This window comes from Balaenoptera physalus, assembly GCF_965194825.1.
Source record: "Balaenoptera physalus genome assembly, chromosome: 15".
NCBI classification, from domain to species: domain Eukaryota; kingdom Metazoa; phylum Chordata; class Mammalia; order Artiodactyla; family Balaenopteridae; genus Balaenoptera; species Balaenoptera physalus.
The window spans coordinates 16,218,538-16,433,070 of NC_138894.1; the positions used below are offsets into that span (position 1 = coordinate 16,218,538).

Sequence of the window (214,533 nt, forward strand, 5' to 3'; positions counted from 1 at the left end):
CTCATGGGGAAGCTTTCTGAAAAGGGCCATAAAGCTATCCTTTTGGGGTTTTGTGGAGGCTTCATTACACAGTCATGATTGACTAAATCATTGGCAAATGATGATTGATTCAACTTCCAGCCCTTCTCCCTTCCCCTGAGGTCAGAGAACAGGAAAGGACTGAAAATTCTAACCCTCTAATCACATGGTTGGTTTCCCTGGCAATCAGCCTCCATCCATAGACTCTACTAAAAATCACCTCATTCACATAACCAAAGACAACTTTCCCTCCACCTCCCCCCAAGGGATCAAACCCATGCCCCCTGCATTGGAAGCACGGAGTCTTAACCACTGGAATACCAGAGAAGTCCCAACAAAAGACAACTTTATTACTCTCCACACTTAGGAATTTCCAAGAGTTTGGGGACCTGTGAGCCAGGAACTGTGGATGAAGATCAAATATATATGAGAAATGTATTTTGGTTATCTGAATGACCAACTATATATTTCTTATAAATCACAATATCATGGTGGGTAGTGCAAGCCAAACATTAATTCCTAAGGCATAATGATTGGGCCAGCAATGAATACATGACCTAAGCCTGGACAATCAGAGTTTTTTTGTAGGATTTTTCTCATTAGAACTTGGAGAAAAGAGCCCTATTTCCTCTCTGGCTGTGTGTCCTATGGCCACATCTCCTACCCCATAGAGGAGCCAGTCTAAGAGAACAGGCTAGAACGAAGAGAGGAAAAGAGACTCAAGCACAAGAAGAGAGCCCTGGCAGAGTTTAAGCCCTGGATCCAGCTGAATCTGAAGGTAGATCTACTTCTACTTTTTCTGCAGTCTTTCTCCTTGAGCCAATATGTTTCCCCTGCATCTATTTTTTAAAAATATTTATTTATTTTATTTATTTATTTTTTTGGCTGCGTTAGGTCTTAGTTGCGGCACGTGGGGTCTTCGTTGAGGCGTGTGGGATCTTTCGTTGTGGCATGGCCTCTTCATTGTGACGCTCAGGCTTCTCTCTAGTTGTGGCATGCGGGCTTCTCTCTAGTTGTGGCCTGCAGGTTTTCTCTCTCTAGTTGTGGCATGTGAGCTCCAGGGCACATAGGCTCTGTAGTTTATGGCATGAGGGCTCTCTCATTGAGGCGCACAAGCTCGGTAGTTGTGGCGCGTGGGCTTAGTTGCCCTGCAGCATGTGGGATCTTAGTTCCCTGACCAAGGATCGAACCCGCATCCCCTGCACTGGAAGGCAGTTTCTTTACCACTGGACCACCAGGGAAGTCCCTCCCCTGCATCTTTAAGCTAGTTTGAAGAGTCTTGACTAGTAAATCCTTGTAGGCAGAAACCATGTCTTGTATTGATTTATGCTTCATGGAATCTAGAGCAAGCATAGCGTGAGGTCTTAATGAAGACCTGCTTTAAAAAGTAACATGCAATTATCTGAGTCAGGTTTAACTGATTCATTTCCTTGGAATCTCCAAGATAAGCATGCAAATGCACACAAACATATTCACATACACAACAGACTTACTTTGGCCTTCTCCATTTAGCAGAACTGGAGCGTATGCATGTGTACACACACATACACACACACATACATGCACACACACAAATGCTATTTTCTGGAAACACAGCAATAGTCAAAGGCCAAACTGCCAAAGCCAAGGTTTTTAGGGAATATATCCAGCATTATATTCAAGACATGAAAGAAAAATTGGTATTTTTGAGGTCTTACTTTCCCAGGACAGGGCTTTGTGTTGTTTTCTAGTCCCTCTCATTTGCATCCCACAGTATCCTGTCAGGTAGATATTATTATCCCCATTTCACAGATGAGTGAGCTGAAGGCTCAGAGAATTGAAGCTCAAGGCCACTATCTAGTATCTAAATCGGAATTCAGAACCAAGCCTGGCTCTGTGCTCCTGTACCACACCTTGTGGATTACAGACTGCTCTGAGGTGGAACAGAACACAACAGTTCATTTCTGAGAACACACCTCATATTTTCCAGAACCAAGAGAGGTACACAGCTGAGGTCTCAGGCAAACCCAAATTCTGGGGACTCATCCACATGGAGAGAGGTGGGCACTCTGTTGACAGGTATAGGGTGGTGTCGGTGGCCTTGCGGCTGGTTTGCTCTGTGAGTCTGTGGAACCCACACTGTGAGGAGCAGGAACAAGAAGACGGTGTTGGGGGCAGCGGGAGGACCAGGGTTAGAAAAGGGAAGTAGACAAGAGCCAAGAGGGAGGGGCAGAGACCCAGACCTCCTTGTCCCCAGTCTTCTAGTTTTGTTCTTTGCAAACCAATGACCATCTTTCAACCCATGAACCACTGACTGTACATTGATACATACCCCAGGCCATCTCTCCTTCTTCAGTAAGTGGATGACAGATGTAAATACTACTGAAAACGCTGTCTATTGGGAGGATTTCCCTTCGCCCCTGTCTTTCAGACTTGCTTCTGAGGGAAGAGGTAAAACAGCATCTGTTCACTTGAGGCTGTATCATACAGACCCATCTGCAAACTAAGCCTGCCCTTTGTCTTCCTCTGTCAACTAGTCCTAATTCCCCATGAGGCTGTGGATGTGGGCTGAGAGTGAGATGGTAAAACAGTAGGAGCAAGAACCATGGGAGTACGGCTGACCTACTCATGTAATATTCTTGAGCTTTTAGACCTGCTGGAGCCTTATCTTCTTCTTACCATTTCCATTATATACTGAGCACTGTTCCAACTTTATGACTCAGTGGATCAAATAACATCTAGTTCATGAGGGACAGTTTGGGTTTCCTGGTGCCCCATGTTCAAGATTCAATCTCTATCAGGGCCTTGTTCTGATAACTGGTGCCTGGGGGCTTGCGGTTTCATGGGATTTCCGGACTATCTTCTCTAAAGGGCACAGGGCTTCCTGTGTGCAAAAGAGGACCTTGTACCAAAGGCTAATTGAAAATCTCCATCCCTAACATGGTTTTGTTGCTGCATAAACCAGGGTAATAATGACTAACATGGTTCCCACTTCTACTACCTTAGTTAACCTTCGTAACAATTTGGTGAAGTAGGTTTTATGATCTCCATTTAACCAGAGAGGAAAACCAAGACATGGCTCTAGATGTTAAAAGCCTTGCTCAAGTTCACATGGCTCAAAAGTGGTGACAGCTGGATTCAGAATGCCAACTGCAACAGCGTCCCTTTGCCCATCCAAACTAGCTGCCTAAAGGCATGTTCACATCATTGGCTTCTGGAGTCTTCTCATCGCAAACAGTCAAATTAGATTGATCTAGCTTTGGCCAAGGGAGAGGGCATGTTGGGGGTAGGGGTGGTCAAGGCAGGATATCAATGGCTATCAATGGGCACACGCTGATTTTGTTGAACTCCAAAGGACCACATTGTCAAAGGTGATGACTACATTGTGATATATATTGAAGTATTTATGGATAAAATGATATCATCTAAAACTTGCTTTACAATGGCCGGGAGAAATCAGTGATGCAATAAGATTGGCCATGTGTGGATAACTGTTGAAGCTGAGTGATGAAAATATAACTCATTATACTATTCTTTCCACATAATAAAAAGTAAAAAATGTATTATATTCACCAAGATAGACCACATTCTGGGCCACAAAACACACCTTAACAAGGTTAATAGAATGGAAACCATACAATATCTGCTCAGACCACAATGGAATTAAACTAGAAACCAATAACAACAAGATATCTGGAAAAATCCCCAAATATTTGGAGATTAAACAACATCCTTCTAAATAACACATGGTCAAAAAAGGAATCCTTTTTTTCTTTTTTTTAATTGGAGTATGAGTATAGTTGTTTTACAATGTTGTGTTAGTTTCTGCTGTACAGCAAAATGAATCCGTTATACATATACATATATCCACTCTTTTTTAGATTTCCTTCCCATTAGGTCACCACAGAGCACTGAGTGGAGTTCCCTGTGCTATGCAGTAGGTTCTCATTAGTTATCTATTTTATATATAGTAGTGTATATATGTCAATCCCAATCTCCCAATTCATGCCACCTCTCCTTCCCCCCTTGATAACCATAAGTTTGTTTTCTACATCTGTGACTCTATTTCTGCTTTGCAAATAAGTTCATCTGAACCATTTTTCTAGACTCCACATATAAACAATACTATATATTTGTCTTTCTCTTTCTGACTTACTTCACCCTGTATGACAATATCTAGCTCCATCCATGTTGCTGCAAATGGCATTATTTCGTTCCTTTTTACGGCTGAGTAATATGCCATTGTATATACATACCACATCTTCTTTATCCATTCCTCTGTTGATGGACATTTAGGTTGCTTCCATGCCCTGGCTATTTTATTTTATTTTATTTTTATTTTTTAAAATTTCATCTATTTTTTGGCTGCGTTGGTCTTCGTTGCTGCACGTGGCCTTTCTCTAGTTGCGGTGAGCAGGGGCTACTCTTCGTTGCAGTGCGCAGGCTTCTCGTTGAGGTGGCTTCTCTTGTTGCGGAGTATGGGCTCTAGGTGCGTGGGCTTCAGTAATTGTGGCATGCGGGCTCAGTAGTTGTGGCACAAGGGCTTAGTTGCTCTGCAGCATGTGGGATCTTCCCGGACCAGGGCTTGAACCCGTGCCCCCTGGATTGGAAGGCGGATTCTTAACCACTGCGCCACCAGGTAAGCCCCAGTAAACCACTTTTAAGAGAAGAGAGGTAAGAAAGAGGGAGCTACACAACTAAACAAATATATTGGGTATGAATCTTAGTTTGCTAAATTTACTTTCCTTAAATCAAGTTAATTCTGACTCTACGACTTCATCCTTCCTACAAAAATCCATCTTGGGCACTGTTGGGCCCCTCCCCCTGATGCTGAAAGCTCAGCTTCTCTGTGCACCGGTGCCAAATCGAATCTCGGAGATGGAGTTTTGGGTGAAGCAGAAAAGGTTAGCTTTATTGCTTTGCCAGGCAAAGGGGGACACAGTGGGCTCCTGCCCTTGAAAACTATGTGTCCTCACCCAGGAGGATTTGATAAGGAATCTTGTTTTTGTTTTTTTTTTTTTTGGCCACTCGGCATGTGGGATCATAGGTCCCCAAAAAGGGATCAAACCCGTGCCCCCTGTATTAGAAGCACAGAGGCTTAACCATGGAACTGCCAGGGAAGTCCTTAATGAGGAGTTTTATAGCACTAGTTCAAGGGCGGGGTTGCTGACAAGATTAGGGTGTGTACAGGGTGTCAGGTGGTGGGTCTCCTAATCTTGATGAGCTTCGCTGGTCCCTTTAATCTTGCCTCAGGTGGTTTCTTGGCTGCTCCTCCCTTGATTAGCAATTGTTTGAATCTGCCATTTGGAACTCAGGGAAGGTCATGGAGGCTGGTGTCTCGCCTACAAGAAACAGGGGACAAAAAAAAAAAGAAAGAAACAGGGGGCAAAAAAGGCTTCCATGCTCAGGAGCCCCACAGCGTCCTCCTCGGTTTCACCCCTCCCCCTGCCCCTGCGGGGGTGTCATGGCACTCCAAAATGCTGACAGAGAGCCCTGAGAATCAGAGAAGGGTCTCTACTCTCCAGTTCACCACAATTGCCACTGTCCCCGAGAGAGGGAACAGCGGGGAAGCACCACATTCTCCGTAAAGTAAGTCTTCCAGCCCCTGGCGGTGTCCTCATGTGGCCACGGTCACGGAGCTCACGCCACTTTGTAAGGCAGCATCCCCTCCTTAAGACCGAGTGACCCTGGAGGTTAGCATTCCTTTCTTTTTACCTAACTTCTGTACCTTCTGGGGGAGGGGGGCTCAGGAACATGTGGCTGGCTGGTCCCCCATGCCACTTCAGAGCCATGGGAAGTTAGGTGAGGCTGTGCCAGGACCTCTGTGCCCCTGGCATCCCACTCAGCCATTTTTACTCTACGGCTGCTACTGCACGAAGGCTTGAGAAACTGCTGCAAGGTACCAGAGTTCTGGAGAGAAAGAGGGAACAGAGCTCTTCTGATCTCAGATGTCCAAACTTACTGCATCTCTTTCTGGGCCGCCCAGATGGTAACCACTAGCCACGTGTGGGTATTTAATTTTAAATTAATTTAAATTAAGTAAAATCTGGCGGAGGGATAAATTAGGGGGTTGGGATTAACATATACATACTACTGTATATAAAATAGGTAATCAACAAGGACCTACTGTATAGCACAGGGAACTCTCCTCAATACTCTGTGATAACCTATATGGGAAAAGAATCTGAAAAAGAATAGATATGTGTATATGTATAAATGAGTCACTTTGCTGTACACCTGAAACTAACACAACATTGTAAATCAACTATACTCCAATATAAAATAAAGATTAAGAAATAAAATAAATAAATAAATAAATACTTTAAGTAAAATGTAAAACTCACTGCCTCAGTCACACTAGCCACATGTGTCTAGTGGCTACTGCATTGGCTGGTACAGATACAGACTGTTCCCATCATTGCTGAAAGTCCCACTAGACACGTCTAAACTACTGTTTTCCATTTCATTTGGATCTAGGTGGGAAACCATCAGTTCTCTTGCTTCCTCTCCAGCTGTCTTCTATTCCACAGGCCAGAGGGAATTTTTATCTCCTTCATCTCCTTTCAAAAGCATGTGTGTGTGTGTGTGTGTGTGTGTGTGTGTGTGTGTGTGTGTGTGTGTTGGGAGGGGGGCGCATACTGGTTAATTATAACACCCCTCCTCTCAGCTTTCCCATTCTTCTTCCTCTCCCATTATTTCCTCAGTGATACCTGTCATTAAATTGCTGACCTTTCCTCGGACTCATGAGAAGAGGAAGGAGTTTGTCACTCAGTGATTTATTAAAAGTGTCCTATGACAGTGCAATTCCTTTTATTATATAGGAAGCTATTAAAATGGATATTGATTAGTACTCTTTATTAGTCAACGTGAACATTAGATTTTTTTGTTATTATTATGTTGCATGCACTTCTTTTACCATAATTGAGGTCTGTTAAAAAACAAGATTCTGGAACGCTGATCTGGCAATTGAAAATCTGAGAACAAAAGGAATTTCATCTTATCCCAGGGATTGTTTCAGAGGGAACATCGAATGTGAATGAATTGGTAAATATCTAGCAAAGCAGGAGGGAGGTTTTGAGGAGGGAGGGGGCTTCTGCAGTTAATAAATAAACCAAAATGCCCTGCTGTTGGCTGTCAGGCGCAGAGTTTTATGAATACCATACTGCTGCATAATTTTGTTCTGTCTTTCTCCTCTTTCACAAAGACAGGAAAGATTCAAGAGAGATGTGGAAAGGAAATGAGGAGGGCAGAAATAGACCCCCACCCCCGCCCCAGTGGTGCTGTAAATAAGCAGTTAAATGTCTGTGCTCCTGGAGGGGAATCAGATCTTGAATGTAAGCTTCCATAAGGCACTGTGAAGTCAAGCTTTCCTCCTGCTACTGAATGCTGGAGATGTGCATATTGTTTAAAATGTATCATACATTTTCTTTTAATTATAAAAGTAACACATGCTCAGTCTAAGAAATATAGAAAATATAAATAAATATGAAGAAATGAAAAATTAATCACTATCCAGAGATAAACACTATTATAATTTCCTTCTGTTTCATTATACACAAACACACCTTTTTTATTTTAACACAATTGGGAATATACTACAGAAACATTATTTGACTCCTTTTTCTCTTTTTACATCATGAGTATTTTCCCATTTCATTAAAAATTGTTTTAAAATGTCATTTTTAAAAAAAATAAATTTATTTATGTATTTATTTATTTTTGGCTGTGTTGGGTCTTCATTTCTGTGCGAGGGCTTTCTCCAGTTGCGGCAAGCGGGGACCACTCTTCACCGCAGTGCGCGGGCCTCTCACTGTCGTGGCCTCTCGTTGCTGAGCACAGGCTCCAGACGCGCAGGCTCAGTAGTTGTGGCGCACGGGCTTAGTTGCTCCACGGCATGTGGGATCCTCCCAGACCAGGGCTCGAACCTGTGTCCCCTGCATCGGCAGGCAGACTCTCAACCACTGCGCCACCAGGGAAGCCCCTAAAATGTCATTTTTAATGACCACGTAATATTCCATCTTGTAAACACACCATAATTTATTTAACCATTCTCCTGTTGTCAGACTTTTAAGCACTTTTTTTCTCTTATAAAAAGCATGGCAATGAACTTTTTTTTTTTTTGCATTGGCTTATTGTGGATCTCTAGAAGTAGAAATTCTTGATCAAAGAGAATGAATTTTTATACATTTTTTGATGCACTCATAGCCAGGTACTTTTCAGGCAGGTCTCCATCTGCCTAAATTCCAATTTAGACAAATTTAAGCTGTCTCTTAATGCAATGTGAGCCTCATGCAAATCAAGGAATACTGTTTTTCAGTGTTCTGAACATTCTAAGATAGTTATAGAGTGTGCCGGTTATCAGTTTATTGCTTTCCAGCTCCAACTTCACCCTTTTTGACTGCTCTGTCAAAATGGGGCTGGGACCTTTAAACATTTTTCCTTTCCCAACTGGCCTTAAAGCTGTGTCAGTAGAGGGCGCTGGAGAGACGCCACAGAAGGAAAGCTTTGCTTCCTCCTTCCAGTGTGCTTGTTCAGCAGGTTCCTGCAGCAGGCACAGCTTCCCCAGCCCCAGGCACAGCTTCCCCAGCCTCAGGCTCAGCTTCCCCAGCCCCAGGCTCCTGCAGCACCCAGAGGCTGGCAACTTTCCCTGGCACTCCCACCTCTGGTGGTTTTGCAGCAGAATGTCTCCAGTGCCACCGCAGTGTGAGCAGCTTTCCCTAGCCCCCTAGAGGACTGATTCTCAGCAAGTTCTGCTGCTGCAGCCTCTCGGTAACCCTGCTATCCTGTCCACCATGGCAGCCCTGGGGGTAGCAGCTGCTCCTTGTATTTGCTATGGCTATATTCTTTAAAGTCCTCTTTGCTTCTTACTGGCCAATCCTTTGTTATTCCAATCCACGATTATAGTGAATAATTCTTTGTATTAAACTTTTCCTGTTCAAACTGGTCTGTGGTTTCTCTTTTCTGATCAGACCCTGACTGGTCCTGGAGCTAGACTGCCCTGATCTCTCTCAGGGGTGATGCAGCCTGACTCCTCAAGCCAGCCTGGGTCTCAGCTCTGACCCAGACCCAAATATTCTATGTTGCAGTATTAAATAAACTGCTGAAACACTGATTTAAACTTCCTTTTAAGCTTTCAGGTTGAAAGCCTTATTGATATTTAATTTAGGAGGCAAAGTATAGGCACTATTGAACTATTGCTTCTTCCTCTTTTCTGATGGCCTCTACTCAGTAGCCACCAAGTTCAGTCAATTTCTCCTCCTTCTCTCCTCCCCTCTCTGTTGATGTCTCTCCATTCCTCTTTCCCCATTTCAAGCATCTAACCCTCTACACACAGCAATGCATTCTTGCTGTCACCAGGTAATTCTCCTTTCCACCTATTGCTCTACTCAAAACCAGCGGCATCTGAGTTAACAGTCCCCAGCCATGACCTTGGGTGATTAGTGACCTTGTGAACTAATGAAGATCATATATTTTCTCTTTTCTGTTATCATCCAGAGCCACCAGCAAATGAGGCTGCCTGACTTACAGGGTAAATAAGAGATATCAAGGATAACAGCTCTTCTGCTCTGCTGAGCATAAAAGAAAACCCTGAGTTTAAGGATATTTGAACTGTTATTAAGTAATAATAAAGTCCTTCTTCTCTGCCTGCTGGAAATTGCACACAGCCTTCAAGATCCAAATCACATGTCACTGTTTTGCTACCTGAAAACTGGGTTTGCCTCTTGGTGGGTGTTGAGCTAAAAGACACAACCAAGCCAAAGAGCAAGAGAGAGAAGGATTTATTACTTGCAGCAAGTAAGAACACCAGGGATGTTTCCCAAAGCAGTTGTCTCCCCAGACAGCAAAATCGGGGAAGTTTTTATGCATATTCATGAAGAGGCTTGAGCAGAGGAGAGTTCAGCAAAGAATTTGGGAAAAAGTTGACAGAGGCCAAGCTTTAGTTGATGGAAGTCATGAGAGTCAGAAAAAGCCAACGTCATCATTCTTTAGATTCCAGCTGACCTGGTGGGCTGGAGTGGGGTTTGAATTCGGGAAAACTGCTCAAGAAAGTGCTTCAGGCTAATCTTTGCCATTGAAACAGAACTGGGAGTCTTTACAACTGATTTATTGCCTTTGCTATTGTTACTTCTTTTGCCTGAAAACAGTCATTTGTTCCTTCATTCTTTTGTTCCCTTAAGGTCATTAATTACTGAGACCTGTTCGAGGGCAAGCATTGTGGCCAGGCTTAGATCACAAAATGGCTTGGGCCAAAAATGGCTTCTCTTAGGTCAAGAAAACCATGCCTGGTTCCCTTTCTCCAGGACCTCCTACCCTATGTACCTAACAGTTTCAGTAATATTTTCCCTCAGCTTATCAGTGGGAATAAATCCCTTCTTTCTTCTGTGCCCTTAATGTGTTTATCCCTTGGCTGTAGAGCAGATCACAGTTTGTCTGGCTTGAAATCAAGTTTCCCATCAGATTGTGAACTCCTAAAAGAATTCTTGTTCACTTTCGTGTTGACTCATAAGTGCCTAATTAATGAATGCTATATTGTTATATTAACAGCAATAAAATTGATCCTATGTAATCAACATTCAGAGGACAAGAACACCCAGAATAAGAAGAACTCTAGATAAGTGGTTCTCAAACGGTAGCTTGCATCAGAATGCTGGAGTGGGGGTGGGGTGGAGAAGGAAGGTTTGTTAAAACACAGATTCTATGGGCCCCGCCCATAGAGTATCTAATTCGGTAGGTCTGGGGTGGGGTCCCCAAATCTGCATTTTTAACAAATTCCCAGGTGATGCTGAAGCAGCTAGTCGGGAACCACATTTTGAGAACCACTATGAGGCAGGAGGGAAGGGGGCAGGGCACAACCAATAAAAGAATGATACAGCCATTGAAAAGAACTGGATACGACAAAAACTGGTTAGAACCAAGTGGCCCAAGATGGCGGAAGACTAGACTTCCAGGGGACTCTGAGCCTCATTATACGCTCATTGTAATATATTAGCATTTGCTAAATGACACACCCACCGGCGCCATGACAGTTCCGAGGCCGAGCATAAAAGGCTGAAAGTGGGTGGTGGCCCAATTCCTGGAAATCCCTGCCCCTTCCCCGAAACAGCTGGAATAATCCTCCCACTCGTTAGCCTATGAAATTACCCAGCGCATTAAAACTAACCACCCTCCACACCTCAGGGCCCTCTAGCTTTCTGAGACAGACCACATTCAGTCTCTGGAATGTGTACCTCTGCTTTTTTTTTTCCCTATCTTTATTGGAGTATAATTGCTTTACAATGTTGTGTTAGTTTCTGTTGTACACCAAAGTGAATCAGCTATGTGTATACATATATCCCCATATCCTCTCCCTCTTGCGTCTCCCTCCCACCCTCCCTATCCCACCCCTCACAAAGCATCGAGCTGATCTCCCTGTGCTATGCAGCAGCTTCCCACTAGCTATCTATTTTACATTTGTGTACCTCTGCTTTCACTTTACTGTGTCTTGCATTCTTTCCTGCTCGAAGCCAAGGACCCTCACCTGGTGGCCCGTCCCAGAAACTCGTCTGAGACCTGGGACATGACTATCCTCTTGTGCCCCATTTTCCTGCAACCCCTTTAATAAGTAGATACTAAAAAATCTACTTCTTACCTATCACTTTGCCTCTCATTGAATTCCTTCTGCACTGAGACGTAAGGCACCTGAGCTTCATTAAGTCCTGGGACACGTTGTGCAGCTTCAGTTTTAAGATTGTGGGTTCAAGTCCCATCTGAGGTGCGGTTTCAGCTAGGCTAGCGCACCCCCGTCTTGCTCAGTATTTCCTCCAAACGTGCTTCTGTCATCCTCAGATTAACTCCAGGTGTGAGACGACCCCTCCAAATGCACTTTTCCCTAAAGCAGCACCTGTGGTAGAATCACAGATTCTTGACACAGAAACTTCAATTAGAGAAACTTCGGAGTTTTCTATTAATTGCAGTTTTGTATCCAAAGCGGGAATCCTTTTGACTGTCAAGTGGTCCTCCGTACTTCAACTTTCGTCTTCTATAACAGTCGATTGTCCTATTCCCCTCAAGTTTTGACACTTTCTGAGTTGGACCTCAACAGCTTTCACCTCACCTGGCTGCCTCTGACCCGCCGGGGAGTGAAGATGATGTCAGCTGACCAGCGCCAGGGACTGTCCCCTGTGAAGCGGGCCCCTCCGGGAACCTCCCTTGTTTTGAAATTCTCACCCACCCGTTCCCGATTCTAGATCCTCCCAGGGCATAAGTGTTGGGACAGTCCGGGTTTGAACTTGGGTTTAACTTGGGGACTTAACTGAATTGCCGTCCCTCGGGAAGAGCCAAGCGCCTGCTGAAGGCAGCGGGTCCTCGGAGCCCCGTCGGTGGCTTTTTTCGCACCCTCCCCGCAGGCTCCCCCAGGGGGCGCATGAGCCCCAGGCTAGTCTCGGAGACGTCCCTTCTCGGGGCCGCACAACGCGGGGCGGGCTTCCTCTTGGCGAGACGGTCTTGGGAGAAATCGGGTCGATTTGGGCTTGGGAGTAAGATTGCTGGGTCCTGTCTGACACTGTATTCCTGCGTGACCATGGGCAAGTTACTCACCGTCTCTGAAACTTCGGGAAATTGCAGGATTAGAGTGAGAAAAATACATTTAAAGCACTTGCCGCCAGCCTGGTAGATAACCGTGTTCTAAATGTTCGTGGCGGTTAAGTTTGAATCCACTGACTTCCATTTGAGTCGTATTTTCTCATCTGATGGAGGGATGTTTGCAGGAAAGAGCCAGGGACGCAGGGTTCTGCAATTAGAGGGAAGGTTGGGAGGGGGGTGGGTAGATGAGGAGGGGGCTTAGCAGAGGAAGAAACAAGAATTCAGTGAATGCTGTGTGCCACTTGCTTTATAGACACTGTTTGATATAATCCTTAGAATGAAGCAAAGGAAATACAAGAAAACCATCCTTATTTTACAGATGAGTGGTAGAGAGGTTACATAACCTGCCCATGGTCAGCACGTGGGAGTAGAGCTGGGGTTTGAACCCAGGAATTGAATAGCTGTGCTGCTCTTCTTACTGGCATCCAGTGGAAGCCGGGGCACGAAGGAAGCTCAGGGTAAGGGGCACCTGGGTAAGGAAGGGCAAGGGGGCTTTGGTCATGAAAGACACTGTCCCCAGTAGGCTGCTTCACAAAGTCACCCCCAAGTCTACCTGTCCCACTCACAGCCCAGCAAGCCACCTCTCTCTGCCCCTGAAATTATATCCCAACCCTCCATACAAATGGATATGTCACTTGATTGAGGCAAAGTTAATAGCCTGGTGCCATGCCGCCTGGGTTTGCATTCTCACTCTGCCACTAACCAGCTCTGAGCCCTCAGAGTTTTGGGCCTCCAGTTAGAAATGTCTGTGTATAAGCAACTACTACATTTCCTTTTCGAAATGATGTTGAGGATAATCATTGATTTAGTAGAATTTTTTTAAAAAAAGAGAGTTTTGGGCCTCAGTTTCCTTATCTGTAAGATGGGAGAATTTTACACTTCCCCTCTTGGGATTGTCATGAGCTTAAGTGAGTTATATTTGTGAGGCCCTTAGCCCAGTGCATAGAGGAAGTGTAGGTCTGGGTTATGGGAGTGTATCCCACATGTCAAAGGTTGTTTTGGCTTGGCTTTGCTACTAGCCAGCCTGGCTGGAGATTGAGCTCTTCTAAAGCATTCTTTTCTTCTCTTCCTTTCTCTTATATCAGTAGGTGCCCAGAATAAGTTATTGCAGTTTATCATTCAAGTGTAAAATATTTTGAATCAATAATATATTTTCTGTTTTCTTTTGGTGAAGACTGGCTTTTATTAATGCACTTTCTATCCTCTGTAAACTCTTTTTGTGCTGAATGCTGGGACTGACTATGCTAAATAAAATTTGTTGCATTAAAAAAAAAAAAAGCCTCAAGGAGTCACTTCCTGTCTCTGGTCAGCAGTTTCCTCCTCTATAAGGTGGCAGCAGAATCCTTTTGGTTTTGCTAGTGCTAGGTGTCAGCACTGTCCTATGCTCTTGACATGCATTGAATGACCACCCCGGAAGATAGCTGCTAGTATTATCCCCAGTTCACACTGGGGACACGGAAGCTCAGAGAGGTGACGTGATGTTTGCACATCACAGGACTCGGAGGGGCAAAGCTCGGAATCAGAATCCCTTTTTCAGACAGAATCCCGTGATGAAGTCCTGGGGGCAAAATAGTTCAACAGTTTGGCCCAGGGTGGGGGAGGTAGGGAAGGGCCTGCCACCTGTTAACATCTGCCTTCTGCCCACCTGTCTCCCAGCAACTCTCAGGACCCTCCAGCTCAGGAGACCACAGAACACTTTCCCAATGCCTTTTATTTTATTTAGCCACAGATATGTCTGTTTTCTTCATGTCCATGTTCAGTGTAAACACCTGGCTCCTGAATAAAATATACCCACTCCTGCATCTCTACTTTTCCTTAGATAATCTTTCCATCTGGAAGGTTCTGGCTCTCTGCCCTACCCATTTTAATAATAATTAGAATACCTAATATTTACTGAGAGCTTACACTATGCTAGATGCTTAAGAAAAAAATCCTTTGAAACATTAGCCCCTCAGGCTTCAGAACAACCCATGAGGTTGGAATTAATTTTGTCACTATTTTACAGGTTTTTCTACACTGAGTGTTGCTTCTCCTGCTAAATCATGTCCTTCAGCTCTGTTGTTTCTTCCTTTCTTTTTATGGGCACATGTTTTATCTGCCCTTCTCTGTTACCTACTAGCTTTTTGACCTTGGGCACATTATTTACGTCCAACGGCCTGATGAGAGGCTAAAACGAGACATTGTTTGTAAAGTGCGTGGCGTGCTGCCTGGCATGCTAAGTGCTCAGTAAATGGTAGTTTTCATCATTACATTATTAATAAGAACTGGATCATAACCTCCAAGTGCTTTTGCCTCCTCATTGTCTCCCCAGCACCCAGCCTTGCCTATTTTTAGCAAAATTCTGTTCATTCACTAATGTTACCTCCACACTGGCTCATTTTATCATCTCTACTATAGAGAGGGGGCAACTGCGCTGCGGACTGCCTCCTGGCCCTGGGCCCTAGCCTGGACTTTGCACAGGGCTACTTTCACAGGGCGTCCCTGTGGCTGGCTGTTACAAACCCAGGGCCCTGTATGCTTTGCTCACATGACTGCGATTCCCACCCCGAGCCCCGCCAGGGATGCGGGAAGAGCCCAGCCTCCAGAGAACAGGGAGAAAACAAAGGCACCTCCCCAGAGATTCTGAAGGCAGCTGCCTGTATCAGTTTCCTAGGACAGCCATAAAAAATTATCACAAACTAGGTAGCTTAAGACAACTCAAGTTTATTCTCCAATGGTTGTGGAGGCTAGAAGTCTGAAATCAAGGTGTGGGCAGGACTGGTTCCTTCCTTTTTTAAAAATATTTATTTATTTATTTGCGTTCGGTCTTAGTTGCGGCAACCGGGCTCTTCACTGCGGTGCCGGTGCCGAGGCTTCTCTAGTTGCGGCACGTGGGCTCCAGAGCACTTGGGCTCAGTAGTTGCAGCGCCCGGGTGCAGGGAAATTGAGAACGCAGCTAAGGGGCTGGGCCAAGGGGGAGGGCTGGGGGCGGAGAGGAGGGAGTGGCTGGCATCTGGGCTCTGCAGAGGGAGGGGCTCTACCCGTCCCTTCCCCTCCTATTTGCCTCCCTCCCCTGCCCCTCTCCGTCACCCCTGCTGCCCTCTGGAGGTCAGGCTTCTCTCCTCCCCTCTGGGGGGTGTCCTTGCCCCTGTCCTGGAAGGTTGTACAGTTAGCTATGCCACACTCTAAACCGAGCCACAGTCTGGTGGTGTCTGTTTGCTCAGAGGTCCCCTCCAAAACCTCCCTCAGTTCCCCATTCTGCCCCCCACACCCAACCGCTGCCACCTAAATGCAGGTGGCAAAACCGTGGTGCGTGGTCGGTGCGTAAGCATCACTTGGCCAGTGGGTTAGAAGGCAGGTTTCAGGCCCCGCCCCTCAGGGTTATCATGTGATTTTCACGGGCCCTGGGCAGGTCTACCTTCCTCCATAAAAAAAATACTAAAAGTTATATTTTACCACGATGTTGGTACAAAGAACCTAATCCAGGCTAGACCATGTTTCCTCTCGTTTTAAAAGAAATTAAAACATTTTCGTGGGCCCCAGGCACTGTGCCTAGTGTGCTTGGGGGATATGGCAGCCCTGCCCTCCCCCGGATATTTTGACTGGGAGGGGCTGGGAATTCGCACTTGAACATGATGCTGACCGCACTTAGAGGAAGGAAGCCGTCGGGGGTTTTGGACATGTTCCTAAGTGTAAAGAAGCAAGAACAGGTCCCAGGAAGTGGCTTTAGGGAAGACTTCTAGGTGGCTGAGGGAGTCCCTGACCTCAGGACCCCCCGCACCTCAAGTGGGGAGTATGGGGAGGGGGTCTGTGTGTGGTGCCGTGTGCTGCCACGAGGAGAGTCCTCAGGAGAGGCAGAACAGAAGGTGAGGTGGAGCCAGACCTTCTAAGGTCTGGACTAAGACCAGGGCTTCTGACCTTTGGCGGGGGTGGGGGGGTGGGGGGGGAGGGGGGGTGTCATTGACAGCTCTGAGAGTCACGGGAAAGCTTTGGATCCACTGCCCAGAATGATGCACGCATGCACACACATAAAACAGCATTTAGGGACTTCCCTGGCGGTCCAGTGGTCAAGACTCCGTGCTTCCACTGCAGGGACACATCATGTTCCATCCCTGGTCGGGCGACTAAGATCCCACAAGCTGCGAGGCTCGGCCAAAAAAGCAAAAAAAAAAACACCAAACAACATTTACACAGAGTTTCTGGGGTCAACAGCAGCAACCTGCACCCTGGAAAAGAGAAGCATTGCACCAGCAGTGTCTCCCTACCTCCTACACGGAGGCTCCCTGCTCCTGGGTTCCAGAACTCAGGCTGGAACGCTCAGCAGCATTGTGGGCTACTCAGAGAAGGCAGGGAACAGGGCTGTTCTGGACGGAGCATCAGTTTCCATGGGGAAATACAGGCCTGCATCTACAGCAGACTTTTGAAGGGCTCTTGCAGCACGACTGAGTTTGTCATTTGGGGCTCGGTTGTCCTGACAGTAATCCACGTTAATGAGCTCAACAGTAAGAACAGACAAAGCAGCCTTTTCTTGTAGTCCTGGCTCTGAGTTGAAATGCTTCCTACCTCCAAATCCAAGTGTCCCACAAGCATCGCTCTCCCGTGCCATGGCTAGCCAGCTCTCATCACAATAGCGTGGCTCTGGGTGGATTAATTAGAGTTTATGGTAACAATTCACCCAGCTTCTGCAGAACCTGCTTCTGCCTGGAGAGCAAAAGAAAAGACTTTAATTAATTCTGAATTAAAATAACTAGAAAGAAATCTCTCCAGTCTACCAATCAGAGAAGGCAAACTGAAAATTAAGCTAACCACAGAGGCCAGAATTTCAAGTTTCACACACTCAGCTAGCTCAAATTATTAATGTTGGTCTTGTACTTGAAGTAACTGTTTTCAACTAAATCAATTAAAATATAAAAGCAAAAGATTATTTGGTTAAAATAATAGTACCTGGTCATCGAATGTAAAGAATGTAAATATCCAGAATAAATGGGGGTGTGTGGGGGGGGTGTGTATCCTTTTAAGTTATCATTTATGGGGAATTCCCTGGTGGTCCAGTGGTTAGTTCTCCATGCTTTCTCTGCTGAGGGCCTGGGTTCAATCCCTGGTCAGGGAACTAAGATCCCGCAAGCCGAGCGGTGTGGCAAAAAAAAAAAAATTGATCATTTATGAACTTTCATTCTCCAGTTCAGTGAGATAAAGGCTGGTTGCGACAGGGAAGCAGGAGAAATTTAGGGAGTGCTTCCTTTGTGTCTACCCTGGTACTTGCTTCATATGTGTGACTTCATTTAATTTAATTATCTTGTAAATAACCCTGTGGGAGATCACCATTTTGTGGATAAGAAACTGAGGTTCCAAAAGCAGTAGTTTATCATTATCATCATTATTGTTGTTGTTGTTTTTTCTACTGAGATAGACTCTTCTTTCCTGGATAGCCTAAATTTTCTGTTTCCTGAAGTCAGATGGGTGAACCAGGTTTCTTCTGGTCTGGAAATTCTCTGCTTGTATAATCTACACAGTTCTCACGTGTGGAGCGAGAGCTACTTGTTTTTCCAGACATGTCAGCCAGGTCTTCTAGAACAATGGCATTGCAGGGAAGTGTGAACTTCCTTCACATTTCTCTGTGGGACATTACCCTGAAATCTAATCAACTCTCTCTAGGCCCTTGTCCGGAGGATCCTGGACCTTTGGGAAAAGAGGGGTAGGCAGTAAGCTCTGCTCAGCACTTGTCCAGCCCAGCTGTCTTAGTCCATTCGGGTTACTACAACAAAATACCATAGACTATGGGACTTCCCTGGTGGTGCAGTAGTTGGGAATCTGGCTGCCAATGCAGGGGACACAAGTTCGAGCCCTGGTCCGGGAAGATCCCATATGTCACGGAGCAACTAAACCCATGTGCCACAACTACTGAGTCTGCGCTCCAGAGCCCACAAGCCACAAGTACTGAAACCTGCACGCCTAGAGCCCGTGCTCTGCAACGAGAGAAGCGAACGCAATGAGAAGCCCACGCACTGCAAGAAGAGTAGCCTCCACTCACCGCAACTAGAGAAAGCTCGCGCACAGCAATGAAGACCCAACGCAGCCAAAAATAAATAAATAAATTTAGGGGGAGAAAAAATACCATAGACTGGGTGGCTTAACTGACAAACATTTATCTCTCATAGTTCTGGAGGCTGGAAAGTCCAAGATCAATATGCCAGCAGATTCCATGTCTCGTGAGAACCCACTTCCTAGTTCATAGTCAGCAGTCACTTTGCTGTGCCCTCACTTGGTAGAAAGGGTGAGGTGAGGGAGCTCTTTTTTGAGGGCACTAATCCCATTCATGAAGACTCCACCCTCATGACCTAATCATCTCCCAAAGGCCCCACCTCCAAATACCAACACATTGGGGATTAGCTTCCGACATATGAATTTGTGGTGGGTGACAGGGGGGCAGGGGGTGACATGACACACAAACATTCAATCTATAACATCAGCTTTGTGAAGTAGTAAATGAACTCTTTAGATGGTCATCAGTGAGACTGTTAACACTCTAGAAAGATGTCTGGAAGCTAAAGAGTTTGGGTAGAAGCTGGGGATGTGGTGAGAAGAGCAATCAGCCTCTTCTCTGGGTTGGATACGAGGGAATAGAGATTCTTTGTCTTCTGGGACTGCCACCCTGGGAGGATAGAAGTCTGGGGCTGCTGGGCCATCTGTCTTCAGCCTTCTGTGTGGCTACCACCTCCATGCAGACACAAATATCACAGAGGCACAGTAAGAGAAATACAGCTCTGGTAAAGTAGGCATAGCCTGGGAGTTTGTCTAGTGTTTTTGATTGATTGATTGATTCATTCATTCAACAAGCTTATATGTAACACCTGCCACATGCCTACCACTGGGTCATGAGCCAAGGAGCCAAAAACCATGGATGGATAAGCCAGGCCTATGTTCTCTTGAATCTCCCAATCTGCTGGGATTGAAAGATGTGTAATGAAATACAAGGCATTTCACTACTCCCTGCTAGGTGTGAACAAAACTTCAGGAGAAACAAAGCAGGGAGTGATCAGGTTTGCTCCAGACAGGATCTTATAAGATGTAGAAGAGTCCAGGGTGATGAGAAAAGGGTCTTCTGACATTGAACACAGCCAGGATAAGTGCTAGGTAGATGCTGCTATGTTGCGTGCCATAGAGAGAAAGCCGGCAGTGGGGGAAGCAATATTAAAATCCACCTACAAGAGGGAATGTGCTGTGGATCCAAACCCCACTCTTCCACAGCTGAGCTGTGGGGAGTCTGGGCTGTGGGTGTGGGCGTCACGGTTCTCACCGCAGAGAATCAGTACTTGGGGCTTGGTACGCCTGTAGTTGGCTGTTGGTGAATATCCCTCAGCATCTGGGAGTCCTCAGCAGTCAGAAAGTCTTTGATGGGAATAGTTGGCCCTTTGCACACCTTTATGTCCATCTGTGATCTTGTTTTCCTTTCCATTCTAGGAATGAATAAACATCTCATGGGAATAATTGGAATCATATTAAAGACTTTATGGGGCAGTTTCGTTTGAGCCTCATAACAATCTTATCAGGTAAGCAGGGCAAAGATGATTTCCCTTACTTTCCTGGTGGAAAACAAAAACCTGAAGCTCAGACAGGTTGTAATTTGTTCCAAGGTCAATGGCTCACTAGTTGTGCAGGCAGAACTCTGAAAATTCTCGCAGTACAGTCCACATTGCTTAATCCACATTGCTTGTCTAGCATGTATCTTACCAGGCGTATCTAAAGTTGTGTGGGATGAGTTCAGGGGCCTCAGAGGTCCCATGGACCCTGAATTGTTACCCCCAAAGAGCTTTCCTCCATGCCTGAGTTGAAGTTTTTGTCTCCAGGTAGCCCTTTTTAAAATGCTGGGCTCTTACCTTGAAGACCTCGAAGCCTGGGCTGCTATAACAGAAATGCCATAGACTAGGTGGCTTAAACAACAGGAATTTACTTCTCACAGTTCCAGAGGTTGGGAAGTCAAAGATTAATGTGCCAGCTGATTCAGTCCCTGGTGAGAGCTCTCTTCCTGGCTTGCAGCTGGTCACCCTCTTGCTGTGTCCTCACATGGGAGATAGAGAGAGAGAAAGAGAGAGAGAACAAACTCTCTGGTATCTCTCTTTATAAGAGCACTAATCCCATATGAACACCCCACCCTCATGACCTCATCTAAATCTAATTACCTCCTAAAGATCCCGTATCCAAGTATATCACATTGGGGGGTAGGACTTTAACATATTAATTTGGGGGAACACGGTTCAGTCTATAGAAACCTGCTATGTGAAACATTAGCACTCATTAACAGAATCCAAATTAATTGATCAATTTAGTCAGACATCACCATGGAGAGCAGAGTGCGGGATCCAGAGGGAATAGGACACTAGGTCAGCTTCGCCTTCTAATAGATAGGAGAATAGTAGAAGCCTGGGCATTATTGGGGAGGGGGGAGCTGGGTAGGTTTGGGCACGTGGGAGGGGGTGGTCCTGATGTGGTAGTGATGGCTATTTCTAGCTTCTTTCTTTGAGCCCTATGATAGCATTGTACTTCTTAGCTACTCTGTGGTAAGGTGGGACCATGAGAAAAGGGTCAATGAGATATGAGCTCGGGGGTATTCATCACTTTTGGGCTAGAGAATTTAATCATCAGTGTGAGACTCTCCAGGGTACCCCTTCCCAAGCCACATTTCAGGGGTGGCTGTTCTGTCAGCCTCAGTCCCAGAGTGTAGACTTGTGGAGTAGCCAACCTGTGATTGTCACGTGGCATGAGAGAGAAGTAACTTTGTGTGATAAGCCATGGAGCGCTTGGGGTTGTTTGTTACTGTGGCACAGCCTAGCTCTCTTAGTTGATGCATCGGGATTCATAAAACAGTAGGAGACTATCCGGGGCATCCTGGTGGGAAGTCACAGGGGCTAGGTCTTCATGCTCAATAGTTGAACACTGCTGGAATCACACAATTCAGGCACACAACTCAGTCCTGCTGACTCAGTCTTCAGGATGTTGGGCCCTTCTCAACGAGGCCAGTGAATTCCTTAGGATTTGTTCTTGTTTTAATGAAGATGGGCCGTAAGCTGTATGCTGACCATGATGATTCTGGAATATTGGCTGCTACTTTAGAAGCCTTAGGCTGGAGGGGATGTGTGGAGGTTGTCTTGTTGGTTTACACAAGAATGTATCCAAAGCTCTTGTGTGATGTGAGAAGCATAATTCTCTTAGAACATTTATTCATTCATTCAACGATACAGGAATGAACAAAATGAACAAATGCCCTTATTTTCATGGAGTTAACATTTTAGTGACAAGAGACAGATGTCAAACAAGAAAATTAAGTAAAAAGATAGTATACTGTAGCAGCCGCCTCTTTTAAGTTACTCATGTTTGCTGAAGGCAGCCTGATCCAGAGGAAAGAGCATGGAAGGCAGTCCTGGGTCCCAGTGCTGCCCTTTGCTGGCTGGGTGGCCTGGAGTCTCAGTGGCCACATCTATGACTCTAAATGTATAGGCTGTAGAGGTCAGGGGCAGGTATAACCAACATGATTACAATTCCCCAGCTGTGAGGGACATTTAAACTATCATCAGATATTTCAGGCATACAAAAAATAGAATAATGTAAGAACACTCACATAACTACCTACCAGCTTTAAGTCATGAAACTGCAAACTTAGGGTGGCTTTGTAATGTGTCAATTTGGCCGGCCTGAACTGCATTTCCCAGAATTTCCTTCCCTGTGTGTTTCTGCTGAATTGGGCCACCAGAGACTTTTCGTGAGATTTGGAGGGCAGAGCTGAAGCGGCAGCCATATTATTTCTCACACGTGGCAAGTCAGGGCAGTTGCTTTTATTGCACATTGTTGCTTCTCTGCTCACCTTGGTGGCTGGGACAGCATCCAGGCCTGCAGTGCTCCACCATGCCCTGCCTCTTCCTTCAGTTTCCCTGACCGCTGAGCCAGGTGTGTGCTAGGCTCCGTGACAAGGAATGCCAGCTTCTCCTGCAGGATACCCTTCATCAGCGTTGGAGGTGGTGAGTGACGGACACGGCTTCCCGTCCAGTCTTGTGGGTTTCAGCTCACGCTCAGGGGTTCTACCTCGTTCTCACTCTCCCCAACTTTACAACCGTCTTCCCTTCCTTAGCCCACGTCGTTTCAGCTAGAGCATCATATTATATACAAAGAGGTAGATTTAAAAAAATCGATTTACTGAGGTGTAATTTCCATATAATAAAATTCATACATTTTAAGTGTATGGTTGGTTGCGTTTTAAAGTTTTGTGTTTTTTTTAAATTTATTTTTATTTCTTTATTTTTGGCTGTGTTGGGTCTTCGTTTCTGTGCGAGGGCTTTCTCCAGTTGTGGCGAGCGGGGGCCACTCTTCATCGCGGTGCGCGGGCCTCTCACTACCGTGGCCTCTCTTGTTGCGGAGCACAGGCTCCAGACGTGCAGGCTCAGTAGCTGTGGCTCACGGGCCTAGTTGCTCCGCGGCATGTGGGATCTTCCCAGACCAGGGCTCGAACCCGTGTCCCCTGCATTGGCAGGCAGATTCTCAACCACTGCGCCACCAGGGGAGCCCTGGTTGCATTTTGAAAAATACATGTACTAGGCCACATCCATCACAATATACGTGGAGAGGACATTTCTGTTGTGCTCTCCCCCAGTCAATCTTCTCTCTCCACCCTATGCAACTATCTATCTGCTTTCTGTCAATGTAGATTAGATTTGTCTTCCCTAGCATTTCCTATAAATGAATAACACAGTATGTATTCTCTTGTTGCTGGTTTTATTTATTTTTCTCAGCATGAAGTTTTTTGAGATTCATCCACGTTGTTGCGTGTGTCAGTAGATCGTACCTTTTTGTAACTGAGTAGTATTTCATTGTATGGATACACCACATTTTGTTTATCCATTCACCTGTTGATGGCCATTTGGGTGGTTTACTAACCCAAATTTTACAAATCATGCTACTGTGAACATTTGTTTACAAGTCTGTGTGATCATATGTTTTTATTTCTCCTAGGTAAAATACCCAGGAGGTAAATGTATATTGGGCCATTTGGTAAACATATATTTCTTTCTTTGTAAAGACTTATTATGCATCATCTCATATTTATGCACTTTATGTGTATATTTTATTTGATGAATGAAATTTTTAAAACATTTGGCATTTTATAAACAACCAACGTGTTTTCCAAAGTGGTTGTGTCATTTTTCATTCCCATCAACAATGTACAAGAGTTCCGCTTGCTTTTGAGTATTTGCTTTCAGCATTTGGTATTGTTGTTCTATTTAATTTTAGTCATTCTCCTGGGTAGGTGGGCTATCTCTTTGTGGTTTTATTTTATTTTATTTTTAAAGATTTTTTTGATGTGGACCATTTTTTAAAAACTTATTTATTTACTTATATTTATTTTTGGCTGCGTTGGGTCTTTGTTGCTGTGCGCGGGCTTTCTCTAGTTGCGGCGAGCGGGGGCTACTCTTCGTTGCGGTGTGCGGGCTTCTCATTGCAGTGGCTTCTCTTGTTGTGGAGCACGGGCTCTAGGCATGTGGGCTTCAGTAGTTGCGGCATGCGGGCTCAGAAGTTGTGGCTCGTGGGTTCCAGAGCACAGGCTCAGTGGTTGTGGCATACGGGCTTAGTTGCTTCTCAGCATGTGGGATCTTCCCGGACCAGGGCTCGAGCCCGTGTCCCCTGCATTGCCAGGTAGATTCTTAACCACTGTGCCACCAGGGAAGCCCGATGTGGACCATTTTTAAAGTCTTTCTTGAATCTGTTACAATATTGCTTCTGTATTATGTTTTGGTTTTTTGGTCACGAGGCATGTGGGATCTTATCTCCCTGACCAGGGATCAAACCCGCGCCCCCTGCATTTGGAGGTGAAGTCTTAACCACTGGACCGCCAGGGAAGTCCCCTCACTGTGGTTTTAAATTGCCTTTCCCAGACCGTGGTTTTTTTTTTTAATAAATTTATTTATTAATTTATTTTTGGCTGTGTTGGGTCTTCGTTTCTGTGCGAGGGCTTTCTCTAGTTGCGGCGAGCGGGAGCCACTCTTCATCACGGTGCACGGGCCTCTCACTGTCGCGGCCTCTCTTGTTGCAGAGCACAGGCTCCAGTAGCGCAGGCTCAGTAGTTGTGGCTCACGGGCCTAGTTGCTCCGTGGCATGTGGGATCTTCCCAGACCAGGGCTCGAACCCGTGTCCCCTGCATTGGCAGGCGGACTCTCAACCACTGCACCACTAGGGAAGCCCCCAGACCGTGTTTTAAGCGCTTACTTCTCACAACCACCTCATGAAGTATGTACTATTATTATTATCCCCACTTTACATATGAGGAAACAGAGGCACAGAAAGGTAAGGCAGCTTCCCCAAGGGCATGACATACCTAGTAAGTGGCAGAACTAGGGTTCAATCTGGGCCCTCTTCCTCCAGAGATCAGACTTTTAATTCCTCTGCTGCACTAGCCTCCCCAAAAGTTTTTGGGTCCCACCGCAGGTGATCATTTATAAAGAGGGCTGGCAGCAGCAGCCAGTCACCTGAAGGGAAGAGGTGTTGCCTAAGTCACAGCTTTACAGCCTAAAGGTGGACGTCTGAAGAACCACATGCCAGGAAACAGAAGAAGCTGCCGCTGCCAGCCCACAGTTGGGGGCTGGGCCAGGACAAGGGCCGAGGGGCCCTGGTCTCAATCTCTGCTTTCCCCTGCTGAGCTCTGCCGAATGGCAATGTGGCGGCTCTGTCTGCAATAGATAGCGCAAGATCATCCCTCATCCACCCACTTCTGCTGTTTGAATCCTGTCGGCACCCGGGGAAGGGCCCCATCTGACTCAGTAACCATTATAAGAATCTGGGGGTACGCCAGGGGAATAACTCTCTTGCTGTCTTGAATCCTTTTTGGAAACAGGTGGGGTATAAATTATAAATCAACATATGTGCTAGTCTTATAAGGGAAGAGGGAACAACCAAAGAAAACACGAAACCCTACAACAATGTCAAGTTTCCACTGTATCCACCTCTGAATCCATGATACTCAGGGAATAGGACAGAGCAATGGCCCCTGGACTTCTAAATTTCAAATACCAGTGAAGCTTAAAAAAAAAAAAAAAAAAGGAACTGAAGGGAATGACATTAGTTTGGTAGCTTTTTACTTTGCCAGGAAGGACATTAGTAAAATAACAACCACTAATTGCTATCACCATTATGTCATAAAAGAAAGGACATATTAAGAACCCCAAAGGTATAAAAGACAATCTCAGAATAAGAGACGGTCATTTAAATGGCATATGTTAGCTTTATGAAAAATGCACTATATTACCTTGATTTTTCTCACTGAAAATGCTATCATTGCTGGGCACTGGTTCCCAGGAACCACTGGTGAAGTAGAAAGTTCACGGTCTGGAGAATCAGAAAGATGAGTTCAAATCCCAGCTTTGCTACTACACCTGGAGCTTTACTTGGCATTCTGATTATCTGTCTATTGCTATGTAACAAACTACCGCAAACTAGTGGCAAAAAACAGCAACAATTTTGTTACACTTATGTATCCTATGGGTCAGGAGTTTGGACTGGACACGGTGGGATAGCTTGTCTCTGCTCCAATATATATGAAAACTCAGCTGGGAAAACTCCAATGGCTGGGGGTGACTCTAATGACTAGGGGCTAGAGACATCTGAAGGCTTCTGTGTTCACATATCTGGTGCCTGGGCTGGGATGACTTGAAGCTGGGCTCAGCTGAGACTGTCAACTAAAACACTTACATACGGCCTCAGCGTAGTCACATTTCTTTTATGAGCCTGGTGGCTCAGTCCTCCGAGAATGAGTAGCAGATAAGGCAGAAACTACATGGTCTTTTATGACCTGGCCTTGGAAGTCATATGGCGTCACTTCCGCTATAAAACAGTAAAGTACTGAGCTAATACCTGACTCCCTGCATTCTCCTGTGCTCATGGCCTCTCAACCTGAAACTTTAAGCCAGCAGACCATACCCTCTGACCTAGCAAGTGCAGGAGCTGCAGGTGCCCAACACTGCTTGAAGAGAGGCCAGGGACCTGCTTTCTGCCTTAGCTGATCTATTCCTATAAATCTACTTCCCTGGCCCCTAGCTCTCTCTGCCTCCTGGTCTTGGCCCTGATGAGAACTGAATCCTCCACTTACAATTTTATACAGCCAATGATTGGAAGAATAGTCACAGACTAGATTTTTGGCTCTGTACATTTCAAACCTATTTCTCTGTCACTATCCAAACATTTCCAGGGGCAAGGCTGTAGGACACATTCATACCATGATCATACCAATCTTTAGCTCTGTACCCTTGTGTCTGAAGCTGGGTGAGTTGGCACAGAGGACTGCAGGAGGATTCTTGGAAGCCGTTCCTCCAGTGGAGAGTAGCCATAGCTTAAACTAGACATGGAAATGACTGCAAATCCATAAATCTATATCTCCAAACCCTAACAAAATGTATTCCCAATTCAATTTCACTTTAGCCAGCTCCCCAAAATGCTTTTGACCACTTGGATAATAGTACAAGGAGAAGTATGATTGAGAGATGGAGTAGGAAAAATAGCCACCCCAACAGATCTTAATTAAAATATTTTATTTTGCACATGTAATCATGTGACTATATTGCTAGGGTCCTGCCTAGGGTCTTAAAAGGGAAAAAATTAGAGGCCCTAAAACTCAAGTTTTTTTTTTTTTTCATGGTAAACCACTTCTGGTTTATCTGTACCTTATGCTGAGTTTTCATATCAATATCAATCTTTAAGGCAAAAAATTGTATACAGTAAAAAAATTATTTATATGGTCCATAACAGTCTAATACAATGAGTTTTTCCTCAAGCCATGAATCAGATCACTTTATATTTTTGTTCATTTCCAGATGAAGCATTGGAAGTGCCTAGGATGTCTTGCTTTCAAATAGGAAGGCTAGATATTGTAATGAAAAAAATTCTCACTAAATTAATTGACAAATCTTACCTCATAACAATTAAAAATAACCAGAAGTTCTTGAAATGAATAATACGACTCTAAAGTCTTATGAAAGTATAAATGGCAAGAATGACAAGAAAAATTCAGGAAATAAGTGGAGGGACTAGCCCTACCAAATACTAAAATATATTATAAAAAGCTACATTAATAAAAATTGTTTGGTAGCAACTCATGAATGAATGGGCAGAACAGAACAGAGTCCCGAAATAGACCCTGATATAATAACAATTAGAGTATATCATAGAGATGGTCTTTCGAAGTAAGGGAGAAAATGGTGGATTATTCAATGAATAGTGTCAGGACAATCAGCTAACTCATACACTAAAATAAATTCCAGGTAGACTATAAGATAAAAGGTGTGAAATTAAAATTGAAACCACAACAGCAGAAAGCATGGCGAGATTTTTTTAATTAAAAATATTTTTAAATTACAAAAATTTATTTTTTTAATTTATTTTTGGCTGCATTAGGTCTTCGTTGCTGCACACGGGCTTTCTTTAGTTGTGTCGAGTGGGGGCTACTCTTCGTTACGGTGCACGGGCTTCTCATTGTGGTGGCTTCTCTTGTTGCAGAGCTCGGGCTCTAGATGCGCAGGCTTCAGTAGTTGTGGCACGTGGGCTTCAGTAGTTGTGGCTCACGGGCTCTAGAGCACAGGCTCAGTAGTTGTGGTGCACGGGCTTAGTTGCTCTGCGGCATGTGTGATCTTCCTGGACCAGGGCTTGAACCCATGTCTCCTGCATTGGCAGGCGGATTCTTAACCACTGCGCCACCAGGGAAGCCCCAAACACTTTGAAAAGAAAAATATACCATGAACAACGTCTGAAGGAAAAAAACGACAAACTGGAAAAAAACATTTTTAATGTGGATTGAAAGACTTATGTTCTTAATATATAAAATTTTAAATCAATCAATAAGGAAAAGACTAATAAAAAACATGGTTTCCTAGAACTACTGAGCCTCACATAGCACATTATAAACTTTTTTCCCTAATTTTAAAGATTAGCTTTACTGAGATATAATTACATAAAATAAAATTCGCCAATTTCAAGTGTAAAGTTTGGTGAGTTTTGACAAATGTATATGGTTGGTAATTACCATCACAATCAGGATATAGAATTTTGTCATCACCCAAAAGTTCCCTCTTGCCCTTTTGCAGTCAATTCCCTTCCCCCATTCCTGGCATCTGGGCAACACTGACGTATTTTCTGTTACTATTGATAGTTCAGGTACAAGCAGCTAGAATTTGTAGAGCAAAAGGTTTTGTCTTGACTGGAATTTCGTATAAATGGTTGAAAGTGGAAGTGTCTTTTTCCTATTTTCAACTTTAAAAATCCTAGGGGAGATCTTTGGTCTAGCTTATGTCCAGTGCTCACCCATGGCCAATCGAGGTAGTAAGGACCTGTGAGAAAATGACACTTAAAAGACTGGAAAATTAACACAACGTTATAAATCAACTATACTTCAGTTAAAAAAAAAAAAAAAGATTGGAGTGTGCGTAGAACCATTCCCCAATGCAAAATGGAGAGATCTTCCCAGAAGAAAGGGGAAGGGTACAGGGTGAAAACAGATCATAAGCATCCACATGAACAGCAGTTCACGTGAAAATAATTTAAAGTGAACCAGCTGATAGGGCTTTAAGAGTCGCATTGTCTAGAAGGCTGTATCCATCCCCTGGCCTGATGTTTTCCAGGGTCAAGGACAAACTGGAAGGGGTCTATGATGGAGAGATGTAATATGTGTAACAGTTACCCTGAAAGAGATAGAATGAAATAGAAAAGCAACTTTCTTCTCTCTGTTCTTTCCCCTTCTGTGTCCGTCAATGCTTTGCAGTGTTGAACATGTTCTTTCCCCAACCCTTGAGTGAAATCTGGTTGGTCCCACTAGTTTCCTGGTCCTCTTCAGATAACAGAAAGACTTCCAGATATTTTAATCCCATGAACAGTCTCATGTCATTCATGAAAATGTCCAGTTGTGTGCAATAGTCAAACCCAAGAATTCCATTAGTAGGAATGGGGGCATCTCCAGGACAGAAATAGCACATGACCAGTTTCTCCTTTAATTTCCCACCCAAAGGCTTTCTTTGAACCACAGTTTCCCCCTCCCCCAACTCCCTCCCACCCCCCACCCAGCATCACTAACAGCATTTTCTGACCTGGGGTTGGGGGGAGGGGATGGAAGAAGGTCCTATTTGCTTGGTACTGTCCTGATCTGCCTAGTAGGTATTCCAAGCTTTTTCTTGTCAGGTACTGTTTTCACCATATTACCTTGGGGAAGGTATGGTGAGGCTGGATCGGGAGAGAGAAAGTAGGTTTCACAGTTTTGTTTTGCTCACGGTTCCCTGGACAGAACACGGCATGCCATGTAGGGCCACTCACTGTAAACACTGGGGTGGCTTACGAGGCAGACAGACAGAGGGAAATTGTGGTTTCTGCGGGAAGGAAAAAGCAAGGCAGGATAAACAGGTTCAGGATTGGCTAATTTGAATAATTTCAGTGGGCTCGAGGGCGTAGGAGCTGTCCCCGGCCATCTGGTACCTGGCCCTGGGGTGATAAGCCAGGCGTATGGTGGCCTGTGTGAGAGCCTGATAAAGCAGGTGGTGGGGTGTGGACTTATTTGGCTGCCTAAGAAGGGGAACTGACCGGTCCCTGATGGGCCTCAAAACTGGGTCAAAACAGCATTAAAAACAACAACAACTGTATTACAGGTATTTTAGGGGTTCTTTGGAGACCCCTTATCACAGAGGATGTTTTGTCTGCTGTCCCTTTATTGTGGGCAAGGTCTTTCTTCAGCCTGTATCACACCCACTCTCTCTCTACTACCTCTGAAGGTACATTTCCAGCCTCTTTCCGCCAAGGTCTGAGGTCTCCTTGCCTGTGCTAGGAAGCTGTCTTGGGCAGGGTTCCTTTAAAGAAGGCTTCGAGCTAGCACTTTCCATTGCCTCTCGCAACTGACACTGAATTATACATGACATAGCATCAGCAAAGGAGGACAGTGCTCTGGGAGGGCACCATGGAGGCGGTGAGGAAGGCAGCAACCAAGGCCAGGAGCAATGGACAAAAGTTTTTCAAGAGCACAAGGAAACAATGTACCAGGCAGCACTTATATAATAAGGGCCAGGATTAGGGTGTGGAGATTGAGGCACTCCCCTCAGTGGCAAAATGTAAGGGAGTGCCACAAAATGCAGTAATCAAGATAAATCACATTCAATGCAATATTTTAAAGAACACATTAAAAACGGGCATACGATGCACATCTTCCCTTTTGCCTAAGGCTCCAAAATGGCTCCGCAGGGCACTGGCACTAGGCAATTCCAGCTTCTAGCTTCCTCCCAGCCAGATCATACCCCTGAGTCACTTTGATACAGAAATACTGAGCAGCCATCTAGGAAGGGCTTTCCTTAGGCAATAAACTTTATCTGAGGCATGGAGTGTATGAACAGGGGAGAGGGAACAGCACTTGTCCAAGTCCAAAATTCCTTAAGTGAAAAGGGCTAGAGGGATATCTGGGGCATGGTGGTGGCAATGAGTTTGCAGGCAGGGACAAGATCTTGTAGGGACTCTTTAGAATTTTAACTGGGGGAGACACAGGCCCAGATTTGTTTCTTATGCAGATAATGCCTTGTGGGGGACAACTGGAGGGGTCAGATCTGGACACAGTGAAGTCCCTTATGAGGCTAGCGCAGTATCCCTATCCGAGCGAGGGATGACTGTATCTCAATCAGAACAGGTGGAGACAGATTCCCAAGATCCAGGCCTCAGTTTCCCCACTGGAGCACAGAGGGTGGGGCGGCCCCCGGGTCTCTGCCCTGACAACTGGACCACCTCAGGGTCCCCTGTGAGCGGCGGGGGCACCAGGGCGCGCAGGGGAACCTCCCGAATTCAGCCTGGGGCCCGGGGCCAGCGGGGCGGGGCGGGTCCCGCTGGTGCCCGACCGGCTCGCCGCCCAATCGCCGCGGGCCCGCCGTGCCCAGGGGGGCTGGGGCAGCCGCCGCCGCCGGAACGTGCCGCGGCTGCGCCGACGCGCCAGCGCCGGGCAGGGCGGCGGGCGCGTTCAGTTTGGCGGCGGCGGCCGTGCGCGGACAGACGTGCCCGGAGCGCCGCAGCCGCCAGCAACCGAGACGCGCCGCGCCGCCGGGCCGCGCCCGCCCGCCCCCCGCCATGGTGGCATGGATCATCTCCAGGCTGGTGGTGTAAGTGGCCTTCTTCCTCGCGTCCCTTCCTTCCTTCCCCTCCTTCTCCGGCCCCCGGCCCCCGGGCTGCGCGTGCCCCTGCAGCGCCCGCTCCGGTCGTTCCGGCTATTAATACCCGGCGGCCGCTAAATTTAGCAGGTACAGTAGCTGCCGAGGTCGCGGGCGAGCGGGCGGCACAGAACGCGGCTGCTGCCCTGCGGGGCCCGGCCCGGGCGCGGGGGCCCGGCGGGCGGGGCCGCGAGGGCTGGGGCGCACGGGGCTTCGCTGGGGTCCGCGTCGAGCCGCGCCCGGCCGCTTTGTTCCCCGGCTTGGTGGGCTTGGTCGAGTCCCCGAGTGAGTGCGCCGCGGGGACACGTGTCCCTCTCCTTGGGAAGAAATGTTGGCCTGGGGTCGCCCGTTGCCGCGCCCCGCCGCCACGCTTTTGTCAGGTGAAAATGACAGAGCCCAGAAGAGCCTGGGGCGCTGCCTGGAGGGATCGGCGCGGAGAAGGGCGGAGAGCTGGAGGCAGGGCTCCTAAGGGGGTTGAAAAATACTCCTCCTTTTTAGGGTTCTCAAATTGACAGCGGCCAAGGCAAGTGGGACGGAGGAGGACAGATCCGAATCTTGGGGTAGCCGCCCCGCGTCCCCTTGTCTGATTCCTTGGGCGGGGGGTTTGAAGGAGAGATAGAGATGGGCATCTCCGGGAATTCACGGGAAATTTCCAAGTGACAGATGGCCACACTGACGGTGGCGATGACACCTGCCAGGCCTTGCGGGAGAGCGCAGAGTCATCTGGGGTGAGGCCTGTGTGAAGCCATTGCGGGTGGGCGCGGGGGCGTTTTGCTCTGTCAAGCCCCAGAGCCGAGTGGACCTTTGAAGAGCTCCTTCCCTCGTGGATTTGTTCTCCTTTGGAGGTAGACATGGCCATCTATTCCAGTTCCCCTTCTTTCCTAACCATCCTTGCCTGAGTCAGGACAGATTTGCCACCTGCTTGGGGAGCCGGGGTGAAATTGTTCTGGGGAGTGGGAGCCGGTGGTGCCATTCCGGCTTTTTCTTTGTCTGAGAAAGAGGGGCTCCCGACTCTGGTTGATTGTGCACCATCACTCCCCACGTTTGGGAACACCTACCATCTCCTACCCTTCTTTCCTGATTTTCAAAGAAGCCGGTCAGGGTAGCCTTCTGAAGCCATTCTCAGCATTGTCTCCTGGCCACCATTATGGGCTTTCTTCCCAAGGCCAGTGTATGTCCCTCTCGGCCCCCAAGTCATTCATTCCTTGTGGGCCTCTCCACAGCTGTTGCCACCTGCTGGGGATTTGTGCTGTATCTAGAGGAAGCATGTTAAACGTTTGGAAGATTCCTCCGGGCAGAGCTGGCATGAATAACCCAGGGAAGTGGCTGGCACGGCTGGGTGCCTGCCACTCATGCCTGATCAAGGCCTGTCTTGCCTTCCGGGTGGTATTTTTTTTCTCCTGAAGTAGTGCCGTGATCGTCAGATTTGCAGGTGGCTTCTGTGGGGGTGGGGCTCAGGGTGGGTCAGAGAGTTGAGTTGGCCAGGCTGGAGTACTCACTCCCTATAGGTGCTCCTGGGCTGGGGCTGGAACACTGAGGAGCCAGGGTTTCTGGTCTGGGGTCCATGTCACCATCTTTAATTTTATTAGCACCCACCCCCTGTATACTAGACAGCTAAGAGGGGTGAAGGGGAGAAACATGTGTTTGGGTGGGGTCTCAAGGACTAGCAGTTACTTTCTAAAACAACCACACTCCCCAGAAGTGAAGAATTTCATGTCAGAGAATTTAAATGACCATGAGAACTGCCCCTCAGGTCAGCCCAGGACCCTGTGCTCCAAGAGAGAATTTGTGAGATGTGGGGTTGTTATTCCCACTGTCAACTCCAAAAGGTTAGAGATATGACCTATCCCTTCAACCCCTAATTCTGTAGAGAAACCCAACATGGATGTGTCAGTTGTGAGTTGTTAAAACCACTTTAATAGGCAGCACCTGTTTGGCATAAATCATACCTGTTCATTATAGGAAAATTAGAAAATGTAGATCAATAGCTGGAAAACCATCCACATTGTTCCCATACGGAGATAGCTAATGAAAATTTTGAGAAGTATATTCGTCAAGCTGTGTTTCCCTAGGCATACATGCACATATGTTTATATTTACCATTCGAGAAAATTATCGATTCAGCCCAGATTTCCACAAACCTCTTAGCAAAGAGTAGAAATGCCATGTTTGGAGTCAGAAAACCCTTGATTCGAATCCCACTTCTGCCTCTTGCCAACAGATCCCAGTTCAGAACTCAGATCACAGGGGATCCTAGTTCACAAGCACTAGTTAATCTCACTTTACTGTTGCAAAGATTTCGATGATACATGATTTCTAAATTGCCAAGTACCACAGAGGACATTCAGTCAATGAGCGTTCCCTCCTGTCTTCCGAGAGAGGGTGTAAGAGCTCTGGAAGGGGCTTTCAGACATTATTCCTGCAGTTTTCCAACTGGCTTCCCCGAAGGCCACTCAGCCTGAGTGGGTGGGCTCTGGGCTCCCAGTCCTGATTCCTTTTCTTTGTTTTATATCCTGGGGTTCTATATAAAATATAATTTGGAAACTATATGGGTTTTACTGCTAATAAAAACCACTGAGCCAGTCCTCCCCTCATCTGTAAAACTGTAGAGGGAGTGTGCTTTGCCCAAGGACACGCGGTGAGCTGGTGAAGAACACAGGCTCTGGATTTTTGGGTCAGTGCCCTTTCCACCTCTGCCTGTCCTTGACCTAAACTGATCTCTTTCAAGCTTTCAAGACCTCTAGTATGGCATCCTATGATTTTGTCCACAGGTCCCTTTTCCTATAAGCAATCTTTTCAGGGTTTCATAAGCCTCTGTCACATCAAAGAACATTTAAGGAAGACCTATCACTGTGCTCTGAGGATGCAGAGGGAGCGTCTTCCTTCCAACCAGAGGCGTCAAGACAAGCTGATGGTGTCTGGGGACAGCCAGCTGTGATGGTGGCTGTCTGTGTTGCCGTGGGCTGTGAGCATTTTTAGGGCAATGGTGGTAGTTCTTTTCCCCCTCCCACCTCTCGCCCCCTCCCAAGGCTCTTTTTTGAATGTACCTGGCACCTCAAGTGCACTCAGTAAAGGTTGGTTGTGTTGAGTGAGATCAGAGGCCCTAGGATAAGCAGGGGAGCTGGTCAGTGTTATCCCCTGGGGACAGAGGTTAGTGGGCGTCGGGACAGGCTTGTGCCCACTGGGCAAAGCTCTTGGAATGGTAACCAATTTGAGACGCTGCTCTCTTGCCAGCTGTCTTCCTCCTAACTCCCTTGGCTTAGCTTAGGAAGAATTAAGGAAGAAATATTAGTGCAGTAGCAAGGTTGGCCTTGTTAAAACCTGGTTGATATCTGCAGGGAACATGGGAGCTCATTTAGGACTGGTCTGCTCGCCTCCTTTAAAATACTTTGTTTTCTTTCCAAACAACTCAAGGCCTAGGTGTGAAAGCATTTCAAACTGTGCATTGGAGCGGGCACACAGAGGTTGCTCTGTGCCTTCTTGGGAGAATGCATTATCTTGAAACATTTATTCCAAGGAGCAGGTTTTGCCTCTCTGTCTCTGGACAGAATTTTGGCTGAGGCCCAGGATGTTGGCTAAATGGATCCAGAGCTTCCCACCACTTACTGGGTTAGTAGACCAAAACTCCAACTCACTGCATGGGGAAAAAGAGAGTCCTAATTCATAAATAACCAATAGCTATGCCGAAAAATGCCATTTTTCCACGTTGCACATCTTTAAAAAAATGTTAGTTTTTAGAAAGTAGAGTCTGATGTTTAAAACAGTCTTGAGTTGATAGCTGAAGATCTAGCTAAGTCCTAGGACTGTTTAGAGCATGAAGTCTCTGTGCCCTGGGTCAGGGATGGACATATAGAGAAGCCTGGAAGGAATGTGAGTTGTCCTCAAGATGTTCCTCAACTGTTGCAACACAAATGGAAAAAAGAAAAAAACATACACTCTTAAACATAAACTTGCCTTTCTTTGGGGCCTGCTTTAAAAAGTGGAATGCAGAAAAATGATCCTGTTAATGGAGGGTTCAGGTTAGTTGATGATTTCTTTCCTGGCACTGGGTGCGGTACAGAGTAGGAGCTGGGTGACTGTTTCAGTTGAATTGTGAGAGGAAAGATGTTGGGTTCTAGTCTAAGTGCTGGTCTGACCCGCCTGCAGAATCCTAAGGGCAACTCGCACCTGCTCTGGGGCCCTGCTCCCGGTCTATGATACAATGTTATTGGCCAGCATCATCTTGGAGGTCTTAATAGTTCCAAGAGCCAGTGCTTCTCTGGGCCCCTTCCTTTCCTTCACGTCCCCCAGCCGGCCTACATGCACTGTGTTTATTTATAAACAGGGGCAGTATCCTCAAGGAAGTGAAAAACATCGGCCTAGATTTCGCTGCTCTTCTGCTGCCCTGGTCTTTGTTTATTAATCCTGCCTCCCTGCTGGGTAGTAGCTTTTGTGCACTTCTTCCTGCTGTGTCTTATTTGAAGGGTAGCTGACAAGTGAGGGTCTCACCTGGTTATTAATGGCTCAGTTTTCCTCTTCCATCTAAAGCGAGCTATCCTCTTTGGAGTGTATATTGTTTGGTGGGAGGAAGAGACCTGGGAAGAATGAGAGAAGGGGGGTCAGACCCTCAGTAACCACCTAGTGAGGCTGCCATTTTGTATTGTGTATGTGTGTCGTGTGTGTGTGTGTGTGTGTGTGTGTGTGTGTGTGTGTGTGTGTGTGTATTTTCCAAGGGATTTCAAGAGGCTTGGGGATGGGGTAGACTTGGCCGTGCAGTAGTCAGAGTGTATGTTACCTTTGCAGTTTTATTGCCAACAATGAACTGTGCACATGCCCAGCTGGTTACCAGGATTCTTGGTGTCTGTGGGAATTTTTCCGAGAACAGGAGGGGGTTTGCATTTGGGCCGTGAGAGTGTTTTCCTCTCACTTCAGGGCCTTGGGAAGGCCCTGATGGATTGGAAGATGGATAGTTACATGCATATGGTTTGTTCTGAACTTTCAGATCTCATCCATCTTCACATAGAAGCACACTGTTTTCCCTCTGGGTTGTTTTAGTCGCACCCAGGGCCTTTCCTTTGATTTTAGAGAAAAAGTAAATATAAAGGACCAAGTACCTGGCACGCAGTAGGGGTGTCTGAAGGAATCTTGACAGTTAATCTGGTATTATAGGCCCTCAAGCATGGCATGTGTACCTAGACCAGGATGGCTAGTAGGTTTTATCTCTTATAATTGACTGGAGGCTGCCTGGGACCTGTCTTGAGATGGGGTATGAAGCTGAGTCGGGCTCAGTGGGGAAGGAGACCCCTGAATTATTCATGCAGGGAGGATGGTAACGGGGGCACACATGTTGGCTCAGTATTTGCTCTCCCAGGACTTCCCTGGCAGTCCAGTGTTTAAGACTCCGTACTTCCGCTGCAGGGGGCGCTGGTTCAATCCCTGGTCGGGGAACTAAGATCCCACATACTGCATGGTATGGCCAAAAAAAAAAAAAAATTAGAAGTTTAAAGTATTTGCTCTCCCACACTTGGCCTGTTCCTGATCACAGAAGGTCTGTCCCACTGTCAGAGTTTTAACAAGCTTCCCTGAATTAGGAAACAGGAGGCGCATCCTTTACCTGAGTTAACATCCCCTCCTGACATCCTGCCCCCACCAGGCTTTGTCAGTCACCCGGCAGTTCTAGGCCATCGGTACCTCCTTGATGCCAGCACAGGGAGCTGTCCAGCCAGTGGCTCTCCAGTCTGCTTCTTTCCTCTTAGGGTGATCACACACATGCCACCTTTTCCCTTTGCCCTTTGCCCTTCGCCAGTCGCAGCTCAGTTACATTCTGCCTTGGCTGCTCCCATGTACTTGTGCATTCACATCCTTTCCACCTCCTTTAGGGATCTGTGGATGGTACTCTGGGCTTCAAAACGCATTTCCCATTCCCCTCTGGTCACATACCCCATCCTGTCTCCCTCCACTCAACCATGGAGGTGGGCAGTGACTCAGGCCTAGCGACACATTTCCTTGGGCACAGAGATTGGTCCAGAGGCGGGTCTGTGGCCCAAACGGAACCCCTAGATCCTTCCCCAGGGTGTCATGATTTGAAGCTGGGAGAGAAGAGCCTTGCCTATGGGACCCAGAGCTGGAACGATGTGAAGGTGGGGCTGCTGGTGGCTGCCTGGCACATGGAGAAGGCATGGTGGCCAAAGGGGCGAATTATGGCAAAGCAGGGGTGAACAGAGATGAGATACAGGCACGGAGAGCAGGAAGCTGGCTCCAGAGTCTTGACTCTGGTGACTCAGGCCCCGGTTCCTGCAGCTCCTCGTTTAAGGCCTTGATCTGTCCCATATCCTAGAATGAAGGCCTGGAATAGTGCTTGTATTAATTAAGCATTTACTGTCGTGGTGAGGATGGATTGGGCCATGCTGCAGTAACGACTCTCACATCCCAGTGGCTGGAGACAACAGAGGTTGATTTCTTGCTTTATGCTGCCTGTGCCCTGTGGGTTGGCAGAGGCAACCTGCTCATTGCCATCACCAGAGGCTCAGGCTGACTGAGGCTTCTCTGTCTCAGGGCGCTCTCATTGCAGCACAAGGCACCAGGGCTCGCTGGGGTAGGGAAAGAGAAATGGAGAGTCACGCACCAGCTCTTAAGTACCTCTAACCGGAAGTGATGCGTGTCACTTCCGCGCACATTTCATCAGCCAAAGAAAATCATATAACCAAGCCTGAATTCAAGTGGGTGGAGAATTACAGTCTTACTAAACATCTGTGAACAGCCCCAGTGACCACCATATATGTTGAATGAATGAATCCTAACCAGCTTCGCAAACCTATAAATGTCCTTTTTTGTTGAAGTTGGTGTAAGATGGGTTGTTTTTTTTCTTCTTCTTCTTGCAACTGGGACAGTCCTAACACATTCCTTTACCTCTTCATATTAGAAAAATCTCTCACTCTCCTTTTGACCTCTGTTCTTTATCTTGTTTTTGAGTTTTAAAAGGAAGTCTTAATTTTGAGGAGAAATCAGCAACTGTAGAGAACTGATGCTATTCCATGGATAAAGACCTTGAAGGTGCCCTACAATTGTCATTACACTCTCCACGTTTGCCTCCATCTACCTTCCTCCAGGAAACCTCCCTCGGGTCCCCTAACTGAAGGAAGATTTCTGTTCCTGGGTCCCCAGTGTGGCGTTGTCACTTTGTACCTTCTGATGTGGTGGTTTGTGCATTTACCTCCCACATCTGTTTCTTAGTCTCCCTCTCAGCTCTTCATGGGGAGTAAGTGCCCGATGAGTGCATGTTGGCTCATGAATGAGTCAGGACCTCTGTATTCAAAGAGTGGTCTGTGCACCAACGACATCAGCATCACCGGGAGCTAGTTAGGAATGCAGAATCCGGGGCCCCACCCGAGGCCTGGTGAATCTGCATTTTGACAAGATCCCCATGAAACTTGAGAAGCACTGAGTCAGGATTCAGGGTGTCATCATCTCCCCAGTGAAATGAACAGAAATGGACTTGCCTAATGTTCCCACTATTGGCTGTAAATGGGAATTCAATCCCAAGGCATCCATTTGTGCTGGATTGTGGTTCATCCCTCTGATTCTGAGAGGTCCCAACCCTGACGTTGTATGAGTTCTGAATAGCCTAACTGGATTCCACCAACCCAGCGCTCAACTACGAACCTTTCACAAGTGGGCTGCCGAATTGTGATCTATGTAAACTTTAGTTTTGCTACAGCTGGGGTTTAAACCGCTAAGACAATGCCTGTCAGACAGAATATTGCGGTGAGCAGATCATGCTATTCAGGAGGGTGGGTTACAACCCACCGTGAGAAAGAAGCTGGTGAAACACAGTTGACTCATGCCGGGGACTCACAGTGGGTTTACAGGAACATGAAAGGACTTTTTCTCATGAGCCCATGAGGCCAAGAACCACTGGTCCGTAGATGTCCCTCCTGAGGAAGTCACAGGACCCAGGGGGCTCTGTAAATGCTTCATGCCAGACCCTGTGTGCTGTGGAATCCAGTAGTGTCAGTGAGTCCTCTCAGCCCTACCTTCAAACCCTCCCTGCCCGACCAACTCCCACCTCCACTGCCACCACCCTGTTCCAACCCCAAATTATTGCTCTCCTGGACTATTTCAAAACTCTCCTAATTGTTTTCCCTGCTTCTGCTCCCATCTCTCCAATGTCTACGTTGTTTAAAATGTAAGATAGGGGAATTCCCAGGTGGTCCAGTGGTTAGGACTCGGCACTTTCACTGCTGTGGGCGCGGGTTCAGTCCCAGGTCGGGGAACTAAGATCCTGCAAGCTGCATGGCACGTCCAAAAAAAGAAAAAAAAAAAAAAAATGTGAGATAGGTCTTACATAGAAAACAAACTTATGGTTACCAAAGGGGAAAGGGGGTGGGGGACGGATAAGTTAGGAGTTTGGGGCTAACACACAAACTACTAAATATAAAATGGATAAACAATAAGGACCTACTGTATAGCACAGGGAACTATATTCAATATCCTGTAATAAACCGTAATGGAAAAGAATATGAAAAAGAATAAATATATATATATGTATAACTGAATCACTTTGCTGTACGCCAGAAAGTAACACAACATTGTAAATCAACTATATTTCAATAAATAAATTAATTAATTAAATATAATGAAGGAAAAAAATTTCAAAAAAACCCATAAAGTAGGTCTTAGCTTTCCCCTGCTGTTTAAAAACTGTCTAAAGAACTCCCATCACACTAAGAATAAAATTCAGACTCCTTACCATTGTCAGCAAGACTCGGCAAGGCCTGGCGCCTGCCCGCTGCCCTGAGCTCACCTTGTACTGTTCCCCCTTCACTCGCTCAGTTGCATCATCCTCACTATTCCTAGAAGGCGACAAGCTTGTCCCACCCAGGGGCCTTTGCACTTGCTGTTCCTTCTGCCCTGAACACACTGCCCTGGATCGTGCATGGCCCTTTCCCTCTTTCCATTTAGGTCTCTGCTTACATGTCACCTATTCAGGAGAGGCATCTTTTGACCACCTTCTCCAAGATACACCCCACCCACACCTCTGTGCTTTTGTCCCTCCCTGAAACTATGCTTCTAATTCTTTTGCTTGCTTGTTTCTGGTCTGTCTCTCCACTAGGATTTGATCTTCATGACTTTCGAGACTTTTATCTTGTTCACAGCCGTTTTTCCCAGCAGTTCTAAGCTCATAGAACATGTTTAAAATGTATACGAATGATGACTTTGTATTCCCTCTGGGATTAGAAGATCCTTTCTTAAACCTAGGTTTGTAGAACCTTGATTTGTGACCACGGCAAGTAACCTAACCTCTCTAAGCCTCAATTTTCTCATCTGTAAAGTGAAAGATTTGATTTCTATTTCTGGCAATATAGAAAACTATATAGTCTGAAACCCCTCCCTAATAAAACTGAATTGAACATTTTTCTAAAAATTTTGCATGAAATATAACAGCGATCCCCTAAAAGTATAGCAGAGCTTTTAAGTAAGTAAATTTGCCAGGAGACGAAACAGAGAGGGAATCATTTTGCAAGGCTGTAAACCAGTACTGTAGCAGCTGCACGACAGGCTACCCTGAGACTTAGCTTAAAGCAACAACCGTTTTGTTATCGTCTCTCCTGGCTCTGTGGTCAGGAAGTTGGGCAGGACACCGAACACAAAACTCATTTCTGCTCCACGATGTCCGGGTCTCAACTGGGATGATGCAAATGGCAGTGGCAGACTGGCTGTCTCTTCCTCTTTTTTTAAAAAATTTATTTATTTTAATTTATTTATTTTTGGCTGTGTTGGGTCTTCGTTGCTGCGCGCGGGCTTTCTCTAGTTGCGGCGAGCGGGGGCTACTCTTCGTTGCGGTGTGCTGGCTTCTCATTGCGGTGGCTTCTCTTGTTGCGGAGCACGTGCTCTAGGTGCGCAGGCTTCAGTAGTTGTGGCATGTGGGCTCAGTAGTTGTGGCTCGCGGGCTCTAGAGCCCAGGCTCAGTAGTTGTGGCGCACGGGCTTAGCTGCTCTGCGGCATGTGGGATCTTTCCGGACCAGGGCTTGAACCCATGTCCCCTGCATTAGCAGGTGGATTCTTAACCACTGCGCCACCAGGGAAGCCCGGGCTGTCTCTTTCTTTTTGTGTGTTGCAAGGCCTCTTCATGTGGTCTTTCTATGTGATTTCTCCAGCATGGAGGCCTCAGGATAGTCAAGTTTCTTACATGGTAGCTCAGAGCTGCAAGAATGGGTATCCAAGAAGCATCAATAGAAACTGCAAGACTTTTTATGAGCTGGTCTCAGAAGTCCCAGGATGATACTTCTGCTGCATTCTATTGGCCAAACAGTAGGTCACTAAGGCCATCCTAGATTTGAAGAAAGGGGGATTAGACTACCTCTCCATGAGTGGGGTAGCAAACGGTTCACAGCCATCTTTAATATACCGCATGGGAGGACTGGTTTTAATATCTCAATAGAGAAAAGAGGGGCCTTGGACTTCCCTGGTGGGGCAGTGGTTAAGAATCCGTCTGCCGGGCTTCCCTGGTGGCTCAGTGGTTGGGAATCCGCCTGCCAATGCAGGGGACACGGGTTCGAGCCATGGTCCAGGAAGATCCCACATGCCGCGGAGCGGCTAGGCCTGTGCGCCACAACTACTGAGCCCGCGTGCCTAGAGTCCATGCTCTGCAACAAGAGAAGCCACCTCAATGAGAAGCCCATGCACTGCAGCGAAGAGTAGGCCCCGCTCACCACAACTAGATAAAGCCCATGTGAAGCAAGGAAGACGCAATGCAGCCAAAAATAAATAAATAAAATAAATAAATTTATTAAAAAAAAAGAATCCGCCTGCCAATGCAGGGGATGCGAGTTTGATCCCTGGTCCAGGAAGATCCCACATGCCGTGGAGCAACTAAGCCCGTGCACCACAACTACTGAGCCTGCGCTCTAGAGCCCAAGAGCCACAACTACTGAAGCTCTCGAGCCACAACTACTGAAGCCCACGCGCCTAGAGCCCATGCTCTGCAACAAGAGAAGCCACCGCAATGAGAAGCCTGCGCACCGCAACGAAGAGTAGCCCCCGCTCGCCACAACTAGAGAAAGCCCGCGTGCAGCAACGAAGACCCAACGCAGCCAAAAATAAATAAATAAATAAAATCTACATTTAAAAAAAAAGAAAAGAGGGGCCTTGAGTCTGTGGGGGTATTAAGTCAGAGCTGAACGCTGGCATAAAGTTCAGACTTGAAGGGCGATTCTGCAGCATAATCCTGAGTAAAAGCATAGACCCCCAATCACTGAGAGATGACAGTGAAGCTTGTCTGTCTTGCCCAGGGTTCTTGGTGGAGGGAAAATCTCCCTTGGGAATTTGAAACCATCTATGGACCTGTCCTCATCTGGATTTGGGGTTTAACACATTCTGCACGGTCCGTGTACCCTTAGCTGAGAGATTAACATAAACATTGGTCTTGGGCCAGCATTACTCCTGGGACATCTGACAGAAATTAATACAGTCTCTCTAAGAGCTCTCAATACACATCATACAGAATTAGCCCCAAAGCACATGAATTCATACTCCAAATTTACAAACTGCCCTCCTAAGCAGGAGTTAACAAACACTACAAGGCAGGATTAGCCCTCCAGAAATAAATAGGTAAATAGCATACCTATATTAATTTTATGTTATTTATATAAAGTAACTATTAATGCTTAGAGACCTTAGAATAAATCTTTCTCAAATGAAAAAGTAAAGAACATATAAGAAAATAGCAGATGCCGGGCTGGAGCAGGGAGAGGAATGGGCCCATGGGAAAAGAAGCAATTCTAAAAGTAAAAAACAAAGTATTAAAATTTAAAACCCAATGGATAGTTTGAAATCATGAGGGATTGAACACCAAGGGGGTGATGTTTTCCACCCTGCTTCTTGGAGCTAGAGGGGCTCTTAGTGATTTCAGGCTCTTGTTGACAGACAAGGAAGATGGGACAGGAGGGTTTAGTTTTCATCAAGGTCAGTAACATGATCGGCTAGGCCAGGACTTGAGGCCAAGTCTCCAATTTCTGAAAGTGTTTTGATGTGGAAGAAAGAGGTTTGTTTTATGGGGTTAGAGGCTTGGACTAGGACCAGTGGGCGATTAGAAGACAAGTTCTTGTCATGATAGAAGGAAGAGTTTTCTAGTCATTGGTGCTAAAGTGAGGCAATGAGCCCCTGCCTTCCAACCCTAAGACCTTCCAACTCTGAAACTCCAGGATTTTAATCTTTTCCCTTATTATAGTGGAGGAAGGGAGAGAAGAGTTGTTGGAAAGATTCTGTTTTTCAGTGGGTAGGCCTTCTATCCTTGTTCAAGATTGATTGATTCATTGCTTGATTGATTCATTCATTGATCAACTGCCCATTTATTGACCATTTGCTTTGTGCCAAGCACACACTGGGCACCAGGGATAGAAAGATGAATGAATTCCAGTTGCATCTTTGAGAAGTTTCTGAGTTCACATAGCCAGTCAGTGGGGAACTTGGACTTGGATTCCAGTGTCCTTCCTGCCAGGCCAGAGTTCTTTCCGTTGGGTGGTTATTTTGTGGGTGTGTGTGAACGACTTTTCTGGCTTTGGTTGGAAATTGTAGGGAGGAGCCCTTTCACAGGGGAAGTGGTACATCTGATGTATGAAAGGAGATTAAACCACTGCTGTATCTCTGCCTGGGAGACACTGTGGCAGCCAATGTTGAGAAAGAAGAGGAGGCAGAGGAGAGGATGTGCTGCGTGAATACAATCAGGGACGAAGAGGTGGGTAAAGTTGAACATCCTTATCCACTGTATTAGTCTACTGTTGCTGCTGGAAGAGAGAACCACACAGTTAGTGGCTTAAAACAGAAATTTAGTCTCTTACAGATCTGGAGGCCTGAAGTCTGAAATGAGTTTTGGGGGGCTGAAACCAAGGTGTTAGCAGAAGTGTTTCATTCTGGAAGCTCTGTGGAGAATCCATGTTTTGCTTCTGGAGTGTCTGTTGGCTGTTGGCTTATGGCCGCATCTCTCCAGTCTGTGCTTCCATGGTCACATTGCCTTCTCTTCTGTCTTTATATCTTCCTCTACCTCTCTCTTAGAAGGACATTTGTGATTACATTTAGGGCCCACCTAGATAATCCAGGATAATCTTCCCATCTCAAAATCCTTAATTTAATCACACCTGCAAAGTCTCTTTTGCTATATCAGGTAATATTCATAGATTCTGGGGATTAGGACCTGGACATCTTTGGGGACCATTATTCAGCCCATTAAACCCATGGCTGTTGGCCCTGCTGCCATCAAGCTGAGGGGAGTTAAGAAGAGCCTAAAGAAAGAACACTCTGGGGGAATTCCCTGGCGGTCCAGTGGTTAGGACTCCTTGCTTTCATTACCGAGGGTGCAGGTTTGATCCGGTTCGGCCAAAAAAAAAAAAAAAAAAAAAAGAACACTCTGATGTTCTAACATCTCATTTTGTCTCCATTTCCAGACTTTCCTTGATTTGTAAAAATTAATTATTGCATCAATAGAAAAGATTACAAAGAAGTGGTTAGGGCATACAGTAATGGATAATAATACAATGAATACTCCTTTACTCACCAACCAGTTTAAGAAATAGAACATCACCTTCATTGTATCAATATACCACTGTTTACAGACATTTGGGTTCTTTCTAATTTTTGTTTTTCTCTTGCTCTTGAAAAGAAAAGACTTCCGCAATGAACATTCTTATATGTGATTCCTGGCGCACTGGTGCACAAATTTCTTTAGGAATGGAATGGCTGAGGCATAGGGTATATGCATCTTTCACTTGACCAAATAACATAAATTAAGTTTCATAGATGTGTGGGTCTTTTTCTGGGCTCTTTATTCTGTTCCATTAATCAATTTATCTGACCCTGCACCAGGACCACACTGTCTTAATTACCATAACTTTTACGAAAATTCTTGATATCTGGCCTGCCAAGTCCCCTCCACATTTTGTTCATCATAAATTGCTATCCAGGGACTTCCCTGGTGGCGCAGTGGTTGAGAATCCGCCTGCCAATGCAGGGGACACGGGTTCGAGCCCTGGTCCGGAAGGATCCCACATGCCGTGGGACGGCTGGGCCCGTGTGCCACAACTACTGAGCCTGAGTGCCACAACTGCTGAGGCCTGCACGCCGCGGCGAGGGGTAGCCCCCGCTTGCCGCAGCTGGAGAGGGCCCGCACGCAGCAGCAAAGACCCAACGCGGCCCAAGATGAATAAATAAATAAATAAATATTTTTTAAAAAATAATAAATAAATAAATTGCTATCCAAAATCGTTTTTCTCCAGCAACATATACAATTTCAGTTGTACCATGTCTTTACCATCACTTGCTATTGTCACACTTGAGACGTTTTGCCAGTCTGGTGGGTACAGAATGGAATCTCATTATAGTTTTAATTTGCATTTCCCTGAATACTAATGAGATTGAGCATCTTTTCATATGTTTATTGCCCATTCATGTTCTCTCTCCTGTGAAGAACCTGTTCAAGTCTTGCCAATTTTTCTCTTGTCCTTATCTTACTGATTTGTAGGAGTTCTTTAAATACTTCAGATGCTAATCCTCTGTCACTGTGCATTACACATGTTTTCTCCCAGTCCCTGGTTTATTTTTTCATTTTCTTTATGGTGTGTTTTGATAAACAGAAGTTCTTAATATTAGTGCAATGGATTTATCAGTTTTTTTCATTTATAGTTTATACTTTTTGTGTCCTAGGAAAACCTTACCTAATCATGAAGGTATTCTGAAATCATGAAGCTATTCTCCTATATTGCTCCTAGCTAGCAGTTTTATAGTTTTTTTCATTCACATTTAATTTCTTAATCCATTTTGAGATGATTTTGGTATATGATGTGGAGTAGGACTCCAGAATTTTTTTTCCATAAGGAAAACCAATTGTCCTAGCACCGTTTATTATAAAGTATGTCCTTTCTCTTTACATCTGCAATGTCCAGCCCTGTCATAAATTAAGTTTCCCTGGATGTGTAAGTCTATTCTGGGCTCTTTATGCTGTTCCATTGAACAGTTTTTCTGGCCCTGTACCAGTACCACTGTTTTAATTACCATAACCTTATGAAAATTCTTGGAATCTGGCCTGGCAAGTCCCCCCACCTTCAAAAGCGCCTTAGCCCATTCTCTTCCATATACATGTTTAGAATTATCTAGAATTATGTATTACAACACAGACACAGACACACACACACTCACTCACTCAAAAATCTGTTGGGAGTCTGAAATAACACTGATGTTCTTAAGATATTGACTGTTCCAATCCATATACATATATGTATACATATACATGGCATCTATCTATATTAATTTAGATCTTCTTTAATGATTTTCGATATAATTTTATAATTTTTACTGTAAATGTCTTGTGCATCATTTGTTAGATTTATTCCCAGTTACTTGATGTTCGTTGATGCCAGTGTATTTGGTATCTTATTAAAATTTTCGTCTTCCAACTGTTTGTTAGAACAATGCATCCTTGCCACACTATAGATTCTTTTGGGCTTTGCAGATAGAGTCATGCCATCTGAGAATAGCACAGTGTTGTGTCTTTCCAGTAATTCTTTTTTTTCCCTTCCTCTTACTGTCCTGGTTAAGATCTCTAGTACAAGATGACTAAAAGAGGTGAAGGCAGATCTTCTTGTCTTTTCCTGGTTTCAAAAGGAATGCGTCAACATTTTCCCATAAAGTATTGTGCTTGCTGTAGGGTTTTCAGAAATATACTTTATCACTAAGTTTTCTTCTCATCCTAGTTTGTTGAGAGTTTTTATAATGAATGATACTGTATTTTAGCTAATGCTTCCATTGAGATGATAATGGGGTGTTCTTTTTGGCCTTTAATTTGTTAAGTGGCAAATTGTATTAATTAGTTTTACCATTAAACAATTTTACCTTCCTGGATAAACAAAATTTGCTTATAAAGTTGTGTTTTTGTTGTTGTTGTTAGAACCACCTAAGATTCAGTTTGTTAATATTTAGTTTAGTCTTTTTTCTTTTTTAAAGCTATGTTTGTGAGTGATATTAGCTGTGCTATCTTGTCTGGTTTGGGTATATAGATTATACTAGCCTCATAAACCACGTTGAGGGTGTATATATCCTCCTTTTTATACCCTGGAATAGTTTGTGTAAGATTGGATTTCTTTCTTGCGTGTAAAATACGTGACCTTACCAGTAAAATTATCAGGGACAGGTGTTTTTTCTGTGGGAAAAATTTAACCTATCTATTCGATTTCTTTAATGATTATAGATTTTCTCTATTTTCTTGAGTTAATATTAGCTTAGGAGTTCATTCATCTTAGTAATTTTTCAAATTTATTGATAGTTAACAACACTGCTTTTGCACTCCATTCCTTTTTTCCTCTTTTTCTGGTACTCTCATTTAGATATATGTTAGGTGTTCTTACTCTGTCTTCCGTATCTCTTCATTTCTTATTTCCGATTCCTTTTTTTTGTCTCTGCTGCTTTATTAATAATTTTCTTCATGTCTATCTCCTTAGCAGTCTCTAATCAGCTGCTGAACATGTTCATTGATTTTAAAATTTCAATTATTCTATTTTAGAAATTCTATTTAGTTCTGTTTCAAAACTGGTCATACTTTATGGCTTCTGTTCCTTCCACATAGTTTAAATTCATGGGTCTTTTATCCATGCATAATTTGTAACATCACACTTTGATCATTTAGAAACTATTGGTTTACCAAGTGAAATGCAGATCTTCTAAATGCTGACACATTTCATTATACAATATCAAAAATTCACATTCATTAATATCACCATCAATCCCATCAGGAAAGTCTTTTAAGTGTTGGGACACTGTCAGTTTCATGGTAGTGGATAAAAATTTTCCAAAATTCTAGTTTTAGCTTGAAATTGAATATTATCATTGGCAATAAACACTATTGGTTTTTCTTGAAGTAATGGGCTCATTTCGTCCATTTCCTAAAACATGCTTGCCAACTCTGAATAACCATTGTTTGTCAGTCATTCAAGTAACTGTATTGTTCCCTGAAAAACAGTGGATAATCGACCCAAGGGCTTTTCCTCAAGACAATCATCATACTTGGTATGCAGCAGTACTTAATGCATGCTTCCCATTTCATCACAAGATATTAAAAACACCTGTACTCCAGCGTCCAGATTTAATAAAATTGATGATTTCTGCTATATCATCAATGACATTCTTAAATGAAACAGGCATTTTTTTTTTTCCCTACTGCATCACGGTGAAGAATACAATGACTACTGGTAAAGTTTAGTGCCATTGCCTTGATTCGTGCAAAGGCAGCGGTTTTACCCCTTATTGTTCTTACACCATCAGTGCAAGTTCAACACAGTGAGAAAGGCATATGTTTTAGTATTATTATTAAAATTGTTTCAACCTCATGAACCCTCTGACAGGGTCCCAGCAACCCCTGGAAAGGGTTTTGGTGTCTCCCTGGAGTCTGTGGATCTTGCTTTGGGAACCATTCACTGTTCTGTACAATCAACAATCATTTCCATACCTAAGAAAATCAACTCTCATTCCACGGCTTCATGCAACATGTGGTCCATACTCAAATTAACCCCAATTAAACAAAAATCCTTTATTTATTTTTTCTTGTTTCTATTTGGATCCAGTCAAAGTTCATACGTTGAATCTGGCTGTCGCGTCTTTTGATCAACATAGAACAGCACCTGCACACCCCGCCCCCCAGCTTTATGAAGAGTCTAGGCCAACTGTGATGTAGACGTTCTGGACTTCTCAGACTTGTCCTCATGATTAGACTCAGGTCATTGTGTCTACATTGTGTAGATGATGAGGTGCACCTCCCACTGCCTTCTGTCAAGAGGACAGAATGTCAGGCTGTCCCATGATTGGTGATACCAAACGACCACTTAGTAAAAAAATTTACAATTTCTTTAAATCTAGAATTTTTAGTTGTTGTCAATGGCAGGGTAAGTCAGAGTCTCTTGTCTGATACTATTGGAAATAATGGTCTCCTTTTGATTCTTCATTTTTGAGGTTCAAAGGTATAGCAGTTAGAATTCTTTTGGTTCCAAGAAAAAAAATACAACTCATGCTGGTTCACATAACTTAAAAGTCTAGAATGGCAGTGACCCAGAATCAGCACCAGTCCAGCAGGTTCTCTTCGTCTCTCCCCTGCACTCATGTTAAGGCTGGCTCCCCTTGTGGACACAAGATGATTGCCAGCAGCTTCTGGGGGGGTGAATTTCTCATTGGCGTCTAGCAGGAAAAGGGCGTCTCTCCAAAAAAGAGAGCATCTTCTATGGGACACAAGAAGGCTTCTTTCCCAGAAGTTCCTAGCAAGCATCTTGCTCTCCTGATTTTAGTCACACACCTGTCCCTGAGCCAATCCCTATGGCAGGGGGATGGGATGTGTAGAATGACTTACACCAGCCAAGACCCACCCTGGATCTGGGGATATGGTCAGCTTCTCCGAAGCACAGGGGCTACATGGGGCTGCGGAGAGGACCCAGAGAGCCTCTGCATCCTGTATCAAGATGAAGGCAAATATCCACCAAGGATTAGTACCCACAATAATGGAAAACACTTGACTGAGTACCTAATATGTGGCAGATATTGTGCCATCCTGTTCCTCATTCATTCATTCAGCAAGTTCACTCAGTCATCTCGTATCTAGTGCGACGCTACTGTGGGCTGCGTGCTGGGCCACCACTGAGGCGAAACGGAGTCTTCGCCGTCACGGCACTTCTCATGTAAGGCTCCGTGATGTTATTAACACAGCAGTCATACAAGGCGGGCATTACTACTTCTTTCCCAAATGATAAAGCTGAAGCCCAGAGGGCTAGGTAGCCTGCCCCAGGTTCCCCAGCAAGTTAGTGGTGGAGCTGGACCCAGAGAAACATGGTGCTGCCAATAGTGCCACCTGGCCCAGGACTGGGTGGGCCTTGGGGGTGTAGATTCTGGCCCCAGTTCCACCCCTGATGGGCTGTGTGACCTTGGGCTTCTCTCTCAGAGCTCCTCTTCCTCTCTGTAAAATCGAGTGGGGTCGGGCTGAACCTCCTGGCATGCAGGTTCCCTGGTTGTTCACACCGTCCCACCGTTTACATCTCCTAGGAGTGCCAGCTGCTCTGAGCAAGGTAGACCTTCTCACAGCCTCTCAGCCTCTCTCCGGAGTCTCAGGGGCCCTGCAGGGTCTATGATGTTTATGGTGAGTAGCTGTTGAGGACAGGAGACCCAGGAAGGAAAAGGCAGGACCCTCAGGAGCTGCCTCCACCCACATGTACCAGTCTCCCCATTCATAAAATGAAGTGGGGGGGTGGGTATCCAAATGCTCACAGGGGTCCTGCTACGTATGTCATCTGAGTAGTCGTTGACAGTGTGCTGCTTGGTGCTGGAGGGTCACAGATCTGCTCTTTGTTCCCAGACCTAAAGGCAAAACTTGGGTCCATTTTACTGTAATACAAGTGAGTACTTCTATTGGCACATATTTATACTCCATGTCAGATGTTGCATTGGCGGTGTGCGTACATTATTTCACTTAATCTTGACAGTAGTCTGATGGGATAGGTATGTAGTATTATTTCCATTTTACAACAGCATTTGCTTTGTCTTTGCTTCAGTGTTGCTGCATCCCCTTTGTCGGAAATGATCATTAACGGTGGAAGGCCGGGGGCTTCGTTGTTGGCCCAGTGGTTAAGAATCCGCCTGCCAATGCGGGGGACATGGGTTCGAGCCCTGGTCAGGGAAGATCCCACATGCCGCGGAGCAACTGAGCCCGTGCGCTACAACTACTGAGCCTGCGCTCTAGAGCCCATGAGCCACAACTACTGAAGCCCGCGTGCCTAGAGCCCGTGTACTGCAACGAAGAGCAGACCCTGCTCTCTGCAAGTAGAGAAAGCCGCGTGCAGCCACGAAGACTCAACACAGTCAAAAATAAATAAATAAAACAAATAAATTTTTAAAAAAGCAGTGGAAGGCAGTGAGAGCGTAAGGGTGCACTAAAACTCACGGAGATTCCAAAGTACTGTGGGCCGGGCTGGCTGGTCCCCAGTACTGTGAAAGAGGAATGAATGGTCTTCTAAATGCAGTTTGGATTCCCTTCTGCAGGGAGGGAGGCCCATGCCAGGTGATATCGGGTAAGGTGTAGGGGGTGAGACTGTGCCAGTTGTGTTTGAAGGACCAGACTGGTTTGAGTTGAGAATTCATGTCATGATGTCTGGGGAGTTCAGGTGGGAAAGGTTGGTTTGAGGTCAAAGTACAGGACTTTGCTCTGAGGCAGGAGTGAGCCAGTGAAGGTTTTTATAAGGGGGGAGTGATGTGAAAACAGTTATATCGATGTCAAGTTTGAAGCAATAAGGGTTGAACCAGAGTCTTGGCAGTGGGAATGGAAAGAGAGGACTGAATTGGTAAATCAGTAGAACAGAAATAATTGGCAGGACCTTGAACCCCACATGTGTATAATTGGAAGGATTTTTGGAAATCATCTAGCTTTATCTTGTCCTGACGAGGGGACTCCTCCTTTGGTGACATCTGTCACAGCAGTGCATCCAATGCAGGGTCAGGGAACAGTTGCTTACATGGCTGTTAGCTTCTGCAACCAGCACATAAGGGTGAGAGTTACTCAGTGTCTGCACTGACATGAATAGTGTCCCCCAAGGTTCATGTCCACCCAAGACCTCAGAATGTGACTTTATTTGGGAATAGAGTCTTTGCAAATGTAATCAAGTTAGGATGAGTTCACACTGGCTTGGGGTTGGCTCTCATCCAGTGACTGGTGTCCATATAAGAAGAAGGAAGTTTGGACACAGACTGAGACGTGCAGGAAGAATACCATGTGACAACTGAGGCATTTTGGAGCGATGCCTCTGCAGTCCAAGGAACACCAAGAATTGCTGGCAACCACTAGAAACTAGGAAAAGACAACAAAGGATTCTCCCTTTGAGCCTTTGGAGGGAGCATGGCCCTGCTGATACCTTGATTTCAGACTTCTAGCCTCCAGAGCTGTGAGAGAATAAATTTCTGTTATTTTAAGCCATCGAGTTTATGGGACTTGGTTATAGCAGCACCTTGAAAAACCTATAGTCCCCTGCTGGTCTCTCTGTCGTAAGAAGAAACAAGGGCTGTCCGGCATGATTGTCCAGAGGACCTGTGCAGGCTCCAGGTGCTTGTCTGTTTCCTTTCCAGTGCTCACAGTCATTCCATAATCCAGTCTAGAATTTTGCACTGATGTTCAGGGCCCTCCATAATGTATCAGTACTTCTAAATGACCTTATTTTTCACTGTTCCCCGTGACCATCCCTACACATGTCATGTGTTTTCCATGCTTTGACTTGAGTCACTGCTACCGCACTCCTGAAGGCCATACCCCTCCACCCCCCCCCCCACCAAGCTATATCCCACCCATCTTTAATGCCTACTTTTTCTTCCTGGACCATTTTAAACTAAAGTGGGTTCTCTGTCCTGCAACCTCAAAGCACGTTCAGCTCGCTAGCACCAGTCATTGGGCAATATCCTTCCCAGCTGTCCTGAGACATCTCACGTGTTTTCTTATTTCTTAACTCATAATTTTTTTTTTTTTTATTTTGCCTGTGTCGATGGCTTGTCTCTTGGGCTCAGGTCTCAGTCCTTGAAGGTAGACAGTCTGTCTTTTGCTCCCTTTTCTGCTCTATATACTTTATACATTGCTGTTACTCAACATACATATAGAGGAGTTTCCATGCAATGATAGGTGATCATTTTCTTTGTCTGGGAAAGATTAAAAAGAAGAAAGGTTGACTAGAAGGGAAATCTTGTTGACCTTTAGGGTGGAAAGCATACTCTGGCTCCGAGAAGGTGATGATATGTCTGTGTATAGCTTTGGAGCACAGACTCTTTATCCTTCTCTCCGTAAGTGTAGCCGCGTTTATCCAAAAAAACAACATCCAGGCATTGAACATTGTCTGTGTGCCTGCATCTGTTACGGGCATGAAGAGGTGGTGGTGGGTAAGAGAGAAATGACCTTTATCCTCCATGAGTGTTGAGTTTTGTGGGCAATATTGACCAAGAGGAATACTTCTTGACTTGCTGCCCTATGGCTTTTCATTCAGGTGACAAGGTACAGACAGGCCTGGAGATCAGGATAGGCTCTGGGCAGCCAGGTTTGTGCTGGATGATCTGTCCTCTCCACCTGGCTATGGCTGATTGGATCACAGGTGGACACCTGACTCAGACTGAACCAATTCTGTTTTCCCTCTCTTGGCAACATGGAAGTGAGATTCAGAGGTAGCCAGTTGCCATGGACTGGATTGTGTTTCCCCCCAATTTATATGTTGAAGCCTTAACCTCCAATGCGAAGGTATTTGGAGGTGGGACCTTTGGGAGATAATTAGGTTTAGATGAGGTCACAAGGGTGGAGCCCCCATGATGGGATTAGTGACCTTGTAAGAAGAGACACCAGAGAGCCCTGTCTCTCCTCTCTCTCTCTCTCTTTCTCTGTCTCTCTCTGTCTCTGCCATGGGAGGACACAGAGAGAAACTTGGACATCTGTAAGTCCTCACCAGAATCCAGCCATGCCAGTATCCTGATCTTGGACTCTGAGCCTCCAGAACTGTGGGAGAATAAATTTCTGTGGTTTCAGCCCTCAAGTCTGTAGTATGTTGTTACGGTAGCCTGAGCTAAAACACCAATTATTCAAGAGGCAGGAGCCGTAATAAGTAAGTGTGAGGAGGTGTGCAGGCTGTGTTCTGCCATGAAGAGCATGTGGAAGGTGGGCCAGCAAGGAAGGAAGAGTGACAGGAGACGTTCAGAAAACACAGAGGTGCCAGAAACACTGCATGGTTTCCCAGGCTCTTCAGTCCCTGGTTCTAGACACTAACAAAGCCCAGCTGCCCTGGGGTTCTGGCTCTACCCCCGTGTCCTCCCCACAAGTTCCCTTGGTTGCTCACTCCAGCTTTGTCAGTTTCTGTTACTTACAACCGAAAGAATCTCTACCAAGACCCTCCCATTTTACAGATGAGGACAACAAGAGCCGAGGGCTACATTGGTGAGTGACGGAGCTCAGGCTGCAGTTCAGGTCCTCAGACCAGCTGTCTGCAGTCCCGCCCTTCCAGGCCAGCAGGGTGAACTTGTTAAGCAGACCTGGGAGGTTCTGGAACCATGAGGAGAAATGTTATTCCTCTATGGCCAACCCTTTAAAACACCACGATCTGTGTTTGGTCATACTTGAAAGTGCCTTTCCAACATCACATGTGTTTTCCTTTTTTCTGTAATCCTGTCAAATTGAGTAGCAGGGCTGTCACCACTTGTATTGTTTGCCTTTGAATCTTGCATCTTAGAGATTCTTAGCAGCCTGCACTGGCTGAAAACAAAGGTCTGCCCAGTCCTTCCTGCGTTCTCTGCATTTGTCTGCCTTTTGTTCTTGTAATCGGATACACGTTTCTATCAAGAACAGGTGATTTTCTCCGAGCTATATGATAGGGAACACCTGACACCCGTGCCCGGTTTGGTTTCTATATTTATTTTAAGATATATTTTTTAAAAATGAGCTCATCATTAATTGGAAACACCTAACAATAGAAAGGAAAAGTTATTACTGCTTCTACCAGCCCACCCCAACTGCCGATAACATTGTAGAGAATCTCTCTGGTAGTTTTCCACTTGTGAACTTAATTTGTAAAACTATGTAGCTGTGATTATACATAGTAACAATTTTGTATTCTACTTTTCCCCTAAACATGATGCTCTAAACAGTTCTGTGCTGTTTAAGACATTTTGTAAATATCATTTTTAATGGCTGTATCCATTCTAGTAAGTTGAGCACAATTAATTGTATAGTACATCCTCTTTGGCATGAATGACAAGAAATAAATACATGAATGTGAGAGCCGTGCCTCTGTGAGACATTTCATTTGTTTCTGATTTTGTGTGCGCCTGTGTGTGTGTTTGACTGTAGGGAATGGTATAGTCGCCTTTGTTTTTCAGATCTTTTCCTTATACTAGTGGAATTATGGATAAACAGGTGTGAGTCTTTGAAAGGCTTTTGATATGTTTCATCGAATGGCTTTCACACAGGGAGTGCTGATTCCCATGCTAACTGGCAGTGAGAGAGACCCCCCTATCAGAATTTTGTTGTACGGTTCTCCACCCTAGGCTCTGAATAAGTAACACAAGTAAGAACAAATAGCTGTTTCTATTAGTGTTCTTTGAGGTCTGTTAGGAGAACTCCCAGCCGCTGGTTTGTAGAAGATCACATGACCCTTAGCAAGAGGGCGGGACATGCATTTTCTTCCTTCATTTGATAAAGTTATAGTAACTGTTTGTCTCTAGTGTATGGAAAAATGTTGCCAGTGTGGTACTGTAGATTTTTTTTTTTTTTTTAAGAATTGAAACTGTAGATTGTTTTACATAAAAATCCTTCAGTCCTTTTTTTTTTTGATGAATGGATAAAGACTAGGTAACAATGCAGACCAACTGGGAATATTTTATTATGATCACACTTTTTCAAGCAAAGGTGGGAGGGAAAATGAGGAACTAGATTGTCTTTACTTGACTGTTTTTGTCTATTCTGTGTTTCAGGAAGAGAGCCCTCTGTGCTTTTTAGATGAGGGTGGGTGGGAAAAGTCTCACAGAAGAGGTGGGACTTGATTTAGACGGAACCGGACGCAGGGTGAACATGATGAGGGCCACGTGAGAACGCATGTGGTGTGTTGGGTTTGGCTGGATTGGCAAGTTGGGCCAGATTGCAGGATCCTGGAAAGCTGAGCCCAGGATTCTGGAAAAAGGTTACTACTCTGTATGGAGTCATTGAGAGGTTCTGAGCAGGGAGGGAATGCAAAATGGTTCGGACACTTTAGAAAACAGTTTGGCAGTTTCTTATTAAGTTAAGCATACTTATCATCTATCACAGCAGTTTCACTCCTAAGTATTTACCCAAGAGATATGAAAACATATGTCCACACAAAGGCTTTACTCAGATGTTCATAGCAGCTGTATTCCTAATAGCCAGAGGTTATGGCAGGAGAGTGTCCTGAGGATGGATCTGGCCATGATGTGCAAGGTGGACCATTTTGGGTCAGGGCAAAGGGAAGGGAAGCAGGTCAGAAGGTTCTCACAGTCCTCCAGGAGTGAAATGAGAAGGGCCAGTGTCATGAGACGAATAAGAAAGGGCTGAGTAGATGAGTCACTACAGAGGAAAAGGCCTGAGATGTGGCTTCCAAGGGAGAGAAGGAGGTTATCTGAACAGGGCAGGTGGTGGTATCTCAGATAGAAACAGGGCAGTGGTCTTCACAGTGTGTTCCCCGGACCAGCAGCAGCACTACCTGGGAACTTGCTAGAAAGGCAGACTTGGGCCCTACCTCAGACCTACAGACTCAGACGCTCTGGGGATGGCCCAGCAATCTGTGCTTTAACAAGCCCACTGAGGAATTCTGATGCACCCTCACGTTTAAGAGCCACTGACATAGGGAGATTGGGTTTGAGTGAGGGTATTTGATCCAAGAGGAAATGCTGACGGGCTGTTGGAGATTGGGGGAGGAGGAGGAGGCTAGGGAGGGGAGTGGCGGGGCTGGTGTGGACACTGGGCTTGCCAGATCTGTGCACACAGGAGTGTAAGGGATGCTCTGCGAGACGAAGGGGGCAGGGGTCCCAGGCAGTCTTGGGGTGTCTCAGTGAGACTCTTTGGTTGCAAGTAACAGAAATCTGCTTTAGATCTGCTTAAGCAAGAGAGGACATTTATGGGAAGGATGCTGGGGCAGCTCCTGGAATATGAGGTGCGAGAGTCCAGACCAGGAGCTGAGCATGGAGAGAACCCCGAGAACTGCTCCCTCTGTCTCTGTCTCTCTCTTAATTCACTGAACCAGCATCTATCCACCTCCTTACTATCTGCCTGTTTTAGGTAACAATGATGAGCTAAAAAAGGAGACTCAGCTCTGCCCTTATACAGCACGTCTGTCTCTCTTAGCATGAAATATTGTCTCTGCTTCTCTGTGTTCCATCCTTCTTTTTGTCTCTGCAGACATCCATTTCTGCTCTGGTGAGCATCTGGCCAGACGTGGCCACCCCAGAGCTGCTAGTTTACAGTCCTCATTTTCAGTAACCCGCAGACTTCTCAGCTCTGATTCTAAATTCCTGGGGAGGAAATCTGAGAGGCCCAGCTGGGAGCCAGCGCTGGTTGAATCAGTTCTGGCTGGAGGCAGGGTCCTTGGTACGTACCGGGAGGGTGGGTGGTCCTTATGAGAGAGGCGAACGCGCGGCGCGGCTGTGCCAGTGTCTGTTCCAGAGCGCCCTGTTTTCATGTTACTGGTGTGATCCGTGGGGGGAAAAATGGCTTTTGTTTCCTTTTATAATGAACTTCTTAACGGAGCAGTCCCGCAACGTTGCAGGGCCCCGTTCCGGGTTTGTGCGCACTAATTATTAGGAACCCTTGTTGGCCGAGGCAGGGGGGAGGGGAGGAGCTTGCTGGTGCAGAGGGATTGACACGGTGCGTTTTTTCCTTTTGGGGGCGGGGCAGTAGCCTTTAAAGCCGCTCCCCCTGAGAGTCTGTGATTACGCATGAAACCACAGAGTCTGGGCTTCCAAGCCTGAAGGATGGGTCCTGGGCTCAGAGGGGATAGAGGGGCATTGCAGCGGCTTCTGTGTTTCTTCCTCTTGGGCAGAGTAGATTCACCTTCATCTGGTTGGTGCTGTGGTGAATTTGGGTACATGCATCCTTCTTTCCCGTGAAATCTAAGGCTTGGTTGCTAATGGTTTTACAGGAATTGTTCCTTTGTTCTACTGGAATATTTATTTGGGTCCTGGGAGACCACAGGGCGAATGTATGAATGGATCTTTTACCCACTTTCCAAAGAGGGGGAACGCCGACTCACTGGTTTCCTAACAGTCTTGGTTGTAAATTGCTTCTTTAACCTCCTCTCTGCCCCTGAGCCGTTCATTCATTCATTCACTCATTTATTCATACCTTCTGGGTGCCAAGCACTGTGTGAGGAGGTAGAGTTCATCCTACTTCGTATTTTCAGTCACGCGCCTTGCCACTTTCCTCTTTAGTTTTCCCTCCTCCCCTCAGCCTTTGGAGTGACCCTGGCAGAAGGCACTCTGGGGAGTGACAGCCCCCTCCCAGCCTGTGCCCAGCTAGCCTGGTCCCAGCTGCACTGAGCACCTTGTAGCCCCGAACCCACAATGCTCACTCCTGTTTCTGGGGTTTGCTCATGTTTTCTCCCCTCCTGGAATGTCCCCTCCTTCCTCTCCAATTTACCAACCCCCTACTCATCTTTTAACATCTCCTGGAGCATCTTCTGCTAATTTAGTGGCCCAGCCTCAGATCACAGAGCGCAGTTGTGGGTGTGATGATCTGATTGAGTGTCATCCAGCTAGACTTGAACTTGGTGATGTCTGGGACTGTCCCACTCATCTTTATATCATGACAGTGATGGATAAAGGATCAAATGCTACTCTGAGCAATAGGATGAGGGAGAAAAGGAAAGGATAAAGAAGACGGTTTAACACCACTCATAATTCCATTACAGAAATGCATCTGGAGGAATCCTTAAGACTTTTTGAATACAAAAATTTTGTGTGGTTGGAGTTATACTGTGTATCTTCCTTTCCCATAACATTAATATATTAATATATCCTCGTGTCCCAAAGATTTCTAAACAGGATTTTGGTGACCTTTTAAAATTGTACAGTCCATTCCTTTTTTTAAATTGTTGGACATCTATATTATTTCCAATTTCTTATATAATCAAAAGCCATGGAGTGTATTTGTGCCTTAATCTTTGTTTGCCGCTGATGATTTCTTTTGGATGGATTCCCAGGAGTACAATTACTAGGTCAGAGGGTAGCAAAACTGTAAAGATTTGAGAGATAAGGGCAACTTGCCTCCCAGAAAGATTGTACCAATCTCTACTCCCATCTGCAGTTTTTGATGATTGGGTTTGTAAATTCTTAAAGAAGACAGAGGCAAAAAAATGAAGCACTGATGGCCTCTTAATTGTCTATGCCTTCCATCTGGAGGGAGTGGCAACTTTTCCTGTGTTAGGAGCCCCCTGCGTGGAGAAAAGCCTGTTGCTCTGCAGCCCGCGGCCTGGACCTTGGCCCTCAGTGACAAGGGCCAGCGCTATCAGCACAGCTGCCCTTTCCAAGACTCGAGAGCCTCCTGCACAGCTTTGCGAAGCAGAGAAAGAAGCTGCTTGCTGACCTGTGGTTGGGGGGCTCCAGGCGGCAGTGCATTGGCCACACATCCATTAGTGAGGAACTCAAGCTTCAGGAAGCCTGTCGGCTTTATAAAGCCTACTGGACATTAAAGGAAAATGGAATGAGGATGAAGCATTTGTTGCCATCACGGTGTGGGGAGGTCTCTACTACTATGCATTCATCTGCGTGGGGCCTCCTGGCCGGTTAAGCACAGGAGCAAAGGTGGGTTCCAAGAAGTCATTCATTTGCCTGATAGGAAATCGGACCTGCCTGGAAACTGAACTTGCAGCCTCTTGCACATGTACATCTGTTGAAGCATTAAGTATACTCTGCTCGTATTGCTTATTTTTGCTGACGTACTTTTGGAATTGGTGCCATTTCGAGGACACTTAAAAAATAAAATGAGTCCTAATCAAGTTTTTATTTTCCATCTTAGGATGATCTCTCATAGATTATGTTTTTAAACTGACATTATATTGTCACTTAGTAAACTGAAAAAAATTAATTAAACCATTTAGTATGAACAAGAAGGGAGATGGGAAGCTAACACCTGGTGAGTATTAAAACTCTCTTGTTTTAATACTCTGGTCCCTTTAAAATTCTCATTTCATTTAATCCTTGCAATGGGAACTGTTGTGATTTCTTATTTTTGTAGATGAGGGAACTGAAACTTAGAGAAGTTAAATAGCTTAATCAGAGTCGTAAAGCCAGTAAGTGGTAGAGATGAGATGAGAATCTGTCTGTCTGCTCCAGAGCCCCTGCCCTTCTTGGTATTCGGGGGTGGTTTTTCTCCTGGCTCTGGCAAGGGCTGGAAGAAAGGGCGCTGTAAGCCAGCTGCCATTATCTGCTCCTGGGAAAGACAGGGCTTTGCGCTGCTAGGAAAGTCTGTTGTGCTTTCTGCTGGGGCTGAGGTCTGCTCTGCGAGGTGCTTCGAAGCGGATTCAAAGGGAACCAGATGGAGAAGTTGGACAGCTCCCAGCTTCTCCGGCCTTAGACCCTCACTGTGGGTGCTGGTGTTTAGTTGGGGTGATGTGAATTCTTACACAAACATACACTTTGGGTAGGTACTGCTCGACTGGATTTCTGGCTCTTTCAGCTCCGGAACTAAAGCCTCACCTTTTGGTACCTCATAATTGGGTTCGTTGGTGGTACTGAGGTGTGAAGGGCTCTGTGCACATGGATGCATAATCTACCACCAGGGAGGCCTCCGTCAGCCCCAGTGGACGTGAGTTCATGTTGGAGAGAGGAAGGTTAAGGGGACCTGAGCTTTCAGGCATCAGTTGTCAGAGGCTGTGTCTTAGTCAAGGCTGCTTTCCCTTTCTGTTTTTTTGTTTTTGTTTTTGTTTTTGTTTTTGCATGAACCAGGATAGATAAAAACCAACTGGGGGACTTCCCTGGTGGTCCAGTGGTTAAGAATCTGCCTTCCAACGCAGGAGATGCGGGATCGATCCCTGGTCGGGGAACTAAGATCCCACATGCTGAGGGACAACTAAGCCCTTGGGCCACAACTACTGAGCCCATGCCACAACTAGAGAGAAGCCCACGCGCTGCAACAAAAGATCCCACATGCCGCAACTAAGACCCAACGCAGCCACAAAATATAAATAAATAAATAAATAAAATAGTGTTTTACAAAAAAAATAAATAATAAAAACCAACTGGACTTAGCATGATCCAAAAAGGGGAATTCATTGTAAAGAGGCAGGGAGTTGCAGCTGGACTCTATAGGGTCCAAGCACCTGGGCTGGATGCTGTTGGAAAGCCTGCTGTTCTCACTTCCTCCCCCTCCCCCAGACCCTGGTCTCACATCTCTGCTTCTCTGGCCACATCTGCTTCATTTTCTCTGCGTGTGTATGTGTCTGTGTGTACATCTGTGCTGCTCTCTCTCTGACTCTGTCTCTCTCTCCAGGTTTCTACTTTTCATCCATACAGGGCCAAACATGGGCACCTACAATGACAGTCCCCACTCCTGAGTTGGTATCTCTTTAGTCTAAGTATCCAGCAGAAACTGCTAACTCAACGTTTCTCAGTCCCGGTGCCAAACCCTGGGAGCTAGACCCTGCCTGTTCAGGGTCAGAGGGAGGTGTTGTAGTATGAACCTGGCTGCTGGGGCCCACCCCAGTGTTTGAGAGGGGATATTCTCAGAGGGGAGGAAGGAGGGCTGGATCGATACCCTGTCAGTGGAAAACTGAGTGAGTAGATCAGTTGGGCTAAAGAGGTAGAATTTGGATTGGACCGAGGAATAGAAGCTCCCAGGTGACAGGTTTCAGGTCAGCAGAAGAAAGAGCTCCTTAGAGGGGTCCAAGGTAGACCAGACTGCTTTGGGTGATTGCAAGTTCCCACACATGCAGGGGTTCAAACAGAGTCAGGAGTAGCATCCTAGGAGATGCAAGTGTCTGCTGGGGGTGGACCACGTGACCTTAAGGGCCCCTTGTGGCCATGACAGTCTGGCTGTGAAATGCTGCCTCTGCTGCAGATACTTCCCCTGGACTCTTCTTGCATAGAAAAGATTGGAGGGACATGTACCAGTATTTTATTGGTATACTAGTAATGGAGGGACATATTCAGTATAGCAGTTTTTTAACTACCGTTATTGCTGGATGGTGGGATTCTGGGTGATTTTGATTTTTTTTTTTTTTTTTTTGCGGGATCTTAGTTCCCTGACCAGGGATCGAACCTGTGCCCCCTGCAGTGGAAGCTCAGAGTCTTAACCACTGGGCCGCCAGGGAAGTCCCTGTTTTATTCTTTTCTGTCTTAATTATTTTTTCTACAATAAACGTAAACAAGTAATGTAAACAAGTTATGTTTGTGTTAACAGTAAGCAAGTTAAACCCAGTGGTTGAGTTTCACTAGGCCAATAGGTATCGAATGGCTTGTAGAAGATGAACAAAAGGTGGTCTTTGCCCTCAGGGAATTTATGGCCTAATAAGGAGGGGTGATATAAGCACACATAAATCAAGCTAAAAGGAGGCTATGTTAAATGCTAATAGAATATTACAAAGGGTGTGGAAGGCACACATATATGATATAACCCTCCTTCTAAGAAGCTCAGTGAAGGGTTTCATGAAAAGAGTAACACTGGATCTGGGTGTAAAATGGTGGTTCTCAACCAGGGGCTCTTTTGCCCCCAGGGGACATTTGGCAGTATCTAGAGATGTTTTTGATTGTCACACCCGGGATGGAGGGAATGCTACTGGCATCTAGTGGGTAGAGCCCAGGGATACTGCTGAACATCTTTCAATGCCCAGGACAGCCCCCCGCCCCGAACAAAGAATTACCTGGCTCCAAATGTCAATAGTGCCAAGGTGTCTAATGCGATGCAAAGGATTTTGGCAGACAGAGATGGGGAAGAACCTTCCAGGCAAAGAGAATGATGGCAGAGCACAGTGGCAGAAACGCATGATGTGTGCACAGGAGTTAGCAGAGGCGCATGAGGCTGATGGGGTGGGCCTGGCTGGATGGTAGAGGCCCTCAATGCCAAGGCAAGCAGTTTCCCGTGGGCAGTAGGGAGCCATGGCAGTTTTTGGAGCAGTGGAATCGCCCCATCAAGAAAGGTGTCATTTCTCGTCAGCCCAGCTTTGCCTCATCGCTTGCTCACCTGCGCATCCACAGACTAAAACGCAGCTGTATTTTCCTGTTTTCCACCCCAGTCCGTCCATTCTTTGTTTTCCATGCATCCGAAGGAAAGCTGTGTCAGCACTCTGCCTTGCTGACCCATGATTCCCATCTGCTGGTGACAAAGGGATACAGCAAAAACACGATCCCCTTTTGACCACTTTACTTCCCGTGGCAATTTCCAGGAATCCACCACGGGGCGAGGGGTGACTGTCCACCTCTGTCCTGATGGCCTTGTAGCAGCTTTGCTTGTTTGCTTATCACCGCCGTTTGGGTGTTTGCTGACATCCTCACTCTATCTCAGGATGCAGAGTGGAGCGGGGGGTGGTGACAAGGGGACAGTTCATGCTCAGCGGTGTCCACAAGGTGCAAGCGGCCGAGCAGAGGCCGGGGCTGGAGCTGGGTCAGCCTGCAGTCATGGGGTGAAAGGATGCCTGAGCTGGGGGAGGGGGTGCCCCAGAACTCAACAGGGTACTCTCCCCGTCTGTTCACTGCTGGCTCGTCAGCAGCAGAGCAGTGCTGGACACCTGCTGTACCAGGTCACACAGTAGGTACCAGGTCAGTAGGTCAGTGATTTCTGAATGGACGAATGAGGAGACCGAGGTCCGGGGAGAGATGGTGTGATGGCCCAACGTCACCCCCCTGGTTGGGATCACAGCCGAGCCTAGAACCGTGGTTCCTGAAGCCCAGCTGGGAGCCCTTCCCCTGTGCTGCACCCCGCTTCAGCCCACAGGCGCCCAGAGATGTCGTCCTGGGCGCTGGCTGTTACGGATCTTGCCCCGGACCAGACACCTTTACCCGGCGCTGTGTGCTCCAAACCCCTCCTGTTGCTAGGATTCCACTGCTCCCCAAACCAACCAACCAACCAGCCAGCTAACCAACCTACCCTCAAAAGCAACTTGCCTGCTCTACCTGCTGCCATGGCAAAGGAGCTGTAGAACTACCCCACACTACATCAGAGGCTTCCGGTTCCTTTAGTTATACCTCCCAGGATAGACTATCCCCCAGGGATACCTCCAGGGACGCCTCAGTCCAGGCACATTTCTCCACAGACCAGTCAGGGCAGGGGTGCGAGGTAAGATCCTACTGGTGCTGAAGTTTGGGCCAACCTGTACCATTTATAGTGAAGCCTTCTTGGTCAAATGCACACAGGGAGAGGGAGTGGTGTGAAGTAGTCCATCGTGTTCCCTCTGTATTTTGGGAGGGACGCAGGCCGGACCTCAGGTGTCCTCTGAGACCCCCAGTACCTTCTGGGAAGAGGCATTTCCCTGGTGTCACACAAAACGAAGCAACAGGTCAGGGTAGGGGGCTTTTCTCCCCACGCCTCCCAAAAAAATACGTGTCGGAAATGTTAGTGTCCACTTCCCCACCCAGGCCCTAGGGAGGGGCTTGCAGGCGGTGCTGTCCTTGGTCTCCCAGCCGTGGGGCATTCCTGGGTCTTACAGGCACAAGGGCTTGACCCAGCCTCACCCAGGACTGACTGGATAACTCCCACGGTGGCTCCTGCTTTACCCCTCTTGGTAGAGGGACACCACGGTCCTCTGCACAGAGCTCCCTTTCACAGATCTGTGCAGCGTTTCTTTTCAAAGTATTTTCTCGTGTATCATACCATTTAAATGAACCACCAGCCCCTGTGGGGACACGCTGTTGTGCAGAGGCGATAAAACCAGTGAGTCTCCTGGGTGCTTGTCTAAGGACCGTTGTCCGGTGCATGGTGCAGCACAGACCAGCACTGAGGTTCCTGAGCCCCAAAGCCTCCAAGGTTGTCACCCCTTCCATGGGCAGATAAGGGTTCAAGCAACTTTACAGCCAGGCCACATCCCCCGTTCACAGGTGCTGACCAGCTCCGTGGACAGGAAAAGCCTCCGGATGTCATGAGCATGGGAGGAGATCGGGTGGGTGGTTTGCAGCGCAGCGCTGGACACGGAGCAGGCACTGGGTCTGCGTGTCAGAAGGGCGTGTGGCACACACTCCCTGGGATAGGGGGTGGGGATCCTGAGGAGGAGGGGTAGACCCACAATGTGGTGGGATCCACACGGTCCCTCACGCTTCCCTTTGCTTTCAGCAGAACCCAAGTCATGTTACCGTTTGCAAGAGCCTTGGGAAGTGGGCTTATGTATTAGATATTCTCATTTTAGACAAACCAGCCCTCATGATGACTTAAAAAGATTTCCTCAGCAAAGCCTGAGGATTCATCATCATACAGGTAATATGTGATCAAAATATTTTACTGATTTTGTGCTGTCAAAAAAGTCAGGATATCAGTTTAGCACCGCGGCTTTGTAATCTCACGTTCTAGTTTCAGCCCTGACATGGACTCGCTGTGTGACCTTGGCCTGATTACTTAAATTCTCTGATCCTCATATTCAGTGTGAGAAATGGAGATTAGAATCATGCCTACTTCCTTAGAGCCATGCTCAGTAATTGACACTGCTTATTATGTGATGTTAACTTTTTTCCAAAATGTGAAGCAGTCCTTCTTGGTGTTGATTCCCTGGATAACAGGCCATCCCTCACCAGGACTTCCCCTTATGCCTGCTCTGTGATCATGGCCATTTGGGGCTCACAACAAATGGAAAGAAAGTGTATTGTTTTCATTCTGAATCGAACAAAATTTCTTATATCACCATCCTCAAAGCCAGCTCTTTCTGTTATTTTGTGTTGGAATTTTTCTCTCCTTAGTGACCTAGTTTTATCCATGCTCTTCAGATCTGCAAAAGCAAATGGGACAGATGTTCAGAAGTAATTCTCATTCTGTGTAGTTGAGAGGAATTAGCTGTCTTTTCTAAACAAAGCAAACTATTTAGTGTATTTCAACTTCTCAACTCTTAAGCAGTATTCCACCACACCTTTTAGAGCAGTACCAAGGATTACCTTTCCGAGCATCAAAACTAAAATGTTGTTACCCACACCAGGGTCTCGCCTTCCTCTCTCAGGGCCCATTTGCACTTGACGGCTGGGTCCCCAGGAGTTGTGCAGCCAGCACGGCCCCTCGGCAAGGCACTTGCTGGCCTTCTCCCAGGGGAGCCGTGGGCTGACTTACATCAGCTGTAGGACAGGTGTTCCCGATGACGGGGGTGCTGCCTCGCTGCCCCAGGCTTCCCCAGGCTGGCCAGCTCAGGAGCTGCCTTTGTGCCCTGACTGTCCCTCATAATTAACATAACTCCCTCACCATTGAGACATGTGCTGGAGAGCCTACTCTCAAAATTTAAATTGCACTCACTGGAGGAAACCTGGCTGTTTTCCACTTTGTTTCCTTTTCTCGGACTTCTGTGGTCTCATTAGGGAGGTATTCTGGGCACCGGCCAAACATCCCTACTGCAGACAATCTCTGCTCTTCCATGAGCAGGTGAGTCAGGTCTGGGTGTGATTTGCCTTCCTCTGGCTCCTCCCACTTTGGGTGAGATGACAACACTGATTTTGTTAGCTGCTCGATCCTTCCTGCTGACAAGCCCAGTGACCTGGAATCGTGGTAATTTCTTATGAGCCACACTGTTTATAACCAAGTCACCTCAGATCTTTTCTGGAGCAAATCAAGGTATATAAAAAAAAAAATATATATATATATATATATATATATATATATATATATATAAGGTATCAATAGCAGGAACATACTTAATAGTGAAACTTCTGGCTAGAATGTAATATACAGGCTTTTTTTCCCCTCTACAACCAGAACCATTTCAAAAATACATATTTGCATTGCTTGCTAATTTTCATTCATCTTAAATGTCATTATATCCTTTATAATGAATTGAGATGGGTTTACAGTGCCTTCTAAAATTGGTAAATTGGTAAATTTTATTTTGTTTGACAATTTCAGGAAATTCAATAAATAGCATTGTACCATGAAGCAGAACAGATGTAACTTGAAAAATTACAAATTTTGTTTTCTTCTAAATTTGTTAGAATGAACCATTTATGGATTAAATGAGCCAATGGCCTATACTCAGTATATTCTGTTTTTATAAAATTTTCAAGTGTGCAAAGATTTTTTTGGGGGGGGATTCGTAAACATCATACATTTATTTATTTTAATTGTGGTAAAAAACACATAACAAAATTTACCATCTTAACCATTTTTAAGTTGTTTTAAGTTCAGTAATCTTAAGTATATTCATGTTGTTGTGCAATCAATCTCCAGAACTTTTTTATCTAACATATATAATTAGATTTTAAAGTATATATATACACATATACATATATACATATGTACACATATGTGTATATGTATATATGTGTACATATGTATATATGTATATGTGTATATATACATATACATAGAGACAGAACCATTTTAAAATCTGAGCTGCGTTCTATTCAGTTAACTTGGCTGACTTTAACCATAAAGAAATCAGTAACTCCACCCACAAGACCAGCCTCATTTGGCTGTATTTGTTCACGTAGTATCACAGGATTGTCAGGATGAAGGGTGCCACCTCAGTATAGCTGAGTGAGAGGGTTGGAAGGACCTGGGTTCATACCTGGGCAGGTGTGTCTACCACAGGCCCACATCCCTGCTGCAAGGGAGACTAGAAAAGTGAACATCAACCATTTTCAGTTTCAGGTATATAATGTGAAAGCTTCCCTCCACTAGGTGGTGGGGGTCATTGCTGTATGGGGAGCCAGAAGAATGATAAAAGCTTGTTACACCAGCTCACCAGCATCTAGAATTGTCACATCCTGTTAGGTCACAACTGTCTACCTGCCTTGAATGGCTTGGCGTGGCTGAGGAGATCACACCATGACACGTGCACTTGGGTGGTGAACGTAAGTGTAGGACCTCCAGGTTCCTGGTGCCTGTGTGGCCATGGGGAACCTTGGGAAACCCCTGCACTTGTGTCCATGCTGGTTCTGCCCCATGGGTGGGCTTCCCTACCTCTCTCTCTGCCGGAACCAGGTCTTGCCTTTCTCTAGGGTCCCACTTGAGTCCAACTTCTTGGGAGCCCACCCGTCTTCTTTTTTTTGATCTGTTCTTGTACTTTTATTCAGGAGTGGATCTAGGTTTCATGGAGCCTGAAGCCTTTACAATGGAGGGAAGGTGCTTTCTTTGAAAAAGTCATAAAAAATTTGATGAGCACGTTGCTAGGACCCCTTCCAGGACCCATGCAGCTGGGGGGTCTTGAAGCTTAAGCTTCATTAGCTTCACTGTAAACCTACTTCTGCTTTTTATGTTCATTCTCTTTTTCTCTTTTTTCCCCATTAAAAAAAATTAGAGTATAATTTGTATACAGTGAAGTTTACCCTTTTTATCGTGTAGTTCTATGAGCTTTGACAAATGCATACAATCATGTAACCATGGGACCTCCCTGGTGGTCCAGTGGGTAAGACTCCACGCTCCCAATGCAAGGGGCCCAGGTTCGATCCCTGGTCAGGGAACTAGATCCTGCATGCGTGCCGCAACTAAAAGTCAGCATGCCGCAACTAAGAAGTCCTCATGCTACAACTAAAAAAAAAAAAGAAATTATGTAAACTTTATCACAGTATAAATATAGGACAGTTCCATCACGTCCAAAAATCTCCCCATGCCCCTTTGAAGTCAACTTCTTCCCCCAACCCCAGCCTCTGGCAATGCATCTGTTTCTATCTCTAATAGTTTTGTCTTTTTCAGAATGTCACGTAAATGGAGTCAAGCAGCAGGTAGCCTTTTGAGTCTGGCTTCTTTCACTTAGCATAATGCATTTGAATTTCACCCATGTTGTTGCGTGTTTCACCCACTCTGTGCCCAGCGCTGGAGATGCTGAGATGGCAAGGGCCCAGTCCCCGCCCTCAGAGAGCTCACAGTCTAATGAAGGAGGCTCTTGGGCCCATCGTCACAGGCTTTTCCTTCAATATTTAGTACACACAGCTTTGCCCTGCTAACTATCTTATTCTGCTACACCTGGCACTCCAACCACTTTGTGATCACCTTGAGGATAAAATCTCTTGCCTTCTTGAGGTATCACTTGGATTGGAAAGAGCAAGGGGTTTGAAGCCACGAAGACTCTTTGAATCCAGCTCACCCACTTAGCAGCTGTGTGACCTTGTGTTAGACTCAGAAATTGGCACAGAGTGTGTACTGAATGAATATCTGTTGAATGAATGAATATAACCTCTTAAGTCCCAGGTACCGCCTGTGGAAAAAGGGTATAGTAGTCTCGACTTCACCTGACTGCTGTGGGGATCAGTGCCTGGTGCAGCACCTGGTGGGCATCAGTAAAGGTTTGTCCTGTTCCCCTCCCTTCCCTGGAGCCCTTTGACACCTTCCTCGGATGGGCGCGTGCACCTTGTGTAGACCTCCAAGCTGGCAAGGGTAACACCAGCATCTGCCACGTGGGAGCTGGGAGGGGCATGAGTTGAGCAGACAAGTCCCCAGAAAATCCCACAGGTACTCCACAGCTACCACCCCAAGTCCAGCTCAAAGCACCCCTCAGGCTTATTCCCCCACCTCCCCTTTCATGGTACAGACAGGAAGGCCCATCAGTCCTTTCCTCTCACCAAGTATTTTCCTTGCAGGGGGCTTTAGAGAAAGTCCACCAGGAGGAGAAAGCCATAACCCTTTACCAGGGGACCCTCTGGCTGAGGGTCAGGTGTCTGGTTCTCAGATCCTGGGAGGCAACACAGGCTGACAGATGGGTGGCCACAGGACAGTCATTGCAAAGCAAATCTGTTCTTGCCTTCCAAACACACTCAGCAAGACTCAGCACATTAGTTGTCATTAATCAGTTATTTGTATAATTACCTGTTTGCGGGCTGCCTTCCCTACCAGAGGGCCCAGGGCACATAGTAGATGCTCAACAAATACTTAATGATCAGATGAAAGCTGTTTTGTGCCTAAAAGAATTGGCATTCGCAGTGACTATTTCTGTAGAAGGAAAGGGAACTAGGATTTGTCATTCCTCTACAGTGTCTCTGGGATGTTAAATCCTTACCTATAGTCTCCTTGTTTAATCTGTGCAGTGGCTGTTGAATGTAGGAGTTTTTCTTTTCTATACTCAAGGAAACTGGTTCAGAGGAGTTAATAAACACTCACAGTCCCATAGCTAGTCAGTGATGGAGCTGGATTCAGACTCAGGTCCAATGCCGAAGCTCAGCCTCTGGATTTCTTAAGAATAGAAATCTCTACAATTTAGATTTTAAAAAAATATTGAAACTGATACTTGAGCAGGATATAAGTGGGTTGGATTGCAGAGTTTAACGCTTAACAACATGAATTGAAAATTTGCAGCCTGTTCTGTTTTGTGCTTTTCTAAAGTGGATTTGGGAGTAAATCCGAATTTCAAATTCGGATTTTTGCCACACACACATTACACACAGCCCTACATAAGCAATAAACCCCTCTCTGTGCTAGGGCGATGTGGGCTGTAGAATGGTCCTGGACTTGAGGGCAGGAGGCCTGGGTTTGAGTCTTGTTGGATAGGGAAGGGGCCTTTGGCAGGTCCCTGAACCACTCTGAACCTCAGTTTTTCATTAACTGCAGAAAGAACCCCGGTTATCTCAGAGGGTTGTGGTGTGGATCAAAGGAGCAAATAAATGAATGAGATGTTTGTGAGGGGGGGTTCCCCCAGGAGGAGTTTTGTATGTGATCATTGTCCCAAGTCTGCAGAGAGGAGTAGGGCTTGAAACACACTGAAAAGAAAGAGTCTACAGACAGGGGTCAGCAGAATCATGTGTCAAGGTGAGAAAGAAGGACGTGGTTTGTTTCTGTTCTGCCGAGATCAGCTTGGGTGGAGAGAGAACCTCGTTTGTGTGAAGTTTGTGTGCTTGGAACCCTGTAATTATACTGTCACCTGGTGTCAGCAAATATGTAATGCAGGGCCAGAGTGGAATTCTCTTGGGCAAGGAAGCAGGCAACATTCTTCCTCCCTCTCTCCTGGTCCTCATTCATTCATTCATTCATTCAGGGGCCACTGCAGGCTCTGAGCCGTGCACTGAGGTCAAGTCAAGAAGGCAGTAGAGTCAGATAGATCTGGGTTTGAGTCTGACCCCCTCCCCCGAACAGTTGTGAAACTCAATTATTTGATTTAACTAAACTCCAGTTTCCTCATCTGTATTATAAGGAAAACAATTTCTGTCTCATGGGGCCATATGAAGATGAAAAGTGATGATGCTTATAAAGAAGTCTGCACAGTTCGTGGCGCATAATGAACACTCAATAAATAAATAGTAGCTTATAAATCATAGTAATATAATCTCCACGGAGCCAAAATGCACAGTGGGCCAGTTTTGCTGTTTTCCTGTTTTCTCCCTCTAGCCTTTTAGAAGGTCACTGTGGGTAAGCAGAAGCAGAGGCCCGAGGGTTGGGACCCATGGCAACCAAAGCCTAGGTGGCTTGCTGTGCCATGGGAACCTTGAGCTGTGCACCCAGCCCGAGGAGCTGCCCAGCTTAAGTTTCTGAATGACGACTGTGAGTAAGGATGCTCCGTACAGCAGCACAGTAAAGGTCAGGCTTGCTCAGTTGCATTTAGAACCCAGGCCCATAATGCATCTAAGACAGTCCTTTCAGAGCTATAGTATTTACAGGAGGTGTATTATGTTTTTTGTGAATCCTTGTTTTGTCACACATGGTGTGACATGATATCAGGAAGTTGTCTCGGAGCTTGGGGGCTAATGCCTGGTCAGCTTTATGCATTTTTGGAGACAACTATACACACACACACACACACGCTTATACTTGTGAGTGTGGATTCTTCCAAATGCTTTTTCTTTTTAAGGTCAAGCTTATTGAGATGTAATTAGTAAAATCTACCCTTTTCAGTATGAGTGCTTTAAGTGTGAGCTTGAATTCTGAGTTTTGATAAATGCATACAGTTATGTAGTCACCACCATAATCAAGATGCAGGAAAGTTCCATAATTTTCCAAAATTCTTTCACTCTCCTTTGTAGTCAACCCTCCCACCGTCTCTAGTCCTGGCAACCGCTGATCAGTTTTTGGCCCCTATAAACTTTCCTTTTTCAGGATAACATACAAATGGAATCATACAGCATGCTGGCTTTGGGGTTTGGCTTCTTTCATGGAGTGTAATGCATTTGGGACTCCAGATGCTTTTGATTGCAGCAAGTTGGGTGGTTCTGAGATCAACATGGAAAACCAAGAGCATTCCTGTATACCATTAATAACCAAGAGAAAATCTAATTTATTTTTTAAATTTATTTTTTATTTTTTAATATTTATTTATTTATTTATGGCTGCATCAGGTTTTAGTTGCAGCGTGTGGGATCTTTCATTATGGCGCGCGGGCTCAGTACTTGCGGCGCATGGGCTTAGTTGCCCCACGGCATGTGGGATCTTAGTTCCCTGGCCAGGGATCAAACCCACATCCCCTGCAGTGGAAGGCAGATTCTTAACCACTGGACCACCAGGGAAGTCCCAAGAAAGTCTAATTTTAAAAATGCACAATACCACCAAAACCCCCCTGAGGTACTTAAGAATAAAGAAAGTGAAACATGCCCAAGATATTTATAGAGAAATTTATAACATATCGTGAAAAGACATTAAAGAGGACTCAGTGGAAGAGACCGTGTTCGTGAAGAGGAAACCTGATAAAGATGGTGATTCTTCCCAAGTAAATCTGTAACTTCAGTGTACTCGCAATCAAAATGCAGATAAGGTTTTTCATGGAACTTGACAAGCTGTCATGAAATTCATATAGAAAAACAAAGGCTAAGAATAAGCAAGACAGTTTTAGGAATATCAGGATTTATTATAAAGCTATGGAAATTAATACACTGTGGTATGGGTGCATGGCTAGTCGGTAGACCAGGGTAACAGAATGGGGAGCTGAAATAATACTATACATGTTAGAAAACGTTACAAGTGATGGTAGAATTGAAAATCAGTAGGAAAGAATTCAGTAAATGTTATTTGGACAGTTGGGATCTGTACAGAAGAGAATAAAGTTGAATCCCTAACTCATAACATACATAAAGATAAGTTCCAGATGAATTAAAACCTAATAGTGAAAAAGCAAACATTAAACTCTTTTATGAGAAGATGTATGTGACCAGATTTCCTCAACAAGATATTAAAAAAACAAGCTATAAAGGAAAAGATTGATGCATTTATCATATAAAATTTAAAACTTCTGTACAACAGAAGACACCACAGCAAAGTTAAAAGAGCTTTTTATTGGGAAAAGATGTTTGCAATGCATATGTCCAAGGCATAATTTATACCCAGAATTCACAAAGAAGTCCTAAAAATCAGTAAGAAAAAGATGAATAACCTAATGGGGTGGGGGGGAGATGGAAGGGATATAAATAATTCAGTTAAGGGGGCCAAATGGCCAAAAGGCATAAAATGTTGATCAACTTCACTTGTAATTGAGGAAATGCAAATTAAAACAAACATGATATACTGTTTCATGTCAATCAGACTGGCAAAAATTTTTAAATCTGACTATATTAGTTTGGTAAGAATGGGGAGCATCAGAACTCGTTTACACTGCAGGAAAGAGTAAAAACTGGTACAACCTCTCTGGGGAGTGGTTTTGCATTGTCTGGAGGAAGATGCTATGCCCTGTGACCCAGCAGTTCCACACTGTGTGTCAACCCTAGAGAAAGTCTCACATGTGCCCAGGGAGACGTGTATAAGAATGTTTGTTCCAGCCCTGTCTGTAATAGTGACAACTTGGAAATATGCATCAATAGAATGAATAAATAAACCGTAATATATTCATATAATGTAATAGTATACAGAGGTTAAAAATGATCTAGAAAGACAAGTCTCAACCTGGATCAAAATTTCAAAAACTGGCAAAAGGAGGCATATATTTATTCACTTTGGGGGAGAAAATGTGTCAAAGTATATCAAAATGTTTAGGATATAAACCCCTTGACTCAATAATTCTATATCCAGGAATTTATCCCACAGACATATTCATACGAGAGTGCCAATATGTAAATACACACAAACACACACACAGATTTCTTTACAGCAATATTTATAACAATAAAAACTAAGAAGCATATTAGGTATCTATTGCTACACAGCAAAATACCTAAAAAGTTAACTGGTTAAACCTAGAGTAAACATTTATTATCTCACATGGCTTCTGTGGGTCAGGAATTTGAGGAAACTTCAGCAGGATGGTTCAGCTCAAGCTTTTTTCATTAGGCTGTGGTTAAGTTATATGGGGGCTGCAGTTATCTGAGGGCTTTACTAGAGCTGAAGGATCCACATCCCAGATGGCTCCCTCACTTGACAGGCACATTGGCGCTGGATTTTGATGAGAGATTCACTTCCTCTCCAGGGCTGATTGTGTGTCCTTGCAACACGGTAGCTGATGTCCTGCACAGAAAGTAATCTGAGAGGGGTGAAGCCACAGTGTCTTGTATGACATAAGTCTCAGAAGTCACACACTGCCATTTCCACCTTAGTCTGTTCTTTGGAGGTGAATCACCAAGTCTGGCCCACATTCAAGGGGACCTAAATTAAGCTTCACCTTTCGAAAAAACGAATGCCAAAAAAAAAAGAATTTGTATACGTATTTTAAAATCATTACAGGAAAAAAACTTAAACATCTGTTAATGAAAGGCTGGTTCAATGAACTGTGACTGTTATCCCCTTCAGTAAAAAAAAAAAATTTTAATACACACTTCTAATACAAAAATCTGAATTACAGTTGACACTTGAACAACATGGGTTTGAAGTGCACAGGTCCACTTATATGCAAATTTTTTTCAATAAATATATTGGAAAATTTTGGGGGATTTGCAACAATTTGAAAAAACTCACAAACCATGTAGCCTTAGAAATATTGAAAAAGTTAACAAAAAGGTATGTCATGAACGCATAAAATATATGTAGATAGTAGTCTATCCTCAAATAAGGTGTGATATTTAATATAAATTAATAATGTGTTAGTTTTCTTACTGTTTTATAACTTTGCTTTCAAAGAATTACATTATCATGCAATATGCCTCTCTCTCTCATAATTGGAGAAATTATGTATCACCCTATCATCACAGATAAGTGGGTTTTTTTAATGTAACAATGTTTCCAATCCTGTATTAAGAATATTACTGTTGGAGTTCCCTGGTGGTGCAGTGGTTAAGAATCCGCCTGCCAATGCAGGGGACACGGGTTCGATCCGTGGTCGGGGAAGATCCCACATGCCGCGGAGCAACTAAGCCCGTGCGCCACAACTACTGAGCCTGCACTCTAGAGCCCGCAAGCCACAACTACTGAGCCTGTGTGCCACAATACTGAAACCTGCATGCCTAGAGCCCGTGCTCCACAACAAGAGAAACCACCCCAATGAGAAGCCCGCCCACCACCACGAAGAGTAGCCCCCGCTCAATGCAACTAGAGAAAGCCTGCGCGCAGCAACAGACCCAATGCAGCCAAAAATAAATAAATTTTTTAAAAAAGCATATTAATGTAATACTGTATGCCATAACAACTTTCTACCAATTCATTCATTAGTGTATAGGGTAGGCCACCGTGAAGCAATTCTATCTATCACACTGGGCTACCGTAAAACAATCACATTGCTGCTTCTTCATTATCAATGTACAAATCATTATACCTGTAAATAAATATGAATTTCTTTTTCATATTACCTTTTCATTTTTGATGCCTAGTGTTAGTAATACACATAACATCTACAGTGTTTTGTATCATATAAGACAATATTGATGTAGGTACTGACAGACGATTCATCTTGTAAACAGATGACATAAACTTATGGTATTGATAAACACAGTACAGTACTCTAAATGTATTTTCTCTTCCTTACAATTTTCTTAATAACATTTTCTTTTCTCTAGCTTACTTTATTGTAAGAATACAGTATATAATACATACAAAATATGTGTTTATTTTTTACGGTATTGGTAAGGCTTCTGGTCATCAGTAGGCTATTTGTAGTAAAGTTTGGGGGGAATCAAAAGTTATACATGGATTTTTGACTGTGCAGGGGTTTGGCATCGCTAACCTTCACATTATTCAAGGGTCAACTATATATTTTCCAATTAGATACATATACGCTTGACTAATTAAAAAAAAAATTTCAAAAACTGGGGATTCCCTGGTGGTCCAGTGGTTAGGACTCCGTGCTTTCACTGCTGAGGGTGCGGGTTCAATCTATGGTCAGGGAACTAAGATCCTGCGAGCCGCGCAGCATGGCCAAAAAAAAAAAAAAAAAATTTCAGGGACTTCTCTGGTGGTCCAGTGGTAAAGAATCTGCCTTCCAATTCAGGGGACGCGGGTTCGATCCCTGGTTGGGGAACTAAGATCCCACGTACCACGGGACAACTAAGCCCGCGTGCCACAACTTCTGAGCTCGCGCGCCTCAACAAGAGAGGCTGCGTGCTGCAAACTACAGAACCCACGTGCTCTGGAGCCTGCGCACCACAACTAGAGAAAGAAAAACCCACACACCACACTAGAGAGAAGCCCACACACAACTAGAGAGAGAAAACCCATGTGCCACAACTAGAGAGAAGCCCGCACGCCACAATGAAAGATCCTGCGTGCTGCAACTAAGACCTGACACAGCCAAAAAATAAATTAAATAAATAAATATCTTTTAAAAAATTTCAAAAACAAGTTTGAGTGAAAAAATTTCAGTGGAATACATATAGTGTGATTCCATTTATATAATGTTTAAATAGATATAAATAATTTTTTTGTTGTTTAGGCATGGCTTATGTAGTTGATAAAAACATGGTGAGAATGATAAGCACCAAATTCAAGATGGTGCTTGTTTGAGGGAAGGAGGGAGAGAAATGTATGAGGAAAGAGTATATAGGAGACTTCAAATATATCTCTCACGTTTTAAGTTTTCCCATATTAAAAATTGTAGCATATTTATTGGAATGCCAAAAGGAGCTCAAGAAGCGAGGAGTACCCTTCTGTTAGAGAGTGAAAATGGTCTTGGAAATTAATTCTCATAGAAATAAATCAAAATTGATTCATAAACTGTCAGGAAAAAACCTACAGAGGACAGTAATTCGAAACTGTATATTTTTTGCATCAATGCTGAGCGAGCATCGCTGCCAGCCCTGGGGCCCCCCCAGCAGGGCTGGGAAATGGTGGAGCTGGCAGAGGCAGGGGCGACCGAGTGTTAAGGGGAACCTGTAGACTCGGCTGAGATGGAATCGGGTGCGGGCTCACCCTCTGGGACCCTCCACTTCCAGTGGCTGCTGCCCTTGGGCTTGGTGAGCCCAGCCCTAGGTGGGGCTCGGTCAGGCTTTCAACAGACCTCCCCTCTCTCTTCTTATGAAATTATACCTCCTTGGAGATTAATTAGAGAATGAAGAGAAGCCCCTAGGCCCTACTTAGAGCAGGTATCATGTCATTCAAGCTGAAAGAAAAGAGCATATTGTTCACTTGGAAAGGAATAACAGCTCCCCTCGTTAAATGCCTGACTGCTAGCACCACCCAGCAAATATCCTCTACTACCAAGTTCCAGTAGGTGATTCAGCCGGTCTGTAATGAACAAAAGACAACTGAATGAGGAAATGGACTTGTATTATTCAGAGGAAAGAAGAATGTCTTTTCTTTCCTTGAAAAAGAAAGGAGACTGACAAAAATTCTTTGCTTGCCCAAACTTTCGTCAGGTTCCTGAACCGTCTCCTAGGCCCATCCGTGTAGTTTGTTGTAAAATCTGGTTTTAGCAAGAACCTCCACCCTGCGCCCGTATCTCATCACCCAAGATGTCTGACGAGGTTCTTTGTCCTCCACCCCGCTTCCCCGCCCAGTGATGTCTGATCACCCTGGCTTGTCTTCAGCAAGAATCTGTTAGATTGGTTTAGCCAGAATACCCCTCATCCCTGATGTTTCCTCTTAGTAATTTTCCATCCACTGACCCCCACCGTGCTCCTTGGCTATAAATTCCCCCTGGCCCATGCTGTATTTGGAGTTGAGCCTGGTCTTTCTCCCCACCCCCCCGTAAAATCCCTTTACAGTGATCCCTATACTTATGTCGATAATAAAGTCTGCCTTACCATCTTCAAAAAAAAAAAAAAAAAAAAGAAATTCTATATCTTTATGTTATTAAGAACAAAAAGCACAAAATGTAATCAATGTAAATTTTAATACCTTTTAATGTTCAGAGGAAACAATGTACCTTCATGACTTGGAAGACCTTTTGTGAAAATTCATTTTTTTAATTTTTTTTTTTTTTATAAATTTATTTATTTTATTTATTTTTGGCTGTGTTGGGTCTTTGTTGCTGTGCACGGACTTTCTCTAGTTGCGGCGAGAGGGAGTTACTCTTCATTGCGGTGTGTAGACTTCTCACTGCGGTGGCTTCTCTTGTTGGGGATCACGGGCTCTAGGCGAGCGGGCTTCAGTAGTTGTGGCACACGGGCTCAGTAGTTGTGGCTCGTGGGCTCTAGAGCGCAGGCTCAGTAGTTGTGGTGCACGGGCTTAGTTGCTCCGCAGCATGTGGGATCTTCCCGGACCAGAGCTTGAACCCGTGTCCCCTGCATTGGCAGGCGGATTCTTAACCACTGCGCCACCAGGGAAGCCCCTTAATATTTTTTATTGAAGTAGAGTTGATTTACAATGTTGTGTTAGTTTCTGGTGAACAGCAAAGTGACTCAGATACATACATATATATATAATATGTGTATTATATATATATACTTTTCAAGTTCTTTTCCATTATGGTTTATCCCAGGATATTGAATATAGTGCCCTGTGCTATGCAGTAGGATCTTGTTGTTTATCCATTCTATATACATTATAATAGTTTGCGTCTACTAATCCTAAGCTCCTAGTCCATCCCTCCCCTACCTCCTCTCCCCCTTGGCAACCACAAGTCTGTGACTGTGAGTCGTTTCTGTTTTGTAAATAAGTTCATTTGTGTCATATTTTAGATTCCACATACAAGTGATATCATACGGTATTTGTTTTTCTTTTTCTGACTTACTTCACTTAGTATGATAATCTTTAGGTCCATCCATGTTGCTGCAAATGGCATTATTTCATTCTTTTTTATGGCTGAGTAGTATTCCATTGCATATATATGTCCCACATCTTCTTTATCCATTCATCTGTCAATGGACATTTAGGTTGCTTCCGTGTCTTGGCTATTGTAAGTAGTGCTGCTATGAACATAGGGGTGCATGTAACTTTTCGAATTATAGTTTTGTCCGGATATATGCATAGGAGTGGGATTGTTGGATCATATGGCAACTCTATTTTTAGTTTTCTGAGGAACCTCTATACTGTTCTCCATAGTGGCTGTACCAATTTACATTCCCACCAACAGTGTAGGAGGGTTCCCTTTTCTCCACACCCTCTCCAGCATTTGTTAGAAAATTTTTTTTTTAATATGGCACATTATTTAATAAAAATTATATATAACATGTACATACAGAAAAGTACATAGAACATATGTGTACAGTTTAATATACATTTGTGATTATAAAGCAAAACTCTGCATAACTACCATCCAGGTCAAGAAATTCAGTATTCTGGAAGCCCCTATGTGGTGTACCATTTCTTTTTTTTCTTTTTTTTTTTCTTCAGGCTCATTTAATCCATACAACAAACCACGATATAGTTATTGTTCTTCCCCTTTTTACACATAAAGAAATTGAGATTGAGAGAGCATAAAACCTATGCCAAATCACCATGTTACCATAGCATGAGCCGTAATTTGAATTCAGTCTGTCAGACAACCTTGAAACCCCATACCCTATTCACTACACTACAGAGACCTCTCCAAGCTGGGGTAGATCTTACTTTCTGCTCTTATGGTGTACCGTTTCTTAAATTCAGTTTGTTTTATCATAACATGAACAACTGTACAAATAGGCCTGTTGTTTTACGTTTAAAAATTAATTTCAGAAAAAAATATTGCTAGTATTGATTTTTTTTTTTTAATTTTCAAGATAATTTGGCATTGGGAAATGTTGGCCCAACACTAAGATACCTGAGAAGACTGTGGAAGATACTGTCGTTTCATGCTTTACAAAAGTCTTGGCCCCAGTTAGTAACGGTGGTGCCACAGCTTGTAGCTGAGCCCTAGGCCAACAGTTGCTCCCCTGCAGTCACTCCAGGCTCCGGGGAATGGTGGGCAGTCCTTCTCGGTGACAATAACTAGTGCCACAGTTAACCGTTAATTCCTGTGAGCAGTACCTCTGTTCCTTGGTCAGAAGTTGATAAGTAGCTTCAGAGTTGCATTTTCCTGACATTGGCCAATGGGGTAGGTGTATGGTCTTTGCCATTTTGGACTGCATTTGCTGTCTGCCTGGGACTCTGGGCACTTTAAAAAAAACTCTTGGGGCAGATTGCCCGTGATGGTTGGGTGAAGGGCCCAGGACCCAAGGACCGGGAAACATCACCCTAGACCAGGATTTCTCCGCCTCGGCACTTCTGATGCTGTGGACTAGATGGTGCTTTATCGGGGCTGTCCTGTATGTTGTAGCACGTTTAGCAGCGTCCCTGGTCTCCACCCACTAGATACCAATAGCTTTCTCTCAGCTGTGACAACCACTTTCCGGACGTCACCCAGATGTCCCCCAGGCAGCTAAATCACCCCCAGTTGGGAACCACTGCCTTACAGGGTAGAATCCACATGAGGCTCATGGTCCCTCCACTGCAGCTGTGGAGGAGGTGGGAGAGGCAACCCGGCTGAAGGCCCCTAATTTGGAGCAGTAGGAGGAATTAGGGCAAAGATAGGAGGAATGCAGCAGGCAGACAGATGGAGGCAGTAAGTTGGGGAGGGGCCTTCTGGGTAGCAGTAAATGGCAGTGGGCAGAGGGAGGGTGGGTGCAGAGCTCTGCGGCTCTGAGGCGCCGGGCAAGGCTTCGTTCACAGAAAACTGGGAGGAGTGTATTAGCACAGAGCCCCGTCTCCTCTCTAAAGAATGGCACTCAAGGGCTTCCCTGATGGCGCAGTGGTTAAGAATCCGCCTGCCAATGCAGGAGACACGGGTTCGAGCCCTGGTCCGGGAAGATCCCACATGCCACGGAGCAACTAAGCCCGTGCACCACAACTACTGAGCCTGCGCTCTAGAGCCCGTGAGCCACAACTACTGAGCCCGCACGCCACAACTACTGAAGCCTGTGCGCCTAGAGCGCGTGCTCCGCAACAAAAGAAGCCACCGCAATGAGAAGCCTGCGCACCACAATGAAGAGTAGCCCCCGCTCACCACAACTAGAGAAAGCCCACGTGCAGCAAGGAAGACCCGACGCAGCCAATACATACATACATACATACATACATAAATAAATAAAATTAAAAAAAAAAAGAATGGCACTCAAGCCTTCCCTTCCTGCTCTTGAGCCGACCTTGAGCTCTTAAGCAGCATTAGATCTTTCTAAGAATTCTACCGCTTTCCTCTTGACCTTGTAGAGAGAGTTACGTGAATCTCTCAAGTGGGCTGCTTCCTTGGAGAGAGATTGCAGTTGTTTGACATTTATTCACCCATCAGACATTCGTCCGGCACCCACTTGGGCAAGGGCTGTGTGAGGTGCTAGGGACCCCACTAATCTCCCAGGCCTGGATGGTCTGACTCAACCAGCCCAGGCAGCCCTGGAGAAGACAGTAAGCCTGTCGTCAGGCTACCCACCCAGGTCACATCCCAGCTCGGCTCCTGGCTGTTGTGTCTCTTTGGGCCTCAGTGCCTAGTCCCTAGTCTGTGAAATGGAGTAGTAAGAATTCTTATCCCGTATGGGCGTTGAGAGAATTGAGAGAATATACAGGCTGTAGAGCAGTGCCTGGCATTAGTGAGTACTCAGTGATATTTTTTTTTTTTAATTTTTATTTATTTATTTATTTATGGCTGTGTTGGGACTTGGTTTCTGTGCGAGAGCTTCCTCTAGTTGCAGCAAGCGGGGGCCACTCTTCATCGCGGTGCGCGGGCCTCTCACTATCGCGGCTTCTCTTGTTGCGGAGCACAGGCTCCAGACGCGCAGGCTCAGTAATTGTGGCTCACGGGCCCAGTTGCTCCGCGGCATGTGGGATCTTCCCAGACCAGGGCTCGAACCCGTGTCCCCTGCATTGGCAGGCAGATTCTCAACCACTGCGCCACCAGGGAAGCCCCACTCAGTGATATTAATATCATTATTTTTAATTTTTTTTTTAATTAAAACTACTACATAAGGACTGTAATAGACTTAACAAGTGTCAAGAAAATTCTGAGGGACACGTGATCAAAGACTCACAGAAGTGGCTCTTTTGAGATGGGTCTTAAAGGATTAGTGAGACTTTCTCAGGGGGGAAAAAAAGGGTTGTGGGAAGATCATGCACTAAAATTCAGGCAGAAGAGCGAGACAGCAGGAAGTCACAGATTGTGAGCTTGTGAGCCCGGCTCACTGGGGGACAGCTGCTGGCCTTAGGGTCTGGAGCTAAGGGAGGGGGGGGTCTGGGAGGCCAGGAAGGAGAAGGGCCTTGTCAGGGGGACTCAGTCTGCATGGACATAAGTCCCAAGCCCCTTTGGCTTGGACCTGCTTCATTTGTTACTTCTTTTTTCCAAAATAGATTTAGAAGAGCTTGCCATTTTCATCCCATTCTCCCTCCCCTGGGCAGTGAAATACTGAGTCTGCTCCCTTCCATGTCTGTGTTTCAGAGCTTTTAGAGACTGGAAAGCAAATTCGTCTTGCTGTCCCTGTGCTGTCAAAAGGGAACCAGGTGGGGGGATGCTGGCAGCCACTTCACATGCAAGTCCAGCAGACGCACGGAGCACTGACCTCCCTTGCCTGGGTGCCCATGCTTCCCACCTCCGTGACCGCTCAGGAGATGTTGTTGGCCACTGGGGTTCACGGAGGAGCAGATCCGTGGGCCACTGGGTTGAGATGCATTTTCCACCTGTCTCTTCTGCTGCTCACACGCTGCCTCAGGGCAGGGGCTGGACACCACCCTGGAAGATGTGGCTAATAAGCAGGGCATCTGTGCCAAAGGACGGTGTGTTTATTTCTCTGGAGCCTGCGGAGTTGTGCCCGAGGCTTTGCTGAATCAGACCAGTGCTGTCTGGCATCCCCTTGCTGCTGAGACCTCAGTCCCAAGGTCACGAGTGTCCCCTGGATGGCTCTGGCCTTTGCTTCACCACTCTCTGAAACTTCCCAGAGTGAACATATATTTACTGAGCACTTACCAGACCCAGGGGGTGTGGTTACATGAGCGAGATAGACACCATCCTCGACTTTGTGGAACTTAAAAGTCTTGTGGGAGAGACAGACATTGAATAAACCATTGCACGTGGTATGGATAAGGGCTGAGAAAGGGGACTATCCAGGGAGTGGCAGTGAAGAACAGGAGAGGAACCTCATCTTCAGGGGGTGCTGAGGTCAGGAAAGGCTCACAGAGGAAGGAAGACTCTCCCTGGTATCTGAGAATACTGCTTAGGGGGCGGGACAGCATGGGGGTGTTGGGGAGACCCCCCCTCTCTGAGCTGGCTTGTGACAGAATCCAGTGGGCTTCCCCAAGCTGCCTGTGTCTTTGGCACTGTGGCCATCCCTCTCTTAAATTTCTTGCTTCCTTTCAGACTGCTCGTTTGTCCCCTTAGCTGTCTTATCTTGCTCCCCAGATATAATTTCGGCCTTTCCAGAGGATGGCCCCATTTTTGGCTTCATGACCTCAAACCACCCTGCTGTGTTGCCAAATGACAGATTGAACGAAGTGGGTGTGGAGCTGTAACAGGACATAGAGGTTCCTAAGCATGTCCCAGCCATGGGACATTTGCCAGGGCATTCAGAAAAATTAATCAAGCCTCACAGCAGCATTTTCTGTAGCTTGGAGGATGCTTCTTGCATCGAAGATGACATTTTCCATCAAATAGGATGAATGAAAACCACATTTCTCTTTTTTTCCCCTCTCTCTCCCCTCCAGGCTAATATTTGGCACCCTTTACCCTGCATATTCTTCCTACAAGGCTGTGAAATCGAAGGACATTAAAGAATATGTAAGTAGCACTTTTGGGGGGCGGGGTGGTGGTGGTGATGGGGTTAGATGGGGGAAGCTGGGCATGAAGTGCAGGGGCGGGGCGCAGATGCCCTCTTTGGTGGGTACTGGGAGCAGGGCAGTACGGCGACCTGCTGAGTGTGACCCAGGAGTCCTCTCCCGGCTAGACCTCCTCTTTAGAACTAGAGTGTGGAAGTGAGCAGAGCGGGGAGGCCTGGCAAGAGGAAATGGCACCTGGAATAGGAGGCCCCCAGTGGCCACAGGCCACTCTATGGCCTTGGAAGAGTGACTTCATCTCTCTGAACCTCAGTTTCCTTGTCTGGACTGGAAAGCAGCATTACTGGGAGACAGTCTGGCATTGGGGGCAGGAGCACAGGTCCTAAAGTCCAGCAGACCCTGCCTAGCAATTCTGATCCCCGTGCCGGTTCTGTGATTTGAACACCCCACTGTTTAAGCCCTGTTGCTTTGTAAGCTTTTAGAGGGCAGGAGTTACCATCGTCCTGTGACTGTTTCCCACTGCACCTCGCAGAGGGTTGAACACATGGGCAGGGGATTAGGAGTACTTACTGGTGGGAGGATTGTATTACTGTTGGGTGATTTGGGTGCCCCAGTCACAGCCCTAAATGTGCCGGGCACCTCTGCGCAGGAGAACCTTCAGACCACACCTTGATTGATGAAGACCTGTGGGGGGTGGCTGGGGAGGGAGGAGTGTCCCTCCCCAGGGAGGACAGTATCCCAGGTCGAAGTACGAAAGATATAGATGTTGTCATCAAGAGACTGAAGTCAAGTCCTGGCTCTGACGTCTGACTGACACAATGCTTGACAAGAATCTTAACTTCCAAGAGCCTCGGTTTCCTTATCTGAGCAGTGGGTGGAAATCAACAATGCTAGCGCCTAGTGTTGTGAGGGACAAAGGGTCTTTGCTCTGCTTTTACTCAGAACAGCTCACTTGGCAAGTTAGGCACAGGCAAAGAAATCATTCAAAGCAGGTTTGGAAGTTCTCAGCTTTCCCAGGATGTCTTTCGGATGAAACCAGCCACCTCCAGATCAGCTCAACTAGAGCTGCCTACACCCTCTCTCTGAGTTTCCTAGAACTGCTTGCCTGGCTTGCATTTGCTACGAAGCAGGGGATCCAGACGGGGCGTGTTCTCCTGTGGAGGCTGGGTCCCCAGCATGTGTCTGTGAAGGAATCTCAGAGTGTGAACTATAAATAGCTGTTAAGTTGCAAGCACAGAACCTCATGATTCCTAATGGACTCCGCCCACGGGAAAGCCCTGGGCAGCCTCCTCCAGGTCACCCTTTCCCCGACTGCTTCCAGCCTGGGGACGGGGGACGCTGTGCCAGGAAAGGAAGCAAAGCAGGGGTCACCGCAGTTCAAGGTCTGATCCTCCGATTTGCAGGGGTAGAAACTCAACGCTGTCCACTCATCCGGGAGAGAGCAAACCCTGGTGAATTGTTTTGCTGTATCTAAACTCACAGGAGCCTGGTTTATGACTATAACGGCAATCATTAATTTAAACTGAAAAATATAACTGACAAGCAGAGCAACTGTTTGTGCTGGCGGTGAGCACGTGCTTTTCCCAGGAGGGAAAGCTTGAGAGCTAAGATTAGACAGTTTCTTGGTAAAAATGGAACTGGAAGCAAGGCGCCCAGTGGTATTAAGGGAGACCTGCCTCCTTTTCCTGCGCTTTTTCACATGTGCTCAACTCACACACTTGCGTGCATGCTCACATGCTTTCTCCCACACGCATTCACACTCACTTCTTTCCCTCCTTTTGACCAACAGACCCATTTGTCCAAGAGAGAAACCTGGAAACTTCCTTTAACTCCTGTCCCTTCCTCACCACCCATCCCCACCCAGACGCCCAGGTGGTGACTATGACCCTTCCTCTCTATCCTCTTTATAATCTTTCAAACCAGGTCTCTCCTTCTGTGCTACCTCTCTCTTCAGTGAGGCTCTCATCATCATTCCCTGGAATGTCACAGTGGCCCCCTGTATTTGATTTTTTTATTGCCACGGTAACAAATTACCATGAATTTAGTGGCTTAAAAGAACACAAATGAGGGACTTCCCTGGTGGTCCAGTGGTTAGAACTCCAGGCTTCCACTGCAGGAGGCACAGGTTCGATCCCTGGTCGGGGATCTAAGATCCCACAAGCTGCATGGTGAAGCCAAAAAAAAAAACAAAAACAAAAAACCCACAAATGTATTATCTCACAGTTCTGGAGGTCAGAAGTTGGATGGGTCTCACTGGGTTGAAATCAAGCCTCCTTTTGGAGGCTGTAGGGGAGAGTCCATTTCCTTGCCTTTTCCAGTTCCTGGAGGCCACCTGCATTCCTTGGCTCGAGCCTCCTTCTCCATCTTCAGAACCAGCAGCATGGCGTCTCCCACCGTTCTTCCGTAATCCCGTCTCCCTCTGACGGCAACCAGGAAAGGTTCTCCACTTGTAAGGATCATGGGAATACATTGGGTCTGCCTGGATAATCCAGGATAATCTTCCCATCTGAAAGTCCTTAACTTAATGACTGCAAAGTCCCATTTGTCTTATAATGTAATATACTCACAGGTTCTGGGGATTAGGACGAGGACGTTTTGGGGGCAGGGGCTGTTATTCTGCCTGCCATACCGCTAACTGGTTCCTCCACCTCCTGTACCTCATCTCATGCTCTGTTGTCTACATCACTTCTACAAGCCTTTGAAAAATGGAAATCTATTCAATTTACTCCCCCTGGATCCTTTCATGGCTGCTTATTACCTGCAGGATGAAGTCCAAACTCCATTAGACAGTGTTGAACCTTCTTGATCTTGCTCTCCCTACTTTCCAGCCACTTCTCTACAAGCATTCAATGCTTCTTTTTTTTTTTTAATATTTCTTTATTTTCTTTATTTTTTTGGCTGTGTTGGGTCTTAGTTGCGGCACGTGGGATTTTTTTTGTTGCGGTGGGCGGGCTTCTCTCTAGTTGTGGCGCGAGGGCTCCAGAGCACATGGGCTCTGTAGTTTGTGGCACATGGGCTCTCTAGTTGAGGCGTGCAGGCTCAGTAGTTGTGGCACACGGGCTTAGTTGCCCTTCAGCATGTGGGATCTTAGTTCTCTGACCAGGGATCGAACCCGCATCCCCTGCATTGGAAGGCGGATTCTTTACCACTGGACCACCAGGGAAGTCCCACGTTCAGTGCTGTTGTTCTCAACACCCAAAGTGTGGTCTGTGGACTGGTGTTATCGACATCACCCAGGAGCTAGTTAGAAATGCAGAGTTTCAAGCCCTACCCAGACCTCCTGAAGAAAAATCGGCATTTTTAACAAGATCCTCAATTTGAGAAACACTACTCTTGACGTTCATAGCTTTTTATGTCTTTCCAAACTTACTGCACTAGTCAAGGTTTTGAGACAAAAACTTAAACAGAAAGGAACTTATGGGAATTTGTAGGATTAACTAGAAGCCTGGGGAAAGATACTCAGAAATTGGGGAAGATCTGAGAAGGCTGGGTGACAGCCAAGCTTATACGTCAGGAAGGGTCTGGTTAGGAAGCTGCTGCCCAGGTCACCACCATGGAACTGGCTGCCAGCTGCCCATGGCTTTGGAACATTTCATGAAGATTCAAAACCCTGGATAGGGGCATTTGATTTTTCCAAGCCTGGATAATAGGCCTTGCCTCCCATAAAGACCTGCATGCTGGGAGACACCCTCCAAATGAGAAGGCTTTGGATGCTGGTAGTTTAAAAAAAATACATACACACGCGCGCACACACACACACACGCACACACACACGCCCTCAGAGATACTACACGTTTGGTTTCAGACCACAACAATAAAATGAATATCACCAAAAAGTGAGTCGCACAAACTTTTTGGTTTCCTACTGCATATAAAAGTTGTCTTTACATTATGCTGTAGTCTGTTAATTTTGCAGTAGCATTATGTCTAAACAAACACGATACACACCTTTATTAAAAGATAATGCTTTGGGGAAAATGGCACCAATAGACTTGCTTAACCACAAACCTTCAATTTGTAAAAAACAAAACAAAACAAAAAAAAACACAATATCTGCAAAGTGCATTAAAAAAAGCGCAGTAAAACGAGGTATGCCTGTATATTATATATATGAAAATATATAGTATAATGATCTATATTACAGTTACTTCTTGGGCTGCACAACATCCACATCCACTTTTTTACCCAGGTTTTGGCTTTTAAAAAAACCTTCCAGGGCTTCCCTGGTGGCGCAGTGGTTGAGAATCTGCCTGCCAATGCAGGGGACACGGGTTTGAGCCCTGGTCTGGGAAGAGCCCACATGCCGCGGAGCAGCTGGGCCCGTGAGCCACAATTACTGAGCCTGCGCGACTGGAGCCTGTGCTCCGCAACAAGAGAGGCCGCGATAGTGAGAGGCCCGCGCACCGCGATGAAGAGTGGTCCCCACTTGCCGCAACTAGAGATAGCCCTCGCACAGAAACGAAGACCCAACACAGCCATAAATAAATAAATAAATATTTAAAACAAACAAACAAACAAACAAAAAACCTTCCAGGGACTTCCCTGGTGGCACAGTGGTTAAGAATCCGCCTGCCAATGCAAGGGACACGGGTTCGAGCCCTGGTCCGGGAAGATCCCACATGCCACAGAGCAACTAAGCCCGTGCGCCACAACTACTGAGCCTGTGCTCTAGAGCCCGTGAGCCACAACTACTGAAGCCAACGCGCCTAGAGCCCGTGCTCCGCAACAAGAGAAGCCACCGCGATGAGAAGCCCGCGCACCGCAACGAAGAGTAGCTCCCACTTGCCGCAACTAGTGAAAGCACGCGTGCAGCAACGAAGACCCAACTCAGCCAAAAAGAAAAAGAAAAGAAACCTTCCAACAAGAATTCTGTGCCACTCATTTATTGATGCTTGCTAAATCCAATTCTTCATCTGAGTCCAGCTCCAGATCCAGTATCCTCCGGCTCTGACAGGATCTAACCTTATATTCAACACTCTAAAAATTAAATTGTCAAGTGAACCATCACTGATACACCCTATATACTATATTAGGGGGAGAAGGAGAATAAATAAAAATAAAATTAGTTAAAATATTTAAATCTATACATAACACAGAAAGGAAGAAAATGGATAGAAGGCACAGTCCTTATTTAGGCAAGTGGTCATGAGTTCATAGTTGGTCTTTTGTTAAAAGATGATTTTTAAAAGGGTAAAATAATGATTCTTGTACAAATATAAAATTAACACATGTTGAAAATTTTACTTAACTCATTAAGTAATGAGAGAACCAGTAAGGTGTTAAAAAACAGTTCAAAGGAGACTCCAAAGAACAGATATATAGAAGCATTGAGGAATGACTAAATGAATTTGTTCATAGATATTCAACTGATTTCTTGGGAAGTAGGGCCATTGGACCCAATTGTACCTCCATTGGACAAAATTCTTTGGCACATCTATAGACTAAATTATTTGCATTGTACTCAGTTTTCTGAAACTTACAAAGTTGCGAAATAGCTCAAAGACATTGTAAAACAAGACACCTGCAGAATTAAGATAACTCGGAAGGCTGCTCTGGACAGCACCTAGCATTCCACGGGACACCCATTCCAAAGTCTTTCGCAACGTTTCCTATTACTTCCCTCTTCCACCATCCATCCAGTGCTCCCCGGTGCCTTCAGTGTGGTTTCTTCTCCAAGCGTGTGGCCTAAATCTTCATTCCTGAGGAATCTGAGGCCTTAGTAGTCTTACCTCTGTAGGGTCGTAGTAGTGATCCATTGACTTTACCTCTAAATAAGACAATACTAGGGGATCCCCTAGAGGACCCTTAAATTCCATCCACCCTCCTTCCTGCCACATTGTGTAGCAGCAACTCTAGTTCCCCTTGATAAGTAGGATCAGTCACCCCATGAAAGCCCGTAAGTCCCTTTATTATCTATTTCCTAGTGGCATGGTGGTTTTTGAAATGGCCAGGTGACCTTCTAGTCTCTGCTTCCACTTCATCAGAACCATTTTATATCCCTCATGGAAGCATCCATCTTTCGAGTACTAAAGTTATTAAAAAGCAGAGCTCAGAGGTTTGAGGATGAGAAGCAGAAGTGTTGTGAGTGGGTTAGACCAGTGATTCTCAAACTTTAACATGCATATGAATAAATAGAGAGTTTTATTAAAATGCAGATTCTGATCCATTAGCTCTGGAGTAGGGTCTGAGATTCTACAAGCTCCTAGGAGTTTCCAGTGGTGCCAGCCCATGAACCACACTTTGAGTTAAAAGGAGCTAGCATTAGGCTTAATCATAAGAAACACCACCCTCATTTCCTTGGCCCCTGAACCTTTAGATTCTGGCTAAGATGCAGTACCTTGTGTTGGTCACTAGTTCAGAGAGGAAACTGCATTCTCTAGGGCAGCATATCACCTCACAGAATGCTGACTCCCACCTGGTTCTTTTCTGGAACTCTCCAAAGCTCTTGTAGCATTGTATAAGGCCAGCTGCCTCAGGGCATTGGGGTACATGATTAGATCAGTGATTCCCCAAAACATCAGCCTATTGTCATATTTCTTTTGCTGTAAAAGAGAGCCCTTGGTCAGAAGCAATGTTGGGATACATCAAAATGAAAAGGGCACTCACTGAGTCCACAGCTTGCTCTATGGCTGCCAGAAACATGGCAGTGGGAAAAGCAAGTCCACATACCCACTAAATGAATATTCCAGAAAAGAGTCTATGCTGCCCTTTCTATGAAGGAAGGGGCTTGTTATGATGAGCCCGCTCCCAGGATGCTGGCTGGTGCCTTAAGATATGGTACTGTCCTAGAGATACGTAGTCACTACTGCTGGCAACTTGGTGTCTGAGCAGGGTCATGGCCAGGTCGCCCTTGGTGAGAGGGATGAACATTACTGAGTCCATGTGTTCCCTCTGTCTACATGACCACTGGTCCATGAGCCCATTGAACATGCAATATCATGCTGAGGTAAAAGACTCATAGACATCCATAGGGCTGGTCATCTCATCCACCTGATTACCAAGAGCCTCCTCTGCCATCAGGACCTTTTGGTGAGCATTAGCAAGAACCACAAATATTTGCATTCTGGGGGCCCATTCATATAATTTCCAAACCACCTCAACACCAATCGCTCAGTCTTGTCCCTTCCAAGTACCTCATCATCTATCCAAATTCTTACCTGGTGTTTTAAAATGTATCCCAGATTTGTTTTAATCAGGTATGGTAAGGCATGCAGACACAGAAATGGCTCACGGAGGAAGAAGGTTTTACTCACAGTTCCCTGGAAGTAGGAGGCACAGCACACCATGCAGGGCCACATGGAGAAGCACCAGGGTCAGTGAGGAGTTAGAGGGAAAGTGAGGGGAAAATGTGGGCAATGACCTTTATCATGGTTTCTGTGGGAAAGGCAAGGCAAGGCAGAGTAAGCAAGCTTAGAACTGGCTAGTTGGAATAATTTCAGCAGGCTCTGGGGTGTGGGGGCTGCCTCTAGTTATCTGGTACCAGGTCCTGGGATGATTAGGGCTGGGAAGTATTGGCTCAACCTACGAGAGCTCCATAAAGGAGGTAGTTTGGAGTATGGATCCTGGATTGCTCAGTTTGCATGTTTGCTCTGGGGCAAGAATGTCTCAAGAATTAGCTAGTCCTAGAGGGGGCAGTCTCTCTCCAGTCAGCAGGACCCCAGATGTCACAGCATCAAGACTACAGAAAATAAGAAAACACAGTTAATAAACCTGGTGACAGTATAAATGTATTACCTCAGGACATTTCTCCTTCCAGGCTGACTGTGCTGCTCAAAGTTCTGCCTGCAGGGAATTTCCTTCCCCACTCTTTCCAGGTCACCCCTGACTATACAGTTGTCCACTGTGAGCTCGTGCCAGCAGATGGTGCAGACTCATCTGTCAGCCAGGCTCACATTTGTCCTTTCTCAGTCATTTGGCATAGGGAATTCCCCGTGAGGCTGAAGCAGGGCCCGGATGCAGGAGGGAGTGTGAGAGGCTCAAGAAATATTAGTGTGACTGCGTCGGGGAGGCTAAAGGTGAGGCGAGGCTAAGAGGTGGCTGAGTTTGCTGTCTCCACAGCTCATGGGGGAGGCCTTTTGCAGGCTCCCAGGAGCCCTGGGAGCAGGGTCTCATGGGCTGTGGGGTCTCAGCCCACCTCTGTGGCTCATGGAAGGTCAACAAGCTCTGCTTCCCACTCTTTATTATGGCCTAGGGTTACCACTGCTCTCCTGTCTTCTCATTCCTGTGCTTGACCAGTCCAGAGGGAATTCCCAGTTATGCTGTCAACTGTCCCCTCCGGAGTTGCCCCCAGTGATAACCTCGCAAATCAGCAATAACTTTCTGTCTCTTTTTTGTATGCCGGCCCACCCAAGCTCCCCCTCATCTTGCAGGGAATTTTGGGTAGAATCCCTCAAACCTGGCAAGTTCTATTTCAAATCTTGGAAAAATAACTTACATTTGGTTTCTCTGAGGCCTAGTGGGGAAAACCATTTCCAGGTAATTTATTTATGGTTTCCATGAATGAGTCACCAGTATTTCATTTACCTTGTTAAGCTCAGTGAGTCATTCTCAGACCCTTCCTTCTGCATGAAAGCGTTTTAACATGGAGGAGTATATGATGGAAACTTCTTTTAGGCTAAGACTTCCAGCCTCCTCTCTGCCTTGGCTCCCTTACCTTTGTCTTCAGCCCTAACCCCCCTCCTGAGATTTAGTTTTGCCTTTCCAGAGGCCTGTTGGGCATTCTTCTTGGATGTCCTCCGGGACCCTCAGACTGTCCTCTACCTCATGGAGCTTAGCTTCTTCTCCCTAAATTGACTCTTTCTTTACTTTCTTGCTAGTGTGAGAGGCTCCATAACTATCAGTCACTCATGCCCTGGCTTCACCAGGACCCTTTCATCCCGTGTATACCTAGCCATCCATCTCATGGGGAGCATCTGTTGCTTTGCAAGCTATCTAATTTTGTCTTCTCAAAAAGCCACCTAGACCAGTATTTTCCAAAGTATATTCCATCTCAACCTTTTTGAGACCGTTCTTTCTTTTCCATTCACAACACCCAACATTCTAATCCAGGCATTTAAAACATATTCACCTAGAACCTACTATGTGCCAAGAACTGTTTTGGGTACAAAAGATATAATGATGTGCAAGAAGAACTGGTCTCTACCCTCAGGGAACTTACAATTTAGGAAGAAAAACATCAGAATAAACAGGTACTTTCAAAGTACCTGTACCATTTATCATAAATAGGTATTGGATTTATTAATTATTGATTCATTTTCTAAAAGATATGGGCCCTTGGCACATTTTAAGTTGGGTTTTGTCTTTTTATTATTGAGTTGTATGAGTTCTTTATTATTTGGACACAAATACCGTATCAGATATTGATTTGCAAATATTTTTTCCCATTTTGTGGGTTGTCTTTTCATTTTCTTGATGGTATCCTTTGAAGTACAAAAGTTTTAAATTTTGACAAAGTCTAATTAATCTATTTCCTTCCTTCATTGCTTGTGTTTTTGATGTCACATTTAAGAAAACATTGTTTAAAAAGGGGCAAGAAGGGACATTTTGGAAGAGAGGGAATGTTTGTATGTATGGACCGTTGTCATGGTTACACAGGTGTATACATTTGCTAAAACTCGTTGGATTGTATACTTTCAATGGATGATTTTCATTGTATATAAACTGATTTAAAATGTGAAAAAAAAAAAAAGAAAACATTGTTTAATCCAAGGTCACAAAAATTTACTCCTGTGTTTTCTTGTAAGAGTTCTTACATTTAGGTTTCTAATCCATTTTAAGTTCATTTTTTGTATATGGTGTGAGGTAGAAGTCCATCTTCATTCTTTCACATGTGAATATCTAGTTGTCTCAACACACATTTATACTTTTTAAAGTCTTTGCTAATTATAAAATCTAGGTCAAATATGGATCTGTTTCTGTTGACCAGTTTTTCTCTTAACCATGGAGTATGTTTTCCTGTTTCTTCATATATATAGCTTTTCTTGTTTATTGGACTGTTATGTATAATACATCATAGGAACTCTAGATCTGCATTGCCTTCTTGTGAAGAACGTTAATTTTTGTTCTCACAGGCAGTTAAATTCTGACAGATCATCTTGACCTTGTAGCAGCTAGGTTTTACGTTTTATTGGGGCAGGTGTATTTCAGTTTTGCTCTTAGTCCTAGAGCTAATCTCTTAGTCCTAGGGTATAATTTTTATTCCTAAGGTATGGCCTTTTAGGTGTTTCACTGGAAATTCCCAGATGTTTACCAAGCTCCTCTAATTTGACAGAACTTGAACTCCAAGCTCGATTTCTCCTCCAGTGGGCAGAAACTGTATCTCTGCTCAACTCTCAGTTTTCCAGCTGTATTTTACTCAGTCACCTTGGAATATTACCTGATTCTGTGCAGTTCAGGAGCCAGCCAAGAAACTGAAAGGAATTTATCTGTGGATTTGGGGGCCTACCCCCTTATGGCTTCCCTCTTACTGGGGATTTTTCCTTTTCAGTTTCCAGCATCATTGGCAGTCTCAAACTCTATTTTCCACTTCCTCAGGCAAATAAGACTATGGGTTTCTTCTGGAGTTTTATCTGCCCCATGATTTGCCAGCTAGGGGGTTTCCTTAACTGCATCAACATGGATTTACTCTGGTGTGGTCCCCTTATTTCAAGAGTTGGATCCTTTCCAGTTTCTGCCAGCTTTTGATAGCTTTTCTAGCCTTCAAACATTTGTTTTAAAATATTTTGTTCAGGGAATTCCCTGGCGACCCAGTGGTTAGGACTCTGCACTTTCACTGCTGAGGGTGCAGGTTCGACCCCTGGTCGGGAAAGTAAGATCCTATAAGCCGTGTGGCGCGGCGCGGCAGGCAATCAATGAATCAATCAATCAATCAAATAAAATATTTTGTTCAGAGTTTATTATCATTATTGGCAAGAGGATTAGTCCAATACAAACTATCCCACCATTTCCAAAAGCCAGAAGGAGCAGACTAAGGAATTTGGACTTTATGCTGCAGGCTAGAAGATTTTAAATGGAGGATTAGTAGGTTGAGTTCATGCTTTTGGGGAGATTAGTATGGGGATAGTTTGTAGAATGGATTGGTGAGGGAAAAGCCAAGAGACAGGGAAGCAGTCAGGAGACCCCTGCAGTAGTTCAGCAGAGAGGGGACCAAGGCCTCAATTGGGGAAGAGAGACAGTAGAAATGGAAAAGGATGGTCACATGGGGGAGATTAAAAGAAAAGATCCAGTTTCTGGGAGGGACTATGGGGCTTTCCCACATGGAAGGGTTTTTTTGTTTGTTTTTGTTTTTGTTTTTTTGCCACACCATGGCATGCGGGATCTTAGTTCCCCGACCAGGGATTGAACCCACGCCCCCTGCAGTGGAAGCATGGAGTCCTAACCACTGAACCGCCAGGGAAGTCCCTGGAAGGGTTTTTAAATGACCAGTGAGGATTACCATCATTCCATATCAGAGAGTCTGGCCAGGTTAAAGTTTATTCCAGGGTGTGTCTCTGTGGAGGCTTGAAAACTTTATTCACCTGGTGTTAGTCCTGGGCAAATGACCTGACTGAAACCCGAGTCACTGCTGGTCTTCAGGTCTCCCTGGCTCACCTGAGGGCTATTGAAGGCCACCTAAAGTCTACTTAGAGCTTGAGCCTGGGTCAGTTGTGGAAACAGCCTGTTTGCCGCAACCCAGCCCCAAGGTCTGGAGTAGAACTGGACCAACCTGGGGAAAGATAGGAAAAGGGGTTACCAGTGCAGGCCCCTCTGCCTGGGCACATCTCAGCACCCACTGTCGGGGCCTGTTCTCTTCAAGTTCGCAGCCATTCGTCCTTGACCTTTTCTGCCAGCTTTGTTGTTCTCTTCAAGTTCGCAGCCATTCGTCCTTGACCTTTTCTGCCAGCTTTGTTGCTTTCTCTTTCAACAGGTCAAATGGATGATGTACTGGATTATATTCGCACTTTTCACCACAGCAGAGACTTTCACCGACATCTTCCTTTGTTGGTAAGTACTCCAGGAATTGGGACTTTTCCAGGAAAGATGTTGCCAAGTGTCGGGAGAGAGGTGGGAAGGTCTGAAAGCAGTCTCAAACCTTATCAGCACAGAGAAGCAGGTGCAGGAATGCTAACTGGAACATTTCAAATCAATTAGTCTGTAAAATTGTTCTTCAAGTAAATATTTATTGAATGACCATATAAGAGCAGGTATCGTTCTTCCAATGATATAATGATGGGCAAGATAAACACAATTCCTCAATTAATGGAGTTGGTAAAGAAGCATTCATATGTTAAAAAAAATAAAAAGGAGAAAAACAGTACACAAATGTGTGCAATAGAACTAAGTTTCTCCCCTACACCATTCACTCTCACCATTACTGCTTTTCACAATTGTATATACTTGTAAAATATGTATGCGTGTGTATACGTACACACATATACACATACTTTTCCTTTTTTTAAAACAATAGTACTGTAGTATACCTAACAGTTCTCTCTTTGTTTCTTAAATTTATTTTTGAAATACTTTGACATAAGCATAAATAGATCTACCTACTTTTTAAAGGCCACATAGAATTTCATGGTATAGATGGATCATAATTTATTTAATCAGTCCCCTTTCGATGGACAGCTTTTTCTCTCTCATGAACAATGCAGCTATTACAGCAATGGACCAAGTGAAAGTCATAAGCTAGGTGTTTGTATTCATATATTGTGTCTTAGCTGAAAGAGGCTGTGAATAATATACAGTATCCTGTTTGTATCTAAAGGGTCTGAGTTTGTGCACATGTGAATGTGTACTAAAAATAGTGTGGAAAATACTTGTCGGTTAGCAAAGGTTATTTCTGCAACTTGGGATCATGGGGTCAGTTTCACATTTGCTGTGTTGTATGAATGTTTTACCATGATCAGGTTTCATCAGGGAAAATAATAAAGATATTTCCATTTTGGGAAAAGAAAAAGTTCTTACCCCAAAAAGGATTAGCCTGGACTTACCCTCTGGGATGTCCTAGATCAAAGACATCCACTTCTCTGAACACTACTTGACTGAATCCTGTCTTGGGTCAGTGGCCTTAATGACCTCAGTGTGTAGTTTTTCCCCTGAAGGAGCCTGGCTTTCATCTCTACTGGGAGAGATAGATGTCTCAGCTATTATGGCCTTAAGCTGGAAGGAAGGAATCTGGATTACCTAATTCAATATGCTTGTGCCATTCTGCCCTGTCCTGTGCCCAGATAAACAACAGACTGAAGACGGGGCTGAGTCTCCAGGACTCGAGATGGAACTCTGCTGAGCCATTTTTTTGTCTTCCCCAGACCTCAGAGGCTGGCACTAGGAGGTGGACCTCATTTTGTGCAGAGCTACAGTGGGGAGGTTCCTGTCTGTCCCGCAGAGATGAGGAGAACAGGCCAGACCCAGTGAGGATTGTATAGTCGATTAAAGAGCGTGGCCAGCACTTCATGTCGTGCAGCCTTCTTAATGATGCCCTCCTTCTGTCTGGTGCCAGGTGGCCTCCTGCTGTCCTCCTGTCCCTTATCATGAACAAAAGCGGAGAGAGCGTTAGTCTCATGAGCTCTTTCCCGGGGGTTTCTGGCATTTCAGCCTTGCTGCTCTTTCCTGGGTGGAAATCCTGCCTGATGATGGATATGCTGTTCCCTGGTAGCTGGAATACGTTTTACCCATGGCCCTGGAATTTTAGTCTCGTGCCTAATAAGTGCTCAACAACTGTCTCTGGGATTGATTTGATTTTGATTTTGGGAGATGTATGACTTTTTTTTTTTAAATTAAATTTTTGTTTATTTATTTATTTATTTTTGGCTGCGTCGGGTCTTGGTTGCGTGATCTTCATTGTGGCACGTGGGATCTTTCGCTGCGGCGTGTGGGCTTCTCTCTAGTTGTGGTGTGTGGGCTCTGTAGTTTGTGACCCGTGGGCTCAGTAGTTGTGGTGCGTGGGCTTAGTTGCCCCGCGGCATGTGGAATCTTAATTCCCAGACCAGGGATCGAACCCACGTCCCCTGCATTGGAAGGTGAATTCTTAACCACTGGACCACCAGGGAAGTCCCAGTGTATTACTTTTCTGTTGCTGCAGTAACAGATTACCACAAATTTAGCAGCTTAAAACAATACAAATTTATTATTTCACAGTTTCTGTGAGTTAGAAGTCCAGGTGGAGTCAACTGAGAACTCTGGTGAGGCGCTCACAAGGCCAAAACCAGGGTGTGGGTCAGCCTAGGCTCTTATCTGGAGGCTCTGGGGAGATTCCACTTCCAGGCTCATTCAGGTTGTTGGCAGAATTCAGTTCCTTGTGGCTGTAGGACTGAGGTCCCCATTTCCTTGACGTGTGCCACCCTGTCATCTTCAAGCCAACAATGGCATGTCATCTCCATCTTCTTCTGTTACCAGCCTGAGAAAGATCTCTGCATTTGCTTTTAAAGTCTCAGGTAATTAGATTAGACCCACCTCAGTAATCAAGTATAATCTCCCTATCTTAAAATCAGCTGATTAATTACCCTAATTACATCCGTAGAATCCCTTTGCTACATAAGGTAACATATTTGTGGGTAACATGGGGAGGAAGGCCATAGGATCAAGGTCATGTGCTGCATGCCACAGGAAGGCATCTGACAACTAGGGTATTTGGAGCATGTGTACAGGTATGGGTAGAATCCCCCTCTCTTCCTGACCCATGTGGAGGCCTCATCTGGTCGCTCGTTGGTCCCTCTGAACTGGCGCTGTCCAGGCAGTTTGTGGGTGGAAAGTGAGGGTCCCTTGCCTCTCTCCTGGCACCGTGGGCTCTGCTTCTGCAGGGAATGGTTCGTTGGGGCCCTTCCCTGCCTGCCTCAGCTCACAGCCTGGACACGCCCTCAGCCTGCTTTCTCTTTTCCTGCCAGCCTCCAGGTATTACAGATCATGGTCTCCTTCTAGGAGAGTCCTTCCTCTCCATCCTCCCTCTCGCCCTGGGAATGGACACGGGATAGACCCATCAGACACAGGGCCCTCTTTCCCTTTCAGGGAATGGCACCAACTCAGCTGCTCTAAGCTGTTTATAATTGAAAGGGGGGCGGGGTAGTCCTGCACCTTCTGGCTTCCTAGAAGCATCTTTAACTTTTGTTTACTTCCAGGACTGGAGATCACCCCTCAGGTGTATACTCTTCCCCTCACTCTTCACTCATCCCCATCCTGCTCTCTCCACCCCTCCACCAGGGCAGTTCCCTCTTCATTGGTAAATTTTAAAAACTTTCTATGTAGATGAAGACAGCAATTGTGTATGGTCACAGAAGAGATAGGATGGTGGCTTTTTTCACAATTTGTGTAAGTGATTTCATTTAATTTTTTAAAAACTATAAAATACTACATACACATGACAAAATAAAATTGAAACAATACACTAAAAAGTAAGTCCCTCCTGCAGGCCCTCAGCTCCCTCCCCAGAAGTACCACTGTTAAAAGTTAGTTGTGTTTTCGGGACTTCCTGGGTGGCGCAGTGGTTAAGAATCCACCTGCCACTGGAGGGGACACGGGTTCGATCCCTGGTCTGGGAAGATCCCACATGCTGCGGAGCAACTAAGCTTGTGCACTACAACTTCTGAGCCTGCGCTCTAGATCCCGCGAGCCACAACTACTGAAGCCTGTGCACCTAGAGCCCATGCTCTGCAACAAGAGAAGCCACCGCAATGAGAAGCCCGCGCACCGCAACAAAGAGTAGCCCCCGCTCGCCACAGCTAGAGAAAGCCTGTGCGCAGCGACGATGACCCAATGCAGCCAAAAATAAATACATTTTAAAAAGTTAGTTGTGTTTTGGGAATTCCCTGGTGCTCCAGTAGTTTGGGCTATGCGCTCTCACTGCTGAGGGCGTGGGTTCAATCCCTGGTCGGGGAACTAAGATCTCGCAAGCCGCAAGGCCAAAAAAAAAAAAGGGTTAGTTGTGTTTTCTTCCAGAAATTTTCTATACACATTAATTGTATGTGTTTTTGACAGTTTCGTCACTTGCCCAACCCTCTTCGAAAACCCTTACCCCTTCAAGTGTGAAGGTGTTATATTGGGAGGATAGAGAGACTACACCTGCCCCATGCACCCCAGTGCTCTGCGTATGCCTTGGATGTGATGGTTGCATCTGGCCTTTTCTCCTCAAACACGTCCTCAAGGTCAGGGCAGTTCAAGGGCTTATCCTTACGGAATGTGCAGGGTCCTTCACTTCTTGAATGAAGGCTGGGATGGTGGTACAATGGCTGGGAGTTGACTTGGTTGGTGGTGATTGTGTTGGTAGAGTCAAGATACCCCAAGGCCTCTGGGAAACACAGAATCTGAGTAGCCCAACCTGGAGGCTCTTGTGATGCATGGCAAGAGCCTGGTCCTGGTGTGATCATTCCAGAGGCAGTAGACATAACATGCACTTCAGCGTTCGAAACACTGGGTCTTGAGGTGGGAGGCTGAGCCTTTTAACCCAGGCATCAGCAAACTCTTTCTGTAGAGGTCCAGATAGGAAATAGTTTAGGTTTTGAGAGCCATACGGTCTTTCTCACAAGTGCTCAACTCTACCATTGTAGCACGAAAGCAGCCGTAGACAGTATGTAAATGAGTGGGCATGGCTGTATTCCAGTAAAACTTTATTTACTAACATAGGTTGTCACCATGGATTTAGCCCATGGGCCACGGGTTATTGAGGCCCTGGATCCATTCGAGCAAGCAACAGAGACCACCTCTAATTAACTTAAGGAAAAGAAGAGAAAACAGTGAGACTTTGTTGGTAGATCCTGGAGTAAATCATGGAATGGAAGGAAAGCTGAACAACTAAGAACTGGAAGGAGAGAAGCCGGCCACCTCGGGGACCCCAGCTCTGAAGCTCAGGGACTTTCCTTCTGTCCCTCAGCTGCCCGTCACTCCCCTCAGCACTGGTTATGCCCATGCTGAGGGCCTCCCAGTTCCAAATGTCACTCTCCAAGGGTGGACAATCTGATTGGCCCAGCTTAGGTCAGCTGTGACCTAGAGGTCACTTAGTACAAACAAGGCCGCTGGGGACCTGCTTGAATATGTCTAGGACCGGGGGAGGGGAGGCAGCTCCCAGGGAGGCTGGTCGAGGAGGTGTCTCCACCATCTCCATATATTTGTAGAACCTACTGTGTGCAATTTCATGTGGGTGCTAGGTGGTTCAGTGAGAGTCAGCACCTCTAAGCAGCCTTCTGGGAAGGAAGTTCACCTTGGGGCGTTGCCAGTCCCAGTGAGGCACAGGTGTGGAGTACATCTCTCTCTCCTCCCATCTCATACTTTTCTTCTGCTGTGAAGTAGGTGCCTCTTCTTGTCTTCTATTCTTCTATGTTGGTGGCTTAGGGGCAGGATTCTTTTTTCCGCTGTAGTGTGTGTGTGTGTGTGTGTGTGTCTGTCTGTCTGTCTGTCTGTCTAGCCTCCCTCCGTCCACGCTCTTCCCTTCCTTTCCTGTCCTGGCTAAGATACACAGCCTTTACTCCTACCCAGGATATCTCGTTCCACACTAGAGAGGTAGGGAGTTTTCCCACTTATGTTCTGTGGCGTGAGGCTTTAGATTTCAGCAGGAGCTCTCAGCTTCTTTTGATACCACAGGGCAGCTGGCATCCCCAGGGACCTTCTCAGGTGGCCCGCATGCCTTACCGACAGTCACTGGCAACTTAGACTAAAACTCGAGGCCCACTCAGTCCTAAGGTCATTTCCTCACTTGAATCTGCAAAGGGGAGAGGGCCCTCACCCACCAGAGAGTAATGTGTAGAGACTTCTGAGAGATTTGCTTTGGGCCTACCAAGGTTGAGCTGATGCCAGGTACACAGTAAGAATTATGAAGTGGATGTTTGTGAGCGGCGGACGGAGATTTGGAGAGAAGCAAGGCTCTTGATCCTCACTAAGACATTGTTCCGTATCACATTGCACATTATGGGGTCACCTGTTGGTTTCCGCTCTCCTGCTAGGTGATAGACCCCTAAGGGCGAGGACATGCCTAACCTAGCTTTGGTTTCCCTGAACTGCTCAGCACAGACCTTTCCCTTTGGCTTCCCTGAACTGCTCAGCACAGACCTTTCCCTTTGGCTTCCCTGAACTGCTCAGCACAGACCTTTCACCTCACAGCTTTTCAATAGAATTTTCCCAATTCATTCAATTGAATGAGTCAATCAATAAGCTAATGGTTATCTTTGAGTAGAAACCGGGGCAGGAAGAAAGCTTCAGGAGAGAAATTGAAAGAAAACGTAGTGATTGCTAACAGTAGGAGGCAGTCTTGAGATTCGAGTTTTGCTACTAAGAAAAGACTCTAAAGGAGCCTACTTTTAACCAAAGTCCTGGAAAGGTTGAGAATTAGCAGGCTGTAACCTCTTCCTTTTTTCTTCTCTGGATATTCATGTCAGCTTTCTGCCCAAGGAACAAACCCATTCCATTGTGATTCTTCTACAACTGGTTGATTTCGCTTCAAAGGAAGCTCCATCACCCAAAGTGGACAGGGGAAGACAGAGGAGCCCTCTGTGTCCTGGTCTAGAGATGCCAGGGGACCACCAAGTGAAGTCTGCTACCCCAATTGGTCATTGGAGATGCTTTGCCAGACTGACAAGAGAAGGTTTGGGAGGTGAAGCCAGAAGGTTAGGAGGCAGGAAGGTTTTCAAAGGCTGTGTCAGCATGGATGGGACACCTGGGAAAGATCCTGAAAACAGGAGGCTCAGTAGCAGGCTGGCCAGAGAATAAAGGGTCTCTGGCAGCCCAGAAGGATTGCTCAGGATCTGATGTTCACCCCCCCACACCTCCGCCCAGCCTGGGGCAGGCTCTTACGGTTGGTCCTACACTGTGGGGGTGTGACTGTGGGGAATCAGACTCTTGTACCTATGTTTGCACAGAAGTACAACCTCTATCTGTAAATCAGATGCCCGCAGAAATTCCACCTCTGGGCATTTTCCTAAAGGCACGTTAGCATAGGTACGTAAAGAAGCACGCTCCAGGAGATTCACTGCAGCTCTGTTGTAGTAGCCAAAGATTGTAACCTTTGTAAATATCCATTCATGGGGATCTGGGTAGATGCTCATGCCCCCATACACAGCCATTAAGAAGAGTGACTAATAAGAACCTGCTGTATAAAAAAATAAATGAAATAAAATTCAAAAATTCAAAAAAAAAAAAAAAAAAGAAGGGTGAAGCCTGGGGAATTCCCTGGCGGTCCAGTGGTTAGGACTCCGCGCTTTCACTGCCAGGGCCCGGGTTCGATCCCCGGTTGGGGAACTAAGATCCCGCAAGCCACGCGGTGCAGCCAAAAAAAAAAAAATCCCCAAAGTGTCCTGTTAATCGCGTGTGTGCGGTCGGGGGAAGCAAGGTGTAGGAATGGTGCAGAGAATGCCACTAGGTGAGCATGGGGGACATTACGGGAGTCATATATACCCACACAATTGTATATCTTAGCCCTGGTCCACTTCTGGAAGGATGCACAAGAAACTGGTGATGTTTATGCTTTTGGAAAAGCATCCAGGATGGGAAGGAGACTCTGCTATATACGCTTTGGGACTTCTAGAATTTTTTAAACTATGTGCACGCATGACCTATTTTTTTTAAAAACCCGTCTTTTACGTAATAAACCAAAGAGCAACAGTGTGACAGAACCCCCTGGGATTATCCGTGAATCTTGGGTTGATGCCTGAGCTTTGCAGGTTCATTTGTCCCTCGGGGCTGACAGATACTTGTTTTCCAGACAAAACTTCCTTCATTGTTCATCCCCAGAGTGTTCAATTACAGGAGAATCACACCTCTCTTCCTTCAGCTCCTTCCCTTTTCTGGCTGTGAAACATTAAACAATCTTGACATGGAAGTGTCCTTTAGTTGCTAAGGGAATGTTCAGGAAGGGCCTGCCAGAAGCAGAGGGCAGTGGACTAGGATGAGGAAAGGAGGAGGGGGTGGAGCCGCTGATTGGAGTGACGTGAGAGTTAAAGGGCTCTGAAGTGACTTGCTAGGAATTGCTCTTTGTTTTGGCTCTCTTATCAGGAAGGATGCCTGAGAGGGGTTTACTTTTCTGATTCCTCAGACTAGCCCAGGTGTCACTTTCCCTCATCGCATCTGTTTTGATGGTACCCCGACTTTGTTTTCAGGTCTGGTAAGACATGCAGACACAGAAATGACTATCATGAAGGAATAAGTTCGTTATGTTCACAGATCCCTAGAGGTACAGCCCGCTGCGCAGAGCCACATGGGGAAGCACGGGGCTGATCAGGAAGCAGAGGCAGGAAGTGTGGGCAAGAGACTGTATTGTGGTTTCCACGGGAGAGGCAGTCTCTCCAGAGTCAGCAAGGTTCCAAGATGTCAAAGCATCAGAGTACAGAAAGTTTAAAAATATGGTTAATACACATCGGGCCTGCCAAGTATGGTTGCGCAGGTTGTTCATAGCACAAGGTATCTGGCCAAGGAGGCGAGTGGAGCTGAAATTCGGATGAAGCCCTGCTTGCAAGCCATGTGCTCGCAGGACTGCACCAGCTGAAGGACTTGGCTTTTCCTCACACGTGCAGAGGCACCACATGGGTTAGCAGAGGCCCGTGATGGCACTTGTCTCAGGTTGCTATTCTATATTAATTGTGATGCTTTGAGCAATCTCTGTTTCCTTGACTGGACTACCAGTTCCAAGGACGCCAGAACCTTGTCTATGTTTCCCGCTAGACTGGAAGCTCCAAGAGAGCAGGGGTCAGGCCTTCTTTGCTCCCCATTGTCTCCTTGGTGCTCAGCACCAGCTGCCACGTATGGGTGCCGGGTGAGTGTTTATGGGATGCATAAACGAATGGCATGCAGGACTTTAAACTTCAGAATCGTATGTTATCTGTACCCTGAACTCTTCTTTCTTTTTTTTTTTTAAAAAAACATTTTTATTTATTATTTATTTATTATTGGCTGTGTTGGGTCTTTGTTTCTGTGCGAGGGCTTTCTCTAGTTGTGGCAAGCAGGGGCCACTCTTCATCGTCGTGCGCGGGCCTCTCACTATCGCGGCCTCTCTTGTTGCGGAGCACAGGCTCCAGACGCGCAGGCTCAGTAGTTGTGGCTCACGGGCCTAGTTGCTCCGCGGCATGTGGGATCCTCCCAGACCAGGGCTCGAACCCACGTCCCCTGCATTGGCAGGCAGACTCTCAACCACCGTGCCACCAGGGAAGCCCCTGAACTCTTCTTTCTTTTCGCACCAAAAAGATCAAGACCTTTTTGCCTGCTGTTGGTTTTTTTAATTAAATTTAATTTTTTTAATTGAAGTATAGTTGATTTACAATGATGTGTTTGTTTCAGGTGTAAGCAAAGTGATTCAGTTATATATATATATATATTTTCAGATTCTTTTCTCTTATGGGTTATTACAAAATGTTAAGTATAGTTCCCTGTGTTATACAGTAGGTCATTGTTGGTATCTATTTTATATATAGTAGTGTGTATATATTAACCGCAAACTCCTAATTGATCCCTCCCCCCCTCCCCGCCAGCCTGCTGTTGATTTGAGCAGGGTGAGTGGCATCCTCTTTCCTGGCAAGAGTTGGGCTTCCATCCCTGCCTCTTTGGGGACTAAGAAGATAGCCAAGGAGGGGAGGCTTTCATTCTCAGTCTGGCGATTCTTTGTCAGCTCCGCCCTACTGTAAATCCTGTGTTTGTGCCTTCTTGGCCTCCAGTGAAGAGTGAATGACCGGGAAACTGGGCACGGCTGGTTGTGGCATCTGGGCCTGCAGGAGCCCCGGCTCCAACCGAAATGAGCAGAGCTCGGAAGGAAGCTCCAGCTGTTGTCAAGCACGGTCATAGGGTGATTGCTGGAGAGACCCCAGGTCCCTGGCTTGCTTGACAGCAAAAGAAAACACGAACCGGCTTTGGGAATTCCCTGGCTGTCCGGTGGTTAGGACTCAGTGCTTTCACTGTTGAGGGTCCAGGTTCAATCCCTGGTTGGGGAACTAAGATCTCACAAGCTGAGCTGTATGGACAAAGAGAAAAAAAAAAAAGAAAAAAATGAACTGGCTTTCAAGAGTCCTTGGGCTTGTGCCTTGGATGTGCTTGTGTGTGCATACACCTTCATGGGAATCTGGGGGCCAGGCGGCCGTGTGCAGGCAGGAGAGGTGTCTATGCCCCTAGGTCTCATGTTTCAAAGGCTCAGGGCGGAGTTGCCGAGAACCTAATGGAATGTGTATTTTCTCATCTCTCTCCAGGTTTCCATTCTATTATGAACTGAAAATAGCATTTGTAGCCTGGCTGCTGTCTCCCTACACAAAAGGCTCCAGCCTCCTCTATAGGAAGTTTGTACATCCCACGCTGTCTTCAAAAGAAAAGGTAATTTATGTTGCTCTGCCTTGCATTCCTTCCAGCGAGTGAAAATTTTTTTTAAAGTGATTTAAAAAAAAAAAAGGCAGATTGTTTTATTGCAGGAGACTCTCAATTGACTCTTATTTTCCCCCTCCAACATTTGTTCCTTCTAATCTTTCTTTTTTAAGTCTATTTTTATGACCTGTTTAGAAATAGTGGTGAAATTCTCAAAAGGATATTATTCATCATTATTTATTGTAAAACATTTCCATACATTGAAATAAAAAACAGAAAAGGTTCACTCATAATTCAACTCCCCAAACTGAATTTCCTTCCTTTTATCAGGCTCAGCCCCTATCCTTTTGCAGACAGGATTTTTACATAGACTATTAAAATACTTCAAAAACTTAACATAAACAGGAGAGTTGAAGCCTAGAGAGATTAAATGATTTGAACTTGTACCCAGATAGCTGCTAACAGAGACTGGAATATAATAAATTTCTAGTACGTTTGCTTTATTGTTCAATGATAAAATGTATGCTACCAATGAAATACCTGCTACTTCAGTAATTATCAGTCAATAAGTATTAATGAGAATAGTCATAATAATTTGTTTCATGCTGTTTATCTTTTGTGTTTGCTTCGCTTCAAAGTACTTCACATACATCCTTGAAATGAAAATGTAGGTTTGTCTATTGTCAGAGATGGAAAAAATAAGATAGGGAGAAATTGCAGGAAGGGGTCAACAATAACTAAGGATTCAAGGAGGAATTACAGCTTACACCTCTTGAAAAGAAATTTAAGCTACTTATAAGATAATGTCACTGTCTATAAAATTATTTTTTGTTTAACATCTCCACTGAACCTAATTTGCCGGATTTGCTTTCAATGGATTGTTCCATTGTTTTCTTAAGATTTCATACAATAGTAGATGCCGAGACCACTAAAATAAACATGACCTCTGTCTTATTAATTCGTTTGGTAGCTCCTTTTTTAAGTTCAATCCAGTCGGTGAAACGTTTCTTTAAAATAAAATTTTAAGTGTACATTAAAAAAAAAAAACAAAAAACCACTCCAAATCAAAAAGCAACAACAAAAAAGCTGAGCAGATGCAATATTTATCTTCTGAGATCTTAGACACCATGGCATATCATCCTTTTTCACTTGGTCTTCCTAATGACCCACGACAATCACCACACATAGTATATAGTTCCTTCTGTTGACTTCTTATCTTAGAATAAATTCTCAAGAGTGGGATTACTGGGTCCAACATTGTATAATTCATTAATGATAGTATATGACTTTCTAAACTGATTGTGTGGTAGGATTCTACAGTGTGAATTAGGAGCACTGTTGGTAGCTTGATATATTCATTTCTATTGCTTCTGAAAGTTGGATACTTTGGACTTCCAGGGGAAGCCTTTGAGTATATCGGTTGGATGAGCAGCCTACTGTAGACGTTTCTGAGAATCCGTTTAGGAACTAGGACACACTTCCCATCTCAGAGGGTGGATTTTGAGGAATGGTAATCCCTGTCTCGACCTGGTTATCAAATCTCTATTCTTCCTACTTCCCTTTCTCCAAACACTGGACTTACCCTGAAGCTGCCAATGTAATTTCCATTGAAATGAAGGTGACTGACTCTTACGAGCTGCCAAGAATCACTTCTGGAGTCAGCCAGGGGTCACAATGGAAACTTAGTGTTGTGACTTCCTGAAGAAGCTTAAACAAGGACAAGGCAGGGGGTTGACTGCCCACCTGCATATCTCAAAGCGAAGGAAGTGCACCGATGTGCTGAACTTCAAATGAAATGGAGGCCAAGTGTCATTGACTGAACTCTGCAATGAGCTCCTGTGATTACACAACAGCTGTTTTCTTAAAACAGTGACAACAACAACCCAACCCAAACCAAACAAACAAAAAGAATGAGCCAGCGTTGATTCAAATTTGAACTAAACCAATATCTTACTTGGTCTTGGTCCCTGAAGTAGATGTCAATCCTCTTTCCCACCTCACCTTTACCTTGTGGTATGATGCTAGATGACTTCTAATTTCTGCTTTTATTTTGTTATCTGTAAAATGATCTTCTCTATCAACAAAAATAACACATTTCTTTCTACGTCCTAATCCCTCCCATCGATATATACATGGGGAGGGATTTGGATATTGTATGAAATAGCTATGGAATAATAGAATTTCAGAGCTGCCGGGGCCTGACCTCCTTGAGATAAGGAAGATGACAATGGTTGTTGGTTATTGAAACCAGCCACCGTGTCAGGTGCTTTCCTGGAATGATCGCATGTAATCCTCACCTTGCTCCACAAGTTAGGTGCCACCAGGGTCCTCATTTTTCAGAAGACAGAACCGTGAATAGAGGCTAAGTACTTGCCCAGGTCTGACAGCCAGTTAATGGCAATGCCAGAGAGAATCAGTGATTGGGCAAGCCCCGAAGCTCAGCGCTCAGGAGAAGGGAGAAAAAACAGAGATTTATTTGAGCTTTCCAACTCAGTGTGCCTCTGGTTTCCTTTGACAGGAAATCGATGATTGCCTGGTCCAAGCAAAAGACCGAAGTTATGACGCCCTTGTGCACTTTGGGAAGCGAGGCTTGAACGTGGCGGCCACGGCGGCGGTGATGGCTGCTTCCAAGGTACCATGCTGGGACCTGACCACCATGGCTGTAACTTGCCCAGAGACAGGCTAAGGACCAGTCAGCTTCCTCATCCTTTTTGGGGTCCCATTGTAAATCTGAGGGGAAAAAGGGTGAATCTTGCCCCCAGAAAACTGCACACCCACACACACAAATGATTTATGCAATATTGAGAGGTTCCCAGAGCCCCTGAAGCTCATCTGTGGGTCTCATGTTAAGAACCTCTAAAGTACTTGGAGTGTAATCCTTGGACGCAGAGAAGAGAGAAGGGGAGGGGAGGGAGCTCTTCTCTGCAATTTCCTAGGGTGCCCTGGGAGAGTCACCTAAATAGACAGGTGCAGAGACTTATTACCTGAGTGAGTGGGTGCACTCCATGCTCACGTGGCCCCACAGATCCAGGGGAAGGAACCCAGGGTCCTAGAATAAGTTGAGTGGCTCAAACGTGGAGGACAATGATATGTGTAGCAGCAGTAACTAGAGGTAGAGGAGGTTTGAAATAAATACTGGTCTTGTGGGATATTGTGATATAAGCAATTACTTCCTTCTTTTTTCCACCCAGCCCTGTTCAAAGGCCCTCCGTGTTCCTTCCCAGCTTCCTCTCCCATCACATTCTCCTTGTCGTTTTGTCAGCTTCTCATTATGTGCTCAGCCCTGAAAAATTAAATTGGTAGATGTTTACTCTCAGAGCAAATTCAGCAGGTTGCCCTAGTGTTTCCTGGTGACAACACCTTCCTCCAAATCCCAAGGTAGAGTAGGGGTCTACAGTTGGCTGACGGTGGAGGAAAGGCAGTTACGCTTATGTCTGGAGAGATACGATGGTTGGTAGGTGAGCTGTATTAGCAAAGGGAAGCTATGAGTCCTGGGTGGCGATGTGAGGGTTTGGGGGAAAGAGAGGGTAGAGCTGTGAAAGGGTTTGGAAGAGGACGATTAATACAGATTTTCATGCTCCATGGGCTCCCGGTGGATGGTGGGATGGAGGGTGTTTTTTTTGTTTGTTTGTTTTTTTGTTTTTTTTTTTAACATCTTTATTGGAGTATAATTGCTTTACAATGGTGTGTTAGTTTCTGCTTTATAACAAAGTGAATCAGTTATACATATACATATGTTCCCATATCGCTTCCCTCTTGCGTCTCCCTCCCTCCCACCCGGATGGAGGGTGTTGATAGCCAGTTGGGTCAGGGGACTGAGCTGGGTTTTCTGGGCCCTGAACCAGGGAGAGGCACTTTAGGAGCATTTCTGGGAGAAAAACTTAGCACACAGGGCTGGGAGTTTGAAAAGCACCTTCCACATAAAGTCAAGGAGTTCTGCAGACAAAGGCTGGCGGGGAGACAGGAGAACCAAAGGGGAGTGATTCCTATTTCAGAGAAGGACCAGGTGCTTCTGTAACACAGAACCATAGTGAAGTGTTCCGCTGGTACCTGGAGGGTCCCTGTCCACCTTAGGTACAATAGCAGCTGGCAAAGCGGTGAATCCCAATGATTATCATTGGAGGGGAAATTCCGCTTTGGTATCTGGAGGAGATGTATCAGGATTTACAAAGAGCAGTGAATTCCAAGATCCTTCTGTTTGAGGTGCAATCGTTTTAGGCTTTTGTGTTTAAGCTGAAAGAAAAGAGAACTCAGAATTGCTAAGTTCTGAATTCATCAGGCTAACTTTGCCACATAAAGCTACAGAAGCCTCCCAGGCCCTCTCTCCACCCCATCTTCTTTGCTTCTGCACCTGAAGGAAGATAGGTTACTGCTCTTTTCTCAGCTCAGTTGTAGAACATCAATGTGGTATATTTATCAGGGTAGCTCAGTACGGGTCACCAGGCCACTCAGCCGTGTGTGTAAATTATATTCTTATGGTAATTCTGTAGGGCCATCCTTTTCCAGGTCTGCCTCAAGCTGGAGCCTCCTGAGTCTTGATACCGTCTTGGCCAGTCACTGCCAGTCCCTCTGACCACCAGGGAAGCCCGTGAGCCTAGGCCTCCAGCCGGGCACCTTACAACTAACCTGAAGGAAGCTCTAGATAGTCTGAAACTTGCCTCAGAAAATAACTGCTCATTAGTTCTTTCTAGTTGGGCTAAAGTAGTGAGGGACGCCTGCTTCCTGCTGAATTTGGTTTCAGACAAGAAAATTTTCTGCCTTGTGGGGGCTTTGCGTTTCCTCTCTAAATATCTTGAGAGAGAAAACACTCTTCTTTCCCCAAAATAATGCCCTCTTGTCAGTCGCTGTTAGACTGAGGAACAAGTCCTGAGAGCAGGTGAGGGGATTAAGAAGAGACGGGGTCAGGAGGGTGGTATACAAGCACACACACACTTTATCTCCCATCAAAACTCTTTTTATAGATTGCAGTAGGCAATACACGTTTTTGTTAAAATCAGAAGACAGAATCATCGGACAGTATTTCCTTAATGTTGAAGTTATAGTACAAAACATTCTGCGAACCAGAATATAAACATGCGTGAGAACAGACTGTGATTACCGAAACATGCCAAGGACAAACTATAGTTAGAGGAACCGCAAGCAACCTCACGGGCCAAGACTCATATCTTCTCTAATAACTCTTTCGGGTCCTGTCAAGAATTAAGCAGGACTTTGCCATGCTTTAAGCTGCAAGGACTGTGTCAGCTTGCAGCTGGTTCCCGACATGTCCCCCTTCCTTGTTTTTTAATGTGAGGTGGTAGAGTCCGACTCGGAGTTCTGCATTTGCTCGTAAGCCAGTTCGCAGGAGGATTGGAAAACAACAAATACACAATAATATTAAAATACCAATAACAATTATAGGATAAAGGAGGTTAATAAGAGAACTCGGGGCAAAAGTACGTGTAATCTGGGTAAATATGTCTCGAGCAGTTTCCACTGGATTTACATCTAGGGGAGCTGCATGCTGGATATTTGTGATATCCTCATGTAAGCGAACAATATCAAGGGATAGATTGGAATGAGACCAAATTCCCAGTAAATGATTCTTAATCTGAGGCCAAGGCCATTGCGAATGATTATATGGCTTAGAGGTTACACAGATTGCAGAAAATTCTGCATGACAACGCATAGAAAAGGCAGTTTTAAAGCAGCTAACTGGTCTCCAAGAATAAGAACAACTTCTTCCAGCATATTAACACGACTTTCTAATTTTCTATCAATAGATTCCTGAGTTCCCAAAGCATTAGAGACACTAGTGGCTCAGTTATTCACAAATGTGGCAGTATGGATACTTTGAGTCAGCTCAGTAGCAGAAGCAACTACAGAAGCGATAACTGCAATGAGCGCTGTAATTCCAGCCATAAGTAGCCCCCAAGATCACTTGGGCCGTTGTAAAAGAAGGGGAAGTTCATGTATGACCTGCAAACCTGAATTAGAATACCAAGGACCTGCAACATTTACAGGGAGCATAACAAAGGGAGGCTGATGAACAAGAAGAGATCCCCGATTGGACTCCCCCGTGGTTATACAATTTGTCAAATTACAATTATCACGACGTATGTCATCAAACCCTTTTTTTTGGAAAACGTACACAGAACCAGTAAGAATAGCATAGGGTGTTGGAACACAAGCCATAACAAAAGCGGTTAAATTCCGAACAGGATGCTGTCGAGTCGCATTCTCTTCATACGGCGGGGGAGGGAATTCACCATCAGGTCCGGATCCATAATGGAAGGAAGGGAGTTCTCCATTTGGTCCGGATCCCTAGAATCTCACCAGGCGCTCAGGCACCCGACGAGGATCCTCAGTGTCCCTAGGAAACACGCAAACGTGCCCTCGTCCCCATATTAATACAGGATCTGGACCATTCCATTGATTAGTAAGAGGATCCCGCCAACGGACTTCAGCAAAAGGCAAGGCACGAGGAGGCCAAAGTCTTTCTGCAGCTGTCTGTCCTTGCTTATCTACGTTCAAAAATTTAAAGTATATAAAGAACGTCACAATACATTGTGCGGGGTTGTGGTATATTCCCCCTTCTTTATTTTAAACCCCAAAGAAGATATATCTTCCCCCTGCTTAGAAGCTTGAAATAAAGCAGTTTGGAGTGGAGAAGACTCTCAGGCAGAGAGAAAGTAGAAGAAACAGACATAGACCCCCGAGCCACTGAGGGAGGCTCATCAGGAACTTTCGCTGGCAAGGAAAAACCAGAAGAATTCGCAGCAGGCGCTAGGGAAGCACCTTGAGTAACATCATGTAAATGTTTTACCCAAGTTAAAGCTTGGGCTAGAGCAGTAAATGAAGTTTTATCTAATATAGGGAAGTTTTCAGATCCCGCAGGTGCATTCTTAAGGGCTGCAAAAATGCCATCATCAAAATCAGGATTGTAATACCGTGCAGCCTCTTCCTCCAATTCAGCCTCATCCTCTGAGGATAATTTATCATCATCCTCCAGGGACTCTGAGGATGGCATGTTCGCCAACAAGGGAGGCGCAGTAGGAGAGACAGGCTCAGGTTCCTCAGACAAATTTTGTAACTGAGGAGCAGAAGGAGAGCGGCGTAAAGACGCTGCTTTGAATAACTTATGAATCTCATGAGTTGGGTCAAGACAGTCCCTTATCAAATTCCAAAGTGAAAAAGTATCTACAGGAACCTTAGAAGGTCCATGAAGTGAATAGAAAGTTTTCAGTTGCTGACCTATTTTTTCCCATGTTTGAATATTAACAGTTCCTCCTTCCGGGAACCATGGACAAATTTCCTGCACAAAATGAAGAAAACGATCAAGCTGTTTATGCGTAACCTTAACGCCCCAAATGGATAACGTAGAGTACAGTAGTTGAACGAAAAGTTGTCGTTCCTTAGATCCAGTTTGCCCCATTTTTACTCCTGATGAGAATAAAACAGAAAGAAAAACTACCTGTAAAACATCCCCCGGCACAATCTCACTTACCTTATGCGTGCACGCGAAGTATCTCCGGGGTCCCTCTCAACAGCCCACGTACTCAGGTCCCTGTTCGGGCACCACTTGTCAGTCGCTGTAAGACTGAGGAACAAGTCCTGAGAGCAGGTGAGGGGATTAAGAAGAGACGGGGTCAGGAGGGTGGTGTACAAGCACACACACACTTTATTTCCCATCAAAACTCTTTTTATAGATTGCAGTAGGCAATACATGTTTTTGTTAAAATCACAAGACAGAATCATCGGACAGTATTTCCTTAATGTTGAAGTTATAGTACAAAACATTCTGCAAACCAGAATATAAACATGCGTGAGAACAGACTGTGATTACCGAAACATGCCAAGGACAAACTATAGTTAGAGAAACCACAAGCAACCTCACGGGCCAAGACTCATATCTTCTCTAATAACTCTTTCGGGTCCTGTCAAGAATTAAGCAGGACTTTGCCATGCTTTAAGCTGCAAGAACTGTGTTAGCTTGCAGCTGGTTCCCGACACCCTCTGTTTTTGAAACAGATGTGTACTTTAAAAAAAAAAAAGAAAAGAAAAAGAAGAAGTAAAATTCAACCTGGCTGAGGGATAGATCAGTGGTTTCTATAGTAACAATGGACCACTCCAGGCCGCGGCCAAAGGATGATAAGTCATCACTGGGTTCAAATCTGGCTTTAGTATCCAAACCACCTGGGAAGCTTTGTTTTTCATTTTTAAACAGATTCTCAGATATGCTGAATCAGAATCTCAGGCAGTGAGCCCTTGAATCTCTATTTTTAACAAGTTCCCCAGATGATTTTTAAACAGCCAACTCGGACTTCCCTGGTGGCTCGGTGGTTAATAATCCCCCTGCCAATGCAGGGGACACAGGTTCGAGCCCTGGTCCAGGAAGATCCCACATGCCGCGGAGCAACTAAGCCTGTGTGCCACAACTACTGAGCCTGCTCTCTAGAGCCAGCAAGCCACAACTACTGAGCCTGTGTGCCACAACTACTGAAGCTCCTGCGCCTAGAGCCCTTGCTCCCCAACAAAGAGAAGCCAGCTCGATGAGAAGCCCTTGCACCGCAACGAAGAGAAGTCCCCGCTCACCACAACTAGAGAAAGCCTGCGTGCAGCAACAAAGACCCAACACAGCCAAAAATAAATAAACAAAATAAATAAATATATTTAAAAAAATAAATAAATAAAATAAACAGCCAACTCTTTACAGGTCACTGCCTGAGGGCCCATCCAGAACCGTACACCACAGGTGATTAGGGTTAAAACAGTTAACTTCTTTAACATTCCTGGGATGCAGATTTAGCTCCTTAGAAGCATTAACCTTGAGAATGAGAAAGCTGAGTCCAGAACAACCTTGTCGATTACCCCAGGGGAACAATCAAAGCAATTTTGTGAAAAAAAGACACTCTGCCTGGTCACAGTGGCTAGGGTGACCATATAATGTTCAAACAGGACACATCTGAGAGTGAAACGGTGCTGTAATTATTATGCTGGGACAACAGGTAGAAACTAGGTCTGTTCCAAGCAAACCGGGATTTATGGTCGCCCTGCTCATGGTTCCATTTTACATCTCTTGGACCTTGCCTGTCTCCTCCCAGAAAACATCCTCAACCTACAAATCAGTTCTCACTGTAAATATCCACTGCATTTAGCCAAACAGTTGCAGGAGAGAGGGTGAGGTGACTGAGAGCCTCTCTCTGAGTTCAGACAGATTGAAGGGAGGCTGGGACCAGGTGACCGGATGAGGAGGGTCACTCCTTCCTCATCTGCTCTACTTTCCATCCTTTGATGGCTCCCCAGGAGGAAACTGCAGAGCTTAACCAGAAGAATGAAAGATCTTCTGCCTACACTTTTAGTTAATTCTTTTTTTCCTTATAACCTTGAGCCCTGAGCCCTTTCTCTAAAAAAATGAAAGTTTGCAGGGTTTTTGGATCATCATGAAGTGTGAAGAAGCTTTGTAAACCATATCACTGTACAAATATAAGTTGTTATTAATGTTAATGTTTTATCTTAGAATAGAAAAGCTAAAACAAACAAACAAAATTACACGTTGGAAATTTCTCCCCAGGCCTATTAACCCCCAGCCCACCCCCCCAGTTTTCCCCAAGGTCTAATCCTTGTCCCCGGGAAGTAGTGATGGATGCATTTTTTCTTTCAGCAAAAGCTGCTCTGTCTCCTTCCTAGGGACACACTTCGCTAGTACCTTCTTTCTAAGTGTCCCTAGTCTCTTGGCTGGCTCTGAGCTTAGATATTAGCTGTTTCCCAGCCAGTAATTCCACCCAGAGGGAAAATTGAGCCCCACGTCTTTTTAAGACTAGAATTGGAAATCTCTCTCTTTTTAAAAATAATGCTCTAGAAACTCATTAGTTAAGCAAAACACATTCTCGTGGGAAGAGAAACAATAGTGAGAAAAACCAATTGATCAAGAGTTTTAAAACTGTCAGGTAGTTTTAAAACTGACTTCCCTGGTGGTCAAGTGGTTAAGACTACGCCTTCCAACGCAGGGGGTGTGGGTTCGATCCCTGGTTGGGGAACTAAGATCCCATATGCCTCGTGGCCAAAAAAAATCAAAACATAAAAAAAAAGAAAGAAACAGAAGCAATATTGTAATAAATTCAATAAAGACTTGCAAAATGGTCCACATCAAAAAAATCTTCAAAAAAAACCCCAAAAAACTGTGAGGTATCCAGTCCACCTTATTCCCCTTGACGTTTGAACCATATCCTAGGTCTCTTCCACCTGCCCACTTCTCAGGCCTGGTAAACCAATCTTGCTTTTTACCTGTCTCATAACTTGAAAAATAATGCCCTTTTACTTTCCCTGGAGATCCTATCCCTAGAACAGTTCCACTGCTGCCAATAGCGTTATTAAAGTCACCTGTTTAAGACAGCTGGTCTAAGTAGAGCTGGCATTCTGTGAATTAGGGATGCTTCTTCCCCAGATTGCGTGTGGGATTTTTCCCCCCTAGAATCTAGTATTTCCTGTTAGATTGTGAGCTTCTGGCCATGAGTGACTCTGGACTCTTTTCCTTTGTTTCTTGCTTAGAAAAAACCCAAAACCAAAAACCAAACTTTGCTAACTTCTCTGGTGTTTTGCACTCATTAAACCTTGTTGATTGATCTGAAGAATAAACTTTTTGATGCCTCCAATCCTGCTCCGCCCAAAATGGTAGCCACTTGCCATGTGTGGCTATTTAAATTTAAATTAATTGAAATTAAGTAAATTTTAATATGCAATTCCTCTGTCTTTACTCACCCCCTTTCAAGTCCTCAGTAGCCAGTGTGGCTTGTGGCTGACACAGGGATAGAACGTTCCCACCATTGCAGAAAGTTCTCTTGGGCAACACTGTCCCAAGCCCTCTGTTTAGCCTCTTGGGTTCTCCTTTGCCTTATTTCCATCTTCTTGCCTGCAGTGCTCTGCTTTGACAAGGGCCCCTCCCTTACCCACTCAGCCCTTTGGGGCCTCTGTATATGAGGTTCACGAGGAAAACAGGGAGATGGAGACTCAGCCTATAGCATTGCCCATGGTGGATCTTTCATTTCTTCATCTTCTCCCCTGGTCCGGCTCTGCTTTCACACCATGACCTCCACTTTGCTGACTTGCCAGCCAAAGCTCAGGTACTTTGCCTGCAGTTATGGTCAGTGGCCACCAGGGTATAGCCAAGCCTTGGTTATAGCCCTAGCATCTGAACATCTAGGCACAATCACAGAGAGATAAATTATAGTGTTTACCCACTCATTAAAAAAAAAAAATTCCCACTCAATTTTGCTTTAAAAACAAACTCTTTAAACAGTTCAGCATAAATAGTTTTAAAAAATGTCCTCTCCCTCTGATCCTTATTTTTTATCCATCACTGCTTTATCTAAACTTCTTGCTTGAATGAAAATACTGCTTTCAAACAACATGGAACTTTATTCTTGGAACCAGAAGCTCATTCTGGAAAGTTCATAAGCCTAGTGATTTGGGGCTTCTGACCAGACTGGAGTTGTTTGCCTTTGCCTTTGTTTTTTTTTCCTTGCCAAAAACCTCCACAAAAGACAAAAGCAAAAACTACCTGTTTACGATTAATCAGAGGGCAGGTGTTAATTTTCTTTTTATAAAACCTCCCTGTATCCACTCATGCTTTGAATGTATTTCCAAGGCAGAAGAGAAGACTGCTGTCCCTTCTGGGTCCCTGCGTCTCCCTTGTCTGGCTTCGCACACTTGTGTGTGCTGAATCTAAGTGGCTGAGGACTCCAGGAGGTTTCATGCTTGTCCCTTCACCCCTCAGAGGAACATTTCCCAGCCTCTGCGCTAGCTTATGTCCAGTTAGCCCTCTTTCTTCTGTTTTAGCCAAGGACTGCGTGACATAAAATTAATATTTAGGGCTTCCCTGGTGGCGCAGTGGTTGAGAATCTGCCTGCCAGTGCAGGGGACACGGGTTCGAGCCCTGGTCTGGGAAGATCCCACATGCCGCAGAGCAACTAGGTCCGTGAGCCACAACTACTGAGCCTGCGCGTCTGGAGCCTGTGCTCCGCAACAAGAGAGGCCGCGACAGTGAGAGGCCCGCGCACCGCGATGAAGAGTGGCCCCCACTTGCTGCAACTAAGAGAAAGCCCTCGCACAGAAAACGAAGACCCAACACAGCCAAAAATAAATAAATAATTAATTAATTAATTAAAAAACAAAACAAAACTAAAAAAACCTTTCAAAGAGCATCTTTGGGCAGTGTTTCTAATGTAAATTTAAAAAAAAATAATATTTAGAGTTCACCATGGCAACCATTTAATCACCAAGACTACATAAACTGTTATGGACAACCTGCTGAAAAAATTTAGGTGGAGGGTAGGGAATACTTCCCTCCCAGACAAATCAGCTTGCACTGGAGCTTATTTCCGAAACAACCTGAAGCAGCACCAAGCAAGCCTTGTCCACTGTGGTTCTACCACGCTCGCCTTTGCTACTCAACACCCTGTCTTCCTCCCGACGTTTCTACTTGGAATGTTACCTCACCTTATTCCACTCCATAGATGGTGAGGTGGATTAAAACAAGCAAGAGACTCAGTCTCACAAGTCAGCAGAAGGGCTGGCACTCACGCGGAGTTGCTGGTCTGATATCACTTGCCCAATCTCTGTTCCAAGTTTGCCTGTGGAGATCATATGTAACTGGATGCATCGAGGATCCCAGTGGAAAGAGGGAAGCCCACCTGCCTGCCTGACCTCTGAGAAGAGGCTGGTTGAACCTAGGAGGTCTGAGAAAGCACTTTTAGGATCAACATGAGTGGGAAGAGCTATTTCTTGGCTGTGGCGATGCACCTTCCTTCTCGGTCACCTCCTCCTCCCTGACTCCTGTCTCCTGTCTCTCCCTCCCTCCTCCCCTCACTCCCTCAGTGTTGGGGGGAATTCTCCAGGGCCCCGCCTTGCTCTCCTCTCCATCCCAGAGCCACCTTATCCTTTCCCTTACCTTCAGCTGTCACCACCTGATGCTCCTGGTTCCCAGATCGGCTTCTCTCCCAGGTCTCAAGTCCAGCATTTCTGGTTCTCTGAACATCTCCTCCCTGTCTCCTGGTACCTTCAGTCAGCATCTCTCTAACTCCAAATCTGTCCCTCCTCTTGTGTCCCAAATTTCTGATGATGACAAAATCACCATCCTCTCTGGACCCCAAGCTCCAAATCTCAGTCATCTTTGATGCTCCTCCTTCCTCCGATTGACTCTTCAAGTCCTGCCCATTTGATACCCCTTCCTTCCTTCCAGGCCCTCTTCCAGGCACCCTCCCTTCTAGCTTGGACTATTGCAGTAGCCACTCAAGGGGTCACTGCCACTCTCCCTTCCTGTTTGAGGCCTGTGCATTTGGCTCTGATCCCAGCCTTCCTGTCTAGTCTCTCCTGACCTTTCTGGTTCTTGTATACTGTACTTACAGCGCCACCTTCAGTGCTGTTCTAGAAATAGTAACTCTGCTGTTTCTAGAATTTTCTCTTTCCTGCCTCTACTGATGCTAGTTCATCTGCCCCTGTTCCCACCTGTTTGAAATCCTGTCCACCCTTCAAGGTCAAGAGCCACCTCCGTCACAGCAGCCTCCTTAGATTCCTGGTGGAACTGGTCTCTCACTTCATGGCACCCCAGTGGCCCTCTTGTAGTCATTTATAGCCATGTCTTATCTGCACCCCTGCTAGGTGCACAGTAAATGGTAAAGGAATGAAGGATGGCTGTTCACATTTTTAGCTGTCACAGCCTGGAGAGCAATGCTTAGCAACAAGTATGGGCTTTGGAAATATGCAGACCCAGGTTAAAAAAATCCCAGCTCCAGGACTTCCCTGGCGGTCCAGTGGTTAAGATTCTGTGCTTCCAATGAAGGGGGTGCAGGTTCGATCCCTGGTCAGGGAATTAAGATCCCACATGCCACGCGGCCTGGCCAAAAAAAAAAAAAAAAAAAATCCAGCTCCCCCACTTGCTGTTGCACCTCTATGAGCCTCAGTCTCTTCACCTGCAAAATGGGCATGATAATGGTTTTTGCCACAAAATAGTCATGAGTCGATGTCCATAGAGACTTCCCAGGAGGCAGAGCTCATGCTGAGGCTACCTGTTAGTCACTTCTCCTGTGTCAGTTTGCTCTCTAAGGTTGATCATGATCTTCACTCACTGTTGAACCAATAAGAGAAACAAGTCCGATGCTGGCATTGGGAAGTTGTTTACAATCCGGACTCTTGTGGAGACGAGGCTGTCTCCTGCTTGTGTGTATCTCTTTCCGTCTTTTCTCTGTGGTGCGGTAGCTTGGGCACAGTTGGGGCGTTGCCTGTGCCCTTGTCCCTCCCTGTCCACCTTGCCTGTGCTGTGTGGCCCTGGGCAAGCCACTCTCCCACCCTGGGCCTCAGGTCCCTCATTGCTCTGGGCCCGACTTCCGCCTCCTGCTCAGCCTTGAGGTGAGCAGTGTCTGAGTGGCAGCGTCTATATAACACGTGAGCCCCTGCCCCAGTCCCCACCGAGAAAGAGAGAGAGAGAGAGAGAACGAACAGGAAGGAGCCTTAGGTGCACTTACTTCACAGGGGAGGACACTGAGATCCCAGTGCTGAGCGGCTGCCCAAGGTCATGCTGCTGTTAGATGCTGCCCAAGGTCATGCTGCTGTTAGATGCTGCCCAAGGTCATGCTGCTGTTAGATGCCGAGCTGGGCTGAGAGCGATACTCCAGTTCCCAGTCCTGTGTTCCTGCATCACTCCAGACACCCCCATGGCCCCCCCACCTCCACACACACTGAACTGACAATTCCTGACCACATTCTGCTTGGATCACACCCCCAGGCCCTGAGGCCCCATGGCTGAGAGCCTGAGGGATGCCTGTCTGCCACTGAGAATTCTAGAGCCAGTCACAGCCCAGGGTGCTTTTAAGGTTGTCTGCCTGCTCTTCTGACCGTTTTATCTGGGACACCTCTAGGAGTTAAGAAGGTACATTCATATGCAAAAGACAGCCAGCAACTGCCCCCAAGGCAGGCTCCCACTTTGCCTTGAGGCAAGGCTGGGGCCACGCTTAAATGCAGGTGGTGGGTTGCAAGTTACCTTAAGAGACTAAAGATAGTTTCTTTAAAGCTTTATCACTGTGTCCTAATATAACACTGTAAATCAGCTGTACTTCAATAAAAAGAAAAAAGAAATTAGGATATTGAAAAGCAAAACAAATAAACACACAAAGCGTCATCACTGTGATAAAGTGGGAAGCTGTAAATGTAGCTCCACTTTTCACTGAGCAGATTTGTCTTGTGGATGCCCCACCTTTGGGTCCCCTACCCCACTCCTGCTCCTTGAAGAGAGATCTGCCACCACTTTAACCTCCCCTCAGGGCCTGGCCTCTCCAAGGAGGAAGCGTGGACCAAGCAGAGCTTCCAGCTGCATCTCACTGGCGGCCTTCTATACATGAGGGCTGGACAGCTGCTGCGGGTGGAGTCCTTCCCGGTGACCCCCGAACCCCATCACCTGGGTGCTGGCCTGACTCAGATGACCAGGCCCTGCTCTGCTTTACAGGGACTCTGCTCATCTGCGTGCTGTCATTGTGCTGCACAGCCCTGTGTCACTTCCCGGATCCAGGTCCTCATGTCCTCGGCAGCTGCTGTCAGCACCTCAGATCCAGCCTGGCCTCAGGTGTTGGCCAGTGTTCCCACCCGGCCTTCCCTCACCAGTTAATGTTCATTTTTGCACTTCATCTCCCATTAAGGGCACTTCCGGTCTTTATTGCAGACATCCACGTGCCCACCTCCAACCTGAGGAAGGAAGGCAGAGCAGATACCAGGGGCCGTTCTCCATGTGTGCCACACTGTGTGTCCAGAATGTTCTCATGACTCTAAAATCCCACTGTCTTCACTTTGCTCACTACCCAGAAACCTTCAGTGGAGCTCTCATGGAAGTCCAAGCTGAGGCAAAATACAGTTTTTCCAGACTGATCTCCCACTCCTCACCAGCACGCGAGCCTCTTCTCCTCAGACTGGTTCAATCTCAGTTTCCCAAATGCACCCGGGTTTTCCACTCTCACACCTTGGCTCCAACCACTCTCTGGCCACAGTGTCCTTCCCTCTCTTTCTGATGGTGCAGCCCTTGCCTCGCTCAAGTCTGAGCTCTTGGACGAGGCCTCCCCGGGTATTCTAGCCAACAGTGCTCTGTCTCTGTCCCCTGAACTTCTGTCGCATGTTTTGTCGTCTGTCATTTGCTGTCTTGTACGCGTTTGTGTCTCGATGCCTCAGCCAGACCGTGAGAACCTTGGGAGCAGGAACCGTGTCATGTTTCCTATTCATGTTTGTTTCCCCTGCGGGGCTTCACTCAGAGCTTCTGGAACACTCCATCAGCGTTGGCTGCGAATGAAGGAATGAAGAAGTGAGTGAGTGAATGAGTGACTTGTAGGAGGCCAGGGCAGCATGGCGCCCTTCAACCCATTTTGTCGGTTTGGTGCCCATGGCTTTTTTTTTTTTGCTTTTCCCCTTTATCAGGTGGTTGGATTCTTTCCTTTTGTCTCCTCTTTGGACCTCAGAGAAGGGCAGGTAACCCCACTGAGAGATGTGACTAACTCCAAACTGATCCCTTCGGGAAGGGAGGCCAACAGCCACCTGTGCCCACCAGCCCATGGTCTGGATCCGAGCCAGGTGTCTCTCCTCCCGACAGCCGTGTGTGTACATGTGCGTTAATCCCAGAGCCGAGGCCCAGCCAGCCTCCTCCCAGAGCCTCTTATTGTGTTGATTTGGTAGCATCTAACATGCAATTAACTTATTTGGTTTTTTGGTTTGTTTGTTTCATGCCTGGAGAATGAATTGAATTTGACGATTGATGCCATGGTGGGAAGGATTCTTTCTCTCTCTTTTGTTTGTTAATCCAATTCTATGTCACGAACGAGGCCCTTGCCTTCCTCCAGCATGTTGAGAAGGAGCCTGCTTGGCCTTGATGTGGAGCATGTCTAGCTGTAGAGGTTAACTGTGTTAGCGAGGTGGGAACCCTGTGGGAATTTAGAAGGAAGTACTAACTCTTTTTTTTTTTTTTTTTCAAATATTTGAATCGCCAGTGGGAAATGTGGTTATGCTGGCGGCTTTGTTATCAATTGCCTGACTCACACTTTTGTCTTCATTCTCATTGTTATCAGTTGAAGGCAGTAGAAACCATGTGAGGTGAGGTGGGCTAAACTTTGTGCTCTGCTGGAGCCCCCTCCTGTCACTTGTGTCCCTGTCACTGGTGTCCCTTCCCCTGTGTGTCCCTCTGGAAAAGAGGACCTCGTCAAGGGCTTGCAACCAAACTTAGTAACTGTTGAATCGGGGTTCTGTGAGCCCTAATGGCAGGTATTCTATTGGTGGTAAATTGTTTTACTTAGAATATCAGCTTTTTAAAGGTCTGGGTTTTCCCAGGAATACACTCCCTCCTCTGACTAAGAAAAGCATCAAAATGTAGAAAATTTGCTGTGTGTTAGCTACATGGATTTCTTATTCCTTACAAATTGGGGGAAGGATTAGGAGTTAAAAGTTCTCAGATTCACAGCATTGCAAATCAACTGTACTCCAATAAAAATTAATTGTGAAAATTAAAAAAAAATATTTATAGTACATATACATATAAATATGTACATAAAAGTACATATGAAAAAAAAAAGTACATATGAGTCCCTAAGGTTTATATCTTGAATCCATCTATAAAATTAGAAAAATGTAGTAATTAAATACAAATGAAAGACTACATCAATAAAATTAAAATTGAAATACAAAAAAGATCTCAGATTAATAGAAAATTCAGTGACACAGTTTACTTTTTTTTAAAATTTACTTTTATTTATTTATTTTTGGCTGTGTTGGGTCTTTGTTCCTGCACGCAAGCTTTCTCTGGTTGCGGTGAGCGGGGGCTACTCTTCGTTGCAGTGCGCGGGCTTCTCATTGTGGTGGCTTCTCTTGTTGCAGAGCACAGGCTCTAAGTGCATAGGCTTCAGTAGCTGCAGCACGTGGGCTCAGTAGTTGCGGCATGCAGGCGCTAGAGCGCAGGCTCAGTAGTTGTGGCGCACAGGCTTAGTTGCTCTGGGGCATGTGGGATCTTCCCGGACCAGGGCTCGAACCCGTGTCCCCTGCATTGGCAGGCGGATTCTTAACCACTGTGCCACGAGGGAAGTCCCCACAGTTTACTTCTTAAAGTCCAATTTTCTAAGAGTTTTAGCCAGGAAAAAGAAAAGATTAAAGTAATCAGGAATAGATTCCCCTCCCTTGCCCCCAAGATACTTCTGTGGGATTTCTGGGGCTCTAGGAGCCCAGCTGAGAGGGCCACTGGGCCATATGTTATTGACGTGCCCAGAAAAAAGCAAGGTGAGTCTTTTAAAACAAACAGCATGTAAACAAGCAGCCACAACAAAACTGGGTAGACCATGCTCATAATACTGTGGGGAATAAAGAGGTCAAAGTATGACAATACAAGTAGGAGATTAGTTTTCATGGAAGGCTGTGGATGTGTTCCTTTCTGGTCCCATGAGGCTGGGCTCTAGAGTGCCCATGGGCTCAGTTGCCCCGTGGCATGTGGGATCTTAGTTCCCCAACCAGGGATCAAATTCGTATCCCCTGCATTGGAAGGTAGATTCTTAACCACTGGACCACCAGGGAAGTCCCATCTACTTCTACTTATTAAAAAGACTCTTTTGGAGTCTTTAGACATAGATTTTTCTGTGTGTCACTTTTGTACATGCAATAAAGGATATAGGCACAATAAATTGATTGAAGTCTTTCTAACCTTCACTTTCAGAATCTGGTTCTTCTGAATCACTTTTCAACTCCGTTCATCAGTATCCGTTTATGAGGAGGCCACATCGCTCTCTGTGCTTTCTAGAGCGTTGGTGATGCAGAGCTTTTGTCTCTGAGATTTTCATCCATGCTGCTGATACCCATTCTGCCAGTTCTGATGTTGCCACTTTCTTCATCTTACTTGAAGGTGTCAGTGGAACGTGTTTTAGGCAACCTAGACTCAGATTCCTTCTTCAAGTGGGTCTTTTTTTTTTTTTATCTTTTGGCTGCACCGCACGGCATGTGGGATCTTAGTTCCCTGACCAGGGATTGAACCCTAGCCCCCTGCATTGGAGGGGCGGAGTCTTAACCACTGCGCCACCAGGGAAGTCCCAATTGGGTCTTAAATGGTTTGTTAACAGTGAACAGTCAGGAGTTTCCATCGTCTGGTCATGCCTTTGGGAATAACAACCAAGTGCATTCATGTGTAGGCAGTGCCAACAAGGACAAGGCAACAGCAATTGTAAGACCCTCCCTAGTTTTCAGAGGTGAAAAAATGTATGTCTTGTAATTGATGAGAATTATTCACAAGAAGTCTAGGAGTAAATGGGCACTGTCAGTATTCCAGTGACTTAGTGATGCCAAGGCTCCGGGTGGATGTCTCTGTGAGTCTCCTTGTCACAAGGTGGCAGTTCCCACACTCAAAGGCAGAAAGCAGGGAGCAGGGTCAGGCTTTTCTCCTTCTGCATGTGAGAGAGAGAAAATATCTTTCCCAGAAATCCCTTAGCAGGTTTCCCCTTACCTCCCATTGGCCAGAACTGCATCACATGGCCATGCATAATAGCTAGGAGGGAGTTTGGGAAATCTGTTTTTTTCTCACCACTTCGAGAATGGAATTGGGAATGACTTTTGGATGGTCAGCTAACAGTCTGTCCCACTGTGGTCAAATACATTTGGGATATGCTGAGTCAAACAACCCAAAACACTACGACTTCTCAAAGCTTTTAATATGTGGCTCATTGAATTACAGAATATGTTTTTAAGCTTTTCCAAATTTAGGGAGTCCAAATTTATTTTCCCAAAAATAAGGAACCCAATTTTGCAGAATACCAGAGAACCACTCTTGGCTGTTCCCAGAATAACAAAATGAAGATTCTCAGAGCAGAGCTGAATTGGCCGGTGGAATAAGGTTTGTGGAAAGTGAATGGAGATGAGGTTTGCAGTAGAGACTGAGCAGGGCTGAGAGGTTCACAGATGAAAGGACTGTATTGATCTGAACCATCTCAGATTGTTTTGATGGGTACGGGCTAATTTGTTTTCAAGAGCTTGTATCCATGCTGCCGTGGTTTCTTCTGAGACAGGACTCAGTCGATACTGAGCTATTATTATCTCCTTTTCTTTCCTAACCTCTGTCACTTCCAGTCTTCATGATACTAGTGATACTGGAGCAGGCCGGCTGGCTTCTGGGACTGGAATTGAGTGCTTTGCTGAAATGGTCACGGACCTGTGTGATGCCTGCTGCCTCTTTTCCTCAGACACATTGCTGAGCCTTTGTAAGAGCTGGCAGACCCAAGGAAGGAGTTAGTCTGCCACCATTTATTTGGACTTAGAATCATGAAGCCCCTCCTAGTTTTTTTGCCCAGAAGTGATTTTTTTTTTTTTTTTTGGCTGCCCCACACAGCATGTGGGATCTTAGTTCCCCGACCAGGGATTGAACCCGTGCCCCCTGTAGTGGAAGCACGGAGTCTTAATCACTGGACCACTAGGGAAGTTCCTAGATGTCATCTTGAATGTTTCTGAGTAGAATAATCATGGGTCATTGGCTGATGGATTTGGAGGGGATTATACTGGGGAGCTGGTCTCCCCCCTCATTTTCTTGGCAAAGACCATCCAGCTGTTATGTCTAGAAGGTGAAGCCTCAAACCCCTTGCCCACCATTGTTCAGGAGCTGTATCTGAGGCAACCAGGGAGATTTCTGCCTTTCTCACATAATGCCCTCCAAACACCCCTTTGCCTGGATTTAGAATTCTAGTTGTATATACATATATTTTATTTTATTTTATTTATTTATTTTAAAATTTATTTTTATTTTTGGCTGCGTTGGGTCTTCGTTGCTGCACGTGGGCTTTCTCTAGTTGCAGTGAGCAGGGGTTACTGTTCGTTGCGGTGCGTGGGCTTCTCATTGCAGCAGCTCCCCTTGTTTGTTGCTGAGCACGGGCTCTAGGCACACGGCCTTCAGTTGTTGCAGCACGCAGGCTCAGTAGTTGCGGCACGTGGGCTCTAGGGTGCACAGGCTTCAGTAGTTGTGGCGTGTGGGCTCAGTAGTTATGGCACATAGGCTTAGTTGCTCCGCAACATGTGGGATCTTCCCAGACCAGGGATCAAACCCGTGTCCCCTGTATTGGCAGGTGGATTCTTAACCACTGTGCCACCAGGGAAGTCCTGTAAATATATTTGATTATTTTTTATAGTAATCTTTTTATTTATTTATTTATTTTTATATTTATTTTTGGCTGTGTTGGGTCTTCGTTTCTGTGCGAGGGCTTTCTCTAGTTGTGGCAAGTGGGGGCCACTCTTCATCATGGTGCGCAGGCCTCTCACCATCGCAGCCTCTCTTGTTGCGGAGCACAGGCTCCAGATGCGCAGGCTCAGTAGTTGTGGCTCACGGGCCTAGTTGCTCCGCGGCATGTGGGATCTTCCCAGACCAGGGCTCGAACCCATGTCCCCTGCATTGGCAGGCAGATTCTCAACCACTGCGCCACCAGGGAAGCCCCAATATATTTGATTATTTAAATAGTTTTCTTTCTGCCATTGTTAGTTTCCTGGAGACATGGTTTTTTAAGTATCTTTGGTAGGTTGAGAACTTATCATTTTCATATTTTTATGCATCTTTGTTTCATTCTGACATTTTTTCTAAAACTGTCTGCAAGCTCCTTTGTTTTCCCCGTTGCCTCTAATGAACTCATTCTGCGTTTGCTCCTTTAGCTAACTGACTCTTTTGCTAAAGTTACTTCAGTGAATTACTGTGCTTTGTTGGCTCATTTTCATTACTATTTAAGTAAAGTGAAAAAAAATCTCCAAACCCTTCTGCCATCTCTGAAAGCCTCTTACAAATGCTGTCATGGCCCTTGTTGGTTTCATCAATCCCACCCCCCCCAGCCCAGAGCCCTTGTTAGCTGCTCTCGCTGATTTTGTGCTGATTTGTTGGTTCTGTTCTATCTGCGGTGCCTGTGGTCCCCACATCCTCTAGCCCTCTAGGACTACTCTTCCCTTCATTATTCAAATAAAATACCTCCGCCCCCCATCCATGCATCCCATGTACCTATGGGAAGTCTGCATGCCCACGAGTGTTTCTGAAGATACCCCAGTTTATCAATTTGCCTAGTGGTTACTTGTCTGTCACCTCTTGCTCCAAATCCCAGCCCAGTTCTCAATAATCCACGTCTCCTTACCAGCCCCTCCGCCCTCAGGTTTCCTTCTCCCCCAAACACGAGTCTCCCCCTCCAGCCCCTGAGGCACACCTAAAGCAATGCTCTCATCCCTGTGCCTTCCTGATAATCCTTTCACTTTGACAGATTCTCTCATCCAGACAGCGAGGCCCTTCCCTTTCATAAGTATAATGGATTGATCTTGCTTTCCTAAACAAAAGAATAGTTTCCCCCTGAGACAGCTTCTGTGGCTCCTTCAGAATAAGAAATGGTTACAGTCAACAGTGTTTTGTTGCGTGTGTGTTTTTTTTTAATATCATCTTTTTCCTTCCTGATTCATTACCTTTGGGTATTTTATGAAGCTCAAATGTGACAGTGGCAGTCAGTGTGACTGATGAACAGTCATGTGAACAGATGAAAGAAATGGCTGTTGTCATACAGTTAAAAAATACTGTCTGCATTTTATTTCCTTTGAAAAGAGTAAGGACTGAGCACATAGCTTATTAAGTTCTGATATTCCAGCCAGATTCTTGTGTCCTGGGAACTGAGCAAAATGTAGCTCTATAAGGATTTTTATTTATGTAAAGCCTGAGAAGCCGCAGACAAGCCCTGGAGAGTAGGAACCGAAGGCAGCAGTCGTTTCCTCGGCCCTGAGTCTGGCTGAGGCTCTGGCTTATCGTGGGGGGCGTCTGAAGGAGACTGGAGCCAGAAGAACAATTCCTGAGCCCACAGGAGGCCCTAGAACATTCTGGGCCTGGACCCCCTCAGTGTTCCCGGCAAGTACACCAGGTAGCTGGCCCTCTGCAGAGTATTCCAGAGGACCGGCCTCCACCTTGCTGGCTGTCGGAGCCCCCTCTTGGCGTCGGTTGCGTTCGCCCGCCACGGCTGCCCTGGTCCGTGGGGCAGGCCTCTGACGGGTGCCCCATCCTGTGTTGTGCCCAGGGACAGGGTGCCTTGTCAGAGAGACTCCGGAGCTTCAGCATGCAGGACCTCTCCACCATCAGGGGAGACGGCGCCCCTGCTCCCGCAGGCCCCCCGCCACCGGCGCCCGGGCGGGCCAGCGGCAAGCATGGCCAGCCTAAGATGTCCAGGAGTGCTTCTGAGAGCGCTGGCGGCTCAGGTAGGTGTCACTTCCCTTCCCCTCTTTTCCACCTCGTAGGCCTCGCTTTCGTGGAGAGAGACCCAGGCCCCCCTAGGGCCCTTGCCCCGAGGACTCGCCACCCATACAGACGTCCATCAGACCGTGCCAGGCCAGCCAAGGGGCAGAGCACCGCTTGGGCCAGGACAGAGGGCTGGCCTCGGGGACTCTGATGGGGGGCAGGGTTAGGTGCACCAAAGGGCCCCATCTCCTCCATCTGATTATCTGGGGGGTTGGGGGGGTTGAGTAGTAGTACCTGCACCAAGCCTAGAGGCAACAGGCCCAGCTGGACCTGGGCCAGGGCAGCTTTCTCTGTGTTCTTCTTCTCTGACCCCGCACTCCCAGGAGGGCTTACCTGTCGTGAGCCCCTGAGCGTCTCCTCCCACCCAGCCAGGGCTTACGGCACGGTATCCCTTTTCCCTGCGTGGTATTTCCTGTCCTGTCTCTCGCTCTACCACCTCCTCCCCTCCCTGAGCCCCCATGCCCCATGCATAACCTCGGCCACCACACGCAAAGGCCGCACTAGCTCTGGGGTCTAATTCCTGTGGAGACCAGGGCTTTACGGAAACCACGCCTCTACCTCGATGTCTACCCCTGGTAGAGGGGTACCTGGGCCAGGATTGGCCTGGAACTTTGTTTAAAAGTGCAGAGTCCTGGGCCCCCCCGCCAGGGGGTTCAGTAGGGAGTTGGACCAGGACTCAGGGTTTCCCAGACTGTTCCTTGGGACGATTACGGGGACTTGGCTCTCAGGAGCTGAGCACTGCTGCTGCCAGCAGAAGGGTGATGGGGAGAGGGCTGCAGGGGATCGTTCTGGATCATCACCTCCGCCCCTCCACCTTGGTGGGAAACTGAGCCTGGGGGCTGAAACTGGGCCACTGTTGGAATCTCTGGCTGTGACCTGTGCAGGTGGCTAGCCTGCCCTTAAATGTATAAACAGGGACATCCAGGCCACCTAGACCTACGCTGTGTGCTGTGAGGTGCAGCCTACAGGGGCACCTCAGTCCTGCGCCTAGGGTGCTTCCAGGCCCCACCTGACTTGAGGGTCTAAGACATGGATGGGAAAGAGGGCGCCTCACCACTGCCCTGGGAATGACAACCCATGCTCCCCTCCAGGGGAAGGAGAACGGCTCAGGGCCCGGCCCAGCATCTGCCAGGTTCCAACCCTCTCAGGAGTGGCCTCTCTACCCCCAGCCCCAGGATTGAAGAATGTGGCTTTTCTGGTGGAAGGGAGAGATTTTAACCCTAGCAGGGTTGGGGAGGTGGAGGCTTGGCCATGGGGGTGAGGTCCACCTCAGGTAGGGGAACCCTGTCCCTGTGCCAGGGGAACTTAGTGTGGAATCCCAAAAGGCCAGGCAGGAGGGGACCTTGGGGATCACTTAGTCTAATCCTCTGATTTTACCAATGAAGAGACGAAGGCCCAGGGAAGGAAGCTGTCACCAGGGTCACCCGCTGGTGGCATTCTCCTGTGGCCCCCTGACTCCTAGGCCAGTGCCTTCTCTCCACTCACCTGCTGGCCATCAGGTTTCCTTGAGCATCTACAGCTTCTGACCTCCTGGGCACTGTCGCAGAAATAGGGATGTGAAATGCAATTAGATATCGCCTCCACCCTCGGTCAGCTTACCGGCTACGAAGCCTCAAGTGAAAGCTGTCATTGGAAGAAAAAGGGCCCCAGTTCCGTGAGGCTCAGTGGGCAGAGCTGGAACCAGTGGGGTAAAGTTCCAAGGGGGTAGCCACTTACTAGCTGTGTGGCCTGGGCAAGCCGTTTATCCTGTCTGCACCGCAGATTCTTTATCTGAACACAGGGAATGACAAGCCCCATTTGTAGGGTTGTCGTGAGGATTCAATCAGAATAGTCCATGTAAAGGTGCTTCGGGTCATGCCTGGCACTCTAGGTAGTAGCTGCTGCTATTATTGTTCTTGTTGATATCTAACTCAGCTACGGAAGCACTTTATAATATGGAAGTATCCAGGACAGAAATGGGCTGCCTTGTGAGGTAGTGAGATTCCTGACATTGGAAGGGCCCAAATCAAAGTCAAATAGTCATACACCAAAGCTCTAGGGAGGGATTCCTGCTTTGGCGAGGAAGTGGGCCTAGCTGGTCCTACAGTCCCTTTCCCTCTTAGAGTCTATATTGTCATTATAGAGGTGAACGAAGCAGAGGAAGTAGGCTCAGAGAGGTCACACACTGTGCCAAGGCCACACAGGACTGGAATCCAGGCCTCCTGCCTACACCTGCCCTTGGTGGATTATTCGTGGCAGCTTCAGAACTAGGAAAGAGAGAGGTTTGGTAGGATCGAAAAGGTGATGGATATTACTCAGCCATAAAAAGGAATGAAATTTTGCCATTTGTGACAACATGGATGGACCTGAGGGTATTATGCTTAGTGAAATGTCAGACAGAGAAAGACAAATACTGTATGTTTTCATTTATATGTGGAATCTAAAAAATGAAACAAACAAATGAATATAACAAAACAGAAACAGACTCAGAGATACTGAGAACAGACCGGTGGTTGCCAGAGGGGAGAGTGGTGTCGGGGAGGGGTAAAATGGGTGGAGAGGATTAAGAGCTACAAACTACCAGATATCAAATAGATAGGCTACAAGGATGCAATGCACAGCACAGGAGTATAGCCATTATTATTTATAGTATCTGTATACAGAGTATGATCTATAAAAATACTGAATTACTGCACCTGTACACCTGAAGCTAATATAATATTGTCTGAAACTAATATAATATTGTAAGTCAACTATACTTCAATACGGAAAAAAAAAAAAGGCGATGGGAGGCATCCCCTGGGCTTTGAACATCTTCCCAGACAATCACTAGACGGAAGCGGATTTGGGCTGATTTGTTTGGTTCTGACCCTGCCGCCCTCCGTCCTCTGCCATGCCCCGGGGGGCAGGGGCAGTGCTCTGGTTGCAGGTGTGCAGGCCAAGCAGGTGGAGTTCGCAGAGAACCAGAGAGCCTGCTGTGCTGCCACACGACCTGCTCTCCTCACTGCCTGCCCTTGGCCGTGGCACCTGTGATGTCAGGGGGCCGGCAAGGGAGGTGCTGACCTAGCAGGGAGGGTAGGGACCATTGGCCCTCGCCCTGGCTATTCTGGGCCTAAAATAAAAGTCATCTCAGAAAGAAAGACTAGTGAAAGATGGCCCAGGGTCTGGGCGTGGGGCAAAAGCACCCAGATCAGAGGCTCTGGGGCTGTCGTAACCCCAGAGTGGAGGGTCCGGGTGCCTGGGAGGAAGTCAGCCAAAGGAGGCCCAGCTTTGTGTGCCCTCCCAGCGCCCAGCCTCGGACACCAGGCATGGTCGGGTCGGGGAAACAGCCCCCAGTCTGGGCTTCCATCCTGGCTGAGTGACCCTGGGCCTGTGCAGAGACGGTAAATGCAACACAGCGAGGCAGACGTCACCAAGCAGTCACCACACTTGTTCCCTCTGGGCCTAGGTTCAGCCTCAGAACCTTCCTCAGAATGATACCCCAGGCGGCTGCTATCAGAGGATTTGACCTTGGCACAGAAAACGAGCTCAATTCGCTTCAGGTTTCCTCTGGAGAAAAGGCACAAGAATCCCTATCCAGCCTACATCTTAGGCTTGTGAGGAGAGCAGTCAAGGTTATTTGCAAGCCCTGGCGGGTGGCACCTGTTGCAGGCAGGCTGGGAGAGGATGGGCAAGACGCGGTAGCTGCACCCGGTGGAGCTGTGTGCAGTGTCGGAAGCAACAGTTTCAGTGTACATACAGGTAGAGTTTGAAAACACGAGGCCTAGTGAAAAAAGTACAAAACGGAATAAGATATTATATAACAATTTATGTAAAATAAAAATATAGGCCCACTGGTGTAAAATAACACTATGCAGTTTGCATCGCCCACCCTGCAGAATGGACTGGGAAGCATTTTGTCAGACGCCATTTATGGAAAGTCTGGCACGGAACCCCGGGAAGGGTACAAGGGAGTTGAAAAAATGATCCTTGCCTTCTGTGAACTTGGAGACAGCTTGTATTTAGTGAGCACCTACTGTATACCAAGGCCCAGATGTGCACCAAGACCAATAGACTGTGTAAGGTAGCAGCCAGTTAGCCGTTTGAGCACTTTGAGGGTTCAGCGGTCAGTTTCCTGCACGTCATTCTGAACTGGGAGACAGAGAGAGGAGGGGCGTCTGGGCAGGCACAGTTGGAGTTATTTCTCAGAGGAAACTTGGACGTTGTCCCCTGCCTTCCCTTGGGCTGCGGGACACAAGGACTGACCTCTGTGGGCCAGGCAAGGTCATTTTCTAGCACCTGAGAGGAAGCTGGATCCGGAATGATCCCCTCCCTCACCTCGGTGTCTCTACAGAGACCCACATTCCTGGGACCCCTGTATTGAACACACTGGGATCCCCACACCTCCCTGGGACCTCCCGGTTTGCCTGGGGCTGGTTCCTGTCAACTGGGGGCTATCACTGATGGTGCCCCCATCCCCACAGTGTGTACCTGCTGCTTCTCCTGCAGGACCCGGAAAGGTGAGTAGACAGCCAGCATCTCTGCAGCGTGAGGGACTCGCCTCGGGAGAAGGCTCTAACCATGAGCTGGTGTCAGACCTGGGGGCTCCCTTTCAGCTGCAGGGTCTGGGGGTGGAGTCAGGAGGTTAACTCCTTAAAACAGCAAACATGGATTAATTTACAGCGAAGCCAGGCTAGACATTTGGGAGTGGCTTCACTGGGTGGTCTGGCTCAGGGACTCTCAAGAGTTCTGGTCAGGATGTCGGCCAGGGCTGCAGCCATCTGAAGGCTTGACCGAAGATGGCTGTCTTGTGACTGTTGGCTGGAGGCCTCAGATCCTCACCACATGGGCCTCTCTGGGGCTGCTTGAGCATCCTTACAACATGGCAGCTGGCTTCACCCAGAGTGAGTGATGCAGGAGAGAGAGGGCAAGCAGGAAGCCACAGTACCTTTTAGGACCTGGTCAGAAGTCACACACCACCACTTCTGCCTTATTCTGTTGGCTGGAAGTGAGTCATTAAGTCCAGCCCACACTCAAGGGGAGGGGAATTCATCTCCACCTCTTGAAGGGAGGAGCGTCAAAGAATGTGTGGAGCTATTTTAAAACCATCCCAGGGTCATAGTTCCTTGTGCTCTGGGTGATGATGACACAGGCACTTACCCAGCTCCTCAGAAGTGATGGAGCCGCAGGGGTTTCGGTCCTTGTGCAGCCAAGGGAGCCCTGGTCCTGCTTTGCCACTTACCAGCTGTGTAACTATGTGCGAATCAGCTAACCACTCAAAGCCTTGATTTGCTTCAAATAGAGATAAAGATCCCCGCTTTCCCAGTTCACTGTGCTGTTGTGAAAATGTCTGTGAAAGGACTTTTTGAAGGGTGGTGATGATGATTACTGTTACAGCCAGGAGACCTCAGGGAGGGGAGGGGCCTGGGCTCTCCCCAGCCCAGGCAGGCCCCTGCTGCCACCCTCCCTGGGTGTGGGTGATGGCTTAGCGCATTGTTCTCTCCCGACCTGCTCCTGCGCTTTCCCTGACCTTAACTAGACACGCGAGGGACCAGAGATGGTGCTGGGCTAACCCAGCCCCCTTTGCTCCCCCCAATGAAGGAGCTGCCTTTGGCTTAGAAGGCGAGAGGGGCCGCCCCTGGCCTGCAGCTGCTGGCTGGTGTGAGGGGAGGAGAGAAGCACGCCTGGCGCCCTTGTTGCCTGTGCCCCCAGCCCTGGTGCCACTGAGACGTGGCTCGTGCCTCCCATATCGGTGGAGGGCAGGAGGACGTGGAGCTGCGTTCTGAGAAGTGTCCTGTTTTCCCTTTATTTCTTCAGTTTTAAGACTTTTCAATGCTAAGGTTTTCAAAGGTCTGTAGAAGACATGGGGGTTTTGGAGGCCATAAACCTAATGAGGACAGATGGTCCAAGGAGTCCTGAGCAGGGCTGCGGAGACCAGCATCGTGCTGGAACACAGGAGTGTATATATGCTCAGCAAGGATAAAAGAAACGGAGGGGCTGCACGCAGCTGTTTCCAGCACTAGCGGCCAAGACTCGGGCCTGATGGACATACTAGTTCGTGGGAAACAACCACAGGTGTCCCAGGCAATTATGGTTATTTCTATCTAGTCACCCTTTACAATTTTGAGTTTGTAAATTCCATGAGCCATTCAGAAAGCCTCTCCTTCCGGGACCTTGTCACTTGGGGGACCAGGGAGAGGAGAGCTGCCTTCTCCTCCGTTCTTGCCTCGTGGGCCTGCTCTGTGCTGCTCTCTGCATGGGGAAGCCCTCGCCCTCCCCATGACACCTGGTGGTTTCATAATCAGAGGCTGCCTTTCCAGTACGTTTAAATAGAATTACAGCTGATTGTGGGAACTGAGTAGAGTTTGGTCTCCCTGGGAGCTGTGGGGATGGGGGCTTCTTGGGGACCGGACAGCAGGTGGGGCTCGGTGGAGGCCTCCAGCTGGGGTGGCCCTGCTCAGAGTTGTGATCTGGGAGCCTTTGCCCCAGCCCTGCCTTTCTGGGCCCTCTTGACACCCAGGGCCCTGGAGTTCTTCCCCGTCTCCCTAAGGTCTTCTTGCGAGGAAGCAGCTAGTGATTTGTCCACACCATTTCCCTCTGTGATGGTGGGAAAACCCCTTGGCTCTCCAGGCCTCAGTCTCCTACTCTGTAAAGGGGGGGGGGGGGCGGTGGCTTGAGCTCGATGCCCCTGGGGCCCTTCCAGCTCTGACCCGTTTTCTGCGGGTGAAGGGTGCTGAGTGTGAAGTGTCAGCAGATGGTGTCGGGGAGGTTGGTCTCACACCCGGGGCTGGGGCAGTGATGCTGGGAGAGAGGATTTCAGGGGGTCACAGACGCTTTGGTCAGAGGGGCCCTCCTGGTCCCCCGAAATGATTTCCATCTGTGCGTCTCAGGCCCCAGGAGAGCGTTCTGCTCCATTCCTGCCCATCTGTTAATCGTTTCCTGTTGTCTCCTGCACATCTGTCTCTCTTTTTGTGCTTCTGTTATTCTCTCTCTCCCGCTCTTACCTACCGCCCTTTCTCCCCTCTTTTCTCTCTACCTGCCTTGATGTTCTATAGAGCTGAAAACTGAATTCTATTACTGCTTGAAATTAGTCATAGAGGTGGGGTTTTTTTTCCTTTTTTTTAAAAAAATCAAGTGCATGGGACATATAAAAAGCAGAGTCATCTCTTTTTATCCTCTCTATTAAAAGAAAGAGAGAATTGCATCTTTCTTGAGAGTGGCCCCGGGGCAGTTTCTTTCCTCAGCAGCCGGAGCCGTCAGAGGTTTGGAGCGCGGGCAGAGTGAGCGTGTGTCCGTGTGTGTATACCTGTGTGTGTGTGCATGAACGCTCACACGTGTGTGTGAGTCTCATCCCCAAAGGTCCTTCCCTAACAGAATATTCTCTTCTCTCTCCTCGGTGGCTGTCGGGGATGCTGATGTGAGTGTTCCAGATGGGCGTGCCCTCCTCCAGATGCCTTTGCTGACTTTCATTAACGGCTCCCACTAACGTGTGCTGCGGGGGAGTGTTTGCTAACCCCGGGGTGTTTGCTGCACTGGTGGGACGGGGAGGCCCGGGGCTCCTGCAGAAGGATCAGCTCGGCCTTGGAGGGCTGGGAGTTTCTCCCTCCCTGGCCTCTCCACGGAGGGAAGAGGTGCAGCTGCTTCCTAGCCTGCTGTAGACACGTTTGCTAATACAGAACAGTCAGTCAAGGCCACACACTCACTCCCCTGCTGACCCCTGTCCTTTCCTAGAGGCCGCGCAGCCTCGGGCACCATGGTCAGCTCTGCGGGCTCAAGGCCTTGGCTGCCGTTCCTTGAGATTTGGAGGTGGTTGTGGCCATGACCTTGCATGAGATGCTCCTCATACAGGTTGTCTTCAGGAGCCATCCGAGTATTAAGATGTGGGCAGCAGTACCCTTTTGGGTGAGAACCTATTCAGTCACCAATTCCATTTGGATCTACAGGGAGAGGAGTGCTGAGGAGGCCCACCATCGAATTTTCTGCCCAGCCACTCATCTTCGTCCTGGTGCCCATCTTGGTGGGACCAGGTTCTGTGGTGTTTATATCTTCATTTATACTCCTCCCTGTTCCACAAAGGATTTAAGTCTGGTTGTGGAAATACAGGTGATACATTGAATCAACTAAGAAAAATGAAGCTTGAGAGAAAGGGAATAGGCAGGTAGGATGGAGTCAGAGTGAGAAGAAAAGTTTAAGTGCATGTCACAAAGTCACAGACTGTCCAAGATGCTGGGCTTCCTGGCAGCCAGTGCAAAGAGGGAAACGCAGTTAAGAGATTCAGTGTCACAACACGGTAGCCAACCGGAGGCTCAGAGGCTCGGCTTGTCCACAGTGGTTATTCTCACGGGTCCCGAGAGTCAGGCAGAGCATTACAAACAACATTCTTGGCAAAACCCCTCCATGAGCACAGTGACCAGTAGGGTTCTTCTCTTTTTAGCAGGTTCTCTCTGTGGCTTCCAGGATTCGTCTCTTTTTAGCACGTTCTCTCTGTGGCTTCCATCCGAAGCTACTTCCAGCCCCCAAGCTGCCCACACTAACTTCCTTTACTCCCCACCTCTGCTGAGGTTGAATGATTGTTTTCTATTCCTGCCTGGATATCTGGGTTCCCCTTGATCCATCACTCCTAGTGGGCCAGAGGGTCACTTCTTTTCTACCCTTTAGTCCATGCTCAAGGATGCAGTGGAGAACAAACTCAAAGCCATTTTTGTTTCAGTCCTGAGATAGTCGTTGTTGTTGTTATTATTATTACTGTTATTATTACGGTAATGTGTGAGTTCATTGCTGAGTCTCAGTGACTCCAGACCCTGTGAGCAGGCTGAATTGTTCGATGCCTGAGGATGTTTTGGTGACTCTGGGCTGCCCTCTGAACCCCAGAGTGATCAGTACAGAGAAAGCCCTGGTCCCGGATTTAGAGGGAACCACGTGTGCAGAGGCACAGACTCACACCAGTCCCCTAGCCCGTTCTCAGGATTTGGGGTTCTGTGCTGGGGCGGACGGAGCTGGCCAGGCTGCTTCTGCAGTTTCTGGCCTGGTCTGAGAGCTTTCGGGCCTGGGCTGGCCTGTCTCTTTTTCCTCCTGTCAGGTGTCCAGAAGGAATGTCCTTGTGATAGGTGTCGAGTTCTGATCTGGGACAAGAGCCAAGCCCTCTGAGATGATGTCAGGTCTCCCCCTCGGTTAGTGGGCGAGCAGCCACTGTGGGTACCACCCCGGGGTCGGGCGCTCAGAGGGGCCGAGGAGGATGAGCGGTCGCTCAGGACGCTTTCTGTGGGGCTGAGGCAGGGAGACTGGCGGACAGGAGGACCAGGGTGCGCGGCACAAGCACATTCCAAGCCCCGCTGGGAGTAGAGAGGCAGGCAGGACCGGAGCGTTCAGGGAGGGCGCCCTGGGGTTGCCAGCCTTCATGTTCCTCGGTCCTAAGGATGCAGCTGATGTGGCCAGGGGAAGGGACCAGAGGGAACCGAAACCCGGAGGAGACAGTCTGGGGGATGCACTGGAGCAAAAAACGCAAAGGAAGTTTAATGATCTCGGGCTTGGCTCTTACTCAGGTGCTGTCTGAGCAGGTTGCTCCCGGCCTACAATTCAGCTTTGAAATCCGTGGTTAAGACAGCCCTGCTCTCGTGCTGCCTCCTGCCGGCTGTTGGGAGTATAGCAGCAATGACCGGGAAAGCGGCTCAAGATTAGGTTAGTTTTACTAAGCCCACACCGGGTGCCGTTATTCCCCTTTTGATAGAGAGAACACGTTTGGTGGCTGAAAATGTTTTTTGGGAGAAGTAGCAGGGTGTCCCAGAAAGAGCTCTGGTTTTTATCTGCAGGCCTCGGGGTGGTTGGACCAGGTGATCTGAGGGCCCCCTGGCTGTGCATTCTGTGATTCTAGGTAAAAACAATATACGAAGCCTAGAAAGATGTGTCTCTGGGTGTCAGATAAACTGGGTATGGGCAGGAAGTATTTTATATCTCAACTGAGATAGCACCACATGGCCAGATGACATGAAATATGCTCAGCATTGAACACTGCAAAAATACCGTGCAGTCAGTGACACGAACCCATTCTGGTGCTTTCCCTGTGGATTAGTCACGGCAGACCAAAACAGGAATCCTGCTGTCGTTTCTGAGGGGAAGACTGCTGCTAGATTCTCCTTCCACTAGGCTCCTTTGCTTCTCTAGGACTTAGCCTTTGAAATGAAAAACCTACATAGTTTTGCTTAAGGTTCTCTTTGAAGGCTTCCGGGCATTTTACATCCTGTCTCTTAAAGAATGCTTGGAGCTGAATGTGCAAGTGTAATTAAGGCACTGTCAGCATTGCTGGTTTGTATTATAGAAAACTGTGCTATTCCTCTCCAGAGGTCACTGCCACCATCTTTTCTAGAGATTCTTCCCCGGAGCATTCTTCTGGTATGGCCTCACAGCTCTAAAATGCAGGGTTAAACATGTCTCAGTTAAGGCGGCGCTGTCCCCACCTCCCCTGGTAGCTTATCAGTAGATTCTGAAGACTGTGCTCGTTCCCATGCACAGCGCCTGACCAGTCTCACAGTTGCAATGATCCTGGATCCTCTGCAGTACCGCTGGAGGATACCGGGGCCTCGGCTCTCCTAACCGGCCTGGCTTGCCGTGCTGTGTGCCTAACTTTGACCTTGCGTGCCCTTCTTCGCTCCTTTCTACACTGATCCCACCTCGCTGTACTTTGTCTCCTCTGCATAGATTGTAAATGGACATTCAGTGGTTGAGGGGGATGTGAATGAGGGTGGTGTGAAGGCGTGGGAGCCTCACCAGGTCCAAAACCCATTGGCGTTTTCCGATGAGGAGGAGGAAGACCTGCTGGATTTCATATACAAGTATAAAGCACCTCGAAGGACGGAGTTCCCCGTGGAGGTACACGGTGTTGGGGGCTGCGGGGTGGAGCGTGTGTTTGCACAAAGGGCTCTGCCCTGGAGAACTGGGGCTCCTGGGAGCAGCATCTCTTGGGGCACCCAACATCTCCTGAGTGCCTGGGGTGGGGAGACCTCCCTCCATCAAACAGGCAGGACAAGCCACTAGGTAGCGTCCAGCTACTTGCCAAGGGGTAAAAAAGACCCTACTACTTTTATTTGGAAATAGGAGAGGTGAGATAGTGCCTAGAGATTAAAAAAAAAACAAACAAAAAAAACCCAACTACCAACCTAAGGTGATGTGTGAATGAAAAGCAACCAAATGAGCGTTTTGGAGGAAGAAAAACTCAGAATGTGTTATATGACAAGTCTTTATAAATAAAGCGTGTTCATCCCTGTATCTCCATGACACAGCGTAGTGCCTGGTACAACACAGATGTTCATAAAATGTTACAGAAGGGGCACAGCCCTTCAAAATGACCAAAACAATACACTTGATCTGTGTACTCTTGCCAGCTGTAGATGCAGATGGAGTTTTGGCAGCAGGAGGGCCAAGCCTAGAGCCTCAGGGCCTTGCTCTGTGCAGGGTCACCAGCCTTGGGCTCGGGTGCAGGGCCCGCAGAATCGGGGGACCCCAGAGTCTTCCTCTCTGTCCCATCACATCTCCCCTCCTTCCCCTCCTGCTGAACACTGCGGCCTGAGAGTCCATCTGAGGCAAGTTGGGAGTACCCCTGCCCACAGAGCAGAGACCCTTGTGAGACTCAGGTGAGGCAGTGCATGGAAAGGCTGACCTCCTTCCCGGAGGGCAGAGAAGGTGCCAGAACCATTCTAGGTCCTGAGGCTTTGTGCCTTTTTGCTTTTGTTTTTGTACAGCTGCGCAAGCTGCTTTACTGTTTATGGTTAAACTGCTTGAGGCAGATCCCTAAAACAGAGGTTTCACCGATTCTTTTCTTACTGTGTCCAGAGGTGGCTGGTAAACATTTCCTAGTCGCAAAGGTGTAGCGTGAGGACTCAGGATGTGGAAGGCCAGAGCCTTCCGGTCCTGCTTCTGTCTCTTCCGCCTCCCTTCCGTGTGCCCGCTGGGCACCAAGCTCCTGGCTGGGAAACGGTGGTGAACTCGGCCCTGCTCCCAGGAAGTCACAGTGTGGCAGGGGACACGGTGCACAGAGCAGGCACGCTCCCCCTGTGGGCGCAGAGTCCTCTGATGCCCTGTCACGTGCTAAACAATGTGAGAACCAAGGAGCTGATCCTGGCTGTGAGTGGGCCATGTGGGTGGGGCTCAGGAGTGACTTTGGACAGAGAAGGGAGGAAGGACCTCTGGTCAGAAGGGATGGAGGTATGAAAGGGCAGTGTAGAAAACGAAGCTGAGTACAGAGAGTTGGGGCCAGTTGTGAACCCCCTTGAGTGCTATGCTAGAAAATATTTCCCTTTTCTTTTATTGTGATAGTAACTTCCCCTGTGATTTGTGTGTCCCATGGAAGGAGGGGTCCCTTGATAGTCATCTGTAGGGAAGATGAGGTGGAACCCTTCATACTTAAAGGCAGTGTTTCCTCTGTTGTATGGTCTGCTGTGCATGAAGGGATTTCACCTCCAGAAAGAGGACTGGAAATTTGGTGATGGAAATTTTAAGCAGGTACCAAGTAACACGAGGCTGGTTCCCAAGGGAAGAGATGGGGAGGCCTTTCTGCTGAGTCACTTGGTAAGATCACTTTGCCCTCAAGGCAGAAACAAGATGTGTCATCCTTCGGTGTAGCCATTCGCTTGGGAGATCCAGGGACTTAGGAGAACATGAAGAGGGAGGCACCGGGCTCCTCATGGCTCAGATTCACGGGGACGCTTGGGCTGTGACTCCGATTCCTACTGTGGACACTCCGAGTGGGCCCCCAGCCGCACCAGCCTCTTCACACACGCGTGCGTTTGACCAAAGGAGCTGGAGTCTCAACACAAACCCAGCTGGGTGCTGTCCTCGAAAGCTTCCATGCTATGCCAGATTGAGGGGTCCTTTTTCTGTTTCCTCTACCAGGCACCGCCTAGAATCCTTCGATCTCGCTTCAGGAAGAAAAGTACCTCATCCTCGGCCACTGAAACCACGTGAGTGAGATGAGCCAACAGCGCTGGATCCACAGAATGTTTCTTCTCTGCCTTAAAGAGCTATTTATTCACTAATAACATAGAAACCCGCAAGCTGGTGTACTGAGCGTGCAGCCTCGGACGTGGCCTTTCCTCTCTCCCCTGTTCCACTTTTAAGAGTTTCTCTTCCCCCCTCCTTTTCTTTCTTTTGGTGGGGAGAGGCTAACGGGAAAGGTAGTGTGCCGGGGGTCAGCAGTTTTCCACAACTGGACCGGCGTACAGACAGCAGTGTTTTAGAAATAGAAGAGAATCACCCCCACTGCTGGGATGCACATTTGTAATTTCTTGGTTGCATACTTCGTTTTTAGTCCTGTATATGCAAACAAACAAAGCAATTTTCTTTTTAACTTTTTTTTGTTCTTGGTACTAGTACTTTGGACTACGATGTACATATTTACGGCTTTTGGCTTAATGTAGTGGACTTGCAAGGGCTGCCAGAGGTTCTGATGTGTAAGAAAACTGCAAAAGCAGAAGTGTAAAAAATTATTTTGATTCTAGAGAATGTCTCAGATGTGCTTATGAAGCTTCCAAATACAACTCGAGTACAACATCCCTTTTCCTGCAGGGCGATGGTCCATATTCTTCAGACAGTCAACAGACCAGAGAAGTTTAGAATGAAGAGAGGCAACATTTTAGTGACAGGTGTGAGTGTAACGAAGTCAGGGGAACAGCCTAGAATAAGAGAAAAGTCACAGGAAGCTTGTCTCCCCCACGGATCCAGGATTAGGAGCTTCTGAATCCTGACAGGGGATTTATCATTGTCTTAGGCAGGAGCCTCGCCCTTGGTAAAACTTCTCTCGGGCATGTAGACTTACTTACAGAGCTGTTGTAAGGAATCATTTTGAGTGGTTCAAAAGTGCTTGACGATGACTGTGTCCTCATAATAGTACCCAGTGCTGTGACTGATTTCCCCAGGTAGAGGAGCCTACAATGGGAGCGCCTTGTTTTAGGAAACACTAAGCGAAAACCAACCCATCCACCCAAACAAAAGCAACCCTAGAATCGTGCTTTGCTTCAGATACGCGGTGAAGTACACCTGAGACACCTGGGTAACAATCCAAACGCCGGGTTCTAGAAAGGTTTCAGAGGTTGAGATCTTCATGGCTGTGACTTGCTCCTCAGCTCAGGGGCAGCTCTGGCTCATGCCCTCTGTTCCCTTCCTGGCCTGTGCAGAATGTGAACGAGAGAGATGTCGCACGCTCGTGGGCACTCATACTTCATACAAGCCCGCATCGCTTAGGAAGAGAACAAATCACTGTCTGAGGGGACTCCCTGCTTAGATTGAGAATTTTATCTGAAAAGAAGAATCTGGTTTAAATAGCATTTTGGTCTGAGGCAGCTGCTCTCCCCTGGTAGAGCTGAGCCTAAATGTAGGACTCATATACTTACGCTTAGAGTTGGTGTTTCCTTTCAGTGTGATGCATGCAGTGGTCACAACCCAGTTACTTATAATACTCGGATTGTGTTTGTTCATAGATAGGCCCTGAACACTAGAGAGTGTTATGTACCGCATAGAACCTACTGTCAATCAGCTATAAACAGGCCCAGTTAAAGACTGAGCTACGCAAACATACATCAGTCTCTGCTGGTGACACATTGGTTGGATCTTAGTCACCACAGAGAGGGTTTTACTTGAAGTTGATTGTTACCAGATGTGCATATTTAAATCCCTTTTCCCCACAGTGCCTCTGAAGGTGACTTTGTAATTTACAAAAGGATTTAGGAAAATAAACCTAAAAGCAAATTTGTGGGCAAACAGAGGCTGTCTGTTCATTGTCTGTGCCCCATACCCACCAATACCTAAACCCCTTAGGGAAGACAGAAAACCTGTTTTCTTCAAGCTCACTGAATAGTTTCAGACAGAGGAAAAATATATGCTTTAAAATGTATTTACCTGTCATTGGGAGTACCCAGAATTATCAGAAACAAAAGCAAGAAAAGCTTAACTTATTAAGCAGCTTTTTAGCAAATTTTTTTTTTTGCCAAAATAATAAATGCCTTTAGCAGCAGAGATTAAAATCCTATTGTGAACAAACTACATTTTCACCATTTTACAAGGGAGAGTTTTAACAAGTATGGGCTTTGAAGTTTGCACTCAACTATGCCAAAAACAAGTTTGAAGCACTCTACTCTCAGACATGCTGTATTATTTCTCATTTAAGATTTAAAAAATATAAAGGTATCCAAACTGCTGTCTTAATGTAACTATTTTTCCTTCAAGTGTTGGTTAGGGAGTTGGATTCTCTCTTAAAAACACTCACTGTACAACTGAGAGCAGCTGTCATATTCCTGGCAAAACATGTTTACTTATCCAACAAGCTGTATATTTGTGTGGACTGACGTAAAATGTGAATGCCTCAAAGTGTACACGTAGTGATGTGGAGTTCTGTCTAGAGGATAAAACTGAATGTTTTTCATTGGCTGATTTACAGATGCAGGCTGTTTACAAAATGCTAGCTGGAAAGTCTGTACTTTTCATGTAGTAATTTTCGGTTCTTTGCTATTGAGCACCTGTTCTGTTTCTGAGAAGATGAGACGTGGTATTGTATTTATAAACTGGAGAGTTAGGCATAATCCCTCCTGGCTTTGTGTGAATAGCTTGCTCACTTCGCTGGCCTCTGAAATGTGTGTTCTCTGTAGTATACTGTCCATGTGTCTGTGATAATAGTGCTTGTCAACCACGACCACCACCGAGTACCTTCCTAGTTGTTCACCTTGCACAGTATTGGAAATGGTAAAGGATGTGTGCTTCATTCACAAACGGCACACACTCAGAGAGCTGGCATTCTGGACTGTGACCGTGTACACTTGCCCTTAGTTTATTGCTGTAATCCCCATAGAACGATCTGTAATCAAATAGTATACTGAACTGTGCATCAAAGGGATGTAAAATTACAGTATTCCAAAGGTTGAAGTTCTGCTGTTTTGTTATAATGCCTGATATATATCTTGAATAAAGTCTTAACATTTTTCTTTTAAAAGACATCTTTGTAATGTTGGGCTTATGAGGAAAGAGAAAATACTTTAAAAAAAAAATGTATTCGTCAGCAAGGATTAGAAGCTGAGTACTCAGCCACTAACTGGCCTGGTGCCTGGTGACTTGGCTCCGTGCCTACTGCATAGAATTGTTGCAAAGAGAAAAAAATTAACTGATATCTGTGCTTTGAAAACCAGTTGATCACATAAATATAAATCTGGTACTATGTTTGTTTTACATTTTTAAAGGTCACCAGTGGAAACTAGGTAGCTGTGAAAACAGGGTAGTTCATCTGCAAGGCAGTTTTAATTCTGCAAACAGACCTTTGGTCTGTCGCTTTCCTTCTAGGAACCTGTGTCCCCATCTGCAAATGCGGGGGAAGGGATGCAGGTCAGAAGAGGGCGGGACACATGGAGATGCACCGGGAGTTATGGATGCCCTTAATGCCACTGCAGCCCTTGCCTTTAAGATATAAACGGGTACGCGGACTTCCCTGGCGGTCCGGGGGTTAAGACTCCGCGCTTCCACTTCAGGGGGCGCGGGTTTGATCCCTGGTCGGGGAAGATCCCACATGCCGCATGGTGCGGCCAAAAAAAAACAAAAACAAAAAAAACCCAAAAGACTTGGAAACTCAAAATCTGAAACGTCACAATGAAACACTCATTTACTTTGCCTTTATAGTCCTGTGTGTTTGACAGGAGGACTGTAAAGCATAGCAGCAGCAGGTAAAGACGACGATACAGAGGACGGAAAGAAAGGAGAGATGCAAAGGAAGGCTGAAAATCCACTCGTTAATCATTTCCTGAGCCAAGTCCAATGTCAGCAGAACTGATATTAACCAGGTTAACAGCTGACAAATAACAGAAAAGCAAAAAGTTATAAAATTTAAAAGCTGACTTGGTTCAGTGTCATAAAGAAGTATTTAGTATTTATGGTGCTAGATTACAGTCACTTGTTGATTTTGATGTGAATTTTCATATGTTGTTAGAAGACTTGGGGAAATACACAGGATTCCAAGGAGATGGACCCGGGTTCTGTGACTTACTAGTTGTATTTTGGGTAACGTATTTAACCTTCTGTGAGCTTCAGTTTCTGCAAATCTTAACTAGGGACAGATAATATCTCCCTTGCAAAGTTGGTATGAGGGTTAGCCATCTTGTGGATACATGCTGGGATGTAGTAGGTGTTAAATAAATTCCACTTTTACATATACTTGAATGTCATTTAGATAGACCCTTTAATGTAATAAGATGTTTTGTTGTCAAACTATAAAATCACTGTAGATGATAAGCCCTGCTACCCATAAAACAAAAATTACATGTATGAAAATTCCCTTTCCCCTAAATCATGTGCCTGTCAGCCCTTCCACTTCAGTCCATCTCTGGCTGCTGCGGCCTTAGCCAGCCCTTGTCTCTACCTCTCCTGCCCCTGGCCCAGAAGGGAAACCAAGGTGCTCTGAGGCCCAGGCACCCTGTTGTCCACATTGCACTAAGAAGTCACGGAGGTGGTAGAAAAGGCTCCTCCTCCTCAGCTTCTTCGGGCACCAGATCCATCCCGCTTCCAGGGGTGAGTGGAAGAGGTAAGGAGCCAGGCAGGTGAGAAATGATGTGGAGGCCTTGTGAGGGACTGGCTTCTGCCACCCCAGAAGCATGAGGAAATGAAAACCCATCAAAACAGAAAGCCATTCCATGTGTGAGGTTCTTGAGATTCTCGTCTCAAATCAAATGTCTGTTCTTGGGCTTCCCTGGTGGCGCAGTGGTTGAGAATCTGCCTGCCAATGCAGGGGACACGGGTTCGAGCCCTGGTCTGAGAAGATCCCACATGCCGCGGAGCAACTAGGCCTGTGAGCCACAACTACTGAGCCTGCGCGTCTAGAGCCTGTGCTCCGCAACAAGAGAGGCCGCGACACTGAGAGGCCCGCGCACCGCGATGAAGAGTGGCCCCCGCTTGCCGCAACTAGAGAAAGCCCTCGCACAGAAACGAAGACCCAACACCACAGCCAGAAATAAATAAATAAACAAACAAACAAAACCATTAAAATGTCTGTTCTTTATTAACTGGTCCCATAAATAGACACACACTTGGCCTTGGAGTTTTAGAACACTCTCTTGTCACCCTTTTTCCTTTTAGTGAACACACACTGGTTTCAAGGAGTTCCTTCAATAATCCTAGTCTGACATGCCACAGAATTCCAATTTGGTTACCTTTTATCTTCATCTATTAATAGAGGAACTGCATCTTATCATCACCAACTATTATATTAAAGGATCTGAAGCAGTAATTGAGGCATAATTGTATTTAATAATGGTTTTTCAACCAGTCAAAATGCTCTGCTCTTTGAAAATGCTTCCCAGATGATTCTGACGGGAGAGCGGAGAACCACTGCCCTAGACTATAAGCATCCTGAAAAGCTGAATTTTCCTCAATGCCGCTTACCTGACCCTCTTCATGTGAACAATGCTTAACTTTTGCATCGTTTCTAAAAATGACTGAGATTACTTTTCCCCTTTAGATTCTACAATGTGTCTTCGGAAAATTTTGGAAAAAGTTTACCCTCACAATTAAAAATATGAAATGTCAAGTGGATAAATGAACTTTTATAAAATACAGTATCTTTTAACTCTTGGTTAAAAAGTTTTTGTCTCCACTTATACAGCCTCTTTAGCTTCACGAATGAGCATACTGAAAGGCTATTTCATTTATTCCTCTCAATAAAAATCCTGTTCCAATGAACTAAGTGAGAACTGTTATGAATGCAGTGAACCTAGTAACCCAGACGTGTTACCACCCCAGGCTCACCTCTGAGGGTAACTGCTCATGTCACTATTTTTGGATCCATGTGAACCTGCTAGCCCAATCAGATGGGCCAGGGTGGGCTCCTGACCTCAGAACAGCCAGCCCTACACTGGTCGATGACCCCTGATGAGGCCTGGTGTAAAAGGACAAACTGACCCAGTTAGAGTCTCTCTGCAGTTAGTTAGAGACTGGAGGTAGGAGCTGAGGGTCACGATGTAGAAAAGTACCTCAAAGGTGCACGCTAGTGTTACTATGGGAAGCAGACACTAAGAGTAAACAAAAGGTGTGAATCAGAGAAGTTGGTGAGGAAAGAGAATGGAGCCAGTGATGTAAAAAGAACTGAGCCCCGTGCATGGCAGACCCCAAGCCTGAAGATCCACCACTTCTGCTGCTGAGGCCCCTGGAGGTGCCTCAGATCCAGTATCACCGTGTAATTTCTGCTCTTCCTGAGGCCTGGGCGTTAGTTCTGGGTGGGAGATGGGGCTGTGAGGTGCTCCTGCGTTCCCAGGCACATATCCTTAAGATAACATCACACTGCTTGAGCTAACTTGTTAGCTTTACAGTCTTTTTACGTTTGTCCTAGCTGGAGATTCCTTGCAACTAAATAAGCCTAATTGGAACAACTATTTAAGCCATTACCATTTGTTAAAAATAATCAAAATTTAAAATTTCTATTTCTCTGAACAAATCTGGGAATGTTTAATCCATTAAGTTTTAAAACATTGGTTAAGTTTAATGTTGGTACTGCATGTTTCCATATCAGTTGGTACAGTTTACATCATGTCTTACACTATTTCATCTTCGCCAAGACATCATATACACAAAGATACACATTCAGTAACTGGGAAACCATAAAACTTCTGATCTATACTTTCAGGTTTGTTCGGTCATGATACTTCTGATAAAGATCATCAGCATACCAGTTTCGCCTCTTCCAGAAAGACGTTGTCATTTTATCTAAGAGCTTACTTTGGGTTTTATTGCAGAAGACAAATTCCCTCAAGCGTCTTTTTCTTGCAACCGTCTTCTTCCATAATTTTTTCTTATAACCAGCCTGTTAGATAATATTACAAAGACAATTTAAAACATTATATAGGAAACAACAGATATGTTAACCACTCATGGTTCATAGGCCCGCTGGAAATAAAGACTAAACTTTCATAGGGGCTGGTATGTTTTTCAGAAAAATGTGATTCTCAGTGTGGGGTTAGACAGAGAAATCGTGTGTAGTTTGAAAAAGGAATATTAATAATTTAGGAGTTTTAAAAAGATTATTTAAATTAAAGCCACAGCAAATAAAGCTAAATAAATCGTTGTGGCTGGTGAAGTACAGGGTAATGATATATAATTGTAACAGCTAACTTTATATGCATTACCTTATTATCTCTTCAACAATCTTCAACAATAACATACTATTATTCTCATTTTACAGACAAAAGAGAAACAATTAGAGCAGTTAAGCAGCAGACTGAGGTCGGAGAACTAATAAGAGTTCTGAACCACTAACTGCTATCTTCCTGAAGTGGAGGATGATGAAGGGAGTACTGGCTAGTTGGTGACACTTACGTTCACTTAAGGGGGCCCAAGTATTACAAAGGCTGAGAGGCAGAGTTCTCAAGTATACTGTGTCATTTATTCTTTTCACACACTGGGGGGACCAGTTTCTACAGTAAGTACTTTTCTAAGGAATAATGACTGCAGGAAAACTATTATTGGGAGTGCTGAAGGAATAATCCATGCATTATTAATTTTGAAGAATTTTTGGAGAAATAGATAATTAGATCGAATATAAAACTATAATCATAGCCTGTTTATTTTTTTTCTTTTGGCCGTTCTGCACAGCTTGTGGGATCTTAGTTCCCCAACCAGGGATTGAACCCAGGTCCTCGGCAGTGAAAGCGTGGAGTCCTAACCACTGGACCACCAGGGAATTCCCAATCATAGCTTATTTAAACTAGAAGAGACCTTAGTTGCCGCCCAGGTTAGTGCTTGGCTAAAAGAGACCTTAGTTGCTGCCCAGGTTAATGCTTGGCTACAGTAATTTATAGGAGAGGTGAGACTAGAAACGCAGCTACTGGTAAGAGCATTTGGGTCCTTTCAAACCAAGGGCTCTTTAGGGCAGCACACTAACTGAACAAAACCACAGCTCTTTGCTGAGAAGGTGCCTTGGGGTTCCTGACATGCCTTAGTGTCATCACTGTGACCAGCAACTTCTACAGTACAGTGATGCTTAGAAATAAGGAAGGGTCATTTCAGAGTTCTGGCTTTAAAATGCCAGAGATTAGATGGTTAATTCTCATTACTTACAATTCTAAGTTGAAAGATAAAAAGAAAAATCCCCATATTTGTGTAACAATTTTCTAGTTTGCAAGCCAATCTGGGTCCCTGTGGATCTCTGACATACAAACAGCTAGTTTGCTGTCCTGCCCATCAACAGCAGAATAATCTCCTTTGAAGATTATTCTGTGGAATGTAACCACTGTTAAAATGCTCGAGACTTTTTAGACAATCTACAGGTTCAGAAATGGAAGGAGGGAATAAGCAATAAAAATTAGGGACACCTGGATGAAACTGTGCTGCAGAAAATGCTTTCTGTTTTTATACATTAGTGTAAATTAACCCACCCAGCTTTTTGTTTTCTTCTTAAAATTAGATTTTGATGAAGCAGGCCATTCTGCATATGGAATACTTTCGGGGGCCTTGAGCAGGGACTAGGTATTATGATTGGAGAATTCGATCAGGTCATTTATAACAGTGTGAGGGTTTCAGGGCCCAGTAAAAGGGATGTGGAAAAGGAAGGCAAGGAGAACCACCCATTTTATTTTATCTAAGGCCAGACGAGGACCTGGAAATAATTAGTATAACAAAGGGGAGGAAATGTTTCCAATGGTCCAAAATTCATAACTATCTGCTGAATTACTTAGTTCAGCTACTTATGGATTACATGAGCTTCTACTGACTAGTGTAGGAAACTAACTACCACAGTATTGTTCCAATGGAGAAGTGAGCTGAGAGTTCCAATTAACTTATTTGTCTACAAATTTAGGATTGTTTATAACAGAGTACCTTTCAAATAGTGAGAAAATGCTACCAATTATCTTATTTTCACAGGGAAACAAATTTTGATCTTTAAAGAATTATTTGTTTGTTAACTCCCAAGTAGTAAAAGGGAATTAGGATTTGAAGTTATCAAAACTCAAAGGTGTTTTGCAAAACTCTGGTCTTCAGCTGCTTTCTAATTATCACCTACTCTGTTTCCATGAATAATAAGGACATGAATGGAATAGACCTGCTGCTGTGGGAGAAGACAGAGTAGGAATACTCTGTCAGAGTCCGCCTCTAGAGGCCATGGTCCCTGGCCAGAATAAGTATTGGAGTTCTGTCTGATATGATCACCAATCATACACACCAACAGAGAAAAACTTACAAAGTCAAATTTAAAACAAGTATATGAGGGGTTAATGTTCCGCCATAAAGATTAAGCCACCTGGAGAACCCAATCCAAGGTAGGCTGGAAGCTATTCGGTCCCAAATCTGCACCATGGGACTAAGTCCTCGCTGAAGTCCGCTCCGCTGTTTTAATGCTCTGGGCTTAAACAGAGCCTCCCCACAGGTTATTTACATATCGGGGGCTTCAAAGGGATTCCGGTAATCATCAGACAAGACAGACATGTAAGAGACCTGAGATGAACCTGTCCTGCAGTGAAGACTTTCGCCATTGTGAATAATATTTTGTTATATGAATAGTTAAAAATGTTTTCTTCACATGTATTCACTTACATGAAGAGATGCCTGTGAAGCCGGGACTTAAGCACAGCACTGTAAAAGCTGCTGGTAGGATGGGGGGAAGATGTGTCAAGGAACAGGCTGACTTCTGCTTCAGTTTAATCTAACCTCACACTCCTTTTCTAAGCAAGTAACCGTGTGAAGACTCACCTTCCTCCTTAGCCACAGGCCAGAATGAAGTCGAAGAAACCTATAGACGGCAGCTTTCACAGTCTTTCTCTTGCCTTTTCTTGAACTGTAGTATGTTACAGTTCTGACTGGTGGCTTCAGGACGTTTGGGAGCAAGGGGACCACTCTAAAATATATTAAAAAAATTTTAACTCAGCAATAAGACATTAAAGGATAAAATCCACTTCTATACTTAGAAATGAAAGCAGCAGCTCCACTGGAATAGAGCTCACTTTCAATAAACATTGTTACTCCAAATGATCCGTGACACTACACATAAGAATGGCAACTATCATCAATTTGCAAGTCCTCCATAATCTACCCCCTCAATCCCTAGGAGAGAATTTATCCTGCTATATTTTAATCACCTGATTCCTTATCCATCTGCCACTAGATTATAAACTCCTTGAGGACTTTAACTTATTTTTATCTTCGTATCGTTTTTGCCAAGTATGGTGCTGGACACCCAGGAGCGCTTAACTAAATACCTGCTGACTGAATGAGCATGACACGCAGCCGAGCCTTGCAAGTTGAGCACCTTGTTCACCCCCCCACTTTGGCTGACAGCTTCCACCCAGCAAACCACATCTTAGGACATCAGAAGTGGGCCCTGTGTAGTCATCCCTGATGCTGGCATGTATATTCTCCCATCCTTCAGGCAAAGTCTATATAATAAACCGGCAAAGAATATCATCTACTTCTAAGATGTTGTAGGCATGAAGATTTTAGAATTTTTGCCCAAGCATCATGTTTACTGAAATATACTCAACCTATTGAGGACTGTGGCAGTCTGCCCACATGTCAGGTTTCTGACAGATGTGATCAGTCTGGGAGCAGAGGACACGACCAGTGTCTGAATATGACTGAAATGTCGGGAAGACAGTGCAGAACTAAGACAGGCATTCTTGGAGCAGTTTCGATAGGCTGAAGATGCCAAAATATTCAGGGGCCGTAAGATTCCTGGAGAGAGAGAGAAGCATATATACTTAATATGACACTCCAAAATACACATCCAGGGAATTCCCTGGCAGTCCAGTGGTTAGAACTCGGCGCTTTCACAGCCGGGGCCTGGGTTTGATCCCTGGTCGGGAAATTACGATCCCGCAAGCTGCGGGGCGTGGCCAAAACAAAAACAAAATTATGCATTCAGATACTTAAAACGAAGCAATGTACCAAAGCGACCAAGTATTATACATAACTAATGGGTCCTGAGCATCAGACTCACATGTGGAGATTTTTATCCTTGTTGAGGTATAGCTTACACACCACAAAATTACCCATTTATGTACAATTCAATGCTTTTTAGGAAATTTAGAGAGTTGGGCAACCATCATCACAGTCCAGTCTGATGTGTCCTAGTTCTACACTCAACAGTAGGGGACAAAAGACGTGTGACATTAATTCCCACCACCAGATCTTACACTGTGAATACACAGAACTCCCGCACGTAGGGAACGGCATGGCAGAAACACAAAAGCTCCTCGGCTCCGCAGAGAGACGGCAGGTGGCAGGAGGAGGATTCATAAAGAAAACAGAAGAGGTACTTGAGCTTCCCTCTAGAAAATGAACAGGCCATGAGAGGAGGAGACACAGAGCCCAGGCAGGATGAACAACGTACGCAAAGGCAAGGAAGCCGAAACAAATCCACGTCAGGAGCGGGGACTGGACCTGCCACAGAGGCTGAGCACTGTTTGCCTGACTATCGGAGATGCCTGGGGAGCAGTGGGTAACAAGGTGGGCAGCTCAGAAGGCAGATCACGGAAGGCCTAGATGTGTGGACTGAACGCAGTCCTCTTTATCAATCCTTCACACCATCACCGGACTCAAGAGTCCACGGCTGCAAAGCAGAATCACTCACAGAGCTCTGACTCCACTTGTAGATTCTGAGTGAGGCTAGTGTGGGACTCAAGAATGTGCATGTTAACAGAAACAGAGTCACAGATATAGAAAACAATCTACGGTTATCGGGGGGAAGGGGGAGAGGGATAAACTGGGAGATTGGGATTGACATATACACACTACTATATATAAATAATCAACAAGGGCCTACTGCATAGCACAGGGAGCTCTACTCAATATTCTGTAAAAACCTATATGGGAAAAGAATCTAAAACACAGTGTACATATGTATGTGTATAACTGATTCACTTTGCTGTACAGCAGAAAATAACACAACATTGTAAATCAACTATACTCCAATAAAATTTTAAGAAAAATAAAAAAAAAATGTGTGCACGTTGATAAAACTCCACAGGATGATGGAAATGTCTGAAAAGAGGATTGTGGTGATAGCTGCACAACTCACTACATCAAACTGTACACACAGGGCCTCCCTGGTGGTGTAGTAGTTGGGAATCCGCCTGCCAATGCAGGGGACACGGGTTCGAGCCCTGGTCTGGGAAGATCCCACATGCCGCAGAGCAACTAAGCCTGTGCGCCACAACTACTGAGCCTGCGCACCACAACTACTGAGCCTGTGCTCTAGAGCCCGTGTGCCTAGAGCCTGTGCTCTGCAACGAGAGAAGCCACTGCAATGAGAAGCCCAGGCACTGCAACGAAGAGTAGCCCCTGCTCGCCGCAACTAAGAAAGCCCGCGCACAGCAACGAAGACCCAATGCAGCCAAAAATAAAATAAATTAAAAAAAAAAACTGTACGCACAAAACAGGTAATTTCATGGTATGTAAATTATACCTCAATAGTTGGTTAAAAAAAAGCTCCATAGGACTTCCCTGGTGGCGCAGTGGTTAAGAATTTGCCTGCCAACGCAGGGGACACGGGTTTGAGCCCTGGTCCGGGAAGATCCCACATGCTGCAGAGCAGCTAAGCCCGTGAGCCACAACTACTGAGCCCGTGTGCCACAACTACTGAAGCCCGCACACCTAGAGCCTGTGCTCCGCAACAAGAGAAGCCACCAGAATCAGAAGCCCGCGCACAGCAATGAAGAGTAGCCCCCGCTCGCCGCAACTAGAGAAAGCCCACACGCAGCAACGCAGCCATAAATAAGTAAATAAATAAATAAATAATAAATAATTTATTTTTAAAAAAGCTCCCCAGGTGAGTCTGATACTAAGTGAGGGCTTGGAACCACTTTATTGTCCACTGCACTGATTTCACATGACAAATGAGGGGCAGTGTGGAGAAGTGAAATGCCAGTGTTTGAGCCAGACTGGGTTCATACTCTAGCTCTACTACTTACTAGCTGTGTGACAATGGGCCAGTTAGTTAACCTCTCTGTGCCTCAGTTTCCTCAAATTTAAATGAGGTTAATCATGGGCTTTCCTGGTGGCACAGTAGTTAAGAATCAGCCTGCCAAGGCAGGGAACATGGGTTCGAGCCCTTGTCCGGGAAGATCCCACATGCCGCGGAGCAACTAAGCCCGTTCACCACAACTACGGAAGCCTGCACGCCTAGAGCCCGCGCACCGCAACAAAGAGTAGCTTCCGCTCGCCGCAACTAAAGAAAGCCTGCGTGCAGCAACGAAGACCCAACGCAGCCAAAAATAAATAAATAAATAAATAAATAAATTTATTGAAAAAAATAAATGAGGTTAACCATGGGCAGGTAATGAGAATTAAATAAGATAAAATATGTAAAGTACTGGGAAGAGTGCCTGGCATAGAGAAAACATTTAATAAATGCTAAAAGCAGACAATAGAAAAGAGCTGAGGAATGCTTAACAAAGATGGTATAATGTTAACAGGTGGCAGAAGGAAGATGGAATACTTAAAACCCTTATTTTGCTTTTTTCTTCTCCATCAAAGATAATAATTTCCAGTCACCTGGTGACCTAGTGGTTAGGATTCTGGGCTTCCACTGACATGGCCCAGGTTCAATCCCTTCTAATCTCCAAGTATAAATAATTTATATCTCAAAGAACTGAAACTATTTGCAGACATGATTACAAGCCAGGAGGTAATCTTTGAAAGATTAAGTGAATAGGTGGATTGTAGACAACAAAATGTCCCAATTTTCACAGCTCATCGGAGCTTGATATATCTCAATTATAAAACACAACAAAACTCTCAGAAGTTCTTGGAAACTGCCCCTGAAGGAGGTGAGCAGATGCAGTCCAGAAATAACTGGGTAAACTTATCTGTAGAAAAAAAAAATGTTAGAATGGATAAATAGAAATGCACAGAAAAAATTTTTTTTTTTCGTCAACCAGGAGTGAACTGTTCCTTGAAAAGAACTTCATTTCACTTTTTGATGTAGTCACCAGCCTGAGAAATCATGAGAATATCTAGACAGTGTATTCTGACTTTAGGAAGGCATGTGAAAAGGTTTCTTATATTCTAAATAAATATAGAAATGTGGGCAGGACAATAAATTAGGTAAATTCCAAGCTGACTGGAAACTGTACTCAAATTAGTTGATTGCTGCTCTCCTGGTGGAAGTGTCTTCCTGGCTCCCTAATTGACTCTTATTTTTCCCCAATTTATATGAAGGTCCTGAAGCTGTACAAGGCATGTTTAGTAAATCTGCATAAAAAACAAGCTGGGAACCATGGCTTATTAACATATTTGTGAAAAGATAGGCTATCTAGACTCAAAGTGATCTCAGTAAAAGGAAAAACAGACCAAAATTAACAAAATGAAACCAGGGATAAACAAACTGAGGTTAGAAAAAAATGGTTCCTGGAACAACAGGAAGGGTGACTGTGGCTTGAGAGCAGTTTCTGGGAAAATGACTTGGGGGCTTTATCCACCATACCCTCTCCTGGACCAACACTTTGATTTAGCTTGTAAAAACCAAAGTCCAACTTAGACTGTATTAACCAAAGGGCAGCTCACAAATCAAGGGCAGTAATTAACTGCTCCTTCAGTCTTCTGCCCTCTTTGGGAATTTCACTACAGACAGGCTTTCTCTTAAACACCCTCTTGTATGGAGAACACTGATGTTTTCATGAAGAAGGTGACACAAAACCAGTTTCGAAGGAGTAAGAGGAGGTAGTGGAAACAGGAGGCCAAAAATGGAATACGTAGTACATTTGGGGAGCTCTGTTTAGGGAATTACAAATAGCCCCCCTGTGGCAGGAGTCAAAGGAACGTGGGGGTAGGGGGAGGTGAGTGTGACAGTGTCTAAACTAGTCTTCAAGTTTTTTTTTGATCCCATACCCTCTAAATGAATTTTGAAAAATTATGTACCCTTTCACAAGATTTCAAGTAATATCTAAAATTTTAAATAGTTTAAAAAGGATATAATTTCCAGTATATTTCTAAAACTGACATTTAAAAATAAGCTGTCGCATCACTCTTTTAAATGTTTTCAATGGAATCTAAATACCATAGTGAGTTAATACCCGCCTACATCATCAATTGTTAAAAAACAAGGGCAATAAATCCAAATTGATGAAAATAAGAACTTTTCATCAAAAGATACTTTAAACAAACTAAAAAGGCAAGCCAGAGTGGGAGAATATATTGGAAACACATTTAAATGAGGAAAGACACACATCCAAAATACATAAAGAACTACTATAAATCAATAAGACGATTCAATAGAAAAATGGGCAAAATATTTGAGTATTTCACAAAAGAAATTCAAATGGTTAATACACGTGTGGAAAGGTATTCAGGCTCATTACTCATCAGGGAAATGCTATTCAAACCACAACGAGACACCACTAAATACTCACCAGATTGAAAAAATGTATAGGTCTAACAATACCAACTGTTGATGAGGATACGGAGCACACAGTGCTGGGTGACTTTAAATAAGCGCATCGCTTTGGCAGCATCAGGCAATGCAGAATATATACATACTCTCTGATTCAGCAATTCCACAGCTAGTTTTGTATGTATAAACACACGCACACCTTAGAGAAACACTTGCACTCATGCACCATGACACAAGGCCAATCAGCTTTGTACCTAACCGCCCCAAAGTGGGAACACCCAAATGCCCATCAATAGTAAAATGGAGATTTGTAGGGTAGTCCCATAAGAGACCATTCTATAGCAATGAGAAAGCATGACAGCTACGTGTAAAATGAGTGAATTTCACAAAGCAAAAGAAGACACAAGAGTACATACTATGTGATTCCGTTCCTGGAATGTAACAAAACAGGCAAAACTAAACAATATATTACTTAGAGATGCACATATAGATCTTAAAACTATTACAGAAAAAAAGACAAGGTAATAATAAAAGTGAGAATAGTGTTTATGTTTGGCGGAAAGGGGCAATTTTGGTTGAAGAGGCACACAGAGGTGAAGGCTCCTGGTAGTGTCCTATGTCCTGGCCTGGGTGTTAGTTATACCCCACGTTTGCCAGAGAGTTATTTGTTAAGGTAGTCATGTATGCTATATACATTTTTCTTTATATGTTATATTTCACAATTGAAAAATATCCCACAAAAACCAGCTCTTCTGTAACAGTTGCAAACTTTACCCTTTCTTTCTAGTCCTGTTCCACAGAATTTTATCCTATTTTGTGTGAACGTAATTTACCGATCATCGTATCTTATTTGAATGATCTTTAACGTTTGCAAAAGTCCCTACAGTGAAGGTAGCCCTTCACTTCTGTCACCTCTCTGTCAAGAAGTCCTTAAGGCTGCCCTAGGGCCGCCACTGAGTGAAGCAAGCAGCCGCACTCCCTGCACGTTGTGTGCACTTCATACAGCCACGCTTACCCCCTGCCGGGTACTACACGACGCGCTTTACGTGCTCGAGCTCATTTAGTCCTCAGGTGGATGGTGTTATCTCTATTTTAGAGCCGTAGAATCTTAAGTTCAGAGATATTAAATAACTTTTCAAGGTCAAAGCTCGTGAGTGGCGGCTCCTAGCCTCGGTGCGACTTTTCTGTCTTCCTGGCCCCCCACCCCCGTCCTTCTGGTTTGTTTTCTAGGGAAGGCGGAAGGGCTAGGAGCCGGTAAGGAAGCCAAAACTGCGGGACACCCCGGTTCGCGAGGGTCCAAGAATCTCGGGGATCTCCGGTGCTGGCGGCCGAACACAGGCCGCCCCGGAGAAAATTTGGAACAAACCTCTGGCCTCATATAACGACCCCCCTCCTTTCTTTTTTTTTTCTTTTCCTGTTAACCTCCACGCTAAACGCCCACTCCATCCCGCGCCAGTCCCTCCTTCTGTGAAGGCATGAATCGAGCTCCTTGCTGCCCACTGACCTGAGGCTGCTCTCACAGTACACGCAAAAGCGGAGGCCGCCATCTTGCCGCCTTGCCTTACGGCAGCCGACTTGGATCTAAAAGCTTCGGAGCAAGAGGGCGCTAAGGAAAAGTAACCTGGGCGGAGTCGGGGAAGGGAGTTAAAAACATGAATAAAGGAACGGTCAAGTCTACCTTTATTGAATATCTTCTTTATGCCAGCCTGTCCTTCGCCGCTGTAAAACAAGTGCCTATAGAATAGTGCCTGGCATATAGTAGGCTCTCAGTAAATTCTTACTGAGCATTTGATTGAAAGATGTATTTAAGTACCAGCATATTTGAAACAATTTCTTTTTGCTCATTTCATTAAATTAGTTTGAAAGAATAAAATGTATCCTTCCAAAGCTGGGATATGTTAGGCTAAATTAACAGGAAATAGCAACATTATTAGAATTTTTTTTAAAAAATTGAATGCCAACTCTAATCAAATGAGTGTAAGTATCCCGAGGACATCAGACACACACACACACACTTTTTTTTCCTCTCGCTAATCAATAACACTGTTATTTGATAGAACAGCACCTCAGCTCTTCCTGAACAATCTACATACCTTATCTTATTCCTGAAAATTAGTGATCATACATTTTTAAACAATGTTCATTCAAACAGAAAATAAACAGCAAACCTCTCTCCCATCCTTGTAGTCTAAGATACTTGACGCATATACAATATATGGCACTATTTACTGGTTGAAATGGGTAAGGGTCAAACACTGAGTCTCAAGGAGTTCACATTTAATAAGGAGACAACTACAGACCATAATAGGCAGATAAATGACTGATGGGGCAGTTCAAAGTTAAGGAGGGAAGGCTTCTGGTTGGGGTGATCAGGGACAAGGAGATAGAGTATAACATGGATCTTAAAGAATGGAGAGGATTTTTTAACAAGGGCAAGGTCACTGTTGGCAGTAAGAGCATCAAGCGCTAAGGTGAGAAGAGAGGAAGCCAAGACAGAGAGACACAGGATTTATTTAGAGCAGTGGTTTTCAAACTTTTTGCTCTTGGAACCTCTTTACATGCTTAAAAATTGTGGCTCCCAAAGACCTTGTGATTATATGGATTATATCTATTAGAATGTATTATATTGGAAAGTAAAATTGAGAAAAAATTTAAACACGTATTGTACTAGTTTCCTATAGCTGCTATAACAAATTAACTCAAATTAGGTGGCTTAAAACAACACAATTTTATTATCGTACAGTTCTGTAGGTCAGAAGTCCAAAATGGGTTTCACAAGGCTAAAATCAAGGTATCCAGGGCTGTGTTCCTTCTGGAGGCTCTAGAGAAGAGTTTGTTTCATTGTGTTTTCCAGCTTTTAGAGGCTTCTTGCCTCTTTCCATCTTCAGAACCAAGAATCACATCACTCTGACTTCTGCTTGCATTGTCACACCTCCTTTTCTGATTCTGACCCTCCTGCTTCCCCCGTCACTCCTGAAGACCCTTGTGATTACGTTGGGTCCACACAGATAATTCAGAATAGTCTCCCCATCTCAAGATTCTTAATTTATCACACCTGCAAAGTTCTTTTTTGTCATGTAAGGTAACATATTCACAGGTTCCAGGGATTAGGAGAATGTGGACCTATTGGGCGATAAGTATTCTGCCCTGCACTTATTAATTCATTTTAAAACAACAATTATAAGGACTTCTCTGGCAGTCCAGTGGTTAAGAATCTGTGCTTCCACTGCAGGGGCACAGGTTTGATCCCTGATAGGGGAACTAAGATCCCGCATGCTGGCGTGGTGCAGCAAAAAAACCCAAAAGACCTATTACATATTAACACAGATATTTTTATGAAAAATAACTATTTCAAAATTTAAAAAAAATTAGCGAGAAGAGTGGCATTGTTTAACCTTTTTGCAAATCTCTGTAAGGTCTGGCTTAATAGAAAGCTGGATTCTGAAATTTTCTTATGCATTCGATTTGTTGTGGTATCACTTGTCAATGTAGTCCCTGGGAAAACTCTACAATTATGTATAATTAGTAAAAACAGCAAATAATATCTTTTTTTTCTTTTTTATATATATATATTTTTAATTTTAGCAATTTCATGTATCTTTATTTATTTATTTAATTTATTTATGGCTGTGTTGGGTCTTCGTTTCTGTGCGAGGGCTTTCTCTAGTTGCGGCAAGTGGGGGCCACTCTTCATCGCGGTGCGCGGGCCTCTCATTATCGCGGCCTCTCTTGCTGTGGAGCACAGGCTCCAGACGCGCAGGCTCAGCAATTGTGGCTCACGGGCCTAGTTGCTCTGCGGCATGTGGGATCTTTCCAGACCAGGGCTCGAACCTGTGTCCCCCGCATTGGCAGGCAGACTCCCAACCACTGCGCCACCAGGGAAGCCCAGCAAATAATATCTTAATATTACAAAGGTTGTTTTGATTTTTTAAAAATATATTTATTTATTTGGCTGTGTTGGGTCTTAGTTGCAGCACGCGGGATGTTCTTTGCGGCAAGCATGATCTTTTAGCTGCGGCCCGTGGGCTCTCTAGTTGTGGCGTGCGGGCTCTAGAGCGCACATGGGTTCTGTTGCCCCTTGGCATGTGGGATCTTAGTTCCCCAACCAGGGATCAAATTCGCGTCCCTTGCATTGGAAGGAGGATTCTTAACCACTGGACCACCAGGGAAGTCCCATATGAAGATTGTTTTGATTTTATGGACCCTCTGAAAGGGTCTCAGGCTCACCAGGGGTCCCATACCACACTTTGAGACCCACTGAGATGCTTTCTTGCTTTAATTCTCCGGAGTCACACCTGCCCGGTTTCCGCGCGGACTAGAGCCCGAGTTTCACACGCACTGCTACCCCTCTCATTCACCGAGTAACCCGAGCTTGGGGTTAAAGCCAAGAACCCCGAGCGCGACCCGGAAGGAGAAATCGCCCTTTCCGCCTAAGCAGGGCCCACCCTCTCCCAGCGGCCTGGACAAGGGCGAGAGGGGGCTGCGCGTGCGCAGTGGCGTTGGCTGCCCTTCCGGTACGCCCGGCGCGGAGAGGCGGCACGGACGCAAGCACGCACGGACGCAAGGTCTACCCTATTTGCGCCGCCGCCCTAGGTCCCACTTACACCTGCAGCGCGGTCAGCCCCGCAGAGATGCTGCGAGCCTGTCAGTTATCCGGCGTGACCTCCACCGCCCAGGTGAGGACGCGGGCGCCGGGAGAGAGCGCGTGGTGAAACTGACTCCCGGCAACCGGCGGAAAATAAGGGAGGCTTTGGCTCTGCCTAGGCCCGGGGACAGAGGCGTGTCTCAGGGCCGCCCTTATCGCGAGAGTCCCGGGTGAGCCCTTGAGGCAGCTAATTCGGGAGTTCGGTGGACGGGGATGACTTGAGGGTTATTGCTGAATAGGGATGGGGCGTGGAGAAGAGAAGGTGGCGGGGAGGCGGGCGTAGGACGGGAGGCACGGCTTCGGGGACCTGCCATCCAATCAGCCCCGCGCTGCCCCAGTCTAGGACCAATTGAGGCTGCTGGCGCCCGGGTCGCCGGTTGGGCGCTTGATAGGTTTCGCGCAGCCAGTGGTTGAAGGTCGACGGGGGAAAACTGCAGTTCCCAGCAGGACATGCATAGCCTTGGCTTGTTGCATCTTAATAAGCAGGTACCTGGACTGCTAGAGTCCGCGTTTTAGGGGGTCAAGGTTGTAATTAATCAGGAGGGGCTGCCTTTCTTTTCGTAGCGGAGAACACCTCTTGAGCTCTTCTTACTCTGAACAAAAATGAAAGATTGTAATTTATGGAGCTTGAACACCTGGTACTCGAGGAAGGTTAGGCGTCATGACCTTGTGCTCATTTCTGAGATTAGCCTGAGGATCTGTGTCTCTAGGTGCTGGGACAACTTTGGCAGACATTCAAGGAGCCCAGACACCCAGTTATTTTTATTTCTGCATAATTATCAAAGTAATTTTCTGAAATCAAAAAAGGAAACCTATTCCCATTGCTCACAATTGAAAGAAAATTGGTATTTTGGCAAGATGTGGTATTTGCAAAACAGGTACTGTGACTAAAGCAATTGAGCAAAATCCTTGGACACAGTGAGTTAGAAATAAAAGTCAAGCTTTTTTTTTTTTCAAGTTTGCTTATCTCCCCTTTCGTTTCCAGCGTAGGAGAAGCAGCCTCTTCTGTAGGAAAGTGCAGGGTAGTGTTAGTTTTCTATTGCTATATAACAGGTGCCACAGATTGAGTAGCTTAAAACAACACATTTATTATCTTACTGTTTCTGGACATGAATGGTCGGGGTTCTCTGCTCGCTGTCACACAAGGATGCAAAGTGTTTTCCCTGCTGTGGTTCTCATTTGGAGCTCCTCTTCTAAGCTCCTTCAGTTTGTTGGCAGAATTCAGTCCCTTGCAGCTGTAGGGCTGAAGTCCCTGTTTTCTTGCTAGCTCTCACCTCACCCCTCCTGGGGGCTGCCTGAAGTTCCTTCCCGCAAGGTCCTCGGAGGCAGTTTGTAACACAAATGTTTACTTTCTTGCAGGCTACCAGGAGCTTGTCTCTCAGACTTCAAAATCTCTTAACTTCCCTGTTTCTGATCTCCAGACCCAGATTTAAACGGCTTATGTGATTAGGCCAGGCCCACCTGGGTAACTCCCTTTTGATTAGTTCAAGTTAACTGATTAGAAACCTAATTACATCTGCAAAATCCCTTTTGGTATGCAACTCTAATCATGGGCTTAACCTCAGGGGGCAGAGATCATGGGAGCCGTCTTAGAATCTGGCCTATCATAGTGCCCAAGTGGGGCTAGGAGGTTGGAGGAAGCAGAACTGCCTTTCAGGGCAGAACTGGTGAGGTATGTTTTTGGAGCCCTCCTTTCAGGCCCAGTCTTGTTACATCATGGTTGTCACTGATCTGTCTCTGTCTGCCCTGAAGTCCAAAATTACTTTTTCCTTCCTTGCCTTTATCAAAATATTTTCCACTTAATGGGATCCCAATTAGGAAATTAGGAGAAAACTGGTTAAAACTTCATACTAAAATATGAGCAGGCTTTTCTAGCCTGCAACCAAGATTTCTTACCTTCCTAAAACTGCTATCTTGAAAAATTCATTGGTTTATTCTTCTTATCTCCTCTTCATTCTATAGTATTTGCTCCTGTTGCTTTGTGAAACTCTTTTTGCTCTTCTCATGTAGTATCTTGGGTCCCATTTTACCCTTCATCTCTTTTATTTTCCTTTGTTGAGTCGACTTCTTCTTGTACCTCTAGGAACTCTAGTACCCCAATGAACTTTCCCCCTCTCCCCCTTTCTCTTTTCATTTAGACATTTTTCTCTTTTCATTTAAGACATTTCCAGCAAACTGGAGGGCATTCCCCATATACCCTGTGCCTGAGGGATGCATAGCCTCCCCCTGTATTAAGATCTGCCACCGGAGTGTTACATTTGTTACAATTGATGAACCTACATTGACATATCATAATCACCCAACATCCATTGTTGACACTAGCGTTCACTTTTGATGTTGTACATTCTGTGAATTAAGACACATGTATGATGATATGTATCCATCATTATAGTATCATATAGAGTATTTTCACTGTCCTAGAAATCCTCTCTGCTCCACCTGTTCATCACTTGCCTACCCCCACCTCCTGGCAACCACCAATCTCTTTACTGTCTCCATAGTTTTGCTTTTTTCAAATGTCATATAGATGGAACCATACAGAATGTAGCCTTTTCAGATTGGTTTCTTTCACTTAGTAGTACATTTAAGGTTCCTCCGTGTCTTTTCATGGCTTGATGGTTCATTTCTTTTTAGTGCTGAATAATATTCCATTGCCTGGCTATACCACAGTTTATTTATCCATTCACCTACGGAAGGACATCTTGGTTGCCTCCAAGGTTTGGCAGTTAAGAATAAAGATGCAGTAAACTTTTCAGTGCAGGTTTTTACGTGGACATACATTTTCAGCTCCTTTGTGTAAATACCAGGGAGCACGTATGCTGGATCATATGGTGAGAATATGTTTTGTTTTGTAAGAAACTGCCAGTCTGTCTTCCAAAATGGCTGGACTATTTTGCATTCCCAGCAGCAGTGAATGAGAGTTCTTGTTGCTCCACATCCTCACCAGCATTTGGTTGTGGTCAGTGTTGGGGATTTTGGCCATTCTAAGAGGCATGTAGTGATACTGTCCCATCTCTTTATATGCTCTCTTACTGGGATTACATCAATTCTCAGAATTTTAATCCCTAAGCAGATGATTGTCTAGCCTCCGCTTTTGAACTTTGTACTCAAATTTCTAAATTCTTGTTTGATTTTGTCAAAATCCTTTCCACTCCATCACACCATCTTCTTAAATGTCTTCTGGCTTTTACTGTTGCCCTCCTAGAGTCAGTTCTTCACCTAGTTGTTAACAACGGCCTTTAAAAAAGCATACAGACCATGTCATGCCCTCCCGTGACATCCCGTCTCATCAGAGTAAAATCTAAACTCTTTACCGTGCCCACTGGGCCCTTCATGATCTGGCTCTTTGCATATCTTATTTTTCTACTCGGCCTCATTCTCTTCTTCTCACTGCCTTTTCATTTGCTGTTTACCCTGAAGTCCTCCCATACATCTTTGCTTAGCTCACTCCCTTCAGATATTTTCTCAGCTATCACCTTCCCTTCAGAGAGGCCTTCCCTATCCAAAACAGACCTCTGACCACTCTCTCCTTTGCATCACTCTGAACTTACCCTTACCCTACTTGGCTGTACTTTGTACCTCCTACCACCACCTGACATACTGTGTATTTATTGTGTATTTTCCACATTAAAATGGAAGCTCCTCAAAGGGACTGTATCCATATCAGTACTCACAATCGTCCCTAGCTCCTAATAGATGCTCAGTAAATAAACATGTCTCATTTGTGGTGTGTTTGAATGAAAGAATAAATGTGTTCTGTGAATTTTTCTTAATTTCTGTAAGTGGATGTGACCTCCCTTAAACTTAAACCTCCATTGGTTTAGAACCTCCAGAGAAACAGAACTGATAGGGTGTGCAAGTAGATAGAAAGATTTACTATAAGGAATTGGCCCATGCAGTTGTGGAGGCTGGCAGGTCCAGCGTCCGCAGTGGAGGCTGGCAGACTTGATACGCACAGACCCAGAGGAGCTTGTGGTGCTTTTTCAGTCTGAAGGCTGGCAAATTGGAGACCCAGGATAGCTGATGGTGCAGTTCCAGTCTGAAGGCAGTCTGCCGGAGAATTCCCTCTTGGCTTGGGGAGACTGGTCTTTTTGTTCTATTCCGGTTTTCCATTGACTGGATGAGGCCCACCCACATTATGGAAGGCAACCTGCTTTATTCATAGTTCATTGATTCAAATGTTAATTTCATCCAAAAACACCCTCCAAGTTGACATATACAATTTACCATCACGGCTGGCATCTAGCTTATCCTCGTGTCTGGGCTTAATCATCCTTAAATTCCTTACATGTGGGTATTCAGCAGAAATGAATTGCTCTTTCTTTCTTTCCCAGAAATGAGCTTCAGAGCTCTGGTTCTTCCTCACTTTACTTCCCAGACCTAACACCATCTGTCTTGTTTTAGTCCCAGGACTGCATGGCCAGGCCCAGCCTTTTTTGAGGTGGGCATTGGGTTTGGAGGACCTGGGCTTTCAGCCTAGCTGGCCCTCTCCCAGACTACAAATTTGGGAGTGGTCATCTGCATGTGCATCGATCTTATCTGCTTATAATTTTGAAAAAGAGAAAGAAACATTATTTTTGAGGGTTGACTAAGCTAGCTTATTTAACTAAGACCAAGTTTGATAGCAGGGCTAGTTTAGGACTGAACTTGTGTGTGGACATTTTTAGCTATCATCTTCTGGAATTCTTTCTTTTCATTAGGGTTATAAAACACTGTTACTCAATAATAGATGTAGGTAGTGAGGCACATGTGGTAGAAAGTAGTTTAGTATATGATGCAGCCTGTTTGCTTCTATGCATATTAGAATCCTTTTTTTTTTTAATAAATTTATTTATTTGTTTTTATTTTTGGCTGTGTTGGGTCTTCATTGCTGTGCACGGGCTTTTCTCTAGTTGTGGCGAGCAGGGGCTACTCTTCATTGCGGTGCGTGGGCTTGTCATTGCGGTGGCTTCTCTTGTTATGGAGCACAGGCTCTAGGTGCTTGGGCTTCAGTATTTGTGGCACATGGGCTCAGTAGTTGTGGCTCGGGGGCTTAATTACTCTGCGGCATGTGGGATCTTCCGGCCAGGGCTCGAACCCATATCTTCTGCATTGGCAGGCAGATTCTTAACCACTGCGCCACCAGGGAAGTCCAGAATCCTTTTATATTATTCTTCATTTTCATTTCTCTGGACCAGTTGCTTTCAGACCATTTTGAAATACATTTTACATCGTAACTTAGAACACAAGATTGAGAGTATATAGGTAATATATATTTTCACACATATATGCAGAGAAAACTAGAGAAATATCACCTGCCTGCTTTTGCCATACTGATGAATATCTGCTATTTCCTTGTCATAACTGAAGAGCACTTTTTCTCCTAGATATAGAATATGTTTTTACTGGGAAATAATGCTGCTTTCATGCCAAACTTAATTGGATTTGTGTATGTGATATATTTTTAACCTTAATGCATGATTCCTATAAAATATTTTTAGTCAACTATAGAAAGAGTTGTTGGATATTAATCTGTAATTCAAATGTAGAACTTGCCATTAACTTCTGGATACCTTTTGTTTGTTTGTGTGGGAGGAATCCTTATGACAAATCTCAAAACCAAAATGTCAGTTACAGCAAACCACATCTAGAAGGGAAACCTGCAACCTCCAGATAGGGTTCATATGTGGGGACTTGTATTCTAGTCTCTGTTTCCAGGATTGTGGTTCCTTTTCATATGTTCACTTTAATTTGGAAGAGCTAAGGAATAAGTGGTCTTTGCAAGAACATTACAGAGCTTCCCTGGTGGCACAGTGGTTGAGAATCTGCCTGCCAATGCAGGGGACACGGGTTCGAGCCCTGGTCTGGGAGGATCCCACATGCCGCGGAGCGACTAGGCCTGTGAGCCACAATTGCTGAGCCTGCGCGTCTGGAGCCTGTGCTCCACAACAAGAGAGGCCACGATAGTGAGAGGCCCGCGCACCGCGATGACGAGTGGCCCCCGCTTGCCACAACTAGAGAAAGCCCTCGCACAGAAACGAAGACCCAACACAGCCATAAATAAAATAAATAAATAAAAATAAAATAAAATAAACAGGGACTTCCTTGGTGGCACAGTGATTAAGACTCCACGCTCCCAAGGCAGGGGGCCAGAGTTCGATCCCTGGTCAGGGAACTAGATCCCACATGCATGCTGCACCTAAGAGTTCGCATGCTGCAACTAAGGAGCCTGCCTGCCGCAACTAAGACGGGGCCCAAATAAATAAATAAATAAAATACTTAAAAAAAAAAAATTAAAAAAAAAATAAAATAAACAGGAGCTGTTGTTTTAAAAAAAAAAAGAACATTACATGGGAATTGTGTGTTTTAACTTGCTTTTTTGGGGTTTGTTAAAATCATGTTTCTATAGGTTTGAAGCAGCAATGCTAACCTTATAACATTTATTACAAGGCTATGTGTTAAGGCAAATTGTTTTGAAACAGTATTGTCTTTTCTACATTGTTTGTTATTATTAATAAAAAGGTATTCCAGAACTAAGAAGTGTCCAATATTTTGTGTGTTAAAGTTAGGACGTTTAGTTTATATAAATAGAGAGTTTAGTTTGGTGCTTAAGAAAGAGAGTTCTGAAGGTAGACCTTGGATTTGTCAGTGGTTCCTTACACGTGACACCAAAAGACACAAGATAAATTGGATTTCACAAAATTAAAAAATGTTTTGGGGCTTCTCTGGTGGTGCGGTGGTTAAGAATCCACCTGCCAATGTAGAGCCAGAAAGTAGATAGTGGCTGCCAGGAGCTGGGGAGAAGGGAAAATGGGGAGACTACTTAGTTGGTACAGGAATTTACTTTTGGAGTGATGAAACTGTTCTGGAACTAGGTAGTGGTGATGGTTGTACAGCATTGTGGATGTACTAAATGCCACTGAAATGTACACTTTAAAATTTAAAGTGAATTTTATAAGCCAATTTTACCACACAGAAAAAAAAACAAAACACTTAACACCAGGCAGTTGCAGATGGCCTGATATATACAGAGCTAGACTCACATATATATATATATAATTAAAGTAATATAAAATAATATATAATAAACTTGAAGTAGCATCCATTAGCCAAAAATGGGACAATTTGAGTTTTCAAAAGGATAACAGTTGCAACTGGTTTAAGTTCATCTAAAGTGTTTAAATCCATGAATTGATAAAGATCTTGTTTTAGTTTGCTAAGGCACCTTGAGCTTGGGGTAAAAGATTTATTTACTGCCTCCCTCAGTTCTGGGGGTTTCCTGGCCTCAGCTGGGCATTTTGTGTCCCTCGTGAGGTTTTAGTCAGGCCATGGCTGGGGCTAGAGTCATCTCAAAGGCTTCCTCACTCCCCGTGTCTGGCAGTTGATACTGGCTGCAGCTGAGACCTCAGCTGGGACTGTTGGCTGGAACACCTACATGTGTGTCTGGGTTTCCTGCCAGTTTGGCGGCTGTTCCAAGAGCAAGTGTGGCGAGAGGCAGAGCCAGGCAGAAGCTGTATCCCCTTTATGTCCTGGTCTCAGAAGTCGCAGGGCCTCACTTTCACTGCCCTCTATTAGTAAACTAGTAACTAAGGCGTGCCCTGGTTCCAGGGAAGGGCTCAGTTTGCTGGAGGAGTAGCAAGTTTCTGGAAGAGCATGTGTTACAGGAAATATTGTTGTAGTCAGTTTTGGACAATACAGTCTGCCTTGTAGCCACAACAACTTGCATTCCTCCCACGTGTGAATACATTCACAGCCTTCCTCATAACCCTCCAGAACCTCATCCCATCACAGCATCAGGCTTAGACTAACGGACCAGGATCTTGCTGTCAAATCAGATCCCTTTGCAGGTAAGACATCTTGAATGTGGTCTGTTGGGTACAGTTCCTTAAGTGCCTTTCCTTTCAGTCTAAAGACCTGTGAACTAAAGAGACAAGTTATCTGTTCCCCATATACCCTACACACAGTACAGCGTGACACTCCCATCCAAAGAGGCACACAGCAGTCACCGTTCACAACAGATGTCAAATCCAACTGGCACATGTTGCTGCTTGCTTAATTAGGACTGAGTCCTCTTGCTTGGGAATGTTTCTCCATAGCTCTTTTTTTTTTTTGGCTGCACTGCGCAGCATGTGGGATCTTAGTTCCCCAAACCCGAGCCCCCTGCCGTGGAAGCGCGGAGTATTAACCACTGGACCGCCAGGGAAGTGCCCCTCCATAGCTCTTGGTTCTACCCTCTGGGCTTCAGATTTCACCCTTTGAATCATCCTTCCTTTCCTTTTTTAATTATTTAATTAATTAATTAATTTATTTTTGGCTGCATTGGGTCTTGGTTGCTGCGTGTGGACTTTCTCTAGTTGCTGCAAGCAGGGGCTACTCTTCATTATGGTGCGCGGGCTTCTCATTGTGGTGGCTTCTCTTGTTGCGGAGCACGGGCTCTAGGTGCACGGGCTCAGTAGTTGTGGCTCGCGGGCTCAGTAGTTGTGGTGCACGGGCTTAGTTGCTCCACGGCATGTGGGATCTTCCCGGACCAGGGCTCGAGCCCATGTCTCCTGCATTGGCAGGCGGATTCTTAACCACTGCGCCACCAGGGAAGCCCCATCCTTCCTTTTCCAGATATGTCGCCTGTTGGCAGCTGAATCGTTTTCTCAGACTGCTTTCTGTCTGTAGAAGTTCTAGAGTCCAAAAACCTCTATTTGTTTTATACTCTTTTCACCTTTAAATCCAGGCCGGCCTGTTTTTTCTTCATCTTAAGGACTTTGTGGGTTTCTTGTGGGTCTTACTGGGGTTTTCTCCATTAGACAAAAGCCACACCCACAAATCTGATCAGAATAAGCCCTTCTCCAATTTTGGGCTCGCTGTGAGGCTGCTGTGGTCTCAAACCCCTAAGATTTTCAGTTGCCCTGTTGTTTAATAAAAAGAATATGGGATGCATACTCTTAAGATCCTTAATGGGCCTTTTCTCAGTATAAAAAGTTCTGTGAGGAGCACCTCCTGAGATCTTTCTGAGGTCTTAAAGGATCGTTGCTAACTGGAGAGGCTGAGAATGAGAAACAGTCTTATTTTTTAACCCACCAAGTACTGGCTCCTTTATATTTCCTTCAAATTTTGCTTGAAAGCTAAACAGTTTTTTTTGGTTTGTGTGTGTTTCAGAAGCCCGGCTCTATCCTTATCATACTCTGCTAAAAGGAAGCAGTTGGCATTTGTGAACGTTCAGCTTTCAAAAACAAAAACAAAAACAAGAATAGCCAGAAAAATTCTGAAAAAGAATAGTACTAGAAGAGAGGACTAGCTCTACCAGGTTAAAACCTAATTCTAAGATGCAGTAGTTAAAACATTGTGGTATTAGTCTATGAATAGAAGTGTGTGAATAGGTGGAACAGTGGAACAAATTAGGAAATCTAAATGCATCAAGGAATTGAGTATATTTTAAGGTGGCATTTCAAATTGTTGGGGAAAAAAAATGGATTATTCAGTCTACGATTTAGGGACCACTGAATAGACATTTAGGAAAAAATAAAGTTGAATCCATGCCGTATACTTTACACTGGATTCAAAGATTTAAATATAAAGAAGATGAAACCATGAGAGTAAAACCATGGAAGACTTATTTTATCATCGGAGGGTGGCTTTCTAAGAATAGGAGAAAACCCGGAAGTCATAAAAGATGGACACTTTTGGCTATAAAAGTATCACAAACTGGATAAAACCATTTGCAAGTAGCAGGGACATGGCTAATTTTTCTTCATATGTAAAGAACACTTAGAACATGAAGATGATCAATCTTATTTAAAAGTGGTCAAAGGATACACTCTGATAGTTCATAGAAGAGGAAATAAAACAGATCATAAATATATTAAAAGATGCACAGTCATAACAAAGGAAACTGTGGTTAAAACTGCACTGCAAGGCTGTTGGAGAGGCTGTGGGAACCCGCGTCCCCTGCACTGGCAGGCGGACTCTTAACCACTGCGTCACCAGGGACGCCCCTAATAGGGCAATATTTACCAACGTTTCAGGTGTTACTTTTAGGAATACTTTTAGGAATTGACCCCAAATGATGTATGTTTCTCATTGTTTATTATAATAAAAATTTAAACAAAACCTCAGTCACCATCAAAAAGAGGCTGGTTAAATATATTAAGTGACAACTGTTGGAGGCCAGAGGGAGTGAAATGTACCCACCGAACTGAGAGCGTCTTGAGACCAAAACACAAGGCAGGCAGCTCCACATAATCAACAGATCAGTTTATTATAAGGTAACTTACAGGATGGGATCCGGCAGACAGTGATCCGGAAGCGTTCACAACTGCACTCCGCATGTCTGAGGGGCTATTGGGACGATTTTATAGTTAACCTAGAGTACAGGGGTACGTGCTTGGGAACAGGACGTGCATTCCTAAGTCAAGATGATTGAGTGGGTAACTGGTCTCATGGGTAGGGGAATACGTCAGCAAAGGTCTTCAATGTTTGGGGACTAACAGAGCATAGAGGCCCCCTGGTCCTAATGATTATTAAACAATATCTATTAAGTACAAAGCCTTTGATGACAGAGTAGCGATTTACCACACAGTACCATCCTGGGCAGGGTCTGTGGAAGGACAGGAGGAACTATGTGGGCCTAAGATGGCATCAGTTATGCTAACAGCCGTGCAACCAACCATACAGTGGAGTACTGAATCACTCAGATCCAGTAGGAAGATTGTCATGTGCTGATATAGAATGAGCTCAAGTGTATATTGTTGAGTGAACTTTAGTACAGGACTGGGTGTACGTTATGGTTTCGTTTGTGTAAAGGAGGCGTGCCCGGAATTCTCCGTCACAAAATATCTGAATATATAAGAAACAGATTAGCATTGGTTGCCTATGGAGAGGGAATCTAAGTGGCTGGAAGACAAAAGTATGAGGGAGACTTCACTCTGTATGTAACTAAACATTTTGAATTTTGATTTTGAATTTTAGATTTTAAATTTACTTAATGCTAGGAACTATAAACTTACAATCACATCAAATATATCTGTCAAAGGGAGGGAAGAGGGGCAAGGTAAAAGTAGAAGATGGATAAAGGAACAGATTAAAAAATATATATTGCTGTGAATTAGGGTGTTCTCAAACTCTAGTGTTGAATTTGGCTCTGTATTACACAGAATCAAGTATCCATTATTATGTTTGCTGCTTGACATTCCAATTAGCTAATTATCCACTGTTAACAGTGCCTTAATTTTTGACTTGAATACCTTTTTATACCCATTGAGGTAAAAAAATGCTTTCTTAAACAAAACACAACTTTAATGGTTTCCTAATATTTCATCCCTAAGTGAACAAAATGGAGTTGTTGATATATGAAAGTAGATGCAATTCTGTTTGAAATTTCATGCTACTTGTCTTATAGAACAGTAGGGAAACACCCTTTTCTTGTAATTTCGGTTGAGAATTCTACACTAAAGGTACTAATTGAAATACTTTTAAAATACCAATTATAGCTGCTTTACACATTGTAAAACATACAGTTTTTCCTCCCCCAAGTGTATTAATATGTTAATTTGATGTTTACCTCTAGGCTTTGGCAAATAGAATGTAAATGCAGCTATAATTCTAGAGTAATTTCATGTGCTCTCTGACATGTGATATATTTTCTTAAAATTTAAGATACTTTTAAAAGGAAGTTTGTGTTTTTCTGTTATTCCTTAGATGCAGTTTCATCAAGGAACCTAGAGAAAGCATTTTTTTTCCCTTGCTGCTGTTTGATTTCCTACTTGGTATAAAGAAAGATTTTATTTCTGGATACAATAAGTTTGAAATTTCAAATTGATAGCTATGAATGGCCTTAAGTTTATCAAAACCCTCCCCAAATAGTATTTAGATGCACAATTATTTGTTTTATTTAAGGGATCTACATTTAGTTAAGAAACATTTGATGTTATGTGCTTTACTTTGATTAAAACAAATCACACAGCATTGTCTTGATCATTTGCTTTTGTGTAAAGGTAGACAACTTATATGGAGATAAGTATTTACATGAACATTTATGACATTAGTAAAATTAGTTTTTTTTCTTAAAACTATTGACTTTTAGTCTAATTACACATTAGGAGAAACCAAAATGAACTTTTAGATTTAGATGAATGCCTGTTGGAATTGAGTAGCTACATAATCATCGTAGAGATGGGAAACTTGGTTTTCTGGGTAGATTAAGCTAAGGTTGGATCTCTGCCCTGAGTGCATTCATATGTATCTTATAGTGCAGTGTTGTTTGCTAGACTCTGTAGGTGATTTTTCAGATGTCTGCGTTTACAAAGTGAAAATAGATATTTTATACTTTGTTTTGTTTTTTCTTGCCAATTAAGAAAACGTGGTGCTTCCCTGGTGGTGCAGTGGTTAAAAACCTGCCTGCCAACTCAGGGGACACGGGTTCAAGCCCTGGTCTGGGAAGATCCCACATGCCGCAGAGCAGCTAAGCCCGTGTGCCACCACTACTGAGCCTGCGCTCTAGAGCCTGCGTGCCACAACTGCTGAAGCCCATGTGCCTAGAGCCCCTGCTCCACAACACGAGAAGCCACCACAATGAAGAGTAGCCCCCGCTCGCCACAACTAGAGAAAGCCTGCACACAGCAACGAAGACCCAATGTGGCCAAAAATAAATAAAATAAATAAATTTATAAAAAAGAAAACATGGCAAATTGTCTCTAAGAAATAATTAGCATACATAACATTAAAAGTGCTGATTGGCACCCCAGTGTTATAGCAGCAGTATTTACAATAGCCAAGAGATGGAGGCAACCTAAGTGTCCATCAACAGATGAGCGGATGAAGAAGATGTGTGTGTGTGTGTGTGTGTGTGTGTGTGTAAAATGGAATACTACTCAGCCATAAACAAGAATGAAATTTTGCCATTTGAGCAACATGGATGGACTTGGAGGGCATTATGCTAAGTGAAATAAATTAGGCAAAGACAAGTACTGTATGATATCACTTATACGTGGAATCTAAAAAATACACAACAAACTAGTGAATATAACAGAAACAGACTCACAGATACAGAGAACAAATCAGTGCTTATCAGTGGGGAGAGGGAAGTGGGGAGAGGCAAGACAGGGGTAGGGGATTAAGAGATACAAACTGCCATTTGTAAAATAAATAAGCTACAAGGATATATTGTACAACACAGGAAGTATAGCCAGTATTTTATAATAACTATAAATAGAATATAACCTTTAAAAATTGTGAATCACTGTGTTGTACACCTGAAACTTATACCGTACATCAACTATACCTCAATTTAAAAAAATGCTAATTGATCATGGTCTCATAGTCCCTTTTTTTTTGAAATCTTAAAAGTAGTTTGGGCTTCCCTGGTGGCACAGTGGTTGAGAATCTGCCTGCCAATGCAGGGGACACGGGTTCGAGCCCTGGTCTGGGAAGATCCCACATGCCGCGGAGCAACTGGGCCCATGAGCCACAACTACTGAGCCTGCGCGTCTGGAGCCTGTGCTCCGCAACGAGAGGCCGTGACAGTGAGAGGCCCGCGCACCGTGATGAAGAGTGGCCCCCGCTTGCCGCAACTAGAGAAAGCCCTCGCACAGAAACGAAGACCCAACACAGCCAAAAATAAATAAATAAATAAATTAATTAATTAATTTTAAAAAAAAAGTAGTTTTATATGCGCCTTGGGGCGCAGGAAGCATCACTGTTTTTAAGGGTTTGTAAATATGTTTCATGGTAAGTTGGTTTCTGAAAGTAAAATAAATTTTTGTTTAATGAAGACGGTTGTATTTGTAATAAAAGTACTACTACTGAGTTCCCAACCCTAAAGTCCTCCCAGATTCTTATAACTCTGTTGGTTGTGGTGTTTCCTCCTTCTTTTCTAGAGTTGTCTTTGTGGGAAGTTTGTACTCCGTCCATTGCGACCATGTCGTAGATACTCCACTCCAGGCAGTTCTCGGTATGTAGCATGTCTCCTTGTAAATAAATAGGCTTTTAACTGTATGCTGAGGGGCGTGTGTGTGTGTTCGTTCTTTGGATATGAGAACATCTGCTTAAAGTCTTTTTTTTTAAGGGGTACAAACACTGGAGCTTTGCCGTAATATCTTTGGAGCATTATTTATTTGTAGGCGAAAATTTGTTATGGTGCTCCTTTTGGTTCTTTGGTGACTGGATGGCATCCAAGGTAGACCCCCCACTCCTTTATGGCAAATAGATTTACATCCAGAACTCAGCACGTTGGAACTTAAAAAGTATTTGTTCTACTTGACATTTGTTTTATTGTATTTACGGAAATGTTTAAGGGAGAGGACTGTTGAAAATTAGTGATACTTGTTTTTTGGGTTCAAAGGAAACCTCATGATTGTGAACATGCCAAGGTTTTTTTTTTTGATGTGGACCATTTTTAAAGTCTATTGAATTTGTTACAATACTGCTTCTGTTTTATGTTTTGGTTTTTTGGCCCAGAGGCATGTGGGATCTTAGCTCCCTGACCAGGGATCAAACCTGCACCCCCTGCATTGGAAGGCGGATTCTTAACCACTGGACCGCCAGGGAAGTCCCTGAACATGCTAAGTTTTAAGTGTTAAAGGGAAAATTTCTTCATTCTTCCTATCCTAGATATTACTGTTAAAAAATTATCCATAAAGAAATATTATTTTTTGCTGTGAACATATTAAAAAACAAATCAGGGAAAGGTGATGTGCAGCTGTGGTGATAAACTGGGCTGCTGTGATCTGAATCAGTGATAGAGAAATAGAGGCTTGAGGTCTTTGAGACTCTTACATTAGTCTAGGGAAGTAGGTTTAGGAGAGCCAAAAAATAAAAATGTGTTTCCTATTTCTTTCACTTAGGTTGTCTCCTAGCAAAATTGCCGGAGCTGGCATCTTGTTTGTTGGTGGCGGTATTGGTGGCACTATCCTGTACGCCAAATGGGATTCCCATTTCCGGAAAAATGTAGAGAAAACCATACCTTACTCAGACAAACTCTTTGAGATGGTTCTTGGTTCCCCACCGTATACTGTTCCATCGCCAAAGAAGCCGGTAAGAGTTCTAAGCACAATTTCAGTTTATCCTAGAGAATACTTTGAAAAGCAGGTTGTTTTCATCTTGAAAATATTTTGCCGGGTATATGTTTTCATTTTTTTAAAAATTGAAGTAATATTATGTAGAGCTGGGTTTTTATCCCTTTGGAGTCCCATAAGTGCTCTCATTTAGTCCACATGGTATAGAAAATAATTATGTGGCACACAAGGCTAAATGGAAGGGGCAGCTCGGGCAGAAGTAACCCCAGCTGCCCTGTGGATGGAGGGGGTTCTGTGTCAGCCTACAGCATTGCAGCTCTCAAACTCTGACTTAGAAGACTAAAAACATAAATGTAGAATGGTCATGACACAGGACCCACATGTCATAGTTAGTAATGGCTCCTTTTAGACCTCAAAACAGCCACAGAATTTTCAGCTACATACTGATTCTGTGACGGGAATACCTTCTAGTATTCCTGGAAGTTTGTGCGTATTCTTCAGTTTCACCCTTTTTTACCCCATTAGGCTTACAAATTTTTTTTTAAACATCTTAACATATTTCTTCTTTCAAACGGGTGCTTGAAAAAAATGTATAAAAGAGAGCATGAATTTTTGGTGATTTGGTATTGGATATTTCTTTATGCTGTGAGGCTGGACATGGCTGACCAGTTCTTTTTTTTTTTTTTAAATCCATCCCGATGGGGCCATTTTATTTTTTATTTTTTTAAATAAATTTATTTATTTATTTTTGGCTGTGTTGGGTCTTCGTTTCTGTGCAAGGGCTTTCTCCAGTTGCGGTGAGCGGGGGCCACTCTTCATCGCGGTGCGCAGGCCTCTCACTGTCGCGGCCTCTCCCGTTGCGGAGCACAGGCTCCAGACGCGCAGCCTCCAGACGTGCAGGCTCAGTAGTTGTGGCTCACGGGCCTAGCCGCTCCGTGGCATGTGGGATCTTCCCGGACCGGGGCATGAACCCGTGTCCCCTGCATTGGCAGGCGGATTCCTAACCACTGCGCCACCAGGGAAGCCCCCAGTTCTTTTTTAGAAACTGAGTAGACGTCTGTTCTCCAGTATCTAACATGGTCTCGAGACCAATCCTATGACAGAGTTACTATGTGGAAAAGCAGGTGCCCTCTGATTTCTCTCACCTCCACCCCAAATGACTTAACATGTTCTTGGTCTTCTACATCATTTATTCTTCCATCTGAACTTTAAAATGTCTACGTGGGCTGAGGGAGGTAGTGTTGCAGCTTCAGTAGTCAAGGAGCAGAATCCTGTGACTTCATTCTAAAGTCCTGGGCCTATTTTAAGCTCCATGACCTGGGAGAAAGAGCTGGAAGCAATTTCAGGAGCATACAGTCAGGCTGAACAGTTCAGAGTAGTGTTCTTTTCTCCCTTGACATGACTTCGGGTGTCATTCTCAATAGCCTTGGCCTCTTCTTGTTCCACTTTCCCTACCCTGCTGAACATCGCCACTTGTGAACTTTGCATGTCTGTACTCCGCCACCTCAAAACTTGCACTCTTCCTGATTTGCTTTTCCTGTATTAAAGATTGTACCACGCTGTCAAGTAGCTCCGTTAGAATTCTTGGATTCATCTTCACAGCTGCCCATATTTTGTAGCTATCCTATCTTTTTTTTTTTTAAATGTCATTCATTTCTTTTTTTTTTTAATTCATTTATTTATTTATTTTATTTATTTTTGGCTGCATTGGGTCTTCGTAGCTGCGCGTGGGCTTTCTCTACTTGCGACGAGGAGGGGCTACTCTTCGTTGTGGTGCGGGCTTCTCTTGTTGTGGAGCACGGGCTCTGAGTGCGCGGGCTTCAGTAGTTGTGGTGTGTGGGCTCAGTAGTTGTGGCTCGCGGGCTCTAGAGCGCAGGCTCAGTAGTTGTGGCGCACGGGCTTAGTTGCTCCGCGGCATGTGGGATCTTCCCGGACCAGGGCTCAAACCCGTGTCCCCTGCATTGGCAGGCGGGTTCTCAACCACTCCGCCACCAGGGAAGTCCTAGCTGTCCTATCTTGTTAGATCTCTAATGTTTATTCTTTTTCTTTCCACCATCTTTATCTCATTTCTGACCTTTATCACTTTGTATTTAAATTAGCCCTGTTCCTCTCCCCTGACACACAGCCTTTCCCACTTCCTCCCAGTCTCCAACCCCCCAGTCTCTCTTCCTAACATGATCTAGGCCATCCTTATATCAGTATCAGAGAATATTTTAGAATAAGTGCTGTGATGTTTTCATGATATTTTCATCATATCACTTAATCAAGAACTTTGATTCCTATTGTTTTAAAGACAGAAGAGAGATTGTCTCATGTTCTGAATAAGGAAAGTGAAGCCAGGAGTGGTTAAATGTTAACCTGGGAGCTGGCTATTGGTTCCTTTATTTCTGTTGTTTATGGCTTTTGCTGGTTCTTAGGTTGATATTTATTACCCTTGGCATTCTGGCTCTCATTTACATTTCCAGTCTTATCTCTGTATGGTCCTGCTCATAAATACTTAGTTTCATACTTGTTTACCTTACAAATATGCCTTGTGCTTTTCATTCATTCATTTACTCAAATGTCAATCAAGTGATTATTATGTACCAGGCATTGTTCCAAGGTCCTTGGTAAACTAGAGAACTAAAGAGTGATCCTTTCCATTTGTACAACTCTTCTCATGTCTGTCTTCTACTCAGAATGACTTCCTTTCTTTTGTCTTTCAGTGTTCTCTTCAAGGCCTGCATCCTTCACTACACAGCTGAATTCCAATAGGAATTAATGTTTTTATTTTTTTATTTTTTTTTAGGGCTGGGTTGGGAGGAAGGTTGTGACTTTATTTATTTATTTATTTGTGGCTCTGTTGGGTCTTCGTTTCTCTGCGAGGGCTTTCTCTAGTTGTGGCAAGCGGGGGCCATTCTTCATCGCGATGCACGGGCCTCTCACTATCATGGCCTCTCTTGTTGCGGAGCACAGGCTCCAGACGCACAAGCTCAGTAATTGTGGCTCACGGGCCCAGTTGCTCCACGGCATGTGGGATCTTCCCAGACCAGGGCTCGAACCCGTGTCCCCTGCATTGGCAGGCAGATTCTTAACCACTGCGCCACCAGGGAAGCCCAGTGTTTTTATTTTTTAATTTGTACCATTTATTCAGCACTCTGTACTGTTGTGTGTTCTTACAAACTTGTTTCTTTTAGAAACTATGCATTTTATTTCATGGTAACCCTTTTAGTGTCAACATGGTTATTTATGCATAGACAGTAAATACTGAGAGAAGATAAACCTAAAATCTTTTTGATGGACATAGAATAAGACCTGTCTAAATGGTGACAAATGTTATGTTCCTGGATGGGATGTAATATTAAAATGTCATTTCTCTTAAGTATATGCATTTCTCTCAGATCTCTCTTAAATATGTATATATTTGAGAGAAATAATGTTTTTATGATGTGTGTGTATGTGTACATAAATACACACACAGACATCTAATATGAATTCTAATTGATTTTTCCAGAGGGTAAAGAACCAGACAAGATGATTTTAAAGTTCATGTGGAGGAATAAGTAACGTATAAGACTAGTCAAGGACATTTTTAAAAAGTGTTGGGGTAGGGGGTCAGAGGTCACTTGCTTTTCCAGATACTGACTGTTATAATCCTACTTTCATAAAACAATAAGGTTTTGACATAGGAATAGAAATTAGAGGAACAGAACAACGGAGTCTGGAAATAGATCATATTTATACACAAACACATACACACACATTTGTTGTGAGAGTGTGAGTTGCCAGAACCTTATGTGAAAGTGATAATATCTTAAAAATATACAAGCCCTCTGACCCAGCACTCCCTCTTCTGGCAGCTATCCTGCAGACATCACACTCTAGTGCTTTTCAGTTGTCTGTGGACAAGAATGCTTAACAAAAATCAGGAAACAACTTGAATGTCCATAAGTAGGGGAGTAATTGACCAAATTATGGGATTTGCCACTCCATTAGGATATACAATTAAATTAGGATATTATTCAACTAAAAAGAGTTTCTTGACCGGAAGTGAATGTACATAATGTGTTGTTAAATGATAAAAAGCAGGTTACATGATAATTTGTATAATATAAAATTAACTATTTTAGTTTGTTTAAAGAAATGAAAAATTGTATATGTATATATACCTGAGCTCATGGGTGGAAGGATTAATTTCAGGGCATTAGCAGTGGCTCCCTGAGAGTGCTGGAAGGAGCAATGAAGGGGCAAACTAAAATAATGATGTATCTTGATGTTATTTTGCTTGTTATATAGTGAGCATGCATTTCATGAGTTAAAAAATAACAAAATTTTAATAGTAAGAAAATGGCTATATTTCTGATTTCTGGTAGTGACAAAATTCAGAACAATTTCTATTATGTTTGAGTAGTCATCTTAGGGATATCTGAGTCCCAATGCCAAGTTCTGGCAAAAAGGGGGACAACATAGGTGGTAAATGAAAATATTTCTGTTACTCAGTAATTTTCTGTGGCACATCACCTGGCAGTCCTGTTAATGAGTGGTGCCTTAAACTTAAGGCAGGTGGTTACTGAGAAAGAGAAAAACAGGCATCACTCACAATTGGATCATATATCTTAGTGTGCAGGTACGGGAATCTTGGAGATTAAAGAGAAAAAAGATGAATTTTCATTTTTACTCAGAGCCTTCTAAAAGCAAATTTGATTTTAACTGAATTTATTTAGAAGACACCATAACTGGATTTAGAATGCGAATGGAAATAGCCTTCTCAGTGTTGTATATATAAAAGGAATGGTGTTTAAAGGGAAGGTCATATATCATGTACTTTATTAGTTGCCCTAAGAGAAGTCTTTGTTACTATTAAAATATAGACTAGTCATTTGGAATGACATTTTTGGACTGTGTTTTTCTAGTACGATGGCTTCTCTTACTATGGTTAATAAAATACATTGTTTTGGCACATATATACAATGGAATATTACTCAGCCATAAAAAGAAACGAAATTGAGTTATTTGTAGTGAGGTGGATGGACCTAGAGTCTGTCATACAGAGTGAAGTAAGTCAGAAAGAGAGAAACAAATACCGTATGCTAACACATGTATATGGAATCTTAAAAAAAAAATGGTTCTGATGAACCTAGGGGCAGGACGGGAATAAAGACACAGACGTAGAGAATGGACTTGAGGACACGGGGAGGGGGAAGGGTAAGCTGGGACGAAGTGAGAGAGTGGCATGGACATATATACACTACCAAATGTAAGATAGATAGCTAGTGGGAAGCAGCCGCATAGCACAGGGAGATCAGCTTGGTGCTTTGTGACCACCTAGAGGGGTGGGATAGGGAGGGTGGGAGGGAGACGCAAGAGGGAGCGGATATGGGGATATATGTATATTTGTAGCTGATTCACTTTGTTATACAGCGAAAACTAACACAACGTTGTAAAGCAATTATACTACAATAAAGAAGTTTAAAAGAAATTAAAAAATAAAATACATTGTTGTAAATTGTTGATACCTTTATGTTAAAAACCTGAAAAACTTGACTTTTAAAATAATACAAGATACTTTGTGCTGCCTGTTTTTAAGAACACTATCATATCTGAAATGTTAAATGTTTTTCATTTCCAAGATTCAGTCTGGTCCACTAAAAATCTCTAGTGTACCTGAGGCAATGGAAGAATCTAGACAGCCTGCTTCACAGCTCCAAAAACAAAAGGGAGACACTTCAGCTTCAACAACAGGTACCTATATTTAGAATCATTCTTTTAAAATTATAGGTAAATGAATTGTTTTAATGTATTTGTACCCATGGTCAAGAGGGGGGCCCATCCCCATGAAGGACTCTTCCCTCACCTTGGGGAGGGAGTATTCTCACCTGTCATCTTGGCTCTCATTTTAAGGGTTGAGTGGGATATGAAATTGGGCTTTATTGTGAACAGCTACTAAGTAATGGTAACAAGAATTGTCTTGCCTGCAGCACACTTATTTTTCTGTTACTTTTTCCTTTTCTCTGACTCCTAGCTTTCCCTCTCTTTAGATTTTAAGATTTGTTCTCTTTCCACACCTCTTTTTTCTCCCTGTTCACCAACTCTTTCTTCTCTCTTCTTTCTTAGTGATGAAGTGTCTTGATCTAGTTTTGGTCTGCAGATTTTTTTTTCCCTTGATGATTGTAATCCCACAATAACTTATAGCACTTCCTAGTCCTAACCTGGTCTGCATGCATTTGAATTTATTATGTTTCTCCTTTCACTTCTGTCCTTGATTAAATCACCTGACTTTCACTCAGTAAATACTGAGTATCTACTGTGTGCCAAGTGCTGGGTGTCTTTTAGGCACTGGGGTTATAGCAGTGAACAAAACAGTAAAAACAAACACACAATTGCTGTGAAGATTCCTTAGTGGGATGAGGGGAGGGAAGTCGCATATAAATATACAAGTAAATTACGTATAGGATGTCATGCAGTGATAAGTGTGGGAGGGAATATTGCAATTTTAAATGGAGTGGGTAAGAAAAGTTTCCTCTGGAAGGTGTCATTTGGGCAGAGACTAGAAAGAGATGAGGGAGTCAGTCATGTAAAGGGCTGGTGGGGAAGAGCTTCCAGGCAGAAGGATTAGCTAGTGCAAAGGCTTGGCGTATTCTAGCAAGGAGCAAATGAAACCCAGGCAGAGTAAGAGGAGAATAATAGCAATAGTAGAGAGGGAGCAGAAAGCCTATAGTGGCAGTCTTCGGAGGCCATCGTAAGAGTTTTGCGTTCTAGTCTGTGTAAGATGGGAAGTTGTTGGGAGGATTATGAGTCAGGGGATTGATAGCTGACTTTTAATAAGATTACTGGCTATTGTGGAGAATAGATAAAGGAACCACGGACAGAGCAAGGAGACCAGTTAATGGGCTTTGTGATAGTCCAACTTTAACTCTTAAATGGGACCTTCAGTTTATTAAAAAATTTTTTTTCTCCATTTTGTTGCTCCCCACCCCACCATCTATTCCACCTTCAGAATTACTCATTTCTCTTCCATCAACACTTTTATTTATAATTTATAAGCTCTTGATTTTTCAACCTTCTTTTCTTTAAAAATATGTCTATGAAGTAATTTTTTTAACTGAGTCCTGTCCTTTACTCACTTGCCATCTAAACTGTGAACTTTTCTTGTTTGTGTTTAAAATTGCCATCCTGTTCTTGCCCGCACCTCTTTCATCTCTACCACTCTTCAAAGCAATTAAAAAATGGTTTTTGGTTACTTTCTTTTATCTACCTTCTTCATTACAGGCTGTTTTCTCATTTGTTATTATATTTCCATGCTATGTAAATCTTATGTCCCCTTCTCATGTTAAGATTTAGTACCATTTAGCACTGTTATTAGAAGGCTTGCCTGAGAATAATGGTTAAAATGCAGGTGGATGCTGACCAGACTCTCTTCTCTTGTGCTTTCCCAGCCATTGCTCATTGTGTGTGGGTTTTTGTAGTGGGCAGCGCCCCTGACTGTTTGTGTGTTTGAGTAGTGGCAGCACATGTGTTTGTGTCTTTAAGGAGTCAGATGTGAAGTGGGAGGTAATAGTAGTGGATTCCTGTGTGTTTCTCTGTTAACCCAGGAAACTGTAAATACCATGTGTAACATATATTTATAGCACCTACAGATGCAGCTCAAATTATTTCTGCAGCAGGTGACACACTGTCCGTCCCAGCGCCTGTGGTTCAGCATGAGGAATCTACAGAAACTGGTGAAGGAAAACCCAAGCCTGCAACTTCAGGTAGTTAAATTATCTGTATTTGTGGTTATGTAAACGATATGCTCATCAAAACTATGCAATGTCTAGGCATTCCCTAAATTTCAAAGTCTGAATAAATCTTTGAAAACAAGGGGTTTAAGAGCTGACCCTTTATTTCTTCGTGTTGGAATCACTGAGTGATGATGTGGTTTTAGAATCTTTATCACAAAAATGCCCTCAAGTTGATACATCTGACAAGCACAAATGATGGTGTTTTTATGTCCCCATTAGCTGTTGAAATTCTGTGCTGAAATTTGATTTCCTCTCATTTAGTTTTGCTGCAAGAGGAAGCATCCTCAACTTCTGTAAGGGAGCGGCCACCTGAAGAAGTTGCAGCTCGGCTTGCGCAACAGGAGAAGCAAGAACAAGTTAAGATTGAGTGTATGTAAACCTGACGCTTCTTAAGTACTTGGGTCATCTCTCTCGGTTGCTCTCTTCTTCAGCTGTCACACAAGTTTCTCATCTGTCGGCTCTTTGTGGTTTCTTTAGTGGTGTTGCTCTGTTCACCATCTTTATTTCATCACTTGTGTTCTTTCCATCTAAACTTTTACCCAGGTGACAAGGGCTATTCTAATCCGCATAAATTCAAGTGATTCACGTACTTTGTCCTTTTGTTTTTATTATGGTTAGTGCTGAAGATTCTTTGTACTCTGCGGAACAGAAATTATTTATGTTTTGGCCACTTGCCTAAGAGTCTTCTGTTACACTCATACATATATTTGTGCAGGTTGGAATGGCTCCCACTCTGGTTTATTACCTGGCCTCTGGACTCAGTCTAGCCGCCCCCTTATCTGACATCATTGGGGGATGGAATGTTCCACACATTGCTGGTTTCCACCTAATCGAAGCATATTCCTTTTTAAGTTTCAATTTTACATTAGGTTTTTTGATGGCTTAAAGAAAGATGTTAGTGGGACTTCCCTGGCGGTCCAGTGGTTAGGACTCTGCGCCAAGGGCCCAGGTGTGATCCCTGGTCGGGGAACTAAGAGCCCGCCTGCCGCAGGGCCAAAAAAAACACAGGTATCAGTTACCTAAAAATGTATTTTGCTGTCTTAAACGAGGTACATGGAACATAATTTATTGTACTGTGCTGCAATATATTGATGTCCCTGGAGGTAGTGTGCATGTAGCTTTTTGCTGGACCAAGAGATGTTAGTTTTAAATTCTTAGGACAGCTGTTTATAGTTTTTTGGTTTTTTTTGTTTTTTGTCTCCACGTTTTTCTGTTGTTTTTTTTGCCTTGAGTGGTTCTTGTTTTCCTTCAACTTGCTGGCTCTGTCCTACTCCTAGGAGGCAAGTTTGTTAGAATTGTGTACAGAGTAGAAGAGCCAGAATGAGCACAGATGTAGGGCATTCATTTGATTACTTGGATTTGGTTTTTCGTTTTCAGCTGTGTGGGTTTATTTTGGGGCTCTTTATTCTGTTCCATTGATCCATATGTGTCTCTTTTTCTTTCAGTACCACACTGTTTTGATTACTGAGCTTTGTAGTGTTGCCTGAAGTCTGGGAGTGTTATCTTTCCAACTTTGTTCTTTTTCCTCAGGATTGTTTTGGCGATTTTGGGTCTTTTCTGGTTCCATATAAATTTTAGGATTATTTGTTCTAGTTCTGTGGATAATGTCATGGGTATTTTGGTAAGGATTGCATTAAATATGTAGATTACTTTGAGTACTGTGGACATTTTAACAATATTAATTCTTCCAGTCTAAGAACATGGGATATCTTTCCATTTCTTTGAATCATATTCAGTTTCCTTTATCGGTGTATCGCTCTTTCACCTCCTTGGTTAGGTTTATTTGTAGGTATTTTATTTTATTTTTTGGTGTGACTTTAAATGGGAATTGTTTCTTTACTTTCTCTTTCTGATGTTTCATTGTTAGTGTAAAGAACTGCAACAGATTTCTTTATATTAATCTTGTATCCTGTCACCTTGCTGAATTCATTTATTAGTTCTACTAGTTTCTGTGTGGAATCTTTAGGGTTTTCTATGTAGAGTGTCATGTCATCTGCATATAATGACAATTTTACCTCTTCCCTTCCAATTTGGATACTTTTTATTTCTTTTTCTTGTCTGATTCCTGTGGCTAGGACTATCCAGTACTATGTTGAATAGAAGTGGTGAGAGTGGGCATCCTTGTCTTGTTCCAGAATTTAGTGGGAAGACTTTCAGCCTTTCACTGTTGAGTATTATATTGGCTGTGGGTTTGCCATAAATGGCTTTTATTATTATGTTCTCCCACATTGGTGAGAGTTTTTATCACGAAGGGGTGTCGAATTTTATCAAATGCTTTTTCTGCATCTATCAAGATGATCGTGTGGTTTTTGTCTTTTCTTTTGTTGCTGTGGTGTATCACAGTGATTGATTTGCATATGTTGAACCATCCTTGTGACCCTGGAATGAATCCAAATTGATCATGGTATATGATCCTTTTTATATGTTGTTGGATTTGGTTTGGTAATATTTTGTTGATTTTTACATCTCCATTGATCAAAGATATTGGCCTGTAAATTTTCCTGTTTTTTTGTAGTGTCTTTGTCTGGTTTTGGTATCAGGGTGATATTGGCTTATAGAATGACCTTGGGAGTGTTCCCTCCTCTTCAGTCTTTTGGAAGAATTTGAGAAGGATAGGTATAAGTTCTTTGTATACTGTTGTAGAATTCCCCAGTGAATCCACCTGATCCTGGATTTTTGTTTGCAGGGAGTTTTTTTAAATTATAGATTCTATTTCACTTCTAGTGATTGGTCTGTACAAATTATGTTTCTTCTTGATTCAGTTTTGGCAGGCTGTATGTTTCTAGAAACTTGTCCATTTCTTCAAGGTTGTCCACTTTGTTGGCATATAACTGTTCATAGTATTTTCTTCTTAATGAATTTTTTGTATTTCTGTGGTATTAGTTGTTATTTCTCCTCTTTCATTTCTTATTTTGTGTATTTGGGTCCTCTCTTCTTCTTGGGGAGCCTGGCTAGAGGTTTGTCGATTTTGTTTACCTTTCAAAAAACCAGCTCTTGCTTTGATTTTTTTTCATTTTTTTAATCTCTGTGTTATTTATTTCATCTCTAATATTTATTATTTCCTTCCTCCTGCTGAATTTAGGCTTTGTTTGTTCTTCTTTTTCTAATCTTTTAGGTGGTAGGTTAGGTTATTTATTTGAGTTTTATTTATTTGTTTTTGAGGAAGGCCTTTATTGCTATGAATGTCCCTCTTAGGACTGCTTTTGTTGCCTCCCATAGATTTTTGTATGGTTGTGCTTTCATTGTTGTTTGTCTCAAGGTATTTTTTGATTTCTCTTTGACCTATTATTGGTGTTTTAGTAGCATGTTGTTTAGTCCGTATGTAATAGGTTTTTTCTCGTTTTTCTTTCTGTGGTTTATTTCTAGTTTCATGCCATTATGGTCGGAAAAGATGCTTGAAATAATTACTATCTTTAATTACTTATCCTCAATTTGTTGGGCTTGTTTTGTGTCCTAGTATGTGGTCTGTCCTAGAGAATGTTCCATGCGCACTTGAAAAGAATGTGTATTCTGGTGTTTTGGATGTAGTGTCGCTGTAGATAGCAATTAAGTCTAACTGTTTTATTGTGTCATTTAGGATCTCTTTTGCCTTGTTGATTTTTTGTCTGAAAGATCTGTCTGTTGATGTCAGTGGGATGTTAGTCTCCTACTATTTATGTATTCCCATCAGTTTCTCCCTTTATGTCTGTTAGTATTTGTTTTATGTGTTTAGATGCTCCTATATTGAGTGCATATAAGTTAATGAGTGTAATATCCTCTTCTTGTATTGATCCTTTTATCATTATATAGTGTCCATCTTTGTCTTTCTTCTTTGTCTTTCTCCATGTCCTTTATTTTAAAATGTATTGTTTCTGGTACGAGTATTGCTGCCCCTGCTTTCTTATTGTTTCCATTTTCATGAAATATCTTTTTCCATCCCCTCACTTTCAGTCTGTGTGTGTCTTTCGCCCTAACATGGATCTATTGTAGGCAGCATATTATAGGTTCTTGTTTTATTATCTAATCTGCCACTCTGTGTCTTTTGATTGGAGCATTTAGTCTATTGACATTTAAGGTAATTATCGATAGGTATGTATTTTTTGCCATTTAAAATCTTGTTATCCAGTTAACGTCTTCTTTGTTCCTTTCTTCTTCTTTTGGTTTTTCCTTTTGTGGTTTGATGGTTTTCATTTGTATTATGCTTGAATTCCTTTCTTTTTGGTTTTTGTGAATCTGTAGCGTGTTTTTGATTTGTGGTTACCCTTGTTTTCAAGTGTGTTAACCCATTGCTATATCTGCTTGCTTTAGACAGATAGTCATATAAGCTCAAACACATTCTAAAAGATCTACATTTTCTTATTCCCCTCCCCCACATTTTGTGATTTTGATGTCCTGTTTTATATCTTCATGTTTATCCTTTTGCTGTTCACTGTAGTTATAATCGCTTTCACAAAATTTTTTTGATTGTTTCTTAAACTATATGCTGGCTCATTTAAGTGATCTTCAATCCTTTTATATATTTGCCTTTCCTATTGCGATCTTCCCTTTCATATAGAAAACACAAAACATGTTTTATTTTGAAAAAATTCAGATATACATAAAAGTAAAAATAGTGTAATGAACCTGCATAGATTCACCATCTGGATTCAGTGATTATTAATATTTTATCATACTTTTAAGTGAAATTTTGATTCACTTAATCTGTATTTTGTTTGTTTTGAGGGGGAAATGCAATGCAAGACTCAACAGGTGAAGAGGGAAAGATTAAAGTCATTTGGTAGGAGGGATCTAGTTTTTAACTTTTTTTTTTTTTTTTTAACTTCAGCACTAGCCAAGAGCTTAGAAGATGCTCTGAGCCAAACTGCTTGCACTACTCAGCAGGCTATTGTGGCTCAGAATGCTGCGGTCCAGGCTGTCACTGCCCACGCCAACATACTGAAAACAGCCATGGACGATTCTGAGGTGGGCCAAAGAATGTTAGACATGATTTCTTCCTTCTAAGTTGGGCTTTCTCTCAGTAAGCGAAAACGAACTAGAATGATGGTCTTTTTAGAAAAACAAAAAAAAATGAAAAAAAAAATTTCACGTGTTCTTTTTAATGAATTTTATATATGGTGCTTTATCTCACAACAGTGATATGGTATAAGAATTAGTTCAGATTTGCTTTCATATCTTAATAGTGCTTGAATGTATTTGTTGTTTGCCTTTTTTCTTTTGCTTTAAAATCGCCAACTATTTTTTAAAATAAACTTTTTTTGTCAGATACTTTTAGATTGACACACAGTTAAAAGAGTAATACAGAGATCCCAGGTACCCCAAAACACCAGCTACTTTAAATGCTTATGTTGATTATTTAACTTACATTGGACACCTCAAAGAATAAAGTAATTACACTAATTAAAATGTAATACTGGGACTCGGGGCTTCCCTGGTGGCACAGTAGTTAAGAACCCACCTGCCAACGCAGGAGATCTGGGTTTGAGCCCTGGTCCGGGAAGATCCCACATGCTGTGGAGCAACTAAGCCCGTGCACCACAACTACGGAGCCTGCACTCTAGAGCCCGGGAGCCACAACTACTGAGCCCATGTGCCACAACTACTGAAACCCGTCCGCCTAGAGCCCGTGCTCCCAATGAAAGAATCCACCACAGCAAGAAGCCCGAGCACCGCAACAAAGAGTAGCCCCCACTCGCTGCAACTAGAGAAAAGCACATGCGCAGCAACGAAGACCCAATACAGCCAAAAATAAATAGATAAATAAATTTATTTAAAAAAAATGTAATACTGGGACTTAATAAATTTCCTTTATAATTACATTCAGTTATTCAGTATATAAAAATGTATCTTGACACCAAGTCATTTAAAGAATAAAATGGGGGGCTTCCCTGGTGGCGCAGTGGTTGAGAATCCGCCTGCCAATGCAGGGGACATGGGTTCGAGCCCTGGTCTGGGAAGATCCCATGTGCCACGGAGCGTCTGGGCCTGTGAGCCACAATTACTGAGCCTGCGCATCTGGAGCCTGTGCTCCGCAACAAGAGAGGCCGCGATAGTGAGAGGCCCATGCACCGTGATGAAGAGTGGCCCCCGCTTGCCACAACTAGAGAAAGCCCTTGCACAGAAATGAAGACCCAACACAGCCATAAATAAATAAATAAATAAATAAATAAATAAATAATTTAAAAAAAAAGTTCAAGTTTGGGTTGAAAAAAGATTTGGTCTGCTACTTCCAACAAATGTAACTTAAAAAAAAAAAAAGAATAAAATGAAATAGAGAACCTATAAATCTCAGGAATCAGGATCATGCATGATCCGTAAAGTTACTTTGCTACCATGACTGTGGTTTTTAAAATATTTAAATACACTTCAGATTGCTTTAGTTGTATGTACGTGCATCACGAAGGAGTTAAATTAGACCTCTGATGCAAACGGTCAAGAAACTACAACCTTTGAAAAATTAAAAGAAAATTCTGTTTTGTTCAAAGTCTACAAGAAAAATTTAAATCTTAGTCAGAGTTCAGTCAGGAAAGTAAAAATCACACAGGAAATACTTACTGTGCTGGTTATGCACATGTATAGAGAAGGCTGGAAGTTGCATGACAGCAGGAAGTTGAGTTCAAACCCAAGTAGGTTCTTTCAGAAGGACAGTGATTAGAGGCTTTAGATGTCCATGGTACTGCTTTGGGGGAAGGCTGCATAAGAGGGTATTTCCTCTTCCCGCTGAACACAACATGTAGTGCATGTGGATTAGACAGTATGAGATCGTTTACAATAAGGATGTTACAACTAGAGGATACTTTATAGTAGCACAGTTAACCAGATTAGGGAACATAAGCTGGTGTTAACAAAATAATCAGAAAAATGTACTGAACACAAGTTTTGAAATGTTAAAAATTGATCCCAACTCTGTTTCTTGTAGCAAAAGAAGCTGTAGGTGCACATGGGCTCGTTGTATAATATATACTGAGTTAATTTCTCAAAGCATTGTTTGTAAACAGTTGGACCAGGCTTGATCGTAGGGGAATCCGATGTCTGTTTTACAGGATAGCTTATCCTTGGACCTCTATAAACAGGAATACCTTTAACACAGGGAGACACATTTTGGCCCCCAGATATGTCATTGACATTTACATGATTCATGAGTCTGTTTGGGTTAGTTATGAAGAGTTACCTTAATACAATACCAGGGTCTTGTAACAGCATATGATAAAGTCTTGGAAAATTTTTTATACAGGATACTGATGTGGCCCAAACCAACAACATTTTTTGATGTATTTTATTTTGCAAGATGGCTAAAGTGGCAGTTCACTGAATCTTCAACTTGATTATTCACACCATGAAATTAATTGGTTTTGTCACTTTGCAACGATCTGTGTAGAACATAAAAATTAGAAAAGTGAGATACAAAGATAGAAAAAAAGTACCAACTATTTCTTCTAAAAGCAGGGGTTCTTAACCTAGAGTTGGGTCTGTGGATAGAATTCAGGGGCTCACTGAACTTGGATGGAAAACATCTTTATTTTCCCTAGCCTCAAAAGCTTTTCCTTCAATTACGAATAGTGACAACAAAAGCAGTAGTGTTAGTAGTATCCATAACTTTATTACCAAGAGAAAGCACAGGTATTTTCATATTACATTATGGTACTTGCAGATCTCTTGAAATAGCATTTATGCTCATCACTACTTCTGGATTAGGGTATTTATTAGTTCTACTACTAGATCTTGGTTTCTATTTCACAAAATTAAAAAATGTATCTTTTATGACCATATTTCAATGTAATTGGGCTTCTCTGCAATCTAATAGTTTCATTTTAAGCATTTAAAAATGTTACCCTGAGAGGCTTCCTCAGACTGCCACAGTGGTCCGGTGGCAGGGTTAATCCTGCCTTAAGGAGCTTGGTTGTTTAAACTTTGCATTGATAATAGATGTACCTTTAAAATCGAGATCACACTAGATGTCAGTAGGAACATAATGTGGAGAATTGCTTGTGAATGACCCAAACCAGAGGCATTACTTTTGCTGAGCCCTATTCCCCTTAAAGTAGCAGGCCTAGGGCTGCAGAGGCAAAACCACTTCTGTTTCTAACAAGGGAAGATACGGGTTGGGCATCCAAGGCCCAGGATACCGCACTGAGATTGCACTCATGTTTCAGGTGTGCAGCAGCCCCTGTAGTGGCCCTCTTTGGGCGACTTGAAATATAATTACTGAACCAATTCAGTCGTTTTTTTTCTTTGATAAAAAATATTTCATTCTTTGGTAATTTAGTATGTTCCTATTCCTCTCTAAGGTCCTAGCATAGTATATAGTTACCCGTCAGTATCTGCAGGGGATTGGTTTCAGGACCCGCCACGGATACCAAAATTCACGGATGCTCAAGTCCCGTAGTTGGCCCTCCTGCATCTGTGGATTCAGCCAACTGCAGATTGTGTAGTACTGTGTTGAAAAAAATCTTTGTATAAGTGGACCCATGCAGTTCAAACCTGTGTTGTTAAAAGGTCAACTGTACTTTGAAGAGAAGCCATAAGGTGGATTTTGCTTCATATCTACACATAATATACTACTTTAAACTATATGTACTTGGCAAAAGAAAAGGGAGGGGAAAAAAAAGTCATTTAAAATAGTTAATAACTAATTTTAAAAATAGTTTTAAAGAGTTGAAACAGTTCCAAACAACATTCCGCTCATTGTTTATATGATGCAAAGTGAGAGGGGGATGGAAGCTGGACTCGCCTATGCCACGCCTTCAGTGATCAGCTTTCTTACACCTCTCTTGTGTGAGCGTCTTGCTGCACTGAGTGTGATTATAGTGTTAGAGGTGGTTTTTGTTTTTGGTATGATGTATCCCCTAAGTATTAGCCAACTCTGCTCAGTTGAAGAAGTGGCTGGCAGTCAGTTCCAGTGCTGGAGCAAAACATGTTAGACCTGCCTGAGGAATTTTCAAGGGAGACATATATATATATATATATATATATATATATAAAGATAAAATTCACATTCTGTAGAAGTCAGCTCAAGGTGGAGTGGGGTTCTTGGGTTCTTTTTTTTTTTTTAAATTTAATTAATTAATTAATTAATTTATGGCTGTGTTGGGTCTTCATTTCTGTGCAAGGGCTTTCTCTAGTTGCGGGCAAGCAGGGGCCACTCTTTTTTTTTTTTTTTTTAAATTAATTAATTAATTAATTATTTTATTTATGGCTGTGTTGGGTCTTCGTTTCTGTGCGAGGGCTTCCTCCAGTTGCGGCAAGTGGGGGCCACTCTTCATCGCGGTGCGTGGGCCTCCCACTATCGCGGCCTCTCCCGTTGTGGAGCACAGGCTCCAGACGCGCAGGCTCAGTAGTGGCTCACGGGCCCAGTTGCTCCGCGGCATGTGGGATCTTCCCAGACCAGGGCTCGAACCCGTGTGCCCTGCATTGGCAGGCAGATTCTCAACCACTGCGCCACCAGGCAAGCCCAAGCGGGGGCCACTCTTCATCGCGGCGCGTGGGCCTCTCACTATCGCGGCCTCTCTTGTTGCGGAGCACAGGCTCCAGACGCACAGGCTCAGTAATTGTGGCTCACGGGCCTAGTTGCTCCGCGGCATGTGGGATCTTCCCAGACCAGGGCTCGAACGTGTGTCCCCTGCATTGGCAGGCAGATTCTCAACCACTGCACCACCAGGGAAGCCCCTGGAGTGGGGTTCTTGACAGTAGTTGATTTTCTCCTTAAAAATTATGGAGGCTCATTCTTTAGAGTAATGTTTTGGAGGAGTAAGGACCCTACAAATGTGTAAACTTTCTACTCATTCTTACTATGATTTCAGTAGACCTGCAAATAAGAAAATTTTAAGCACCAGTGCTTCATTGAAGAATGATTTAATCAACAAACAATTCATGACAAGTTATTGTTCTTACTAATCTTTTCTGCTTCATATCTCCTTTTGAGACTCTGATAAAAAACATCTCTCCTTAGAGAATGCTTGTGCGCTGGAGCACAGTCTTTTACAGTTTTGGTGCGGGTGGTTGACGGGAGATGGTTCATGGATTTCTTTGAGCCTGTATGTGAACATTAGATTAAGAGTTCCTCTTCCGGAGAAATAGTGTATATAACTTTTTACCTTTGACTTTCATGTCACTACTTTCTGCATTTAGTCATGTTATTGTGACAATAATAGCAGTTATTCATGTTTACATAATTAAAACTGTTTGTTTAGATTGCAGGTGACAAGAAGTCAGCTCAGTGGCGCACAGTGGAGGGTGCATTGAAGGAACGCAGAAAGGCAGTAGATGAGGCTGCCGATGCCCTTCTCAAAGCCAAGTAATTACTCATGGGCTTTAACAAGCAATTAGGGCCTCCTGGGGGCTTTCTTTGTACTGTCTGCATAGAAAGAGGAGGCAGAGAAACCCTTCCCTCCCCTCTCCGCCTGTACTGTATTGGTGATAGGAGCACGGAAGCTTAAAAGGGAGAGAGGGAAAAAAATATTGATATATAATCCAGCCAAAATAAACTTGGCAGAAGCCTATATAAAAGATCTTGTATAAAAATCAAGTTTTTCTTTGGATTATTATTTAGGTGATATGTGTTCTACAGATTTACTGAGGCTCTGCCATCATTTCAAGATTTTTCTGGGATGGCTTGAACAGTTTTATCAGAAATTAAAGAGTATGTCACAGTCTCTTTGCCTTAACTACCAAAGTAGTTAGCATATAATGAGTCTAGTTTTATGCCACCTTGACCTTTCCTGGAAGTTGTCTAAAACTAGGATCAAGCAAGCAAACCAAGTACAAGATCAACCTCTGACAATGGGAACCTACATTTGAATAAAGGGCTCTCATCAACATTATGGAATTGTTATTGGGTGGGCCAAAAAGTGCCTTCGGTTTTTTAAGTAAAAATGAAAAACGTATTTTTCATTTTCTCCAAGAACTTTATTGCGCAATGTTTTCACCCTTTTGTTCCACTGCCTTCTGCCATTTTTCAGGCAACTTCATAATTCCATCTTCCCAAAACTTTTTATCTTTTTGAGCAAAGAACTGTTCCAGGTGCCTTTTACAGTCTTCCCAGGAATTGAAATTTTTTCCATTAAAAGAATTACGTAAAGACCAAAATAAATGAAAATCCGAAGGTGCAATCAATGTGTGGTGAATACAGTGGATGAATCAGAACTTCCCAGCCAAGCTGTAACAGTTTTTGCCTGGGCATCAAACATGCAGTCTTGCGTTATCCTGATGGAAGATTACGTGTTTTCTGTTGACTAATTCTGGACGCTTTTCGTCAAGTGCCACTTTCAGTTGGTCTGATTGGCAGCAGTACTTGTTGAAATTAATCGTTTGGTTTTCCGGAAGGAGCTCATAATAGAAGACTCCCTTCCAGTCCCACCATAAACACATGACCTTCTTTGGATGAAGACCGGCCTTTGGTGTGGTTGTTGGTGGTGTATTTCGCTTGCCCCACAATCTCTTCCATTCCACATTATTGTACAGTATCCACTTTTCATTGCCCATCACAAATTTGTTTTAAAAATGGAATGTTTTCATTACATTTCAGTAGAGAATCACAGGTGGAAATATGGTCAAGAAGGTTTTTTTCCGCTTAACTTTCGTGGAACACAAACACCAAAGCGATTCACATAACCAGGCTGGGGCAAATGATTTTCAGCACTTGATTTGGATATTTTGAGTATGTCGGCTATCTCCCATGTGGTGTAACATAGATTGTTCTCAATTATTGTTTCGATTTGATCGCTATCGACTTCAACTGGTCTACCCGACCATGGAGCAGTGTCCAGCAAGAAATCTCCAGCACGAAACTTCGCAAACCACTTTTGACACGTTCGATCAGTCACAGCACCTTCTCCATACATTGCACAAATCTTTTTGTGCGTTTCAGTTGCGTTTTTGCCTTTCTTGAAATAAAGTGTAATATGCCGAAAATGTTGCTTTTTTCTTCCACCTTCAATATTAAAATGGCCACACAAAAATTCACCAATTTTGATAATTCTTTTTTTAAATGCGTGCTGATATGACAGCTGTCACATACAATCTAACGAAATTGTTTAAGTGCTACTAAAGCCATCTTACAGAAAAACCCGAACAAACCTTTTGGCCCACCCAATCAATATTTGTCATTCAAATTTTTGCTGTCTTCTTAACAAAATATTTAGAGAAAGAGAAGCCTTCTAATAAAGCCAGCATATCTTTTAGGAGATTGAAGGCATTATGCTCACATCAGTCGACCATGAGTCAGGGCTCTGAGTTCTGTGTTCTGTGGTTGGGTAGACCATAGTCCATCCAGCCTGAATCGTGAGGGCTCCTGAAGACCCAGCTGTTTGCTTAGTGAGCTCTTGGGCCTCCTCCCTTGCCTTTGCCTTCCTCAAGCTCTCATTGGCAGGGGAGTCAACCTAATCCTTGCAAAAGCTGCCATTTATTGAGTGCTCCTGATGTAGCAGGCACTGTGCAAGGTACTTGGCATGAATTACCTCTACTCCCTATATAAGCGTGAGCAGCAAAGGAGAGGCTGGTCTGGGAGCTGAATCCAAGTCTCTCTGGTTCTGAAGCCTATGTGTTTTCCTGTACACCATGCTACTCGTCTGGTTCACTCTATAAATCTAGCTTCTCACCAAGGTGTTTTCAGTTGTTGGTGAGGAAAGGTTCTCTGCCTGTTGACTGAAAAAGCATTGAGTAGTTTTTTCCAAATTAAATTTTTCATAGACTTAACAATTGTTTGTCATATTCTTTAAAAAAGTTGATGAGGACTAATACTAAACCTTTGTTTTGTTTTATTGGTTTCCAGAGAAGAGTTAGAGAAGATGAAAAGTGTAATTGAAGATGCAAAGAAAGAAGAGGTTGCTGGGGCCAAATCTTATATAACTGCTGCAGAGGGGAAACTTCACAACATGATAGTTGATCTGGATAATGTGGTCCAAAAGGTGTGTTTCTTAGATCTTGTACAAGTACTTTTTATTTTTAAATGTAATTGTTTTGTCAAAGGATTTTTAAGAATTCTGGAAAGTAGTAAGATTCCTATCATCTTTCTCTCTTTTCCCTTGAAAAGAATATTAGTTGTAACTAATTTTAAAACTTGCTTTGGACACGAAGTGGATTCTTCAGTATTGTTGGTACTTTTTATAATAGGTAAATATTTGCTCGTGGTCATTACCACTTATGGAAATTTCACAAGTCTGCATTTGTGATGTGTATGGGTAATTTCCCGTGACCCAGAGAAAGAGGGACAGGGGCACAGTGAGATGGGACAGAGCCTGTCCATGGCATTTGAATAGAATTAGAAGGAAACAAAGACAAGACTTACATTCCTTTTTCTGAGCTTGAGATTTCTTTCTATATATTGCTTATATATTCACAACCAAATGTAAATAAATAAATGAATATGACTTAGAATATTCTGGAATGTTTATGGTACTTTTTGTTCACTTTAACCACATACCCCTTGTATCTGTTCAGGTTAAAGCAGCTCAGTCTGAGGCTAAGGTTGTGTCTCAGTATCATGAGCTGGTAGTCCAAGCCCGGGATGACTTTAAACGAGAACTGGACAGTATTACTCCGGAAGTCTTGCCAGGGTGGAAAGGGATGAGTAAGTACACCTGAAGTGTTGGTACTTTCCCTTTTGTGTTTTTTTTTTTAACGAGTGATCAACTGATCTAAACTTGCTTCAGCTCCATTCTCTAGTCTAAACCCCTCTGGCATGCATATCTCATCTGATATGCAGTATCGTGTTTTCAACATTTTATTTCAGTCACACCTGTGACAGGTGACACACCTGGTTTAGCCATGGTGGACACAAGTTCCAGCCAGTGTAATTTGGAATCTAAGTGAGTGAAGTGACATAACCTTGATTCTATTAACATATTATATATATGTAAAATTATTCAAAACCTTTGTTACTTTAAAAATATTCATAATGAATTACTTAAGGCACACCTTATGACTGCTCTGTGACAACACTGTGGTTGAGAACTCACCCAGGGGTGCTGGGTGAAAAGGAAATCTGCTGTGTGGCCTTCAACTTGCAAATAGCTCAGACTGCATGGAACTTTGATGGCTCAACAATTACACGTTGTAACTGCAGGGAATAGTCACATTTCCTTGAAGCTCTGTGAGAATAGTAAGAATCACAGAGATTACCAGTCTCAACAAAATCAAAACAGTACTTCCTAAATGCCAGTGTCTGTTAGAAACTGATCATCAGGTAGCACCTGAAGACCTGGCATTATAGACTTCTCTGGGGTGAAGGTGTCAAGGCTGCATCACAGAACCGTGGCTGGTCTAAGGAGCTCAGGTAATAAAGACAGTGCAGGAATTTTAACAGCGTCATAGCCAACCAAGGAGATGTCATGGCAAGAAGTAGAGTCAAGGCTGTTATTAACTCAGATATGTAGTTAGTTTTTTTAATGTAGTTGACTCACTTAAGAGGGAGATAGATACCAGATTCTTGTCAAAGCAAAAAATAAAAGCAGGATTTGTAAGAGAGGATTAAATGGAGAAGCACGCAAAGTTCAGTGTGGGAACAGTGAGTCAGTCTTATTTGAACATTGTTGGTTAAACTTGTTTAAACTGAGTAGCAGCAGAGGGGACAGTGTGTCCTTGAGCAGGCTCCCTTAGGCCACAGCTGTACCATTTCCCTCACCAGAATTTTCCAAGGGCTGGGCTTCATTGAGGTTACAACTGAGACAGATGTTATTATCCCAGAGACATCCTCCTCCACAAGTCACTCTACCACGTTACCTTTTTTTTAATCCTTCTGAAGTACTTACTCACTGGTTTTTGTTTGTTGTGTGTGTATCTCTGTCCATTGGATGTAAGCTCCTTGGCTTAAACCTGACGTTGGTAGACAGTAGGGAGTCGAGGTTGGCTGCAGTAAATTAAATAAGACTGAAAGGGCAGGTCAGGCTTTGCCTATGGAGAGTTAGTTATGAGTGCCATCCCTAGAAATTTGCATTCTCTCATCTAAAATACTTGTCTTTGGTCTTCCCAGGCTAAATCCTACTCATTTTTCCATGCCAGCCTGTGAAGTTTTTAGCTTAAAAAATTTGGGGGCCTGGGTCGGGGGGAATTCCTTGGTGGTCCTGTGGTTAGGACTCCGTGTTTTCACTGCCAAGGGTGCAGGTTCCATCCCTGGTCAGGGAACTAAGATCCTGCAGGCTGTGTGGTGCGGCCAAGATAAAAAAAATAAAATAAAAAATAAAAATTTTTTTTTTGGCTGATTTAAAAAATGCCCATTGTAAAGCATGAAAACATTAAAGCAGGTGTTCTCAGCTCAGGGCATTTTTGCCCCCAGAGAATATTTGGCGATGTCTGGAGACAGACTTGTCACGTTGGGGGGGTAGAGGCCAGAGGTGCTGCTCAGCATCCTGCGGTGCACAGAACAGCCCCTCCAACTAATAATTACCTGGCCCAGGATGTCAGTAGTACCAAGGCTGAGAAACCCAGCATTAAAGAAGCGTATCATATAGAAAGGGAAAATCCTCTGCAGTGTAATCTTTGGATTATTTTTTAGAGGGAGGAAGGCAACCTCCATTTAATTTCTTATTTTTAAAATAGATTGAAAGGTACAAATGGCACCTGCTGAAGTTTTTCCCTTCCAGCCATGCCTACAGCTGCAGAGTTTTCCTGCCAATGCTGCTGATTTCTTGTGTCCCTCGGGAGATAGTGACTTATTCCATGATTACCTCAGCCCTCAGTGTATGTTCTTGCTTTTAAGACCTATACTAAGCTCATTAGTACTGATTTGTGTTACCAGTTATTTTTCTCTTATTAGTCTTATTTCCCTAAGTTATAAGTATCCTGGTGATACTCATCTGTCTAGTACTTTTTCTGTGTTCTCCATAGCTGAGCACAGTGGCAAACATAACAATATTTAGCTAACATTGTTGAGCATTATGTTATGTCTAGCACTGTGTTCTGAGTGCTTCACATGTAGTAACTTTTTTAAAGTTCATAACAGTCCTTTGAGGTAAGTTTTATTATTATGCCCGTTTTATAGATGAGAAAACTGAGACACAGAGGGCTTAAGTAGTTTGTCCACGTTTGGGGCTAGGGCCAGGATCTCATTCTTACCTACTAGCCTCACTGTTCTCTGGCTGATTGATTCGTATTGGCAGCACAGGACCCCCTTTTGAGCTTTTGAGAAGAGGAATGATGTGATTATAATAAGTAGGAAAATTGATTTTTATGAGCTTGAGGGTGAGTTTGATGTAGGGAGGGATGCCTCAGGGTAAGGAAGCTATTTATAGCTGCTGCAGTAATCTGAGGGTGAAGTGATATGGGTCACCCAGTGTGTATGCCAAGGGCACTGAAAATGAGGAATAGGAAAGAGACTTAGAAGTGATCATTCACCAATTGTTTTGTTTTGTTTTTGGCTACACCGGTGTGTCTTGTGGGATCTTAGCTCCCCAACCAGGGATCGAATCCAGGCCCCTGTCAGTGAAAGCGCCGAGTCCTAACCACTGGACTGCCAGGGAATTCCCAGCAATTGGTTTGTTGAACCATAACTTGTATCTAGTGAAGTTGACGATGTATATACTCCTGATCCAACAGTTCAGTTCCTAGGTATGAGCTCAGGAAGACTCACACAGGTGCTCAGGAAGATTCATTAAAATGTTTATAGCAGCACTGTTTGTAAGAGCAGAAAAATCAGAGACAGTTAAATACCACACGTATGGCAGTGCAAATGAATGACCTAGACCATTTCTCTTGAACATAAATGTTAAGGAGAAGCAAAAAGTTGCAGAAGAATATGTAAAATAGGATACCGCTTACATGAAGCTTAAGAACATGTAAAATGAAACTATATATTGTTTAAGAATGCATGCATATGTGAAGTATAACAAAATGAATGATAAACACTATATTCAGATAGTGGATACCACTGTGGGAGGAGGAAGTGTGCACATGGGTGTTGCCAGGATGAGAGGATGAGGTGCAATTTGTAGGTTGTCAGTATTCCCGAGGGACATTTCCTTTATTGCTAGTAGGCTAGTATATATAGCCATACTTACGTGCCATGTTCAGACTGACCTATTATCTCCTAACCTTGTCCATCTTTTGCCGGTTTTTCCTGCAGCATTGGGACAGATCCCTGTGTCTTTGGTTGAATACCAGATTAAGTAGTTGAACTTTTAGAGCCATTTTGGATGAAAAATACTTGTCTTTGAACTTGTTGAATCCAAGGGTCATACCCAGGATGTTAAGAAGCTTATTCCGAGAGGCAGGAGACTGTCTGCGGGTCCCCTCCTGTCAGGTGTTCACGCAGTGGTACTTGAGATCGTGGTGGGGTACACCATCCAAACTCTTCAGAATGTTATTTTTTTTTCCTTACCGCCACGTCAGGCAGTCGTAGTTCTTAGTTTAATTTGCACACATTAAGCACAAATTTAATGTGAGTTCACTGTTTTCACATTTCCAAAGAAGAAAAATTAATTTCTTAAGTATTTGCAATGTTAGGAGAGGCGTGGTATTGAGAACACAGTCAGGACTGTGACTTTGTGAAATAGTCTACGAACTAATGCAGACGGGATAAACGAGAATTGTAGTTTCCATATAAAAACTAAGTTGATTGCTTTACAAAAGCAGTTAGAGATGAGTCCCCGGAAACCAAGACTACTTTAATATCATTGACTCTCTTATTTTCTGAAATGTTAGAATTTACCTTGATTTATGTAATGTTTTCTGATCCTTTAAAAAATTTTGCTTTGCAGTACTAAAGTATGCTTTTTCTACTACTAGCTTCTGGTTCCTTCTTGCTTTCTTTTGGATATTCCTACTTAATGATTAATAACTGAAACATGTACTTACTTTTTTTCAAACTTATTCTTTTTCTTTGTAGGTATTTCTGACCTAGGTGAGTAATTATGTGTATTTTATGTTTAAAGCCTTCTGTTTTGAGTCTTAGAAGACTCAAGTTTTTTGTTTTGCCTATGGTTCTTATACTAAACCATCTAAATTAATCTAAAGTAGAATTATGTTGCATGTGATAAATCTGATTTGTGTATTTTTGTCATCCGTGTGCTCTCAGGAACAAAAATGTTTTCACTATGTGATTGGAAACCTGTAGATGTGATAGATATATATGTATATACATTTTTAAGTTTTTATTTTGTAAAATTTGAAACATTAATAAGTAAGAAAACTATAATGAACTCCTGTTTACCCATCACCCAACTTTAGCAGTTACCAACACATGGCTGGTTTTGTCTCATTTATTCCCCCAACTTATGTTGAAGCAGATCCCAAACAATATATTCTTCAGCTTGTAAAAACTTTCAGTGTGTTTTTTAAAAAATGTGATCACCATACCATTGTCCCAGTCAACAGTAATTCCTTCATGTCATCAAAGATATCTCTTAAGTGTTCAAATATCCCTAATCACTTTATAGAATGAGTTTTTTTAGTTGTTTTGTTCAAATCAGTATCCAAAGGAGCTACACATGGTGAATTTGGTCAAAAATCTCTCATCCTCACTTCGTTTTTTGCTTTTCAATCTACATATTGTGGAATTGAGTTGTTTATCATAGTATTTCCCATATTCTTTATTTTGCTGTTAGAGCCATAATTCTTAACCTGTGGTAATATATCAGAATACTTCTGGAGTGTGAGATTGGGGAAAGAAAAAAAACCCATCAGAACCAGACTCTTTGGGTATGATCATTTTTAAAAGCTCTGCAAGTGATTCTGATGGACAGCTCTGGCTGCAGGTCACCGTCCTGGATAATATTATCTGTGTCAGAAAAAGTAGAAAACTCTTATTAGGGAAAAGTCTGAGAGAATTTGGATTTGATTCAAGTTTTAACAGAAAATGGAGAAGTGAGTACATTTGTAAGCTTTGTGTTTGTAAGCTTTGTCCTTAGAGGCAAAATTACGGTGAGTTACAAAGCCAATTTATAATCAGTTCAGATTGGAAGTACTACTAATTTGGGTTCCTGGAAAAAAACTGATTCTGTACTTGGAGGCCTCCCTGAATTATTTTGCTTGGGATTGAAAATGCTTAGTTGCTGGCCGTGAGCTGTGCATTTCTGATTACACGGCAGCCTCTACATCTCTTTTTAAATGTCAGCTCCTCTTGGCTTTTCTTCCTAGCTGTTTACATTACAGTCAGTTGAGGCAAGTTACCTTGTAGGTGTATGATTTTGGTGACATCATTAACATTTTCACGTGGTTTTGTTTAGCTGACAGGCTGTCCGCCGACGACCTAAACTCCCTGATTGCTCACGCGCATCGCCGCATCGACCAGCTGAACAAAGCGCTGGCCGAACAGAAAGCCACGGAGAAGCAGCACATTGCCTTAGCCTTGGAGAAACAGAAGCTGGAGGAAAAGCGGGCGTTTGACTCTGCAGTGGCAAAAGCATTAGAACATCATAGAAGTGAGATACAGGCTGAACAGGACAGAAAGGTAAAGAAATGAGCAAAACTGCCTAATGTTTAAAGTGAATCTACCTTGTTTGCTTCTAGAGGTAATACCAGCAGTCACTGACTTTAAAATACTAGCTGTAAGTTCAGGCCGACCCCCCTCTTGAATGGAACTTTGGCCCTTGTTCTAGTCAGAACTTCTAGGGAAGGATTGGTCTAGCAGAGAGCCTTTATGTTGAGCTGATGCAGGAGTGTCAGAAAGTAACGAGCTGCTGGCATCCAGGATTATCTAGCTTGCCTTTTCCCAGTGGAGCCTCTGTCCCCTTAAGCAGTGCTGAAAGAGTCTGTTGGATTCCGAGTATATTTTTCTCAAGTGTTTTTTTTGTTTCTTTGTTTGTTTATTTGGGTTGTTTTTGGCTGCAACACATGGCCTGCAGGATCTAGTTCCCTGACCAGGAATTGAACCCGCGCCCCCTGCAGTGGAAGTGCTGAGCCCCAACCGCTGGACCGCTAGGGACGCCCCTCTCTGCAAGCGTTTCTAAGTAGTTAGTGGTGAAGCATGGATGAAATAGCTGTAGTCTTCTGTCTGAGCACATCATGTATTAAATAGGTGTCTACAGGCTGATTTGGGAACCTGACTACTCATCCTACCTTCGGGTTTTCTCAGCTGCACAGTTGACCATTCCCTCCTCCTTTTTTTTTTTTTTTTTAATTAATTAATTTATTTATTTACTTTTGGCTGTGTTGGGTCTTCGTTTCTGTGTGAGGGCTTTCGGGCTTTCTCCAGTTGCGGCGAGCAGGGGCCACTCTTCATCGCAGTGCGCAGGCCTCTTACTGTTGCGGCCTCTCCCGTTGTGGAGCACAAGTTCCAGACGCGCAGGCTCAGTAGTTGTGGCTCACGGGCTTAGTTGCTCCGTGGCATGTGGGATCTTCCCAGACCAGGGCTCGAACCCGTGTCCCCTGCATTGGCAGGCAGATTCTTAACCACTGCGCCACCAGGGAAGCCCCCCTCCTCCTTTTTTAAAAAAATTAATTAATTTATTTATTTTTGGTTGCGTTGGGTCTTCGTTGTGGTGCGCGGGCTTCTCATTGTGGCGGCTTCTCTTGTTGCGGAGCATGGGCTCTAGGCACACGGGCTCAGTAGTTGTGGCGCACGGGTTTAGTTCTCCACGGCATGTGGGATCTTCCCGGACCAGGGATTGAACCCATGTCCCCTGCACTGGCAGGCGGATTCCTAACCACTGCACCACCAGGGAAGTCCACTTCCTCCTCCCTGAAGCTCTTTCTTCCCTAGGCTGCCAGACCCCACACTTGCTGGCCTTTCCCCCGCCTTGCTGACGCTCCTTGGCTTCCTTTGCTCAGCCTCTCAAATACCGGCGTGCACTGGCATTGTTCTGAAACCTTTTATCCATCTAAGCTGCCTCCAGGTGCTCTTCGCTAGTCCTGTGGCCTTGAAGTTTAAATACCGTCTATTACTGACACTTATACTGCTGGCTCTGACCTCTGCCTTGGCTTCAAGGGCTGTCCAGCAGCTGACTTGATGTCTTCAGCTGGATTTTCAGTAGTCATTTCAAACTCAACATGTTCAAAACAAATTTCTTTTTTTTTTTTATAAATTTATTTATTTATTTATTTATTTATTTTTGGCCGTGTTGGGTCTTTGTTTCTGTGCGAGGGCTTTCTCTAGTTGCGGCAAGCGGGGGTCACTCTTCATTGCTGTGCGCGGGCCTCTCACTGTCGTGGCCTCTCTTGTTGCGGAGCACAGGCTCCAGACGCGCAGGCTCAGTAGTTGTGGCTCACGGGCCTAGTCGCTCCGTGGCATGTGGGATCTTCCCAGACCAGGGCTCGAACCCGTGTCCCCCGCATTGGCAGGCGGACTCTCAACCACTGCACCACCAGGGAAGCCCCAAAACAAATTTCTTGATTCTCTCCAGACTGTCTCCCAGCCCCTCAGCTGTTTCTCTCTAAATAAACCTCCATCCACTCAGTTGATCAAGCTAGAAATCATGCTCAGTTGTTCCTCCATCAGTTTTTGCATCCAGACCATTGACAGAGTCTACCAGCTCTGCATTCAGAATAAATCCCTAAATGCTCCACTTTTCTCTCTTTCAGTCACCACCACCTTAGTTCAGAGTATCATCTTAACAGGGTCCCTGTTTGCATACCCATCTTTCTATGTCTATTTACACAGGCAAGTGGTCCTTATAAAATGTATTCTCATCAGACACTATGCTGCTGAAAATTCTCCACTGACTGCCGACTGTATTTAATATAAAATCCAAATTCTTAACTTATACCAAAGAAGCCCCTTGATCTCATTCCTGTTTGCTGTGAGCCAGGCTTCCCTTACTTCCCTTATTTCCCTAATGTACCAGGTACCTTGGGTTTTTTTGTTGTCGTTTTGGTGCCTTGACTACATCTTTTGCCCTGGGGTAGCCCTGTCCTGTTCCCTTCAATCTAAAGTAGAGTCTCTGTATTACTTTCTCTCATATTGCCCTATTTATTTTCTTAAAAACAAGTACCACAGTCTGAGATGTCCATTTTGCCTATCACTGATTCCTCTCTTGAAATGTATACTGCAAAAGAGCGAGAAGTTTGTCTGCCTTGAGCACCACGGCATCCAAGCTTATAGTAGGCACTGCCTGGCACAGGGCTGGCACTTCATAAATATTTATGCACTGACTGAATGGATTCATTTATTAACTATATTGTTTCTGAGAAAAAGGAAGTTATGATTTCCAGGTAATTAGTATTAAATAATTTGTAATATGACACACGGCTAATTGTTAGGCCAGACATTATAGGCTTTTCATAGTTTTGGCTTGATTTGGCCTGTGTTGAATCTAAATTCATATTAAAATAAGCAGTTTCAGAGGAGCTTTCTTTGTTGACAGAAACTGTGTTGAGTAACTGTCAGATACTTGTTACTTTTCTTAACAGTTCTGCATGGTAGGCCTTATTATTCACAGACAAGAAAATGGAGACTTAGAAGATGAATAATTTCCCTAAGGTCACACAGATGGTTGCGGTGAAGCTGTGTTTGATCCCAAGTCTTTGTAGTTAGTTCTGTGGTCTCGGATTTCTTGATTCTCAGGGGAGTATGTGATGCAGGAAATGAGTGTTTGCTTTGTACAGGAGGCAGCCTGGTGATATGGAAGAAACTCAAGTCTGGGGGTTAGAGAGACCCCTGTTTGAAATCTGATTTCGCCACAGCCATGCGACCTCGTTTGAGTCACCTTCCAACATTCAGCTTTCTGACTCATATGAGAACTCGAAATAAGAATGTGTTCCCATGCACGGTTCATCGTGAGGGGTTCTGGACGTGGAAGCTGCCATCATCGTGGTTACTGGTCTTTCTCTCTTGCTAAAAGCGTGCGTGGAGAACTGAGAATTCCTCATTACTGTACTTGGCTTCACAGGTGGAGGAAGTTAGAGATGCCATGGAGAACGAAATGAGAACCCAGCTTCGCCGGCAGGCTGCTGCCCACACCGATCACTTACGAGATGTCCTCAGGGTCCAAGAACAGGAACTGAAATACGAGTTTGAGCAGGTGAGGACCTGTCGTAAAGCATCGTCTCCCCTTCAACCTCCTTTTCCCCTTTACGTTATAAACAGTCTCTGCTTTCCTTCTAATGTGCTCCATGTCGTTCAGTCTGAGAGTGTGGAAGAACGGGGAAAGATTTCTAATGGTGCCTGTCCTTGCTGGAGGGGGACTTTTGTATATTTCACATCTGCTCCTTTTTACATAAAGGTGTACCTGTGTGTTACTGATCAGATGTGTTTTGTATTTATGTCCTAGTCATTTGGAGCCTTCAAAGCTTTAAGGAGGGTTGGTACAGGGGGTTTCAGGAATGCAGGTAATAATACTTGACACATGTATTGCCTGCTTTATCTCCACAAACTCTTGTGGATTATGTGGTAGTTCTGAGATTTTTATATTTGAGGAAACATCCCGGAGAGGTTAAGTTTGGAAACCACAGCAAACCATCAGGATACCGTTAATCATAATTAGTTTCTACTCAGCAAGTCATTTATAATATATTAACTTATTATTCTGTCTCACAAGAAGGGAATGAGGTTTTCCAAGTAAGGAAATCTTCCAGAAAATTGAAATTTATGCCAGTATGAAAAGGTATATTACTTTGAATTCTCTTTGATGAGTATTTTGAGAAAAGTGAACTCTTAAAGTGGAAGATATTGAATACAATTTAATGTCTGGGTGGCCACAGAGTTACTTTATTTTCTAAAGTTGTCATTTTCTCATTTTAATAGACTTCTTTCTTCCCCTCCTGGTCTTCTTCCTCTAATATTAGGTTCCACCAGTAAATTTGTAGAAGATGAACCATCACATATAAGCTTTAGGAAATTTTTGAAACCTTACCCATAATGTAGGAGTTTCATGACACCTGTTTTGAGATGTTAAAGGCCCTCTTTACTTTTGGAGGCAGCAGTTACTGGAAGACTTAGTGGCCCGATAAGTGACATGCGCTGAGGTAGCATTACTTTTCTCTGTGCACTGTTTACCATTTCAGGACCTGTCTGAGAAACTCGCTGAACAAGAATTACAGTTTCGTCGCCTCAGTCAAGAGCAAGTTGACAACTATACTCTGGATATAAACACTGCCTATGCCAGACTGAGGGGCATCGAACAGGCTGTTCAGAGTAAGCACACGGGCCTCTTACAGCTAATTTCATTCAGCCCTACTTCTCAGGGTAAATTCTTGCTATGAGGATAATGGTATACGTGCATTGACATTAGGGAATAAAGATGCCGAAGTCCCTCTAATAAATTTTATTCATTTCTTAGAAAATTAGCCCCAGATTTAATAAGTTTGTAGTATAGAGAGTTGTGAGAAGAAATTTTAAAGGATCTAAAAATTAAACCTAAGTAACTTGAAGTTTTACTCCTTATGTGACCGGCATGAGATCACCATTTACAAGGCGGTTTACCCAACACACTTTGGTTGTGTCTCACGTGCCCTGAGTGGAGAAAAAGGTCAGTGTGCTGCATGTTCGCCCTCCAGGCTCTGCTGTTGGAGGGTTACCTGGAGGTGGTGATTTGCTGGTTCCACCCACCAAATGGATGGTAGTTATGCTGAGGCCTCCATGTGCCACACTGGAAGGGAAATGCCCTGACAGTGAGGATGCTATTAATAAAATGGGTTTCTGTGGGATGTGATGGAATCTTTTTTGTCAGGTAAGCATAGCAATAAGCTAAGTACTCATGAAATTTCAAGATCCGGTAGTCTTCCGTTCCTTTGTAGAAAGTTTCTGATGGCCTTAATGTAAGTCTTGGCTTAATTTAAATATCACATTTCTTTCTCAAACATTTCTAAAGATAAATGTATCTGAATTAGATACCCTGCATTCTCCTAGATGTCACAGGAAGAAAGAAGGGAGACTCGTCTGTGCACATCCACCCTCCCAGCTTTCTCCACGGCTACAGTAAAAACAAGTGTTCAGCAGATTATGTCGTGCCTTGTTGCCTCGTGTGAAGAGGCCAGCTAGGAAAGAACGCACCATAAATAAGTGGTGGGATGGGCTTGGAAGAGGCTCTCTCCAGCCCCGTCTTCCACTTCTGTGGAAGGTGCACCAGTTCTCTGTGTGTATGAGGACATAGTCAGGTGGAGAAAGAAGTCTGTCTTTGCCTTTTTTTTTTTTTTTTTTTTTTTTTAATAGGTCACGCAGTTGCTGAAGAGGAGGCCAGAAAAGCCCACCAGCTCTGGCTCTCGGTGGAGGCATTAAAGTACCGCATGAAGACGGCATCTGCAGACCTGCCCACTGTTCCCCTGGGTAGCGCAGTGGAGGCCATCAGAGTCAACTGTTCCGATAGTGAATTCGCCCAGGCTCTAAGCGCAGCCCTCCCTCCAGAGTCCCTGACCCGTGGGGTGTACAGTGAAGAGACCCTTAGAGTCCGTTTCTATGCCATCCAAAAACTGGCCCACAGGGTAGCCATGATCGATGAGACCAGGAATAGCTTATACCAGTACTTCCTCTCCTACATACAGTCCCTACTGCTGTTCCCACCTCAGCAGCTGAAGCCACCAGCAGAGCTCTGCCCCGAGGACACAAACACATTTAAGTTACTATCATATGCCTCCTATTGCATTGAGCATGGAGACCTGGAGCTGGCAGCAAAGTTTGTCAATCAGCTGAAAGGGGAGTCCAGACGAGTGGCACAGGACTGGCTGAAGGAAGCCCGAATGACCCTAGAAACTAAGCAGATAGTGGAGATCCTGACAGCATACGCCAGCGCCGTAGGAATAGGAACCACTCAAGTGCAGCAAGAGTAAGGTCCAGGAAGAGCCTGGTAAAGTCACATTTCATGTCAAAGGAAATCGGCAGTAATACATGAAGGGTTTGCAACAGGGTCTCAGAATTGCCTAGAAATGAGCAGGTTACAGGTACTGTTCTAAATGTTAACACCTGTTGCATTTATATTATTCCTTCTTGCTGTCATGTCAGTCAACTCCAGGAGCACTTTATTTGCAACTTGTGTAACATTTTCTGTTTTTCAGGTTTTACTGATCAGGCTTGTGAGCCAACCAAAATAATGTTTGCCATCACTGTTACTATTGGTTTTGCCCTTGGAGCAAACTGAATAAAACAAAAATTGAAAACTGAGTAGCTTATCCCTTTTCAAAAAGTATCATTTCTAGTTTGTTGTGTATATGGAAAATTTCCTTGATTAGCAGAAGTATTAGAAGTAGCAACTCCTGGGCGCTCAGAGTTTCCAGGCTGTGAACTGGGTTTCAGAAGCCCTAGGCCTGTTCTTGGCTTTGAAGGTCCTGGTGAACTGACTGCTGCTGGTCAACCTCAAGAGTGATGTAAATATAAGCCAAAATGCCAATATATTTATAATTGGAGATATATCATTCCAGTGATTCAAAGGCACTAGAGATAGTGTGTATCCCAAACTTCGATTGCTACCACAGGGAAAAATTATATTTTATACTGGGACCCAACACCTGCACTCACCCTTATGTGAATGTATACATGAAACAGTTTCTGGAACCATTGCTTCTCCTTTCTACTTGTGATGTACTGTGTTCTGGTCTGTGGCATTAGAAAAATGTTGGTGTCTTCTCTACCCACAAATTAATTCCACAGCCCTCAGAAAAGTTCATGGCTCCCAGTGCTGGAACACTGGTAGTTGACCTTGCTCTTTTCTGGTATGTTGACTGTGAATCTCTCCATTGAAGTGGGGGTGGTGAGCCTGGAATCTTAAAGGGATTCAATAATTTTGTGGTATATTTGAACTGGATTGCTGTAAAACCCAGAGAACTTACTTACATAGTTCACTTCTCTGAAGATTAGAACAGTTGCCATATTGGATAAACATTAACCAGTGTTTTTTACCTTTCATTTTTTACTTCATGAAATTACTGTCAACATATTTTTTCAAAATCATGATTTTTTGTTGTTTTTTTTTTTTTTTATAAATTTATCTTTTATTTTTGGCTGCATTGAGTTTTCGTTGCTGCGTGCGGGCTTTTCTCTAGTTGGGGCGAGTGGGGGCTACTCTTTGTTGCAGTGTGCAGGCTTCTCATTGCAGTGGCTTCTCTTGTTGTGGAGCACGGGCTCTAGGTGTACGGCCTTCAGTAGTGGCTCGCGGGCTCTAGAGCGCAGGCTCAGTAGTTGTGGTGCATGGGCTTAGTTGCTCCGCGGCATGTGGGATCTTCCCGGACCAGGGCTCGAACCCGTGTCCCCTGCATTGGCAGGTGGATTCCTAACCAGTGCGCCACCAGGTAAGTCCTTTTTGTTGAGGTTTATGTGTTCATAAACAGATTATTGAAGAGGCATTTTTATCTGAGCAATGTATCTGGAAATCATGAAAAAAAAAAAGAGGGTTGTCTATATATTTCTGCAGGTGTATCCCAGCTCCTGATTGTTACACTCAAGTCTGCATGGCACTTGATGTTGTCCTTTGATTTGGGGATCCAGTGGTTCGTTTGGCGTTATTAACGGTCCTTATGTTCCTCCTAAGTGGATTCTTAATTCAACACAATACATCTAGTTTCTCTGACTGGAACACACACTTCGTGTGATGTCCTTAATCTCTGCTGGTAGAGGTACTCTCGGCACCTGTGGGCCATTAAGCTTTTCCTAGAAGATAATGAGGCTGTTCTAAATTAAGCCTTTCTTCCCTTTGGAATAGCATGAAATTGTAGAATACATTAACTTGCAAAGCTGACTAACTTATTTGTCATGTTAGAAGTGTTCATAATTTTTATTTTACTCAGGAAATGTGTAAAACATTACAGATTAGAAGGAAATAAATTTCTCTAGGAGCCCAGGAATAACTTCCTTCAGATGTGATTATCTGAGCTCACAGGAAGCAAGCAATACTGAGTGGTTTATTTCCACTCTCTAAATCAAAATAACAAAAGCCACTGGCTTTCAATTTTAGTATTCCTTTAGCAAACCTCCCCAACCCTCATTGCATATTGAGAAACAAGATGATGTTGAAAGGGGACTCTGCTTGTCCAGACCTTGATTTTTCTTCCTGATGCTCAGTAAGATTCACATCTTCCTGAGCTATCACTCAGCAACCCCTTAGGTGAAAAGGGCCTTTACTTGGGCCTAAAGAGCCTTTACGTGCGTTCTCAGTTCTACTTTCAAGGAGGTGGAATCATTAAAACTCTGATCTTTGCCTTAATGTTTAAAGTTTCTAAATCAATCAAGAAGGAAAATATAAACTTAGGCAGTCTCTTTTTTTTAAGGCACAGTACTTCTGTATTCCTGAGTATTGACTTAAACCCTCTGCTTTCTTAACAGGTTCTGCATAAAAGCAGTCTCCAAGTCCCAAATTAGTTGTAATTTAAACTTTTAAAGTAATTTGAACTCAGTGCAGAAGAACAGATAATTTAACATAAACGGGAAATAAAAAGTGATTACATTTCAGGCAAATCACTCATCAGGTCCAGTGGGCACCATTTACCTGAACCAGGGCTCGGCTCAGCTCCCCTGGTTTCCTCCCTGTGGATGCATTCAGGGGCTGGGGGGTCTGAGAAAGCAGAGGGAGCGTTGAGGAGGAGGGGCTTTGCCTGGCCACGCCACCCTTTTCCACATGGGGTGGTGACACGGTTTCACTGCTTGGTCCGGGTTAGCTGTATGGACACTGCCCTGGGGTCTCAGGAAGAAAGAGGAAGGGGCTCTGGAGGGACTGTGGGGCACAAGCCAGCAAAGGCGCTGCTGTCATGGGAACAGATGGCGCTGGTATCGGCAAAGCTTAGGTTTTCCTGGGGATGAATTCTATCGTGACCTTCACTTCTCTTGGACGTTCTGAGTTTTCAAGAGTAAAGTCTTGCTGAGCTCTGTAAACTTGGGTTTGATCTCCAGTGTTCCTTCTAAAATCTTCTATAAAGTCCACAGCTATGCAGGTCAGCTAGACAACTTTTTTTTTTTTAATAAATTTATTTTACTTACTGATTTTTGGCTGTGTTGGGTCTTCGTTGCTGTGCGCGGGCTTTCTCTAGCTGCGGCGAGCGGGGGCTTCTCATTGTGGTGGCTTCTTGTTGTGGAGCATGGGCTCTAGGCGCACGGGCTTCAGTAGTTGTGGTGTGCAGGCTCAGTACTTGTGGCACACGGGCTGAGTTGCTCGGCAGCATGTGGGATCTTCCCGGACCAGGGCTTGAACCCGTGTCCCCTGCACTGGCAGACGGGTTCTTAACCACTG

The 214,533-nt window shown here is 44.6% G+C and overlaps 3 protein-coding genes across 17 annotated transcripts; 2 read left to right on the forward strand and 1 right to left on the reverse strand.

Moving 5' to 3' along the window:
* Positions 1-31,587: 31,587 nt before the first annotated feature.
* On the forward strand, positions 31,588-145,723 carry REEP1 (receptor accessory protein 1). Of its 7 annotated transcripts, XM_082426891.1 has the most exons (10): positions 31,588-31,745; positions 84,280-84,352; positions 96,254-96,330; positions 106,479-106,599; positions 109,106-109,219; positions 123,022-123,072; positions 129,642-129,819; positions 134,302-134,337; positions 140,532-140,683; positions 142,703-145,723. In XM_082426891.1, exons 1-10 carry the CDS (start codon positions 31,714-31,716, stop codon positions 142,772-142,774), a joined length of 906 nt encoding a protein of 301 aa, XP_082283017.1. In that variant the 5' UTR covers positions 31,588-31,713; the 3' UTR covers positions 142,775-145,723. The 7 variants fall into 7 exon arrangements, with proteins under 7 accessions (XP_082283017.1, XP_082283022.1, XP_082283018.1 ...); XM_082426896.1 differs by lacking the exon at positions 140,532-140,683; XM_082426892.1 differs by lacking the exon at positions 134,302-134,337.
* A 2,094-nt stretch (positions 145,724-147,817) lies between these two features.
* Positions 147,818-159,771, reverse strand: MRPL35 (mitochondrial ribosomal protein L35). Of its 2 annotated transcripts, XM_082426940.1 has the most exons (5): positions 159,658-159,717; positions 158,570-158,584; positions 153,307-153,496; positions 152,519-152,663; positions 147,818-149,636 (listed from the first exon to the last, which is right to left on the reverse strand). In XM_082426940.1, the coding sequence occupies exons 1-5, from the start codon at positions 159,698-159,700 to the stop codon at positions 149,448-149,450; spliced, it is 582 nt and encodes a 193-aa protein (XP_082283066.1). In that variant the 5' UTR covers positions 159,701-159,717; the 3' UTR covers positions 147,818-149,447. The 2 variants fall into 2 exon arrangements, with proteins under 2 accessions (XP_082283066.1, XP_082283067.1); XM_082426941.1 differs by lacking the exon at positions 158,570-158,584 and having other exon boundaries at positions 159,658-159,771.
* A 2,877-nt stretch (positions 159,772-162,648) lies between these two features.
* On the forward strand, positions 162,649-211,478 carry IMMT (inner membrane mitochondrial protein). 8 transcript variants are annotated; one of them, XM_082426791.1, is made up of 15 exons: positions 162,653-162,829; positions 176,643-176,716; positions 177,609-177,798; positions 183,389-183,500; positions 185,387-185,509; positions 185,801-185,908; positions 190,344-190,480; positions 195,706-195,809; positions 198,285-198,420; positions 198,953-199,082; positions 203,334-203,348; positions 204,673-204,896; positions 208,273-208,404; positions 209,387-209,516; positions 210,534-211,478. In XM_082426791.1, the coding sequence occupies exons 1-15, from the start codon at positions 162,785-162,787 to the stop codon at positions 211,145-211,147; spliced, it is 2,274 nt and encodes a 757-aa protein (XP_082282917.1). In that variant the 5' UTR covers positions 162,653-162,784; the 3' UTR covers positions 211,148-211,478. The 8 variants fall into 8 exon arrangements, 6 of the variants coding, with proteins under 6 accessions (XP_082282922.1, XP_082282917.1, XP_082282920.1 ...); XM_082426794.1 differs by having other exon boundaries at positions 185,420-185,509; XM_082426795.1 differs by having other exon boundaries at positions 185,423-185,509.
* The last annotated feature ends 3,055 nt before the right edge of the window (positions 211,479-214,533 follow it).

Excerpts from the sequence above, each read along its gene's own strand:
- REEP1 (XM_082426891.1), top strand. The coding sequence starts at position 31,714 with ATGGTGGCATGGATCATCTCCAGGCTGGTGGT. Across the intron at positions 123,073-129,641 it reads TGGACCTCAGAGAAGGGCAG|GGACAGGGTGCCTTGTCAGA; the intron begins GTAACCCCACTG and ends TGTTGTGCCCAG. Across the intron at positions 140,684-142,702 it reads GGACGGAGTTCCCCGTGGAG|GCACCGCCTAGAATCCTTCG; the intron begins GTACACGGTGTT and ends TTCCTCTACCAG.
- MRPL35 (XM_082426940.1), bottom strand. The coding sequence starts at position 159,700 with ATGGCGGCCTCCGCTTTTGCGTGTACTGTGAGAGCAGCCTCAG. Across the intron at positions 152,664-153,306 it reads ACTGCCACAGTCCTCAATAG|AGTGGTCCCCTTGCTCCCAA; the intron begins GTTGAGTATATT and ends AATATATTTTAG. Across the intron at positions 149,637-152,518 it reads GCCTGTGGCTAAGGAGGAAG|GCTGGTTATAAGAAAAAATT; the intron begins GTGAGTCTTCAC and ends ATTATCTAACAG.
- IMMT (XM_082426791.1), top strand. The coding sequence starts at position 162,785 with ATGCTGCGAGCCTGTCAGTTATCCGGCGTGACCTCCACCGCCCAG. Across the intron at positions 176,717-177,608 it reads TCCACTCCAGGCAGTTCTCG|GTTGTCTCCTAGCAAAATTG; the intron begins GTATGTAGCATG and ends TCTTTCACTTAG. Across the intron at positions 183,501-185,386 it reads CACTTCAGCTTCAACAACAG|CACCTACAGATGCAGCTCAA; the intron begins GTACCTATATTT and ends ATATATTTATAG.